The 288,358-nt window shown below is 39.0% G+C and overlaps 2 protein-coding genes and 1 long non-coding RNA gene across 3 annotated transcripts; 2 read left to right on the top strand and 1 right to left on the bottom strand.

The window, feature by feature from the left end:
* Positions 1-2,813: 2,813 nt before the first annotated feature.
* Positions 2,814-6,921, top strand: LOC139354425 (uncharacterized). Its single transcript, XM_070998657.1, has 7 exons — positions 2,814-2,978; positions 3,060-3,158; positions 3,236-3,932; positions 3,999-4,090; positions 4,370-5,636; positions 5,700-6,254; positions 6,827-6,921. Exons 1-7 carry the CDS (start codon positions 2,814-2,816, stop codon positions 6,919-6,921), a joined length of 2,970 nt encoding a protein of 989 aa, XP_070854758.1.
* A 766-nt stretch (positions 6,922-7,687) lies between these two features.
* LOC139354043 (uncharacterized) lies at positions 7,688-206,175 on the bottom strand. The gene is made up of 3 exons (XR_011605141.1): positions 205,970-206,175; positions 205,786-205,908; positions 7,688-7,890 (listed from the first exon to the last, which is right to left on the bottom strand). It is a non-coding gene; the product is annotated as an uncharacterized lncRNA (long non-coding RNA).
* Positions 206,176-230,589: 24,414 nt separating this feature from the next.
* On the top strand, positions 230,590-231,736 carry LOC139354426 (uncharacterized). Its single transcript, XM_070998658.1, has 2 exons — positions 230,590-231,043; positions 231,558-231,736. Exons 1-2 carry the CDS (start codon positions 230,590-230,592, stop codon positions 231,734-231,736), a joined length of 633 nt encoding a protein of 210 aa, XP_070854759.1.
* The last annotated feature ends 56,622 nt before the right edge of the window (positions 231,737-288,358 follow it).

A 288,358-nucleotide genomic window follows, 5' to 3' on the forward strand; every position in this document is an offset into this window, starting at 1 on the left:
CGGTTTCTCAAGGTCTGCAAAATAGGCCTCTGTGGCGGCGACGACCTCCTCATTCGACGCAAATTTCTGTCCAGCGAGTGACTTTTTCAAGTTTGGAAACAAAAAGAAGTCACACGGGGCCATATCTGGAGAATATGGTGGATGGAATAGCAGTTCTTAGCCCAATTCGACCAATTTGGCCTTGGCGAGGGAGGAAGTCTGAGCCGGTGCGTTGTCATGATGGAAGAGCTAATTTTTCTTCGCTAAATGGGGCCGTATTTTCTGCACTTTGGCGGCGAATCGGCCCAATAATTCGGAATAGTACAGTCCTGTGACCGTTTTGCCCTTCTCTAGGAAGTCGATGTAGATCACACCTTGTACATCCCAAAAAACGGTGGCCATTACCTTTCCGGCCGATGGAACAGACTTAGCCTTCTTCGTAGTAGGTGCCTCGACTAACGTAAACTCTTAAGCGAGTTAACCAACTTAACTTATTGGCTAACGTTCCGATTTCTTCCTTTTTTGTTCAGTGACAAGACAGTTGAATAAACTAGCAGCTAGTTGACCGCCACAAAAAATTGAAACGACAGCTGCTCAGCAGTTTGCCTATAAGCGTTACCGACTCCATAAAGTATTTATGTTATTGACCAGAATCACTGTCCAAGTGAAAAAAACGAAAATCAAATTCTTTCTGGCGCCCACATTCTTAAATAATTTGTATAAGCGTTAATGGGGTTTTGTTTTGATTGTCAATTTTAAAAAAGAAATTATTACCAAACATTTTAATAAGGTGGCGCACTGCAATTGGAAAAATCACTCTCCGTCCTTCCTGTGGTCCCTTTAGTTGAGTAACGGGTATGTGATATTATTACTAAACATTGTAATAAGGTGGCGCACTGCAATTGGAAAAATCACTCTCCATCCTTCCTGTGGTCCCTTTAGTTGAGTAACGGGTATGTGATATTCGGGGCTCTCGACTTTGTCGTTTTTTCTTCATTTTATACTTTTGCAGAGGGTATAATGATTTAAGTCAAAAGTTTGAAACGCAGCGAAGGAGATGTTTCCGATCCCATAAAATAATACATATTCTTGATCAGCATTACTAGACGAGTCCGTCTGTACGTTTCTACGCAAACTTGTCTTTCAGTTTTAAAGCTACCGCGATGAAACCTTCCAAAAAGTCGTTTTTCTATTGTATATTTTTCTATTCTATAGTAAAAAAGTCGGAACAAGCCGGATCGGACAAATATATCCAAAAGCTCCCCATAGGTATGATCAAAAAATGTATATAGAAAAAATGTAAAATAAATATTATTGGTATTTTTCGACGTATTAACGTCTATTCTTGGGAATATTATTCTTTTAATATTTCGGAGTTTCGAATAACATTTAAAAATGATCGGACGATGTGCCATAGGAAGGACCGGATAATTAATGACAAAATAGTACACAGACCGTTATAGTATGGTTTCGGTAAACATGTTTAGTTTTCTAAAAATCGGTAAGCGCTGTGAACGGGTGTTTCTGTCGATTAGGAGAAGCTGGACAGCTGTTTTCTGGCGACTCTTAGAAGCAGTGGAAAACAGCAGTTTTAACAGCGAATGTTAGATTTCTGCTGCTAATGTTAGCAGCACGACACTACGAAGAAGACATAAGGAGAAGCTGGTCGCGTTTATAACCGAGCTTTTATATTTCCTAATTTGTAAATCAAAGTTAGCAATTAAGTCAAAGATTGAAAGTATACAAATGAATACAACTGGTGAAGTTCAACAAATTTCTGAGTTTTTATTACGAAGTGTGTGAGAGACCCCCAGAGTAGACTTCTGCTCAACTTTGACGATCGGGTGCGAATCGTCACAACATTTTGGTGGCCCATGAGGGGAACATACACTCATAACTTCATCAGCTTCCAATATTTGTAAACATACTTCAATCTTTGTGCTTACTTGCTTGCAAATCTATTATTAATTTAAACCAGCAAAGTTACGCAACCTTTGCCACGTAAATCGCCATAACGGAGCCTCGAATAACGGAGGAATCAAGAAGTCGAGGAGAATAGCGGATTCAACCCATGCCTGTTGCCATCTCATGCGACACACTAGTCTCGTGAAGTTTGCCGTCCCCTTCCTTCAAAGCTTGATCGCAACACGAGCGGAACGACTGAAACAGGTGAGTGTTTGTGAGAGTATTTGTGCGTGGTTTTTCAAAGCAGAGTGCAATAGGAAAACATTAAAATGGGTAAAAATGAAAGTAATGGTAGTGATTTGGCACAACAGAGCTCGGCACCTTTGGCTGTGGTCGAGCCTTTTGCAGACATGTACGCAATGCAGATGGACTTATCTTCCAGGTTGACCCAACTAATTAAAAATGCTAAAAAGGACGGTCAAATAAAGAAAACTAAATCCTACTATGAGTTTCGCCTCAACAATCTCAACGAGCTTTCAAAACAATTTTACACAAATCATCAAGCGCTCATTTTACAGCAATGTCTACGATCGCATCCATATTTTGCGGATGCTGTTGAAGACAATTTTGAGCAAGCATACAGCCACATTTATTGTTCTTTCGCCGATGAATACGAAACCAAGTTTCCAGTCCCAATACAGGTATCAGGTGATCAATCCGTAAACAACACCCTTGTGCCCATTCCTGTTTCCACAATTCAGCTGCCCAAATTGCCCGTACCCCACTTTTCAGGAAATTTTGCAGATTGGCCATCTTTTTATGACAGCTTTACGCAGCTAATACATGAAAATCAATCTCTTTCAAACATTCAAAAATTTCATTTCTTGAAGCAAGCACTACCGCACGGACGAGACCAGGATATAAACCATATGGCATTAACAGAAACCAACTATTCAGTGGCATGGAACCTTGTGGTAAAACGATACAACAACCCTCGACTGCAGTTCATGTACAATATGAATGCACTGTACGGAATCGAGCCACTGTCCAAGGAGATCGCGGTGGACCTTAGGAATTTGTTAAACTTGGCAAACGTATGTATTAGTGAATTCCGACGACTACACATTGCCATTGATTCCTGTGATCATTGGTTGGTACATCACTTACTCACAAAGCTGCCTATCAGCACAACACAGGCCTGGGAACATTCCCTGGGCAACAACGTGGAAATCCCCACCTTCACAAAGCTGGAGGTGTTTCTTCACAATCGATTGGTCAGCATCGACCTAATTGAGAGTAGGAAACCAGCCGTTCCAGTTAGATCATCATACAATCGACCAACCATCGCCAGACAACCATACCATCGGGAAACTCCACTGTTAGGGGACACAGCTTCCACAGTACTCTTGAGTCTGGATCCATCAGGTGCTCGCTCTGCCAACAGAATCACGTTCTAGGACGGTGCCCGGACTTCCTTGCCAAGGATTGTTTCGCGCGAAAGGTTATAGTCGACCGCTCGAAGGCATGCATCAACTGCCTTAGTGCTTCCCATTCTCTCAGTCAATGCAGCAGCAACCGAAACTGCTCGCAATGTGGTCAACGGCACCACACTTTGTTACATTTCCCGAATGCTCAACAAAGTTCTTCATTGACTCCTGAAGTATCCCGACAGCATGCTTCAGACTCTGGTCGGAGCGCAGCCGCTGTACAAAATGCACCATCAACGCAACTCTTCAGCGCAGTTGCCTCCCATCTGAACTCAACGACCCTTCTTGCTAGTGCACTGGTTCGGATCGTAAATAACTCCACTGGGCAGTCAGCTTTAGTTCGAGCTCTCATCGACCATGGCTCGGAAGGCACCCTCATCACGGAAAACATCGTTCAAGCGCTTAGACTCAAACGGCATCCTGTTCGAGCTGAGATCACGGGAATTGGTAATACGTCGCATAATCAGTGCAGGCACAGCACCGACTTCACCATAATCTCATGTTCAGGATCAGATTTTAATGCCTACGTATCCTCAGCCTTCATCCTTCGGTCACTAACAGGTCATTTACCAAAACAAAATGTAAACATTAAGTCCTGTAAACATCTCCAAGGGTTATCCTTTGCAGATCCTAATTTCATCAAGTCGGGTCGCATTGACCTACTTATCGGTGTCGACATTATCCCGCAATTAATGCTTCCGGACATACGCAAAGGGACGGTTGCAGAACCAATTGCATAAAAAAACACACAGCTGGGCTGGATAGTTTTTGGACCAGCTGAAGCAGCCCAGACGACATCAATCTCCATCCGTTGTAATTTGGCAAACCTAAACAACATGGTACAGAGGTTTTTCGAATTGGATCAGGTCTCCACAACAAGACAACTCAACGCATAGGAAAAATGGTGTGAGGACCATTTTCAACAAACTCATATCCGTCAGCCGAATGGGAAATATCTAGTTCGTTTGCCTTTAAAAACGTTGTTTGACCCCACACAGGTGATCGGCCGGTCAAGACAAATCGCATTAAACCGTTTCCACGCCTTGGAAAGGACACTTAATCATCGGCCAGATTTCAGTCAACAGTATGCCAGCACTATTCAAGAGTACTTTGATCTAAAGCAGATAAAAGAGGTAAAAGGTAGTGAGGAAGAACACACTAGGATCAACGCTCAAGGGCAACTCTCAATCTCTGCGTGCACCGTTCCACATCATGCGGTGATCAAAGACGACAGTTTAACTACAAAGATGCGCGTCGTATACGACGCTTCGTGCAAAACGTCTAACGGGAGGTCTTTGAATGATATTTTATGCACGTGTCCCGCCCTACAAAACGATCTTGGAGGAGTTATACTCAACTGGCGTATCCATCGGTACGTCTTTGTGGCCGATATAACGAAAATGTATCGCTGCATAGATATGCATGAAGAAGATGCCCAGTATCAGCGAATTTTCTGGCGCGATGAAAAGGGACTCATCAAGGAATATTTTTTGACTACAGTAACATTTGGCACTGCCTCGGCACCCTTCACGGCGATTCGAGTCATACATCAGATTGCGTCCGACGAGCGCGAACGCTATCCTCTGGCCGAGCATGTCCTTAAAAAAGAAATCTATGTGGACGATGTTCAAACAGGACACGAGACCATCGACGGAGCTCTAAAAATTCGCAATGATGTCATCGCAGCTCTGCAATCAGCAGGCATGGAGCTCAAGAAGTGGGCATCCAACCATCCAGATATCTTAGAAAGCATCCCAACTACAGATCTCTCTAACAGTAGCATTTTTGAGATAGACAATAAGGACTCCATTAAAACTTTAGGGTTGTATTGGCATCCAAACAAATATGGTTTTGGTTTTAATCTTAAGTTTTCTGTGTGTACACAATTAGCCGATTGGATTGTCAATCAACTTCAAGCATCACATCACACCATATCCGTACACTACTGGTCGGATGCAATGATAGTGCTGTATTGGATCAACGGTGACCCTAGGCGTTGGAAGACATTTGTGTCGAATAGAATTGGAGCAATCCTGGAGGCAAGCTCGCCATCGCAGTGGAGACATGTTCTTACGCAAGAAAACCCAGCAGATTGTGCTACACGCGGACTCACCCCTTCCCAGCTGAAACACCACACGCTTTGGTGGAACGGACCACATTGGCTGCATCTTTCAGAGGAGCATTGGCCAGTCAAGCCAGTTCAGTCCCCAAAATCAGAACTTATTTCAGGAGAGCAATCCTTAAAGCACATCGGAGCCCACATTTGTATAGAAGTGCAACCATTTATCGAATCATATTCCTCCTATAATAAACTCTTATTCGTTACAGCCTACGTCAAACGATTCATTTATAATACTCGTCACAAAAAAGCGGATAGACTCACCGGCCCTATTCAGGTATCTGAATTTCAACAGGCTTTGTTCGCACTGGTGCGGATGGTTCAACAAGAAGTCTATTCGGAAGAATTATCAAGACTACGATCCAACAAATTTCTATCTAAACACAACAAACTCAGCCAGCTATCACCGTTTCTCGACGATGAGGGGCTCATGAGAGTTAAAGGCAGACTTAAGAATGCTTTGCAGCTCTCCATGTCTCAACGCACACCAATAATCCTTCCAAAGGCCCACCACCTGACGATTTTGGTTATAAGGAACGCTCATCACAACACCTTACATGGCGGTGTGCAACTAACTTTATCTACAATTCATCAAGTTTTCTGGATCGTCAACGGTAAACAGGCAGTAAAAAGGATTCTGCGACAGTGCGTAACCTGTTTCAAACACCGGTCGTCACCATCAAGCCAACTGATGGGAGATTTACCAGCGCACCGTGTCAATCCGCCCAAACGGGCGTTCGAAGCAACTGGAGTTGATTACACTGGTGCGATTGAGATAAAGTCATCCAGATTCAGAGGTCACACTTGCTATAAAGCATACATTGCAGTTTTTATTTGCTTAGCGAGCAAAGCGATTCATTTGGAAGCAGTCACGGGAATGTCGGCACAGCATTTTCTGTGGGCGCTGCAGCGCTTTATCGGACGGAGGGGTTTTTGTCAACATCTATACAGCGACTGTCATCCGACAAGTCTCTAAAGCTGTGGACCAATGAATTCTATAAAGGAATTGAAGAGACAGTAGTTCCTGAACTTACTCGTCGAAACATTCAGTGGCATTTCAATCCTCCACATAGTCCAAACTTTGGAGGACTCTGGGAATCCAACGTAAAAGCTGTTAAAACCCATCTTTATCGATCGTTTAATGGGATTCGAATGACGTACGAGCAGCTGTCTACCATTCTTGTCCAGATAGAAGCGTGCTTGAACTCTCGGCCATTATGCCACTTAACGTCTGACTAAGATGATTTGCAAGCTCTCACCCCTGCACATTTTTTAAACGGGGATTCGATGATGTCACTCCCTGAGCCTAGTCTTAAGGATTCTTCATTAAACACAGAGTTCCTGGAAAATGGAGTGCAGATTGGCTATCTCATCTGCAGGCGCGCCCCAAGTGGCGCCACGAAACTGACAATCTTCAGCGTAACGACATGATCATCATCAAGGATGATCGAACTGGTCCTTCTGACTGGAAATTAGGGCGAATCATCGACTTACATCCTGGGGCCAATGGGCTCGTTCGAGTAGCTACAATTAAGACCTCAACGGGTATTTACAAGAGGTCTGTGTCAAAGATTTGTCGTTTGCCCTTGCCAAGATTTACTGAAGAGTCTAGCCCAAGTACACAACCCAAGCACCTTTGAATATACCCGCATTCACTCCATAACACACTTCAACCTTTTCAGAGTTAAGCATGGTCTAAGGCTTTGAATACTGGGTAAAGTATTGGGGGCGGCATGAACGGGTGTTTCTGTCGACAGCTGTTTTCTGGCGACTCTGAGAAGCAGTGGACAACAGCAGTTTTAACAGCGAATGTTAGATTTCTGCTGCTAATGTCAGCAGCACTACACTACGAAGAAGACATAAGGAGAAGCTGGTCGCGTTTATAACCGAGCTTTATATTTCCTAATTTGTAAATCAAAGTTAGCATTAAGTCAAAGATTGAAAGTATACAAATGAATACAACTGGTGAAGTTCAACAAATTTCTGAGTTTTTATTACAAAGTGTGTGAAAGACCCCCAGAGTAGACATCTGCTTAACTTTGACGATCGGGTGCGAATCGTCACAGCACGCTGTACATACAATTCTCCCACGTGAACGATCTGTTCTTGTTTTAATATGAATACTTTTTTTATTTCAAATCAAATGACACAAAATATTTAATTTTAATACTTCGTTTCCTTTTTTAAATTTCTTTATTGGCGGTGCGAGTACAGGTTAGCATGTATGTGTTAGCTATGTTAAATTTTAAATTTTTTACCGTTAACTATAAAACTGTAATCTAAATATAGCATTGATCTACGGGGACAAAAACACTTCCCTGGGATAGTAGAAAGTACAAGTAATTTTCGGCACGGCAATGCCTCACGGACTATCCCGCAAATGGAAGACGGATGATGTATCTGTAACAATAAGTAAGAAGAGTTAATTCATACAAATTTTTAATTATTACAATCAATCATGCAACTTTGAACGTCGGCGAGTGCAGACGTGCATTTATTTCTCTTGTGCTCCGAAAGGCAATCGTTAAAAAAAACGATATAAAATAAAAATAAACGGCGAAAAGACGCTTATTGCGATAAAAAGTTGCAAGTTACTATTATTTTATGTTTTTAATTAGTGCTTTTAATACTAAAATACAAATAAGAACAAACAAGGAAGAACGCTATAGTCGAGTACCTCGACTATCAGATACCCGTTACTCAGATAACAAACTTTAAAATAAGTTAGCCGCGCACTTTGTTCTCTCTCCCTTGCTCTCATTTCTCGGCTCTGGTTTTGTTTCAGCCAGCGCCAAGAATGAGAGAGCAACACATAAAATAGACAAAAAACATTTTTATTTATGTATGCTTGCTAAACATACACAATTTTAAGGCACATTCTGTATTTCAAAATATTTGGTTGAATAGCTTCGTTTGAAAGAATTCTATTTGCCGCGGATATTAGATTGCAATTTTTTACATCCACACATGCATAAACACATACATGTATGTATGTATGTATGTATGTCGTTTTCTGGCTCTAGTGTCAAGGCTTGTCCTAACTACTTTGGTTTGAGAGCATTGGACTGAAAACGGAAATGTTTTTTTGGGACAATTTATAGGTATTTATTAAGCTAATTCATATTCTTTGAAAGAGATAAATAAAGATGTACAGATCTTTAAAGGTTTTTGCCTGTCAATGGGAAAAATAGATAAAGGGTTCATTATTCAATAGAATAAGTTAGCCGCGCACTTTGCTCTCTCTGAGCGCAGGCAGGGCTTTTTTCTTTGCCGCTAAGTTCGGCCGGCAACTATTTACATACACACACATACACGCGTAAGAACATTTCGCATTGTCTGGCTCTGACGTCATAGCTTTTTTCTTTGGAGGTTTGTGGGCGTTAGAGTGGGCGTAGCAAAATTTTTTTTGGTCAATCGATAGGTAGTGACAAGACTAATACATTTCAGTTAAAATTTTCGATCTAGCATCAAAACTGTAGTAGTTACACGGTTTGTGGGCGTTAGAGTGGGCGTGGCAGTCTACTGAAAAAAAATTGCGCTGCGTAAGAAGCTCAGGAATCTGTACGCCAAATCTCAATAGCCTAGCTCTTATAGTTTCCGAGATCTCAGCGTTCATCCGGACAGACGGACATGGCTAGATCGACTCGGCTAGTGATCCTGATCAAGAATATCGCATCGCTCAATTAGTTCGCGGCCCGACATATAAGGAGCAGTAGTAAGCAAATATAGATATTTTTATCGAAAGTGTCGATTATCATAAGCTCTGTGTAAAAATTATACAACTCTGTGACCGCGTGCTCTTAAGTTACAAATTTTTAAGTAATACAACCTTTGGGTTTTTCTACAATATGGAAAAAAAGGAGTTTCGTGTCCTGATTAAGCACTGTTTTTTGATAGGAAAAAATACAGTAGAAGCAAAAGCTTGGTTTGATAAACATTACCCAGGTACAATGAATTTAAACGTGGTCGTGTGGACACCAAAGACGCTGAACGCAGTGGTCGCCCAAAAACAGCAGTTACGCCAGAAAATGTGGCAAAAATCCGAAAAATGGTATTGGCCGATCGCAAATTGAAATTAAAGGAGATAGCTGATGCCTCAAAGATATCGGAAAGCAGTGTGTTTACGATATTACATGAGCATTTGGACATGAGAAAGCTCTGCTCGAAGTGGGTGCCGCGATTGCTAACACCGAACCAAAAGCAACAACGCATCGATGCTTCCGAGACGTGTTTAAGCATGTTGAAGCGCAATAGGACCGCTTTTTTTCGCCGTTACGTAACCATGGATGAAACCTGGATACACCACTATACTCCAGAATCCAGTCGTCAGTCTTCTGAGTGGGTGGTAGCCAGTGAAAAATCGGCGGGTAAGGTTATGGCTTCTGTATTTTGGGATGCACATGGGATTTTATTTATAGACTACCTGGAAAAAGGTAAAACAATAAACAGCGAATATTATATAAAACTGCTGGACCGATTGGATCGCGTTATCAAGGAAAAACGTCCACATATGGCCAAGAAGAAACCACTGTTTCACCAGGATAATGCACCATGCCACAAGTCTATGGCAACAATGGTGAAATTGAGTGAATTGAGGTTCGAACTTCTGCCGCACCCACCTTATTCTCCAAATATGGCCCCCAGTGACTACTGGCTTTTTTCAGATCTCAAAAAGCACCTCCAAGGCAAGAGATATCGATCAAATTAAGAGGTGATTGTCGATACTGAGACCTATTTTGAGGGTAAAAGTTCATCTTCCTACAAAAATGGCATAGAAAGGTTGGAGAAGCGCTGGACTGAGTGTATAGCCGTAGATGGAAACTATATTGATGAATAAAACAAAATTTTCAAAAAAAAAAGTGTTTTTCCTTGTTAGGCCGGGAACTTATTGAGCGGTGTGATATATATACTTTATGGGGTCGGAAACGCTTCCTTCTGCCTGTTACATACTTTCCGACGAATCTAGTATACCCTTTTACTCTACGAGTAACGGGTATAATAAAGAGTACAAATACAGCGGCTGAGTCATATTTTACACACGATTGGAATTGAAAATATATTTGACAAATATTTTCGTTGAATAGTAGCACTGAAATATTTACTGGAATTGTTTCAAGTGTGCAACTGTGGGCAAAGGAAACTGGAATATTGTCGGGCACAAGTAACGGAATTGAAATACATATATTAAATGCCGTTCCGTCGGATTAATCTCTTTTGGATTTAGACAATATATCATACAGAAAGTTAGTCGAAATAGGGTTCGAAAAACTGGCTGTATGACTGGCAATTATAGTAAGCGGAACTTATCTGGAGTGTTTCAAGCCTGCTGGGACAAAATCAAAGGAAACTCCAGGAGAGGAAAGTCGGGGTGGCTTGATCGATGAAATAGTTGAAGCCCCAAGATCGAATGGTACGCATAAAAATACGCGGGTACTTTTGGGTTTTTACGCGACGTGCGTAGGTGTTTATTAGTACACTTTGAAACATGAACTGCTTAAGCTTAACTTAACTTAAGCGCTCCAGAGCAGAGCGGAGACTTAGGGTAGAGATGGAGAGGGAGAGCGGACGGCAGTGCGAGCGCGCGAGATGTAGACATCTGGATAAAACTGCCGCTCGACACTGCCTCCTGAAATTAAACGCCCTTTTGGCGTGAACACTATGAGAATTACTATGAATTATTTTGAGACTTATTTGAATTATTAAAATGTACACTTAACATTAAAATGATCGCCTAATTTCTTTATTTACTCGTCCCGAGTAGAGTATGTGCAGGTCAGCCGAAGCAGCAACAACAAAAGCTTCTGCAGTAGTTGATCCACCGCGATCGTTAGCCACAACACCTTCTAACGAACTCAAGCCTATTCACAACGAAAGGGCGCGCTCTCTCTCTCCGTCTATGTCAGTGACGGTGCAAAGCGGGGTAAGCGATAAATGCATTTCTCTTCCTCCTCTTCCTGGCCCTGCCTCACCCCAACTGTCCACATGCCTGGCCACGGTTACCAGCACAGTGACGATATGAGCAACTGTAAATACTATGACAACAACAACATCAGTTTCGTCTGTATGCCCGCCGATCGTTGTACCTGCTGTGCCAGCGGACTTATCAACGGCAGCTAGCGCAGCACCGTCAGATGCTTTAATTAAAAAACAAGGTTCGACCATACAGACTGGCATGGACCGCTACATAGACATTAAAGGAAAAGTAAGTCCACAGGACACGAAAATGGGTAACGTCGCAAAAATCAATCGGGCTTCCTCAAGCCAAGGAAGTGTGCAAAACTCTACTGCAAATAGATTTTAACTTTTGGCTGACACGTCCGACGAAATCCCTTCTGCAGTCTTGGATACGGACAAAAAGAAAGCGAGACCGCCTCCGCTTTATATTCGAGAGAAAAACTCCAACCACCCTGTCAATATAATAATCGATCTGATTGGTAATCCCCACGTAATTCCCTTAACTAAAGGAGACATACATTAATCAAAGGTCCAAGTCAAAAGCGAAGAAAGCTTTAAAAAATTGTCGGAGCTCCTAGACGCCAAGAAAAAGAACTACTATACTTACCAGCTAAAAAGTAGTAAAGGTCAACAAGTTGTCATAAAGGGAATCGAACCAGACGTAAGCACTGCTGAAGTCGAATAGGCACTAAAAGATAAAGGTTTTAACGTAAAACCCGTTTCAAATATACGTAACCGAAACAAACTATCACAACCTCTCTTTAAAGTGGAACTTATAACCTGACTGTAAGGCGCTCAAGAAAAACGAAGTCCATCCCATCTACAATCTCTAGTTTCTACCAAATTTTACTGCACACTCCGCTCTGTATGCGTCGCTTGAGGAGGGTTGCATACCTCTGCTAAGTGTGAATTACAAAATAAGCTAAATAGCAAAAAGTGTCGTAACTGTGGAGGAGATTACACAGCAAACTACAGAGGCTGTCCAGTATACAAATAGTTAAAAAATCGGATCAACCAAAGAGTGTCAACAGCACGATCTCACCACACACCATTGTTACTCTCCAAATCCACACATGAAGTTTTCTTTTCGTCAGCAGCCCGATCTTCACTCGGCAGATCCACGATAAATAAAAACGTAAGTTTTGCAAGCGTTATAATATCGGGTCATGCGAGCCCTGCGTATAATGTCCAATCACCACCTACAGTCTCTTTCCAACCTGCAGAGCACACAGAAAATAAAATGGAAACGATGATACTCAGATTGCAACACAGTATGGATGAATTCATTTTTTTTATGCGAACGAAAATGCAAGTTGACAAATCAAAATATTTTTATTCAGATGCTCCAAAACACCTTATCAAAATAATCAATTGCTCCCCTGCGCATTGCACTGTGCTAGCACAATTTATGAATGACAATGAAACCGATGTCATGTTACTTGCAGAAACCCACCTCACCAACAAATACAATTTCCAAATCCGAGGGTATATGTTTTATAATACCAATCATCCTGAGGGAAAGGCCCATGAAGGCACTGGAATCCTGATTAAAAACCGCATCAAGCACCACTTCTACAACACGTTTGCTACTAACTACCTGTAAGCCACTTCTACCAATATACAGTTGGGTTGTCACAATCTAGCTCTAGCAGCGGTATACTGTCCTCCTCGATTCACGATATCCGAGGCCCAGTTTATCGACTACTTCAACTCACTAGGGAAATACCTTATAGCAGCAGGAGACTATAACGCCAAGCATACGAACTGGGGATCTCGCCTCGTGACGCCGAAAGGTAGACAACTGTATTACGCAATTATAAAACCTAGCAATGAACTTCACTGCGTTTCCCCTGGTTCACCTACACACTGGCCTAGTGACCCCAGAAAATTGCCGGACTTGATTGACTTCGCAGTTACAAAAAACATCCCACGAAATCTGATTAGCGCCAGTTATCTTTCGTATCTATCATCAGACCACTCGCCTGTACTCTTTAGCCTAAACCAACAGCCAGTTGGTAATGATAGCCCCGTCATGTTAACCTCGAACAGCAAAAAAAATACGTAACGTAAATTTAACTTACACCACAGCTAACTGGCGAAGATGACATCAACAGAACCGAAAGCATGCTAGAGTCAGTTTTGGCTTCAGTGGCTCGAATCGCAACACCACGAAGGCAAAACATGGCCACAAGAAGAATACAGATCCCAACAACGCCATATAGAACAACTTTCTCCATCCAGCTCAAAATTCCCACTATGGAAAGCCCACTCAACACTGAGCCCTCCAACAGTAACGGTTACGCCAGTAAGGACCCCTGCAGGCTGCTGGGCCCGACCCAGCAACAAACGTGAGTAATATATATGAGTAAGTAAGTAATTGTATTCCGACCATGCGATCATACAAATTATAAAAGAGCAGCTACAACCGAGAAAATCTGCAGGCTGCGATTCAATAACTCTAAAATTGCTTATAGAACTCCCACTATGCGCTGTTGGTACCATATGCCAGCTGTTCAACACGATGCCAAGACTGGGCTGCTTCCCAAGGAGGTGGAAAAAGTCAATCATCATAATGATACCAAAACCAGGAAAAGACCACACTCTCACCTCCTCATACAGTCCGATAAGTTTACTTTCGTGTCTATCAAAACTCTTTGAAAAATGCTTTCTAACCCGTATCATACCATACTTCAGAAGACATAATAGTATCCCAGCACATCAATTCGACTTTCGCGAAAAACATGGAACTATCGAACAGGTGAACCGCATAACATCGGAAATTCGAAGTGCATTTGAAAATAGGGAATACGGCACTGCGGTATTTTTGGACGTCTCTCAAGCATCCGACAGAGTATGGCTTGACGGCCTAATGCATAAAATCAAAATAATGCTCCCCAATAACACGCAAAAACTCTTGAAGTCAGGATGTTGTTGTGAGATGCAATACTTCCATGTCAGCTGAACATAACATCGAAGCTGGAGTTCCTCAAGACAGTGTTCGGGCCAACTTTATACGAGCAGACAACTGACTACGTCTACGTTTGTCGTCGACACCGCGATCCTCAGCCGATCTAAATGTCCACAACAAGCATCAGCGCAACTTGCGGCCCATCTAGACTGGCGTATAAAAGTAAATGAGCAAAAATGTAAACAAGTAACCTTTACCTTAAATAGACGAAATGGCCCAAACCTTACACTAAACCATACCGTGCTTCCTCAGTCAGATGAAGTAACATATCTTGGCGTACATTTCGACAGACGACTTACCTGGCGCACGCATATTGAAGCTAAACGAACTCACCTAAGGCTGAAGGCAAACAGTCTGCATTGGCTTATAAACTCCCGCTCCCCCTTCAGTCTGGACTACAAGGACTACAACTCCGTTTTGAAACCAATCTGGACTTATGGCTCCCAGTTGTGGGGGAGCGCCAGCAACAGCAACGTAGAAATCGTGCAGGGAGCCCAAGCAAAGATCCTGAGAACTATCACCGGGGCTCCGTGGTACGTTCGGAGTGGAAATATTCAGAGACTTGAATATACTCGCCGTTCGAGACGTAATAGCGCAACACATGGTAAATTACTATACACAGCTGTCAACCCATCCAAACCACCTCGCTAGAGCATAAACGTTGGTATGTAGCCGTTCCCGCCTTCGACGTAACGACCGTCCCATCCAGTGACAATTATTAAGACAGTCTAACATAAATACAGTTTAACAAACTGTTAGAATAATGAGGTACTTTAAGATTTTAACACATTTGGTTAGTCTCGTAAGAGAAAATTCAAAATAAACAACCAAACTAGAAAAAAAAAATCAATTAATCTCACGATGTACGGCAACATAAGAAATAATTTTGGTTTATAATTTTTCGGAGTTTGTGTGCCCGTTACTCCTAGAGTAAGAGGGTCTGAGCCGATCTAGCCATGTTCGACCGAGAAACGCGCACATATTTACAGATTTTGTAAAAATGTAACGCGATTTTGGTTTGTGTATGAATACCCAATTAGTCGCACAAAATGTTTAATTTTAAATAATCAACAAATGAGCAATTACCGTACCTACCTCTAGATAAGGCAATCTAAGAATCAGCCGCAGTGCCAAAAAATTTAAAAAAGCATTGAAAACAGACGGAATGACATCAACTGTATAGTGAAGAAAATTTATAATATATAGAGAGGTGTCCTTATTTTTACTTCCGAGAATGTTTGTCGGGTTCCATTTGGCTTTCAATGCGATTATTATGCAACTCAGAAAACGTTCGGTTTATATTGTTAGGTCCCCCAAACCGTTATAGAAATAAGAACATACACTTTTATTACCCGTTACTAGTAGAGTAAAAGGGTATAGTACGAGTAGATTCGGCGAAAAGTATGTAACAGGCAGATGGAAGCGTTTACGACCCCATAAAGTATACAAATTCTTGATCAGGGCCACTAGCCGAGTCGATCTAGCCATGTTCGTCTGTCCGTCTGTCTGTCGGTCCGGATGAACGCTGAGTTCTCGGAAACTATGAGGGCTAGGCTATTGGGATTATGCAGCGCAAGTTTGTTTCAGCAGGGTGCCACACCCACTCTAACACCCACAAACCTCCCAAAACTGCGGCTTCAACAGTTTTGATGCTGGAACAAAAATTTTTGCTGAAATGTATTGGTCTCATCAATACCTATCGATTGACCCAAAAACAAAATTTAATCTCGTTTTGCTGCTTGCATATCTCCATTTCCCTTTGGTCCCTTAAGCTGAGTAACGGGTATTTGATAGTCGAGGTACTCGACTACAGCGTTCTTCCTTGTTTTTTATTTAATACTTTTAAGTACGTAGGATATACCTGTTCTGGCACGAATTTATACCGGAAGCCGGTTCTGGCACTGATTTTTATACCGGTTCTGGCACCTTGTCGATTCTGGCACGGATTTATAACCAGAAGTCGGTTCTGGCGCGCATTTTTATACCGGAAGTCGATTCTGGCACGAATTTTTATACCGGAAGATGAATTCTGAAACCTATTTTATACCCTTGCAGAGGGTATAACGATTTCAGGCAGAAGTTTGCAACGCAGTGAAGAAGACGTTTCCAACCCCATAAAGTATATATATTCTTGATCAGCATGACTAGACGAGGCGATCTAGCCATGTCCGTCTGTCAGTCCGTTTCAACGCAAACTAGTCTCTCAGTTTTAAAGCTATCGGGCTGAAACTTTCCCAAAAGTCTTATATCTTTTGCAGGTAGTATATAAGTCTGAACCAGCCGGATCGGACAACTATATCTTATAGCTCCCATAGGAATAATAGGAAAAACAAATTTTAAAAAATTATATCTTTGGTGTTTTTTAGCATATAACCTCCTAAGCTTGGAAATAACATTTTTTAATTAGTTTTGAATTTCGAATTTAATTTTATCAAAATCGGAAGACTATATCATATAGCTGCCATAGGAACGGTCGTAAAGTTGGTGGAAAAATAATATGAAACAAATTATAGCTCGGTGTTTTTCAACATATAACCTCCAACGCTTGGAAATAACATTTTTTAATTAGTTCTGAATTTCGAATTTAATTTTATCAAAATCGGACGACTATATCATATAGCTGCCATAGGAACGATCGGAAAATTGGTAGGAAAATAATATGAAACAAATTATTGCTTCGGTGTTTTTAACATATAACCTCCTACGCTTGGAAATAACATTTTTTAGTTAGTTCTGAATTTCGAATTTAATTTTATCAAAATCGTACGACTATATCATATAGCTGCCATAGGAACGATCGGAAAATTGGTAGGAAAATAATATGAAACAAATTATAGCTTCGGTGTTTTTTGACATATTATCTTATACTATTGGGAATATCATTTTTTGTGTTTTTAAATTTAATAATTATAGCTGCAAGGGTATATAATCTTCGGCTTGCCGAAGCTAACTTCCTTTCTTGTTTTATATCAAGAATTTTCTAGAATATTTTCGATCACCCTTTTTTTATATCATTTTCTAGTTATCAGTATAAGTATCAGTATCTAGTGCACAAATAAGTAATAACTTAGGTGTATAGGAAAAGCATTTCGCAATCGCATTGAAACGTACATAATCACAAATCCTAATAAAGAATGCTTGGAAATCACATTATTTCAACAATCAAACAAAAACCAAGTGATCAATTTACTCCAAGAAGTTCGAAAAAAACATATCAATATAAAATTTAATTTCGACCAATTTTGCAATTATGTTTTAACTAAAGAGAGTGAAGATCATTGTCAAATCAATCTTAAGTCATTTCAAACGAAAACCTTAAGTCATACAATGTGTGAGAAAGGAAATTTAATTGAAATAATCAATGATTTATATAACCATCTTGTTTGTGCCTAACCGAAGTAGACACTTCCGGGTCACACCGCGGGACAAGGGGGTAATGAGCACTTGTCACTGGCACGGGGACGCTTTGCTGGCAGGACGATCGCGTCGCGGCAATGGTAACGATGGTTACTGCGATGCCGAACCACAGGCGATGCGGAACTGCGCTGAGGTTGAGATAACGTAGTGGAGATAGTGTATTACTAGCCCTATTCCCATAGGTAGGAAGTAGAACCGCGGAGTTATGAGATGCGTTGATAACTGTTTTATTCTTTATTTGGAACATGTTTTTATACTACTTGGAACACGGAAGCTTAGTGTAATGATTAGGGAAGTAAGCTTTATTCTAAAGTAGGTCAGGGAATTATGATTATGGTAGCAGTTTGCGTAGTTGGCTTTGCGTAGTTGGCTGATACTGCAAAATGTGCTGACTGTAATGGCGGGTCAGAGTGCCGTTGAGTCGTTGAGACGGTGAGTTAGTGAGACATATAATATGCTGATCACCAATTCTCATATGCAGTGGGTGCTACTATACGCCTGGTACTGTTCCCAACTTGGCTACTGCTTGATTTGTTGGGTGTGGTCATGTTGAGCACCTTTGGGTACAAACATTCTCCCCCCATTGAGGGGTACCCTCAATTAAGTCGTGATGTCGGTCAGCCCTTGGCCGAATTGTATAGTAAACACCTAACAAATCAATGACCGAGGTGGATCCTTCCTTCAACTGCGGCGGTTCATGTTTGTGATTCAGGTCACTCATACCTTCTTGATGCTGCTTAACACTCTCCGTTGCGATAAAATTTACATTACCGTGGGGACTGAAATTGTGCCCTCGTAGAACTTGATTATTTGGCACGTCTGTGGTATGTGGACTTTCTGCAACAACACTTAGGTATTTGTAAGTTCAATTTAGAAATGTTGAACAAAAGTCAGGCTTCTTATTGGTTTTAAGTTGATGGGAAGTCGGTTCTGTATCAATTGATTTTTCTTTTGTAGTACAAAGTTCAATTAGCTGCAATTAACTATTATGCATAGCGGTTATTCCTCGATCGGACGAGTCAGTGTCGCTGGTTGGCTACATATATCTTTAGGTTCCCTTATTTTATGAACCATCAATGCTAAGTTCGTTAAATGCAAGATCATCTCTGAGTTCTACCAGAATAGGGTTGAATTCCGTATCAGATGAGGTTTCTTTATTGAGATAACCTGTGATTACATAACCAAGCCTTGTGCCTTGTGCCAAAGGTTTATTAGGTCCTAGTTCAAGAAGTTCACCGGTAATTACACGAGAATACACCTCAACCCCTAAGGTTAGGTCAACGGGTCCAGGATGCCGAAAGTCAGGATCTGCTAACGGCAGCCCCCCGGGAATATTAAGATCGGTATCAATCGGTACTAACGGTTGGTCTGTACTGACTGTGGGAATAATAAATACCTCTATTAGTGTTTCATACCCTGATGTAACTGATAAGAGCTTTAGTGTTGATCTAATTGCTGTTGATATTTTTTCTCCGATTCCAGATATTTCAATCGGTGACCTTCCCTTAAGAGATAGCAGATCTGCCATTTTCCTTGAGATATGAATCACCTGTGATCCACCATCTATTACAGCGCGACATGTTTGTAATTAACCGTTTGGCCCTTATAATGAGACCTTGGCGGTAGCGAGCAGAGTATATCCTCCTACGTCGTCGTAGCCTGCAATGGTTACTGCGCCGGCCACTGGATTGCTGGTCGGTAATTGGTGTAACAATGATGCCGTTGCTGGCAGACTCGACAAGTAGTCGTTGATCCACAATTTTCAACCTTATGAGCTGTAGACAAACAACTTGTGCATGCTCCTACTCTAATAGTGGCTTGGCGCTGCGTTTTTGGGGTCCATTTCCTGGAAACGGCTACATGCTCTAAAATGATGTGGTCCTAGGTGACAAATCTTACAGCTCTCTTCGTTGTGAACTGACTGATGGCGGAATGCTTTTGTAGGTTGAGCGCTTATCGTCTCCAGCATGCAAGCGCGCCGCTCAATAAACGTCAGTACACTCCATTACGTTGGAGTTTCTGTCGGTGCATCCGCTGAATTTTCTAGAGCAGCTAGAGACTGCTGGTCTAGTTTTCTTCTGATAAGAAAACACAGGATTGGATCCCAGGATTTTGTGCTGATATCGAGGTTTTTAAGAGTACTCATTGAGTTTTTTATAATGTCATGTAAGGCCCTTAGTTGGCGCGAGGAGCCGTCTATAGGCTTATGGTCAATAATTTTTGCTATGGCGGCGAATACTAGTATTTTTCCGTTCTGGTACCTGGCCTTTAAACGCAACCAGGTGTCGTCATAGCCACCGTGTGAGAAGGCTGTGTCTGTCAAGACGTTTCTCGCATCACCACGAAGCGAACTCTATAGAATATGTAGTTTTTGACTAGCCGAATATGGTTTATTATGTACCATTCCACAAAGAGATCAGGAACCGTGGTCAGTCTAGATACTCGTCGTTGAACTCCGGAATGCTAATTGGCGGAAGTGCCAATTTTAGGCTCATTGGCGAGTCGCTTTCTCGAAGCAGGTTCATTTCGTATTCCTCGTATAATTTGTGGAATTGAGCTAGCTCTGCTTCTGCGTTCGAGGCTAATGTTAATGATGACTCCAATTCGTTGCATCTTCTCTGCAACTGTCGGATCACCGTATCAATTGTGGAATCTCCTTTGACTTGATCTCTTGTTGTGATCTTGATGTTGGCCGAAGTTCGTCTCGGGGCTTTCGGAAGCCCGCTTCCAGTCGGCATGTTGTCCAGAAAGATATTCTGATATTTTTCGACCAGCTCCTTAAGTGCTACTACTCGTGAAGAGTACTCACTTCCAATGGGTAATGCCGCTTGCTGGACTTCTTCATCTAGGTCGCAAAACTGCTGCCAGAGATCGTTTAACTGATTTAGCTTACCGGAATAATAGCCGCCTCGGTGGCGTCGGTCGGCAGAATCCTTGCTATAATTCTTAATAAGCTGTTGGATTTTCTGTTGAAGTTCGTTTTGTTTGGAAAGTAATCGATTGTGTAAATCGATTCTTGTGTGACTTGTTTCCTCTATGAATGAAGTAGACATATTGTGTGTCCTAGAAACAAAGAATCCTGTGAAGCTGGATGAAGCTGAGTATCCTGTAAACTGGATGAAGATGAGTATCCTGTGAAGCTGGATGAAGCTGACGTTCCTGTGACGCTGGCAGAAGAAGCGAATCCTGTAAAGCTGGATTAAGCTGAAGTTCCAGTGACGCTGGAAGAAGAAGCGTATCCTGTGAAGCTGGATTAAGCTGAAGTTCCTGTGACGCTGGAAGAAGAAGCGTATCCTGTGAAGCTGGATTAAGCTGAGTTCCTGTGACGCTGGAAAAAAAAACGTATCCTGTGAAGCTGGATAAAGCTGACGATCCTATGACGCTGGAGGACGAAGCGTGTCCTGTGAAGCTGGATTAGGCTGACAACCCTGTGACGCTGGACGACGAAGCGTATCCTGTGAAGCTGGATGAGCTATGGTTTCCAGGGTGGGTGGATGTGGTGAACTTAACGGGTCTTCTTACCAGTCAGAGGTTCAGCCTTTGGTCGGAAGGGGGTTGCTTGAGTGTGATCATTTGTTGGTAAAGGATCACGTCGGAGTCACCAATGTTTGTACCTAACCGAAGTAGACACTTCCGGGTCACACCGCGGGACAAGGGGGTAATGAGCACTTGTCGCTGGCACGAGGACGCTTTGCTGGCAGGACGATCGCGTCGCGGCAATGGTAACGATGGTTACTGCGATGCCGAACCACAGGCGATGCGGAACTGCGCTGAGGTTGAGATAACGTAGTGGAGATAGTGTATTACGAGCCCTATTCCCATAGGTAGGAAGTAGAACCGCGGAGTTATGAGATGCGTTGATAACGGTTTTATTCATCATTTGGAACATGTTTATATACTACTTGGAACACGGAAGTTTAGTGTAATGATTAGTGAAGTAAGCTATATTCTAAAGTAGGTCAGGGAATTATGATTATGGTAGCAGTTTGCGTAGTTGGCTTTGCGTAGTTGGCTGATAATGTGCTGACTGCATTGGCGGGTCAGTGCGCCGTTGAGTCGGTGAGTTAGTGAGACATATAATATGCTGATCAGCAACTCTCATATGCAGTGGGTGCTACTGAGCGCATGGTACTCTTCCCAACTTGGCTACTGCTTGATTTGTTGGGTGTGGTCATGTTGAGCACCTTTGGGTACGAACACATCTAAAAAATGAAATTAATGAATTTCAAGAACGAGACATTGGTCGGTCATTAATTGAAATAGTGCATTTGGAAGTGAATATAAATAAACATCGGCCCATAAGTAGTAGGGAAAGATGGGTTCTGGGACAATTAGCATATTAATGGCCACCGCCCCCCCTCCCCACCCTCATTAACGTATGCGGGTTCTGGGACAATTAGCATATTAATGGCCCCCGCCCCCTTACTAATTAGCATAGTAATGACCCCCGCCTCTCACTAATTAACTTATTAATGGCCCCCGGACCCCCCTCCCCCCTCATTAACATATGCGGGCTCTGGGACAATTAGCATAATCCAATAAATTAACTGATTTTAATGGGCTTTGAAGTCATAAAAATGTCACGATCATGTCCATAAAGAGTATAATTAATTGCCCCCATCGCCCCCACATCACCATGTGACAATATTGATCATGTATCCTTCCCCTCAATATGTGCAATTAATAGTCAGGTGAGAAAGGTGCAGGTGAGAAAGGTCGCACAACCATAGTATCCAAAGGTTGTTATCTTAGAGGAACATATCCGATCATGTTGGGGAAAGGTGTGATCACGTACCCTTTTGCCTCATTATCACAGGTGTTGCTGTGCACGTGTGAAAGGTCGCACACCCAAAGTATTCAAAGATGGTTATCTTAGAGGAACATGTCCGATCATGTTGGGGAATAATGTTTCCTATGATTGTAAAACTAATTTAGAAATCAAAAGAACCCCAATAAAATAAATCTCACAAGTTAGTGATTCTCAGATGTGGAATATTTTCAAATACACATTTTTGTTTCCGCCCCAGAACGTTTAACTGGTAAATTGTCTAAGATTCTCTTCTTTGCACAAATGGGTCATAAACATGTCATAAAAGGGATTCAAGCAAGAGCTACCCGAACATGCGAACCTGTCAATTACCTGACCGCAATAAAAGGGACACATGCACAACCCAGAAGGCGCACGCTCATTGAAAAGATCATGGGCCTCACGCCAACGACCTCATACGAGCTCATACGACATTCCCATAATAGGGGTTGAAATCACGACCGCGCAACAGCTCGCAAGTAGCCGACATATCTCAGTCAAGGAAATATTTTCCATTCTCCGTACCTGTAATTATACCCGTTACTCGTAGAGTAAAAGGGTATACTAGATTCGTCGGAAAGTATGTAACAGGCAGAAGGAAGCGTTTCCGACCCCACAAAGTATATATATTCTTGATCAGGATCACTAGCCGAGTCGATCTAGCCATGTCCGTCTGTCCGTCTGTCCGGATGAACGCTGAGATCTCGGAAACTATGGGAGCTAGGCTATTGAGATTTGGCGTGCAGATTCCTGAGCTTCTTACGCAGCGCAAGTTTGTTTCGGCACAGTGCCACGCCCACTCTAACGCCCACAAACCGCCCAAAACTGTGGCTACTACAGTTTTGATGCTAGAATAAAAATTTTAACTGAAATGTATTGTTCTCATCAATACCTATCGATTGACCCAAAAAAAAGTTTGCCACGCCCACTTTAACGCCCACAAACCGCGAAAACCTGTGACGCCCACAATTTGCATGCTAGATAAAAAATTTTAACTGAAATGTATTGGTCTCGTCGATACCTATCGATTGATCCAAAAAAAAATTTGCCACGCCCACTCTAACGCCCATAACGCTTAAATCTGTATACCGCCGGTAGGTGGCGCATTTTAATCTCGCTTTGCTGCTTGCATATCTCCATTTAGCTGAGGTCGAGGTACTGGACTATAGCGTTCTCCCTTGTTTTAACTCGAAATAAAAAGTCAGAAGTTTATTTTGTAGCATAATAATACATTTATTCATTTATTTTGGTATTGCGAACATTTTTGTTATATATAGAAATGAATTTTCTGCTTTGATTCCGGCGATTTGCATAGAAGAAGCAGGCGCACGTTTCCGACATCATTTCTGGATTACAAAATGTAAAGTGTTCACCATAATTCGTAGTTTTGAGATCATGTCCACCTCGATTCATGAACATAGATTTTGTGTTTAGAAGGTATTAAAAATGCTGACCAATTATCTCTCCTTTAAATTGTTCAATAAATTGGTCAATTTCCTCATGAAATTTCATTTTTTTAATTTTATTTTCTTGTAGGTCTTTACACATCTAGTCTCAACTTTAAAATGATGTATAACAATTATTTTATTGTTTTGGAGCTACTTTTAAAAAATGTCAAAATAATGTATGCATTGTTTAGAGCACAAACCCCGCCCTTAAGGTGTGTTTCACAATAGGGAAACCGGTTTCCTTTAAACCTGTTTAATGACGGACAGCCCATTTCCTCGATATTAATGAGCTGACGACTCCCAAAAAACTTCTGTAGAAATCGTTTCTTTTCCACACCTTTACAAATAATTTGTTTTCCGCTTGTAATTGTCCTTAGATACTTTCTAGTTTGTGGAAAACTGTTCTCTCCATCGTTCCAAAAAATTTTGTGATGTGTATTGGTTAACCAAATTGCAGTCTTTCGAGATTTTGTATTTAGCAAAGTAAAATCATATGGTGGTTCTATTAAAATACTATTATTCAAGTTCGGATCTTTTTCGAATACAATTCCAATTTCCTTTAAAATAAAATTATTATTATTATCAAAGAAACCTTGAACATCAATCGAAACAGTATCATTCAACATTTTTCTATTGTTAAACAACTCGTTGTACTAGTCCGTTTAATGGGTTATATTCAACTAAACGGTCATGTATGAGGAGACAGTAATCTTGGGTATTTTCATGACTTGGTGTCTTCAGTTCTATTGAAATTCTCACATCAATAGGACCAGTTTTCACTGATTCGTTTTGATATGAAAGATCAACCACAATAACACGGGCCTTCAATTTAAATTCATTTGGGGCCAATAATGGTTGTGACTCACGATTATAGTAACTAGATTGAAATCTTGTATACATTTCATATAGGTGAGCATACTGATTCTTACTAAAATCAACATTCAGATTATCATATGGATATGACTCAGAATTCAAGTGAACTTTCAAGTTTGATAAGTTATTTTTGATAAGTTCTCCATTTAGTGTAAATCCAATTATGTCAAATCTTGGTTTTTCGCGGTTAGCCGACAATTTCACATTCCAGCTGTGTTGACTTCCATACCCCAATTTGGGGTTAACATATGAATCCCAACTCCGGAATGCGATTGGTAGGTTTACACCACTTTTAATAATATCGTACATCTTAATTTTTGCAAAATCACTCGGAAAATGAAGTGAACTAATACGAAAAGAAAAGGCAAGCCGTGTTGATATGCGTATTGGGTTTTGCCCCCCCCCCCCCTCGCACCCCTTTGTTCACCGAGCGAGTCGGATTACTAAAAATCGATGACCCAATTGGAAGCGGTAAATTATTTACGTCCGACATATATATATATCATCCCGATCTTGTGAATTTCATCCTCTAACTTGCCTGCATAGTAAGGCGGAAGACCCCCTCACATTCCCGCATGAAACCCCTTCCCCCCCACGAAGTGGTATATCCCTTCGTGTCCTATTAACTCCTCACGAGGTGGCAGACCCCTTCGTGCCCTACTAACTCCCCACGAGGTGGTATATCCCTTCGCGTCCTATTAACTCCCCACGAGGTGGCATGTCCCTTCGTGCCCTATTAACTCCCCACGAGGTGGCAGACCCCTTCGTGCCCTACTAACTCCCACGAGGTGGCAGACCCCTCCGTGCCAGCGACAAGTGAGACCCGGAAGTGTCTACTTCGGTTAGGCACGAACACAGGATGCAGGCATGACCATCGAATTTAACACTGAAGGTGTAAAAGTATCTAAAAATGGTAAATTGGCCTTTAATGGAATAAGTGAGTACAATGTACCCATTATAAAATTTCAACTGAACAGTAAAACATTTACTTCTAAGATTTCTAATAGTGCTGAGTATCGATTATGGCATGAAAGATTAGGCCACATAAGTGTAGGAAATTTTTAGAAATAAAACGAAATAGTTTCTTTGAAGATACTAAAATATTAAACAATATTTATTTAAACCATGAATTATGTGAGGCTTGTATAAACGGCAAGCAAGCTAGATTAAAGTTTCAAAAATTTAAAAATAAAGAAAATATTACACGACCATTGTTTGTTGTCCATTCCGACTTCTGTGGTCCAATAACATCCTCTACCATTGATAATAAAAACTACTATGTAGTTTTTATTGATCAGTATACACATTACTGTGTGACCTATTTAATAACTTATAAGTCGGATGTGTTTTTTGTTTTCAAAGACTTTGTAGCGAAGAGCGAGGCTCACTTCACTTTAAAAATTGTGAATTTGTATATCGATAATGGAAGGGAATATCTTTCTAACGAAATGCGTGATTTCTGTGTCGAAAAAGGCATCAGCTATCATTTAACGGTTCCTCATACTCCACAATTGAATGGTGTATCAGAACGGATGATTCGAACAATCACCGAAAAGGCTCGATCTATGATCAGTTGTGCTAAGCTCAATAAGCATTTTTGGGGTGAGGCTGTTTTAACAGCAACCTATTTAATTAACAGATCCCCAAGTAGAGCATTGCAAAAGATTAATAAAACACCATTTGAGATGTGGCATAACAAAAAGCCAACGTTGAAATATCTTAAAATATTTGGTTCGACGGTATATGCTTTGAATAAAATACGAAAAAGAAAGTTTGACGAAAAGTCAATTAAAGCTATACTTGTTGGATATGAACCAAATGGTTATAAGTTGTGGTCTGAGGAATCGAGGAAATTTATGACAGCAAGAGATGTTGTGGTGGATGAAATAAACATGTTAAAATCAAGAGTTTTACGTGGGGAAGATTCTGAGGTTCAAAGTAATACTGTTGAACAAAATAATGAATCTTTAAGTACAGGAAATGAAGAGTTGGTTTTTCCTTTGATAAAAAGTAATGAATCTGTTGATTCTGAGTTAAGTGAACAACTCAATGAAAATTCCACATGTCTAGAGAATGCCGATCCAGTTGTAAAAGCTGGTGATAAATTAAAAGAAAATAAAAGTGAAGAAGAAATCAGACGCAGTGAAAGAATTAAAAGTAGACCCAAATTATCATATCGATTTTTAGAAAGATGTCTCATGAATACTCAAATATGCTTAAATTGATGAAATTAAGTTTCGTGAGGACAGATCTTACTGGGAGAAAGCTATACAAGATGAACTTAATTCTCATTTTCAAAATAATACTTGGTCCCTAGTGCATAAGCCAGAAAATAAAAACATAGTTGATTGCAGATGGGTATTTAGTATAAAACAAGATGAATTTGGGAACTTAGTAAAGTACAAAGCAAGACTTGTAGCGCGGGGCTTCACTCAAGAATATATGACTGATTACGATGAGACATTTGCACCAGTTGCACTTTCAAATCAATACGATTTAATGGTTCATCATATGGACGTAAAAACTGCCTTTTTAAACGGAACTCTAAAGGATGAAATCTACATGAGCGTTCCAAAAGGCCTGAATCACTCTTATGAAAATAAAGTATGTAAACTTAATAAAGCTATATATGGTCTTAAGCAAGCTGCTAGATGTTGGTTCGAAGTTTTTGAAAGTGTGTTGAAGGATGTTGGATTTAAAAACTTAGGAGTTGATCGGTGTATTTATATTTTGGATAAGGGAGATATTTCGAGAAATATATATGTCTTGTTATATGTGGTTCAAATGACCGATTTACGTGAAATTAGACACTTTATTGGCATAAAAATTGATAGAACTAATGGAGAGATTTGTCTTAGTCAGTCAGCATATATTAAAAATGTATTGAGAAAATGTAATATGGAAGAGTGTAATTCAGTTAGTACTCCCCTCCCAAGTAAGTTAGACTATACAGCTCTGCAATCAGAAGAATTATGTGATGCACCGTGTAGAAATTTAATTGGTTGTGTGATGTACATAATGTTATGTACACGGCCCGACTTAAGTACTTTAATAAGTATTCTAAGCAGATATACAAACAACAACAATAAGGAACTATGGCAATGCCTTAAGAGAGTTCTTAGATATCTGAAGGGAACTGTTAATATCAAGCTTAGATTCAAGAAGGTAGCTAATTTTAATAATATTCTTACAGGCTATGTAGATTCCGATTGGGCTGGAAATGAAACTGACAGAAGAAGTACCACGGGGTGCCTTTTTAAAATGTTTGAAAATTGTTTGGTTTCATGGAGTACCATGAAGCAAAAGTCGGTTGCTGCTTCATCTACTGAAGCAGAATACATGGCCTTGTTTGAAGGTGTAAGAGAAGCTCTTTGGTTAAAATCGCTAATAAATGAGATTAATCTAGAATTAAGTGGTCCTATTGATATTTTTGAAGACAACCAAGGTTGTATAAGTATTGCAAATAATCCTACTTGCCATAAGAGAACAAAGCACATAGATATTAAATATCACTTTACAAGAGAGCAAATTGAAAAGAAACTAATTTGTGTAAAGTATATTCCCACAGATCTGCAACTAGCCGACATATTGACGAAGCCATTTCCATCTGCCCGGTTTATTTCCCTGAGAAGCCAGCTGGGTCTTTTTGAATAATCCAACTACGAACCTGGTGAACTGTTGCTGAAAATCCATCGAAGCAAGACATGAAATGGATCCCATGAAGTCATTTATGATTATTTTTTTTTACTTACTAAGACTTAAGTAATTGAATTGAATTCATATTCTTGTTTATTTTTTCAAATGGATCTCATATTTACTGTTTATTTCTGTTTAATTTCATTTGTCAAAGCTTTAATTATGTTAATTTTTGTATGGATCTAGTTGGGTTTTACTGGGTTTCCCCAACTCTTGCAGCAAATGCTGGATCTAATGTATCCCCAGAATTGAAAAAGAAAAGAAATGACATGAAGAAACAAATTAAAACTAAAGCACAAACTCACGTCAGGAATTAAAGTGATAATCAATGTAACTTTTGAGGCGGCGTGTTGGAGTTTGCATGTTCAAATATACAAAAGTCACATGGATAATTGTGCAATTCATGTTTGCAGGAATGTATGTGTACGAGAGGTAGACGCACATTCCGATGTCTTGGTTTCCTAGGCAACCGCTTAAGGAAACGGGACTATCGTGCTTCTTTTTCCTATCTTATCGTTGTTCTTTTTCTCTCTTGATATTCTCGTTCACTTCGATTCTGGCGTTGAGAGCGTGCGGTTCACACAATCTAAGCTTGCATTATTATTTGTTCATTGGGAGGTTGTCTGTTTAATACTTAATTGTATTACATCTATTCATTAACAAAACCATAGGTTATGGGCCCAGACACAATTGCAGTGAATAAAAAATAGTGCTTTAATTGTTACAATTTGAAAGTGCATAAAAGTGAACTAATTTTATGTGTGTGTGTGCATTCGAATATGCGCATCTACATATGTATGTACATATATGTACATACGTGCGTAGTGGTCCATGAAGAACAAAAAGGAATTCCTGAACAATAAAGAGGATTAAATTAGTTTTGTGTATAACGCTGCGACAAATTCGTGGCAAAACATTTTTCTATTTCCAGGAAGAAGCGCATACATATCACCAATTCGCCGTGATCTTTCTAGAAGACACTTACGAATTCGCCGAGAAATCTTTCCTGAACGCACACATACAAACGCTTCGACAAATTTGCCGCAAATCTCCACGTTGCGACGGGACAGTGTTGCCAGGCAGTGCTGCTGCTGAAAGACATTGTTGCTGGACAGTGTTGAGCGACGTTAATGCTGTTGAAAGTTGCTGGCCTCTGTTGCTAAACATTGCTGTGAGGGGTTGCTGTTGGTGTTGCTGAGGAGGTAGTTGTTGGGGTGCTGTTTTTTGATAGAGAACCATACAATGGATAAAGGGAAAAGAAATATCAAACCGTTTGACGGTGAAAAATATTCAATATGGAAGTTCAGAGTGAGAGCGCTGTTAGAAGAGCACGATCTTTTGAGGGTCATAGATGAAACTCATGCAGAAGTAACTGATGAGATAAAAAAGACAGAACGAAATGCAAAAAGTTTAATAATTGAATATTTAAGTGATGCTTTCTTATCTTACGCTAACAGTGAAAGCACTGCTAAGCAGATTTTTGCAAACTTAGATGCAATTTATGAGAGAAGAAGCTTGGCATCGCAACTATCTCTGCGAAAGAAACTTTTAGCCATGAAATTAAAAGGTGACACTTCACTCCTTAATCATTTTAATTTCTTCGATGATCTCATTACTGAACTTATCGCGTCAGGAGCAAAGTTAGATGATATGGATAAAATTTCCCATTTACTCCTAACTCTTCCTCCCAGTTATGATGTAGTTATAACCGCAATAGAGACTCTATCTGAAAGTAACTTAACATTAGCTTTTGTAAAAACACGTCTTCTTGACCAAGAGATTAAGCTTAGGAATATAAACAAGGATACGAGTGTTAAAGTTTTGCAAGCAGTAAGTAAAAAGGAGTTAAAAGATATAAAATTTAAAAATAATCCAATGCAGAAGTTCAAGAAGATTCAGTTTAAGCCAAGTTTCAAACCGAAACCAAAATGTTTTCATTGCGGTAAGCCAGGTCATTTAAAGAAAGATTGTTTCTTTTTGAAAAGGCAGCCGAATCAGAACTTTAGTGAAAATAAAAGAAAAGATGGGCAGGCTCAGATGGCAACAGCAGCAACAGCCCAAGCAGAGCGTAGTTTTGCCTTCATGTTGAGAAATGCAACTTCCAATTCAAAGTCAAGCGAGGCTGAGTTTATCCTAGATTCAGGAGCATCGGACCACCTTATAAATGACACAGCATTGTTCTCCGAATATGAGTGTTTGCAATCAAATGTGGCCATCGAGATTGCCAAACGAGGAGAGTTTATATACGCTACAGCCAAAGGAGTGGTCAATCTTAACAGCTGCGGAAACAAAATCACCTTGCAAAACGTTTTGTATTGTAAGGATATTCCACACAACCTACTATCGGTAAAGAAGATGCAGGATGCAGGCATGACCATCGAATTTAACCCTAAAGGTGTAAAAGTATCTAAAAATGGTAAATTGGCCTTTAATGGAATATGTGAGTACAATGTACCTATTATAAAATTTCAATTGAACAGTAAAATATTTACGTCTAAAATTTCTAATAGTGCTGAGTATCGATTATGGCATGAAAGATTAGGCCACATAAGTGTAGGAAAATTTTTAGAAATAAAACGAAATAGTCTTTTTGAAGATACTAATATATTAAACAATATTGATTTAAACCAAGAATTATGCGAGGCTTGTATAAATGGCAAGCAAGCTAGATTAAAGTTTCTAAAATTTAAAAATAAAGAAAATATTACACGACCATTGTTTGTTGTCCATTCCGATGTCTGTGGTCCAATAACACCCTCTACCATTAATAATAAGAACTATTATGTAGTCTTTATTAATCAGTATACACATTACTGTGTGACCTACTTAATAACATATAAGTCGGATGTGTTTTTTGTTTTCAAAGACTTCGTAGCGAAGAGCGAGGCTCACTTCACTTTAAAAATTGTGAATTTGTATATCGATAATGGAAGGGAATATCTTTCTAACGAAATGCGTGATTTCTGTGTCGAAAAAGGCATCAGCTATCATTTAACGGTTCCTCATACTCCACAATTGAATGGTGTATCAGAACGGATGATTCGAACAATCACCGAAAAGGCTCGATCTATGATCAGTTGTGCTAAGCTCAATAAGCATTTTTGGGGTGAGGCTGTTTTAACAGCAACCTATTTAATTAACAGATCCCCAAGTAGAGCATTGCAAAGATTAATAAAACACCATTTGAGATGTGGCATAACAAAAAGCCAACGTTGAAATATCTTAAAATATTTGGTTCGACGGTATATGCTTTGAATAAATTACGAAAAAGAAAGTTTGACGAAAAGTCAATTAAAGCTATACTTGTTGGATATGAACCAAATGGTTATAAGTTGTGGTCTGAGGAATCGAGGAAATTTATGACAGCAAGAGATGTTGTGGTGGATGAAATAAACATGTTAAAATCAAGAGTTTTACGTGGGGAAGATTCTGAGGTTCAAAGTAATACTGTTGAACAAAATAATGAATCTTTAAGTACAGGAAATGAAGAGTTGGTTTTTCCTTTGATAAAAAGTAATGAATCTGTTGATTCTGAGTTAAGTGAACAACTCAATGAAAATTCCACATGTCTAGAGAATGCCGATCCAGTTGTAAAAGCTGGTGATAAATTAAAAGAAAATAAAAGTGAAGAAGAAATCAGACGCAGTGAAAGAATTAAAAGTAGACCCAAATTATCATATCGATTTTTAGAAAGATGTCTCATGAATACTCAAATATGCTTAAATTGATGAAATTAAGTTTCGTGAGGACAGATCTTACTGGGAGAAAGCTATACAAGATGAACTTAATTCTCATTTTCAAAATAATACTTGGTCCCTAGTGCATAAGCCAGAAAATAAAAACATAGTTGATTGCAGATGGGTATTTAGTATAAAACAAGATGAATTTGGGAACTTAGTAAAGTACAAAGCAAGACTTGTAGCGCGGGGCTTCACTCAAGAATATATGACTGATTACGATGAGACATTTGCACCAGTTGCACTTTCAAATCAATACGATTTAATGGTTCATCATATGGACGTAAAAACTGCCTTTTTAAACGGAACTCTAAAGGATGAAATCTACATGAGCGTTCCAAAAGGCCTGAATCACTCTTATGAAAATAAAGTATGTAAACTTAATAAAGCTATATATGGTCTTAAGCAAGCTGCTAGATGTTGGTTCGAAGTTTTTGAAAGTGTGTTGAAGGATGTTGGATTTAAAAACTTAGGAGTTGATCGGTGTATTTATATTTTGGATAAGGGAGATATTTCGAGAAATATATATGTCTTGTTATATGTGGTTCAAATGACCGATTTACGTGAAATTAGACACTTTATTGGCATAAAAATTGATAGAACTAATGGAGAGATTTGTCTTAGTCAGTCAGCATATATTAAAAATGTATTGAGAAAATGTAATATGGAAGAGTGTAATTCAGTTAGTACTCCCCTCCCAAGTAAGTTAGACTATACAGCTCTGCAATCAGAAGAATTATGTGATGCACCGTGTAGAAATTTAATTGGTTGTGTGATGTACATAATGTTATGTACACGGCCCGACTTAAGTACTTTAATAAGTATTCTAAGCAGATATACAAACAACAACAATAAGGAACTATGGCAATGCCTTAAGAGAGTTCTTAGATATCTGAAGGGAACTGTTAATATCAAGCTTAGATTCAAGAAGGTAGCTAATTTTAATAATATTCTTACAGGCTATGTAGATTCCGATTGGGCTGGAAATGAAACTGACAGAAGAAGTACCACGGGGTGCCTTTTTAAAATGTTTGAAAATTGTTTGGTTTCATGGAGTACCATGAAGCAAAAGTCGGTTGCTGCTTCATCTACTGAAGCAGAATACATGGCCTTGTTTGAAGGTGTAAGAGAAGCTCTTTGGTTAAAATCGCTAATAAATGAGATTAATCTAGAATTAAGTGGTCCTATTGATATTTTTGAAGACAACCAAGGTTGTATAAGTATTGCAAATAATCCTACTTGCCATAAGAGAACAAAGCACATAGATATTAAATATCACTTTACAAGAGAGCAAATTGAAAAGAAACTAATTTGTGTAAAGTATATTCCCACAGATCTGCAACTAGCCGACATATTGACGAAGCCATTTCCATCTGCCCGGTTTATTTCCCTGAGAAGCCAGCTGGGTCTTTTTGAATAATCCAACTACGAACCTGGTGAACTGTTGCTGAAAATCCATCGAAGCAAGACATGAAATGGATCCCATGAAGTCATTTATGATTATTTTTTTTTACTTACTAAGACTTAAGTAATTGAATTGAATTCATATTCTTGTTTATTTTTTCAAATGGATCTCATATTTACTGTTTATTTCTGTTTAATTTCATTTGTCAAAGCTTTAATTATGTTAATTTTTGTATGGATCTAGTTGGGTTTTACTGGGTTTCCCCAACTCTTGCAGCAAATGCTGGATCTAATGTATCCCCAGAATTGAAAAAGAAAAGAAATGACATGAAGAAACAAATTAAAACTAAAGCACAAACTCACGTCAGGAATTAAAGTGATAATAAATGTAACTTTTGAGGCGGCGTGTTGGAGTTTGCATGTTCAAATATACAAAAGTCACATGGATAATTGTGCAATTCATGTTTGCAGGAATGTATGTGTACGAGAGGTAGACGCACATTCCGATGTCTTGGTTTCCTAGGCAACCGCTTAAGGAAACGGGACTATCGTGCTTCTTTTTCCTATCTTATCGTTGTTCTTTTTCTCTCTTGATATTCTCGTTCACTTCGATTCTGGCGTTGAGAGCGTGCGGTTCACACAATCTAAGCTTGCATTATTATTTGTTCATTGGGAGGTTGTCTGTTTAATACATAATTGTATTACATCTATCCATTAACAAAACCATAGTTATCCTTGCTAATTAATAGGAATCCGTGCTTGTCCCCCCAACATTTTTGACAAATTTTCACAAATAATTCATAATTCATATCAGTGTTAATATGGTCCCGATATATATGTCGCATATTTAAATCATCTTGCTTAAACATTATAATAAAGTTGGCATTGTCACGAATCAGATGTTTAGGTATATGACTATACGTTTGATATAAATAAAAAGAGTCGATATTTTTGTGTCGACCCATACAAAAGTAAGATCTTATGTTATCTTGTTTTTCACAAGCTACGTCATCGAATATCGTAATGGAATTGTTTTTAGCTTCACTGGGGTCTAGTACACCCTCCTTATGGGAGAATGTATGATATCCCATTCCTTTAATCGGTTTGATTAATTTCTCCAAGTACTCATATTTAGGTTGATATAAACTTTTTGAAAATATATAAACATTTTCGAATTTTAATCCATTAGGACTCTCTATTAGACTTAACATAATATTAGTTTTACCACAATTCAAAGGCCCAACAATTTGAGCCCTTATTGTGTTCGGTAAGAGAGCACTATGTCGTGGCGGTAGATTTTTTTCGTTTTCATCGTTAATATTTCTAACTAAAATTTGTTGTTTTTGACTTATTAAACGCATCTTTTAACCTAATGTACCTCATTCAATGAGAAATCTTTGATGATTAAACATCAATAAAATGGGGAAACGTTTTTATAATCGCATCAGTCGTAGTTTTAATTGTAAACACGGTGGTGGTATTGTCGATAAGCTAATTAATACATTACCGTTTGAAGCCCATATTCCGGGATATAATTTTTGTGGACCGGGTACAAAGTTACAGAAACGGTTGGAACGTGGTGATCAAGGAATAAACCCATTGGATGAAGCTTGCAAAGAGCACGATATCGCATATTCTCAAAACAAGGCATTGAGTGAACGACATAGGGCAGACTCCATATTAATTGACAAAGCCTGGTCGCGTGTCAAGGCACCAGATAGCAGTCTTGGTGAAAGAGCAGCAGCATACTTTGTTACAAAAATAATGAAAGCCAAGAAAAAATTTGGTATGGGATTGAATAAAACGGAAAAGAATGGAAGGAAAAAGGTATTGAAGAATAAAATGAAGAAGACAAACCTTTCGACTGTTATTAATGCTGCTACTAAGACATTAAAAAAACAAAAACGATTAGACATTATGAGTGCAATTAAAGTTGCACGTAAATCAATTCATCAATCAATGGGTTCTAAGAAAAATGTTAAAGTACCTCGTGTAATTAATGTACCCAAAATTTGAGGTTTTCTACCAATCGTGCCGATCTTGACAGCCCTCAGCGCTCTTGGTAGTTTAGCAAGTGGTAGTGCAGCAATTGCAAAAACAATTAACTATGCGAGAATGGCTAAGGAAGATATGGAGGAGAAAAAACGTCACAATAGGAAAATTGAAAGTGTTGCTGTAGGAGAAGGGTTATACCTCAAGCCCTATAGAAAGGGTTATGGTTTCTTTCTTAAGCCCTATAGTAAGGGGAAAGGAATTAAGAAGCGAAAAAACTAATTTCTCTGCTACCCAATAGACCACTATCAAATATCGACATTATACATTTTGCTAAGATATATATCCCACATTTTAGTGTAGGGAGTGTGGTATAGTAAACTTAGATAATTCACGATCAAGTGGTACACATTGGGTTGCATATAATAAAAATAAAAATAATATACATTATTTCGACAGTTTTGGAAATCTTCAACCACCTAGAGAAGTTGTGAAATACTTGGGACATAGAATACAATACAACTACGATAGAGTTCAAGACTTTGATATATACAACTGTGGACACCTGTGCCTCGCTTTTCTACTTTCTTTCGTAGAAAATGTGGAGTCAAAACCGGTATATTTAAATGGTTAATTTACATTTGGGAGGTTGAAAATCAATGTATGGGTACGTGTATGTGTGAACTCTGTATAGTATAAAAAGTGGACCTGCACGCGTTCAAATTCACAGTCTAAGTTTTTACTTCACATCGAACGTCATCTAGAGGACAAGAATTTTTCATCATTCTTAACAAAAAACCTATAACTGCTCATAACAGCTCAAAACAGCTGGTGACCAGCTTATAAAAACTAGTAAACAACTAGTTAACAGCTACTAAACAGATAATAACCATCTAATAACAGCTATTAACCAGCTAAAACAAGTAGTAAGCAACTACGAAACAAGTACTGAAAAACTGCTAAGCAGGTAGTAAACATCAAAATACAGCTAAAAACAACGTGGAACAACTGTACCAAGTCCAAAAAACTCAACAACCCTCATGAATCAGGAAAACCAGATGAACATTGTAGTTAAAGAGTTCAATAAATTTAATAAAAAGACACTGCTATCGAAGACAAGGATGCCTGAAAATGTAAGATTCCCGATCCTCAAGGCGGAGCGCAAAGCAACAAAGGTTGGAGAATCTATTGTTCTCGAGTTGGAGAAGCACATTCTGTACATGCCGGAAAGGTACACCTCTCTTCAAGATGATATCATCAATGAAATGGTTGATGGAAAATTTAATATTTATAAAAGTGATGACAATTTGTATTGGGAAATAAGTCAGTAATCATTAAAAAAGATTGAGATTTTAAGAATATAACAATAAATACACGTTTTAAAATATAATGAAGAAAATTAATCGAATCTTTTTTTTATTAGGGAATGGTATATAAATGGCGTTCCCTAAACAGTATTTGTTTAGTAACTGAGGAGTGACTACATGAATTTCGGAAATTTTAAATCTTTCATCTATAAAGTTTGAACAATATACTACAATGAATATTTTGTCACAGTTAACCACAGCTAGATTTGCTTTGAAGCGAAAATTCGATGATCTCAAACAAGTCAAAAATCATACGAATTTACAATTGGAGGAAACTTTTAAACCTATTACTGAACCCTTACATGAACTTGTTAAGGAAAATAAAAAACAAAAGATTTTTAATGTAAAAGATAGTATAAAAGTAAAGCGTGAAATTAAGCAAATTAAAAAATACGATGATGATGAGAGAGAGCTTGACGATTTCTACTTTACAACTAATGAGAAAGATCCGCAGTCTAATCGAAACATAACTCCACCAAGGTCTTTCGATGATAGTGATTCCTATAATCAATTCTTTTCACAAACGAATATAGAGGAAGATATAGCAGAAGAGAAAAAGGAGACGGAAAAGAGTGAAGAAGAAGGGACAACACCTTTACCAATGTATACAGGAGAGGTGGATATGGGTGTGGATGCAGAGCTAGAAGACAATAACACTAGTTATAATTATGATTTTAATATCAGTAATTTGACCAGAGGAAATGTGTTGGATAAGGGTTATGGACCTAAAAAAGGCGCAAACAATTCATTAACTTTGGGAGATAAAGAATTAAAAATTAAAAATAATAAAATAACATTTTCTAGTGGAATGAGTTGTGATCTGACTCCTGGTCTGTACTCTCTAATTTTTCTTAGTAAACCTGAAAACTATGATGATCAAGACTTGAAAATGTATAAAAAAATTATTTTAAATACGAATATACATAGAGTAGTCTTTAAACCTAATAACATAATCAAGGGTACACGAGCATACAAATATAGCCATATTATTAAGAAGTTGATAGACAAAGATTTCAGTCCTACAACGTCTACTCCACTTCGCTCAAAAACAGGCTTTAGTTACATGACTATTCAGAAATCAAATCCAAACTGTGTATATTGGAATGATGTAAATGAGTTAGTCGAACGATTGGAAATTTTTGTAGCATCAAAAGGAGCGGGTAACACCAGCCACAATAACGAAATTTTTTCAATACTAGAGGAATTGCGTAAAGAAAGGATTATATATTAATGAGTATAAATAGGAAGGAGAAATATGTTTTACATTTATAAACATCATGTCTGTCGACAAGTTTGGACATTTTTCTGTTGATAAGGAACGATCAGAAAACTTGAAAATACGTGTTAATTCTACTGAGGGATTATACATCGATGAGGACGGTAATCTAAATGCTCAAAATAAACGTATCAAAAACGCATCTAAGCCTTTAGACAACAATGATCTAGCAACGAAACAATATACTGATGAGATCCTCGGAAAGTTGGGAGAAGATTTAAGAAAAATTATAACTCAAAATGTTAATCGTCGACTTACAAAAATTTCAAGCTTAGAAAATAAAATTGAATTGAATAGTAAAAGGGGAGACAGCGCTGACCAAATTTTTGCCAAAATTCTGGAAAAGATTAAAACCATTGAGGACTATGTATTTAAATATGTAACAAAACCGATATCATTACCGAAAAAGACCACAATTGAGTTAGAAGGTGTTGCTTTTCAGCCTATTAGAAGAATATGATTAAGCGAGAAATCGTAAATGAGTTGCACGGACCATCTCGAAAAAACTTTCAACGAAGACGAGTGATTACAAGGGGTATAAACGATCTATGGCAAGCAGATTTGGTTGAAATGGGAGCCTTTTCAAAATCTAATGATGGGTACCGATACTTGTTGACTGTTATAGACACATTTTCGAAATATGCTTTGGGTGAGGCATTAAAATCAAAAAATGCAAATGATGTTTCCCAAGCCATGGAGAGAATATTTAAATCGGGTCATGGAACTCCAAGAAACTTGCAAACTGATGATGGCACTGAATTCTTTAATTCCAAATTTAAGGTATTAATGAAAAGTTATAGGATAAATCATTATTCAACCTTCAGTACTCTAAAAGCATCAATAGTTGAACGTTTCAATAGAACTCTTAAAGAATTAATGTGGCGTGAGTTTAGTTTTAATGGAAAATATAAGTGGATAGATATGTATAAGCAATTAATTATTAAATATAATAATAGAGTACATAGAACAATAAAATTGAGTCCAAGTAAAGTCAATTCTTCCAATGAAAAACCAATATTATAAACATCGTATAATCACCTGAAAATATTTGTTGGAAGTAAATTCCGATTGCCCGATTCAGGGTGGGTTCTATAAAGAAGAACTGAAAAAAACACGATTTCCCCACACATACCTAGTTGATAAAGTTGTAAGGCGAAAAGGAAATAAAGTTTTGGTTAAGTGGCTCGTGTTTTCAAAGACTAGCTGGATAAACAAGAAAGACATTTTGAAGTATAATAAATGATTTATTTAATTCATTTTTATTTGTATAATAATTTGTATTTATATATTTATCTTATCTTATATTCACCAAAGCAAAATGAATTTGATTCTAGCCATTCAACATTTTCTAATATATCTTTTTCAATTAATCTCTGATGTTTTATTGATGTCGTATCATGGTCTTCATTACTTATTTTTTAAAAATTGTGTTTCATAAACATTACGTTTTCTTTTGTTATCTTTGCCACAAAGAATTTGTTTATTTACTTTAACTGTAGTTATTTTGTGTGCTTTTGATCTAAACATTGTTCTATTACCATATATCGATTTAGCGTCGCTTGTAAACGGTTGTGTTTACTCTTGTGCTCTGAATTTTTGTCTATTCTGTGATTTTTTGCGAGTGTTTTGTGTTTGTTTATTAACAAAGCTTAGTCTAACCGCTGGGTTAGTGTGTTTAGTGTTTTTTACTAGATCTCCCAGTGATTATAGTTATTTTAACATTTATATTAGATTTGTTTAATCTCCTAGCTTTGTTAGTGTAATTCTTATTCTCACTAAACTTGCTAAAACTCTTTGATTCTCACTCTCTCTCCCGCTCTATATTACAACTGTAACTTAAACTCTCTCTGAACCTGCCAAATTTTTGGTAGACTTTTGGTGTGCTATTCTCTTGTCTCTCTCTCTTGCTTGCTTTACATTGTAACTGTTCCTGCGTAAAGTTGTCAGTGTCCCACAAGCAACGCTCAATCGATAGAAGATTTTTTCTCTCGTGCTCTCTTACATTTAAATTATTACGCGATCTCGCGCACTTATTTTTTTTTTCGTGTTTTGTGCCTTTGTGGTTTTGGAATTTGATCCCAGTGCCAAATTTACTTGAGGTATTTTTCATATATTATTTTATTTTATTTAATTTCCTTAAAATTAAGTCAAAGACTTCATTGATCAGAATTCTGGACTCATGTGGTCATGTGGATCCTGCAAGGAAATGGTTGTTGAGATGAGCGGCTTTATGAAGCAGACTCGAGACAGCCTTTTGAATCTCTCTGGTGCTTTTAAACAGCTCAATGAGGGGTTCAATTCCGTTTGTGCCCAATTTAATAATAAAAAATTACTAACTGAGTCGCCTAAACGTAAAAAAAACCAGCTTAGCGGCAGTTAATACGGTCACGGTATCCACCCCAAATCCGAACTTGGTGGCTGCAGCAGTCTCTGTTGACACTGTGGTAAGTGAACCTACTGCGCCTATGGATACAGCTATTTTAGGTGAGGTCACTGCTTCTCGAAGTCGGGTGGTAAAAAAACCTTCAGTGCCGGCTACGGTGCCGACCGTACCTATAGGTACAGAAGTTACCGTTTCTGGCTCTCAGCCTAGTGAGGTGCAATCTACTGCAGTGGGACGTAAGAAATTATCAGTTGTTCCACATAGAAAACAATTATTTGTTTCGAGATTCACCCCAGATACCACATCTGAGGATGTTTTGGAATTTATTCGTGAAAAATTCCCATCCGAGAATATTTCAGTGGAACAATTTAGATTTTCATATGCTCGTAGTATATCGTCGTTTAAAATATTTGCTCCGCCTGATGTGTTTAAGGTACTACTTTCTGAAAGCTTTTGGCTTAATGATGATTTAGTAATAAAAGAATTTGTTCCCAATAAACCGAGAACAAATAACAGACCTTCCACTGCGCCAAAAATCTAAAAAGTTTATTTTTGGCTTATCAAAATGTTAGGGGACTAAATATGAAGCTACCCAAGCTTTATGCTGACTCCTCTGCATTTAATGCTGATATTTTGGCTTTTACTGAAACTTGGCTGAAACCAGAGATATCTGACAATGAAGTTCTGTCAAACAATTTTAATGCCTATAGGACCGATCGCTCCTCACGTAGGGGAGGCGGTGTGCTGATTGCCGTTAGCACTAGCCTTACATCCGAGAGAATTCACTCTGATACTCCTAATGAAATTGAATTTGTTAGTGTGAAAGTTTCCTTACAATCATTCTCAATATTTGTTACATGTTCCTATATTCCACCTGGCTCTGATTTAATAATTTATGAGCACCACCTGTCTGCGATAAAATCTGTTCTATCCCTTCTTTCAAACAGTGACCTTTTGATTGTTTTGGGTGACTTTAATCTCCCTGATATTTCTTGGTCTCCTCCTACTGACTCACTAGTCGCTATACCTCTATCCGCCAATGATTTTGTAGATGGTCTTCTAGAATTATCGTTACAGCAAGTAAGCTTTATACGGAATTCATTAAATAGACAACTAGATCTTGTGTTTGTTTCAGACCCGTCTGAAGTCACGGTATCTAGAATTGACGCTCTTGTTGTACCTGAAGACGGATATCATCCAACAATGGAATTGACAATCTGCCTCCCATGAATTTTGCTCAAAAGTACATTCCACATTTCCGAGGTGTGTTTATGAGAGACTCACTGCCCAAATCTCCTTGGAGAGAAGAGTCAGGAATTATAAACCTAGATGATAGTTCATCAAATGGTACACATTGGGTAGCTTATAACAAAAATAAAAAAAGTATACATTAATTTGATAGTTTTGGAAATTTACAACCCCCAAAAGAAATTGTGAAATACTTGGGGAATAACATTAACTATAACTATGAGAGAAGACAAGCCTTTAATAGTACCAACTGTGGACACCTGTCCCTCCAATTCTTACTCTCTATCCCACCATAACTTTTTCTTTATGATCAAGTAATTTCTCTATGATTCTTGAAACCCACCCTACTTACATGCTATTCACTGCTATGATTGGTCGATTCTAAATCAAGAATGAGAAAGAGCAGGGAGGGTTAGTTTACCTCAAGGTATAAAAACTCGATCAAAAGTTATTCTAACTCACATTTTAAAACCACATGCAAACAGTCTCAACCTAAAAGTTTCAAGCTAAAACGTTCTCAACCTAGAGTTTCAACCTAAAAATCTTGCAATCATCAAAATCAACAACAACAACAAGAACAACATCAAAAACAGTTAAAACAGTAAAACAACAACAACATTTAAAACAAATTCAACTGCTAAAAACAGCTGAAAACAACAACAAAACAGCTACATCTGCTAAAAAACATGTAAAATCAACAAAAAAAAACAGCTACAACTGCTAAAAAACAGTTAAATTCAACAACAAAAACAGCTACAACTGCTAAAAAAACAACTAAAATCAACAACAAAAACAGGTATAAGCAACAAAAACAACGAATACAATTACAAGAAGAAACAACTACATATGGTCAATCCGGGAATGATGAAAATACTCAAGGATTTTAATGGTAACGCACCAAAACCTCTTTTAACAAAGACGAAGATGGAATCGGAGGTGTGCTATTCGACGAGCTCAACGTAAGAAAACCAGCTTTGGGAAGGCCCTCACTCTTGAACTTGAAGAGTATATGCTGTACTTGCCGGAATGATACTCAACTTTACAGGATTCAACAATTGAATATATAAAAGATAATCTTTTTTGTATTATTAAAAGGAATGATAACAATCTCTATTTAGAATTAAATAAAGCTTAAAATGTTTTCATTTTTAATATTATTAATGTATCTATTTTGATAAATAAAAATAAAAATAAAAATAAAATTTCATAAAACTCAAACTCAAACCCTTTGTTATAAATATTTAAATTATACTACATTTTTCCCAGTAGCACATGAGTATCAGAGAAAACGACAACAATGAAGCGTAAACTTTTAGAACAGTTGACGAAAAGTAGAAATTCATTAAAAAGAAAATTTGATGAATTGAAACAAATAAAAAACAAGGTAGAACGCTATAGTCGAGTACCTCGACTATCAGATACCCGTTACTCAGCTATATGGAGATATGCAAGCAGCAAAGCGAGATTAAAGTGCGCCACCTACCGGCGGTATACAGATTTAAGCGTTATGGGCGTTAGAGTGGGCGTGGCAAATTTTTTGGATCAATCGATAGGTATCGACGAGACCAATACATTTCAGTTAAAATTTTTTATCTAGCATGAAAATTGTGGGCGTCACAGGTTTTCGCGGTTTGTGGGCGTTAAAGTGGGCGTGGCAAACTTTTTTTTGGGTCAATCGATAGGTATTGATGAGAACAATACATTTCAGTTAAAATTTTTATTCTAGCATCAAAACTGTAGGAGCCACAGTTTTGGGCGGTTTGTGGGCGTTAGAGTGGGCGTGGCACTGTGCCGAAACAAACTTGCGCTGCGTAAGAAGCTCAGGAATCTGCACGCCAAATCTCAATAGCCTAGCTCCCATACTTTCCGAGATCTCAGCGTTCATCCGGACAGACAGACGGACAGACGGACATGGCTAGATCGACTCGGCTAGTGATCCTGATCAAGAATATATATACTTTGTGGGGTCGGAAACGCTTCCTTCTGCCTGTTACATACTTTCCGACGAATCTAGTATACCCTTTTACTCTACGAGTAACGGCTATAATGAGAACGTATCAAAAGTGGAAATTTATGGACTTTATCACCAGGTCTATACTCTTTAATTTTTCATAATAGTCCTAAGGATTATACTAAGAATGATTTAGAATCATATAAAAACGTTTTATTTGAAACAAGTGCTCACAAAAAAAAATTATCAACCAGATGGTCAAGTAAAAGGGAATCGTTCTAAAAATTATTCTTCAATTATTAAACCATTAATATCATCTTCAGTAAATGAAGAATTTACTGGTTCCGGGTATATGAGACTACAAAAAATACCACCAAACTATGTATATTGGGATAATGTTAATGAACTTGTTGAAAGATTGCAATTCTTAATGGCATCGAGAGCTGCTGGTAATAATAACCATACTAATGAAATTGTATGAAAATTAATAAAATCTGGTCGTGGAGTACCAAAGAATTTACAAACAGATAATGCAAATGAATTCTATAATAAACAATTTTGAGAATTGATGAGAAGATATGAAATTAATCATTACTCAACATTTAGTACTCTTAAAGCATCTATTGTGGAACGTTTTAATAGAACATTAAAAGATCTTATGAGTTTAGTTTTAATGCAAAATATACTTGGCTTCAAATATACAAAGGTTGATCAATAATTATAATAACAGGAAGCATAGAACGATTAAAATGAAGCCCATTGACGTCAATGCTAGAAATAAAAACCGGTTTTTGATGAGATCATACAATCATCTAAAAATATTTACAAATGGGGACTTTAAAGAGGGGGATCATGTACGAATAAGTAAATATAAACATGTCTTTGAAAAAGGCTATACCCCAAACTGGACAACGGAAATTTTTCGAATTCGGAAAGTACAAAATACATCCCCCACCACATATTTACTTGAGGACATGAAGGGTGATCCAGTTCAAGGTGGTTTCTATAAACAAGAAATTAAAAAAACAAAATTCCCTAATACTTATCTTGTTGAAAAGATTGTGAAACAAAAAGATGATTATGTGCTTGTGCGTTGGGTAGGCTTTTCAAAATCAGGAGATAGTTGGATTCATAAAATCGAAATTCTATAAAGAACAATTAAAATGTAGACATTGACGTCAATGCGTGAAAATAAATTATGTTTCTTCACAATCACGCAATTTCTATTTATAAAGTGTGAAGAAAAGCATGTACAGATGAGAATTTGAACAGAACGTTATATATTTATATATACAAATCTGGGGGGTGTAAAGGCGGAAGAATTTCAAAAAGTATTCAGTTTCCATCTATTCGTTCACGCAACTCAATTTCGGATCGTTTGATTATTCATTCGATAGTTCGTTTGTTCGATTGTCAAAAAAAAACAAAAAAAATAAAAATGACGGTTTTTATAATATTTTTTGTGATACTTTCCCTCTTTAATCCGATGGTGAAAATGGAACCACTCCCCAATGAAATGACTTTAATTGAAAACCCATCGACTTCCAATAATTCGATTGGGTTATTTATCAATGTTCCAAAACTAAAAAAAATCATTAAAATTGACTTAAAATTTGAGATCCTAGAGGACAGTCATATTTTTATTGATCTCATAAACAAGACAAGTGATGAAAGTGAGAAACCAAACTTAAAAAGTGAACTCGATACTAAAATATTTAATGCTATTAATGGTAGCATTAATGAAAAAGACTTAACAACAAGTACAAGTGCAAGCACAGTTGAAGAAGGAACAACTAGATCAACATCTACTACAACTACATCTACCTCAACTACAACAAGTACAACTACACCTACAATGAGAAGGGGAATTCTGGAGGAGGAGGAGGAGAAGGAAGAAACAACAATTACAACAGCAGCAACTACATTAAAAAGAGAACTTCTGGAAGAAGATACAACAAAAACAGCTACATCAACTACATCTAAAACAACTACAACCCCAACCAATCTTTTTGATTTTAATAGCGAAAATGAAAGTGTTGATCACATAGAAAATAAAAACATAGGAGATGAAAAATCAGAAAAAATTGATATGGGTATAAATGATAGTGAGAGAGAATTTAAAAACGTAAGTCGAGCACCTACATTTAGTAATACGTCATAAGAATTAGAGTTGGGGATCAGTGATAGTGATACAAAATTTGAAAGTGTAAGTCGGGTTCCAATAAAAAGGAACACTACTCATAAATTAAAAAGCACTGAAAACATACACAACACACAAATCAAATTCACAAGAGGGAGCAAAAACAAGGAAGAACGCTATAGTCAAGTACCTCGACTATCAGATACCCGTTACTCAGCTAAAGGGACCAAAGGGAAATGGAGGTATGCAAGCAGCAAATCGAGATTTAAATACGCCACCTACCGTCGGTAGACAGATTTAAGCGTTATGGGCGTTAGAGTGGGCGTGGTGAGAAGAATACACTTATGTTAAAATTTTTATTCTAGCATCAAAACTGTAGGAGCCTCAGTTTTGGGCGGTTTGTGGGCGTAAGAGTGGGCGTGGCACATTGCTGAAACAAACTTGCGCTGCGTAAGAAGCTCACGAATCTGCACGCCAAATCTCAATAGCCTAGCTCTCATAGTTTCCGAGATCTCAGCGTTCATCCGGACAGACGGACAGACGGACATGGCTAGATCGACTCGGCTAGTGATCCTGATCAAGAATATATATGGGTTCGGAAACGCTTCCTTCTGCCTGTTACATACTTTCCGACGAATCTAGTATACCCTTTTACTCTACGAGTAACGGGTATAATTAGTTGAAAATGAAAGGAGAATAGGAGGACATATGGATTTAGGAAGAAGGGGTCTAAACAGATTCTTTACCGTCCAATACAAAAGTGCTACGGTAGGAGTTAAACGTCATTACAATAATATATATAGAAGAGCACATTCTAGGCGAAGTCTAAGTAAATCTAAACGGACTAATTTAAAATATTTGTCTAGTGGCCACCGCCACCGAAAATCTAAACGCAATACTAATACCCCCTTAGCAACGTTAAGAACTAATTGTTTTGAATTTGCAGAAGTTTTATCCCAATCATTAATTAATGCAGAGAGACGAAAAGATAGGGTTGTTTATGAAAAAATATCAAAGGATGCTGATCTTCTCTCCAAACAAGAGAGTAAAATAGAAGAGATAGAAGAAGAAGAAACAGGTTATCTTAGTGATGGTCCACAAATCCATGAAATTGAAATCGATGAAGCAGAAAGAATTAATGGGATATATTTAAGAAAGAGAAATTTAGCAGCTCAAATGATGATTGAATATTTAAATAAAAAAGAAAGTCAGATTAGCACAGATTAAATACCAATTAACGATATTATATCATAATCTGATTGAGTAGGGAAATATGTTTGTTTTTGCAGAATATAAAAATAGAAGATGAAAATAATAATTCGAGTAAATTAAAAAAAGGTGAGTTTAATATATATATATATATATAATTTTATATACTAATAATATATATATATATATTTTCAGAACTCCAAAACATTAATAAAAAAGTTGAAAATAATATTTCGGATGGAGCTCAAAAAGGTTGGTTGAATACATATAAAATAATATTTTTATATATAGTAAAATATTTATTTTTTCAGAACTCCAAAACAATAATAAAAAAGAGGTTGGCAAATTTTCTCTTAATTTGTATGGTGATGATGATGATGATGATGATGATGATGATGATGATGATGATGATGACCATGATACAATCCCTTATGATGATGAAAATCCGGAACCATGTATTCCAAGATCATCTAGTGAGGATGAAACTATTCTTGTTGAGGGTGGTATAGATAACTATGTTCAAACTATACCGTTTAATTTAGATGAAGATAATGATAAATACATTAAATCAATTCTTTTAAGTAAAGTAAAGTAAAATATTGTAATTCTTCTGTTAAATAAATTTTAATATTAACCTGTAAGTAAAAGCGATGTTTGTTCTGTTAAATAAAAATTGTTATAATAATAATAATATTGTGAATTGTAATATTTGGTTTATACATTACCTTAAATTTTAACCTTTAAATAAAAAAAGCGATGTTTGTTCTGTCTTATTTACAATTATAGGTTACATTTATTCATTTTTTTTACAATCTAGTAAATTTAATTCTAGTTCTGTATAAAACATTTCAAATTCACATTCATCTATATTTTTCTTAAATTTTTCTATTTCAATCTCATGATAATTATTTCTATTAGGACAATTCTCTATTTCTTTTATTCTTTGTTCATAAACATAAATATTTGAATCTATTTCATTAAGTTTATTTTCTAATCTTTTTTCTTCTATTTTATAATGTCCATATTGTAGTGTATTAATTTTATTGTCTTGTATAAGAACCTTTGTGTCTTTATGACTGAGAACTACTTTTTTACATTTAATTGTTGATAAAAGATGATTTTTAGATCTAATGATTGACATAGAAGCTACCACTTCCTCTTCCGAAAACAAACATTTTTTAAAACTATTAAAAGTTAATTGATCTATTGCACTTCTTTTAACACCCTTTGATTTTTTCACTGTTTTTTCAGAGCTGTCATTACTATTAGATGTTTTAAAGGCATACATTTACTGACTGAATACAAATTCAGTCATTGGTCTTCCATTGAGTTCATCTTTAAAAAAACCCAACCTTTTTTTATAAGCTTTAGGAAAATTATAGAGATTAAGTAATTCATCAGAATAATCTGATGTATCAAACTTCATCTCAACATCGTTCTGAATATCTTTATAAAAATCTTCAGTGTTAATAGTATATATAAAAGAATCTGTATCAATATAATTTAATTGAACTTTTTCATTGTATTTAGGTTTGATATAATTATAATGAAAATCATACATTTTCCATTTCGATAAATCTAATACAGCAAAACCTAAATATAAAGGTTTGTTGTACAACACATTTAATCTTTTCATTTGAAAGGCAAAGAAGTTTTCTGAAAACTGTTTCACACTATGGAAGTTTGACTTTGAAATAAGAGATCTACCACAATGCCTTTTTGGACCAGAAGAATCGGATGGTGAAGCACTTTCCCATTCAGTAATTAATTTAATATTAACGCGCCTATCGACATTTTCCATTGTTTTTCCGTAGACAGCATTATTTAAAAGTTAAAAAAAATCTTTTTCAAATGTATTTTTTGCATTAGTTCTATGGAATGTATTCAAATCAATATATGTTTTTAGCCAAGGCTTCTGAAAGAAGCGAAGACCTCTATGAATTTTTCTTAGAATTAATCCATTTTCTATACACTGTTGAAGATTTTTATAATGAATTATATATTTTTCTTTATCCCTTAAATCAGCAATTAATTTTTTTATTTTGTCTGACTTTGTTGGTAACTGATTATTACAACAAAATGTTTATTGTGCAATTTTAAAGGATATTATAAATCTACCTCAAAAATGTATCCATATTCACTATCATCTGCAATCTCTGTAATGTTTATACTATCAAGTTCCCCCCTTGAAATCCATTCAAAACCTCCATATGGTAAAGATTGTGACATAGCCCAACCATTTAAATTATTTGCATCCAAATAAATCAAATATGATAATTTTTGAGTACTATCAAAATTCTCAACATATTTATTATTTGCTTTAGCATATCTACATGTACATTGTACTAAGCCACCACGAATACCACTTTGAATAAATTTATACTGATCTATATCAGTTAATAAATCTAATTCAATTTTAGTACATTTTAACATAGCTTCCCATGATAATCCTGGTGTAGTGAAAAAATGTGCTGGATCAAGTGAATAAATTTTAGTACAAAGTCTTCGAAAGTTTTCAAAGACATCAGACATTAATAAAACATCTGTTTTTAAATATAGTTCTAAATAATCTTTAAGATTATTGCAAGAAAACTCATTCCATACATTTTGTGCGTGAGTATAATTTTCAATTGAACATTCATTTTCGGTTAAGAAACTATAGAAAGCTTCTCTAGGAGATAATTTACTTTCATTTAGTTTCTCAACTGAATCTAAATATTCATATGGAAATACACCCTTTCTTCGCATTAAGTTGAAATGATTTTCATTAGGGAAAAATGATCTTGTTATATACATTTGTTCACTATCTAGATTTGAAGCTAATGTATCTAATGCAGAAGGCATAAATCGAAACGAATCTAGAAAACTGATTTCAAAGTTATCACCATTACTTAAAGTTATAATTTTTGAAATTGATATATATTGTTCCTTATTTAATGGAATTACCTTTATTTCACCAGGTATGATTGCCAAATCTTTAATAAGTAGATGGCAATCATACCTGGTGAAATTGTGGAAGAAAACAGGAATACATTTTGGAACTTTATATTTTAAATTGCACTCATTATGTGCTGCCCCCCTAAATTTTCCTGTGAAGTGACAGTGATCCCTAACTCTATCCAATAAAAGGGGAGTGTTGCATATATGACAATTACTAGATTTTTGGAAATCATCTTCTTCAACATCTGACATTATTATAGAAACAGGTTTTGAAATATAGTTTTCATATATAAAAGTTAAATTTTCTAATAGAGATAACAGGAAATTCATTCCCGAGTTTAATATAGTTTCTAAAACAAACTTATCTAAACTGTTATCATGTGCACACTTTATATAGTATGCATATGAAACAGGTCTATGTATATTTATAATATTTAAATTTAATGTTTCGTTTTTATTAATTGGTTGAAGGATGCATTCAAAGTCAGCGTAAACTGTGAATGGGACCATCACTTCCTTTTGAACATTTGTGTACCGTAAAGTGGCATCCTTCATGTTGGGTAAGCGTGAGACTTTTTTCCCACAGACTTCTGAATGCCGGTTGGCAGCATCTTCACTCAATGAGTAATTTAAGCAAATTTGACAGAACCATTTTTATACCCGTTACTCGTAGAGTAAAAGGGTATACTAGATTCGTCGGAAAGTATGTAACAGGCAGAAGGAAGCGTTTCCGACCCCATAAAGTATATATATTCTTGATCAGGATCACTAGCCGAGTCGATCTAGCCATGTCCGTCTGTCCGTCTGTCCGTCTGTCCGTCTGTCCGTCTGTCTGTCCGGATGAACGCTGAGATCTCGGAAACTATGAGAGCTAGGCTATTGAGATTTGGCGTACAGATTCCTGAGCTTCTTACGCAGCGCAAGTTTGTTTCGGCACAGTGCCACGCCCACTCTAACGCCCACAAACCGCCCAAAACTGTGGTTCCTACAGTTTGGATGCTAGAATAAAAATTTTAACTGAAATGTATTGTTCTCATCAATACCTATCGATTGACCCAAAAAAAAGTTTGCCACGCCCACTTTAACGCCCACAAACCGCGAAAACCTGTGACGCCCACAATTTTCATGCTAGATAAAAAAATTTTAACTGAAATGTATTGGTCTCGTCAATACCTATCGATTGAAAATTTGCCACGCCCACTCTAACGCCCATAACGCTTAAATCTGTATACCGCCGGTAGGTGGCGCATTTTAATCTCGCTTTGCTGCTTGCATATCTCCATATAGCTGAGTAACGGGTATCTTATAGTCGAGGTACTCGACTATAGCGTTCTTCCTTGTTTTGATTTGTCTCTCGAAACTTGAGAGGAAACCAAACTAAAAAAAGATAAAGACAAGAAAAAAAAATTTTTTTTTTTAAGTATGAAAGCAAATAAATATTATGAAATTTAAAAACAAAAACAAAAAAAAAATATAATAATGATATGATAAAACAACTTACTTTGAGAGATTTTTAATCCAAGTATAGTGTGCTTTACATCCTTCCTCCAGTATCAACATATTTATATAATTTCTCCTCACTTCAGGGGAGTAAAATATAGGTCCAAATATAACTCCATCGTCGAACCCGAAAAGTGTAATATTTATATCTTTATTTATTTCCAAAAATTTCGATATATCAGCAGGCTTAAGTGGAAATTGCAATCCAGTGAAATTTAGTGTGATCCCATTGACTTGAATGAGTTCATAATTTATGTTGACTTTATAGGTTGTGCATCTGTTTGCATTCTTATTTAGATTACTTAATGCTGCGATTAAGCTCCATTTAAAACAATATTCATCATCTGTGTTTTTTACATTTATAATTGCTTTTTTAGCTTCTAAACAAGAGGGTAGTTTTATGTAAGATGATCCTCTTAAAGGTGAATATTGATTAATATTAATCTCCAATCGAATGAGATGAAGCAAAGTCCATCCACTATCCCTTTCTTGGAATTCTACCATCCTCGCCAAAATTTTTTCCATGTGTTCCTTATATTCATTTTCTATATTGGAATAGGCACTAATTATTGTCATCTTACTTTGAAATGACTTTATTTCAATGCATTCCTTTTCTTCCTTCAAAAGTTCGTACTCTCCAAAAAGTTCAAAATTTATTTTCACCGATGAATAACTTTCCAACAATGGATACAAGTGAGGTAGAAAAGCTTCTCCTGCTTCCTCCATAAATTGTGTTGGATAAATTACATCATTGTTGGTGTTTTCATATAGGTAGTGAACAATCCTTCCTTGGAATCCAGAACTGATTTTTTTAATCCTTGAATCCACTGGTTCAACAACATTCTTCTTATGTTGCTCCGTTCGCAGATGATGAGTCCACGAAATGTTACCCGATAGGGTAATGTTGCACTTTGCACAATACTTATTCATTTTTTTTTTGTTTTGATTTTATTTTTGTTTTTGGAAGTATTGTATTCTTACTTGTACTTTTCACTTTGTTACACTTTACTTTAACTGTAAAGTATTTTACGTTTTATCAATTTGATAAGTTTACACAACACGAATCTGGGTAGTTCCCAATTCACACAACTTTACTTTACAGTTAGTTAAGTATTTTAATTTTTATCAATTTGATAAGCTCACACAAATCGAATTCCGATGGAACGTAAATTAACACAACTTTACTTTAGCTTTGAATTACCGGAGGGTTCACACGACGATTCTAGATGGTTCTTTGAATTACCGGAGGGTTCACACGACGATTCTAGATGGTTCTTTGAATTACCGGAGGGTTCACACGACGATTCTAGATGGTTCGCTCAACTCAAATAGTTTTCTAAAACTGAACTACTTTCCACATTTCTCCTTAACACATACATTTTTGAAAACTTAGAAGGTAAATAAAAACGTATTTGACTAAATAAACGATCTCATTGGTTTTTGTGTATATTCTGTTAGGAACCACAAGCACCACTACCACCAACACCCCTCTTACACTTCTACGCTTACTTTCCCATCTAATGCTCGCTAAAGAGGGGGAGGTTACCGAACTCACGCTTGTGTCACACCACAAAAGTATGCGATCTAATATCCCTCAAACCAACACCTTTTGACCACAAGACCGTAGACAGGTTACACTAACAGATGTCAACTACAACCCTAATTGAATCTACCCTATTAAAACTATCCCTAATTGAATCAACAAAACGCCTCACGCTTGTTTCTGCGACCTAATATCCCTCAAACCAACACCTTTTGATCACAAGACCGTAGACAGGTTACACTAACAGATGCCAACTACAACCCTAATTGAATCAACAAAATGCCCACGCATAACAAAACAACTTCCCCTCCGCCTAAATATAGTTTTACAAATTCATACGCATGACAAAACACCCCACATATTAAAACACCCTTCTCTAAATAAAAACGTATTTAACTAAACAAATGAACTCATTTGTTTTTGTGTATATTCTGTTAGGAACCACCACCTCCACTATAGAATTGAAACATTTAAGATTACCCTCCCCTTAACTTAATACAAGTTAGAAGCAACATACTTTAAGTGACCTGTGTGCAACCATTGGACTCCTACATGACATTTGCACCCCTCACACACACCTTTAGGGTGAGAAAAAGACAAGACAAAACAAGACATATCAAAACACCCCTCTCACACACTCCTACACACCCCTTTCTAACCTCATTAAGTGACTAATTAGGGTCGCCACCACCACCAACCCCTTTTCTAATCATGCTAATTAGGTCATTAAAACAACTGCGCGCATCCATGCGTGACTAATTAGGGTCACCCCCACCCCCTTCTTTGACATGATTTATTACCTAGTGAGCCAGCTCCCGTATTACCTATCTACTACCATCAAATCTATAAAGGAGACACAAAATCATAGAATAGAGGGGAGTGTTTGTTAGAAAAGGTCGCACTTACTTTGCTGCAGGTGGGAAAGGAAAGGTCATTTTTTATAAACACCATCATACTCAGGTAGCCAATAGGGGACAGTTTGGAAAAAATCATTTCGAGTTTGGAAAAAAACAAAGATTTTCATTTGTTGAATTTCGAGAATGCACATTTTTGGGTAAAAGAAGAGGAAAAATCAAAGATTTTCATTTGTTGAATTTCGAGAATGCATATTTTTGGGTAAAAGAAGAAGATGAAAAACAAGGTTAAGACGAGATTGACTTAGATAGAAAACATGCATTCACTCAAAATAAATAACTTTCTGAATGTATTTGACGGAATTCTGTTCAATGCACACTATGTACGGCTCCAGTTCATACAATCAAAACTCTTTAAATGTGAACGAGGTAATATGAAAACATCTATTCATGGAAATCATAGGGACACCTGCGTGTGGAGCAATGATGCAGCCACTGAGGGAGCTGATACTTGTGTATGCCATCGAATTTCGGATTACAAAAAGGAAGCTCTCAACATTATGAATAAATACTATAATCTAGAAAAAAGAATGAAAATGATTAAATAGCATAATAAAACATGTTCGCAATACCAAAAAAAACTTCTGACTTTTTATTTCGAGTTAAAATTACAGGTACGGAGAATGGAAAATATTTCCTTGACTGAGATATGTCGGCTACTTGCGATGGGAACGTTGTATGAGCTCGTATAAGGTCGTTGGCGTGAGGCCCATGATCTTTTCAATGAGCGTGCGCCTTCTGGGTTGTGCATGTGTCCCTTTTATTGCGGTCAGGTAATTGACAGGTGCGCATGTTCGGGTAGCTCTTGCTTGAATCCCTTTTATGACATGTTTATGACCCATTTGTGGAAAGGAGAAAATCTTAGACAATTTACCCGTTAAACGTTCTGGGGCGGAAACAAAAATGTGTATTTGAAAATATTCCACATCTGAGAATCATTAACTTGTGAGATTTATTTTATTGGGGTTCTTTTGATCTCTAAATTAGTTTTACAATCATAGGAAACTTTATTCCCCAACATGATCGGATATGTTCCTCTAAGATAACAACCTTTGGATACTATGGTTGTGCGACCTTTCTCACGTACACGTTTTTCACCTGACTATTAATTGCACATAATGAGGGGAAGGATACATGATCAATATTGTCACATGGGGATGTGGGGGCGATGGGGGCAATTAAGTATACTCTTTATAGACATGATCGTGACATTTTTATGACTTCAAAGCCCATTAAAATCAGTTAATTTTAATTTTCCCAGAACCCGCATATGTTAATGAGGGGGGAGGGGGGGCCGGGGGCCATTAATATGTTAACTAGTGCGAGGCGGGGGTCATTAATATGCTAATTAGTAAGGGGGCGGGGGCCATTAATATGATAATTGTCCCAGAACCCGTCTTTCCCTACTACTCCCATAAGGGATCAAATTACATATGTTAACCGAGCAAAATATGAGATAAAAAAGCCTGCATCAATGTACAAAATAAAGATGTTTATTGCTTTAAATGGGCATTAACATCGGCTCTCGTTAAAGTTGATTATAATAACCATATACCAACTTAATATAAACGTAGAGGCTTTCACAACATTAAATAGAATATAAAACCTATAAGTAAAAAAAAATCGTTAGATTTTAGTCGGCGAAAGTTCCCCAATCGGTTGATAGCATAAAAACCTTCGAAGAAAATAATCCTGAAATTAGTATAACTGTGTTGGGAGTAGACATCGATGGAAGCACAATAATCGGACCATATTATTTTACCAATAATAAAACTAGCAACGCATTACACACTATATATCTACTACTACTCGAGAATGATGATTAATATCACTATATTTAAATTAAAAATATTTCAAAGTAACTATTAAATAGGAAAACTAAAAGAAAAAAAATTATATATATTTCTTTGTCTTTCCCTCTCCTCCATTAGATAACTTAGCAAACAAATGACGAAAAGTGAGAGGAAAATGTATCTATGTAACGGCTGTTTTCAGAATTTAGACGATAGCAGCAACCTGGAAAAACATAGTCTGGAGTGTAATAAAATTATAACTGAGATGACGTCATATAACAATTCGATATTAAGATTTAAGAATTTTAAAAATCAATAAGATGTTCCCTTTGTCGTATATGCTGATTTTGAATGTATTTTGGAAGGGACAGGTATTGAAAGTTCGGAAAACGTAAATCTAATTCAAAAGCATATACCGTATGCAAATAGTTATTATATAAAATGTTCATTTGATAATAACTTAGATATATATCTAATATATCTTGGTGAAGATTGTGCAGCGCATTTTATAGACAGCATATATTGAAATTGTTTAATGTTGTATGAAAGTCACTTAAAGATAAAGATGGCGTTAAATTCGCTATCACTCGAACAATTAAATTCATTCACTCGGAATTAAATTGTAGTATACTCGTCTGTGGAAATAAATTCACCAATAAATGCCAAAAAGCTTTAGATCATTGCCACTTAGCAGGTGAGTATAGAGGTGTGGCTCATAAAAATTGTAATATAAACTATCAATTGCCAAAATTTATCCCATTATTTTTGCAGAATCTATCAGCATACGATTGTCAATTACTTGTGAACGAATTATCAAAAATTGATGGTAAAATTTCTATAACACCACTATACAAAGAGTTTTATATATTCATATCAAAGAAAGTTGTGATAAGAAATAATGAAATTTTTGAACTTACATTTTTAGATTCATTTAGATTTATGTCTTCCAGTTTAGACAGCTTAGCAAGTTATTTAAAAGAACAAAATTTATGCACGATAAAATCATTTTTCGGAGAACCGAACAAATTTCAAATGGTAAAACGTAAGGGCATATTTTCCTATAACTATTTAAATTCAGTTGAACGATTGCAAGATACACAATTACCGCCACGTGAAAATTTTTATGACCAATTAACTGATAGAAACTGTTTTAAAGAAAGTTATGACCACGCGCAAAATGTTTGGAATGCCTTCAAGTGTGAACATTTATTGGACTATTTATTGCTACAATATATTTAAAGAAAGACGTGCTTTTGTTATGTGACATCTATGAGAATTTTATAAAAAAAAAATCTACACTCACCCTAAATATAAAAAAATCGCCCGTAATTTTCGTCATTGAATTCAGAAAAATTTTCTTGATTATAGAAAAAAAATTTTAAAATTTAAGAATTTTTGACATAATTTTGTTTTTTTGTAAAGAAGAAGAGGGAGAATTGCAATTCTTTCTTTAACTAATGGCGAATTTTTTTTGATTTTTATACCTTTTACTCGTAGAGTAAAAGGGTATACTAGATTCGTCGGAAAGTATGTATTCTTGATCAGGATCACTAGCCGAGTTGATCTAGCCATGTCCGTCTGTCTGTCCGTCCGGATGAACGCTGAGATCTCGTAAGCTATAAGAGCTCGGCTATTGAGATTTGGCATGCAGATTCCTCAGCTTCTTACGCAGCGCAAGTTTGTTTGAGCAATGTACCACGACCACTCTAACGCCCACAAACCGCCCAAGACTGTGGCTCCTACAGTTTTGATGCTAGAATACAAATTTTAACTGAAATCTATTGTCCTCATCAGTACCTATTGATTAACCCAAAAAAAGTTTGCCACGTCCACTTTAACGCAAACAAACCGCCCACAAACTTCAAAAAGTCGTAAGTATGAACGTCGATATCTCGGAAACTATTAAGGATAGAGAATGGGGATCTCAAATTTAGAAAGCCTTGAACGGAGCGCGAGATTGTTTCGCGAATATGCCACGCCCACTCTAACGCACACAATCCGCGCAAGCCTGTGGCGCCCACAATTTTCATGCTAGATAAAAAATTTTATCTGAAATGTATTGGTCTCGTCAATACCTATCGATTGATCCAAAAAAATGTGCCACTCCCAGTCTAACGCCCATAACAAATTCAGGTACATATACAAATTTAGAGACTATATTCCCATGTAATAATTGCCATTAAAAATAGAAACGGTTTTATCCATTTAAAATCCAAAATGGGTATACAAAACCAACCAAAATCCTCAAATGTAAAAAAAAGGTAATCTTACATTAAAAATAATTTTTTCTTGTTTTAAGAAAATGTTCCTTAATTTTAAGGTTTTTTACCATACATTTAAGAAAAATTTGTCATTATTTCCAGAAATGGCAAACCATACATTCAAGAAAATATTTATTTAAAATAAAGGCGAGTCGCCGTTGGATGAAAATCATAGGCGATTTTCTTGATTTAACGGAGAATTTCTTGAATTAGGGGCGATTTTTTTTGGATGTATAATTAAGATCCATATCAATATTATACAACGCCTGGTCTATCATGGGATGCAATGTTGAAAACAACTAAAATCGAATTAGAACTACTCTCCGATATTGATATGTATAATTTTATAATGAAATGCATTAGTGGTGGTCTTGTATACCTAAAGAACGATTACGATTGTGATAAAGAATCAAATTATATTGTATACTTAGATGTTGATAATTTATATGGGAATGCCATGTCACAAGTTATTCCATATACAAATTTTAAATGGGTAAAACAAACAGAGGAGGGAAATTTTAAAAATGTTGATTTAAACACGTGCGGTGATGATCACTCAATAGGTTATATTTTAGAGGTACACTTGGAATACACTGAAAACTAACAAAGCCAGCACAATGATTTGACATTTTTTCCACAAAAAATTGATTGCAGACTTGACGAACAATTACAATTATGTAATTCTCTATAGAAATTTGCAACAATGTTTTAAACATGGAATGATTTTAAAGAAAATTCTTCGAATATTGCAATTTGATCAATCTGATTGGCTTAACAAATATATTGATTGTAATAATCATCACAGAACATTGGCTGTTAATGAATTTGAAAAGAATTTTTTCAAACTGCTAAGCAATGCAGTCTATGGCAAGACTATGGAGATTATGTTCTTTATAATAAACCTGTCCATATTGGTTTCACCGTTCTAGAATTATCAAAATATAAAATATACCGATTTCACTATGACTATATGAGGCAGAAATATCAAGAAAATATCAATTTAATGTGTATGGATACTGATTTTTTTATCTATGATATTAAAACTTTAGATTTGTAAGATGACATTCTTCTTGAAATTGATTAGCATTTCGATTCATCAGAATATATTGAAGATAATGTTTTTAATTTACCGTTGACAAAAAAAAAAAAAAATTAGGTATGATGAAAGATGAATGCAAGGTGAATATAATAAAAACAAGGGAGAACGCTATAGTCCAGTACCTCGACTATCAGATACCCGTTACTCAGCTAAATGGAGATATGCAAGCAGCAAAGCGAGATTAAAATGCGCCACCTACCGGCGGTATACAGATTTAAGCGTTATGGGCGTTAGAGTGGGCGTGGCAAATTTTTTTTTGGATCAATCGATAGGTATCGACGAGACCAATACATTTCAGTTAAAATTTTTTATCTAGCATGAAAATTGTGGGCGTCACAGGTTTTCGCGGTTTGTGGGCGTTAAAGTGGGCGTGGCAAACTTTTTTTTGGGTCAATCGATAGGTATTGATGAGAACAATACATTTCAGTTAAAATTTTTATTCTAGCATCAAAACTGTAGTAGCCACAGTTTTGGGCGGTTTGTGGGCGTTAGAGTGGGCGTGGCACTGTGCCGAAACAAACTTGCGCTGCGTAAGAAGCTCAGGAATCTGCACGCCAAATCTCAATAGCCTAGCTCCCATAGTTTCCGAGATCTCAGCGTTCATCCGGACAGACGGACAGACGGACAGACGGACATGGCTAGATCGACTCGGCTAGTGATCCTGATCAAGAATATATATACTTTATGGGGTCGGAAACGCTTCCTTCTGCCTGTTACATACTTTCCGACGAATCTAGTATACCCTTTTACTCTACGAGTAACGGGTATAAAAATTGTTGGACTCAGAGCTAAAATGTATTCGATACAAATTTCTAACATAAATAATACTGAAACAACATCAACAACAACGGAGATAAAAAAAATTAGAGGCGTAGAGGCCAGTGTGACTTCCAAATTAACTATTGCCTATTTTCAAAAATGCTTGTATAAAAAAATAAAACAAGTTGGAGCAATGTACCTATTTAAATCGAAATTACATCAAATTTATACGCAAGAGTATACAAAAGTCACCCTAAACTATTAAGATGATAAGCGCTATGTAAAAGAGAATAATATAGACACTCCTGGTTTTGGTCATAAAGACATACCCTAAGTTAAGCTAAAACAAAGCTCATACACACAAATATGGAAACTAAAAAAATTTTAAATTTTTTTAAAATATCTTAAATTATATTTATTCTTAATATAAATTTCAAACATAAATGACAATAGTTATTTGTATTGAATTTTTGCTCGTTTCTATAGTTATATTCAATGGGTGGTTTTAAATAATTCACAATTTCAATTGGCGGTTGCAACTCGCCAAAACTATTGTAGTAATCTTTATAATTTCTATTCCTGAAATATGTTACCCAAAGCAAAGATCTACAGCTTTCGTTATCTAAATTTATCATGATCATTGCTCTTTGCTATTTTTGACATTGTTTATGGCTTTAGCAATAGCTGATCCACCACTAGCAAGACCGCCAAGTGCACCAAGTGCAGTCAAAATTGGTATCAACGGTAGGAAGTCACCAATTTCTGGTAATGGTATCACTCTCGGAATATTTGGGGTATTGCTCGCTAAACCTAGCCGTTTTCGTCGTTGGGCCCGATGAAAACTTGGTGGGATTGATTGTTGAGATATCTGAATTGCTTCATCGATACTCTTTGGATTTCATCGGTTCAAAATTAATCTCGTTTGATTCACAGCTTGCGGTTGTTTTTTTTTTAGCTTCTTGACGTCGACGCTGTGTTTTATTACTAACTCTTTCCTTTTCGACGTTGACGAGATTTGTTCGTAGTCATGCCTAGACCAAATTTAACTTTGGCTTTCATAGCGCTTGTCACGAACCAAGCAGCAGAACGTTCTTTTAGGTCACTATCTTTTTCTTTAACACGTTCCCAGGCTCTTTCAGCTAATATATCATCGGCCAGATGTCGATTTTTTAAGTCTTTGAATTGTGAATATGCAATATCGTGTTCTCGAGACGCTGCATCTAGCGGATTAATTCCTTTGTCTCCGCTTTTCAAACGATCTGCAAGTTTTGTTCCTGGTCCACAAAATTAATATGCTTGTAAATGAAGTTCAATGAGTAGTTTGTTAATTAAGTTGTTGACGAATCCACTACCAGTTCAATACTGATTCAAATTTAATTTATGTTAATAATTTATACCCATTATTTATTATTGGAATTATTGCATGCGTATTTGTATGTCTGTGTATGACTATTCTGTTTCGATTACAATTTGCAAAACGAAAACGAAATATATACCCAACAGCAGACGGATTATACTTTAGTTAACGATAACTCCTTTATTAAAATATAAACACAAAAGTAAGGATGCCATGTTGTTTATTTCAACAATATTAATAATATTAAAAAATAATATAACAACTTTTTCTTATAGTTTGTTAAAAATTAGGAAAAACTTAAAAACTTAATATATTTTGTTCCACAAGAGTGATGATAAACCTTCCATAACTTAAAAGTTAATTTAACTGTTTTAAATTAAATTTAATATTTCGTGGGGTATCCCTTCATTTTAATGAGTCCATTAAGTCGTCTTGGCATGGATGAAACTAATGCTTCCAGATAAAATGGGCCCATTTTGTTCCGTTCCTCCTGTAGCGCTGCCTTTAGATCCGTTTCATTGCGAATCTCGCGACCCCTTATGTTTTTTTCAAGTTGATTCCATACGTGCTCTATGGGGTTTAGGTCGGGACTCTGCGGAGGTGGTTTAAGAAGGTGCGGAACGTTACACAGCAGCCAGAGGCGAGTATTTAAGGCCGTGTGTTTTGGATCATTATCTTGGTAAAAGTAAAGAGATGATCCAATTCCAAGCTTATCTGCGCTTTGCTTTAAGTTCCTTTTAAGGATCTCGATATACATTTTGTGATCCATAATTCCGTCAATGAATTCCATGTTCCCGACGCCTGCAGAGCCCATACAACCCCAAAAATGACTCCTGCTCCACCGTGCTTTACGGTTTTAATCGTATATTTTGGTTTATAGGCATCTCCAGGTCGCCGCCAAACCTTAAAACGGCCATCTGATCCAAATATATTTAGACTCGTCAGTGAAAATAACATTTCTCCAGAACTCAACGGGCTGATTTTTGTAGGCTTTAGCGAATTGAAGTCTCTGAAGGTGATTTTTTTTGACACGTGCGGCTTCTTGCGTGGTGTATATGAGCCAAAGACGAATTCATTTATTGTCCTACGGCTCGTTTCTGGGTGGACATTCTTATCTAGAGTTGTCTTTCCAACTTCACTGATTATTACGGCACTTTGGAAAGGTTTCTTGTCCACAATGTGTTTTATGGTGCGTTTGTCCCTATTATTCAATTTTGGTGGACGGACACTTCTTCGAGTATTTTTAATCCTAGTATTTTTAATCACATGTTGGATTGTTGACCGGCTTCTAGACCTAATTTTGGCTATTTCTGCATAGGATTTTCTTTCTTTTACGTGTAAATTTAAAATTATTTTTCTTTTCTCAACCGTAAGCTCTTTAGGTGACATTTTTGTGGCTATTACTCAAAATTGATATTTCAAGAATTGCACCAATGCAAAGGAAGGCACACAAAAACATAGGGAAAAATCGCCGTTACAATTGTCAAAATAGAACAGATACGAGCGGGATTATTCTTAAATGTATCATCACTTTTGTGGAACAACATGTATTAAGTTTTTAAGTTTTTTCTAATTTCTGAGTAAACTAAGAGAAAAGTTGTAATATTAATTTGTTTATATTTTAATTAAGGAGTTATTGTTAACTAAAGTATAAATCGTCTGCTGTATCATGAATTAGGTGGCACACTTTATAATATTTTCATTAGTAGTTGATCAATATTGCTTAATAATACAACAACAACAATAACTACAGCATAAAAAACAAGAAAGGAAGTTAACTTCGACAAGCCAAAGTTTGTATACACATGTTCACGTTTTCAGACAAGGAAAATGTTGTGAGCCCAGATAGAGCTAGACCACATTCAATAATGATATTTGATAACTTAATCTGTGGTAAGCAAAAAGCAATAAGAGATTATTTCTGTATGGCTCGTCACAAACACATAGACTCCTTCTATCTATGTCAAACTTATACAAAAACACCAAAACATTTAATACATGACAACGCTAATTTGATTATAATTTTTAAACAAAATGAAATGAATACTAAATATTTTTACAATGATCATGTTATAGGCGATATGGTTTTTAAACAATTTTTAAAATTTTGCGAGGGATGCTGGAAGCAAAAATATGAATTTGTTCTCATAAGTAAAGATAATGATATTGACAAAGGGCGGTGTAGAAAAAGATTCCATAGATTTATACATCTATAAACAGCTCTGGATCAGCTCCGTATCAGTTTTACATCAGCTATATAATATGTGATATTATCGCATATCTGACTAGAAAATACTTTAATTTTAAACAAGCAACAACAACAATGAAGAAATCAAAAAAAGAAGTCCATTGTGTTAAATGATCTGATTCAAACCAAATTGTTGTTGACTCAGAAATTGAAGAGCATAAAGTTAAATGAAATGGACCGAATTAATATGTTGGAAAATACCTTTAAACCAATTACAAAACCTTTGAATGTGATTGCGGAAATTTTTCTAAAAAAAAGAAAAAAAAAGACAGGAAAATACAACGTTGAGAATCCGATCACTACTACTACTACGAATAACAATAACAATAATAAGCGTGAACTGATAAAATATAGTGATGATGATGATGGTGATGATGAGAACAAGAACAACAACAGTAACATGTTGAAATACTTAAACAAAAAAAAAACGATACTCCCCAAAGAGGGTTGTGCGAAGAAGACTCGATAACGATAGGGATAAAGTGAGAAAAGTAAAAGCCTATAATGGGAACAGAAGGAAAAGAAAACCTTTTCAACAAAAACGGTATAAAAACGGTTATGAGGATGCCAATGATGTTGAAATGGAATTTGATTGCCCCAAAGAACGAGTTTTCCAATAAAAAAGGAATTATCAGATCTTCCTGGCTTGAGAGATTTTTCTGATGAAGTCTTAACAAACTATTCTTCATTCAGATAGTCAAAGGCAGTACCAGTCCAAACCTCATCGAGTAAAGACGTGCTATCAGCAGAACTCTGCGAGTACCAGCAGTTACAAATACAAAATTCTAACAATTTTTGTAAAATCAAACAAGTGCTCAAAGAAAATTTCAAAAAAACGCAATAACAAAAATCACAACCCAACCGTTACAAACGCTCACAAGTGCCTTGTGCAGCGGACGGCAGCCCAGGCACAACAACAATGCATCGACCACCGGACTTAGACTTCCCCTCTCTGTCTCAAAGACAAAATTATTTGTACCGAAATTTCTCACGATCACCAGAACGGACAATGAGACATATGAAAAAGTTTCACCATTCGTGATTAAAAAGGTCATTGACTTCACCTGCGGTGGCGAAGTGGAGTCTTGTAACAAGAATAGAAACGGAACCTTATTAGTTAAAACCAAAGGCGCAACCCAGGCATTTAGATTACTAAAGCTAACGCAATTCCACAACTTCACTGTTTCCGTAACTGAGCATGAAACTTTAAATTTCTCAAAAGGAGTCATCATAAACTGAAAATATGACATAAACAACCAGTTCAATCACAGCCCACTAGATAAAACATGCCCCGCCTTTATAAAACAAAAAGAAATAACAACAATAAAAACCCTACAAAAAGTTGACCACACACCCGCTACAAGAATAAACAATATGAGCCACATCCATAAATCTACTCCGTACTCCAAGATTATGTCCACCCATCAACCTACGACCACTGAAAATGAAGCCCAAAAGACTGCCAGCACCCAAGGACCTACCAGCACAAGCACCAACCGTCAGATAAGGACACATAACGACATCATGGATCATCAACCCACCACTTCGTCCAAACGCACAGTCATCGAAAAAATGGAGTCTGAAATTAGATTCCACTACGACCCTCCCTAAGAAGAAGATGACTTGAGCCGACTGTAAGATTAGAAGCCAAAATAACATTAAGACAAACCTAACATCAAAACCCCCACTCAAAGCCAAAAATAAATCAGACAAAACAAAACCTATAAATACAACAAAATTAGCTAACGAATTAAGCAGACTAGCCAATCACAACAGCTCTGAGGAAGAACTCTAAGTAGATAAATAAAAATTCTGTTCAAATTATCACAATGGTACTAACACTACAATGGAACTGTAACGGTTTCTTAAACAATTATTACTTAAATGTTATAACCCAAAAGCCATATGCCTGCAAGAAGCCCATTTACATTCCCTTCATAACATCCCCATCCCTATCAACATCACATTCATACATAAAAACACATCAAACAACTCCCACGGTGGAGTTGGACTTCTAATCCACAACTCAATTCAAAACGAACAAGTTAATCTCAACAACGATTTTGAATCTGTAGGAGTTATTATTCACTCCAAACAAAAGCTTCGACTCATATCCACTTACATTGCCCCAAACAAGAATTTTGAACTACGAAATTTGGAAAATATGTATGGTAATCCCAATGAAAATACCATCATAGCAGGTGACTTCAACAGCTGGCACCAAAGCTGGGGATCGCCTAACAATAATAGAAAGGGATGTACGATTTTTAAATACATTTCACAATCTAACCTAATTACCCTAAACGATGGCTCCCCAACCCATTTCTCAACTCACCATACAATGACACATGTGGACCTCACAATAATTACCCCGAACCTCGCCACTCAGACCAACTCTTCGGTAGTGATCATTTTCCCATCCATATTAATCTTTTTGATAATGAAAATTCCAGTAAAAGCTACAAGATCCCCAGATACAAACTTGAAACCGCAAACTGGCCCCTCTTCACATCACTCACAGATATTTTTCACAACAAAAGGCCACCAAGCAGCCAAATAAATCAAGAAGCCGCCAACATTATAAAAATAACCCATCAAAGCGCAAGTACAGCAATCCCGCAATCAAACCCAGCATTTAATAAAAAGAAAACCGTCCCTTGGTTGAACACATCCCTCGAACAACTTAGAACCAATAAAAACCAATCGTGGTACTTGCTAAGAAGAAGTAAAAACATCATACAGTTCAAGAAAAACAAGGCTTTGTTTAGAAGAGAACTGAAACAAGCAAAACGCAGCTCTCTGCAAAAGTTTACTGCAGAAATAAACCCCAATTCAAGTCCCTCAAAAATCTGGGCAAACATCAATACATTCTGCGGAAGAAAAACCAGAAATGATATACATTGCTTAACATCCCCCTCAGATCCATCTATAAACATTATAAATTCAGAATCCATAGCCCAAGTCCTCGTCACTCACTGGTCAGAATCGTCTTCGGACTCTAAATTTACCGATTTATTCCAAACTAATAAGAACAGAGTCTACTCAATGAATTTATCCCACAATCCATCACCGGAAGCAATTTCAATAGAATCTAAAATCACATTGATTGAGTTCAAAGCAGCTCTAAACAGCCTCAATGGAAAGACACCCGGTCTTGATCGCATTTCATACCCAATAATTAAAAACTTCAGTCAGCCATTAACAAGCCGGTTAATAAATTTATACAACAAAATCCTAGACAGCCACATCCCCCAGCAATTTAAGAACAGTATTATAATACCGATCCATAAACCCAATACTCCTAAAACATCTGTAACCTCGTATCGTCCCATATCGCTCAACCCTTGTCTTTCGAAGGTGCTAGACAAAGTCATAGCAAACTCCTCGATAGTCGACAGCTCGGTTTTCGAAAGGGCATGTCCGTATCTGAATGCCTAACTCTGTTAGACTACCAGACTACCGCAGCCCTATCAACCAGAAGCCACATTTCAATTATTAGTCTCGACTTTGAAAAAGCTTACGACAAAATAGGAATTCACGCAATAATAGACGAGTTACAGAGATGGAGAATCGGACCAAAATTGTTGAATTACGTAAAAAACTTCCTAACCAATCGCAAGATAAAAGTCAAAGTGAGCAACACTTTTTCTGAAGACAGACCACTGTACAATGGGATCCCTCAAGGTTATCCACTGTCCGTAATTCTCTTTTTAATATCGTACAACAAACTATGCCGCACCATTGAAGTCCATAGGGGATTCAAATTCTTTTCCTATGCAGACGACTTCACTATACTGAAGAAAATTCATAAAAATGTAAACACAATGTCTATAAACAGCCTATTCACAGACATATTAAGCTGGTGTGACTACTCAGGAGCGAAACTCTCTGTGCAAAAATGCAAACATCTGCATATCTGCCGGAAACATAGGTGTAATTTTACAATCACATCACAAGCATACCCTCTTAACCAAGCTAATTCCCTTAAAATCCTTGGCCTTACCATAAATCAGACAAATCAAGGCCTATAAATACTACCAAATTAGCCAACGAATTAAGTAGACTAGCCAATCACAACAGCTCTGAGGAAGAACTTTAAGTAGATATTTGAAAAAAAAAGAAAAACTATTTAAATAATCACAATGGTATTAATCCTGCAATGGAACTGTAACGGTTACATAAACAATTAGGACCAACTACAATTATTACTTAAATGTTATAACCCAAAAGCCATCTGCCTGCAAGAAACCCATTTACATTCCCTTAATAACATTCCCATCCCTATCAACTTCACATTCATACATAAAAACACATCAAACAACTCCCACGGTGGAGTAGGAATTCTAATCCACAACTCAATTCAAAACGAACAAGTTAATCTCAACAACGATTTTGAATCTGTAGGAGTTATTATTCACTCCAAACAAAAGCTTTGACTCATATCCACTTACATTGCCCCAAACAAGAATTTTGAACTACGAAATTTGGAAAATATGTATGGTAATCCCAATGAAAATACCATCATAGCAGGTGACTTCAACAGCTGGCACCAAAGCTGGGGATCGCCTAACAATAATAGAAAGGGATGTACGATTTTTAAATACATTTCACAATCTAACCTAATTACCCTAAACTATGGCTCCCCAACCCATTTCTCAACTCACCATACATTGGCACACACACAATAATTACCCCGAACCTCGCCACTCAGACCAATGAACTCTTCGGAAGTGATCATTTTCCCATCCAAATTAACCTTTTTGATAATGAGAGTTCCAATGAAAGCTACAAAGTTCCCAGATACAAGCTTGAAACCAAATTGGCCCCACTTTACATTACTCACGAAAATTTTTCACAACAAAAGGCCACTAAGCAACCAAAAAAATCAAGAAGCCGCTTACATTACATAAATAATCCATCAAAGCGCAAGCACAGCAATCCCGCAATGAAACCCAGTGTTTAACAAAAAGAAAACCGTCTCTTGGTGGAACACATCCCTTGAACTACTTAGAACCAATAAAAACCAATCGTGGTAGTAGTATGGGAACGCGGATTCTGGGACAATTAGCATATTAATGGCCCCGCCCCCCCTTCCCCACCTCATTAATGTATGCGGGTTCTGGGACAATTAGCATAATCCAATAAATTAACTGATTTTTATGGGCTTGAAATCATAAAAATGTCACGATCATGTCTATAAAGAGTAAAATTAATTGCCCCCATCGCCCCCACATCCCCATGTGATAATATTGAACATGTATCCTTCCCCTCATTATGTGCAATTAATAGTCAGGTGAGAAAGGTGCACGTGAGAAAGGTCGCACAACCATAGTATCCAAAGGTTGTCATCTTAGAGGAACATATCCGATCATGTTGGGGAAAGGTGTGATCACCTACCCTTTTGCCTCATGATCACAGGTGTTGCTGTGCACGTGTGAAAGGTTGCACACCCAAAGTATTCAAAGATGGTTATCTTAGAGGAACATGTCCGATCATGTTGGGGAATAATGTTTCCTATGATTGTAAAAACTAATTTAGAAATCAAAAGAACCCCAATAAAATAAATCTCACAAGTTAATGATTCTCAGATGTGGAATATTTTCAAATACACATTTTTGTTTCCGCCCAAGAACGTTTAAATGGTAAATTGTCTAAGATTCTCTCCTTTCCACAAATGGGTGATAAACATGTCATAAAAGGGATTCAAGCAAGAGCCACCCGAACATGCGCACCTGTCAATTACCTGACCGCAATAAAAGGGACACATGCACAACCCAGAAGGCGCACGCTCATTGACAAGATCATGGCCCCACGCCAACGAACTCAGGGCTGACTGCTAGCTCTAATTAGTTCCCATAATAGGGGTTGAAATTACGACCGCGCAACAACTCGCAAGTAGCTGACATATCTCAGTCAAGGAAATATTTTCCATTTTCCTTACCTGTATTTTTAACTCGAAATAAAAAGTCAGAAATTTATTTTGTAGCATAATAATACTTTTATTCATTTATTTTGGTATTGCGAACATTTTTGTTATATATAGAAATTAATTTTCTGCTTTGATTCCGGCGATTTGCATAGAAGAAGCAGGCGCACGTTTCCGACGTCATTTCTGGATTGATTGATTTTGTATTATTCTCTGGAATTCCTTTGTCACACATGCGAGTAATGGAGAGCTTTGACCTTAACTCAGATCATTCTCCAATAATAGCAACATATAGCACAATAGCCCATATGCTGGAAAAGCCCTATAAAGTCATAACAGCCTCTACTGACATCAACGCATTTAAAAGCTATTTAGAATCAGCTATAAGCGTGGACATTTCGTAAAAACAGGAGAGGAAATAGACTATGCTGTGGAGCACTTTACAAATACAATTCATACAGCAAGCTACAGAAACACGAATCATGCTCTTAACCATCAACAACCAAATCAATTGTACCTTTCAATCGAACTTCGACAAAAAATACAAAATAAAAGGAATCTGCGAAAACGCTGGCAAGAAACTCGCTACCCTGCTGACAAAAGATTGTACAACAAGGCTGCTTCAGAGCTAAGGCAACTGCTGTCAAACTTACGCAATGAATCTCTAGCTGCGTATCTGAGAAATTTAGACCCTAATTCCTGCAACAACGAATACAACCTGTGGAGGGCGACTAAATACCTAAAGAGACCAGCTAAAAGAAACATAAATATTCGTAAAAGCAATGGAACTTGGTGTAGGTCTAATACTGAACAAGCTGAAGCATTTGCACAACATCTTTACTCTGTATTTCAGCCAAACGAAATAAATAATTCTACAACCGAGACTGAAGTAGAACAATTTCTTGAGTCATCCTGCCAAATGAGCTTACCTATTAAAAGCATCAAATATGAAGAAGTTGTGGCAGAAATCAAATGCTTGAACAATAAAAAAGCACCAGGCCCTGATAAAATAGACGGCATCACCCTAAAAAGTTTACCAGCAAAATGCATTCGGCTTCTTACTCTTGTATTTAACGCGATCCTCAGACTAGACCACTTTCCAAGTCAATGGAAATGCGCAGAAATCATTATGATCCTAAAGCCAAACAAAACAGAAACTGAATTAACATCATACCGTCCCATTAGTCTGTTGACAATATTCTCGAAAGTGTTTGAAAAAATACTATTGAAGAGAATGTTGCCAATTTTGGACGAACTTTCCATCATTCCTGAATACCAATTCGGATTCAGGAGAGGTCATGGGACCCCTGAGCAATGTCACAGGGTCATTAATGATGTAGTATCTGCATTTGAAAACAAAAAATACTGTACAGCTGCATTCCTTGATGTTCAACAAGCGTTCGATCGAGTCTGGCACAATGGCTTATTGTACAAGATAAAGAAATGGCTACCTGCTCCGTACTTCTTATTGATCAAGTCGTATCTGACTAAAAGATGCTTTTACGTGCAACAGAAAAACGACACATCAACACTTTTCCTTATCAACGCAGGCGTCCCACAAGGAAGCGTTTTGGGACCAATTCTCTACACCCTATATACGGCCGACATGCCAGTTACAAATAACTGCACTGTTGCAACATATGCTGATGATACAGCCGTTCTGGCCACAAGCAGATCCAGAATTGAAGCTTCTGAACTCCTGCAGTGTGAGCTAAGCCTAATTGAAGACTGGTTTCTTAGATGGAAAATTAGAATCAACTCCCTCAAATCCGTCCAAATAACTTTTTCGTTAAGACAAGGTAGCTGCCCAAATGTTACACTTAACGGCTCACCAATTCCACAAAGTAACTGTGTGAAGTATCTCGGCTTGCATCTCGACCGCAGATTAACATGGAAAAACCACATTAAAGCAAAATGCCAGCAGCTCAGACTTAAAACACTAAAAATGTCCTGGTTGATAAGTCGAAAATCGGAAACCACTTTGGAAAACAAAATTCGCCTCTACAAATCCATACTGAAGCCTGTTTGGACCTACGCTATACAGCTCTGGGGAACTGCTAGCAACTCAAATATTGAGATACTTCAGCGTTACCAATCAAAAACTTTGCGACAAATTGTCAATGCTCCTTTTTACGTATCCAATGCAAATATTCATAAAGATCTTAATATTCCAACCATAAAAGAAGAAATAAATAAAACTAGTAAGAAATATATCGACAGACTTCACAACCACGAAAATAATTTAGCCTTAAGTCTAGTAGACAACAGTTTAACAGTAAGAAGACTGAAAAGATATCATATTCTCGATCTCCCTCATAGATAAATTCAACAAACAGGAAAGATGTTATATATAATAGCAGGGCTCACTGGAAAACTGCTATTTCTGTTAATTTAATATAAATTATACAATTTACTTATTGTTTAAACAAACAGATTGTAAATAAAAATAAAGATAAAAAAAAAAAATTTCTGGATTACAAAATGTAAAGTGTTCACCATAATTCGTAGTTTTGAGATCATGTCCACCTCGATTCATGAACATAGATTTTGTGTTTAGAAGGTATTGAAAATGCTGACCAATTATCTCTCCTTTAAATTGTTCAATAAATTGGTCAATTTCCTCATGAAATTTCATTTTGTTAATTTTATTTTCTTGTAGGTCCTTACACATCCAGTGGCAACTTTAAAATGATGTATAACAATTATTTTATTGTTTGGAAGCTACTTTTAAAAAATGTCAAAATAATGTATGCATTGTTTAGAGCACAAACCGCGCCTTTAAGGTGTGTTTCACAATAGGGAAACCGGTTTCCTTTAAACCTGTTTAATGACGGACAGCCCATTTCCTCGATATTAATGAGCTGACGACTCCCAAAAAACTTCTGTAGAAATCGTTTCTCTTCCACACCTTTACAAATAATTTGTTTTCTGTTAGCAATTGTTCTTAGATACTTTCGAGTTTGTGGAAAACTGTTCTCTCCATCGTTCCAAAAAATTTTGTGAGAGATTTTGTATTTAGCAAAGTAAAATCATATGGTGGTTTTATTAAAAAACTATTATTTAATTTCCTTTAAAATAAAATTATTATTATTATTAAAGAAACCTTGAACATCAATCGAAACAGTATCTTTCCACTTTTTTCTAATGTTAAACAATTCGTTGTACTAGTCCGTTTAATGGGATATATTCAACTAAACGGTCATGTATGAGGAGACAGTAAGCTTGGGTATTTTCATGACTTGGTGTCTTCAGTTCTATTGAAATTCTCACATCACATAGGACCAGTTTTCACTGATTCGTTTTGATATTTGGGGTCAAAAACGGTTGTGATGCACGATTATAGTAACTAGATTGAAATCTCGTATACATTTCATATAGGTGAGCATACTGATTCTTACTAAAATCAACATTCAGATTATCATATGGATATGACTCAAAATTCAAGTGAACTTTCAAGTTTGATAAGTTATTTGTGATAAGTTCTCCATTTAGTGTAAATGCAATTATGGCAAATCTTGGTTTTTCGCGGTTAGCCGACAATTTCACATTCCAGCTGTGTTGACTTCCATACCCCAATTTGGGGTTAACATATGAATCCCAACTCCGGAATGCGAATGGTAGGTTTACACCACTTTTAATAACATCGTAGATCTTAATTTTTGCAAAATCGCTCGCAGTTACATGGGGAATTTTCCAGGTTATATTCGTCATTTCCAACTTAAAAGTTTGTTCATTTCTGGTTTGTTCAAACACATCACCAAGATTCTAAGTTAGCATCAACACTAGTTCGTGCTTATAATTTAACAAAACTTTTTTATAATCCTCAGCAAATCCCAATACATTTTTAATGGTACAGAAAAGTTAAAGTTAAAATTTCGTTCATTGTTTTCCTTTCCACATTTTATATTATACTCGAAACTTCAAGCCTATCGACTTTAAAAATAGTTTATTTTTCAAAGTAAGTGAGCTTTTTTTTACTGTTGATCCTATTTCTATATCTTTACAATTAGTAATGCTTGGCTGAGGACTTAAGCTACGTCTTTTATTATAAATAATCATTCTATTAACCGAATGTGCATGCGAATCGAAACGTTTTCACCACGTAAATTCACCAAATCACCGTTTTGATCAACAATGCGTATAGATAGTGTGCTTATTTCGTCACAGTTGATTGGTAAATAGATTAGGTTATGTGGTGTCACTGTCATTTTATACCAAGGCAGAACATTAATGCCAAACTCATGTAATGTATAAGTCGGTTTATTATCTACATATGAACCGCCGATTTTATTACATTCCAAATTGTATTAATTTTTAATATGTTCACGGTCTGATCTGATCGATAGGATTATGTAGGATGTGGTTCTAGTACTTTTTGATGGAAACCAAACAGTTGTCCAACCGATCTTTCCTTCTTAAAGTAAACTGACTCTTGCATGGTAGTTATTTCAACTTGAAGTGTATTATTATTGTATTATTGTATTATTATTACTACCGATGTGGAAGAGGTTATTTTTTTCATCAATATTTGGAATCGAATTATACATATTAAAATCGATAAAAGCGTACTCATATCGACCATTCAATTCGATAGGTGGAAAAAAGTTTGTATTTATAATGGAACTATATCCATTCAAGGATAATGCAAGTGATCTAGAAATATTGAAATCTCTTGATAAACTGTGGGATTGTAAGTACCTAACCAAGCTTTATATTGAAATTACTCCTTAAATCATAATAAATTGATCAAATCCTTTTCTGTATCTTCCGTTATCCATTTCGTTATCCTTACTAATTAATAGGAATCCGTGCTTGTCCTCCCAACATTTTTGACAAATTTTCACAAATGTTTCATAATTCATATCAGTGTTAATATAGTCCCGATATATATGCCGCATATTTAAATCATCTTGCTTAAACATTATAATAAAGTTGGCATTGTCACGATTCAGATGTTTAGGTATATGACTATACGTTTGGCATAAATAAAAAAAATCGATATTTATACCCGTTACTCGTAGAGTAAAAGGGTATACTAGATTCGTCGGAAAGTATGTAACAGGCAGAAGGAAGCGTTTCCGACCCCACAAAGTATATATATTCTTGATCAGGATCACTAGCCGAGTCGATCTAGCCATGTCCGTCTGTCCGTCTGTCCGTCTGTCTGTCCGTCCGGATGAACGCTGAGATCTCGGAAACTATGGGAGCTAGGCTATTGAGATTTGGCGTGCAGATTCCTGAGCTTCTTACGCAGCGCAGGTTTGTTTCGGCACAGTGCCACGCCCTCTGTAACGCCCACAAACCGTCCAAAACTGTGGCTCCTACAGTTTTGATGCTAGAATAAAAATTTTAACTGAAATGTATTGTTCTCATCAATACCTATCGATTGACCCAAAAAAAGTTTGCCACGCCCACTTTAACGCCCACAAACCGCGAAAACCTGTGACGCCCACAATTTTCATGCTAGATAAAAAATTTTAACTGAAATGTATTGGTCTCGTCGATACCTATCGATTGAAAAATTTTCCACGCCCACTCTAACGCCCATAACGCTTAAATCTGTATACCGCCGGTAGGTGGCGCATTTTAATCTCGCTTTGCTGCTTGCATATCTCCATATAGCTGAGTAACGGGTATCTGATAGTCGAGGTACTCGACTATAGCGTTCTTCCTTGTTTTATGTCGACCCATACAAAAATAAGGTCTTATGATATCTTGTTTTTCACAAGCTACGTCATCGACTATCATAATGGAATTGTTTTTAGCTTCACTGGGGTCTAGTACACCCTCATTATGGGAGAATGTATGATATCCCATTCCTTTAATCGGTTTGATAAATTTCTCCAAGTACTCATATTTAGGTTGATATAGACTTTTTGAAAATATATAAACATTTTCGAATTTTAATCCATTAGGACTCTCTATTAGACTTAACATAATATTGGTTTTACCACAATTCGAAGGCCCAACAATTAGAGCCCTTATTGTGTTCGGTAAGAGAGCACTATGTCGTGGCGGTAGATTTTTCTCGTTTTCATCGTTAATATTTCTAACTTAAATTTTTTGTTTTTGACTTATTAAACGCATCTTTGTACCTCATTCAATGAAAAATCTTTGATGATTAAACATCAATAAAATGGGGAAACGTTTTTATAATCGCATCAGTCGTTATTTTAATTGTAAACACAGTGGTGGTCGTGTCGATAAGCTAATCAATACATTACCGTCTGAAGCCCATGTTCCGGTATATAATTTTTGTGGACCGGGTACAAAGTTACAGAAACGGTTGGAACGTGGTGATCAAGGAATAAACCCATTGGATGAAGCTTGCAAAGAGCACGATATCGCATATTCTCAAAACAAGGCATTGAGTGAACGACATAGGGCAGACTCCATATTAATTGACAAAGCCTGGTCGCGTGTCAAGGCACCAGATAGCAGTCTTGGTGAAAGAGCAGCAGCATACTTTGTTACAAATATAATGAAAGAAAAAATTTGGTATGGGATTGAATAAAACGGACAAGAAATTAAGGAAAAAGATATTGAAGAATAAAATGAAGAAGACAAACCTTTCGACTGTTATTAATGTTGCTACTAAGACATTAAAAAAACAGAAACCATTAGACATGAGTGTAATTAAAGTTGCACGTAAATCAATTCATCAATCAATGGGTTCTAAGAAAAATGTTAAAGTACCTCGTGTAATTAATGTACTCAAAATTTGAGGTTTTCTACCAATCGTGCCGATCTTGACAGCCCTCTTGTTAGTTTAGCAAGTGGTAGTGCAGCAATTGCAAAAACAATTAACAATGCGAGAATGGCTAAAGAAGATATGGAGGAGAAAAAACGTCACAACAGGAAAATTGAAGGTGTTGCTGTAGGAGAAGGATTACATCTCAAGCCCTAAAGAAAGAATTATGGATTCTTTCTTAAGCCCTATAGTAAGGGGAAAGGAATTAAGAAGCGAAAAAACTAATTTCTATTCTACCCAATAGACCACTATCAAATATCGACATTATACATTTTTCTAAGAAATATATCCCACATTTTAGAGGGGTGTTTATGAGAGATCTACTCATTGGGTTGCATATAATTAAAATAAAAATAATATACATTATTTCGATAGTTTTGGAAGGCTTCAGCCACCTAGAGAAGTTGTGAAATACTTGGGACATAGAAAACAATACAACTATGATAGAGTTCAAGACTTTGATACATACAACTGTGGACACCTGTGCCTCGCTTTTCTACTTTCTTTCGTAGAAGATGTGGAGTCAAAACCGGTAGTGGACCTGCACGCGTTCAAATTCACAGTCTAAGTTTTTACTTCACATCGAACGTCATCTAGAGGACAAACATTTTTGATCATTCTTAACAAAAAAAAACTATAACTGCTCATAACAACTCAAAACAGCTGGTGACCAGCTTATAACAACTAGTTAACAGCTACTAAACAGATAAAACCCATCTAATAACAGCTGTTCAGTTGTGACGCCGTGCAAAAAAAAGCTCTGTACGGCTGTCATTGTAAGAGGGGCTCTTGGGAGTAATTAAACGACTGAGGTTCAAATATAACAGTTTAGCCTTTAATTCATTAGCTTATAATGTGTACACTTCACTCTTCTTCATTAATTAACTTTAACAAAATAATGGGTCGCAATGGACAGCAAAATAAAGAAGACAATGTTGCTCCAGTCGCTGAGGCTTGTAGTTCTCACTGCCCTTTTCTCTCGTTCTGTCGGGTTGCCAGATCTCCTGACCTTCGTCTTCAGTTGGCAGGGTATCAGCTGTGCATACGAACCAAGTACCGTGGGACTGAACATGCCGCCCGCCAATGCGAAATCCGCGTGATACATGTGTTGTTCAGGATTTTGGATATAAATTCCTTTGTACTCGTAGCGGCTAAGACAAAGAGAAAGAGAAATGACATACGGATGCAATTGATTACCAACAGAGCAATAGCTGGTTCATGTTAGCATGAGATCGGCAGGCGACAAAGCTTGGAGATGGAGCGTTTTTGACTGCCTGATTTTGTTTTCAGTGTTACAACTCGAACGAGTGAATCCTCTCCAGGATGGAGACTGGTAATTCTACCGAGCGACCATAGCGATGGAGGCAGTTGATCGTCCTTCATGAGTACTAATTCGTTGATTTTAAAATTCTCCTTTTCTTGACACCATTTTGGGCGAGTTTGAAGATGGGACAGCCAATCTCGGCTCCATTGCGTCCAAAACTGACGGATCAAATTTTGATGAGACAGAAATTGCTCACGGATCGACGAGTTTTGAGGGCGACAATGGGCAGGTGCGAGCAGGGTGTCACCAATGAGAAAATGTGCCGGCGTGAGAGCTTCTAAGTCGTCTGGATCAGCTGTTAGCGGACAAAGTGGCCGAGAGTTTAGGCAAGCTTCAATCCGGATGAGCACCGTTGCGAGTTTCTCATAAGTCTGCTTGTGACTTCCGACAGTCCTCTTCAGGTGATGCTTGACGGACTTGACCCCAGCCTCCCAAAGGCCTCCGAAATTGGGAGAGTATGGCGGAGTGAAATGCCATGTAGGGCACGTAGCGTGGTCGCGATCCGCCTTTTGTGCGCTTGCTAATAACTTATTGGCGCCAACGAAATTTGTTCCGATGTCGCTATGCATATGTTGAACTGGTCCTCGGCGACCAGTAAAACGAGAAAATGCTAGTAGGAAGTGTTCCGACGAGAGTCCGGTAACCGCTTCTAGGTGAACTGCCTTCGTAGCCAAGCAGACGAAAATAGCAATGTATCCTTTGTAAGTACTTGTCCCACGAAGCCGTGCTGCCTGGATTTCGATTGCCCCGGTATAATCGACGCCGGTCGCAATGAATGGGCGGCTTGGTGGGTTGACTCTGTGCACCGGCAGGTCGCCCATCAATTGACTTCCGATGCTAGGTGACGCGCGGAAGCACGTGATGCATTTTCGAAGGATTGTTCGGACGGCTTGTCTTCCATTTGGAATCCAGAACTTGTACCTCGTGTGGGCTAAAGTAAGATGAGCGCCGCCATGCAGGGTAGCTTGATGGGAGTTCTGAATTACCAGCTCTGTAAAGAAATGACGCTGCGGTAAGATGATTGGATGTTTGCGATCGAAAGAAAGGTTGGAATGTTTGAGACGACCGCGAACGCGTAAGATGCCGTCGTCAAGAAAGGGAGTGAGATTTCTTAGGGTGCTCTTCGGAGGCAGAGGATTTTCTGCGAGGATCGCGTGCATGTCAGATTGAAAGGTCTCGACTTGTACTATTTTCACGACGCAGCGAAGTGCATTGTCCAGTTCCTCTGGCGACAGCTGACTGTAAGATCTGGTTTTCTTCGATTGAGCGTTGTGACAAAAGCGCAGTATGTATGATATGACTTGAACGAGTTTGGTGTAAGTTGAAAACCGCTCAATGAGATTAATGTCTACTTGGGTGGTGTGCAAACGAATTTGCAAAGATTTTGCTTCTAGGGACTGCTCATCAAACTTTATGTTCGGTACCTCTGTGTCCGGCCACTCACTGGAGTGTTGCCTCAACCATGATGGTCCTTGCCACCAGAGATCAAAGATGGAGATTTCTACTGGGGATAGTCCTCTCGTGGCGCTGTCTGCTGGATTATCCGCCGTGGGAACATGTCTCCATTAGTTTGAATCCCTGTGGTCCAGAATGTAGGCAACGCGATTGGCGACGAACGTTTTCCATCTAGTAACATCTCCTTTGATCCACTGGAGAACGATAGTGGCGTCCGTCCAGTATGTAACGGAGATTTGAGCGTTTTTCCAACGATTGTTTGCTACTACCCATTTAGTTAGTTTGGTTGCCGGCACAGCGCCGCATAACTCGGTCTTCGGGATCGTGAGGGGTTTCGTTGGAGAAATTTAGGATTTTGCAGTGATGAGAGTAGTATAAAACGATGAATCCGGTTGGGGTATACACATGTAAACCGCCGCTGCGTAGGCGTGAGTGGACCCGTCGCAGAAAGCGTGCAACTGGATATCATGGCTAAAGTCTGGCGTATACCGTACGCTGCGAGGTATTCTGATTGTGCTGATGTCCTCCAGATTGACACGGAACTTTTTCCATTTGTTAGCGATGGAACTGGGCACTGGGTCGTCCCATCCTAAGTGCTTGCGATCGTTCTCGGAATGGAGGTGTGCCATTGTGACTTCCTTTAGGATTAATTTTGCTGAAATGAGAATAGGGGCGATTAGTCCTAAGGGATCGAAAAGTCTGGCGATGCTCGAAAGAATTTCTCTTTTGGTTGAACCCGTGGGAATGTTCGCTTGCAATTTGTAGGTGAAACAGTTTTGGTTAGGTAACCAATGCATTCCTAAGGTTTTAACTGTATCAGAGCTGTCCCAGCTTCGTGACGTTTGATTGCATCGGTTTGATGAAGGAAAGCTGTCTAGAAGCGCTATGTCGTTACTAGACCATTTTCTCAATTCCATATTTGCGGATTTTAGAGCGTTCTGGATTTGTAAACTCTTGTTTTGTGCTGCTGAGATAGTGTGATCACCAGAAAGAGTATCGTCGACGTAGATTTCGTGCTTTAAGACCTCTGCAAGTTGACTAACGACTCTAATGGCGGTGAATGGTGCAGAAGCGGTACCGAAAGTTACAGTTGACAGGCAATATTCCTTGATGTTTCCATCCGCCGCCCGCCATAAAATCCGCTGGTACTGCGTGTCGTCCGGATGTACGTCGATGCAGCGGTACATGCGCTGGATGTCGGCGGTGAAAACATGCCGGTACTGTCTCCAATTCAGCAACACTGCAGGGAGATCATTTTGTAGAGTGGTTCCTACGGACAATACATCGTTTAGAGATCGACCGTTTGAAGTCTTTGCCGATGCGTCGAATACAATGCGCTGTTTGGTGGTGAGACTGTCTTCTTTATAGACAGCGTGATGAGGAAGAACGCAGGATTCAACCCGACAGGATTTTTTGGAGGTACTGACGGTTGATCTCTCACTAGAGACTGCTGGTGTGATTTGTCCCAATTGAAAATATTCTTCGATTCCCTCCTTGTAGCGAATCCATTTGTCTGGATCCCGTTCATAAAGCCGCTCTAATTGAAGAAACCTGTTTAAAGCGACTTGATGCGATTTTCCTAGGGCCATTGTGGGATCGAAATGCCATTTAAAAGGTAGTCTTACCATAAAACTACCGTTTGGTTGACGTGTGTGCGTTTCCTTAAAGAAGGACTCACACCACCGCTCTTCGTCAGATTGAAGTGATCGGCTTGGGACAGATTCTATTTCGCAGAAGTTCTTCAAAAGCGATTTCGTATCTAGGGCGGTTTGACGACAGCGATTATTAAATGTGTGGATTGAATCCTGGAACTTGCCGAGTATCATCCAACCTAGGTGAGAATTTTGTGCAATAGGTTCGTCTGAATTTTCGATTCGGGCTCCCGGAAGGATAAGACTCGCCATGATGAGATCTATGCGCTTCGAACGATAGTATAGAGGATCCGAGAGCTGGAGTCCGTTGATGTGTTTCCAATTTGGAGGCGAAACGATCGGTTTGGTAGAGGTGAGGTCAGCGAGTTCAGAACGTACGCAGAGTCGACCTCTAGATTGAACGTTGGGTTTAGCGACGTTCGGATGCAGCATCTTGCCGTAAAGTTGCACCGTTGACCAGTAGTTTGGCCGACGCCGGCGATCGAAGCGCGGATTTTGCATCGTGGAAGTTGGAGAGCTTGGACGGTATGCTCTGAGATTATTGTAGCTTCCGACCCCTGATCGATGAGGGCAGTTATTGATGCTTGAGCGCCGCTGTGGGGGTGGCAGACAATAATCCGTGCGGTAGCTAACAGGATATTCTGTCGCGTTGCATTGGAGGCTGTGGAAGAATAACATTGAAGGTTTGGATTAGCAAGAGGCTAACTTGTGAGGTGTCGTTGTTCATAATCGAAGCGATATGTGGTTGACTGGATGATACGGTCGGCGAGTAAGGTTGGGGTGCTTGAGTGATGCTTGGCGCCGCGGCCGCATTAAGTAAAGAATGGTGGCGTTGTCCACAGTGGTAGCAATTCTTTACACTTTCAATTCAATTCTTTGCTCAGGCAGTTGAGGCATAGATTTGACTTACTCACGACCTCCTTACGTTGGTAGCAATCCAAGCTAAGGAATTGCTGACATCGACGAAGAATATGATTACCATTGCAGTGTGGGCAACGAAGCACAGGGGGGCTTGGTTGCGCGTGGGTGTTATGAACCGAGATACGTTTTGTGGGGTGATGATCCAGTGATGATCCAGATTTGTTGGTGCCCGAACAGTTTCTATTTTCAATGGCGTCCAGGGTGATTAACCGGTTGTTGAGAAACTGTTCGAGATCCTTGTACGAGGGAATGTGGGTTTGACTGCCGAGATGATATTCCCAGGCGGAGTGCGTCTCTTTCGGTAATTTTGCAGTCAAATAATAGGCGAGCCAGTGATCCCCGTTCTGCAACGACGCGTTGATGGTGTTACAGGCGGCTGCGCAGACGTTGACTGCACTGATCATAGATCGAATATCATCGGGCTTCTCCTTGCTTAGGTTTGGCAACTGGTACAACATGTTCATGTGATTGGAGAAGACCACGCGTGGATTGTTATAGCGCTGAATTAGTGTGTCCCATGCTACCGTATAGTTAGCGGCCGTCAAAGGAATTAGTCGAATATCGCAATCTCGACCAGCTGGCAGAGATTCCTTGAGGAAATGAAACCGTTGAATATTGTCCAGCCGCTCATTTTGATGGATTAACCGAGTGAACGCGTCATAATATCCTGGCCAGTCCACGCGGTTTCCGCTAAACTTGGGCACTGGCAGTTGTGGACACGTGCGACGGCAACCGTCGACACGGCGGTTGGTGCAGAGGCTGAGGACGGCGTCACTGGGAACTTTATTCGTTGGCCTTCAGCTACAAGGCAATAGGTTTCCATGTACAGATCCTCAAAACTGACGGCGATCTTCTTGGTGTGATAGTCCGTTTTGGCATATCTCTCGGTGCAGATGATTACTTGATGGGTGGTCTCAAAAGCCGCTTTAAACTCTCGATTTGCTGCAGGCGCTTCATATAATAGCCTTCAGTTTTTCGAGACGCGGCATCCTTCTTATAGTTCTGCTGCAGACGTGTTAGACTTTGAAGACGCTCCTTTTGAAGTGTAATAAAACCTGCTAAGGCTTCGTGGTCAGACATATTATGAGAACTTTTACCAATTTATTTTGAACCTAGCTAGCTCTGCTTGATAAACAAAAAGAGCACCCGTACTCACGTGATCTTTCCCTTTTTACTTATGCCTGAGGATACGTAACGGTGACTATAGCGTGAGCGCAAGCTGTACTGTTTTTCGATTCCGCTTTGAGTAGAAGATTTTCCTTGGTTGCGAAATTATAACGGGCCTTCTTGCAGCACCCGTGTGTGTGTGTGTAGAAGGGCTGTCAGGCGACCGGGTGTGTTGGTATTGGTGACTGTGCTCTATCGGTGTGAGAGCACTTGTGGGGGCACAAACGGAGACGATCGCAATTTGTGTTAGATGGAGTGCTGGGTGTTATGCATTATAACCCACAATTGAAAGATCAAACTGAGATTTCTTAACTTCAAGCAAGAGTCCCCTCATGGGCCACCATGTTCAGTTGTGACGCCGTGCCAAAAAAAAGCTCTGTACGGCTGTCATTGTAAGAGGGGCTCTTGGGAGTAATTAAACAACTGAAGTTCAAATATAACAGTTTAGCCTTTAATTCTTCAGCTTATAATGTGTACACTTCACTCTTCTTCATTAATTAACTTTAACAAAATAATGGGTCGCAATGGACAGCAAAATAAAGAAGACAATGTTCTCACTGCCCTTCTCTCTCGTTCTGTCGGAATGCCAGATCTCCTGACCTTCGTCTTCAGTTGGCAGGGCGATCAGATGTGCATACGAACCAAGTACCGTGGGACTGATCAACAGCTATTAACCAGCTAAAACAAGTAGTAAGCAACTACGAATCAAGTACTGAACAACTGCTAAACAGGTAGTAAACATCAAAATACAGCTAAATACACCGTGGAACAACTGTACCAAGTCCAAAAACCTCAACAACCATGATGAATCTGGAAAACCAGATGAACATTGTAGTTTATGAGTTCAGTACATTTAATAAAAAGACACTGCTATCGAAGACAAGGATGCCTGAAAATCCTCAACGCGGAGCGCAAAACAACAAAGGTTGGAGAATCTATTGCTCTCGAGTTGGAGGAGAACATATTTTACATGCCGGAAAGGTACAACTCTCTTCAAGATGATATCATCAATGAAATGGTTGATGGAAAAATTTAATATTTATAAAAGTTATGACAATCTTGACAAAACCTTGTCACCGATGTGGAAGAGGTTATTTTTTTCATCAATATTTGGAATCGAATGATACATATTAAAATCGATAAAAGCGCACTCATATCGACCATTTAATTCGATAGGTGGAAAAAAGTTTGTATTTATAATGGAACTATTTCCATTCCAGGATAATGCAAGTGATCTAGACATATTGAAATCTCTTTATAAACTGTGGGATTGTAAGTATCTAACCAAGCTTTTTATTGAAATTACTCCTTAATTCATAATAAATTGATCAAATCCTTTTCTGTATCTTCCGTTATCCATTTCGTTATCCTTACTAATTAATAGGAATCCGTGCTTGTCCTCCCAACATTTTTGACAAATTTTCACAAATGTTTCATAATTCATATCAGTGTTAATATAGTCCCGATATATATGCCGCATATTTAAATCATCTTGCTTAAACATTATAATAAAGTTGGCATTGTCACGAATCAGATGTTTAGGTATATGACTATACGTTTGGCATAAATAAAAAGAGTCGATATTTTTATGTCGACCCTTACAAAAATAAGATCTTATGTTATCTTGTTTTTCACAAGCTACGTCATCGAATATCATAATGGAATTGTTTTTAGCTTCACTGGGGTCTAGTACACCCACATTATGGGAGAATGTCTGATATCCCATTCCCTTAATCGGTTTGATAAATTCTCCAAGTACTCATATTTAGGTTGATATAAACTTTTTGAAAATATATAAACATTTTCGAATTTTAATCCATTAGGACTCTCTATTAGACTTAACATAATATTAGTTTTACCACAATTCGAATGCCCAACAATTAGAGCCCTTATTGTGTTCGGTAAGAGAGCACTATGTCGGCGGTAGATTTTTCTCGTTTTCATCGTTAATATTTCTAACTTAAATTTTTTGTTTTTGACTTATTAAACGCATCTTTTAACCTTATGTACCTCATTCAATGATAAATCTTTGATGATTAAACATCAATAAAATGGGGAAACGTTTTTATAATCGCATCAGTCGTTATTTTAATTGTAAACACAGTGGTGGTCTTGTCGATAAGCTAATCAATACATTACCGTTTGAAGCCCATGTTCCGGTATATAATTTTTGTGGACCGGGTACAAAGTTACATTAACGGTTGGAACGTGGTGATCAAGGAAAAAACCCATTGGATGAAGCTTGCAAAGAGCACGATATTGCATATTCTCAAAACATAGGGCAGACTCCATATTAATTGACAAAGCCTGGTCGCGTGTCAATCCACCAGATAGCAGTCTTGGTGAAAGAGCAGCAGCATACTTTGTTACAAATATAATGAAAGAAAAAATTTGGTATGGGATTGAATAAAACGGACAAGAAATTAAGGAAAAAGATATTGAAGAATAAAATGAAGAAGACAAACCTTTCGGCTGTTATTAATGTTGCTACTAAGACATTAAAAAAACAGAAACCATTAGACATGAGTGTAATTAAAGTTGCACGTAAATCAATTCATCAATCAATGGGTTCTAAGAAAAATGTTAAAGTACCTCGTGTAATTAATGTACCCAAAATTTGAGGTTTTCTACCAATCGTGCCGATCTTGACAGCCCTCTTGTTAGTTTAGCAAGTGGTAGTGCAGCAATTGCAAAAACAATTAACAATGCGAGAATGGCTAAAGAAGATATGGAGGAGAAAAAACGTCACAACAGGAAAATTGAAGGTGTTGCTGTAGGAGAAGGATTATATCTCAAGCCCTAAGGAAAGGATTATGTTTTCTTTCTTAAGCCCTATAGTAAGGGGAAAGGAATTAAGAAGCGAAAAAACTAAATTCTATTCTACCCAATAGACCACTATCAAATATCGACATTATACATTTTGCTAAGAAATATATCCCACATTTTAGAGGGGTGTTTATGAGAGATCTACTCATTGGGTTGCATATAATTAAAATAAAAATAATATACATTATTTCGATAGTTTTGGAAGGCTTCAGCCACCTAGAGAAGTTGTGAAATACTTGGGACATAGAATACAATACAACTACGATAGAGTTCAAGACTTTGATACATACAACTGTGGACACCTGTGCCTCGCTTTTCTACTTTCTTTCGTAGAAGATGTGGAGTCAAAACCGGTATACTTAAATGGTTTATTTACATTTGGGGGGTTGCAAATCAATGTATGGGTACGAGTATGTGTAAACTCTGTATAGTATAAAAAGTGGACCTGCACGCGTTCAAATTCACAGTCTAAGTTTTTACTTCACATCGAACGTCATCTAGAGGACAAACATTTTTGATCATTCTTAACAAAAAAAACTATGACTGCTCATAACAACTCAAAACAGCTGGTGACCAGCTTATAACAACTAGTTAACAGATACTAAACAGATAATAACCATATAATAACAGCTATTAACCAGCTAAAACAAGTAGTAAGCAACTACGAAACAAGTACTGAACAACTGCTAAACAGGTAGTAAACATCAAAATACAGCTAAATACAACGTGGAACAACTGTACCAAGTCCAAAAACCTCAACAACCATCATGAATCTGGAAAAGTTCAATACATTTAATAAAAAGACACTGCTATCGAAGACAAGGATGCCTGAAAATCCTCAAGGCGGAGCGCACAACAACAAAGGTTGGAGAATCTATTGCTCTCGAGTTGGAGGAGAACATATTTTACATGCCGGAAAGGTACAACTCTCTTCAAGATGATATCATCAATGAAATGGTTGATGGAAAAATTTAATATTTATAAAAGAAATGACAATTTGTATTTAGAAATAAGTCAGTAATCTTTAAAAGATTGAGATTTTAAGAATATAACAATAAATACACTTTTTATACCCGTTACTCGTAGAGTAAAAGGGTATACTAGATTCGTCGGAAAGTATGTAACAGGCATAAGGAAGCGTTTCCGACCCCACAAAGTGTATATATTCTTGATCAGGGTCACTAGCCGAGTCGATCTAGCCATGTCGGTCTGTCCGTCTGTTCGTCTGTCTGTCTGTCCGGATGAACGCTGAGATCTCGGAAACTATGGAAGCTAGGCTTTTGAGATTTGGCGTGCAGATTCCTGAGCTTCTTACGCAGCGCAAGTTTGTTTCAGCAGAGTGCCACGCCCACTCTAACGCCCACAAACCGCCCAAAACTGTGGCTCCTACAGTTTTGATGCTAGAATAAAAATTAACTGAAATGTATTGTTCTGCACTTTAACGCCCACAAACCGCAAAAACCTGTGACGCCCAAAATTTTCATGCTAGATAAAAAATTTTAACTGAAATGTATTGGTCTTGTCAATACCTAGCGATTGGTCCAAAAAAAATTGGCCACGCCCACTCTAACGCCCATAACGCTTAAATCTGTATACCGCCGGTAGGTGGCGCATTTTAATCTCGCTTTGCTACTTGCATATCTCTATTTAGTTGAGTAACAGGTATCTGATAGTAGAGGTACTCAACTATTGCGTTCTTCCTTGTTTAAATATATAATGAAGAAAATGTTTCGAATTTTTTTTTTTTTTTTTATTTGGCAATGGTATATAAATATTACAGATTTTGGCGTTCCCTAAACAGTATTTGTTTAGTAACTGAGGAGTGACTACATGAATTTCGGAAATTTTAAATCTTTCCCCTATAAAGTTTGTAAAATATACTACAATGAATATTTTGTCACAGCTAACCAAAGCTAGATTTGCTTTGAAGCGAAAATTCGATAGTCTCAAACAAGTCAAAAACAAGGAAGAACGCTATAGTCGAGTACCTCGACTATCAGATACCCGTTACTCAAAGGGAAATGGAGATATGCAAGCAGCAAAGCGAAATTAAAATGCGCCACCTACCGGCGGTAGACAGATTTAAGCGTTATGGGCGTTAGAGTGGGCGTGGCAAAATTATTTTTGGATCAATCGATAGGTATTGACGACACCAATACATTTCAGTTAAAATTTTTTATCTAGCATGCAAATTGTGGGCGTCACAGGTTTTCGCGGTTTGTGGGCGTTTAAGTGGGCGTGGCAAACTTTTTTTTAGGTCAATCGATAGGTATTGATGAGAACAATACATTTCAGTTAAAATTTTCTATCTAGCATCAAAACTGTAGGAGTTACAGTTTTGGGCGGTTTGTGGGCGTTAGAGTGGGCGTGGCAGTCTACTGAAACAAACTTGCGCTGCGTAAGAAGCTCAGGAATCTGTACGCCAAATCTCAATAGCCTAGCTCTCATAGTTTCCGAGATCACAGCGTTCATCCGGACAGACGGACAGACGGACAGACGGACAGACGGACAGACGGACAGACGGACAGACGGACAGACGGACAGACGGTCAGACGGACAGACGGACAGACGGACAGACGGACATGGCTAGATCGACTCGGCTAGTGATCCTGATCAAGAATATATATACTTTATGGGGTCGGAAACGCTTCCTTCTGCCTGTTACATACTTTCCGACGAATCTAGTATACCCTTTTACTCTACGAGTAACGGGTATAATCATACGAACTTACAATTGGAGGAAACTTTTAAACCTATTACTGAACCCTTACATAAACTTGTTAAGGAAAATAAAAAACAAAGGATTTCTAATGTAAAAGATAGTATATAAGTAAAGCGTGAAATGAAGCAAATTAAAAAATACGATGATGATGAGAGAGAGCTTGACGATTTCTACTTTACAACTCATGAGAAAGATCTGCGGTCTAATCGAAACATAACTCCACCAAGGTCTTTCGATGATAATGATTCCTATAATCAATTCTTTTCACAAACGAATATAGAGGAAGATATAGAAGATGAGAAAAAGGAGACGGAAAAGAGTGAAGAAGAAGGGACAACACCTTTACCAATGTATACAGGAGAGGCCGATATGGGTGTGGATGCAGAGCTAGAAGATAATAACACTAGTTATAATTGTGATTTTAGTATCAGTAATTTGACCAGAGGAAATGTGTTGGATAAAGGCTATGGACCTAAAAAAAGTGCAAACAATTCATTAACATTGGGAGATAAAGAATTAAAAATTAAAGATAATAAAATAACATTTTCTAGTGGAATGAGTTGTGATCTGACTCCTGGTCTGTACTCTCTAATTTTTCTTAGTAAACCTGAAAACTATGATGATCAAAACTTGAAAATGTATACAAAAAATATTTTAGAAACGAATATACTGTGAGGAGTTGAATAACTCCCCACAAAGAGAAGCTGCAGCAGATGGCCGGCCGTTTACCAAATACGCGGCGCGGCGAGGAGAGTTTGGAGACTTGGCTGGAGAACGAGAGAGTTTGGAGACCAAGGATGGAGAGCGAGAAGGTTTGGAGACCAAGGATGGAGATCGAGAGAGTTTGGAGACCCAGGGTGGAGAGCAAGAGAGTTTGGAGACCTCGCGGGCAAGGCAAGAGTGCCGTGTGCAAATGCGGTAACGGGACTCCACCGGACTTTGGACTCTCCCGTGAACTTTGGACCGGGAAAAGAAGTGCCACATCTCGGCAGTGGAGCGGCACACAGGCGTGCCACCAGCATCACGGGAATCAGCGGGACGACAGCAGTGGGCGGATCATCGATGGGAAGCGGTACGTGGAGGACAAGTGGGTCAACCAGGAGGCACGGGCTTTGGACCCGGAGTGGAGAAATTCAGCAGGCCATGCGCAATAGGGAAATAACGGTTCCCGGAGGCCCTATATAAGGCCGCAGAGCGCTGGCAGTTGGATCAGTCGATCACAAGGAGTCAAACCGTCAAGATCACTTAGATACCAAAGTAAACAATCAAACGACCTGATAATCTACAAGGGAGCAACAACAAGTCGAGTCGCCAGAGAAGCAGCGCCGTGGGAGGCTACAAGGAGCAAGATTGCTACGTCGAGACGTTCGGGATTGGGATACCAGAAATCTCAGAATTGAGACGCAGGTAGCTGAGGTCCAGAGGGCATCACACGGCTAGGTCAAGGCGGTCGATTAACCTTATCCACAAAGTCCTGGCGTTACGCCTGGAGAAAATATAACAAGCCAGAAGGAAGAGCGGTCGATCGGTACGGTCTCGAGTGGAATTGTCCAGGAGAGCCCTACGGATTCGACTTGCGAGGTCCCGGAGCGGCGTGCCCGAACCCCGAGTACCAAAACCCACGCGGAAACGTCCCGGACCAAAAGCAAAAGGGTGAGGCTAGGGTGGAACGTTCCTTTACACTAGGCGTAGAAGCGAAGTAAAGCGCGAGGCAGCTTCCTGGCGTTCCGCCTTGACTGTCCGCGCGGGCTGAGCGGAAACTCCAGTGGGACCATCCGGGACAGAGCAAGGGACAGGCGGCGGTGTGTCGAAAGGAGCGATCCTGGAGAGCGCAGCTTCTGTTCACCCTAGTCAGAGAACGGTGACGCTTCCCTAAGCCCGTACGGCTGATCCCCCTCGCGAGTCCGAGTCGTTACAAGCAGTCACCAACTCACGCGTGAGGAGCGAGCAGCGAGCGAGCGTCTTCAGAGAGCTGCGAGGATCCTCAGGGAGCTGCGAGGATCTTAAGGGAGCTACAGGACTGGAGCACCGAGTCATCAAGGCGAGAGGTCGTCGAGTCAATCAGGACCGTCGGAAATACCGAAGGTCACGAGCCACAAGTCAAGGCCAACCAAGCTACCAAGACATTTCTAATATATACCCGCAATAAACCCAATACGAACCCGTGAATTCTGTGCTTTCTCACTGAGCTACTGGGCGGTCACGTTAATATAAATTTGGTGGGACGAACACACAATATACTGAATCTCGTAGCGAGCAGACCACAAAAACCAGTTCGTTACATCTGACGCCCAACGTGATTGTCCCAGCAGTGAAAGCAATTTAAACAGAATGGGGAAGAAGTGGATCTACCGGCTTAAAAAGGAGGACTTCGCCAATGTCGCACAGAGGCTTAATGTCACCCTGGACGGCAGATTAGAGGACATGAGAAAAGCATTATCCGAGTATTACTCAGAAACGGATAATGACTCACAACTCGTTGACATCTGGGCCGTTTTGGAAGCCACATACCACGACAAAGCCGGCCCCAGCATCACGTTAACAAACGCCGAATGGGACAACTTAGTGGCAAGCCTGAGCGTTGACAATCTACAAAAGGAGGCAAACAGGAGAGAATCAAGCGGAAAAACCGTTCGAGTTCCTGGAATAGGTGGAATGGTCTGCCAACACATACGGCTTGGAGGTAGACATGATTCCCCGAGCGATGCCTGCGCATCTCCAGCGCAGGTAACATGCAGAAGATGCGAAGAGACAGGAATCCAGGAGACACGGGGAAACGACCAATGGTCGCCACCTAACCGAATACCACGGCAGCAGGCAACAGGAGCACCACGCGGAGGTCAATGGACACCACCACAACAGCAACAGATGCAGCCAGCAAAAAATGTTTGGAGGCCACCAAGTACAACACAAAGGCCTCGTGAAACGACACACATCACAGACCCTCAGGAGGCCTGCCGAAAGTGCGGCAGTCATGGACACTGGGCGCGGGGATGTCAGCACCAACGCCTATTGTTCTGCTGGGTGTACGGGAGAGTAGGCGTCAGGAGCGTGGAATGCTGCCAGCAGGCGGGAAATGCCCAGCGATCTCAGCGGCAGAGAGGCGAGCGGGGGTCGCAAGATGCTACCTCTCCAAACTAACAGGAAAGCTGATCGAGGAGGAGCAGCAGTTGTCCGCAGCGGTGACGATCGGTGGGGGCACATACAAGGCCACAATCGACACCGGGGCAACAGCAAGCTTTATAAGCAAAGAGCTGGCGGACGACCTGGCTGCCCTCGGAAAGATTACGAGGATACGACGGCAAGTTAGGTTGGCATACGGAAGATGTGGCGGAATCGATGAGCAGCTGGAGGTGGAAATCGCGTTCGGGAACAAGCGACTGAGCATGAGCCTGCTGATACTACCAGGGGTTGGGATGTTGGGATGGAACTTTCTAACACAAGTCGGTACCGAGATTAAGTGCGCTGGACATGAAGTCATAATACCGGCCAGGAATCGTCACAAGGGATGGCTCGAGGAGAAGCTTTCGGTGGCAGTCGTACAACGGGCAAGCGAAGATGACGACACGACGAAATTCCTGGAGGCAGAGCTAGCGAGTTTTTAAGCAGCATGAAGGGAGCGTCAAACATGGCAGAGCATCAGATCACGATGAAAGACGACAAACCAATAAAGCCGCGATACTACCCCAAGAATCCGAAACTTCAAGGGGAGATCAATGCGAAGGTGGACGAGCTTCTCCAAATGGGATACATAGAACACTCAACAAGCCCATACAGTTCCCCCATCGTGATGGTTAAAAAAAAGACGGGCAAATGGAGACTATGCGTCGACTTTAGGCAAATCAACGCCAAGTCTATAAAGGATGCCTACCCGATGCCCCGAATAAATTATATTCTTGACATCAGCAGCTTGGACCTAAAGGACGGGTACTGGCAAATCCCACTGAAAGCAGACAGCAGGCAGTATACGTCGTTTACATTGCCGGGGAAAGGCTTATTCCAATGGAGAGTAATGCCATTCGGACATCATTCGGCGTCTGCGACCTTTCAACGAGTGCTAGACCGGGTGATCGGTCCCGAAATGTCGCCGCACGCATTTGCTTACCAGGATGACATCATAGTGATCGGGCGAACACAAGGCCAACCTAAAGGAAGTGTTCCGACGGCTAAAGGAGGCAAATCTGAGGTTAAACCCGGAGAAGTGCCAAATTTTCAAGAAAGAGCTGTTATATCTTGGTCATCGAGTGACTAGACCATTCATCTTGCAAACGGACGCGAGCGACTACGCCATCGGGGCAATCTTGACCCAGAAAACTGGGTAAGGTGGCAGCAGCAGACGGTTGTCTGGACCTGGCCGAAGGGACCCGCGGAGGAGACGGCGGCGACGGAGGAGCCCCGAATCTGCGAAGAGAGTGGTCCCCGGGTGAGCCCGCTGGTGCCAAATTTTCAAGAAAGAGCTGTTATATCTTGGTCATCGAGTGAGTAGACCATTCATCTTGCAAACGGACGCGAGCGACTACGGCATAGGGGCAATCTTGACCCAGAAAACTGAACGAGGCGAAAAGGTAATCTCTTACTCAAGCCGAACGCTCAACGGCGCTGAGAAGAATTACTCAACGACCGAGAAGGAGTGCTTGGCAATCGTCTGGGCGATCCGAAAGATCAAGCCGTATCTGGAAGGTTACCACTTTAAAGTAGTAACCGACCACATGGCGCTGAAGTGGCTCAACAGCATAGAAAGCCCTTCAGGGAGGATCGCCAGATGGGCCCTGGAGTTGCAGCAGTACGACTTCGAAATAGCGTACAGGAAAGGACAACTCAACGTGGTGGCAGACGCTTTGTCAAGGCAGCCACTGCAGGAAACGCTTCGAGGGATCAAGGAGACGTCGGCGGCGGAAGCTTTTGCAGCATGCAGCTGGATTCTGGAAATGCGCGAAAAGATAAGGACCCAGCCGCAAAAGTATCCGGACTACGTGATGGAGGGTAACACCCTGTACAGGAATATACCTCATAGAGCGGGCAGCAAAGATGTCGCAACCTGGAAGATGTGCGTTCCGAAAGCTGTACAGGAAACGGTGCTGAAGAAGAACCACGACTCACCGGCGGCTGGCCATGCAGGAAGCCGGAAGATAATAGCACGTCTGTCAGCCCGGTATTACTGGCCAGGAATGCACAGAGACGTCCGAGCCCACGTTCGAGGATGCGAGACATGCATGAGATTCAAGCCGAATCAGATGCAAATGGCTGGAAAAATGCCGACGCAGGTGCCAGAGGAACCATTGGCTACGGTATGTGCGGACTACGTCGGACCCCTGCCGCGTTCGATGCACGGCAACCAAATGCTGCTGGTATTGATAGACCGGTTCTCCAAGTGGACTCAGTTGGTGCCGCTGCGAAGCGCGACGGCCGAATCCCTAAAGAAAGCTTTAAAAGAACGCATAATAACCGAAAATAGTCATAACGGACAACGGAGTCCAGTTTGCCAGCAAAATTTTCAAGAGTTTCCTGGCCGAAATGGGAGCCAAGCAACAGTTCACAGCTCCATACACTCCACAGGAGAACCCGACTGAGAGAGCCAATAGGACGGTGAAAACAATGATAGCGCAGTTCGCAGGGCAGAACCAAAGAGACTGGGACGAAAAATGGCCGGAAATCATGCTGGCAGTAAACACGAGCGTTTCAGAATCCACAGGTTACAGACCGTCGTTCATTACCCAAGGCAGAGAAACAAAACTACCGAGCGCCCTATACGACAGAGAAACCGTAGGGACCGGACGACTGACAGAGACCCCGGAGGAGAAAGCAAACAAACTCAGCGAAATCATCGAGATTGTAAGGCGGAACCTGGAGAAAGCATCCCAGGACCAGGCTAGGCATTATAATCTAAGGAGGAGGCAATGGACGCCAAAGGTGGGTGACGTCGTGTGGGCCAAGGAACACCACTTATCAAAAGCGGTCGAGGGGTTCGCAGCAAAATTGGCCCCAAGATACGACGGACCCTACCAAGTCATAGGTTTTACGTCACCAGCAATCTGCAAAATACGACACATAAACACAAAGAAAGAACGGACCATCCACGTAAGCGAGCTGAAACAGCAACAAACGGAAAACACAAGCGAGCGGCTACAGCAAGCAGACACAACAGACGCAAAACTACATTGAAAGTCCAAGGATACCTCCGAGGATGCCCAAAGGATACTACGAAAGGAGTCAAGGGATACGTCCAAGGATTCCCAAAGGATACTACGGAAAGAGTCCAAGGATACCTGCAAGGATTCCCAAAGGATACTACGAACAAATTTCAAAGATACCTCCAAGGATTCGAAAGAGATACTACAAACCGACTCCAAGGATACTACAGGGCAACTACAAAGGCGCAATGAAACACATAAAGGACATCAGTAGAACGTTAAGAACACAAAGGGAGCAAACCAGAGCGTCTAAGGTCTCGATTGGGACTGATCGGAGGAAAGAAAAAACACGCATCAAAAGTCTGCCGAAGGAAGGGGGAAGTCGGCACAGAGCAGAGAGCTGTACCGTAGATCTGGGTAGTAAGAAGGAGAGGCCGAAGGAAATAGCGGGATTGAGCAAAGAGGAAGGCTCGGAACCGAGGTGTCGTTGAAGGGAGCCCAGGCTTCAGATGAACAATCAAAATCGAAGAGCATCATGAGCACACGCATAACAAGGAGCGAAGCGCGCAAAATGATGGCTGCCCACCAGCCGTCCGGAGGATCCAGCCCGGGGCAAGGATGGTCGACAGCCCGGCCTACCCGAACCTCGCGGCGGATCAACGGGCGGGGCGTCCCCGAGCCGGTCATCAGCTTCGACACCGATGTCGAGCTGGTAGAAGACCCGCGGGTGTAGCAGCGACGATGGCGGCTTCGCAAGGCGGTTAACCGGGCCGACGGCCGCATCCCGACTGGCGCGGCGGAGGTCGAGTGGGCCAGCGAAGAGCCGCCCCAGGACCAACTGGCTCCCAGTAGCCATGCCGAATCTGTGGCAGCGGCGATGGCGGAGCGAGGAGCGGCGGATGAAGGAGATGGAGGAGTCGCCGGAGTGGCAGGCCCAACTGCGGGCGGCCGAGGAGGAGGAGCAGCAGCTGTGGGAAAACCCAGGGTACCCACCCACGCAGAGGTATGCGCCCCAGCCATGCATTCCGCCGCCAGAAGTGGCAGAGGACTGGGCGTCCTCACCTCCGCGGTGGCTGCCCGAAATCCCGCCCACACCGCGGTACGAGGGGTCACCACTGTGGACGCCAGCACGACCACCCACGCCGAGGTTCGAGCAGCCACCACCGCAGCAGACGCCAGCACGACCACCCACGCCGAGGTTCGAGCAGCCACCACCGCAGCAGCAACCAGCAGCTCGAACGCGAGCAGCCACCACCGCAGCAGCAGCTCGAACGCGAGCGACGCCGGCAGCACGAGACCGATCAACCGCAGCATCAACACATCCGGACGGACATACCGGCGGCCCACGTGAGCCACAGCACCCGGACGTTCGTGGCCGAAGGGGTAAGGAGGCGGCAGCAGACGGTTGTCTGGACCTGGCCGAAGGGACCCGCGGAGGAGACGGCGGCGACGGAGGAGCCCCGAATCTGCGAAGAGAGTGGTCCCCGGGTGAGCCCGCTGGATCCCAGGACCCGCGGCAGACCGGAGCATTGGGCCCCACCGACACCGAGCACAGGACCGACGACGCCAAGGACAGGGCCATCGACGCCAATGCCAACAGGGAGCGCGACGGTAACCGCGGAGCCAGATGAGCCGCTGGAGCGAGGGTGTGGCCTGAGCCCGTGGAAGGCGGCCGACCTCCGCTCAAGCGGCAGCACTCGGCGCCCGAAGTGTCCGAGGTGGTGGCACGTCCGAAATTGTCGCGGACGGTGTCGGCGCCGGAGGGCCAGCTATGGCGAGAGATCGTGGAGCACGAGTGGCCCGAAGGGATCGCGGAGGCACCGGCGGTGAAGGAGGCTCGCATCCTGGGCGGCAGGCGCAGCGTGCGCGTATGGACAGAGGGGCGGGCGTTCCGCGTCCGGTTGGGGCTGGCGGGCACGAGAGTGTTCGAGGAGCGCCCGAATAAAGTTTGAATAAAAGAAACAAAACGGAGTTTGACCGGCATAGAACGGGAAACGCGGCTGATTCACCTGCGGCGAAGCAAATGCGAAGTCCTCTCCGCACCCGCTCTCAAGTGTTGCCAGCATGGAGCCAGGCTCAGCCGGGTGAGGACGATTGAAGGGCGAGAGAGAGAGACGAGAGGCGAGAAAGGTCGTATGCAGAGAGAAAGGATGAAATAGAAAGGAGTGAGGAAATGCGAAAACTTACCTAAAAAGTTGCACAATCACCATGAGCCAGGGAAGGGGGCGCTTCGATAGGCGATCGATTGGCACTAGATGAAAGTGCGATCGATGGGTACACGAAAATGGAAAAATCGGCCAAAGGTGGAAATATCGCAACGAGAAGGTGGCAACGCTGCACCGTCGGTATCGATATGCGAATAAACATCGATCACGCACGAATGGTGTGACCAGGCGGAGGAACCAATAAAAGGAGTAGAACGCAGCAATGAGCAGCTAGCTGGGGATCGATAGCCCACGAGTATCGATGTCCCAGTGGGGTCATGGAAAATAACGGCGCGGGAGATTCAAGTTGCAACAAGGACGATGACCAGCGCTGTGGAAACTCAACAGAGTTAAGAGCGTCGTGGGAGCATCGAGGGAGCAACGAGGGAGCGCCGCGGGAATCACAAGGACTCGAAGGCTAGGATAAGCAAGGAAACGCCGCAGAGTAGGAACTAGTTTTAAATGTTTCCCGAAGTAAGGGGGGAATGTGAGGAGTTGAATACCTCCCCACAAATAGAAGCAGCAGCAGATGGCCGGCTGTTTACCAGATACGCGGCGAATTCGCGTAGTAAGGATGGAGAGCGAGAAAGTTTGGAGACCAAGGATGGAGATCGAGAGAGTTTGGAGACCCAGGGTGGAGAGCAAGAGAGTTTGGAGACCTCGCGGGCAAGGCAAGAGTGCCGTGTGCAAAAACGGATAACGGGACTCCACCGGACTTTGGACTCTCCCTTGAACTTTGGACCGGGAGAAGAAGTGCCACATCTCGGCAGTGGAGCGGCACACAGGCGTGCCACTAGCATCACGGGAATCAGCGGGACGACAGCAGTGGGCGGAACATCGATGGGAAGCGGTACGTGGAGGACAAGTGGGTCAACCAGGAGTCACGGACTTTGGACCCAGAGTGGTGAGATTCAGCGGGCCATGCGCAATAGGGAAATAACGGTTCCCGGAGGCCCTATATAAGGCCGCAGAGCGCTGGCAGTTAGATCAGTCGATCACAAGGAGTCAAACCGTCAAGATCACTTAGATACCAAAGTAAACAATCAAACGACCTGATAATCTACAAGGGAGCAACAACAAGTCGAGTCGCCAGAGTCGAGTCGCCGTGGGAGCCTACAAGGAGCAAGATTGCTACGTCGAGACGTTCGGGATTGGGATACCAGGAATCTCCGAATTGAGACGCAGGTAGCTAAGGTCCAGAGGGCATCACACGGCTAGGTCAAGGCGGTCGATTAACCTTATCCACAAAGTCCTGGCGTTACGCCTGGAGAAAATAAAACAAGCCAGAAGGGAGAGCGGTCGATCGGTACGGTCTCGAGTGGAATTGTCCAGGAGAGCCCTACGGATTCGACTTGCGAGGTCCCGGAGCGGCGTGCCCGAACCCCGAGTACCAAAACCCACGCGGAAACGTCCCGGACCAAAAGCAAAAGGGTGAGGCTAGGGTGGAACGTTCCTTTACACTAGGCGTAGAAGCGAAGTAAAGCGCGAGGCAGCTTCCTGGCGTTCCGCCTTGACTGTCCGCGCGGGCTGAGCGGAAACTCCAGTGGGACCATCCGGGACAGAGCAAGGGACAGGCGGCGGTGTGTCGAAAGGAGCGATCCTGGAGAGCGCAGCTTCTGTTCACCCTAGTCAGAGAACGGTGACGCTTCCCTAAGCCCGTACGGCTGATCCCCCTCGCGAGTCCGAGTCGTTACAAGCAGTCACCAAGTCACGCGTGAGGACCGAGCAGCGAGCGAGCGTCTTCAGGGAGCTGCGAGGATCTTCAGGGAGCTACAGGACTGGAGCACCGAGTCATCAAGGCGAGAGGTCGTCGAGTCAATTAGGACCGTCGGAAATACCGAAGGTCACGAGCGATGAGTCAAGGCCAACCAAGCTACCAAGACATTTGTAATATATACCCGCAATAAACCCAATACGAACCCGTGAATTCTGTACTTTCTCACTGAGCTACTGGGCAGTCACGTTAATATAAATTTGGTGGGACGAACACACAATATACTGAGCTAGCCGCACGAATCTCGTAGCGAGCAGACCACAAAAACCAGTTCGTTACAAAACATAGAGTAGGCTTTAAACCTAATAACAGAATCAAGGGTACACGAGCATACAAATATAGCCATATTATTAAGAAGTTGATAAACAAAGATTTCAGTCCTACAACGTCTAGTCCACTTCGCTGAAAAACAGGGTTTAGTTACATGACTCTTCAGAAATCAAATCCAAACTATGTATATTGGAATGATGTAAATGAGTTAGTCGAACGATTGGAAATTTTAGTGGCATCAAAAGGAGCGGGTAACACCAGCCACAATAACGAAATTTTTTCAATATTAGAAGAATTGCGTGAAGAAAGGATAATATTTTAATAGGTATAAATAGGAAGGACTAATATGTTTTACATTTAACAACATCATGTCTGTCGACAAGTTTGGACATTTTTCTTTTGATAAGGAACGATCGAGAAAATTTGAAAAGACGTGTTAATTCTGCTGAGGGATTATTCATCGATGAGGACGGTAATCTAAATGCTCAAAATAAACGTATCAAAAACGCATCTAAGCCTTTAGACAACAATGATCTAGCAACGAAACAATATACTGATGAGATCCTCGGAAAGTTGGGAAAAGATTTAAGCAAAATTATAACTCAAAATGTTAATCGTCGACTCACAAAAATTTCAAGCTTAGAAAATAAAATTGAATTGAATAATAAGAGGGCAGACAGCGCTGACCAAATTTTTGCCAAAATTCTGGAAAAGATTAAATTGATTGAGTACTATATATTTAAATATGTAACAAAACCGATATCATTACCGAAAAAAACCACAATTGAGTTAGAAGGTGTCGCTTTTCAGCCTATTAGAAGAATATGATTAAGCGAGAAATCGTAAATGAGTTGCACGGACCATCTCGAAAAAACTTTCAACGAAGACGAGTGATTACAAGGGGTATAAACGATCGGTGGCAGCAGATTTGGTTGAAATGGGAGCCTTTTCAAAATCTAATGGTGGGTACCGATGTTGACTGTTATAGACACATTTTCGAAATATGCTTGTGGTGAGGCATTAAAATCAAAAAATGCAAATGATGTTTCCCAAGCCATGGAGAGAATATTTAAATCAGGACATGGAACACCAAGAAACCTGCAAACTGATGATGGCACTGAATTCTTTAATTCTTAATTTAAGGTATTAATGAAAAGTTATAGGATAAATAACTATTCAACCTTCAGTACTCTAAAAGCATGAATAGTTGAACGTTTCAATAGAACTATTAAAGAATTAATGTGGCGTGAGTTTAGTTTTAATGGAAAATATAAGTGGATAGATATACATATGTATAAACAATTAATTATTAAATATAATAATAGAGTGCATAGAACAATAAAAATGAGTCCAAGTAAAGTCAATTCTTCCAATGAAAAACCAATATTACAAACATCGTATAATCACCTGAAAATATTTGTTGCAAGTAAATTCCGTAAGGGGGACCACGTTCGTATCAGTAAATATAAACATGTCTTTGAGATAGGGTATACACCAAACATCCAAGCATTCAAAGACAAAATCTATTTTTAAAGGAGTTTTTCCATTGGATAAGTTACCTAAAACTATTTTAAAGTATCCCGCACTAATAATTGCGAGTACCGACACTTCAGATCAACCTGGAACTCATTGGACTTCATTTTATTTTGATAGTCGTAGGCTAGCAGAATTTTTCGATATCCCCAGAATTTTTAAAATTTTTAAAACCTAACGCTTATAAATTTTGTTTTAATAAGCAACAACTACAGGGATACTTTTCCAACACTTGCGGACATTATTGTATGCTGTACGGTCTTTTTAAAAGTAAAAAGAAAACGCTAAATTTTTTTTAAAGAAAATTCAAGAAAAACGATTTTGCATTTAATGATAAACTAATAACAAAAATGTTTAAGAACCATTTTAAAAAATAAAAAACATATATATTTAAGTAAAATTAATTCGTTTTATTTATGGATTTGGAGCAATACGTTTGTTTAACTTATAATATTTAATCATTAGACTAAGGGCTTCCTCTTTCAGTGCAGGCAGCATATGACACTGGCATGTGTCTGGTCCAGATAAGGCATCATCGTCGCTCCAGGGACAAAGTTTATAATGGAATCCAAACTCCGAATGGATCAACTCTTTTTCCTCTAAATCCTCCAAAGTAGCTTTTAGGAACTCCATCCTTTGTAGGTGTTGCTCGAAAAGCATGCCTTTAAATTGCACCAAGAATAGTTCTATCTGTTGAGCGTACATTTTTAAGGAAAACTAGTTCTTTTTGAGACTGATTTAAGACTGTTGTTGGATTTAAAAACTCAGCTCTTTATATTGAAGAATCTTATTTACTTTACTTATTTACTGATAAAAATTCAATTTGAGCACAACTTTATCTGTTCAGATCTTTTCCTTTATATACCATATGAGTTATTCCATTCTCATTTAATTTCCTAAATGGTGTCTTTGTAAAAAATTTGTTCACATAACTTTTAGGTAGAAATATCCAAACATCTTTATCGTCCTTATCAGTTAAATACAGGGCTATTTTAGTTCCATATGGTGTCTTTTTCAGCTTACATCCAGTGATCTTATACTCAAATCCAATACATCGATTTTCAATTTTTGTGTAGCCAATCACTTATTTACTTTAATTTATTTACTTTTAATTTATATGCATACCATTTTTGATCAGCGTAAGATTGGATTCGTTGTGCACTAATACCTAACTGTTGTATACTAATTCTTTAACCAGAAATTACATGGTCCTTTATATTTGTCAAAAACTATATATTTCTATCAATTCATGTGGAGTAAATGAGATAATAATATGTCTTCATTATATGTACCAAAATACTTATTCAAACTATGTAATACTTGAGAATAAAGTCAGAAATACATATCAGTATTGGTATCTCTTTTTATATTTATATAAATCTTTCAATAGCGTTAAAATAAAGTTAGTAAATATAAAGTAAGAATTGTCCCTCAAATGCTATATAAAATACATTTTTTATAGAAAAGTCAGTTTATTTTTAAAAACATCGAAATGGTGAAGTATTATTGCGAGTTGTGTTCAGAAACAAAATCCTTTACTATCAGAAATCTAAATCCTCCTTTTATTATTGTTATTTCTGTCCTAAAGTACGGAAAATTTGGTTGCGATACGACTTTAATATGCATCGTCTATTGGTTCAAAACGCAGAGCTAAACAGTATTTGTAAGGCAAAGAAAAATTGTCCAATAAATAAAAAACAATTATAAGCCCTCAATTTTAAAATAGTTTTTACTTTATTTATCTTTATCCATCGTGTATTTATAATTAAAAAGTACAGAATCTAGATCAAAGAAAAAATCTAGTAATGCGTCGTCATCTCCATCATCCAGCAAAGTTAAATATTGGTAAGTCGGTGGCGGTTGAGGTCCCAAAAGGTCTTCAAAGATGTGGTCGTCGTTAGGAAATACCTCATCTTCTCGGCTGGATAGGTCGTCGTCCAATTGAAATTCCTGTGCTGAGGCATTTGAAGAACTGATCCTGAGCAATTTGAGTGGTGTCATTTTTATACCCGTTACTCGTAGAGTAAAAGGGTATACTAGATTCGTCGGAAAGTATGTAACAGGCAGAAGGAAGCGTTTCCGACCCCACAAAGTATATATATTCTTGATCAGGATCAGTAGCCGAGTCGATCTAGCCATGTCCGTCTGTCCGTCTGTCTGTCCGTCAGGATGAACGCTGAGATCTCGGAAACTATAAGAGCTAGGCTATTGAGATTTGGCGTGCAGATTCCTGAGCTTCTTACGCAGCGCAAGTTTGTTTCAGCAGAGTGCCACGCCCACTCTAACGCCCACAAACCGCCCAAAACTGTGGCTCCAACAGTTTTGATGCTAGAACAAAAATTTTAACTGAAATGTTTTGTTTTCATCAATACCTGTCGATTGACCTAAACAAAAATTAACACTCCCACTTTAACGCCCACAAACCGCGAAAACCTGTGACGCCCACAATTTTTATGCTAGATAAAAAATTTTAACTGAAATGTATTGGTTTCGTCAATACCTATCAATTGATCCAAAAAAAAATTTGCCACGCCCACTCTAACTCCCATAACGCTTAAATCTGTATACCGCCGGTAGGTGGCGCATTTTAATCTCGCTTTGCTGCTTGCATATCTCAATTTAGCTGAGTAACGGGTATCTGATAGTCGAGGTACTCGACTATAGCGTTCTTCCTTGTTATAGTCTAGAATGTTCACTTAGCAGGTTGACATCTACAGGGAGTGCATACAGGCAGGTTGCACTCCTAGAACCAATCCGATTGGTTCTCGAACATAAGGAGCAGCCCAATACCCCAGTAGAATGGTTATTAGAAAGAAAACGAACACGAGGATTGATAACAAGTTACCGGGGGTGAACGTGGTGTAGGATGGGTTAGGATGTAGGTAAATATCGAAGGTGTACAACTTCGACATAGGTTAAGGAAAGGCAATCTCTGTGTATGCAAGATATGAATAAATGGTCAGTTAAGGTCGGGCCAGCATTGGCATAAGATGTCGCGATGCAACAATTCGAATTTCCTAAGCCTTGAGCTAAGAGTAGCTATTAAAAGCGGGTGCGGAGGTTTTTTAGGCGGTTTTAAATGTGTTTTGTATGAGTGGTTTTTAATTGCAAGCGTATATTCATACCATAATCAGTGTGTTTGGTATTCCACGGAACCCTCTCGTTTTATTGCATTTCAAATATTGTGACCCCTCGTTATCTATTGGGCCTCACGCCAACGACATCACGGCTGACTGCTAGCTCTAATACGTTCCCATAATAGGGGTTTAAATCACGACCGCGCAACAACTCGCAAGTAGCCGACATATCTCGGTCAAGGAAATATTTTCCATTCTCCGTACCTGTAATTTTAACTCGAAATAAAAAGTCAGAAGTTTATTTTGTAGCATAATAATATTAATTTATTTTGGTATTGCAAACATGTTTTTTACATTATTTAATCTTTGTCATTCTTTTTTCTAGATTATAGTATTATTAATAATGTTGAGTGCTTCCTTTTTGTAATCCGAAATTCGATGGCATACACAAGTATCAACTCCCTCGGTGGCTGCATAATTGTTCCACACGCAGGTGTGCATATGATTTCCATGAATAAATATTTTCATATTACTTCCATCACATTCAAAGAGTTTTGATTGTATGAACTGGAGCCGTACATAGTGTGCATTGAACAGAATTCCGTCAAATGCGTTCAGAAAATTATTTATCTTAACTGAATGCATGTTGTCTATCTAAGTCAACAACCTCGTCTTACACTTTTAAATATGGTTACTCAATTTATAAAGAAATTTTATAAAGGTTTCCATCTTCATCTTTTACCCAAAGATGTGCATTCTCGAAATTAAACAAATGAAAATCTTTGATTTTTCCGAACTCGAAATGATTTTTCCAAACTGTCCCCTATTGGCTACCTGAGTATGATTGTGTGTATAAATTGACAAGATCTTTCCTTTCCCACCTGCAGCAAAGTATGTGCTACCTCTTCTAACCAACACCCTCCTTTATTCTATGATTTTGTGTCTCCCTTATCGATTTGATGGCGTCACTTGATGGTTACACTTGTATCAAATTTTTTCAAAATCAATACTTCTCATCTCTTCTAACCAATGAAAAGTCGATGTAACCTACTAGAACTACGTAAGTTTTTGAATTTAAAAAAATCTTAAGTATGCCCCTCTCATCTTCAATATTATCGTTCACGCCCACTTTAAACTTTATAAATGATCGAGGACAATAGTTAGTCTTCCAAAAATAGTCTTGAAGTGAAATACTCTGCTACGTCAAACACAACTTAAGTAAAAGTGAAAAAGTGATCGTGAAAAAAGAGTTTAAACTAAAAGAATAAAATAAAATAATTAACCAAAATCAGTATTGTCAATCCTGCAAGTGTTTCTTGCAAAAGAATAAGTGGGCAAACCATGTCCGTTCGCAGCTGCATACGCAAAATGCACTTCAACCCCTTGACGGAAGAGTCAAAGAAATTTCTGAGGGATTCAAGGGAAGTCTATTGCATTACATGTATGTAAACGATGGATCGGACTTGATCTTACCTCAGAGTTTCTTGAGTGAAGCTGGATTGTTACTGCTACCTCATCTCAGCATTCTATTACACAGTTATACTTCAGCAAAAGTAAACTTTGAACTGTTTGCAGAGTATATACTTTTTAAAGATGAAAAAAATCTGAAAAGTGAAAGCTAAAGGAAAGTCGCTTTTTTGCAGAGCTCCCGAAACAATTGCTCAAAAAGTCCATTAAGTCCAGAAACATAAACAAATTCTATCGGACTATAAGCCGCCCGTGGTCTGCGATCATTTAGCGGTCAAATCGTGCGTGTAATCTCTATATTTCTGTATAAAAACACTTAAAACACATTTCATTTGGTCGAAAGTGGAAATATAAAAGAAATGTGCAGTGCACACTTACACGAATCACTCAAACTCATAATATATCAAAACAACAACATAATGAGTGCATCAAAGCGACTAAGGAGTGAAAAGTCGAATGCCGAAATCAAGGCAGCTCGCACATGGGACACACAATTGCTGCAAAATTCACGAGTCAGCGGAAGGAAATCAACATGGAACTGTTGCAGCTAATTGACGATAAATTTGCGGAGCAAAGGGAGTCACTAAGTAGAGAGTACCGAGAGAGCGAGGCCCGATTTCTCAACACTCTACAGGCAAAATTCGATGCAATGAACACAGAAATACACAACCTTACGAAACGAGTGCGAGAGCTGGAAACCGAGGCAAAAGAGGTGAATACACTGAAACAACAAGTGTGTGAACTGGATGCTCAACTGGCAGCGAAGTGCAATGCACTGCTGCATGCAACCTGCGCTGGCATGGTGTACCGCAAGTCGAGGGCGAAAATTTAAACACCCTTTTCAATCGACTATGCTTCTCACTACATCTGACCCCTCCTCCGCGAGTTAGGTCTATTTTTCGAGTCCGACCACGCCAAAGAAACTCTCTTGTGGACCCAGTAATAATAATAAAAATGGATCACGTGCGCGAAAAAGCTGCGCTGCTGCGGGCGATTGGAGTGCACCGACAAACTACCAAATCGCAGCAGAGCTTACAGCTGATCGGTTTTGACTCGCCGGCATTTATATACTTAAACGAACAATTAACTAAAACAAATTACGAAATTTTTAAGCATGCCATGCGACTCAAAAAACAAAAGCGCGTAGCGGCCGTCTTTACTCGCCGAGGAGACGTGTTTATTAAGCCTATAGACGGAGGAGAGGCTTACTACGTGCAAAGCTCTAATGAGCTTTCTGATCTGGGTAGTGATGTGAGCGATATCAATTCGAGCAGAGATGTCGCTTAAGCGAATAATTCATTTCGTAATTAAAATATTTTATATCTCTATATTAGGATTTCAAATTAGTTTAATATCTTTAACTCCTGTTAGTCATATGTTTAGGACCAGTCGCATTGTTAATTTAGTAGTTTGCCAAATTTATTGTCTGGTGTGCAGTCCTTGTTTTTTTACTTTGAAATTTAAAACTATTCACAATGGAAGAAAACCTGAATAATTCAATAGCAAATAGTCATGCCCTTCTTTGCATCCTGGCAAAGCAGAGACCTGGTCTCAAGATTTGTCATATAAATGCCCAAAGCCTGCCAAAGAAAATTGAAGAGTTTAGGTACATGTTTGTAAATTCGGAAATTGATGTTATATGCGTGTCTGAAACATGGTTTGTCCAGAGTCTATGTGATGTGCTAATATCGTGTGATGGATATAATGTGTACCGTTCTGATCGTGTTAGTCATGGGGGAGGAGTTGCAATATATGTAAACAAAAAATTAAAAGCCAAAATTATTTACCAACACACAATAAACAGTGAAATAGAATATATTTTTCTTGAAATACAAAACCCAATTATGGAGAAAAATCTGTTAGTTGGCTGCATTTATCGTCCGCATTCCAACACAAAATATGATGATCTAATCAATATTCTGACAGGCATTCACCGATGTAATCCTTGCAGGCGATTTTATAGTGATATTCTGAGGGAATCCCACCTTACCAGCAACATGGAATCGCTAGGTCTGAAACCAGAAAATCTTTCATTTCCAACCCACTTCAGCAGAACACGTAACACATTATTAGATTTGTTTTTTGTGAGTGATGTTAACAAAATATGTTTGTATGATCAGCTAATCGTTCCGTCCTTTTCAAAACATGACCTTATATACCTGACCTATAACTTTGACCTTAAATACACGGACCGTATAATATCTTATCGTGATTTTAAGAATATTAAGTATATACTGTTGAACGAAGCATTCGACCAGTGTGTATGGAACAATATTTACAGTCTTCCAACAGTTGATCGTCAACTTAACTTTCTACAACTTAATATTAGCCACATATACGATAGTTTTGTTCCAGTTAAAAATAAAGCAATTCGACCGTCCGAAAAACCATGGTTTACCAATAACATAAAATTGGCCATTATAAAACGTAATGAAGCATACCAGAAGTGGAAAAGGTAAAAAAACACCGCAACACCACAGCATGTTTGTATCTCTGAGGAAAACGGTAAAAAAAACTAATCGACTCTGCAAAATCAAAATTTTTTAGCCAAAAATTTTAAAACTCAACCTCTTCGAGTCAAACATGGAAACAGATTAAAGCTCTAGGGATAGGTAAACAAAAGACATTACAGGAACTAGATGTTGACATAGATGAACTCAACCTTAAATTAGCAGAATGTCAAGTTCCTGAGGTCACAACCAACACGTACCTGAATTCAGTACCTGAAAACATCTGTGATACTAGGTTTAGATTTATGTGTGTTGACCAATGTGATGTTTTAGATAATATTCTTAAAATTAAGTCTAACGCAATTGGACCCGACGATATTCACCCTAAATTTATAAAAATTCTACTTCCCAAACTTATTTCTTACCTTACGCACACATTTTACACGGCTCTTACCACGTCTACGTTCCCGGATTGCTGGAAAACCGCCAAAATTATCCCAATACCTAAATCAAACAAAGAATACCGGCCGATATCTATTCTTCCGTACCTTTCGAAGGTGTTTGAAGATATTGTCGCATCACAAATAAATAATTTTATATCTGCCAATAGCCTCTTAAATGACCATCAATCTGGATTCATAAAAAACCGTAGCTGGACTTCAGCCATCTTAAAAATAACTGAAGATATTCGTCAACAGACGGACAACTCGTATGTCACCTTCTTAATATTGCTGGACTACAGCAAAGCGTTCGACACAGTAAATCATGAAATCCTGTGCTCAAAACTCAAAAATTTGTATTTCTTCTCCAATACTGCCGTCAAACTTTTGTGTTCGTATCTTCAAAATCGTCGCCAATATGTTGTATCGTCTAATATTTGTTCTTCGTTTGCCTATCTGAAGCGTGGTGTACCCCAAGCTTCGGTTCTTGGACCACTATTATTCACAATATATATAAATGATCTACCGTCTGTGCTGTCTACATGTAATGTCCATTTATATGCTGATGATGTTCAAATGTATGTTAGTCGTTCCTTAAACAGAATTAGTGAGTGTTTAGATATTTGTAGAATGGAGCTTGAAAAAGTAAATGAATGGGCAAAAAACAACGGTCTTGCCATCAATCCGTTAAAATCAAAGTGCTTAATCATTTTTAAGAAGAAATTATGCAATATTGAACTATCCCCCCTGATGATTAACGAAACACCAATTGAGTACGTGGAAACCGCCAATAATTTGGGTACAACATTTAATAGAACCTTGAACTGGAATGACCACGTAAACAAAGCTGTAGGAAAAACATACGGACTAATAAGATCCTTGTCACTAGTTAAATGTTCCTTACCTGTTAGTGTGCGTCTTCTAATTGCGAAGTCTTGTATAATACCCACACTCTTCTATGGTCTAGAGATCTATGCAAATTGTGATGGTGCAAGTTAACATAAGCTGAGAATAGCATACAATAGTATTGCGCGTTTTATATTTAATTTGCATAGATCTGACCATGTAACTCAATTTGCTTACAACATATTTGATTTGAGCTTGGCAGATTATATTAAAAAAAAAATAATCTTTTTACACAAATTTATATACACCAGAGAGCCATCGTACTTATTTGAAAAATTACAATTCTCCAGATCTACAAGAACAAAGAATATTATCTGCATTCGACACAGGTTTCTGCTGTCAAATAGACAATTATTTATAAATACGATTAGAACGTGGAACGAGCTTCCCAACTACATAAATGAAACTAGGAGCGCAACACTATTTAAGACAAAACTTCTCTCACACCTAAAAAATAGCAGTTCTAGTCTGCTATAAGGTATCATACGATTAGAACGTGGAACGAGCTTCCCAATTACATAAAAGAAACTAGGAGCGCAACACTATTTAAGACAAAACTTCTCTCACACCTAAAAAATAGCAGTTCTAGTCTGCTATAAGGTATCACATCCTATCTTAACATTGCGACTTATCCCCAAGACCGTTTCCTCAGTTTTTTTAATTTCGATTTAACTTTATTTGTTACTCTAAATGTACAACAATTAATGTAATGTAACAAAGTATGTCATTAGATTTAAGAACAAATTTTGTCAAAATTTAAGTGTGTTAACCAATTGTGACTAGCGCAGTAATTTATAAGTTTTAGAACTTGTAGCGTTAGGAAGTCTAAACAATAGGTTAGGTTAGGTTAGGGCGGCTGTCGGACTATAGTCCGACACACTTAGACCTCAATGGGTCCGTTGTGATACCGCATGATCTCTTTTCTTCCTTCTCTAGGGTCCCGTTTCTAGTAGTTTCAGCGTGTGTTAAGCTGATCAGCATGTCTTCCACCCGGAAGATTTAATAAAGGCACTTATGCTTTTGAGATTAATCTCCGATATTTCGGTAAGATCGTCGATGAAGGGGCTTCCTAAGTGTTTCAGTCTGAGTCTGCATAGGGCTGGGCAGAAGCAGAGAAGGTGTTCTACCGTTTCCACTTCTTCCTCATCCCTACAGCTTCTGCAGAAATCATTTTGCGGGGCTTTTAGCCTGCCGGCATGCGCGCCAACAAGCCAGTGGCCTGTAAGAGCTCGGATCAACATGCCACACTCTGTGCGGCTGAGCTTGAGTAACTCCGAGGTTTTTTTGATATTTATCACAGGCCATGTCTGGTGAGAGATGCGACACTGTGGTGCGTTTTGCCAATGGGTGTTGGCTAGTGTGTTGAAGTGGTTTTTTATGTTTAGCTTGCAAGGAGCCATGGGCATACCGACATTTTCCTCTCCTGGTAGGAGAGGCTTGGTGGTGCCCTGCCTGGCTAATTCGTCCGCTATGCAGTTGCCTACGATGTCCCGGTGACCCGGAACCCATATTAGGCTGATAGCAAACTGATTTGCCATCTCGTGGAGAGATCTGCGACTGTCTGCTACTGTACGAGAGTTGGTGTTTGTCGAATAGATCGACTTAATAGCCGCTTGGCTGTCACTATATATGTTTAGGTGTCCTCTCTGGAGGCTAAGGTTCCTTAAACAGGTTAGTGCTTCTTTTATAGCGTGGACCTCCGCCTGAAAGACGCTACAGTGGTCCGGGAGCCTGAATGACTTCCTGATATCTAATTGTTCGGAGAATACACCTCCGCCGACGTGTCCTTCTAATTTGGAGCTATCTGTATAGAAACAGATTGCGTCCGTCGTGCCCGGTCGGCCCTGTTCCCATTCCTCTCTATCAGGAATCAGGGCCTCAAAGGGTGTGTGACTATATTCAATAGATTTGCATAGATCCGTGATTTTCGGAATCGATTTATCATGCTGGAGAATTTTAGCATGGCCATATAATTGGGCTTTCCACTTCCCTGTGTCCCTCAGTCGAATAGCTGCCGATTTGGCCCTTTCCATGCCTGCTAAGTCCAGGCTAGGGAGGTTCAAGATCGCATTCAGCGCTTCATTCGGGGTGGTTCGAAGGGCTCCACTAATACACAAAGCCGCCATTCGCTGTACTTTGTTTAGAGGAGTCAGTATGCATTGTTTGTGTAAGGCGGTCCACCACAGAGCCACTCCGTACAGTAGGATTGGCTTGACTACCGCTGTGTATATCCAGTTAACTATTCTTGGGGACATGCCCCATCTTAGCCCGATTGCTTTTTTACAGAAGTAAAGTGCAATGGTCGCTTTTTTGGTTCTCTCTTGGTTGTTTAAGCCCCATTTGAGGCGTTTATCTAGTACTAACCCCAAGTACCTGGCGTGATCGCTAAAGGAGAGATTACAATTGTTTAAAATGGGTGGGTTAAGTTGTGGAATTTTGTACCTATTCGTAAATAGAACAAGTTCTGTTTTCGAGGGATTTACCTCGAGTCCGTTCGCTATCGTCCTTTCCGATATTTGTGGATATTTTCCATTAAAGATGATGGCGACGTCGTCTGCGTATGCCACGACCTTACAACCTCCTCCCTCCAGAATCCGCAGTAGTTTATTTACTGCGATATTCCACAAGAGGGGTGATAGTACACCTCCTTGCGGGGTGCCTCTGTTCACTAGTCTAGTCTGGGTTAAGGTCCCTAGTGTGGCTGTGACCATTCTGCTTATCAGCAATTTATGGATTAGCCTCACCGTTGGCGGTTCAACCCCTAGTTCTGTGAGAGACTCTGTTATAGCGGTGGGAAGCACGTTATTGAAGGCTCCCTCTATATCCAGGAAGGCGATCAGTGTGTATTCCTTGATGTTGAGTGATTTCTCGATGCTGTTTACCACCAAGTGTAGCGCCGATTCGGTTGACTTACCTTTGGTGTAAGCGTGTTGTGCTTCTGATATTTGTGTCGGGTCTACGGTGGCCCTTATGTGTAGGCTTATCATTCTTTCAAAGCTCTTAGGCAGGAATGATGTTAGGCTTATTGGCCTAAAATCCTTTGCTGTAGTGTGAGTGGCCTTCCCTGCCTTGGGAATGAAAACCACCTTTGTTTCTTGCCATGCTGTTGGTAGTTCTCCTACCACCAGGATGGATTGGAAGATTTTTTTCAACCAGTTTATGGCTATTTGTCCTGCTTGCTGGATGTGAGCCGGTGCTATCCCGTCCGGTCCCGGCGATTTGTATGGTTTGAAACTGAATGGACAATATCATGTTGCGGTCTGATAGGAGTGGATCTATTTCGATTCCCTCTCCTGCTCCTCTTTCAGGTGGATGACCTGCTTGTTGGCTCCCCGGGAAGTGAGCGTCTAGGAGCAGGTCCAAGGACTCTTTACTGGAGTCTGACCATGATCCATCTGCTTTTTGAAGATAGCCCAAAGGCGCGGCTGTCTTAGAGAGCATTTTCCTGAGCCTTGCGGCATCTGTTGTTTTTTCTATGTCAGAGCAGAAGGTCTGCCATGCCGTTCGTTTTTCTCTTCTAATGGCCTTTTTGTAGGAGGCTAGTTCAAACTTGTAGTTCAGCCAATTGGTGTCCTCATTTCCCGCCTTTGCTCTGTTAAACAGGCATCTGCAGTTGGTTCTGAGGATAGATAGTTGTTGGGTCCACCAGGGGGGTTTTTTCCTTCCTCTTGGTTTCTCTGTGGGGCATGCCACCTTGAAGGCAGTGTTGCATGCCTCTGTGAATTTGTATACTAATTCGTCCAGCTCATGTGGGTTTGTGATGCTTTCTGACGGATATTTGTCAGAACTTCTTTGTACCTGTGCCAGTCCGCTCGTCTGGGGTTGGCGAAGCTGACCGGCAAGGGCGAATCAAGGGACAATACGGTTTCTATGAATCCATGGTCCGAAAAGGAGTGCTCGTCAGAGACTGCCCAGTTTTTGACTGCGCCTACGAGTGAATCTGATACCAAAGTTAGATCTATGATCGTTTGGCAAGCTTTAGTTATGAAAGTAGGGGCATTGCCCCTTATGCATAAGAATAGGTTCGAATTTAGAATAAAATCAAAAAGAGACTCACCTCTGTCGTTGTTGTTTGGGCAACCCCACTGGGTGTGATGGGCGTTGGCGTCACAGCCTATTACCAATCCGTTCTTGAGCTTTTCGCAATCCTCTGCTAGTCCTCTGACCAGCGCATCTGGGGGGTTTTCCTTCTCAAAGGCCAAATAGGCCGATAGAACCCTTATAGAGCCACTTTGCAGCTCCAGGCTTACTGCGGTGTTGTCTCCGTTGCTGTAATTGCGAAGTAGAAATATACTAAGATGCCTTTTGGCTAATATGCAGATTCGAATTTTACCTTCTTTGGGGTCAAGCATAAGCTTGTATTCCTTTGTTCCTAGTCCAGCAACCTTGCCTCCTACAACCCAAGGTTCCTGTACGAGGACTAGGTCGGCTCCGCCTTCTGTCAGGCGAAGCAGAAGTACAGCAGACGCTGCTTTACTGTGGTGAAGGTTTATTTGTAGAAGTCTTAATGACATCTACATCTTCAACCTCCACCACAGTGACGTCGGCCTCATCTGTGTCGCTGAGGTCCACGTCCTCGATTGCCGGTCCGAGCGCACGCATCTCTCTGCTTAGCGACGAATCGGTAGAGTAGCCGTCCTCCGGCCTACCAGGTGCCTCCAACTCCTCAGCAAGCACCTGCTCGGCTGGGTTGCCGGCAGAGCTGCTAGCGGCGTTGGAGTCGCCCTTATACACCTTGAAGTGGCTCGCACTAAGCCCGAAGTTCAGCACTCCTCGAGCAGTCTCGATCGGAGCAACTGACTCCTTGGTTAGGACCAACACCGCCTGGTTGATATCCCCTTCATGCTCCTCCACCTTGACGACTTTCCAGTCCTTCGTGGGGAGGTGCGGGTTGCATTCTTGCAACATGAAGAGGATGTCTTCCGGCGTCTTGATCGCTGCTGGAAGCCAGATCCTGGCTCGGGGTCTACTGGGGACATCGCACCAGTCAAGCGCAACGATGTTCGCCCCTTCGTAAACCTCGCCGAGCTTGCTTGTCGCCTCTTTGTACATATCAGCCGACCGCTGACTGTCGCATGCTACCACCTTGACGCTGCCCTGGTACCAGCCCGCGTCCATGCAGCAGGGCGAGGTGCCTGGCTTCTCTCGTACCATGCGCAGGCAAATGAGGGAAAGGTGGGACTCCACTGCCTTCCACTTGTTTCTGAGGATCCTGCCCTCCGGATTTCCCCTGTCAATCAGGCCAAGTAATACACGATTCTTCGTGATTTCGGCGAAAGAGACCGATGGCTGGATCTTAGATCTCTTCGCCGATGACGATCATGAATAAAGATTCCGATTTAGAATTTTTTTTCATGAAAAAACGATGGAAATAATTTCTAAAACTCAAGAACTTTAAGAGAGAGACAGTGGATGGTCCCTTATAAAATTGATTCACTTGGAAATGAATGTAAAACATTATACACCGATGGCTGGTTCGTCCTTCATTCCACTACCTCGCTGTTGATATATCCATGGAGATAATTCGTATAAGTGATGAAATAATATCAGATTTCACAGGGTTGACTTTCCCCTTTAAAATAAAATGTATAACAAATTTTTTAAAAAGGAATACTCATATGAGTTTAAACGTATTCGGATATAATGAAGAGACGAGGGAAATAATTGGACCACTTTTTCAATCGGAAGTGGAAAAGCCTCTTCATGTCTATATGATGTTTTTGGAAAACGGTGGAAATGGACATTAAATGTACATTAAAAATATTTCAAGGAAAATTCGTTTATTCATTTGTATCTCTTTTCAGCAATTAAATAATTTCACTAATGACTGCTCAAAAAGGAAATCAGAGGAGGGTGCAATTTTTCTGCAATGTGTGTTTGAGTTTTTCCGGAACCCAGGAAGCTGCATTGAAACACAAGACGATCTGCAGTAGGAAGGTTTCAAAGATGCCGCACCCCCAGAATAATACACTGCAATTTACCCAAGTTCAACATCAGCTTTAAGTTCCATTTGTTGTCTTCGCGGACTTTGAATGCATTCTGGAAACAAAAAATTTTGAAGTGAGCCCCAAATTATTTAAAATTAATGAACAGATTCCAATATCATATGCGTATTATATAAAATGTGCTTTTGATTCTAAACTAGATAAATTTGTTTTAGAAACAGGAAAAAATTCAGGAATAAGATTTCTAAATTCCTTGATAAAAAAATTAAGTAAATTGAGTGATGACTACTTACATAAAATAATTCCTATGAAAATGACTTTGAATGAATTGTTCTATTTGTCAGAAAGTTTTAGGGACTGAAAGGGTTAGAGATCATTGTCATTTCTCAGGTCGCTTTAGAGGTGCAGCCCAAATGTTACTTGGATTATAAAGTTAACAAATTCATACCAGTATTTTTTCATAATTTTTCGAAATGCGACTGTCATGAAGACCATGTAATGAAGACCATGGTACGACATCAATAAAACATCAGAGATTAATTCATTTTGAGACCGTGGAAAATATAAATGAAAACGATTTTGAGCTTGTAAAAATTACTTTTATTATACTTAATTTTTGTTTAAAACATTGTACAAAAATATTAATATTAAACTTAATATAAGATAAGATAAATATATAAATAAAAATTAATTAAATAAATCATTTATTACACTTCAAAATATCTTTTGTTATTTATCCAGCTAGTCTTTGAAAACCCGAGCCACTTAACCAAAACTTTATTTCCTTTTCGCCTTAAACTTTTTCAACTAGGTATGTGTGTGGAAATCGTGTTTTTTTCAGTTCTTCTTTATAGAATCCACCCTGAATCGGGCTACCATCTAAATCTTCAAGTAAGTATGTTTTAGGGTATGTATTCTTCACCTTTCTAATTTTAAAGATTTCTGTTGTATAGTTTGGTGTATACCCTTTCTCAAAGACATGTTTATATTTACTGATACGAACGTGGTCCCCATTACGGAATTTACTTGCAACAAATATACTCAGGTGATTATACGATGTTTGTAATATTTGTTTTTCATTGGAAGAATTGACTTTACTTGGACTCATTTTTATTGTTCTATGCACTCTATTATTGTATTTTATAATTAATTGTTTATACATATCTATCCACTTATATTTTCCATTGAAACTGAACTCACGCCACTTTAATTCTTTATGAGTTCCATTGAAACGTTCAACTATTGATGCTTTTAGAGTACTGAAGGTTGAATAATGATTTATCCTATAACTTTTCTTTAATACCTTAAATTTAAATATAAAGAATTCAGTGCCATCATCAGTTTGCAGGTTTTTTGGTGTTCCATGACCCGATTTAAATATTCTTCGGAAACAACATTTGCATTTTTGGATTTTAATGCCTCACCCCAAGCATATTTCGAAAATGTGTCTATAACAGTCAACAAGTATCGGTACCCATCATTAGATTTTGGCAAAAATTTGGTCAGCGCTGTCTGCCCTCTTATTATTCAATTCAATTTTATTTTCTAAGCTTGAAATTTTTGTGAGTCGACGATTCGAGGAACTCATCAGTATATTGTTTCGGTGCTAGATCATTGTTGTCTAAGGGCTTAGATCCGTTTTTGATACGTTTATTTTGAGCATTTAGATTACCTTACTCAACGATGAATAATCCCTCAGAAAAATTAACACGTCTTTTTTAATTTTCTGATCGTTCCTTCGTTCCTGATCAACAGAAAAATGTCCAAACTTGTCGACAGACATGATGTTTATAAATGTAAAACATATTTGTCCTTCCTATTTATACCCATTAAAATATAATCCTTTCTTCACGCAATTCCTCTAGTATTGAAAAAATTTCGTTATTGTGGCTGGTGTTACCCGCTCCTTTTGATGCTACTAAAATTTCCAATCGTTCGACTAGCTCATTTACATCATTCCGATATACATAGTTTGGATTTGATTTCTGAAGAGTCATGTAACCAAAACCTGTTTTTGAGCGAAGTGCAGTAGACGTTGTATGACTGAAATCTTTGTCTATCAACTTCTTAATAATATGGCTATATTTGTAAGCTCATGTACCCTTGATTCTGTTATTAGGTTAAAAGCCTACTCTATGTACATTCCTTTCTTACTAAGAAAAATTAAAGAGTACAGACCAGGAGTCAGATCACAACTCATTCCACTAGAAAATGTTATTTTATTATCTTTAATTTTTAATTCTTTATCTCCCAATGTTAATGAATTGTTTGCACTTTTTTTAGGTCCATAACCTTTATGCAACACATTTACTCTGGTCAAATTACTGATATTAAAATCATAATTATAACTAGTGTTATTATCTTCTAGCTCTGCATCAACACCCATATCGGCCTCTCCTGTATACATTGGTAAAGGTGTTGTCCCTTCTTCTTCACTCTTTTCCGTCTCCTTTTTCTCATCTTCTATATTTTCCTCTATATTCGTTTGTGAAAAGAATTGATTATAGGAATCACTATCATCGAAAGACCTTGGTGGAGTTATGTTTCGATTAGACTGCAGATCTTTCTCATTAGTTGTAATGTAGAAATCGTCAAGCTCTCTCTTATCATCATCGTATTTTTTAATTTGCTTCATTTCACGCTTTACTTTTATACTATCTTTTACATTACAAATCTATAGTTTTCTATTTTCCTTAACAAGTTCATGTAAGGGTTCCGTAATAGGTTTAAAAGTTTCCTCCAATTGTAAATTCGTATAATTTTTGACTTGTTTGAGATCATCGAATTTTCGCTTCAAAGCAAATCTAGCTTTGGTTAACTGTGACAAAATATTCATTGCAGTATATTTTACAAACTTTTTAGGTGAAAGATTTAAAATTTCTGAAATTCATGTAGTCACTCCTTAGTTACTTAACAAATACTGCTTAGGGAACGCAATAATCTGTAATATTTATATACCATTTCCGAATAAAAAAAGATTCGATGCATTTTCTTCATTAAATTTAAAAAAGTGTATTCATTGTTATATTCTTAAATTCCCAATCTTTTTAATGATTACTGGCTTAGTTCTAAATACAAATTGTCATTACTTTTATAAATATTAAATTTTTCCATCAGTCATTTCATTGATGATATCATCTTGAAGAGAGGTGTACCTTTCCGGCATGTACAGAATGTGCTCCTCCAACTCGAAAACAATAGATTCTCCAAAATTTGTTGTTTTGCGCTCCGCCTTGAGGATCGGGAATCTTACATTCTCAGGCAACCTTGTCTTCGATAGCAGTGTCTTTTAATTAAATTTATTGAACTCTTTAATTACAATGTTCATCCGGTTTTCCTGATTCATGATGGTTGTTTAGGTTTTTGGACTTGGTACAGTTTTTACACGTTGCACACTGGGCCAGCCGATCCGATTTTTGGCCAAAAATACGTTTTTTTTTTTTAAGAAAATGACAAGACCGAGTATGGAGTCCTTTTTATTATACATTAAACTAATTTATGCCAAAGTTTCAAAGAATTCGGGCAAGTAGTTTTTTTTTACCGTATTTTTAAAGATAAAAATTCATCAAATATTGATGGAAATGAAAAAAAATCTAGAAGTCAAAGATGCTGATGTAGCTGTTCGACTTCTTCACAGAACTTTTAGAAGTCATTATTTTCAACAAGTAAAAAATTATAAATAGCTCTTCTGACTTAATTGTTTCCTAAAAGAAACTTTTTCGTTGATTTTTACTGCTTTTTTTAGCAAATGAGTACTTTGCTTTTCGAGTGCTTTTGAGTGCCATCCCCGAATGAAGTCATTACATCAAAAATAAATTCTTTAATTAATTTACTAAAATCGCTCATCGCCGACTCGATGCGGTTTTGCCTTTGTTTTCAGTAATTTTAGTTTTAGTTGATGGCTTAATTTGAAGTCGAACCATTTTGATGAGCTTTACTAAGAATGCCTAAAAGTATGCCGTATTTTTTTTCCGTCAGGTTTTAATGTACGTTTTGCGCGCCAAAATTTGATTTTAGTCTGCCTAACCTCTAAAATCTACTTTTTTCATTCATTCCCGCTTCTTTTATTTCTGAAACCCAACAATCGAATGTTATATCGATATATCGAAAAGATATCGAAAAATTGCAAGGAACGAGAACAGCACTTTCCAAAAGAAGCATTGTGTATGTTAAACCCAAATGAAGATTTATACATAAGCGACTCAGACTTTTCCGATTCAGACTCAGAGGACCAAAACTCCCTAGAATTGTCAGAAGAAGAATATTAAAGGCTTACAATCTCTAAAATCCATCTATTCGTCCGTTCAACTCTCGGTTTCTTTACCAATCACTTGAAATCCCACATAAACGGTCAACGTGGCGCCCACAACATTTGACAGAAGGATCATGATCACTAGAATAGGCAGACTGTCAGTTTCTATTTCAATACCGCTTGCGAGCTGAGCCTAAAGGCAAGCGAATCTAATCCGTTTCGTTTTCTTTGTTGACAAATGTTGTGAGCGCCACGTTGATCGTTTATGTGGAATTTCATGTGATTGGTACAGAAAGTTACGCTAACCGTTCATGTCACTTTCGAAATCTGTATAGTTTCCATGCGGAAACTATTAAACAGGAAATTACAGCTCAGAGATGAAATGCCTGGCAGAGCGCTTAAGGGAGGACTTATGTATGCCCAAAGGTATGCTGCATTTCTTGTACTTTCTTCGGAGAAGAACTAAAATATATTATAAAAATATAAATGTAGCTTACATAAATACGTAGTCGAAGGCCTCGTAGCTAGCACTACCCCCTATGTTAGTATTAGTTTTTTAAACTTTACTATGATCTCAAATTAATAAATAAATAAATAAATAGCATACTTTTGTGATGACTTCAGAAAATGTCAAATTAACATTAAACGAATTAAAAAACAATATTTTTCAAACAATTTTTTTCTAATAATTTGATTATAAGAATCTAAACAGATAGCAAGAAGAAAAAAATAGAAAATTTTGTTAGGTCGATTATTAAATAAACGTTCAAGTGGGAGCCTCCGAAAGTAGCAATTTTTAACGGTTCATAAATCTCAAACGACATCATATTTTATAGTGGTGTTAATTTTTTTTAATTTGTTTTCTCCCATACTTAATCGTGTATGAAAATGGATTGAGTGCGTCTTCTAGTTATTTTTTTAAAAATAAAAAACCGAAAAGTATGTAAAATTTTCCGATTTTGGTTTGGATTATCTATACCATATAAAATTCCAATAAATTTTACTTTTAGTTCGTTGAAAAGTTCAATCTTTTAAGAGATAAATGCAAAAAACTGCATCCTTCTAACTATCCCAGGAAAGAAATTACAGATTTTTGGCCAAAAAATGAACTTTCTGGCCCACAGTGCGTTGTATTTAGCTGTATTTTGTTGTTTACTACCTGTTTAGCAGTTGTTCAGTACTTGTTTCGTAGTTGCTTACTACTTGTTTTAGATGGTTAATAGCTGTTATTAGATGGTTATAATCTGTTTATTAGCTGTTAACTAGTTGTTTACTAGTTGTTATAAGCTAATCACCAGCTGTTATGAGCAGTTATAGTTTTTATACCCGTTACTCGTAGAGTAAAAGGGTATACTAGATTCGTCGGAAAGTATGTAACAAGTAGAAGGAAGCGTTTCCGACCCCATTCTTGATCAGGATCACTAGCCGAGTCGATCTAGCCATGTCCGTATGTCTGTCCGTCCTGATGAAAGCTGAGATCTCGAAAAATATAAGAGCTAGGCTATTGAGATTTGGCGTGCAGATTCCTGAGCTGCCACGTCCACTCTTACGCCCACAAACCGCCCAAAACTGTGGTACAGTTTTGATACTAGAATAAAAATTTTAACTGAAATGTACTGTTCTCATCAATACCTATCGATTGACCCAAAAAAAGTTTGCCACGCCCACTTTAACGCCCACAAACCGTCCAAGCCTGTGACGCCCACAATTTTCATGCTAGATAAAAAAATGTATTGGTCTCTTCAATACCTATCGATTAATCCAAAAAAATTAGCTATGCCCTAAATCTGTCTACCGCCGGTAGGTGGCGCATTTTAATCTCGCTTTGCTGCTTGCATATTTCCATTTAGCTGAGTAACGGGTATCTGATAGTCGAGGTACTCGACTATAGCGTTCTTCCTTGTTTTTTGTTAAGAATGATCAAAAATTCTTGTCCTCTAGATGACGATCGATGTGAAGTAAAAACTTAGACTGTGAATTTGAACGCGTGCAGGTCCACTTTTTATACTCTTTTTATACTTTATACAGATACACGTACCCATACATTGATTTTCAACCCCTCAAATGTAAATTAATTATTTAAATATAACGGTTTTGACTCCACATCTTCTACGAATGAAAGTAGAAAAGCGAGGCACAGGTGTCCACAGTTGTATGTATCAAAGTCTTGAACTCTATCGTAGTTGTTTTGTATTCTATGTCCCAAGTAGTTCACAACTTTTCTAGGTGGCTGAAGATTTCTAAAACTATCGAAATAATGTATATTATTTTTATTTTTATTATATGCAACCCAATGTGTACCATTTGATCGTGAATTATCTAGGTTTACTATACCCCACTCCCGACTTTTTGGTACTTCTGGGAGAAGATCTCTCATAAACACCCCTCTAAAATGTGGGATATATTTCTTAGAAAAATGTATAATGTCGATATTTGATAGTGGTCTATTGGGTAGAAGAGAAATTAGTTTTTTCGCTTCTTAATTCCTTTCCCCTTACTATAGGGCTTAAGAAAGAAACCATAACCCTTTCTATAGGGCTTGATATAATCCTTCTCCTACAGCAACACTTTCAATTTTCCTGTTGTGACGTTTTTTCTCCTCCATATCTTCTTAAGCCATTCTCGCATTGTTCATTGTTTTTGCAATTGCTGCACTACCACTTGCTAAACTACCAAAAGCGCTGAGGGCTGTCAAGATCGGCACGACTGGTAGAAAACCTCCAATTTTGGGTACATTAATTACACGAGGTACTTAAACATTTTTCTTAGAACCCATTGACTGATGAATTGATTTACGTGCAACTTATAATGTTTAATGGTTTTTGTTTTTTTAATGTCTTAGTAGCAACATTAATATCTGGTGCCTTGACACGCGACCAGGCTTTGTCAATTAATATGTAGTCTGCCCAATGTCGTTCACTCAATGCCTTGTTTTGAGAACATGCAATATCGTGCTCTTTGCAAGTTTCATCCAATGGGTTTATTCTGTTACGTGGGCATATAAGTGCCCGAGTCCTGACAGGGACTTGGGCCGAGGGAGGGGCGTCCGATATTCTGGCACCATTTGCCGGCATAAGCTACGTCGTATTCGGGTCGTGGGATCTTGGTAAGTCTCTCTCCTCTCCAACATAACGAGAATAAATATTAAAAGTGCATGGAAAATAATATTAGTCATAAAGTTCGTCAGTCGTCAGTCCACACTGCCCCACAAGCTTAGCTGTCGCTTGATCGTAATACGATCGGGCTGTGTTTTGGCCATATTCCCTCCCCTTCACACATTCGTGTGCCAATGGATCGTCGCGGGCCGCGCAATACGATCCCCTATTGTCAAGGTTTTCCGTCGAAAGTTATGTCATTGTTCTTGACCTACTCCACTCCTCGCGTCAGCACACCCCCTTTGTTAGAGTTCTAGCACACCATGGTTTCCAATTCTTTTTCACATTATAAATTTATTAGGTAATATATATCTGCGTCTGTTGATTAATCTAATTTTATTGACAATAATTCTGTTAGCGGAGAGTATCGAATTTATCACCTACGAAAATGCACACATCAGCAAAATACTGACTATTCACGACTTCAAACGTCCCTCAGAGGGCTCTTGCAATTATCATTAACTACAAGGCTGATAGTAGTCTATATAACTGTAGGATACTGCACGAATATTTATATATGTATGTTTATAAGAAAGGAACCGTGTCCCGACAAACTTACCCCTCTTTAACTTCTGGGCGATGAGATCTCGACGCTCCGGATCCTGGGCTTTGGGAAAATATTATATTGGATATATATATATATAAATATACGTGCACCAAAATACGGCTGTTCTTAAGTATACCAATTCACTTAAACACAAAGTATATATATATTATGCCAGAGGCATGCGACTTCTTCAACGGCTGGTGGAGAGATTCGTCCTCTCTAATTGTTTATCATGATTCGCACTTTGTCTATTGATTCGGTTGGTTTAAATATATTTCAATGCATGTTTGAATGCTTGATTTTTACTTGTTATCCAACTGTATTATTTGAGGATATTGGTCCTTGGTTATGCATAAGTTCACTTTAGCTTTGGTTGGCTCGATTAACACATTTATATTACATCACTTCTTTCTTTGACGTATGCTGTTGGTCGCTACGCTCTGAACGGATGGTTCCTACAGCTGAACAAATTAAAGGAGCATGGAGGTCACGGAAACTGCGTCCACAAACATCGCAGTATATCGGATGTCGTCCTTATTGTTGATCTTTTCCACGTTCTTTGATGACAATAGCGGCGCTGGTTCGACACAAGATTATTTCGAGCTGCAATTGTGTTCTCCTCAAGGACTGTTGGATATGGTGGCTGGTCCTGGTGGCAGAAGACTCCATGGACGACTGCCCCAGGGAAAGTCGCCTTCCCTCGAAGCTGCCGGCTTCCGTCAGCAAGACACCCAAATGGATTCTCTCTCCTTCTCTATTGGTCTTAGGTCTTTTATACCAGACTGGAGCTTTTAATTGGCTGCGGGTATGGATCGGATAAACTAGGTGTTCCCACCTAGAATTACTGTTTCTTGATATCTGCTATCTTGGGAGTCAACGGCCGGCTGTTGCCCTTTGCCAGCTACCGGAGTATGGTTACCAAAAGGTCGATCGTGGCCGTTGTTCTGGCCACGCGACACCCGAGAATTGCCGAATTGCATTTTCTTCTGCCTTTACTAGTATGAGTCTGGTTAGTCACATGCACCCCTCCCCCTGGAATAAGATTCGTCGTTGTTTCTCTATGTGAATCATTTTATTTGGAGGGCGTACGTAACAAATCCTTGATCACCACGTTCCAACCGTTTCTGTAACTTTATACCCGGTCCACAAAAATTATATCCCGGAGTATGGGCTTCAAACTTTAATGTATTGATTAGCTTATAGACCATGATTAGCTTAAGACCACCACCGTGCTTACAATTAAAATGCGATTATAAAAACGTTTCCCCATTTTATTGAGGGTTAATCATCAAAGATTTCTCATTGAATGAGGTACATTAGGTTAAAAGATGCGTTTAATAAGTCACAAACAAAAAATTTTAGTTAGAAATATTAACGATGAAAACGAGAAAAATCTACCGCCACGACATAGTGCTCTCTTACCGAGCACAATAAGGGCTCTAATTGTTGGGCCTTCGAATTGTGGTAAAAGTAATATAATGTTAAGTATAATAGAGAATCCTAATGGATTAAAATTCGAAAATGTTTATATTATTTCAAAAAGTTTATATCAACCTAAATATGAGTACTTGGAGAAATTAATCAAACCGATTAAAGGAATGGGATATCATACATTCTCCCATAGTGAGGGTGTACTAGACCCCAGTTTTTTTATGTCAAACTTATAGTCATATACTTTGAGGAGTTGAATAACTCCCCACAACTAGAAGCAGCCGCAGATGGCCGGCCGCTTACCAGACACGCGGCGAGGAGAGACTTGGATGGAGAACGAGAGAGTTTGGAGACTTTGATTTAAAACGAGAGAGTTTGGAGACCAAGGATGGAGACCGAAAGAGTTTGGAGACCAAGGATGGAGAACGAGAGAGTTTGGAGACCGAGGATGGAGATCCAGAGAGAATGGAGACTTCGCGGGCAAGAGTGCCGTGTGCAAAAGCGGATAACGGAAGTCCACCGGATTTTTGACTCTCTCGTGAACTTTGGACCGGGAGAAGAAGTGCCACATCTCGGCAGTGGAGCGGCACACAGGCGTGCCACAAGCATCACGGGAATCAGCGGGACGGCAGCAGTGGGCGGAGCATCGATTGGAAGCTGTACGTGAAGGATGATGGGTCAACCAGGAGGCACGGACTTTGGACCCGGAGTGGAGAGATCCAGCAGGCCATGCGCAAAAGGGAAATAACGGTTGCGAGGTCCCGGAGCGTCGTGCCCGAACCCCAAGTATAACAAGCCAGAAGGGAGAGCGGTCAATCGGTACGGTCTCGAGTGGAATTGTCCAGGAGAGCAGGTTTCGATTTGCGAGGTTCCGGAGCGGCGTGCCCGAACCCCGAGTACCAAAGTAGCGTGGCAGGCAACACCGCCAGGAGCAGTGCGCGAGATAGCGTCGGCAGCAAGCCAGCCACCACATCACGACAGCCACGCAACACAGTGTGAGCCACGCGGAAACGTCCCGGACCACACGCAGAAGGGTGAGGCTAGGGCGGAACGTTCGTTTACACTAGGCGTAGAAGCAAAGTAAAGCGCGAGGCAGCTTCCTGGCGTTCCGCCTTGACTGTCCGCGCGGGCTGAGCAGAAACCCCAGTGGGACCATCCGGGACAGAGCAAGGGACAGGCGGCGGTGTGTCGAAAGGAGCGATCCTGGAGAGCGCAGCTTCTGTTCACCCTAGTTTGAGAACGGAGACGCTTCCCTAAGCCCGTACGGCTGATCCCCCTCGCGAGTACGAGTCGTTACCAGCAGTCACCAAGTCAACGCGTCAGGAGCGAGCAGCGAGCGAGCATCTTCAGGGAGCTGCGAGGATTTTCAGGTAGCTGCGAGGATCTTCAGGGAGCTACAGGACTGGAGCACCGAGTCATCAAGGCGAGAGGTCGTCGAGTCAATCAGGACCGTCGGAAGTACCGAAGGTCACAAGCGACGAGTCAAGGCCAACCAAGCTACCAAGACATTTGTAATAATATACCCGCAATAAACCCATTACGAACCCGTGAATTCTGTGCTTTCTCACTGAGCTACTGGGCGGTCACTTTTATATAAATTTGGTGGGACGAACACACAATCTACTGAGCTAGCCGCACGAATCTCGTAGCGAGCAGACCACAAAAATCAATTCTTTACAATACCTAAACATCTGATTCGTGACAATGCCAACTTTATTATATTGTTTAAACTAGATGATTTAAATATGCGGCATATATATCGGGACCATATTAACACTGATATGAATTATGAAACATTTGTGAAAATTTGTCAAAAATGTTGGGAGGACAAGCACGGATTCCTATTAATTAGCAAGGATAACAACATGGATAACGGAAGATATAGAAAAGGATTTGATCAATTTATTATGATTTAAGGAGTAATTTCAATGTAAAGCTTGGTTAGACACTTACAATCCCACAGTTTATCAAGAGATTTCAATATGTCTAGATCACTTGCATTATCCTTGAATGGAAAAATTTCCATTATAAATACAAACTTTTCTCCACCTATCGAATTGAATGGTCTATATGAGTGCGCTCTTATCGATTTTAATATGTATAATTCGATTCCAAATATTGATGAAAAAAATAACCTCTTCCACATCTGTGACAAGGTTATTACAATTCCAACTGGATCATATGAATTGAATGATATCACCGATTTCATTTACAATAAACTAAAAGACTATAACCTTGAAAATACATTTAAAATTCAAAGTAATAATAATACACTTCAAGTTGAAATAACTACCATGCGAAAATCAGTTTATTTTAATAAGAAAAGTCCGGTTGGACAACTGTTCCATCAAAAAGTACTAGAACCACATCCTACAAAAACCTATCGATCAGATCAGACCGTGAAAATATTAAAAATTAATACAATTCGTTTGGAATGTAATATAATCAGCGGTTCATATGTAGATAATACACCGAATCATACATTACATGAGTTTGGCATTAATGTTCCGCCTGGGTATAAAATGACAGTGACACCACATAACCTAATTTATTTACCAATCAACTGTGACGAAATAAGCACACTATCTATACGCATAGTTGATCAAAACGGTGATTTGGTGAATTTACGTGGTGAAAACGTTTCGATTCGCATGCACATTCGGTTAATAGAATGATTATTTATAATAAAAAACGTAGCTTAAGTCCTCAGCCAAGCATTTCTAATTGTAAAGCTATAGAAAGAGGATCAACAGTAAAAAGAAGCTCACTTATATTAAAAAATAAACTATTTTTAAAGTCGTTAGGCTTGAAGCTTCGAGTATAATATAAAAGGAAAGGAAAACAAACCACCAATGAACAAACTTTTAAGCTGGAAATGACGAACATATCCTGGAAAATTAACCATGTATCTCCGATTTTGCAAAAATTAAGATCTACTATATTATTAGAAGTGGTGTAAGCCTATTAATCGCATTCCGAAGTTGGGATTCATATGTTAACCCCAAATTGGGGTATGGAAGTCAACACAGCTGGAACATGAAATTGTCGGCTAACCGCGAAAAACCAAGATGGTGGGAGAAGTCAAGCACGGAATCGTGGACGGAAACCCCAGTAAATAAACAGTCCCGGACAGCCAGCGGGTATTTTGCAAAGAAGCAATACCGACGATGCGAGTTGTTCAGCCGCAGCTAAATAGTTGCTCTACACAAACCCACTCCCAACACAACTCCTACCCATTTCCCCTCCCAAACAACATCTCACTCCGGGCCGAACTACAGTGTAATACGGACCGTGCCAAGAGTAAGCCTGGCTGGGGGCCCGGATTAAAAACTAGCCCAGTCTCAAACGGTGTGCTCAGGGACATGGCGACCCCCTGTTCTAACTATCGCCTTACCCGGGCATCGCGGATCTCTGCCCGGGCGGACTTTTTCCCTTCTCCGCAACCCGAGGGACCAAATTATGGAACATAAAAAGCAAACTAACAACACAACACAAAACACAGAGACGGGAACTCTCAAAAAACCCATGGATAAGCTGAGCACTGGTTCCACCATCCATACCAGCACGGTTCAGAAAGGGCCGCATCCCAAACTGGGGATGACGGGTGGCAGAAAGCCAGCCGCAAGCGCCTCCGCCACGAGCGCATCTGCGCCTACGGCAGCGGTAGGCACTGCCAAGGCGCTCGGAGCACCGTTGCCCCACCTTCGCCTGAATGGCTAAATAAGGTAGAGTGGGCAAGGAAGGTGCTTCCTAACTACGGGCAGGATAAGCCCACTCAAGAAGGGACTCAGGCGAAAATGCAGCGATTCCTCGAACTACCCGGACCATCGGTGAAGAGATCTAAGTTCCCGCCATCGGTCTCGTTCGCCGAAATCACGAAGAACCGTGTCCTACTCGGCCTGATTGACAGGGGAAATTCGGAGGGCAGGATCCCCAGGAACAAGTGGAAGGCAGTGGAGTCCCACCTTTCCCTCACTTGCCTGCGCATGGTACGAGAGAAGCCAGGCACCTCGCCCTGCTGCATGGACGCGGGCTGGTACCAGGGCAGCGTCAAGGTGGTAGCATGCGACAGTCAGCGGTCGGCTGATATGTACAAAGAGGCGACAAGCAAGCTCGGCGAGGTTTACGAAGGGGCGAACATCGTTGCGCTTGACTGGTGCGATGTCCCCAGTAGACCCCGAGCCAGGATCTGGCTTCCAGCAGCGATCAAGACGCCGGAAGACATCCTCTTCATGTTGCAAGAATGCAACCCGCACCTCCCCACGAAGGACTGGAAAGTCGTCAAGGTGGAGGAGCATGAAGGGGATATCAACCAGGCGGTGTTGGTCCTAACCAAGGAGTCAGTTGCTCCGATCGAGACTGCTCAAGGAGTGCTGAACTTCGGGCTTAGTGCGAGCCACTTCAAGGTGTATAAGGGCGACTCCAGCGCCGCTAGTAGCTCTGCCGGCAACCCAGCCGAGCTGGTGCTTGCTGAGGAGTTGGAGGCACCTGGTGGGCCGGAGGACGGATACTCTACTGATTCGTCGCTAAGCAGAGAGATGCGAGCGCTCGGACACAGAAGAGGCCGACGTCACTGTGGTGGAGCTTGCAGCTGTAGATGTCATTAAGACTTCTACAAATAAACCTGCACCACAGTAAAGCAGCGTCTGCTGCACTTCTGCTTCGCCTGACCGAAGGCGGAGCCGACCTAGTCCTTGTACAGGAGCCTTGAGTAGTAGGAGGCAAGGTTGCTGGACTAGGAACAAAGGAATACAAGCTTATGATTGACCCCAAAGAAGGTAAAATTCAAACCTGCATATTAGCCAAAAGGCATCTTAATATATTTATGCTCCGCAGTAAGCCTGGAGCTGCAAAATGGCTCTATAAGGGTCCTATCGGCCTACTTGGCCATGAAAAGGAAAACCCGCCAGATGCGCTGGTCAGAGGACTGGCAGAGGAATGCGAAAAGCTCAGAAAAGGTTTGGTAATAGGCTGTGACGCCAACGCCCATCACACCCAGTGGGGTTGCCCGAACAACAACGACAGAGGTGAGTCTCTTTTTGATTTTATTCTAAATTCGAACATATTCTTATGCAATAAAGGCAATGTCCCTACATTCACAACTAAAGCTTGCCAAACGATCATAGATCTAACTTTGGTATCAGATTCACTAGTAGGCGCAGTCAAAAACTGGGCAGTCTCTGACGAGCACTCCTTTTCGGACCATAGATTCATAGAATCTGTATTGTCACTTGATTCGCCCTTGCCGGTCTGCTTCGCTAACCCCAGACGAGCCGACTGGCACAGGTACAAAGAAGTTCTGACAAATATCCTTCCCATGGAACCGCCAGAAAGCATCACAAACTTACAGGAGCTGGACGAAGCAGTATATAAATTCACAGAGGCATGCAACACTGCCTTCAAAGTGGCATGCCACACAGGAAAACCAAGGGGAAGGAAAAAACCCCCCTGGTGGGGGGACCTCAGAACCAAGTGCAGATGCCTGTTTAACAGAGCTACGGCGGGAAATGAGGACACTAACTGGCTGAACTACAAGTATGAACTAGCCTCTTAAAAAAAGGCCATTAGAAGAGCAAAACGAACGGCATGGCAGACCTTCTGCTCTGACATAGAAAGAAGAACTAATACCGCAAGGCTCAGGAAAACACTCTCTATGACAGCCGCACCTTTGGGCTATCTGCAAAACGCAAATGGATCATGGTCAGACTCCAGTAAAGAGTCCTTGGACCTGCTCCTAGACGCTCACTTCCCCGGGAGCCAACAAGTAGGTCATCCTCCTGAAAGGCGAGCAGGAGAGGGAATCGAATTAGATCCACTCCTATCAGACCGCAACATGAAAGGTTAAGGCAATAAATAAATTTAGAATTCCCAAAACTCAAAAAGAAATATAATCATTTCATGGTCTTTGCGGTTATTACAGAAAATTCATTCCAAACTTCGCAGACATTTCAAAGCCTTTACCTAAATGTTTAAAAGCTGGTTCTAAAGTGACATTCAAAGATGAAACATTTATTGCAGCATTCAATAAATTAAAACAACTTATCATAAACGATCCCATACTTATTTGTCCAGATTTTGAAAAAAAGTTTCAATTAACTACTGATGCTAGCAATTTTGCATTAGGAGGAGTTCTTTCTCAGGATAACAAATCAGGACAAACAAACCATTAGTAGGACTCTAAATGCACATGAAGAAAATGAATTATAAGCTATAGTATGGGCGACAAAAACCTTAAGACCCTATTTATTCGGAAGAAGATTTGAGATATGAAGTGACCATACAACATACTAATATGAAACTGCAAAGATGGAAGATAAGGTTAAGCGAATATGACTTCGAAATAAAATATTTAGAAGGAAGGCAAAATCACGTAGCCGATGCATTGTCAAGAATCAAAATTAACGAAGTATACTATGGCAGTAACAAAGAAAATTTAATGACAATTACTGAAAAAACCAATCAAACATTTCGCAAGACAGGTAGAAATGATTCGAAGCAATACAGAAGGTGAAGAAAGTGCAAATTATTTTAAGATAGTCAAGATTAAAATAATGTTTCATGAATTAAACATCGAAAAAGCTAAGCAAATATTAATAAAACACTTTTGTACCAACTCAAGTGCACTTTACACCGAACACGACTCTGATTTTGAAATCATTCCACAGGTTATGACAAAAAAACTTTCGCTGAATTTAATGAAATTATTGTTAGCAACCACAAAAAACTATTGCTCCCAAGTATTGAAAAAATGGTAAGGCTCTTCGAAGAAACCTATTATTATCCCGACTACCAGAATTTAATTCAGAATTTAATTAATGAGTGTATTGTTTGTAACCAAGCAAAAACCGAACATAGAAACACATCGCTTTTATTAAAAACAAGGAAGAACGCTAAAGTCGAGTACCTCGACTATCAGCTAAAGGGACAAAAGTGAAATGGAGATATGCAAGCATCAAAGCGAGACTGAAATGCGCCACCTACCACCCCTGATCACAATGTATGGTTATGTAGGCGGTAGACCGATTTAAGCGTTATGGGCGTTAGAGTGGGGGTGGCTAACTTTTTTTCGGTCAATCGATAGGTATTGACGAGGCTAATACATTTCAGTTAACATTTTTTCTAGCATGAAAATTTGGGCGCCACAGATTTGGTGGTTTGTGGGCGGTAAAGTGGGCGTATTAACAAGACTAATACATTTCAGTTAAAATGTTGTATCTAGCATACATTGTGGGCGCCACAGGTGTGGGCGGCTTGTGGGCGTTCCATCTTCGCGTAACAAACTTGCACTGCGTACACGGCTACGGACGGACAGACGGACATGGTTAGATCGACTCGGCTAGTGATCCTGATCAAGAATATATATACTTTATGGAGTCGGAAGCGCTTCCTTCTGCCTGTTACATACTTTCCGACGAATCTAGTATACTGTAGTATGTTCACATATTGAATGCACACTGTACTCAGTGTTTCGCATTAATATTATTACATACACATTGTAGCACTTGGCCACAATAAGTAAGCCACAAATACAAGTACCGAACAGTTCTTCAAGTGCCCGGTAATATGATCGCCGTTTAGTGCACTGGGACTGGGCTGGGACTGGACAATGTGCTGAGTCGGCATATTTGACATGCGCGACCGATCTGTCACCAAGTGAACATAAGACCTCCCTCCGCCGCGGCAACTCTTCGCCAGCGGCTACTAATACATATATCTATACCTAAGCATTGAACGCTGCTCTGCCTGCGTCTCTGGCGGCGCAGCTACACTCTCAGTAGCTGAACAAAGAATTGTAATAGAGTTAAAAATTCATTGAATAAAGAGAACTCCAATGCAAAGGTTGGCTTAAATCTTATTGGGACATCTAAATCTTATTGGGACAATATATATATCACATGGCGACCGTGACAGGACTTCAGAAGATCGCAGGACGAAGGACAGCCCAGTAAATTGAAGAAAACAAATCTGATGAGCTGGCGGAAATCTGGAGGAACGAAAAACTATCTGGAGGCCACTGAAAAGAACTGAGTGAGTAGAGATGGATGGTTATGGCTAAACGCGGGGGCGTGAAGCATAAAATAAACAAAAGAATAGCGCACGTAAAGTGGCTATTATTTAAGAAACAGCCACCACCCCCCTGGGCAACTGCCCAAAAACTACAAAGTGAACTTGATTTTTTAAAATCAAGTATCGAGCAAAAAAAGCCACTAACTCCAGCTCACTCAGCCATAAAAGTTATAAATTCAAAAATAACACCTCCTCTCCCGAAGCCTTTCCCCAAAAGAGACAGTACCGCTGGAAAGCCCCCACTGCGAAATGACCTGCGCAGAAAAACCGAAACAAAAAACCAGTGCGACGACCGGCACCGGTACCGCCTGAGCCCAGAGGCCCTGGACAGCAGCAGCAGAAACTACAAGTGTGGGGGCAAGCCAAAACCCCTACGCCGTCGATGGAGCATCAGCGTGCCAACCCCGGCGACGCCCAGCTGATGCAATAGAGGGTCTGAAGAAAGGCGGATTTAAATAAAATTAATGATCAAAACAAATTTAAGCTAATACATGTCATTATAATTCAAATTTGTAAAATTGAGCGGAACCCTTTCTGCCCAACAGCAAAAACTTAAAAAAAAAATTAAACAAACAGAAGAAAGACCTAAAAATAAAAAAGTTAATTACTAATGAAAAGTAATAGTATAAGTAAATTCGATCAAAGCACAATGGGATTAATCGATACGAAAACAGTGGACTACACTGAAAACGTGATTAATAAAATAGAATCGACAAATATCGATCCCCATTTAACAAATATATTGTTATTGATAATTCTCATAATTTTGTGCGGATATATACTTTATAAAGCATACCTATTACACAATAGGTGTATTACAAAAGGGGCCCTAAGCCAAGCAAACGATCTAGATAAGATCTAAATGCATACGCACAACATTATGATAATTATAATAAAAATATATATTCAAAGATCTTGAAATAAATATATATAAATTGAAAACAAAACTTTTTCAAAATAATGGTCTACGTAATGAGAAATGAATTGATTGTCTAAGAAACATAATTTCTGAATAATGAAATTAATAAAAAAAAAAAAGATAATAAATAAAAATTAAAAAAAAAAACATGATCGTTAAAGAACACAAAAAAAAAGAGAACTAGATTTTGAGATTAGAGAATAGGGTATTTTTGATAAATCAAAAGATAACAGAGCCCCTGTATTTTCCCATGGAAATACATGGATAGGTACGAATGGAAAAATAGGTGAACAATAAACACAAACGTCGCTAAAAATATTTTAATTATGCCAACAAATAAAGCGATAAGGGAAACCTTTAGAAAGGACCCCGAATTTTCTGAGCGAGTGAAAGCCATACTTCAATTGCACAACTCACCAATGTCAATCAATGAACTCGAAAATGAATACATTGAAAGATATAACCTACAATTTTCACCATTGACCCATTGTACTGCATCACAAAAAGGAATTATTCAGAGTACAGTACCACATTGTAAAATTTTTTCGGAAGTAAATAAAGATCCGTTTCTTGGTAATGTAATAGTGATAAAAGCAGCATGGAATGGAAAGAAATAAAGGTTAGGCTGACAGAAGTAAAAAATACGTTTGACAAATCTTTTAAATGCTTAAATCAAAACATCCGTGAATAGCGATGCGTTCCGTTTCACAAATCCAAACATAGCATAGGCCCTGGGCATGATGTAATCGAAGTGTGCTGCAAACTTAAATTTTGAGTCAAACAACACACCTAGATCCAAGGATTCCTGCCGCAGTTTTAGAGGTTGACCATTGATATTATAAGATGTGACGATATTGTATGCGGATCTACTGTAAGTGACATAGAAGCACTTGCTTATGTTAAGAGGAAGCGAATTTCGGCTACACCAAGAGCTCAAGGAAACTAAGTCATGTTGAACCAATTGTGAGTCTGTCGCTAATTTAATAGACTTAAAAATTTTTAAATCATCTGCATACAGGAGACACTCTGAAGATAGACAGAACCTCACATCATTAATGAAAATGATGAAAAGCAGAGGTCCCATAGCACTCCCCTGAGGGAGGCCAGAGGTTGCCAAATAGGAATCCGAGAATTTTCCATTAATATTAACTTTATAAAGTCGATGGTGTAAATATGATTTTATCCAATTTAATAGTGCCGAATGTATACCCAAGCGGGCCAGTTTTGCCAGTAGGGCACTGTGGCTAACTTTGTCAAAGGCTTTCGCAAAATCAGTGTAAATAGCATCAACCTGATATCGCATATTAAAGGCATGAATGCAATAGTTGCTGAAAACGGCAAGATTAGTCGTAGTTGACCGACCTGCAACAAAACCATGCTGAGAAGTGCTTATATATGTTTTAACAAGAAATGTTAATTTATGGGCAACAATGCGTTCGAAGAGTTTAGCGATATTACTGATCTTTGCTATAGGCCTGTAATTGGCAATGTTATTCTTCTGCCCTGATTTTAAAATTGGAGTCACGGATGCGACCTTCCATCTATCCGCAAAGTGTCCACTAGAGAGTGATTTATCAAACAGAATTTTTAGTGGAACGCATAGCACCTCTATACAATGTTTCAGAAAGTAGGCCGGAATCCCATCACAGTCCGGAGTGTACGATTCATCCACGTCTTCCACAGCCCTATGAATATTCTCTTCTAGCACGGTTAAACTACCTAAATTCAATAGAGGAGTGATTGCATTTAAGGTTTGAGAATCATTCCAGGCTGCTGTTGGCTCAAAATTAGCTTTAAAATAAGAGGCAAAGAGATTTGCAGTTTCTGTATTTGAATGGGAAGATAAATTCCCTAGGAACATAGCAGATGGAACTGAAGAAGCACTTTTCTTTGAATTGATGAATCGCCAAAAAGAGTTGGGATTACTTTTTAGGCCGTTCTCAACACTCGCTATATACTGATTGTAAAGAAATTTATTTAGAAATTCAAATTCTCGTTTGTGCTGCAAGTGTCTATTCCAATCACCAGGATCCAGTGTAACTAAAAACCTTTTATAGAATTTATTTCGAAGATTTTTAAGCTTTTTCAAACCTTTCGTATACCATGGCAACTTAAACGAATTGTGGACCCTTTCTCGAGCATTGTTCTTAATGATGTTTAAAATAACAACTAAAAATGTGTCATAACACGACTCCAAACTGACATGTGATAAAACTGACTCCCAGTTAATGGCAGAGATCTCATTTCTGATGGCACAAAGGCTGGTTTCATTGAAAATAAATCCAGGTTAATATTCAGCTGAAGGCGCAAAACTGTAAAAGTTTATACCTAGTAGCAATAAATATATATAAATTGAAAACAAAACTTTTTCAAAATAATGGTCTACGTAATGAGAAATGAATTGATTGTCTAAGAAACATAATTTCTGAATAATGAAATTAATAAAAAAAAAAAGATAATAAATAAAAATTAAAAAAAAAAACATGATCGTTAAAGAACACAAAAAAAAAGAGAACTAGATTTTGAGATTAGAGAATAGGGTATTTTTGATAAATCAAAAGATAACAGAGCCCCTGTATTTTCCCATGGAAATACATGGATAGGTACGAATGGAAAAATAGGTGAACAATAAACACAAACGTCGCTAAAAATATTTTAATTATGCCAACAAATAAAGCGATAAGGGAAACCTTTAGAAAGGACCCCGAATTTTCTGAGCGAGTGAAAGCCATACTTCAATTGCACAACTCACCAATGTCAATCAATGAACTCGAAAATGAATACATTGAAAGATATAACCTACAATTTTCACCATTGACCCATTGTACTGCATCACAAAAAGGAATTATTCAGAGTACAGTACCACATTGTAAAATTTTTTCGGAAGTAAATAAAGATCCGTTTCTTGGTAATGTAATAGTGATAAAAGCAGCATGGAATGGAAAGAAATAAAGGTTAGGCTGACAGAAGTAAAAAATACGTTTGACAAATCTTTTAAATGCTTAAATCAAAACAGAAATATACAAGATGGCACCATAAACAAACACGCTTAAATACTAGTAGAATGCTTTAATGAAGCACGAACGCTAGTACATAATAACAGAGAAAAACTAAACCAGTCACACTGGTCATATGCCTCAAAATTATTCCTACGAATAATATCCAATCTTATTTCTGTCAAAGAAAAATACGATTTGGATATATCTATTCCCACTGTTCTAAATACCCCACTGACGGCTGAACCTAGTCAACAACTACAGTCAGATACCGATACTACTGAAAAAATAGATTCAGAAGGAGAAGAAGAAAATATTGACGAGAAAAATATAAATGATTTAACAATACCTGCCGTAATCACATTACCTTAGGCAGAAGAAGAAAATTGGTTAGAATCTGAATCTAATTGTAGTACTGTTGAGGAAAAACCAGTCATAATACCGGAACAAGAAGAAATGGCTATCACACCAATTGAATTCCTAAAATTACCCTCATCACTCATACCAGAGTTTGATGGTAAGGCAGAAAATTTAAAAAGTTTCTTAGATTCCTTTAATTTGGTAAACTCCCTGAAAGAATCACATGAAGCTTTAGTAGTTAATCTGATCAAGAATAAGCTAAAAGGCCATGCACGGGATAAGGGATAATCGGTAGATATAATTTCGGCAAAACTATTGAATCTCCAACAGAGACAGAAAACAGCTAATCAATACGTTCAAGAAGTAGAGAAATTGGCAAAGGCACTAGAATGAGCCTACATAAATGACGGACTGTCCACAGAATTAGCCACTCAGTACAGCAAAACACATGCCGTCAAAGCAATGACCAAAAACTGTACGATCGATAGGATTAAACTTGTCATGGAGGCTGGCACATTCAACACATTATATGAGGCCATGTCCAAATTCGTAAACAATTGTACGGATGCAACAGGCCAATCGAACACGGTCCTGTTTTACAATAGAAGTAACCGTGGAAATTACCGAGTGCAGACATATCTATACTAAAAAAAAATTCAGATGTTTTTCCTAACATACAATCCGACTTTGTAATAAACATACAAGGAATCAGTCAAGAAATTACAAAATCTATAGGACAAATATCCATTGAGATACAGACTTCTAAATATATAATCCCACATAATTTTCATATTTTAAATTTACAATTCGCCATTAACTGTGATGGAATATTAGGAATCGACTTTATCAAAAATTACAACTGTCAGTTAAACTTCAAGCCCTCCGATTAAATAACTTAAAATTCCAAATTTATGTTCCGATAACATACAGTTCTGGCAATAACTCCATAATTCTGCCAGCAAGACCCCAAGTTGTCCGAAAAATTAAAATAGATTCAATTGAAGGCAGTGTGTTGATTCCAAACCAAGAAATAGAGCATGGTATATACATAGCAAATACCATAGCATCCCCTGAAAATGCATTCATTTGACTACTTAACACAACAAATACAGATCAAGTAGTTAGCATTAATAAATAAAATTATGAATCACTTTCGAACTACGACGTAGCTCAATTAAGCAAAGAAAATACAGAAAAGTTTGTATTATCTAAACTTTCCAAAAATTTTCCTCCACAATTCCGGACACAACTGTCAACCCTATGCTCACAATATAGCGATGTATTCGGATTGGAAACCGAATCGTTAAGTACAAATAATTTTTATAAACAAAAGCTGAGATTGAAGAATTAAGAACCGGTTTATATCAAAAACTACAGAAGTCCTCACAGTCAAAAAGACGAAATTCAAGCCCAGGTACAAAAATTAATAAAAGATAAAATTGTGGAACCATCTGTATCTGCATATAACAGCCCACTCTTATTAGTTCCGAAAAAGTCGATCCCGGGCTCAGATATAAAAAAATGGCGATTAGTAATTGACTATCGTCATATCAAAAAAAAATCTTTTCAGAGAATGATGACTATAGCATTCTCTGGACTAGATCCTTCTCAAGCATTCCTTTACATGGATGATCTAATAGTCATTGGTTGTTCGGAAACACATATGCTTAAAAACTTATCTGATGTTTTTGAGAAATATAGGAAATACAACCTGAAGTTACATCCTGAAAAATGCTAATTTTGTATGCATGAAGTCACTTTTCTAGGACATAAATGCACTGATAAAGGAATCTTGCCCGACGACAAAGAATACGACGTCATAAAAAATTATCCAGTCCCACACGATGCGGACAGCGCTAGCAGATTTGTTGCATTCTGCAATTGTTACAGACGTTTTATTAAAAACTTTGCCGACTATTCTCGTCATATAACTAAGTTATGCAAAAAAATTTAAAATTTGAATGGACAGCTGACTGCCAGCATGCGTTCGAACATCTTAAGTCGGCTTTAATAGAACCAACATTGTAACAATACCCAGATTTCAGTAAAGAATTTTACATAACAACAGATGCTAGTAAGCAAGCTTGTGGAGCAGTTATAACTCAAAACAATAATGGAATTCAACTCCCAGTTGCATACGCATCAAGATCGTTTACAAAGGGTGAAAGTAACAAAAGTACAACGGAACAAGAACTTACAGCAATTCATTAGGCAATAACACATTTCAGACCTTATATTTATGGTAGACACTTCAGTGTCAAAACAGATCACAGACCACTTACGTACCTATTTTCCATGATAAATCCGAGTTCAAAACTCACGCGAATAAGGCTTGAATTAGAAGAGTTCGACTTCACTGTAGAGTATCTAAAGGGTAAAGATAATTACGTAGCAGATGCGTTATAGAGAATAACCATCGAAGAGCTAAAAGACGTTACCAGAAATTTAAATAAAGTCACTACAAGATATCAAAGTAGACATAAATCCTGCGCAGAAGAAAAAGAAATTGAGTTGCCTAGGCAACCTATAGAAAAAGCTTTAAAGCCCTACGTATACGGAGTCATCAATAATGACGAAGTACGTAAAGTAGTAACCTTGCACGTAAATAATATGACCTGTTTCTTCAAACATGGAAAACAAATTAATGCAAGATATAATGTTAGCGATTTATTTATTTATTTCATTTCGCCAACGTAATTCCTTTACTGGCTACTTGAACATTTCAACAACTTATCTTACGTACTAAAATTTACAAAATAATTGACTAACCTATGCTTAAGAATGGATTTACTTGAGAAGTAGTCCAATTGCATATCAATTGGAAGTGCGTTAGACTCATATAAGGCCCTATAGAGGGACTCGTTTTTGGAATAATTTGTCCGCCGCAGCTCGAGGAAAAAGGGATCAAAATTCCGAAGTTGCCTAGGCGGGGCGTGAAAACCAACTTTCGATAGCAGTTCTGGACAGTCGATACTACCGTCCAACAAATCAGAGATGAAGCAAATGGCGAGGATAGTTCTACGATGCTCAAGGGATGGTAGGTGAACAAGCCTACATTGCTCATGGTATGAAGGGGTAGGGTCTAAAAACCTTAGCGGCAACAACGCGAATTTCAAAAACTGTTTCTGTAGACGTTCTGTTCTGTTTCCATGAGTGGTAGTGAAGGGATTCCAAATAAGAGACGCATATTCTAGCTTAGATCGGACAAATGCAAAATAAAGCGCAAGTCTGGTGTAGGGATCCGTGAATAGCGATGCGTTCCGTTTCACAAATCCAAACATAGCATAGGCCCTGGGCATGATGTAATCGAAGTGTGCTGCAAACTTAAATTTTGAGTCAAACAACACACCTAGATCCAAGGATTCCTGCCGCAGTTTTAGAGGTTGACCATTGATATTATAAGATGTGACGATATTGTATGCGGATCTACTGTAAGTGACATAGAAGCACTTGCTTATGTTAAGAGGAAGCGAATTTCGGCTACACCAAGAGCTCAAGGAAACTAAGTCATGTTGAACCAATTGTGAGTCTGTCGCTAATTTAATAGACTTAAAAATTTTTAAATCATCTGCATACAGGAGACACTCTGAAGATAGACAGAACCTCACATCATTAATGAAAATGATGAAAAGCAGAGGTCCCATAGCACTCCCCTGAGGGAGGCCAGAGGTTGCCAAATAGGAATCCGAGAATTTTCCATTAATATTAACTTTATAAAGTCGATGGTGTAAATATGATTTTATCCAATTTAATAGTGCCGAATGTATACCCAAGCGGGCCAGTTTTGCCAGTAGGGCACTGTGGCTAACTTTGTCAAAGGCTTTCGCAAAATCAGTGTAAATAGCATCAACCTGATATCGCATATTAAAGGCATGAATGCAATAGTTGCTGAAAACGGCAAGATTAGTCGTAGTTGACCGACCTGCAACAAAACCATGCTGAGAAGTGCTTATATATGTTTTAACAAGAAATGTTAATTTATGGGCAACAATGCGTTCGAAGAGTTTAGCGATATTACTGATCTTTGCTATAGGCCTGTAATTGGCAATGTTATTCTTCTGCCCTGATTTTAAAATTGGAGTCACGGATGCGACCTTCCATCTATCCGCAAAGTGTCCACTAGAGAGTGATTTATCAAACAGAATTTTTAGTGGAACGCATAGCACCTCTATACAATGTTTCAGAAAGTAGGCCGGAATCCCATCACAGTCCGGAGTGTACGATTCATCCACGTCTTCCACAGCCCTATGAATATTCTCTTCTAGCACGGTTAAACTACCTAAATTCAATAGAGGAGTGATTGCATTTAAGGTTTGAGAATCATTCCAGGCTGCTGTTGGCTCAAAATTAGCTTTAAAATAAGAGGCAAAGAGATTTGCAGTTTCTGTATTTGAATGGGAAGATAAATTCCCTAGGAACATAGCAGATGGAACTGAAGAAGCACTTTTCTTTGAATTGATGAATCGCCAAAAAGAGTTGGGATTACTTTTTAGGCCGTTCTCAACACTCGCTATATACTGATTGTAAAGAAATTTATTTAGAAATTCAAATTCTCGTTTGTGCTGCAAGTGTCTATTCCAATCACCAGGATCCAGTGTAACTAAAAACCTTTTATAGAATTTATTTCGAAGATTTTTAAGCTTTTTCAAACCTTTCGTATACCATGGCAACTTAAACGAATTGTGGACCCTTTCTCGAGCATTGTTCTTAATGATGTTTAAAATAACAACTAAAAATGTGTCATAACACGACTCCAAACTGACATGTGATAAAACTGACTCCCAGTTAATGGCAGAGATCTCATTTCTGATGGCACAAAGGCTGGTTTCATTGAAAATAAATCCAGGTTAATATTCAGCTGAAGGCGCAAAACTGTAAAAGTTTATACCTAGTAGCAATGGTCTATGATGGATATCACAATTGCTTATAGGTGAACTACATTGGACTAAAAAAAAGTTAATATCAGCGCTAAGGAATACTAAGTCTAAAATTTTATGTAAGTTATTGAATATATTATTGACTTGTGTTAGGCCCATACTGAAAATATCATCGATGAAAAGAATCTCGTGTGGTTGATGTATGTTGCTTGGCAGTGAAGAGTGATGCTCCGGATCCTGAGACCAAACGAGGGATGATAGATTAAAGTCTCCAATCACACAGATATGTTGGTGGTCCTGCAGATTATTGTAGATGCCGGTAATGTTTTCCAGATGAGCCTTGTAAAGTTTATATGAACCATTCGGTGGTATGTATGACACCACAATTTGCAGCGATTCCGATTCTCCAATTATCGACACCGCAACTTGATCAAGAAGGGTATCTTCAATGAGAAGTCCAATTGACAAGCAGCGCAAATTGCAGCGAACAGCAACAATTACACCACCCCCTCTAGCACAGTGGGTTTTCGTGCTATCTCTGTCTTTGCGGAACACATGGTACAAATTGGAGTCGAAGAATTCATTTGAGTAAAAGTTTATGTTGAGCCAAGTTTCAACTAAAACTATAACATCAAACTCACATTGGGATGTGGCAAGGTATACTTGCTCCGCCTTTGTCCGCATTCCGGAGATGTTTTGAAAATAAATTTTTAGTGGGGCCGTACTCACAATAGCACGATCAATAATTTCCGGATTCGCATTTAAGGCATCATAGTCCAATGCCCTAGGAAGTATTTGTTCATGCGTTCCCAATGTTGTAGGCCCGCAAATCGCCTTCAGTAATGTAGTGTTTTTAATACGAATTTTTTCATGCAGACTAGGATCGATGCATTCCCTAAGTTTGCTAGATACTTTTAGTAAAGAGCAACTAGTTCTTAAGAGCGATGGCAATGTCGCCGTTAACAGAGCATATCTATCCAAGTTGGGGAGAGATGGACAAAGTTGTTGTTGATGCTGCCATCGGGAAGAGCCACACAATGCAGTCGATGAGAAATTCAAGCAATTTCGTAGCGTCAGAGAGGAGCGCGGTAATAAGGAAATGATACTGTGATCACGAGTATCACTCAGAGCAAATTTTGAAAGCTCCAGCCGTTGGGTTTTTGTGAGCATTAGACGAACGTAACACAATTCAGACAACGACAACTCTAGCTGACGTTGTAGTTGGTTCAATTGTGATAAGCGCACAACTCCGACGAGCGCGCTTAGAGCAGGAATCTTGATGAAGTATGATGAGAGCGGCTCTCCAAAGAGCGTTTGACGATCGTCGTCCGAAACAGACAACGACAGCTCAAGCTGATGTTGTTGTTGCTTTGATAGTGATACATGCACATCCCCAGAGAGCGCGCTTAGAGGGAGATGAGTGATTGAATATGATGAGAGCGCCTCATCGATCAACGTTTGACGAATGTCGCGCAAAACAGACAACGACAACTCCAGCTGATGTTGTTCTTTGTTTGACGGTGATGAGCGCACAACTCCGAAGAGCGCGCTTAGAGCGGGAATCTTGATGAAATATGATGAGAGCAGCTCAACGACAAATCCAGCTGATGCCGATGTTGCTTTGATTGTGATGAGTGCACATCTCCAAAGAGAGCGCTTAGAGCGGGAATCTGAACGGAATCTGGTGACAACGCCTCTCCAGTGAGCGTTTGATGAACGTTAGACAGAAAGGAAAAATCCAGCTGATAATGTTTTTGATTTGTGAGTGACGGGCGCCCAATACTTAAGAGTGCACTGGGAGCGGCGTATGAGAGAGTAATGGTAGCAGTTAGCGATATCGAAACCAGCGGACGTTGACATTGCGAATAAGTAGCATGAAGATGAGGAAGCGGATCATAAAAATTTGCCGTAGTCAAATCGACACCAGAAGCGCCGATTATTGGGGGTTTTTTGATTCCGATGAATGATGATTGTGCAAATTCAGAACGTTTCCATCAACAATCGGCCTATCCCTGTGGATGAATCGACTGATCTTGATTGGATTGGGCCAGAACGCATCACTAAACACAGTCTGAAAGTGCGGCTCAGGTATTTCTAATTTAAAATTGACGAATTCCAGTGTAGCAACATCTACACCATTTTTGACTAAAGGCTTGCAAATTATGGTGTCGGTATCCACACCTAGCTTATTTGCAACATATTCACACACAGAATCAGATTTTACGTGCGCTCTGAATCTACCAATATGAAGGAATTTATTGCTCGGCACAACTTCGAGAAGTTCACAATTAGGAGCTTGACCAACTATTTGCCTCTTGTTCCTGTTATTCTTTGCATGGTTCCTGGCGGCAGTAGAAACTGGTGCGGGGGGTATCAGATCTGCATGGTTGGCTTGACGACCAATTGAAGAAGGTGGAGCCAATGGTTTCACCACTTTTTTACGCTGACTGACATTGCTATTGTCAGTGGTAGAATTGGGAAAAGCCTTCAGAAACTTTGAATTTAAATCCATGTATAGACTCTTCAGGTCATGAAGTTCTTTCATTACTTCATCGATTTTGGAGTATGAATCACTACTCACAACACAGCGATCACAGTGCCAGAGTAGATTCGGCATATTTGTTAATAATCTAATAGCATCCTCCGGGAGATCAACACATGCAGTGTGAAAAGTACGACGACAAAGCGATGAGCAACGAACCGCCTCAAAACCGCGAAGCTGCGCTGCTGTAACTTCAGCATTGCACTCGGAGCACGAATAAGAATTCATAGCGGAAAGAAAACACGTCTGACTACAACGAATGCTAATCAGAGACTGATTTACCAATGGAATTCTTGTCTTAGGTCAGTTCTTCCAAAGGCTTGAGATGCAAGCCTATATATATATATAACATAGATGATTATGCTAGAGAGAGTAAATATAGATTAGAAATAGCACATAAAAGAGCTAGAATTATGATAGAGGAAAATAAGAGGAAAAACAAACAATTTTATGACCTTACGGCTAATGACATAGATACGATATATCTATAGGAGATAAAGTTTTATTGAAAAATGAAACAGGACAAAAGCTAGATTCTAAATATACTGGACCATATACAGTAGAAAGTTTAGAAAAGAACGAAAATATAATAATTTCAAACAATAAAAATAAGAAGCAAACAGTACATAAAGATAGACTAAAAACTTTTATTTCATAATCAGTTCATTACTCTTACAAATATTTCAAGTATGGCCATACATAGCAGTAAAAACATAATTACACAAAAAAAAACACTAAAAATTAAAATACATAAAATTATATAAAATATATATATATATAAATTAAATATAAAATTAATAATTACATATACATTGTAGCACTTGGCCACAATAAGTAAGCCACAAATACAAGTACCGAACAGTTCTTCAAGTGCCCGGTAATATGATCGCCGTTAAGTGCACTGGGACTGGGCTGGGACTGGACAGTGCTGAGTCTGCATAAATAAACAAGCATCTCAAATACAACGAAAACGAAAAAATTCTTTTTTTTTTAATTTAGAACATTTTGCAGAATACATTGAAGACCTGGAAATAGAAATGCAGTTAGCAAGTCTAGGACTATTCAATACAAAGTTCTTTATTATTTATTTATTTAACAAATTAAGCTTATCATACAATGTTAAACTTAATACTAAATTTCCGAGCACTGGCTGCGGAGGCCTTCGACTCTGACTGTAACTAATCTGCTGTGTTTAAATCTGTACATGCGGTTTTTTATGGGCTTAGTTTGTTATTATATTGCTAGCTTTGATTTACTTAATTAATAATTTAATTTAAACTATTAATATTTATACCCGTTACTCGTAGAGTAAAAGGGTATACTAGATTCGTCGGAAAGTATGTAACAGGCAGAAGGAAGCGTTTCCGACCCCATAAAGTATATATATTCTTGATCAGGATCACTAGCCGAGTCGATCTAGCCATGTCCGTCTGTCCGTCTGTCCGTCTGGCCGTCTGTCTGTCCGTCCGGATGAACGCTGAGATCTCGGAAACTATGGGAGCTAGGCTATTGAGATTTGGCGTGTAGATTCCTGAGCTTCTTACGCAGCGCAAGTTTGTTTCAGCAATGTGCCACGCCCACTCTTACGCCCACAAACCGCCCAAAACTGTGGCTCCTACAGTTTTGACGCTAGAATAAAAATTTTAACATAAGTGTATTCTTTTCATCAATACCTATCGAGTGACCCGAAAAAAAATTGCCACGCCCACTCTAACGCCCACAAGCCGCCCAAACCTGTGACGGCCACAGTTTTCATGCTAGATAAAAAATTTTAACTGAAATGTATTGGTCTCGTCAATACCTATCGATTGATCCAAAAAAAATTTGCCACGCCCACTCTAACGCCCATAACGCTTAAATCTGTCTACCGCCGGTAGGTGGCGTATTTAAATCTCGATTTGCTGCTTGCATATCTCCATTTCCCTTTGGTCCCTTTAGCTGAGTAACGGGTATCTGATAGTCGAGGTACTCGACTATAGCGTTCTTCCTTGTTTTTTAATATTTTCTACGGATGGGCAATCGAGGATTTGGGAAGGGGGCTGTGTGCCGAACAGGTGGGCTCTAATATTGGCCAGTCCAGGGCAATTGTCTAAAAGGTGGTCGGTGTTTGGGATTCCTCCGCAGAGACTGCAGATCGGATTGTTGATGGCTTTTAATAGGTGTTCGTGTGTGTGCTTAGTGTGTCATATACGAAGCCGGATAAAGGTACTGCATTGTCGTCTCCCGATTGCCGCTGGGAGAGGTATATACTGCTGTGTTCATTAAAATAGCAGTGCGACAAATGGGAAACTATATAACGGTTTATTAGCAAAGTCCTTTTCGTTATTTAATCGCTAGTACATTTCTTTTGTAGAATGGATCATAGAGATACAAAACAAGCAAAAACCCCATTAGATTTGTTCTGTTTTTGGGTTTCTTTCATATTTTTGCACACGGACACAACATTTCGGCTGTTCACTAAAATAGCAGTTTTTGATTTTCTTCCAGGAAAAGTCCCGGAAATGTTTGTAATTTGGTAAAAATAGGTTTTTAATGAAGACCATTAGTATAAATTGAATCATAATACACTATACCTATAGAAAAAAATTAACTTTAGTGGGTAGAGGACCTCATTGCTTCAAGGGAGAAAGGAAAAATTAATTGAGCTTAGAAGGGAGGGCAAAACGTATCAATATATTCAAAGTCCCTTAAAATGTACAGCCAATATGATAAAAAAATATAATAAACTATGAACCGAAGCTCGAAAAATGTTATGCGATACGGAAAACCACAATTATAGAGGACGTTCGCAAAGTGCGCTTCAGCAAAACTTATCCTTTTGCATCCTGTAGGACTATAAAAGCGGATGTGAGCTTGGGAATCAGGGATGGCACTATTCTCCGAAGTCTGTTCGATGAAAATTTGAATGCTAGAAGTCCACCAAAGGAGCCTTTACTTGGTAAAAGACACCCCAAAGACAAGTTGAAGTTTGCCAAAAGCCACTTGAACTAGCCACTTTCAAAAGGTCCATATATCCTTTGGAACGATTGGGCCTTAGCTGGTGTTTTTTGGTGGAACAGGTTCAAAATAGTATGTCCGCCGACCACCAAACACCGGGTACCACCCAAAACAAAATCTCAAGACCGTTACGCAGATGGCCTTAAAATCATGGTATGGGCAAATTTATCATATAGCGGTGTGGGCCCCATAAGTTTGATCGATGAGATCATGGACCAACATGTTTACGTAAATATACTGAGAAACGTCATTCTGTCGTATACTGATGATGAAATGTCCTTATTATGGACATTTTAGCAGGACAATGATCCTAAACACACCAACATTTAGCCAAAAACAAATTTACGTACTGCCGTGTCCAGCACAGTCCCCGGACTTAAATCCGATTGAGAACTTATCGAGGGACATAAGCGTTTTGTTGTCAAGAAATCCCTGACTTCTTAGCCGCAGCTTTGGCAAGTTGTGCAGGAGGGATGGGGTCAGATTTCCCGCAAACGTTGCAAGGACTTGGGGGACTCCATGCCACGTAGGTGTTAGCCTGTAATAGCCAATAAAGGCCCTACAACAAAATATTTGGTCGTAACCAAATCGATATTTAGTAGGATTAAGTTATTAATGAGCCATATTGAATTTTATCAAATTTTTCTTTTAAGACTTCTATTTCAATGAACACCATAATTCAGTCTTTCTTTTTTGTTATTATCCGTATTTGCTAAAATATTGAAGTACCCAACAGGAAAAAACAGCTAAATTGCTTAAAAAAAATAATTAAAACTGTTGTATTTAAGTTTTGTTTCAATGATGTGTTTATAATAGTGTTTTTCGATTTTATACGTGCAGGTCGTATGCACTGCTATTTCAATGAACACAGCTGTATATACATGTGGGATTAAATTTGCAGTATCTATCGGTGAAAGTTCTTGAATCGGCAGAACATATACTAAAATTGGAACGATACAAAGTTATTAAAACACGACTTCTTGACAAACATAACAGATACTAGGTTGCAGGTACACAAAAACGCTATTAACTACCCAAATTAATTATATCGAACCAAATATCATAGTTACATGGAATTTTTCAAAAACTATACTGAATCAAAATTGTATTAAAAATTAAATTATAATTGAAGGAAACAATATGATCAAAATACACAATTGCTCAATTGCTGTTAACGATTTATCCATAAGCAATTATAATTCTGACTACACACAAGACATATACAAAAGAAATAATGTCAGTAAATTGGACCCAATATCATACATACAAGCAAAAGAAATATTTTTTGAACAAAATAAAAATAAATAAATAAGTATATCACTGTACCTACTTTATAAATTTAAAGAAATACCTAAAAATAATTCTTATTAAATAAAATAACTCAAAAGGTTACGACCCAACAATAGAAACACAGGAGTTACAAAACTCACAAGAGTTATGAGAAATACCAAAACTATACCCCAAAATCACATAAATAACGATGTGATCTTGTCTAAGTGATGGGGGAGTGACGTATCGGCACTGCGATTTCTCAACGGCCACCAGTTCAAAAAACGAAACCGTTCACAAACAAACAGAATCGCCAATTTCGACTTTGATTAAAAACGATACAGAAGCTTGACCTCCCGCAATGCAAACAAACAATGATAACTGATTAAGCCCAAACGGCAACAATGACGTAATTCCATAAACGTGAAAATCCAATAAGATCGCAAAATCTAATAAGACCGAATTATGTAAGCACAAACATAGAAGTGGCGATCACATCATCCACATGCGATTGCGTCACCTAATGCACTAACAGTAAATTCTAAGACGCAAGCCGAGGTTTCATGCTAACCAATTCTGTAACAAACAGTTTTCAGTCTGTTTTATGTCTTGCTCTCTTTTCCTTGGCGCAGGCTGAAACAAAAGCGGGACAAAAAAATGAGAAAGTAAAGCGCTGCCAACGCAAAAGGAGAGCAGAGTGCGCGGCTAACTTATTCTATTGAATATTTAACAATTTAAACTATTTGTCCTTTTCCCCCCTGTCCTCTGGCCAATTTACTTATTGCTGTTATTTTGCTGTTTGTTGATGCTTAACAAACATACATTAATGAAATGTTTACAGTCTGTTTTATGTCTTGCTCTCTCTTCCTTGGCGCAGGCTGAAACAAAAGCGGGACAAAAAAATGAGAATGAAGAGCGCTTCCAACGCTAAGAGAGAGGAGAGTGCGCGGCTAACTTACTCTATTGAATAATATACAACTAAATTTTGTTCCTCTTTTTGGCTCTACCCTAACATCAAATCATTGGTCTACCAGTTTTATTTACCTAGTTCCGATCAGGTTAATGTATGATATAAATTGCTAAAACAATAGAAAGGTCGCGGGAGGGAGGCCTTTTTGCTCCTTGCATTTTCCCTCTTATTCCATTTTTATGCGCTAAAAGAGAAGGGAAATTGGAGTATAATTGAACAAAAGTTATTTTTAATTTTTATTTACTAAGTTACAACTTTACAACTTATCTTAAGATAAGAAGAGATAAGATAAGAATTATTCTTTTATTGAACCGATCTTCTCGGATGCAAAAACGGACTGCCTGGCCAAGGGTCGATTATCTGATAAACAAACCTCAGTTTAAGAGAATTGGGGAACTCATTAAGAGTTGGACAAGGGTTGGCCTCAAGAGAGTCGGAAAATCGGATGATCAAATTCTCTGCTCGATTGCTAAACGGATTACGCTGCAGTTCTTAGGCTCGCCGGGTGTTGACCGGATGCTTTGTGTTTACATTAGCTGGACCCAGTTTAGTTTATGTTTGGAGGACCGCGGCACAATTGAATCTTAATTATGAACTTCGATTGAAGTGGGGGAGCTAATGGGGATTCTGTGGGAAAGCTGAGTAAGGGGTTTCCAGTTAAGAGTTGTTTATATGAAATTGTTTACGACTGGGTGCTCGAGATGGAAGGCGTTCTCAGCTAAGAATTGTATATGAAGAGTTTATTTATAAATTGGGTAAGGAGTGTAACGAACTGATTTTTGTGTCTGCTCGCTACGAGATTCGTGCGGCTAGCTCAGAAGATTGTGTGTTCGTCCCACCAAATTTATATGACGTGATTGCCATGTAGATCAGTGAGAAAACACAGGGTTCAAATAGTAACAAGGGGATTTATTCTCGTGGTATTAGTACAGCGTAGTGGCCGCCTCTGCTTGCTTGCCGACGCGCTGCCTCGGGGTCGCTTGTTGCGCCTAAGACTCGCAGAGTGTTCGGCCTTGTGGGCTTAGGGAAGCGTCACCGTTCTCAGACTAGGGTGAACAATCCTTGCTCTCCAGGCCGACGCCTTTCGAGGCAATAACTGTCCCTTGCTCTGTCCCGGACGGTCCCGCTAGGTTCTTGCTCAGATCGCGATGACAGTCAAGGCTGCCGCCAGGAAGCTGCCTAGCAGTTCACTTTGCTTTATGCCTTGCGCAGACGAACGTTCCACGCGGCTTCACCCTAATGCGTGACGTTCGCGACGCTCCTGCGCTCCCCAATGAGCTCCGCGCGGCGATGGTAACGTGGCTGTCGGAAATGTCTGCTGGCGTCGCTGTCGATGTCCTCTGCGCTGTCTCCTGACCAGTAGCTTGTCGTTCTGGCACTCGGGGAGTTGGGCGGTTGCTGTTCGGGAACTTCGCCGGTAATCGCAGGGCTCTCCAGGCGGCCGCCTCTTGAAAACGCAAATCGATCTACCGCTCGTCCGTCACGCCAGGTCCTGCTTGGTCGGGCAAGGTACGCTGGGTCGCAGACAACTTTCCTCCCCAAGCTGACGGTTCTTCGTCGTAGAACTCTTTTGCTTGTCTCTGACAGACCCGCCGGGCGACTCGCCAGGGTGTGGTCGTGACAAAGTTGGAAAACAAACGCCTTGACTTAGCCGCGTGATGCCTTCCGGAACTCAACCACTTGTGTCTCAATTCGGAGATTCCTGATGTCCCAATCCCGAACGTCTCGACGTGGCGATCTTGCTCCTTGTGTGCTTCCCACGGCGCTGCTTCCGACGACTCGCTTGGTTGTGGCTCCCTCGTAGATTACTTGCTTGACGGACTGTTCACTAGGTACTTTAACTGATCTTGAAGGTTTGACTCCTCGTGATCGACTGATCCAGCTGCCAGCGCTCTGCGGCCTTATATAGGGCCTCCGGGAACCGTTATTTCCCTTTTGCGCACGGCCCGCTGGATCTCTCCACTCCGGGTCCAAAGTCCGTGACTCCTGGTTGTCCCATTTGTCCTTCGCGTACCACTTCCAATCGCTGCTCCGCCCACTGCTGCATCCAACCTTGGCCTCCGAACTCTTTCGCTCTTTATCCTTGGTCTCCAAACTCTCTCGTTCTCCATCCAAGTCTCCAAACTCTCCTCGCCGCGCCGTTACTATGTGAATTCGCCGCGTATCGGGTAAGCGGCCGGCCATCTGCTGCTGCTTCTATTTGTGGGGAGTTATTTAACTCCTCACAGGAGGCTGGGATCATGACCTGGATAACTTGCACATAAAATTGGCGGGAAACAACTTTACAGCGCTGTAAATCTTCTGTTATGTCTTAAGTCTACTACTAACCATCGTAAGCGAAACTATTTCCCGTGTGCCGAATGCGAATTTTGCGAATTTTCCAAGTGTCTTCCAATTTAAAAGCGATAATCTTTACCTTTGCAAGCAATTAAACGTAAACTCATTAAATTAATTTTCCTTTGCTAAGAACTTAACGTAAAATTGTGTTTTTCCTTTGCTACGAAGTTAACGTAAATTTGTGTTTTTACGCGGACGCGAGCTGTTGCTGCTTCTGTCGACGTCGCTGCCGCGGTTTGCTGATGACTGGTTGCTGCGCACTTTGCTAAGTACCCACTTTAAAGTAATGTTATTAAGAATAATGTTGAACTAATAAGCTTTTTTATTAGTTGTTGCTAAATTAAAATACGAATTTCAGGTTGCTTTAGGCTTGTTAACAATTTATTAGCGAGAGAGAGTACAGCAGGCGAGACGAGAATGCGTTTTATGTCGAGATCAGAATTCGTACTGATTTTACAAACGGACAGCCAGCCGAAAGCTGGGCCGAAAAATGCAAGTACACAAAAGACGAGAGAGCTAGATAAAGAGAGCTACCTTTCGCGATGCCATTAATATAAGAGATCGAATTAAGAAGTTAGTTGGCTGCTGCGGCTGCGTGACCCGACATACTCCCCCCGTTGGAAGCCTGGGCTTCAACATTATCCTTAAGGGGTAGCAGACACAGCTTGTTTACTGCTCGCTTTGTCACTCCTGATGCTGTCTTCAGAACGGCAACTCGAGCAACCCCATCTCCACCGAAGAGAAGCTCGATCACTCTGGCGAGGGGCCACTTCATGGGAGGCAAGTTTTCGTCCTTAACCAGAACTAGGTCATCGACAACCAGGCCAGGTTTTGGGGTGCGCCACTTGGAGCGCTGTTGTAGCAATGTTAGGTATTCTTCCTTCCATCGGGACCAAAAGATCTGCTGCAAGTAAGCCACGCGTTGCCATCCATCCAAGCGATTGAAGTTAAGACTGGTCACATCCGGCTCGACGAAAGAAGAAGGCGGACCACCATTCAAAAAATGTGCTGGGGTTAATACATCCAGATCAGCTGGGTTTTCTGAAATCGAGACTAATGGTCGAGAATTAACAACCGCCGAAATGTGACACACCAGGTTCCGCAACTCCTCAAAGGCTAAAACAGCAGTGCCAACAGCGCGGTAGAAATGATGCTTAGCGATCTTTACAGCCGCTTCCCAAAGACCGCCAAAGTGAGGCGACCTAGGAGGAATGAAACACCAATCAATAGCCTCAGCTAGGCAAAAGTCCAATGTAGCTCTCTGATGATCACTGCTGAGGAAAAGACGCCTTAGTTCGAGCAGCTCATTGCGAGCTCCAACAAAGTTGGTTGCATTATCAGACCAAATCTGCCGCGGCCTTCTTCTAGTGCATATAAATCGTTTGAGGCCATGTAGAAACGATACCGTAGAGAGATCCTTGACCAACTCCAGATGAATAGCCTTCGTGGCGAAGCAAATGAAGACACAAACGTAGCATTTTACTGGAGGCTTGCTTCGCACCTCTGACTTGTAGAGAAATGGCCCGCAAAAGTCAATGCCAGTGACTTCGAATGCATGAGATCCATCAAGTCGTTCCTTTGGAAGATCCGCCATTATATGCTCCACTACTCGAGGCTTCATTCGAAAGCATCTAATGCATTTGTTTACCGCCTTCATTACCGTCTTTCTCCCCCCAATAGGCCAATGTTGGGATCGAATTATGCCAAGTAATGCCCGTGGCCCAGTGTGCAGATTGCGTTCATGAAAGTGAGTAATAATGGCAATAGTGACCGAATGACTCCGTGGTAATATAATTGGATGACGCCCATTAAAATCCAGAGAAGAATTCTTCAGCCGGCCATCCACTCTAAGAAGCCCAAATTGGTCAATGAATGGCGAAAGAGATGCGAGCGAGCTGGAGGAGTGCACCATTCCCTTTGACTGCAATGATTTGATGTCATCCCATAAATGTGAGCGCTGGACAAGACGAAGCAACAGCAACAGAACAACAACTCCATCCAAAACAGCCGACACATTGGAGCACCACTTTCTAAGCTTAAATTTTCCCTTGGCTAGAAGTTTTGATGCCTGATCCATAATGATGACTGCCTCTTCCTTGGACTTGGCTCCAGATATCAAATCATCCACATAAAAATCGCGACGAATGACCTCAGCCCCAAGCGGAAACGCTGTATGCTCGTCTGCTGCCAACTGATGCATAGCTCGCACAGCCAGAAATGATGCTGGCTTCGTGCCATAAGTAACGGTGTCTAGCTTAAACACCCGCAATTGATCCTGGGGGGAGTCCCTCCACAAAATGCATTGCAAATGGCTGTCCTCAGGCTGAACCCTAACACAACGGTACATTTTGCAAATGTCTCCTGTGATTGCTACTGGGTGTGAACGAAACCGTAGAAGAATCTGGAACAGCTTAGGCTGAATAACAGGGCCTGCTATAAGAACATCGTTGAGAGAATAGCCTGAGGAACTGGCCGCCGATCCATCAAAAACTACGCGAAGCTTTGTAGTGGAGCTATCTTTCTTTATGACGCAATGATGAGACAAGAAATATCGGCACAACCCGATGTCAGCGGCAGAAACTGATGACATATGTCCTAGATCGAGATATTCTTTTATGAATGCTGCATATTGAGCCTTCAAAGATGGCTGACGATTCAACTTTCTCTCTAGGGACAATAATCTTCGATAAGCTTGCTGGTAGGACTCTCCCAAAAGATCTAGATTAAAATTGGCAGGCAGCCGAACAGAATAATCACCAGCTGGCAAACGATTGACGTGTCTTACGAAATGTGCTTCACAGTCCAATTCTTCCTTAGTAGCGCGTATAATTGGCTCGGCGCAGCTTTCCACTTCCCAAAATCGTCGAAGAAGATCATCTGACCGATCGAAACTATTCTCTCTACTAGCGAGAAGTTCATCTTGAGACGACATTAAAACCGAGCCATTGGAAAGGCCATAGCCTCCAGAAACAACCCAACCCAGACGCGTCTTTTGAATTAGGGGTAATCCAGGTGGAAGCTTGATTTGGCCAACGCACAACATCTCGAAAAAGAGGCTGGCTCCGATTAAAAGATCCACCCGCTGGGGAGCATAAAACCTTGGGTCAGCTAACTGTATATTTTTGGGTATGTTCCAGCTGCCAATGTCGATGTTGAAGCTAGGCTGTCGCTCTGTTATGTTCGGAGCAATCACCGCGGTAATGTTGGCCGAGTATTCGGAAGTTCGGGACTGAATCGTAATATTGACCGAGTGACCGTCCGTCACAAAACTGGAATCTCCAACTCCAGTTACAGATGCTGAGGATTTTACTTTGTTTACTTGAAGCTGATTTGCGAATCGGGACGTTATTAGATGCAGTTGGGAGCCCGAATCGAGTAGAGCTCGACAGGGAACGAAAACCCCAGAACGGTTTTTTACTAAAATGCTAGCCGTTGCTAAGAGCACAATATCATTACTAAATTCCTGTGCAATAAGAGCAGTCGAAGTGGAAGGCAGTGCAGAGGGTGAAGCAGAAGGAAGTGCTTCTTGAAGCTGTGCTCCTTCTTGTGAAGGAAAAGAAGGTGAGTTTCCCAGGTGAAGCAGGGTGTGGTGCTTAGATCCGCATGAACGACAATTACTAGAGTTGCATTGCCGAACTTGATGACCAACCTTAAGACAATTTATGCAAAGACCGAGCCGCTTCGCTTCTTGAAGCCTATTCGCAGGAGACAGGATTTTAAAATTCTGACAATAAGAAATGGAATGCCCTGTATCATTACAGAATATACAAATCCAGGGGTTAGCGTTCGAGGCAACAAATGCTGATCTACGCGCATTGGGTATTCTGTTACTTCCCACCTGATTGCCCGGCGTATAGTTTGCCATGGCGAAATCCATAGTCTCCAACGTCCTGCATCGCTGCTCCAGAAATGATGCCATTGACTCCCACGTAGGAATTAAATTGACGAAGGCAGGGTCCTCTAAACGCTCTTCCCACTTTGCCTGACTTGCCGGATCCAACCTTTGGAACAGGACTTGGACGATGATGCATCCTGCGATTTGTTCCGTCGTGCCCAGTCCTTTGAGAGCACGAATATGAGCGTTGAATTTATCGGACAGCTCCCGAAGTGTCGAGACGGAACCACTCTGCACCGCCTTTAGTCCCAGGATCTCAGTAATGTGTGCCTGAAAAACCAAACGTCGATTATCAAATCTATTTTTCAGCAAATCTAAAGCAATTGCGTAGTTGCCATCCGAAATTTCCAATGAGCGAATAGTTTCCAACGCTGCGTCCCTCAGACATGATCGTAGATGCTGCAGCTTTTCTACGTTGGTGAGGTCCGGATGACTATCTATGATCGTGGTAAATATAGAATAAAAGTCAGACCAATTTGCATAACCTCCAGCGAATTTTGGAAGCTCCAGTGGGGGCAGCAATGCTGCCCTATGTCGAGGCTGACGCTGCTGGGGGCCGAAGACTCCCGGAGTGATGCCGTCAGCAAAAGTTGAATGCGAAAGAAGCTGTGAGGTGCGCTTTGAAATTTCGGATCGAACTGATGACTTCAGAGTTACGAGAATGTCATCAAATTTCTCACTTAAATCACTTTCAATTTCCTCTAAATCCAACTCTTCGAGCTCACCGAGCACCTTTTTAAATGACTCTTGAAGCTCATCAATCAACTCTAACCTCACATGAAGACCGGATTCGTCGCATGAAGTTAACGCCGCACTTGATAGGGAATCCACTAAGCGCTCCACTCTATTAAATAAAGCCGTTGCCTTGCGCTTTAAAAATATTGCCCTGTTTGCATCAGCGGTAACATCTCCAAAAGTTCCCGTAGGCATGGCTACAACAACAACAGCAGACGAAATGTCCGAAATTCGGCTCAAGCGGGAAGATGAGCGCAAAGCAAACGAAGGAATAACAGCCCGTTACTTGGTTATGTACGCTTCTATGTATAGCTGATTTTGCGCCTTATATGTAAATTTCCGCAATCACCAACTGCTATTTATTTTATAGCGCTCACTGCATTTAAGGCCTTATGATTGTTGCTCCGCCAATGCACCGCAGCAGCAAGAATGAAAAAGTCAATAAATAGACTTATATGATTTGCACTTAGTGTTATTTATGCACAAATCACGTCGGGGTCACCAATGTTGAACTAATAAGCTTTTTTATTAGTTGTTGCTAAATTAAAATACGAATTTCAGGTTGCTTTAGGCTTGTTAACAATTTATTAGCGAGAGAGAGTACAGCAGGCGAGACGAGAATGCGTTTTATGTCGAGATCAGAATTCGTACTGATTTTACAAACGGACAGCCAGCCGAAAGCTGGGCCGAAAAATGCAAGTACACAAAAGACGAGAGAGCTAGATAAAGAGAGCTACCTTTCGCGATGCCATTAATATAAGAGATCGAATTAAGAAGTTAGTTGGCTGCTGCGGCTGCGTGACCCGACAAATAACAAACATTATTTCTGGTAAATTGGTTTCATTAACACTTATAAACATTTATATTTTCATATTTAAAATTTTTTCAGAATAAATATTTGATTTACCATTTTTCTAATCGTGTTGCACTTTTTTCTTACTTATAGAAATATAAGAAAATAGCCTTCTTAAAGGCTTTCTTTATTTTATAAATTTACGTATTTATTATCTAATAGTCCTATAAGTTTTAATCTTTTTAAGGACTAACACTTATAATTATATTTATAAATTAAGCTATTTTTTTAATCACTTAATTAAAAGTTTTAATATTTTAATAATATTTGTAAGGTATCGACCTTAAAGTAGACATTATAATAATATTTTAAGACTAGGTCTTTTTACAGACCTTTTCTTTGATTATTATTATTCCATATTTTCAATATACGAATTTAACTTATAAAATCGTGATAGGGTTACAAGTTTCGTCTTTCAAGGACTTACACTTATAGTTCTATTAATTTAGCTTAACTAATCTTTTTTTTATAAAACTCTTTTTATTATATATAGTTTAAAGATATATTTTCCCTTAGGAAAATTTTAATATTTTTATAAAAATGCCTTGACTAAATATACCTACTGCTTCTCAACGGGCTAGGAATCAATTATTAAGAAACAGGGAAAATAGGAAAAACATTGAGTATGCAGAGATGGAGAGGGTAGAAAATGTAGAAGCTCATCGTGGGCGAAGGGAACATTTTTTAGTCAGGGATGCAGAGAAGGGCGTTAATAGGGCGTAGGTCAAGACGCCTTTATCTTACCGCACATGCAGTCGAACAAGCTGCCAATACTCGGCGTCGTTCAGAAAGGCGACAGATTAGCGAGCTTAGAGGAAAGACGCTTTGATGCTGCTTTCCGTGCGGATGAGCAAGCAGCCGATACTCGACGTCGTTCGAAATAGCCAAGTCCGTGTTACAGAGCAGGTTTAAAATACTGCTGACCACTCGGAAAGGCGCTCGAATCCTGCTTTCCGTGCGGATGAGCAAGCAGCCGATGCTCGGCGTCGTTCTATTAGACGGCGAAATACCCAAGTTCGAGCTACAGAGCATGTGCAAAATACTGCTGACCACTCGGAAAGGCGCTCGAATCCTGCTTTCCGTGCGGATGAGCAAGCAGCCGATACTCGGCGTCGTTCAACTAGGCGCTTGGATCCTACGTATCGTGCGGGTGAGCAAGAAGCAAATACCCTGCACCGAGCACAGGTTAGATCAACACAGGATCGCCTGATGGAAAGAGCGCAGGATAGGGCTAGGAGAGCTACAACTAGAAGTTTTAGGGATCGCAAGGCCGTCAAGCAGGCGAGAAATACAGTGGCTCGACGAAGTGCACGTATAGCTGCTCGACAAGAAACCATCGATGTAATTCAAAATATAAGTCAAAAAGTTAGTCAGTATAGAAGCCTTAGTGGAAACAGGGAAGCAGAAAATCTTCCAAACTTTATCTGATGTCAGGAGATACGGCTTAGTATATCTCAGGAGCATAGGCCCAGTAGAAGACCTACTGAATTGGAAGTTCTTATAGCCACTTTTAATAGAAAAGTAAAGCTTGGTCCCGATCAGATTTGCCTTTGTTGTAAAGGATTGTGGTTCCCAAAGCAAATAAATAAGCTTTCTAGAGCCTATTTAGAAGAACATTGCGAGTTCAGGGAAGACATTTACCAAAATGCACGCCAGCTTACTTTCACTGGTGCTGTCACATCAATATAAAAGCCGGCAGAAAGCCCAGATTTCCCAAAAATTCCTCATTGCTTAAGGGGCTTACTCCCTTGGAGGAACGACTGATTTCACCTCGCCTTCCATTTATGATTATTAAGTCGATAGGTCATGAGCGTCAGAGTGCTATAAAAGGAGCTTTTGTAAATGTTCCAATTCCAATTCAATGAAGCTGAGGTTAAACAGCTCCACCTCAAACGAAGAATGGAATACGGACATGATTTCATAGCAGAGACCATTAGGCCTTCTAAAATTGCAGACGCTATTAGATACTACCGATACTAAATACCGAGCTTTACAGAAAGCTAATTTGTCAGTAAACGAGCAGTGGATCTCTGATTTTATATCCCTTCATAGCATCTCAAGCTGACTTAGCATTAGTAGAGGAGCAAAATTTCACATTTTGGATTTGCCTGAATCTTTTTTTACGTATACTTTTCGGAAAGTAAGTAAACACGTGTATCAGGATTAGGCCGAAAAAAAATTATTTTTTAAGTTAGAATTTGTTAAAGTTTGTAAAAAATAAGCTAGTTTTCAAAAAGTACCCTCTGCTTGCAAGTCTATATTTCATCTGTAGTTATCCGATTGATTTCATGTCTATTGCATAAAGTCCTCTGAAACCCCTACATCTTAAATACATTTTTTTAAACACACAAAAGTTTTAATTTCTTAAAAATAAATACCAATTTTAGTTTTAAAAAACTTTTTAACCATTGCCCCCAAAAAAAAATTGTTTTTTAATTTTAAAATATGCTCCAATCGTCACCTACAATAATTTTTTTTTATAGGTTGGAGCCATTTTTATACCCGTTACTCGTAGAGTAAAAGGGTATACTAGATTCGTCGGAAAGTATGTAACAGGCAGAAGGAAGCGTTTCCGACCCCATAAAGTATATATATTCTTGATCAGGATCACTAGCCGAGTCGATCTAGCCATGTCCGTCTGTCTGTCTGTCCGTCTGTCTGTCCGTCCGGATGAACGCCGAGATCTCGGATACTATGGGAGCTAGGCTATTGAGATTTGGCGTGCAGATTCCTGAGCTTCTTACGCAGCGCAAGTTTGTTTCAGAAATGTGCCACGCCCACTCTTACGCCCACAAACCGCCCAAAACTGTGGCTCCTACAGTTTTGATGCTAGAATAAAAATTTTAACATAAGTGTATTCTTCTCATCAATACCTATCGAGTGACCCGAAAAAAAATTGCCACGCCCACTCTAACGCCCACAAACCGCCCAAACCTGTGACGGCCACAGTTTTCATGCTAGATAAAAAAATTTTAACTGAAATGTATTGGTCTCGTCAATACCTATCGATTGATCCAAAAAAAAATTTTGCCACGCACACTCTAACGCCCATAACGCTTAAATCTGTCTACCGCCGGTAGGTGGCGTATTTAAGTCTCGATTTTCTGCTTGCATATCTCCATTTCCCTTTTGTCCCTTTAGCTGAGTAACGGGTGTCTGATAGTCGAGTTACTTGACTATAGCGTTCTTCCTTGTTTGTTTTCAAGATATCGAATTTAATGTAACAAGCCCTCTGATATTTTCAGCAGCCATCTCGCTCGCTCTCATTAAAACCTTATGGCGTTTGTATTTCTGAGTTATTTAAAAATCTGTTGATAATTTCTAAATAAAAAAGGAAATATATTTAACTAAGTATTTATTTTACTAATTCTAATTTTTTAGTTAAAGTTTATTTTATTTCTTTTAATAGGTTTTTTCTTAATATATTTACTTCATTTATTATGTAATTATTTTAACACAAGTCGATTTTTCTTGTAATGAATAGTGCTTAGCTATCGCTAATTTTTGGGTTTTTGGTATTAAGCAGTGAAAGGATAAAGTGCCTTTAACAGTCATCGTTTTTTGGAATCTTTTTTCCAACTTTTTCTCTTCAACAGCATATTTCCAATACAAACGCCCTGGGAGTTATTCGAATGGGCATCCAAGTCTCTACCAAATATGACTGTCAAATTTTCAACTAACGCGGAATCAACACATTGTTAAATAACTCAGAAATACAAACGCGATAAGGTTTTAATGAGAGCGAGCGAGATGGTTGCTGAAAATATCAAAGGGCTTATTACATTAAATTCGATATCTTGAAAACAAACAAGGAAGAACGCTATAGTCGAGTACCTCGACTATCAGATACCCGTTACTCAGCTAAAGGGACCAAAGGGAAATGGAGGTATGCAAGCAGCAAAGCGAGATTAAAATGTGCCACCTACCGGCGGTAGATAGATTTAAGCGTTATGGGCGTTAGAGTGGGCGTGCCAAACTTTTTTTTGGATCAATCAATAGGTATTGACGAGACCAATACATTTCAGTTAAAATTTTTTATCTAGCATGAAAATTGTGGGCGTCACAGGTTTGAACGGGTTGTGGACGTTAAAGGGGGCGTTGCAAACTTTTTTTTGGTCAATCGATAGGTATTGATGAGAAGAATACATTTCAGTTAACATTTTTATTCTAGCATTTAAACTGTAGGTGCCACAGTTTTGGGCGGTTTGTGGGCGTGGCACTTTGCTGAAACAAACTTGCGCTGCGTAAGAAGCTTAGAAATCTGCACGCCAAATCTTAATAGCCTAGCTCTTATAGTTTCCGAGATCTCAGCGTTCATCCGGACGGACAAACAGACGGACAGACGGACATGGCTAGATCGACTCGGCTAGTGATCCTGATCAAGAATATATATACTTTATGGGGTCGGAAACGCTTCCTTTTGCCTGTTACATACTTTCCGACGAATCTAGTATACCCTTTTACTCTACGAGTAACGGGTATAAAAATGGCTCCAACCTATAAAAAAAACCGATTGTAGGTGACAAATGGAGGCATATTTAAAAAAAAAAAAAAATTTTTTTTTGTGGTGGCAATGGTTAAAAAAACTTTTAAAAGTAAAATGTGTTTTTATTTTTAAGAAATTAAAAATTTTGTGTGTTTAAAAAAATTTATTTCTGATGTTGAGGTTTCAGAGAATTTTATGCAAAAGACATGAAATCAATCGGATAACTACAGATGGAGATATAGAATTGCAAACAGAGGGTACTTTTTCAAAACTAGCTTTTTCTTACAAACTTTACAAAATTCGAACTACAAAAATAATTTTTTTTCGTCCAAATTCTGATACAGGTGTTTACTTATTTACCGAATAGTATATTTTAAAAAAGTTTCAGGCAAATCAAAAATGTCAACTTAAGAAGGGTGTTCGGTTTGTAATAGAACGGCCCATATATTTTATTTATTTAACAAAATTAAATCTAGTATACAATACTAAACCTAATGGACTTTTTTAATGAGTGCTAGCTAGCGGGGCCTTCGACTCGAAACTTGTATGATTTTACTTTATATAATTAGGTGAGCTAGTTTTACAAATTTGTTAATACTTAAGATATTCTCTGGAGAAGGGTTTTTCAAAAAATCTTTTGTGCGACTTGTACCAAATATTGACAATCTAATGCTCTGTAATCGGCTGCAGGTATCCAAGAGGTGATTTACGGTAAGGCCGTCCCCGCATAGTTGGCATGTTGACCGCGTCGTTCCCGTCAGTATGTGTTGATGTGTGGATTGTGTGTGCCCGATGCGTAGGCGGATGAACGTCCCGCATGCTCGACTACCGACGTTGGGCGGTAGCCTGATGTTGATGCGATTAGGGTTTTGTGATTGGTATCTGTGCATGAAGAGTGCCCATTCGGAGATTTTCTTTTCTTCAAGGTAGAGCCGGATTCGGTTTTGTATGTCCTTGGTATTAAACGGGGTAAAGAGAATGCATGGTGTAAGTCTCATTGCTTGGGCGGCCTTGTCTGCGAGTTCGTTTCCATGGATTCCTTGGTGACTGGGAACCCAAAGTGTGGTGACTTTTGTTGGATGTGAGCTTAGAATATTCCTAATTTCCTGGATTGTGGGATCGTTGTGATCCCAGTTGCGTAGGGCGGAAATAGAGGAGAGGCTGTCTGTGAAGACAACAAATTCTCCAGCATTTTCGGAGGCGAAATGGCATGCTTTTAATATGGCAAAAGCTTCGGCGGTGAATATGGAGTTGTAGGACGGGAGCCTTCCTCCTGCAATTAACTTTTGATTGCAGTCAACCACTGCGAAGATAGTTGAGTCGGGGACTTTGGAGGCATCAGTGTAAATCCATGTTTTATCCTCAAGATCTTCTTGTACACTCAAAAAACGTTTTTGGTATTCTAAACAGCATGCATCTTTTTTGGAAGCGTTGTAGATTTGCGTGTTTATGTTTGGCTTTTTGGGGCCCCAATAGGCAGGTGATTTAAAAGACCTTCTTGGCTTAGGCAGAGGTAGGTTAAGCTGCTGGACGTACCTGGCGCAACGCCTAAGCGTAGATATGAATTTGAAATTTCGTTTTTGTTTGAAAATGGCTCTGAAGTCGTTAGCAAGAACGCCGTTCGATGTTGTGTATAGCTTTGGGATAAGCATCATCGTAGTTTCTTCTAACCGTGATTGAATACTCGGTAGGCCGGATTCTGCTAATGTGCATGCTACTGGAGAGGTGGGAAAGGCGTGAAGGGCACGGCGCACTGCTCCGTGATATGGTGCTTGTAGTTTTCTTATGTGCGACTTAGCACACCATCCGAAGATTGGCAGGCCGTAGTCGATTTTAGAGAGCATTAGAGCGCGCGTAATTTCTATGAGCGTCTTTATGTGTATGCAAGAGTATTTTGATGATAAAAATTTGATTATATTAAATCTAGTTTCTAGCTGTTGTCTAAGAATCTTACAATGTTGTTGAAAAATTAGTTTGGAGTCGAAGGTTATGCCCAACATTTTTAAGAAATTAACATTTTTTATTATTTTGTTGTTAAAGTCTATGTTGAAAGGGTTACCTCGGTGTTTACGACAAATATGAAGTAGCTGGCACTTATCAGTCGCAAGTGAGGCACCAGAGGTTGCTCCCCACGAGTTAATCTCGTGTAGTATTTCTAGGAATTTGGTTTTAACAATATTTATGTTTTTTATTTTTGTGAAAATAATAGCGTCGTCTGCATATAGTGAGATATGGATTTCTTTATGTCGAGATAGGATGTTATTTATTTCTTCAAATGCTATCATAAATAAAACTACAGAAAGAGGGGAACCCTGTGGAATTCCGTTGTGCAAAATGTGGGTGTTCGATGTAACATTGTTTACTCGAACCCTGAAATAGCGATTGGTCATAAAGGCTTTAATAAGGTTGTAAAGCATTGGACCAATGCCCCAGCGTCCGAGTTGACAAAGTACGGCATGAATCCCCACGCGATCGAAGGCTCTTTCAAAATCCGTCGCTAGGATAGAGACGTGATGAATACGCAGCAACGCGTCCATAGTACTGTGTTTTTTTTTAATGCAACTTGATTATGCGAAATTAGATTATGCCGGTTAATAAACCAGATAAGACGTCGAGCTATTATTTTTTCTAGCGTTTTTCCTAAACAAGATAAGAGGGAGATGGGGCGGTAGCTGTTAATGTCAGAAGAGGGTTTGTTAGGTTTTGGTATGGGAATAATGGTGGCTGATCTCCATGTATGTGGGTATATACCGGAGTCTAGCATTTGATTAAAGATTTCCAAAAGTTTGGTTTTCAGGAGGGATGGTAAATTTTTGAGCATAGGGTATGATACCCTGTCGGCCCCAGGGCTTTTTCCTTTTGCGCTAGCTATTGAGGACTCTACTTCGAGCAGTGTGAAGTTCGTATCTACGCATGTAGCGGATGTAGACAAGGAATCCGGAAGATAGGATTCTGACAGATACCGATTTTTTTCCAGTAAGTACTCTGCTGAAAAGTTTGTGTCGGAAGAGTATTTGGACCAGGAGTGGGCAAACACTTCGGCAATGTTGAAGGATCCAGATTGGGTACCTGATTCGGATTTTATATATTTGAAAGGAGTGGGAGGGACTCCAGCTAAGCGTTTAATATCGGACCAGACTTTCTTTGAGGTGGATAACAGGGAGATCCTGGAAGTACATTTTTCAAGGCAGTTACGTTTGGCCGAGAGTACAGCTCTTTTAAAGAGAGCGTTTGCTTTTTTGTACCTGATGAGGTTTAGGTCACTCATTATAGCTTTATATGAGCAGAACAAATGTTGCTTTTGGTCCCTGAGTTGTTGGAGCTCTGAGTTCCACCATGGTACTTTGGCTGTGTGAATCACTCGTTTTGTTTGGGGTATGCTGCAGTTTGCCGCAACTCGTATTGCTTTGGTCATTTGCGCGACTTGCTGATTTAGGCAACCGCCTGTCCAATTTACTGCTGATTTTTCGCAGTTTTCATAGAAGCGTTCCCAGTTGGCTTGGTCAGTCTTATATTTAGGGAGAGGTCGAGTATTATCGGGGTGAGTTGGTGTAGCGATATGGATGGTGATAGGGAAGTGATCACTGGGCTACCTGTGGCGATATCAGTGAGATGTCGATGTGAGTAAAGGTGTTGTGGGTTGAGAGGTGGGTGGGGGAGCCGTCGTTAAGAACAATAAGATTATTTTCTCGAATCGCGCGTTCGATGTTTTTACCCCTTGTGTTAGTTCGCGAGGAGCCCCATAGAGGACTCCACGAGTTAAGGTCACCGAGCAGTATGGTTGACCCATTGAGGTTTTCTAATATATTTGTTATATCCGAGGATGTAAAGCTTTGATTAGGGGGGATATATGCATTGACAATGTTAATGGCCTGTCCAAAACTTAGCTGGAGTACAGAGCAAAGTATGTTGGAGTTTATGTTTTGGTACATATGTGGGATGTTTCTTTTAATAAGCACACCGATACCTTGTTTGGCCACGGTGTTCTGTGGTAGATTGTGAAAATATCCAGTATATTCTTTGGGGCAGATAAAGTTCGTGAAATTATATGGCAGGTGTGTTTCCTGCAAAAATACAATATCGGGTGCGAGGTCTTTTATAAGGAGTGAAAGTTCGTTATAGTTGTTAAATATCCTATGGATATTCCATTGTATTATAGTGATAGGCATGATACGATTTTATTGGGTTTTGATGTTATTTATTTGTAATGTATATGTTTTTATATGAGTGTAAAAATGAAAAGGATCGGGACTAGGTATCGGGGTCATCCATTGATGTGTCAGAGTCTATTGGATTGTTAACTGATTGTAGGTTTGGGGCGTGTGAAGCGATTCATTCTTTTGAGCTTGATCTTGAGGACATGGTTGTGTTATCGTCATTTGTCTGTCTAAGAAGATTATCTACGTCTAATCTATAAGAGCGAATTTTTTCTAAATGTTTTTCGAATCGATTTCCTGGGTTTAGGTATGTGAATTCCGGTTCGGAAGAATTGGGTGTCGTTGAAACTTTTTCTTTGTGATTCAAAGTGCTGGTATGAGGACAAAGATGCGATGGTAAGTCTGATGTTGGGGCTTTTGTCGAGCAAGAAGCCGAGTCGGCACTCGTGGAACTGAGGAGCTCGGTCGTCTTTGCTGCTTTTGTGTTGTCTGATTTGCCGGGAGCGGCTGTTGGGTTTTGGCTTGCGACGGTCGAGTACGTCAGCGTGGAGTTGGTTGTTGTGTTTTGTTGTTGTTTTAAGATCATGCGAGCTTCACGGAAGCTGCATTTCTTGCTCGTTTTGATGTGCAGAAGATTTTTTTGTGTTTGATATTGTGGGCATGAGGGTGAGGAAGCGGGGTGGTCGCCGTCACAGTTTGCGCAAAAAATGCGAGTGCAGGGGACGGGAAGGTGGGGAGCGAGATTGCATGATACGCAGGCGGCTGGGTTCTTGCAGTGCTTTAATGTGTGTCCCAGTAATTGGCATGACTTACACCTCATAGGGTTTGGAATATATTCCGTAACCCTAACTGTGTGCCAAGAAACGTCTAGTTTGGTCGCGAGAGTGTAGCGGTCAAATGTTACGAGAATTTTGTCAAATGGTTTGGGAGTGCCGTCGATCATTTTTGTAAACTTAAAAACACTGTGAACGTTTTGAGATTTTAATTCCTCAACAATTTCATTTTCTGGGATGTTAATTAAGCAGGGTGCGTAAATAGTGCCTTTAACAAAGTTGAGCGTGTTGTGGAGTTTGCACTCTATATCGCAGATTCCGGGTAAAGAGGTAACTTTGGTGAATTTATCACTGACTTTTTTGGAATTGACAAGCATGAGAAGGTTTCCATCACGGAGAGTGGAGATCGATGTGATGTCTTTGCTGATGTGCTTAAGAGCTCTATGGATTGCAAAGCAGGAAAACTCTGAAATAGTTTTGGCGGATTTTTTTGATGAGACGACTAAGAATCTCGGGTTTTTAAGTTGCGTTTCAGGGAGGTCGGGAAATTCTACTGGAAGTTTCTGGTATTGTCTTTTTTTCTTGGCTTTGGGGCTAACGCTAAGGCTGGCAAAGCGGTTATCCCCTAAATAAGGTGGCCCGGGGGCCATGGTTCAAGGGTAGTTAACTTTGAAAAATGGGATCTTTTTATTCACACGTGCGCGTTAAGAAGAACAGTGGTATGGGCGATAGCCGGGCGATGGGATTTCGCGATAAGAAAGCACTGACAATTGGATAGGCACAGCTGCTAACGTACTTGATGATGAAGGATATTCGCATGTCTCCTGCTCACTGGGAAGACAAAAAGAAGAAAGTCAAGGCTATGATTCGCCAGTTTGGTTTGCGAACTTTATTTATAACTCTGTCGGCCGCTGAAACTAGGTGGCCAGAGCTGATAGTACTGCTAAAGCGCAATGTTTATAAGGTTAAAATAAAGGAGGAAGAAGCTTTAAATTTACAATTTAGGGAAAAGGCGCGCCTGATTAGGACAGACCAAGTGACGTGTGCTAGATGTTTTGATTATAGATATCGGGAAGTTCCTAAATTAATGAAGAAACCTGGGGGTATCTTTGGAATTAATTTTGTTACTACTTATTAATGGTTACTACTTATTATTATCATATTCACGGTATGTTTTGACTGAAAGACGACCCGGAAGTGGATTTCAACAATAAAGAATCTATGTGCAGTGTAATATTGATCAGTTTGTAACTGTGGATGTTACAAGCACAGACTTTTCTCCGTATGTTGAATACCAAAAGCATAAGCACGGGCATTCGTGTCTTAAAAAGGTGCGCGGACAATCTGTTTGTCGATTCGGTATTCCATATTCTCCAATGCCCCAAACAAAAATATTGAAGCCACTTCCTGAAGAAACTCAAAACTTTTTTCTTTAACACGAAAACTTTAAAAAAAACTCGTAGCTTTTTGCTTCGTGATCAATCAGATGATTTGATTAGCCATCTTAGCATATTTGAAAATCTTCTTCCTCATGACCAGGTGAGCCTCAGTTACGAGGACTACACATATGCAATTAGGTCTATTTTGAAAAAACCACATATTTTTCTGAAGAGAACATTTGCAGAAATTCAAGTTAATTCTTATAATAAACACATTCATTCTATGCAAAGGGCAAATATGGATATCCAGTTAATTCTTGACCCTTTTGATTGCTGTAGCTACATAATTAATTATATTAACAAATCCCAAAGGGGTATTTCGAAGTTAATGCGAGAAGCAGCTAATGACATTCGAAGAGGCAATTCAAGGATTCGGCAAAAGCTACAGTATTTTGGTCACAAAATTATTTTGGGCACTGAGATCTCTGCTCAGGAGGCCGTATATTATTGTCTGGGATTGGCGTTGTCAGAATCTAGCAATAAATGCGTTCACATAAACACCTTCCCTCCAGAACAACGAGTTCGTATGTTTAGACCTACAATCGTCCTGCAAAATATGCCTCAGAATTCCACTGACTTCTTTCAGAAAGGTTTGCTGGACAGATACGAACAAAGACCAGATTCTCATGAAGGCCTGTGTTTAGCCGATTTTGCTGCAAGCTATGAGTTTTCAAAAAGCCGGCGAAGAACTCGTCAAGGGACAAATAGTGACAATGAAGCTGAAGAAGAAAATGCTATTTTAGGAGAAGTTTATTTCGCGCTTCGCGACGGTAGTGGTTTTATTAGAGAAAGGAATAGGCCGAGTATTATTAGGTGTAGCCTCTTCAATGATAATATAGGTAGACAGAATTATTTTAGAGCATTAGTTATGCTTTATTCTCCGTGGAGAGACAAACAGGCAGATTAAATACAGAGAAATTGTGAGGAGTTTTACCAAGGGTATTTAATTTCATAGAAAATGTGGAAGACGCGCAATGGCCATGGAAGTAGAGGACAATAATGAGAAAAATATAGATGAGGAAAAATATAACGAGGAGTTTAAGGCCCTTGATTTTCGGAAATATCTTCTCAAATAAGTGTTTTAAACTTAAACAATCATCTTCAAGAAATTGATCCGGATAGCAATATCCGGATAATAAAGCTCCCGCCAACTATTTCCGCTAAAAACTTAGCAACTTTAGTTCGATCCCTTAATTTGGCAGGCAAAGCTGCTATTGGATCGGAGGCTCCACTCTTCATTCCATGTTCTCTCTCCCTGTTAATCAGGCTGGGTCTACATTTAGGAGCTTAAGCCCTGATTTGTTAAATACCCTGCTTTCTAGATTTATTGATCTTAAAGAACTTATAAAAGACGAAATTTCTATGGTAGGCGCAACAATGTTTTCCCATTTTGACTTCGCCTCAAGCAAATTTTTTCCAACGTTGATGCTCTCTTCACAGGTTCTTCGATCATGGAGTTCGGCGATCTTAGACAATTGCGGCCAGTATGTGATCGTTGGATTTTTCAGCCGCCGTCGTATGATCCATACAGTGCAATACTTGGATCTTACCTGTGGAGCCCTCTTAAGTTTTTCGAACGAACAGGGATAATGGGACAGCGTTTTCAACTGCACTCAATAACATGGCGTCCGGCAAAGTGTCGTCTGATGATATAAGTTTACTTAGAACCCGAATTTCCGATGAAAGTCAAGTACCAAATGACGCAATTCACCTTTTCTCAAGCAATCAGGACACAGATCGGTACAATAGGGAGAAGCTCAACTCGATTTCCACTGATCAGTTTAACTCGGAAGCTATAGACTCAATTAAATCTGCACAACTTAGCTCAGAGCAGAGGAACAGATGTCTGGAACAAGCTAGGGTATTAGAAACATCTGAAACACAAGGTTTGTGTACCTCACTGTAACCACTGCAAAATATATGATGACGGTCAATGTAGATACATCAGATGGTCTCGTTAATGGAGCCACAGGTGTTCTTAGGGAGATAGGCTTCAGTACGTCGAACACTCTGAATATTCTTTGGATGCAATATTTAGATGAAAGCATAGGAGTAAGTGCACGATCAAAGTGCAGTCACCGTCAAGAGCCTTTATGGACCCCAGTTGTTAAGATTATCAAGAGCTTTCAGATTAATTCTCGCCAGGCCACTACCATTGACCGAATGCAGGCTTTACTAAATACCCATTTCGATTGCTTACTCAATAGTCCGAACCTTCATGTCTTTTCCATAATACGGAAAACTGATCAGGTACTGCTTAAGTCTTCACTTTTGTGCTTCGTTGAGGCTTCCACATACTCAAATGAAGCATATGATATTCCTGGCTTTACCCCAGCAGGGCGACCAGATTGCCAGTCAGTAGCTAGCGGAGCTCGGCCAAAAAGAGGCATTCTCCTATTCATTCGAAGCGATTTTGAAAATGTTAGTCTCTGTTCAATTTTTCGAAACTCAAAACTAATTAAAAAGCTTTAAAACTGAGAGACTAGTTTGCGTAGAAAGGGACGGACAGACGGACATGGCTAGATCGACTCGTCTAGTCATGCTGATCAAGAATATATATACTTTATGGGGTCGGAAACGTCTCCTTCACTGCGTTGCAAACTTCTGACAGAAATCGATATACCCTCTACAAGGGAATAAAAACACCGAAGCTATAATTTGTTTCATATAATTTTCCCACCAATTTTCCGATCGCTCCTATGGCAGCTATATAATATAGTCGTCCGATTTTGATAAAATTAAATACGAAACTCAGAACTAATAAAAAAATGTTATTTCCAAGCGTAGGAGGATATATGTCAAAAAACACCGAAGCTTTAATTTGTTTCATATTATTTTCCAACCAATTTTCCGATCGTTCCTATGACAGCTATATGATATAGTTGTCCGATTTTGAAAAAAATTTAAGTCGAAACTCAACACTAATTAAAAAATAGTATTTCCAAGCTAAGGAGCTTTCATGATAAAAAACACCAAAGACAAAAGATGGGTAGATCGACTCGTCTAGTCATGCTGATCAAGAATATATATACTTTATGGGGTCGGAAACGCCTTCTTCACTGCGTTCCAAACTTCTGACTGAAATCAATATACCCTCTGCAAGGGTATAAAAAGATTTATAACATTTAACTTTATTTTATGAAAACTAAATAGGTAGTAATGTAGAAAATTATGGAAAAAATCAAACACAAAAAAAAAGTATAAGTAGGCTGTAGTAACCTACACTAAGAAATATATATTTTAATTTATTTGGTACTGTTAATAATTATGCATTCCGTATGGTACGGATAAACAAAATTTTTGGGGAACGTGGACGTTTCAAATGGGTACAACTTTAGACAACTCAAGTCGACTCGAAGGTCCCCAAAATTAAATTTTGGTTTGAAAGGGACGAAAGGTAATTGTAAAGGGTTTTCTTAATTATGTCTCTTGGGGAACACCGGTCCAGCCACTTGTGAGATGGAAGTATTTTCCAGTAATATAAGGCTCTACACAGAGGCTCACTAAAAGCATAATTTACCTTATAGGCCGGAATAAATGACCTACCAGGCAAGGAAAAACATATGCTGCTCAGCAATGCAGGGCAGTCTATTTTGGAGGACAGCAGGTCACAAATAAAAACAAGGAAGAACGCTATAGTCGAGTACCTCGACTATCAGATACCCGTTACTCAGCTAATGGGACCAAAGGGAAATGGAGATATACAAGCAGAAAAGCGAGATTGAACGCGCCACCTACCCGTGATCTCAATATATGGTTATGTGGGCGGTAGACAGATTTGAGCTTTTTTTAGATTAATTGATAAATATTGACGAGACCAACACACTTCAGTTAAGATTTTGTATCTAGCATGAAAGTGGGCGTGGCATACTCGCGTAACAAACTTGCACTGCGTACAAGGTTACGGAATCTAAATCTGAAATCCCTTTTCTCTATCTTTAATAGTTTCCGAGATATCTACGTTCATATTTACAATTTTTTGAAGTTTGTGGGCGGTTTGTGGTCATTAAAATGGGCGTGGCAAACACTTTTTAGGTCAAACGATAGGTATTGATGAGAAAAATACATTTCAGTTAAAATTTTCATTCTAGCATCAAAACTGTAGGAACCACAGTTTTTGGCAGCTTGTGGTGGTTAGAGTGGGCGTGGCACATTGCCAAAACAAACTTGCGCCGCGCAGGAATCTCAGGAGTCTGCAAGCTTAATCCCAGTATTGTAGCTCTGACCCCTGATCAAGGGGTCAGAAACTCTTCCTTCTGCCTGTTACATACTTTCAGACGAATCTAGTATACCCTTTTACTCTACGAGTAACGGGTATATTTAGTGCGCTAGTTGCTTTACGATCTTGTAGTGAAGAAAAGTGTACAAGGCGACATTTCGCAGAATAAGAGGGGACCAGGTCATTAATATTTAAAGAAAGAAGGGCAAAAGCTTGGAATTTTTTTTGAACACGGTCAATTGAACACGGTCATTGAATTTTTAATTCTGAAAAAATAAACAACAATATATCGTAGTAGAAGAGAATATGATCAAAAATAACGATGTTATAATTATTTTCGTTCTATTTTCTCGTTAATTATCCAATCGCTACTAAGACAGCTACATGATATCGATACCGATTTTTGTAGAATTTAATTCGAAACTCTGCAATATTTAAAGAATGATATTCCTAAGAGTAGAGGTTTATATGTCAAACGAGAGAAAACGCTATATATATACACGCATATTAACGGGTCTATGCGTTTATACCCGCTATATATATACACGCATATTAACGGGTATATGCGTTTATATATATAGCGTTTTCTCTCAAAATTGAAAATTGATAAAAGTTTAGTTAAAATGATAAGATGACCGCTTTGAAATTGGAATAAGCTTCGAAGATTCGTAAACTTTACGGCGCTGTAAAGTTTTTAAAATAGGACAGACAGTTCAAATTACACTAGTTAAAAGCCAAAAAAATAAAAAAGGATACCCTTTTGTATGCAGGGAAAAGTATGTAGCAGGTAAAGATTTCAGATTAAGATTCTTTTCCTTCGTATGTAGTACAAGTACAATCCACCCAAAACGGTGGCTCCAACAGTTTTCACGCTAGAAACAAAATGTTAACTGATATGTTTAGTTGTCGTCAATACCTACCGATTGACCTAAAAAAGGTTGCCACGCCCACTCTAAAACCACAAGCGCCCATTGCGCTTAAATCTGTCTGACGCTTTACAATCTCGCCTTACCGCCCCTCCCCCTGTTTGCTACCTTTAGCTAAGTAGCGGACATCTGATAGTCGAGGCACTCGACAATAGCGATCTTTCATGTTTCTGGATAGTTTTGAGTCATTAAAAGATATTCGGCGAAAGCCAGATTTTTCGCGATTACAGTTAAAGGGAACTTAGAGAAATAACCCAAATAATGTATTGGTATCGTCAAAACCCGTGTGCCTAAAGCTATTTTTTACGAATCTTCGAAGCTTATTCCAATTTCAAAGCGGTCATCTTATTATTTTAACTAAACTTTTATCAATTTTCAAATTAGAGAGAAAACGGTTTATATATAAACGCATATACCCGTTAACATTACATAAACAAAATGTTAACTGATATGTTTAGTTCTCGACAATACCTACCGATTGACCTAAAAAAGGTTGCCACGCCCACTCTAAAACCACAAGCGCCCATTGCGCTTAAATCTGTCTGACGCTTTACAAACGCTATATATATAAACGCATATACCCGTTAATATGCGTTTATATATATAGCGTTTTCTCTCGTTTGACATCTAAACCTCTACTCTTAGGAATATCATTCTTTAAATATTGCAGAGTTTCGAATTGAATTCTACAAAAATCGGTATCTATATCATGTAGCTGTTATAGTAGCGATTGGATAATTAACGAGAAAATAGAACGAGAATAATTATAACATCGTTAGTTTTGATCATATTCTCTTCTACTACGATATATTGTTGTTTATTTTTTCAGAATTAAAAATTCAATGACCGTGTTCAATTGACCGTGTTCAAAAAAAATTCCAAGCTTTTGCCCTTCCTTCTTTAAATTTTAATGACCCGGTCCCCTCTTATTCTGCGAAATGTCGCCTTGTACACTTTTCTTCACTACAAGAACGTAAAGCAAGTAGCGCACTAAATATACCCGTTACTCGTAGAGTAAAAGGGTATACTATATTCGTCTGAAAGTTTGTAACAGGCATAAGGAAGCGTTTCCGACCCCATAAAGTATATATATTCTTGATCAGGGTCACTAGCCGAGTCGATCTAGCCATGTCCGTCTGTCCGTCTGTCTGTCCGTCCGGATGAACGCTGAGATCTCGGAAACTATAAGAGCTAGGCTATTAAGATTTGGCGTGCAGATTCCTGAGATTCCTGCGCGGCGCAAGTTTGTTTTGGCAATGTGCCACGCCCACTCTAACCACCACAAGCTGCCAAAAACTGTGGCTCCTACAGTTTTGATGATAGAATGAAAATTTTAACTGAAATGTATTTTTCTCATCAATACCTATCGTTTGACCTAAAAAATGTTTGCCACGCCCATTTTAATGACCACAAACCACCCACAAACTTCAAAAAATTGTAAATATGAACGTAGATATCTCGGAAACTATTAAAGATAGAGAAAAGGGATTTCAGATTTAGATTCCGTAACCTTGTACGCAGTGCAAGTTTGTTACGCGAGTATGCCACGCCCACTTTCATGCTAGATACAAAATCTTAACTGAAGTATGTTGGTCTCGTCAATATATATCAATTAATCTAAAAAAAGGTTTGCCACGCCCACTCTGACGCACTTAACGCTCAAATCTGTCTACCGCCCACATAACCATATATTGAGATCACGGGTAGGTGGCGCGTTCAATCTCGCTTTTCTTCTTGTATATCTCCATTTCCCTTTGGTCCCATTAGCTGAGTAACGGGTATCTGATATTTGAGGTACTCGACTATAGCGTTCTTCTTTGTTTTTATTTGTGACCTGCTGTCCTCCAAAATAGACTGCCCTGCATTGCTGAGCAGCATATGTTTTTCCTTGCCTGGTAGGTCATTAAGGACATTTAAACCTTTTTTTATTCCGGCCTATAGAGTAAATTATGCTTTTAATGAGCCTCTGTGTATAGCCTTATATTACTGGAAAAAACTTCCATCTCACAAGTGGCTGGACCGGTGCTCCCCAAGAGACATAATTAAGAAAACCCTTTACAATTACCTTTCGTCCCTTTCAATCGAAAATTTAATTTTGGGGACCTTCGAGTCGACTTGAGTTGTCTAAAGTTGTACCCATTTGAAACGTCCATGTTCCCCAAAAATTTTGTTTATCCGGAAGGCATAATTATTAACAGTACCAAATAAATTAAAATATATATTTCTTAGTGTAGGTTACTACAGCCTACTTATACTTTTTTTTGTGTTTGATTTTTTCCATAATTTGCTACATTACTACCTATTTAGTTTTCATAAAATAAAGTTAAATGTTATAAATCTTTTTATACCCTTGCAGAGGGTATATTGATTTCAGTCAGAAGTTGGCAACGCAGTGAAGGAGAAGTTTCTGACCCCATAATGTATATATCATATATTCTTGATCAGCATGACTAGACGAGTCGATCTAGCCATGTCCGTCTGTCCGTCCGTTTCGACGCAAACTAGTCTCTCAGTTTTAAAGCTATCGGGCTGAAACTTTCCCAAAAGTCTTTTATCTTTTGCAGGTAGTATATAAGTCGGAACCAGCCAGATCGGACCACTATATCTTTTACCTCCCATAGGAATAATCGAAAAAAAAAATTTTAAAAATTTGGAAATATCATTTTTAAATTGTGGGCATCAGAGGGGGCGTGTCATGTTCGCGTAACAAGCTTGTACTACATACGAAGGAAAGGAATCTTAATCTGAAATCTTTACCTGCTACATACTTTTCCCTGAATACAAAAGGGTATCCTTTTTTATTTTTTGGCTGTCAACTAGTGTAATTTGAACTGTCTGTCCTATTTTAAAAACTTTACAGCGCTGTTAATCTTTTTGTTATGTCCTTAGTGTACGAAACAGTCGGCCGTGTGCCCGATGCGATTTTCCGAGTGTCTTCCAATTTTTAAGCCGTCGTCTTAACTCAATCTTAACCTAAATTAATTATCAATTTTCAATTTTAAAGCTGAGAAACGGGTACCTTATAGTCGAGACACAAACGCGGTTTCTTTTCTTCTTTTCTAAATTATTTTTTCGTAAACGTTTTAATATATAGTTGTTCAAATGAGAAATGCATTTTAAATAAAATAAAATAAATAAATTGGCAAAGGAACCATGGCCATTTGGCCACGTCCGTGCATAGCCCAAAACTGATTTGCTATACCGGAAATCTTTCAATCCCGTTGACTATTTCATATCACTTTGAATATTGAGACAAATTGCTAATTACCAAGCGCATAACTGTAAGACAGGTGGTCAAAAGGTCCTTCGTGAAAACAACCAGAACTAAGACTTAAAGAAATCTTTTCCCAGAATAGAAAAGGGTATTTTTTTTATTTGTTTAACTATTAACTAGTTTAATTTGAACTATCTGTCTTAAAAACTTTACAGCGCTGTAAATCTTTTTGTTATTTCTTTAATGTAGTTGAGGTGTTTGATATTTTTTCCGGACAACGCCATTAAAAGAGGGACAGCCTTAACGGAATAAGGGCAAAATGCCAGTTCTTAGTATAGTAAAGATACAAACTATTGTTTATGGTTTAAATTGGAAAGTAAAAACAATAAAACAAGGAAGAACGCTATAGTCGGAGTACCTAAACTGTCAGATACCCGTTACTCAGCTGAAGGCACCAATGGAAATGGAGATGTGTACGCAGTAAAGGGGGATTGATATGCCCCACCTACCCGCTATCTCAATATATGTCTTAGGCTTAGGAGGTTTGTGGGCGTTAGAGTGGGTGTTCGGAGCAGATCGCCAGCGCCTAGTCATGCGCGCATAGGTGTACGACGGCAGCTGCAGAGCTCTTTGCTTATCCTTGTCGCCTTCGTTCTTATACCACCAAAGCTGCCGCTTATCTATTCAGCCACTACTTTGTAAGCCTGAATATGTCTATATGAAGATCTTGGAGCCGAGCTTTAACACAGTCTGTCTGCCGCTCCGAATAAACGCTATACATTTGATATAACCTATTCGTGCTTTATTAATTATAAATATAAGGGTGGCATATTTGTTGTCTTCCCCACAAAATTTGGTGACCCCGACGTGATAGCAGTTTTAATCGGAGTCTGCAACTCGGTCTCGAGTTTGTTTAATATAGTTTAAACAAACGCTTTGTTTCACTGTCGCTATCGTGCATTCGCTCACAAACACACGAACATACATACATATGTGCAATGCACATTGTGCATATAAAAGTGCACAGCCGGCCGTTTGATTTTTAGTACATTTTGCGCTGTGAAAAAACACTAAAACTGTGTTGTGCAAATAATTCTTAACAAAGTTAATCGCATTTTATCTTTGTTAATAGTGCATATTACATATATATATATATATATGTACATATAGCCATACTTACATTCGTTTACCAGTTACATGTATCCGCTGTGGATAGGCAGGCAATTTATCGGCAAGAGCAACCACAACCAAGCTAAAGGTTCCGTTGCATCTCGGCGTCGCTTGTTAGCCTCTACATTTTCGCAGTAAAAGGTATACGGTGTTTTATGCCTCTAACGCGGTCGGACATTTTATTTTATTTCATTTTTTGCTCGTGATTAAAAAATGTCTGATACGGAAAACTCGGTTCGGGCTCAAAATAAATCCACAAGTGACGTTGACTACTACCGAGTCAAAGCCCAATCAATTTTGGGGCAAATGAGCTCGATGAGATGTTATTTAAACGCTGATGCGGTTAATCAGTTTGACGAAACTGATTTGCAGGCGCGAATGGAATGGATCAACTCCCTAAACCAGGCATTTGATTCTGCGCAGACATCGTTGGAAAGACTGGATTTTGCAGAGATCTCGAGCGACCATCGGATTGAATTTGCCGGGGTTTTCATGGATGTGAAGGCGAAACTAAGTCGAGGCTTGGCTGCTCATCGAAAGTCACAGTTGCCGGCTTCAACCGCTGCAAATTCAACATCTATTGACATCACTAATAATGCGGATCTTTCTTTTCGATCTAGGAAGCCTCGGTTGCCAAATTTGGAAATTGCTCGTTTTCATGGATCCTACTGTGAGTGGCCGGATTTTCTTGCGACTTTCACTACGATCATCGGAAATGATGATGAGCTAAGCGACATTGAAAAATTAATATATTTGCGTTCGAGTTTGGGCGGGGTGGCTGTGGATACCATACGCTCGCTCGAACCCTCGAATGCTAATTATAAATAGGCATTGAATTATCGATTTGATAATAAAGTTTTACACTTTCAGGCACACGTTCAGGGAATATTCGGTTTAAAGGGTGTCGAATCGGATCTTCGAAGGGTCGTCGGGAGCTGAGTGATTGCATGAATTCGCATCTGCGAGCAATTCGAACCCTGGCCAATACGCAACAAATTTTTGGATGGACTTTTAATTCACATCGTCACTCGGAAACTGGATCAGAGGACGCGGGAAAAATGGGAAGAGGATTTTTCAATCACTGAGCTGTCTACCTGGGATGCTATGGAGTCGTTTTTGGAAAAGAGATGCAGGATGATGGAAAACTTGGATCAAGCCTTGGTAACTCAAACACCAGGCCAGCAGGTGGGAAAAAACTTGCACAAATAAAACCAAAACACACTTATTGCTTCTGCTACTAACTCAAATCATATGATATGTTTATTTTGCGATGCACGGGATCATTATTTGTCAAAGTGTTCTCGATTTTTAAATTTGAGTCCGAATCTTCGATATAGGGAAGCAAAGAAGTTGCACCTTTGCCTCAACTGTTTGCGCAAGGGGCATAGTTTGCAGCAATGCAAGTGGAGTCACTACAAATATTGTCGCATGAAGCACCATTCATTATTACACATGAACCATGACCCATCCGCAACATCCACCTCATTTTCATCTCCATCATGCGATCCATCCTCGAGCTCTTAGCCATTACCTTCTACTTCATCAGCATTAGTATCATGTTCGCATACATCATCGCATCCTGATCATCATTTACTAAGCCCTCAACCCAAAACCTTAAATATTTGGCCGATCGACTAGGTGTTGCTTCCAACTGCTATTATCTACGTTAGAAATAGAATTGGAGCATTTATGCCTTGCCGAGCAATTTTAGATTCGGCCCCTCAGCTAAACTTCATAACCTCTCGCTTAGCTAGCCAACTAAACTTGAATCACAGAAGATTGCAAACGTCGATTTCTGGGATAGGAGAATCTTCCATGATCTCTGATAAGACTGTCGATATTCTTGTGCAATCACGGTATGCAAGCTGTATACAGTATTACTGATTATCAGCCCCATTTCAATACAAATGCAACATCATGGAGGATACAGCAAAACATTTCGCTCGCTGATCCTCATTTCAATCAATCACAACGAATTGACCTTTAAGGCGGCGCTGGGTTGTTTTTCGAAATAATTTCTATGGGACAAATTCATTTGGATAGGGCTTTGCCAACTTTTCAGAATACCAAACTTGGTTGGATAGTCTCTGGAGGGTTATCATCGAACATGCCAACTCAAAAATCGGTTTTACAAGCCAGCATCGAGGACCTAGCTGATCATTCCGATGACACACTTGCCGTCATAGTGAAGCGATTTTGCGATATTGAGGGCTTCACTTCGTCTAAGCCATCTTTATTGCCGGAAGACTTTCGATGTGAGCCCCTTTTCACTGAAAATTGCACTAGACTTGGAAACGGCCAATACTCTGTTCGTCTCTTGTCCACTTCCGGATAAGCAGGAGAGCACGAACACGAAGCTTCGTGTCGTTTTTGATGGATCTGCTAAAACAACTTATGGTCACGATGGGTCGGATGTCGCCAAGGCATTGGGACTAGTCTGGGATCCATCTTCTGATCAACTCCTATTTAATTTTTCTCAACTGTCAACCAACGACCCACCAAGCGGGTTGCATTGTCAATGATTGCCAAATTCTATGATCCACTCGGTTTAATAACTCCTATTATCACAAAATTTAAGATTTTTCTTCAATCTCTATGGAGTGCGAACGTGGATTGGGATGACGCACTTCCAGAGCCCATTCATTCGTCATGGGGGGAGTTGACCTCACAGTGATCGGTCGTACAGATCTTAAAATTTCCACGATTCGTACAGCAACCAAGGGCTTCCGTTGAGTTGCATGGATTCTGCGATGCTAGCATGTCAGCTTATGGAGCGTGTCTATACTTGCGATCGGAGACCAGTGAAGAATCGAAAGTCCATCTGTTCTGTGCCAAGTCAAGGATAGTTCCATTGAATGCCTTAACAATTCCAAGATTAGAACTTTCCGGAACGCTTTTATTGGCTGAGACGCCAAGGAAGTAATAGATTTCGATTGCACCTTTCATTGCTGGTCGGACCCGTCTATTGTGTTGGCGTGGATTCGGCAACCTCCGAGGGAGTTTAATGTACTTGAATCCGGCAGACGTCGTGTTGCGAGGATTTACCCCAAGAGAATTGTTGGAACATTCCCTTTGGGCTAACGGGAATCCATTCCTTCTGCAAAGCTCGTCGAATTGGCCGTCCCTGCTAGACTCAGTAAATAATCTTTCAGATCGCCGTTCTGTGGCTCTAATTGGGTCCGTTTGCATAGACAGTTCATCAAACTGCAAATTCCTTTACTGTTTCGATAAGTTGCAGCGCGTATTTGCATACATTTATCGGTTAATTTCAAATTTCAGAGTCAAATCTGCGCCGTTAAAAGGTCGTCTTTCGGTGGCGGAGATCAACTCTGGAACTGTACTTCTTTTGAGGAGCATCCAACACATTAACTTGGCGAAGGAGTATGGATCTCTTAGCAAGGGCAAGCCGTTTCGCTTAGACCAATACTCGGCTCCGATGGGTTACTTCGCGTGGGTGGAACGCTTCAAAACGCAACCTTGGACTACGATACGAGGCATCCGATACTGTTGCCCAAGGATCATCCAGTCACCAAGGAGATCATAGTTTATTATCATGAGAAATATTTGCATGGAGGATCGCAGGAGCTCGTTGCCGCATTATGGCAACAAATGCGTTTGATGTTTCCGAATGAAGCCTGTTACTTGGGAGCACGTCATGGGTAGTCTGCCAGCAAATAGAGTGCAGCCCAATCCAGCTTTTCATACCACAGGAGTGGACTATTGTGGGCCATTCTATCATAAGGCAGAGGCCAGAAATAAGGCACCCCACAAGTGCTATATCGCTGTCTTTGTCTGCTTTTCCACGAAGGCTGCTCATTTGGAAGTGGTCAAGGATCTCACGACGGATTCTTTCATCGCAGCGCTAAGGAGATTCATCAGCCTTAGAGGCAGTCCGCGTACCATTTGGAGCGACAATGCTACAAACTTTGTCGGTGCAAAGAGCGAGCATGCCGAGCTGAAAGAGCTCTATTTGAGCGAGCAGCACACAGCATCGATATCTTCCGTCTGTTAAGTTAATCCCTCCGCGTGCCCCGCACTTCGGTGGTTTATGGGATGCTGCTGTGAAGTCAGCTAAATTTCACTTCTACAGAGTCGTCGGTGCATCCATCTTAGCCATCGATGAATTAAGAACTCTTGCATATGAGATTTCTGCTATCCTTAACTCTCGTCCACTCTGTCCAATTTCAGAAAATGCTGAAAGCCTTGAGGTGCTAGCACCGGCGCATTTCCAGAAGGGTTCCAGCTACACTAAGTTTCCTTAATCTGACATTACTCATCTTCGCGAAGGCCGTCTCAGCAGATGGCAGCGAGTGACCCAGATGCAACAACATTTCTGGAAAAGGTGGAGTAGCGAGTATTTGTCCCTACTTCAAGAGAGGGGCAAGTGGCGCATCGAAACGCCTAACAACAAGGTTGGAAGCATAGTTTTGCTGAAGGAGGACAACGTTCCACCCTTGAGATGGCAGCTTGGGTACATCCAGTAAGTCATACCCGGCGGGGTCGGAGTCATCCGAGTAGCTATGGTCCGACGGCACCTGCAGCGCTCTCTGCTTATCTTTGTCGCCTTCTTTCTTATACCACTAAAGCTGTCGCTTATCTATTCAGCAACTACTTTGTAAGCCTGCATGTATCTATATGAAGATCTTGGAGCCGAGCTTTTACACAGTCCGTCTGCGGCTCCGAATAAACGCTATACATTTTAACATAACCTATTCGTGCGTTATTAATTATAAATATTAGGGTGGCATATTTGTTGTCTTTCCCACAAACAGTGGGAGTGGCAAATTTTATTTGGATCAATCGGTAGGTATTGACGAGACTAGAGTCGGCGTGGCACCCTGCTGAAACAAACTTGCCCTGCGAAAGAAGCTCAGGAATCTCCATGCCAAGTCCCAATAGCCTAGCTCTTATAGTTTCCGAGATCTCAGCGTTCATACGGCCAGACGGACAGACGGACAGACGGACATAGCAAGATCGACTCGGCTAGTGATCCTGATCAAGAAATCTAGTAAATTCTGTCCTATCTAATATAACCTTTTACCTTTACTTTAAGTTTGAAATTTATTCTCCAAGAGCCTCGCTGCGGTGAAGGACTTCCTTTCAAACTGATGGAGTGATAGCTTGTGATGCCCTTACTTCTTATTTCCGGGGTGCTATTTTCGTGTTAGATGACCAACTAGCCACTGCAAGAATAGGTTGCTCCTTACACCATTTTAACCGTTGTTGTATTGAGTGAAGATAATCTAGCTTCCACAATGACCAAAATTGTTGCTTTAAGAAGGTTATCCTTTGCCATCGATCCAAGTGTCGTATTTGTTGAACTCGCTAGGCACAAGTGATATTTGGGAATGGAACTTAGTGGAGATCCGTTACGATGAGCTGGTGCTAGCGCCTGAACATCATTCGGGTTGTCAGACATGAGAGTAGCAGGCCAAGAGTTCCGTATGGCTTCGACTTCATTAGATTCTGTTTGCGGTTCATCGGTTAAATTGGCATTGCTTATGCTCTTCAAAGCCAGTGTCTTCGCCGCCTGTACTGCGACCCCTCACAGGCCTTCGAAGTGAAAATTAAAAAAAAATTTTCTATAGAGCTGGAGTTGATTTGGTGCTAAACTTTGCCAATCTCGACACGGCAACAACAAAGTTCGTGGCGTTGTCGCAAAATAGCCGTTTTGGAATTCAACGCCAAACAAACCGACGCAAGCGAAGACAAAACGCATTGTTGGACAAATCCGATACATAAAAAAACATACGTCGATAGGTGCATGGGTTTTGTGTGGAGATTTTCTTCTAATTTGGTAGGATGTATAAAACGAGCAGCAGAAATCTATCCCTGTGTGATACTTATTATCCCAGTTTGAATATGTTATTTTAATTTAGATTTGCACGTCAACCTTTTGCTTAGAGTTCTCTTTATTCAATGAATTCTTAAGGATATTAAAATTCTTCGTACAGCTACTGAGAGTGTAGCTGCGCCGCCAGAGACGCCGGCAGAGCAGCGTTTAATGCTTATGTATAGATGTATGTATTAGTAGCCGCTGGCAAAGAGTCGCCGCGGCGGAGGGGAGGTCTTATGTTCACTTGGTGACAGAGCGGTCGCGCATGTCAAATATGCCGACTCAGCACTGTCCAGTCCCAGCCCAGTCCCAGTGCACTAAACGGCGATCATATTACCGGGCACTTGAAGAACTGTTCGGTACTTGTATTTGTGGCTTACTTATTGTGGCCAAGTGCTACAATGTATATGTAATAATATTAATGCGAAACACTGAGTACAGTGTGCATTCAATATGTGAACATACTACATCTCCCTCCTTTAGAAAAATAACGTAATTATATGGAGTTATTTTCTTAGTATATTGATTTGTATATATATATAAATTTATGCATTTTAGTTTTTAGTGTTTTTTTTTTTTGTGTAATTATGTTTTTACTGCTATGTATGGCCATACTTGAAATTATTATATTTCCGATCTCTTCTAAACTTTCTACTGTATATGGTCCAGTATATTTAGAATCTAGCTTATGTCCTGTTTCATTTTTCAATAAAACTTTATCTCCTATAGATATATCGTATCTATGTCATTAGTCGTAAGGTCATAAAATTCTTTGTTTTATTTTCCTCTATCATAATTCTAGCTCTTTTATGTGCTATTTCTAATCTATATTTACTCTCTCTAGCGTAATCATCTATGTTATATATAGGCTCTATGTTTTTTATGGTATTAAATTGTTTTTGCAGATTCGATGTTTTGCCAAAAACTAACTCATATGGACAGTAATCATGAGCCATAGAGGGTGTAGTGTTGAAACAGTATACGAAATATTTTAACCATACGTCCCAATCATTTTTATTGATCGATATGTATGAGCGTATGCATTCGTTAAATGTTCTGTGACTTCTTTCTACTGTTCCAACTGTCTAGTGGTGGTGTGCTGTAGAAGTTATATTTTTAGTTTTTAAATATTTGCACAAGTCGTTTATGATAGAATTCTTATATTCGGATCCCATGTCCGAAATGAACGTCTTCATTGGACCGTACCTTAATATAAAAGATTCGAAAATAGCTTTTGCGACAGTGTTTGCACTTTTATTGGCAATTGGAATGGCAACTAAATATTTTGTCAGACCACATATAAGTGTGACTGCATATTCGTTACCATTATCTGATTTTGGTAGTGGACCAATTGTGTCTACTATCACTCTGTCGAAAGCATTTATTGGAATGTCTGTGATTGTCATAGGAGTCTTTGTATGTGTTGTCACTTTTGATTTTTGGCATTTTTGACATTTTCTTATGTACTTAGTAATATATCGGGTCATACCTTTCCAATAATAATATCTTTTGACCTTGGCCAAGGTTTTAGGTATGCCAGTGTGACCTCCTTGTACTGGACCGTTATGAAATGTAGACAGTATAGCTTCTTTTTCTTTATCATTATATATTACGGTCACCGGGTTGAGTAGCGCTACTTTCAATAATTTCAATGTCATATTGCCCATTTTTTTAAATCATCTATTGAAACTTGTTCAAAGATATTTTCCCACGGTGCCACTTTTAGTTGGCTGATTTTATATATACCGGCTTGCATTTCAAGCCTTTGGAAGAACTGACCTAAGTCAAGAATTCCATTGGTAAATAAATCGCTAACGTTATATCTTGCAGTAATTTGTTTTCCATGTTTGAAGAAACAGGTCATATTATTTACCTGCAAGGTCACTTCATTATGTACTTCGTCATTATTGATGACTCCGTATACGTGGGGCTTTGAAGCTTTTTCTATAGATTGCCTAGGCAACTCTATTTCTTTTTTTTCTGCGCAGGATTTATGTCTGCTTTGATATCTTGTAGTGACTTTATTTAAATTTCTGGTAATGTCTTTTAGCTCTTCGATGGTTATTCTCGATAACGCATCTGCTACGTAATTATCTTTACCCTTTAGATACTCTACAGTGAAGTCGAACTCTTCCAATTCAAGCCTTATTCGCGTGAGTTTGGAACTCGGATTTATCATGGAAAATAGGTACGTAAGTGGTCTGTGATCTGTTTTGACACTGAAGTGTCTACCATAAATATAAGGTCTGAAGTGTGTTATTGCCCAATGAATTGCTGTAAGTTCTTGTTCCGTTGTACTTTTGTTACTTTCACCCTTTGGAAACGATCTTTATGCGTATGCAACTGGGAGTTGAAGTCCATTATTGTTTTGAGTTATAACTGCTCCACAAATTCTTTACTGAAATCTGGGTATTGTTACAATGTTGGTTCTATTAAAGCCGACTTAAGATGTTCGAACGCATGCTGGCAGTCAGCTGTCCATTCAAATTTTACATTTTTTTGCATAACTTACTTATATGACGAGAATAGTTGGCAAAGTTTTAAATAAAACACAACATAACAATTGCATAATGCAACAAATCTTCTAGCGCTCTCCGCATCGTGTGGGACTGGATAATTTTTTATGACGTCGTATTCTTTGTCGTCGGGCAAGATTCCTTTATCAGTGCATTTATGTCCTAGAAAAGTGACTTCATGCATAAAAAATTAGCATTTTTCAGGATGTAATTTCAGGTTGTATTTCCTGCATTTCTCAAAAACATCAGATAAGTTTTTAAGCATATGTGTTTCCGAACAACCAATAACTATTTGATCAGCCATGTAAAGGAATGCTTGAGAAGGATCTAGTCCAGAGAATGCTATAGTCATCATTCTCTGAAAAGAGTTTGGCGCTATTTTTAAGCCGAATGGTAATCGCGTGAAGCGATACGAACCATTGCTTGTCGAGAAGGACGTTATATCTCTAGAGCTTTTTTCAAGCTCGATTTGGTGAAAACCTGACATTAATTCGAGACATGAAAAATATTTTGCTCTACCTAGTTGGTCTAAAATGTCATCAATTCTAGGTAGAGGGAATTTATCAGACAATAGTTTTTTATTGATCTGACGATAGTCAATCACTATCGCTATTTCTTTTTATCTGAGCCCGGGATCGACTTTTTCGGAACTAATAAGAGTGGGCTGTTATATGCAGATACAGATGGTTCCACAATTTTGTCTTTAATTAATTTTTGCACCTGGGCTTGAATTTCGTCTTTTTGACTGTGAGGACTTCTGTAGTTTTTGATATAAACCGGTTCTTCATCCTTCAATCTCAGCTTTTGTTTCCAATCCGAATACATCGCTATATTGTGAGCATAGGGTTGACAGTTGTGTCCGGAATTGTGGAGGAAAATTTTTGGAAAGTTGAGATAATACAAACTTTTCTCTATTTTCTTTGCTTGATTGAACTACGTCGTAGTTCGAAAGTGATTCATAATTTAATTAATTAATGGTAACTACTTGATCTGTATTTGTTGTGTTAAGTAGTCTAATGAATGCATATACTATGGTATTTGCGATATATATACCATCAACACACTGTCTTCAATTGAATCTATTTTAATTTTTCGGACAACTTGGGATCTTGCTGGCAGAATTATGGAGTTATTGCCAGAACTGTATGTTATCGGAACATAAATTTGGAATTTTAAGTTATTTAATCGGAGGGCTTGAAGTTTAACTGACAGTTGTATTTTTTGATAAAGTCGATTCCTAATATTCCATCACAGGGAATGGCGAATTGTAAATTTAAAATATGAAAATTATGTGGGATTATATATTTAGAAGTCTGTATCTCAATGGATATTTGTCCTATAGATTTTGTAATTTCTTGACTGATTCCTTGTATGTTTATTACAAAGTCGGATTGTATGTTAGGAAAAACATCTGAGTTTTTTTTTAGTATAGATATGTCTGCACTCGGTAATTTCCACGGTTACTTCTATTGTAAAACAGGACCGTGTTCGATTGGCCTGTTGCATCCGTACAATTGTTTACGAATTTGGACATGGCCTCATATAATGTGTTGAATGTGCCAGCCTCCATGACAAGTTTAATCCTATCGATCGTACAGTTTTTGGTCATTGCTTTGACGGCATGTGTTTTGCTGTACTGAGTGGCTAATTCTGTGGACAGTCCGTCATTTATGTAGGCTCATTCTAGTGCCTTTGCCAATTTCTCTACTTCTTGAACGTATTGATTAGCTGTTTTCTGTCTCTGTTGGAGATTCAATAGTTTTGCCGAAATTATATCTACCGATTATCCCTTATCCCGTGCATGGCCTTTTAGCTTATTCTTGATCAGATTAACTGCTAAAGCTTCATGTGATTCCTTCAGGGAGTTTACCAAATTAAAGGAATCTAAGAAACTTTTTAAATTTTCTGCCTTACCATCAAACTCTGGTATAAGTGATGAGGGTAATTTTAGGAATTCAATTGGTGTGATAGCCATTTCTTCTTGTTCCGGTATTATGACTGGTTTTTCCTCAACAGTACTACAATTAGATTCAGATTCTAACCAATTTTCTTCTTCTGCCTAAGGTAATGTGATTACGGCAGGTATTGTTAAATCATTTATATTTTTCTCGTCAATATTTCCTTATTCTTCTTCTGAATCTATTTTTTCAGTAGTATCGGTATCTGACTGTAGTTGTTGACTAGGTTCAGCCGTCAGTGGGGTATTTAGAACAGTGGGAATAGATATATCCAAATCGTATTTTTCTTTGACAGAAATAAGATTGGATATTATTCGTAGGAATAATTTTGAGGCATATGACCAGTGTGACTGGTTTAGTTTTTCTCTGTTATTATGTACTAGCGTTCGTGCTTCATTAAAGCATTCTACTAGTATTTTAGCGTGTTTGTTTATGGTGCCATCTTGTATATTTCTGTTTTGATTTAAGCATTTAAAAGATTTGTCAAACGTATTTTTTACTTCTGTCAGCCTAACCTTTATTTCTTTCCATTCCATGCTGCTTTTATCACTATTACATTACCAAGAAACGGATCTTTAATTACTTCCGAAAAAATTTTACAATGTGGTACTGTACTCTGAATAATTCCTTTTTGTGATGCAGTACAATGGGTCAATGGTGAAAATTGTAGGTTATATCTTTCAATGTATTCATTTTCGAGTTCATTGATTGACATTGGTGAGTTGTGCAATTGAAGTATGGCTTTCACTCGCTCAGAAAATTCGGGGTCCTTTCTAAAGGTTTCCCTTATCGCTTTATTTGTTGGCATAATTAAAATATTTTTAGCGACGTTTGTGTTTATTGTTCACCTATTTTTCCATTCGTACCTATCCATGTATTTCCATGGGAAAATACAGGGGCTCTGTTATCTTTTGATTTATCAAAAATACCCTATTCTCTAATCTCAAAATCTAGTTCTCTTTTTTTTTGTGTTCTTTAACGATCATGTTTTTTTTTAATTTTTATTTATTATCTTTATTTTTTTTTATTAATTTCATTATTCAGAAATTATGTTTCTTAGACAATCAATTCATTTCTCATTACGTAGACCATTATTTTGAAAAAGTTTTGTTTTCAATTTATATATATTTATTTCAAGATCTTTGAATATATATTTTTATTATAATTATCATAATGTTGTGCGTATGCATTTAGATCTTATCTAGATCGTTTGCTTGGCTTAGGGCCCTTTTTGTAATACACCTATTGTGTAATAGGTATGCTTTATAAAGTATATATCCGCACAAAATTATGACAATTATCAATAACAATATATTTGTTAAATGGGGATCGATATTTGTCGATTCTATTTTATTAATCACGTTTGCAGTGTAGTCCACTGTTTTCGTATCGATTAATCCCATTGTGCTTTGATCGAATTTACTTATACTATTACTTTTCATTAGTAATTAACTTTTTTATTTTTAGGTCTTTCTTCTGTTTGTTTAATTTTTTTTTTAAGTTTTTGTTATTGGGCAGAAAGGGTTCCGCTCAATTTTACAAATTTGAATTATAATGACATGTATTAACTTAAATTTGTTTTGATCATTAATTTTATTTAAATCCGCTTTTCTTCAGACCCTCTATTGCATCAGCTGTGCGTCGCCGGGGTTGGCACGCTGATGCTCCATCGACGGCGTAGGGGTTTTGGCTTGCCCCCACACTTGTAGTTTCTGCTGCTGCTGTCCAGGGCCTCTGGGCTCAGGCGGTACCGGTGCCGGTCGTCGCACAGGTTTTTTGTTTCGGTTTTTCTGCGCAGGTCATTTCGCAGTGGGGGCTTTCCAGCGGTACAGGGCAGTCCTTCGGGCACGTTTTCTCTCTTTTGGGGAAAGGCTTCGGGAGAGGAGGTGTTATTTTTGAATTTATAACTTTTATGGCTGAGTGAGCTGGAGTTAGTGGCTTTTTTTGCTCGATACTTGATTTTAAAAAATCAAGTTCACTTTGTAGTTTTTGGGCAGTTGCCCAGGGGGGTGGTGGCTGTTTCTTAAATAATAGCCACTTTACGTGCGCTATTCTTTTGCTTATTTTATGCTTCACGTTATAACTCCATCTCTTCTCACTAAGTTTTTTCAGTGGCCTCCATATAATTTTTGTTCCTCCAGTCCGATTTTCGCCAGCTCACCAGTTTTTTTTTTCAATTTACTGGGTTGTCCTTCGTCCTGCGATCTTCTGATGTCCTGCTATCTTCTGGTGTCCTTTCACGGTCGCCATGTTATACTTGTTATCCCAATTTGAATATGTTGTTTCAATTTAGATTTGCACGTCAACCTTTTGCTTAGAGTTCTCTTTATTCAGTGAATTCTTAAGGGTATTACAATTCTTCGTACAGCTGCTGAGAGTGTAGCTGCGCCGCCAGAGACGCCGGCAGTGCAGCGTTCAATGCTTATGTATAGATGTATATATTAGTAGACGCTGGCGAAGAGTCGCCGCGGCGGAGGGGAGGTCTTATGTTCACTTGGTGACAGATCGGTCGCGCATGTCAAATATGCCGACTCAGCACACTGTCCAGTCCCAGCCCAGTCCCAGTGCACTAAACGGCGATCATATTACCGGCACTTGAAGAACTGTTCGGTACTTGTATTTGTGGCTTACTTATTGTGGCCAAGTGCTACAATGTATATGTAATAATATTAATGCGAAACACTGAGTACAGTGTGCATTCAATATGTGAACATACTTCACCTGTGTAAAGAAGTGGCCGTTGTCAAGCTCTGTGTCGGTCAGCTGGAATTTTTCCGCCCTTGACTGCATTATATTACCACCTATAGTATTAAATAAAGGCCTGCGCATTTACACTCGAACGTCGTTCACGAAGCAGCACGGGCAGAACCCTTTGAACAATGGGAAAGGGGGGATGTTTTGAGTCAAAGGGTAAGTACGCGTTTTCTGGTCTTCCTTCCACTCTTAAGATAAGTAAAGTTTTTATGCAAACTTTCATTTATTGAAGTAAGCGTGCGAGGTTTGGTAATCCGAGATGTACTCTTTTCTTTTTCTGCAAGGCGATGATGTCACATGGAATGCATGGTAACCCTGACGTGATTCAAAGGGCAGTATGGCCCATAACCAATATCACAACGATTCGCTCAATGCATCGACTAGTGCACGCGCAGGGGATGCTGCCGGTCACCTTATGGAGGACCAATCATCTAAATTTGCCTGTGATCTCGACTTCCTGATTTTCAGATTTGCCGTTCCAACGGAAACTACGTGGTCTAGGCAGAATTCTACGATATGTTTTCGACATTGATGACGTGGCACTGGAGAACTACGAACAGAGATTGAGTTTATTAATATTGGGATTTTATAGTAAGATTATGATCTTTCAAGCACACATAAAGGTTTTTTTCGCGGTCAAGTGGTGGAAAGGAGCTCCGATAGCGGCTTACTCCATTTAAGTCAAGCTTGGTAGATTTCGGATAGTTAGTTAATCCACATCATGAGCAGAATGTTAGACCAGAAGACATATGAGAAATAAGAGGAGTTCAAAATTGGCAGCATGGACAACAATGGCTTTATTCTTAAAAAAGAAATGCCGCATGATGGAAAACTTAGAATTGGTAATGGAATCAACCGTTCCTAGCCGGCCGTTAGGAAGACAAAAGCATAGCGCTCGCCCTTCACAAAGATGTACTTATTGCAGTTCCCCTGACTATTACATTTCAAAATGTTACGAATTTTTTAATTTATCCGCAGTTTCCCGACACAGTAAGGCTAATGAGAAGAATTAATGTGTAACTGCCCAAACTGCCTGGTTTCACAACTACTGAGTTAATGGACTGCAACCTTTGGATGTTCGGCCCTCTGTTTTTAAGCAAGAAATAGGTTGAATAACCGCAGAAATAGATTAGCCTACTGAATTACGTCCTCACGTTGCAATTGTTATCGCTAGCAAAAGGGATATATCTTATGATCGCTCATTTCAGAACTCTTGTAGACCGCAACAGCGTGTTTTTGCATATGTATATCGACTAGACATGCATAAAAACAAAGGCAATCAAAGAGGGTGGTTTCATACTAAGGCTATTTATTTGGAAGTCGTCCGGAATTTGTCTACCAAGTCTTTCTTGGCCGCACAAATAAGATTCATAAGCTTACAACCCAAGCCTCGAATTACCCGGTCGGAAAACAACACAAATTTTTTTGCATCGAAAAATGCGCTGGCGAAGCTTGAGCAACTCCTTATAAGCGGTCCACATGCGTCAGCGCTATCAAGTCTCTGTGTCTCGAATGGAATCGATTGAAAATGTATGCCTCACTTTGAAGGTCTGTGGGAGGCTACTGAAAGGGCAGCCATATACAATTTTTATCAAATTGTCGGCACCTACATTTTCACTCTTGATGAAATTAAAAAAATTACTTATGAAATGGCTTTTATGCTTGGTTTACACCCACTATATGCAAGTACAGAAAGTCGGGAAGCCAATGAAGTTCAGAATGTCAAGCAAGGTAAAATCGTTATAGTAAAGAAAGAAAGACTATCCCCGTTAAGTTGGCCACTTGGCCGCATTGTGGCTTTTGTCTCAGGGCTGGATGGAACCATCAGGATAGTTGTCGTACGAGGGTGGTCTGATAAGTACTTAGCCTCCAAAAGAAAAACGAAAATTTTGGAAAAGTTACGATTTATTTCTCAACATAATCTCCCTTCAGCTCGATACACTTGATTCAGCGGTGCTCTAACTTTTTTAGCCCGTCTGAAAAATACGTTTTCTCGAGGTCTGCAAAATAGGCCTCTGTGGCGGCGACGACCTCCTCATTCGACGCAAATTTCTGTCTAGCGAGTGACTTTTGCAAGTTTGGAAACAAAACTAAGTCACACGGGGCCAAATCTGGAGAATATGGTGGATGGGGTAGCAGTTCGTAGCCCAATTCGACCAATTTGGCCTTAGCGAGGGCGAAAGTGTGAGCCGGTGCGTTGTCATGATGGAAGATCACTTTTTTTTATTTTCTGCAATTCGGCGGCGAATCGGCCCAATAATTCGGCATAGTACAGCCCTGTGACCGTTTTGCCCTTCACCAGGTAGTCGATGTAGATCACACCTTGTGAATCCCAAAAAAACGGTGGCCATCACCTTTCCGGCCGATGGGAAAGTCCTCGCCTTCTTCGGAGCAGGTTCCCCGGTTCATTTCAATTTGACATGCCTACTGTCTCAGCTATTTCGCGTGGATTTCTGTTACGTTATCCTCCATGGTAGCCGTTATCGGGGCTCCTGGGCATGGCTCATCAAAAACCGATGCGCGACCACGTTGAAACTCGTTAATCCAATTTTTGACGGTCGCCATCAAAGGAGAAGAGTTACCGTACACAGCATCTAAGCGCTCTTTGATTTCGCTGCGCGATTTCCCTTCCAAAAACAAGAATCGAATCACAGACCGATTTAGCTCTTTCTCCATTTTTCTATAATCCGCGGACACGAGTCCGATTCGGCTGAAATTTCGACAGTAGCCGTCTACGAGAATGTACTACACGATAGTAAATTTCTCTTGCGATAGTGACGCCATGGGCGGTGAGGCTAAGTACCTATTGGACTGCCCTCGTATGTATCGAGAGGGGCCTCTTCAAAGTGCCCGTAAAAGAGATTGCGGAGGGACAGAAGCCCCTTCTAGATACGACTATTGAAAGCCTCTGCCTTCCAACAGGGGGTGAATGTTCGAACCAGAACCTCAAAGAAACCTGCAGCAAAGAGCGGCCAAGTATTGTCCATCAGCCACCCACTATTTTGTGCGGGCTCGCTTGCTCTCTTAAGCCAGTCTGATGCGCTCTCTCATCGTTATCTATTCCATGCGAGGCTTCACTCTGCCGGTAGAGCGAGTATCACATGCATTTTAAATACCTAAACGCTTTGTACTTATTCTATGACAGAATTCTTCTTAGCCAATTTGGATGCAAGCCACACAAGTCGAATGCTAGTGGGCTACATCCGCGTGATATTATGTCGCTTGAATTTTAATGAAGGAACGTGCTTCCATAAAATAACCGGAAAGTTTTGTCGTAGATCCAAAACTCTGTTTGCCAGAACAAAAATTTAGCCGAGACGCGTGCGCTTGTACCCATTGTAACACAACTTTGAATCCGTCCGGATGTAAGCCTGATTAACGTATTCCTTAACTTGTTTGGATAATTTTACCCAAGTGTGACTTAGATGAACTTTAACACATAGCAAAATTTTTAGTTTAGTTTGGACCCTCGTTGGAGCTACTTTAAATTATGGACTTCAAGATGTTTGGTTTATATTCTTATTCCACTTGTGCTTGAATATAGATGAAGCAGTCGTATGCCGTTCAGATGTGTTTCGAAACTGTGAGTTTGGGAAAAGTCTGACTTCAATGTTAATACGTATATTGGTCCACGGCTAGTTCCTGACATTTTTTTAAACGTGAAAATGGAACGTCTTGTAATTGATTCTGTTGCATTGAATTGACTGTGAAAGACAAATTTATCTAACGTAGGTTTCCATGCAATGCTCGAAGGCTTTTTGGTTTCTGTATGATCAAGTAATAAAGACTTAGTTTTATTTGTTATTTGGGTGGAGTTGCCGCTGAACTTGGTTAACAGGAGATCATTGGTTGCTAGAAGGAACAGATATTCCATATGATACTGAATTCAGGTGGTAAATTTAAATGGGGCTACCTGGGTTAGGTCTCCACTGTGCTATTTAGAAGAATCTGTTCTTCTTGCTGATTATAAATTGGCGGTACACATTGTCAACGTTCCCAGTAAGTGCAAAATTGTTTAAACGGAAAAAAATTAATGTAGTGATTAAGTCCTGCTGAATGTTTACTGAAAGATTTATCAAAACTTTTTTTGGTAGTGGCGTCAAAAACAACTCGGAGCTTTACTGTTAGGCTTTGTGGTCTCAAGTTGCAATGATGGAGGATAAAATAGTGAGGGCTGGGCCTGAGATCTACAGAATATGCCTCGACATGTGAGTTAATTATTCATATTTATTCATGAATTGAGAGTAAGCCATTCCCAGCCTTTCTTAACGATCTTGCCATTTCTCAAGTAGCTTACAGCGCTTCATCGCTATAGCAAATGATTTTTGCTCAAGGTTGCTCAACATGACCAGCACCCAACAAATCAAGCAGTAGCCAAGTTGGTAGCAGTACCACACGCCCAGTTGCACCGACTGCATTAATTTCCTTCTGTGTTTAAAGAAATTGGCATCGATGTTGCATTGAAATGGATGTTGCAACAATCGTCCCATGATGCCAGCGAAGTCTTGCTTGCCATTGGTTCCATTGGTACAACCTTTGAAATAAGTATAATCATGTTACTGTTTATAATCCTTTCGGCAGAAACAATATTTATCAAAGGTCCACGAGTTGTTGCATTTTCCACAAGCTTTTGTTATGCTGCGGCATCGGAATGAATTCTACTTCTCAATCTGAAAAAGCCCTGAATGCTGTTTCGAAATATACAGTGGGGAGCAAAAGTTGTGTTGATTTTTTTAATATTTATTTGAAAACCTAAGAATCAAGTATATGGGCTGATCCGTTTACTGCCTAATAAATTACAGAAAAGGGGTCCAGAAAAATCGAAAATAGTACTTTTGTCCTCTCTAGCAGGCCGGGTTCCCGGCCAAGTGGCATTTTTTAATGAACACCTTTAAGGATAGATAGCATTAAATTGCTGCTAAAGATGAGAACAATAATATTAAGGATGTTTTCCGACCCATCTTCGCGGTTAATAAGCAGCAAACGGATGAGCCCATCGGTTTTGAGAGAGAGAAAAAGGGTATACTAGATTCTTCGGAAAGTATGTATTAGGTAGAAGGACGTGTTTCCGACCCTATAAAGTATATATATTCTTGATCACGATCACTAGCCGAGTCGATCTAGCCATGTCCGTCTGTCTGTCTGTCCGTATGAGCGCTGAGATCTCGGAAAGTATAAGAGCTAGGCTATTGGCATGCAGATTCCTGAGCTTCTTGCGCAGCGCAAGTTTTTTTCAGCAGGGTGCCACGCCCACTCTAGCGCCTACAAACCGTCCAAGGCTGTGGCTTCTACAATTTTGGTGCTAGAATAAAAATTAAGGCTGAAATGTATTGTTATGTATACTGACTGACCCGAAAAAAAATTACCACGCCCTTTCTAACACCCACAAACTTCAAGCAAGGAAGAACGCTATAGTCGTTACTCAGCTAAAAGATCCAAAGGGAAATGGAGATATGCAAGCAGTTAAACGAGATTGAAATGCGCCACCTATCCGCGATGTCAATATATGGTTATGTGGGCGTGGCAAAGTTTTAGGTCAGTCGATAGGTATTGATGAGAAAAATACATTTCAGTTAAACTTTTACTGTAGCATCAAAACTGTATGAGCCACAGTTTTGGGCGGTTTGTGGGCGTAAGAGTGGGCACCCTGCTGAAACAAACTTGCGCTGCTTAAGAAGCTTGGGAATCTGCATGCCAAATCCCAATAGCCTAGCTCTTATAGTTTCCGAGATCTCAACGTTCATACGGACAAACAGACAGACGGAATATAAGTACTTTATGGGGTCGGAAACGCTTTCTTCTGCCTGTTACATACTTTCCGACGAATCTAGAATACCCTTCTGCTCTACGAGTAACGGGTTTGAAAATCGCATATATGAACGTGGATATCTTGGAAACTATTAAAGAAGAATTGGGATTTCAGAATAAGATTCCGTATGCTTGAACGCTGCGCAAGTTTATTTCAAGAATATGCCACGCCCACCCTAACGCCCACAAACCGCCAAAGCCTGTGGCGCCAACAATTTTCATGATAGAAAAAAATGTTAACTGAAATGTATTAGTCTCGACAATACCTATCGACCAACCCAAAAAAAAGTTTGCCACGCCCACTCTAACGCCCATTACGCTTAAATCAGTCTACCGCCCACATAACCATATATTGAGATCGCGGATAGGTGGCGCAATTCAATCTCGCTGTACTGCTTGCATATCTCCATTTCCCTTTGGTCCCTAAAGCTGGGTAACGGGTATCCGATAGTCGAGGTAATCGACTATAGCGTTCTTCCTTGTTATTATATTTTGACCATTACTGAGTTCACTTTGTTTTTTCTTCTTTACGAAAAGAATTAATTGCTTTGATATGTTTTGTATTACAATTTGTTAATAAACATTCAAAGAACATTAAGAAAATGGGTTCCCTCCTTTCATTGTAAGTGCATTTCCATTGTGTATTGTCAAACCTAGCTTATAATCGCGCCCAGTATTGTTTATAATTAGATTCTGTTAATTGAAACGATTCCACCATTTCAAGCACAGATCTCGCGAGACAATTAATTAAATAGTTTAATTTATTCTTTGTAAAGATATAAGGGAATGCTTAAATGAAGGAGTTAATTTATGGTTTGTGATTCTTACACAGGATCGGATGTTTGTTGTATATACATAAGCATGTATTAATACTTGCGATTCAGTTTAGGGGTAAACGCAGTAGTGGCACAATCTTGTCTTGTGGATCTCCTTTCCTTTAGTTGTGATGATACGTGTCTGGCGAAATCGGTTGAGCTTATATGCTTAATTGAGATGATTGAGGAACTCTGTTTCTAACCAAACACTTTCGGCTGGATCGTTAGTTGGGAATCCACTTTAAGTCCAAATGCTTTAATTGAAAAAGCAGCAATCATCCAATAGGTGATGCCAAAGACTTTGATGAGATAAAGAATATGTTGACTGAGCCTAAGGATTCTTCACTGAATCGTGTAATCCAAACCTCCATCTTTAATTAGTGTAATTTTGTATGCTAAAAAAGCAATGTCTCCCTGTGGATGACAAAACAAAAGTTAAATATACTCATAATTTGAACTTACTTCTTGTAAACTTTGGCATCAATGGAAAGGTAATTTAAATGCCGTTTGAATAGTACAATACATTTCTTAACCCATTCAGTACTTATTGAAAAGGACGAATTTGTGTAAACATCAACTTCTTAAACTTTTTCCCTCGACTTGAAAACTTGAATTTTTTGATGCTGTAAATGATGCTTCTTAATTAAATGATTTTAATTCTTCTCTTTTAATGTTCCGCGTGTTCTCTCTTCTTCTTCAATTACAAGTGGCCTATTTGTCTCGACAAAATATAACATTATGTTCACACTTAATACTATTTAGTATATATGTGAATATTTACATTAGTATAAAAAACTCTATTTATTTTATATGGACCCTTATATTTAGGCGCAAATTTTTCACAAGTGCCAGGTGTTACGTCTATATTATCTTATTGCCACAAAATCTCCAACGCTATATTCCGATGGTCTATTTAGCTGCTTTAATAATTTCATTTCATTTCTTTAAATTTGCTTTATCCCTTATATCTTTTAAATCTATCTTTTTATCTTTGTTTAATTTATCAGCTAAATACTCATATAATTCATCAACTATCGGACCTTTTTGATCGACTCCAAAGAGGATCATGCTTGGTGTTTTTATACCCGTTACTCGTAGAGTAAAAAGGTATACGAGATTCGTCGGAAGGTATGTAACAGGCAGAAGGAAGCGTTTCCGACCCCATAAAGTATATATATTTTTGATCAGGATCAAGCCATGTCCGTCTGTCTGTCCGTCCGGATGAACGCTGAGATCTCGGAAACTATAAGAACTAGGCTATTGAGATTTGGCGTGCAGATTCCTGAGCTTCTTACGCAGCGCAAGTTTGTTTCAGCAGAGTGCCACGCTCACTCTAACGCCCACAAACCGCCCAAAACTGTGGCTCCTACAATTTTCATGCTAGATAAAAAATTTTAACTGAAATGTATTGGTCTCGTCAATACCTATCGATTGATCCAAAAAAAAATTTGCCACGCCCACTCTAACGCCCATAACGCTTAAATCTGTCTACCGCCGGTAGGTGGCGCATTTTAATCTCGCTTTGCTGCTTGCATATCTCCATTTAGCTGAGTAACGGGTATTTGATAGTCGAGGTACTCGACTATAGCGTTCTTCCTTGTTAATGTACTAGAATGGACTGAATTGTTGTTTGCTTGTTCAACCTTATTTATAAGTTTTTACCGACCAGCTTGATATATTGGATTAGACAATTTTCCTTACATCTGTGTCAGCACTCGATTTACTCTCTCAACCTGTCCGTTTGCTTGGGGAGCATATGTCGCCACTTTTATAAGACCAATATTACCTTCCGCTAAAAATTCACTAAACTTTAATGAAGTAAAGCAACTACCTCTATCAGAAATATTTCTGCGTGGCCCACTAAAAAATTCGAAATATTTACTTAAACTTGAAATTACTTTACGTGTACTTAAAGAATTTACAGGGAATAACTTCCCAAGCTTTGTAAATGAGTCAATTACTACTAATAAATGTTTCCTTTTTGAATTTAAAATGATCTATGTGAATCGAATCAAATGGCATCGGCACTTTGGGTATACTGTGTAAAATTCTATTGTTAACTGACTTTGGGACAGAATGTAAAATGGCTCCTACAGTTTTGATGCTAGAACTAGAATTTTAACTGAAATGTAATGTTCTCATCAATACCTATCGATTGATCTAAAAAAAAGTTTGCCACGCCCACTTTAACGCCCACAAACCGCGAAAACCTGTGACGCCCACAATTTTTATGCTAGATAAAAAATTTTAACTGAAATGTATTCGTCTCGTCATTACCTATCGATTGATCCAAAAAAAAATCCAAAAAATTTGACACGCCCACTCTAAGGCCCATAACGCTTAAATCTGTATACCGCCGGTAGGTGGCGCATTTTAATCTCGCTTTGCTACTTGCATATCTCTATTTAGCTGAGTAACGCGTATCTGATAGCGTTCTTTCTTGTTTACTTATAACTTCATCCCTCATTTGCTCCGTTTGCAATAGAAAGTCAATAACATCTGGCATAGCTCCCACCGTGCAAACTAAATTAACCAATTCCACTTCTTTTTGTAATTCCGATAAATTTCCAAATACCACTAGCCTTGAATTTTCTAAAGCCTTGAACTCTGCTACTTCTGATGACCCTGACGATTCTGCTAATTCTGACTTTTCTGACAACTCTGACGATTCTAGTAATTCTGAATTTTCTGACGATTCTATTAATTCTGACGACTCTGACGATTCTACTAATTCTGACTTTTCTGACGACTCTGACGATTCTACAAATTCTGACTTTTCCGACGATTCTAATAATTCTGACGACTCTGGAACTACACACGGTTCTTCCATTACCCTTTTTACCTTATTGCTTAACAATTCCATTTGCCTACTTAAAGCATCAACATGCGGCATACTTTCGCCAGGACGTTGCTCAATTTTATAATTGTAGTTTTCTTATTACAACGACCAAAGAGCAATACGGGGATTGGTAGACTTTTTGCTTAATGTTTGTACTAAAGAATGACGATCCGTCACAATTTTAAAGGGCATGTGTTCTAAATATACTCTAAAACGACGAAGAGCATAAATAATCGCAAGTGTCTCGAGCTCGAAACTATGGTACCTTGATTCGGCTGCCGAAGCCTTTAATGAGTAATAAAAGACTGGATGCATTTTGCCATCGTTCTGTCTCTGCAATAAAACTGCTCCAAAACCTCGAGAACTGGCGTCAGTATGTAATTCCGTTTCTCGATTAGGGTTAAATATTGAAAGTTCTGGCGAAGTTGAGAAACGATATCTTAAGTCCTTAAAAACTTTCATTTGTTCTTCATCCATCGGGAACGGTCCTCCTTTCTTTGATAGTTCAACTAATGGTTGGGCTATACTTGCATAAGACGGAACAAATCTACGAAAATATGAGAATATACCTAAACAAGAGTGAAGTTGTTTTGTATTATTCGGAACAGGATAATTTTTTATAACTTCTTTATGCGAATCATTAGGCAAAATCACTTTATTGCTGACACTGTACCCTTAATAATCTGTTACCTTTCTTAAAAATAAGCTCTTCTTAAAATTGATTTCTAAATGAAATTTTGGTAATCGTTCCAGCAATTGTACCAAGATTTCAAAGTGTTCCTCTACTGTGCTTGTAGCTACTACTATATCGTCCAAGTAAACAACAATTTTGCGATTTCTAACCAAGTCCATCATTCTGTTAGAAATAAGTGGCTGAAATACTGACGGCCCATTTCGCAATAAAAATTACATTCGTATATACTCAAACTGTCCTTGTGTTATAGAACTTTCTTCAACACCGACTTGATGGTACCCACATTTTAAATCAATAACCGAAAAACAATTCTTTCCCTATAAATACTCAAGACAATCTTCTATTAAGGGGGGCACTCTATGAAACGGCAGAAAAGATTGTCAGTTTTCTTCTTTTTATTGTAAATCAACCAAAAAACACAGGATATTCCCGTTTACAATATCTTTAGACATAAGTCTGAAGTTAAGAAAACAAGGTTTTGTTTGTAAAAAAAATTAAAAATGGCGGACATATTGAACATCGCCCACGGTTTTAAAAAGTTGTCTCCCCGTCCTCACGATATCGTCTCAAGTTGAAGTCTGAAACATACAAATTATATATCAAATTAATCAGCAGGCTTGTCTCAAGTGCATGAACCTCAAAAACTATTGAAATTTTTTAAAATTAGCAACAAAACCATATAAAAACAAAAAAGTGAATTTTTGCTCTGTTGTTTTTATTGAAAAAAACATTGAAAAAAAATTTTTTTTCATGCATTTATGTGGTTCATGCACTTCTCTGTTCAATATCCTACAAAATGAGTGTTCAGTTTTGAAAATCGGTTCAATGATTTTTTTTTTATCGTGAAGACGGACTCTAAAAACGTGGTTTTGAGAAAACGCGCGACGCTGTAGTAACGAACACCTGGCATGACTATGCACGAGCAAATTCTAGAAATCATATCTCCGAAAGTAATAGGAATTCGACTTTGAAACTTTGCAATTAGGTTCTCAGATAATAAAAAGCAATAAAAAAAATCGAATTTTTGAACCCATTTCATAGAGTGCCCCCCTTAAAGGCAAAGGGAAATTATTACGAACTTATTAAGGATTCTGTAATCAACACATTATCTGATTTCACCGGTTTTTTTTTTAAACTAATACAATTGGGGAGGCAAATGGTGAAATACTCGGACGTATTATGTTATTGTGTAACAACTCTTCAATTATTTTCGAAACTTTATCTCGTTCAAAACATGATAGCCGTCTAGGCTTAAAATGAAAAGGAGTATCACTTATTAGTTTAATACTCATTTTGCAGACTGGTTCAGCTAATTTGGACTTAAAACATTTAAATAACTTTTACAGATTAACTTACAGCATTTTACTCTATTCCCAAACCCAATTTCGCTACCGATATCTAGATTTGTATTCAACTCTGTTGTAACACCTGCACACAAATAATCCATGTCATTCATCCACTGCTCAATTTGGGTATTCTCGTTATTTGATTGACCTTCCTTTATGTCAATGCTTATCTTATTGTCCATTGTATTAAAAAACAGAGATGCACAAGAAGTAGTTAAATCAAATTTATTATTATTATCGGGTCACGCAGCCGCAGCAGCTAATTAACTTATTTCGATCTCTTATATTAATTGCATCGCAAAATCTCGTTTTTTGTGTACTTGCATTCTTGGGCCCAGCATTCGGTTGGCTGTCCCTTTGTAAAAGTAGTACGAACTCTGATCTCGACATCAAATGCATTCTCGTCTCGCCTGCTGTACTCTCTCTCGCTAATAAATTGTTAACAAGCCTAAAGCAACCTGAAAGTCGTATTTTAATTTAGCAATAACTAATAAAAAAGCTTATTAGTTCAACAATTATCAAATACTGACATTTTTCCATAGTCTGATTTTCTTTGGATTAATTGTAATTGTAAAGCGTCAATAGCGTTTCTGCCAGGAATCATAGAAACAGATATTACATCATCGTGAACAACAAAAACTTAAATTTCATAAACTTTCAAAATAAACTTAATATAGCATTTAACTACGCCGCATAGCAAAATATTTCTTCCATAAATTCCACGATATTTACTCTCGAATGGGTTTGCTAACGTAACATCTTTTGTTTTGCTTACGAAGCTAACCGGGCTACCAGTATCAAAAAGAACATTAATTACTATTAATTCTGTGCATCTAAGTTCATTTATATTAAAACTTACTAAATGTTTACCAATTATGTCAGCAACAGCTTGTTGATCTTCCACACTCGCCACTGTCTGCTGCAGACTTCTAGTCACACGCTTCGGGCAGCTACGGAATTGATGATCGACGCCTCCACAAGTAAAGCAGCTACTCGGTGGACATATGGTCTTGTTACAATTCTTTATCATATGTCCCGGCTGACGACAATTGTAGCATTTTATATCATGAACGCTCGAAGTACCACGACCAGCGTAAGAATTTGGCAGTGTTAAATGGATTTGATTATACTCTATCAAACGGCGACGCAATTGATCAAGACTCTCGCAAAAATTAAGTGGCGCAGTCGTGTCGTTTAATCCGCCAACAATGTGCTTAATTAAATCACGATCTTCCAACTCAGCTTGGCGTGCAATACTGCACATGGATATAAAGTATTGAAATGCAGTTTCATCACTTTTTTTCTAACGGCGTCTTAGCTGCTCACATATCTCCAGTTTTGTGTTTGTACATCCAAAAACATCCATCATCTGAGTTCGCAAAGCATCCCAATCAGCAGCACCTTGATAAGCGAAGTAACTTTTTGCTGGTCCAATAAGAAGACGCCTCGCATACAACCAATAGCACATGCAGTTTTAAACTCTTGAATCCATAATTTGACTCCACTACCGCCATTATATCTGCGATATCAACCCGTGAAAAATTTGCGGCCATTTTTGTACCAATTTGGTTCCGTTCCATGACGCGAAGCGTTGTTTGAAGTCCCGCTACTCCTTGACAATCATCAGCCAGATCCTCTCGAAACGTGCGCTCATCCAGTCCAATCTGTGCCACGTGCTGCACAAGAGGTTCTGCATGAGCTATCTTGTCTTTTAAGTCGGTGTCGTCTCCCGCAGCTTGATCTTGAGAAACGATTTTGCTTGTCTGGTGCCGCGAAACTATGCTGCCGCCAACAGCCTGATCTTGCAACACAATGTTTTTTGCAGCTGGGGCCAGCTTCATGCTTGTCGCTCATTTTGACAAAGTGTTTGCCGCAATGCGCAATTGGTGTATGGAGGCCCCGACGTCAAAGTGCACTTCGTTGGGTCTCAACAGCTGTAATTACTCTTCCTTTGATTGCTTCAATATATCCAAATACAACATGGGTACTATATGTAAAAGTTATGGGCAATCACCCCACACCTGAATTGTAAATGATGCTTTTTAATTTAATGATTTTATTTCTTCTCTTTTAATGTTACGCTTGTTCTCTCTTCTTCAATTACAAGTGGCCTATTTGTCTCGACAATCTGCAAAAAGAATTTTTCAAAAATAATTTGGCTTATATTTTTTATGATTTTTTGAAGCTGACAATGTCGGAAAATATAAGCAAAATGATTTTTGAAATAATTCTTTCTGCAGTTGCTATTATTTTTGTCTGAAGAAACTGTTTGCATCAAAAAATTTAGGTTTTCAAGTCGAGGAAAAAAGTTTAAAAAGTAGATTTACACAAATTCGTCCTTTTCAATAAATACTGAATGGGTTAAGAAATGTATTGTATCATTCAAACGGAATTTAAATTACCTCTCCATGGATGACAAAAGTTTACAAGAAGTAAGTTCAAATTATGAGTATATTTAAGTTTTGTTTTGTCAAAATACTTGTGCCGACCAGTGTAGTTATCTTTTGTGAGCTAATCGCTTACGTAGACTGGTACTGTGGAGTTAAATCCTTACATGTGCCAATTTATCGAACGCAGCAGTGACACCTTATCCCCCATATTTTCCAGCCGCAGTATTATTGGTGGTTTGGCATACATTAGAAGGCTGCGAACTCCGAGCCCTGCTTGTATTCTTAAGAGGCGGTTTGATTTTTGGTGCAAAGCACGTTGAGTTATATATAGACTTGTTATACCCTTGCAGAGGGTATATTGATTTCAGTCAGAAGTTTGCAACGCAGTGAAGGAGACGTTTCCGACCCCATAAAGTATATATATTTTTAATTAGCATGACTAGACGAGTCGGTCTAGCCATGTCCGTCTGTCCGTCAGTTTCTACGCAAACTAGTCTATCAGTTTTAGAGCTATCGGGCTGAAACTTTCCCAAAAGTCTTATATCTTTTGCAGGTAGTATATAAGTCGGAACCAGCCGGATCGGACAACTATATCTTATAGCTCCAATAGGAATAATAGGAAAAACATATTTAAAAAAATTATATCTTTGGTGTTTTTTAGCATATAACCTCCTAAGCTTGGAAATAACATTTTTTATTAGTTTTGAATTTCGAATTTAATTTTATCAAAATCGGAAGACTATATCATATAGCTGCCATAGGAACGGTCGTAAAATTGGTGGAAAAATAATATGAAACAAATTATAGCTTCGGTGTTTTTCAACATATAACCTCCAACGCTTGGAAATAACATTTTTAATTAGTTCTGAATTTCGAATTAAAATTTATCAAAATCGGACGACTATATCATATAGCTGCCATAGGGACGATCGGAAAATTGTTAGGAAAATAATATGAAACCAATTATAGCTTCGGTGTTCTTTAACATATAACCTCCTACGCTTGGAAATAACATTTTTTAATTAGTTCTGAGTTTCGAATTTAATTTTATCAAAATCGGACGACTATATCATATAGCTGCCATAGGAACGATCGGAAAATTGGTAGGAAAATAATATGAAACAAATTATAGCTTCGGTGTTTTTTGACATATTATCTTATACTATTGGGAATATCATTTTTTGTGTTTTTAAATTTAATAATTATAGCTGCAAGGGTATATAAGCTTCGGCTTGCCGAAGCTAACTTCCTTTCTTGTATTTTTCTTGTTTTTGGTTTTGTGTGTCATGCCGTTTTGGTTGCAGGAGGTATAGAATGACATTTTTAAAGTTTTTGCGTTACCCTTCAATGCGTGTATTGAATCGTTCGAATCGGACTATAGTTGCCGTCGTACACTCTACTGGTAAGCTTCGTCACTACGTGGACTGCCGTCTACAAATTACTTGCAAGTGTAGTACTTCAGATATTAAATTTTATGTAATTAACAGAAAAAAAAATAGTTCTTCTCGAACAAATTTTTTAACTTACCGGATATTTGCTTGAAACAAAAAGCTTTGCGGAATTGCTTCTTATCATATCTGTGCTTGATAAAAAAAGCGCAGAGGACATACTTTTTACACTGTTTTTTGATACTTTTGTTAAGATTGCAGTCTAAGGGAAAAGTAACATAAATTTCATGAGTAATATGCCTGTTGTGTTTGCTTTTACTTACAGAAACAAAAAGCTGGGAGAAATTGGTCCTTGATTCTGTAAGCTCTTTCTGCGTAGGTATGTATTTCACACTATTAAAAATCATTGTTGTAAATATTGAAGTTCGCGTTATTTTAGTTGAAGGAATATAAGTGGTGGAGATCGTAGGAGCAGCGGTAGGTGTAATAGGACCATTGGTGTATACTGTCAAAAAGCCATCCTCCTGGCAAGTTCTGAAAATGTTTATGAATTATATGTATATAATAAGATTAAAATTGCGATTCGATTACTTTTTAAATTCAAAAAGCTACAGTTAGAAGATTTTGCATAACTACGATTCGAGCGAAGTCAGTGAAGCTTCTGATGCAGCTGCCGCATAAGCTTGCGAATGCAGTTACACAGTTTAATTTGGGATCAGCACCCGGATTAATAGTAATAAGTCCACATAGAAATAAATCGGGCCTAGCATCTTTATAGCTTTTTTCAATTATCATACCTTTTCAAGATCGCTTTTATCAAAAAGTTCTTCTTGTTTACTAAGTTCGAAACTCGAACGGTGGATATGTGCGCAAACTAGATATAGTGATAAAATTTAGCTACAGTTTATTGTGAACGAACGATACCGACTGAAGCAAAGCTAAAATGTATCAGCTGAAAACAGATACATTATGAGTGGCGGCGGTACCAGTCCTCGCTTTAGAGGGCTTCATTACATTGCCCAATGAAGGTTGCACATTGCGCAACGATTTAAAGGTAACTTTATTGGGGGTAAGCCGGTAGTAAGAGACGATATGTTCGAGTGGGATCAACAGATGGTTAACCTACAAAGCCTTACTAAACTTAAATTTTCCTAAAATTTAGAAAGTCTAAACTTCATTTTTTGACTTTTTTTCTGAATTCTTTAAAATTTTTTTAGATAAATTTTAAACTATTACAAAAATATATTTATACCCGTTACTCGTACAGTAAAAGGGTATACTAGATTCGACTGAAAGTATGAAACAGGCAGCAGGAAGCGTTTCCGACCCCATAAAGTATAAATATTCTTGATCAGAATTTCAGATTTAGATTCCGTAGCCTTGTACGCAGTGCAAGTTTGTTACGCGAATACGCCACTCCCACTCTAACGCCCACAAACCGCTCAATTGTGAGGCGCCCACAATTTTCATGATAGATAAAAAATTTTAACTGAAATGTATTAGTCTCGTTAATTCCTATCGATTTATCCAAAAAAAAAGTTTGCCACGCTCACTTTACCGCCCACAAACCTCCCAAAAACTTCAAAAATTTCCAAATATGAACGCACATATCTCGGAAACTATCAATGATAGAGAATTGGGACTTCAGATCTAAATTCCGTAGCCCTGTACATGCTAAAATGCCACGCCCACTCTAACGCCCACAAACCGCCAATTTTCATACTAGATAACATATTTTAACTGAAATTTATTAGTCTCGTCAATACCTATCGATTGACCCAAAGTTTGCCACGCCTACTCTAACGATCATAACGTTTAAATCTGTCTACCGCCTATATGTTGAGATCACGGGTAGGTGGCGCATTTCAATCTCGCTTTGCTGCTTGCATATCTCCATTTCCCTTTGGTCCCTTTAGCTGATAGTCGAGGTACTCGACTATAACGTTCTTCCTTATTTTAAAATATATCCTGTCCATCCTTCTTTCTTGTACAGCCGTCTAAAGTCAGTTGCTTAAGCTAATTTGTTCGACCAAAGAGCTAGTGAGTTGGCTTGGAGGGCGCCGAGCCGAAGGCTACGGAACGGGTCGCAGGTTGCGGATAGCGAGCGCCCTGGTTCTCCAGGGTAGCTATGAATAAGCGTGGAAGCCGCCCGGCCCGGAAACCGCTAAGCCCCCAACATTAAGCGTTAATAAGTAGCCCCGGACAGTCAGCGGGTATCTGCGCAGTGGCAGTACCGACGACGCGATTGTGCTGCCGCCTCCGACAAATAGCTCACACTCACCCCCCTACACACACGCTAATCCTACCTCTTCTTTATTCCACAACATTCATCTCACCCCGGGCTGGACTACGGTGTAAGTCGTACCGTGCCGAGAGTCAATTTGGCTGGGAGCCCGAGTCAACAAATAACTCAGTGTCAAACGGTGGGCTCAAGCATGTGGCGACCGCCTGTTATAAGTCAGCCTTACCCGGGTAGAGAGGATCTCTGCCCTCCGCAGCACCTGGGACTTACTGTGGAGAATACAAAGTCAATCAGAAAATCAAATTTTGAGTCCGACACTCATAAAAAGTCAGAAGGAGCAACCAGCGAAGACCAGAAGAGCAAGAGTACCGCTCCGAAATCCCTAGGCCATGCGACCTCTACACCTGCCAAGGCCAGCAAACAACGCAGCCGACTAGCCCCGAAGCCCCACAATGACCAGCCCAAACCTCCCACCAGCGGGTAACCAGCCAATAAAGCCTGAGGGGCGTGCCAAGGCTGATCTTGTGGTGATCACCAGGGCCAAGGAGTTCAAGAGGACACCACCTAACCAGGAAAGGAAAAAGGCGTTCCGCATCCTCAAACGGCTGGCCACCAGCCCCATACAAGAGGACCAAGCGTCTACGGAAGATTATCAACAAATCCTGAAGGACCTGGGCCTGGGCAAAGGCGGTAGTCGCAGAGCTCGACATCGCTCTGACTACAAGCAAGAGCAACAAGCGAGAGAGGTCGATAGAAGTAACGCAACCCGCGAGCAAGAAGGCCAAGACAACCAACCGCGGCACATGGTCATTTGGGGAAGTGGTAAAGGATCGGAAGATCATTGGGGTCATCGACCAGAATGGTGTGGGCGGAAGGATCACTGGCGACAGTAGTGCTGGACGAAAACCCCGGTCCGCCTGTAAGGAGACAGATCGGAAGCGCTTTACAAGGCTGCCATCACCCAAGGTTGGCGAGGTCTACCCCGGGTCCAAGCTGACTGTTTGCGAGGCTGCAGACATCCCGTCCCAAACGAGAGTGAGGGTGTGGCTGCCGTCTGAACACTCTGAGCCAGGGGCTATTCTTAGCCTTTTGACGAAATTCAACCCGAAGCTTCCGACTCCGTAGATGGTGCAATCTCTACAGATTAATCTGCATCACAGCAAGGCAACATCTGTTGCCTTCCTCATTCGAATGGCATACGTAGTCCTCATCCAAGAGCCATGAATTGTTGGTAACAACATCTGTGGCTTACCAAGGGTAAGGGAAAAAACCAGAACCAGCATTCTTACAAAGACAGACATTAACGCTTATCTTAATCATTCTGGGACAATTAGCATATTAATGGTCGCACACCCATAGTATCCAAAGGTTGTTATTTCAGAGGAGATTGCCCCCATCGCCCCCACATCCCCATGTGACAATATTGATCATATATCCTTCCCCTCATTATGTGCAGTTAATAGTCAGGTGAGAAAGGTGCACGTGAGAAAGGTCGCACAACCATAGTATCCAAAGGTTGTTATCATGTTGGGGAATAATGTTTTCTATGATTGTAAAACTAATTTAGAAATCAGAAGAGCCCCAATAAAATAAATCTCACAAGTTAAAGATTCTCAGTTGTGGAATATTTTCAAACAGACATTTTTTTGCCCCAGAACGTTTAACTGTTAAATTTTCTAAGATCCCTCCTTAGAACGTGTCATAAACATGTCATAAAAGGCCGGAATAAAAGGGACACATCGACAAGATCATGGGCCTAACGCCAACGACCACACGGCTAACTGCTAGCTCTAATACATCCCATAGTAGGGGTCGAAGTCACGACCGCGTAACATCTCGCAAGTAGCCGACATATCTCACTCAAGGAAAATATTTTCCATTTTCCGTACCTGTAATTTTAACTCGAAATAAAAGGTCAGAAGTTTAACTTGTAGCATAATAATACATTTATTCATTTATTTTGGTATTGCGAACATGTTTTATTATATATTGAAATTCATTTTCTGGCTTTATTCCGACGATTTGCATAGAAGAGGCAGGTGCACGTTTCCAACGTCAATTACATTTACAAACTGTAAAGTGTTCACCATAATTCGTAGTTTTGAGATCATGTTCACCTCGATTCATGAACATAGTTTTTGTGTTTAGAAGGTATTGAAAATGCTGACCAATTATCTGTCCTTTAAATTGTTCAATAAATTGGTCAATTTCCTCATGAAATTTCATTTTGTTAATTTTGTTTTCTTGTAGGTCTTTACACATCTAGTCTCAACTTTAAAATTATGTAAAAGAATTCTTTTATTGTATTGGAGCTATTTTAAAAAATGTCAAAATAATTTATGCATTGTTAAGAGCACAAACCCCGCCCTTAAGGTGTGTTTCACAATAGGAAAACCGGTTTCCTTTAAGCCTGTTTAATGACGGGCAGCCCATTTCCTCGATATTAATGAGCTGACGACTCCCAAAAATCGTCGGTAGAAATCGTTTCTTTTCCACACCTTTACAAATAATTTGTTTTCCGCTTGTAATTGTCTTTGGATACTTTCGAGTTTGTGGAAAGCTGTTTTCTCCATCGTTCCAAAAAATGTTGTGATGTGTATTGGTTAACCATTTTGCAGTCTTTCGAGATTTTGTATTTAGCAAAGTAAAATCATATGTGGCGGTTCTATAAAAAACAATTATTCAAGTTTGTATCTTTTACGAATACAATTCCAATTTCCTTTAGAATAAAATTATTATTATTATCAAAGAAAACCTTGAACATCAATCGAAATAGTATCTTTCAACATTTTACTAATGTTAAACAACTTGCTGTACTAGCCCGTTTAATGGGTTATATTCAACTAATCGGTCATGTATGAGGAGATTGGTTATTTTCATGACTTGGTGTCTTCAGTTCTATTAAAATTCTCACTTCAAAAGGACCAGTTTTCACTGATTTGTTTTAATATGAAAGATCAACCACTATAATAGGGGCCCAATATAAATTCATTTGGGGTCAAAAATGGTTGTGATTCACGATTATTGTAACTAGATTGAAATCTTGTATACATTTCATATAGGTGAGCATACTGAATCTTACTAAAATCAACATTCTGATTATCATATGACTCAGAACTCAAGTGAACTTTCAAGTTTGATAACTTATTTGTGATAAGTTCTCCATTTATTGTAAATTCAATTATGGTAAATCTTGGTTTTTCGCGGTTAGCCGACAATTTCACATTCCAGCTGTGTTGTGGGGTTAGCTATATGAATACCAACTCCGGAATGCGATTGGTAGGTTACACCATTTTTAATAATATAGTACATCTTAATTTTTGCAAAATCGCTCGGAGTTACATGGGGAATTTTCCAGGTTATATTCGTAATTTCCAGTTTAAAAGTTTTGTTGATTTTCTATTTGATTAAACACATCGCCAAGATTCTTAGTTAGCATCAACACTAACTACTTCATGTTTACATTTTTACAAAACTTTTTTATAATCCTCAGCAAATCGCAACATTGCATCGTTTATTTAGTTAAATACGTTTTTATTTAATCATATTTGAAAATTTTTTCTCATGCGCTTATAGAAAGAGAAAACGGTTACCTTCCAAGTTTTCAAAAAATGTATGTGTTAAGGAGAAATGTGGATGGGCGTTTTGTTGATTCAATTAGGGATAGTTTTAATAGGGTAGATTCAATTAGGGTTGTAGTTTACATCTGTTAGTGTAACCTGTATAGGGTCTTGTGGTCAAAATGGTGGTGGTGGTTGTGGTTCCTAACAGAATATACACAAAAACAAATGAGATCGTTTATTTAGTCAAATACGTTTTTATTTAATCATATTTGAAAATTTTTTCTCATGCGCTTATAGAAAGAGAAAACGGTTACCTTCTAAGTTTTCAAAAAATGTATGTGTTAAGGAGAAATGTGGATGGGCTTTTTGTTGATTCAATTAGGGATAGTTTTAATAGGGTAGATTCAATTAGGGTTGTAGTTGACATCTGTTAGTGTAACCTGTATAGGGTCTTGTGGTCAAAATGGTGGTGGTGGTTGTGGTTCCTAACAGAATATACACAAAAACAAATGAGATCGTTTGTTTAGTCAAATACGTTTTTATTTAATCATATTCGTGTTAAATTAGTTTACATTGAGTCTTTTAAATAAATGAATGTATCTTTCCATCAAATTTAAGGCGTCTTCTTCTTTCTTTTCAACATGCATACACCTGCAAGTGTCAGGTCCAACTTTACAATCATCATATGCCCATGCACAGGATGATAGGTGTTCTCCATACTTTGAATGAATTACTGGGGTGGCTTCTACATCTTTAAAAAATGTATGAAATGATTTCAATTTCGTAGCATGTTCCTTGAAGATCTCACTTCCATGCTCCCGTAAGAACTCTTCAATTTTTGAGGAAATCATTTTTTCTTTCAACGTAATAGTCTGAATGTTTATCTTAAACTAAAGTTTGGTAGAGATAAATCGTTGTATTATACTTAGAAAACAGATGTAAAAAAATGAAACAGCTGATGATAGACCCATCCTCGAAAACGAATTCAAAACAATAGAAAATTTTTTTTTTTGGTTTTCTCTTTATTTTAGAATTTCAATATATGATGAAATTTATTTTCTAACTCTATATTGTTGAATACAAAATGAAAACAAGCACAAGTTTCTATATTATCATTAGAAAATGTACATAAATTTAAATGTTCTCCAAATGTTGTTTTTATAAACTCCTTTACGTCAGTACCCATGAACATGTTCCTTGTCTCCAGTAGTAATTTCAAGTCCTCTTTTGAAATCATATTTCCAAATGTATTAATAAAAAAATTAATTTTATTTATTAAAGAAGAATAAGTCGGCATATTAAGATTGTTATTAGAATCAGTCATTTCGTAAACTTTTTTTTTCTGTGAAAAAGTATACTCCATCATTCCATTACATTTTGTGATGTTTTTTTGTTAGCCAAGTAGCTGTTTTTCTACATTTCTTATTCAATTCAATAAAATCATGTGGAGAGTGTATGATAAAATTAGAATTCAAGATTGTCTCGTTTTTGAATACCACACCAATTTCTTTTAGAATAAATTTATTATTATTCCCAAGAAACCCTTGAACATCAATTGCAACAATATCTTCACTCATAATTGATTGATTAATTGTAAGACAATCCGCTGAACTAGACCATTCAACGGGTTATATTCAACTAAACGATCATGTATGAGCACGCAATATACTTGAACATTTTCGATAGCGGGCTTGGTAAGTTCAATTGAAATCCTAACATCTATGGGTCCCGATTTAGCCATTTCATTTTGATATGATAAGTCAATTACGATAATAGGAGCTTTAGTTTTAAAGTCTGTAGGTGATAGTAAAGGAGATTCACTTCGGTTATAGTAGCTAGATTGAAACTTGCAATACATATCATATAGGTGAGACGTTCTCGGTTAGCAACTAATTTAACATTCCAAACATGATTTGTTCCATTACTTAGTTTAGGATTAATGTATGTATCCCAACTACGGAATGCAATCGGTAGATTGGTTCCACTTTTTATAATATCATACATTTTAATTTTCGTTGAATCGCTGGGTGTTATATGAGGAATTTTCCATGTAATATTTGTCATATTGAGATGATATTTTCCGACTAATTGTGTACTCTCAAATTTATCTTGCTCAAGTACATCATTAAAATTTTTTGATATTAATAGTACTAGTTCATGTTTACAATTTAATAATACTTTTTTGAAATCTTCAGTAAATCCAAGTAGATTTTTAAGGGGTATTGAAAAGTTGAAGTGGGGGGTTAAATTGAAAACGGGTCCTCCACTCCATCCAGAATTGTAAAGTCTCTTGCTTTCAAATTGATTTAAAGAAACAAAGTTTTTTATTGTAGAAGTAATACCAATAAATCTTGTTCTATCTATCTCAACACCATTTATTTCATAGCGTATTTCATCTAAAAAGTATGCCATACAATTATTTCTCATTCTCGCAATAACATTTTGAGTTTCTACCGCTCCCCCTTCCTTAATTAGGGTAATATCTCCTTGAAAATTTAGAAGACTCTCATGAGGGAGTACATATAAATCTTGATTTTGGATTGTAATTCTTATCTCATCATTTGGTTTAAATGATTGTTGATAGGGTTGATAGCTGTGATATTCCTTCTTTGATATACTTTCATCAGAGAAAGGTTTTCCCGTACTGCCAATATTTCATTCAAACCCATGACTTTAGTTAAACTCGCACTTTGAAGCCCAATGATTTAAGAATTAACTTATTTTTTAATGTGTGTGTCTTTTTGGTTTCGATCCTCTTCCTCTAACTTTATGTTTTAAAGTGTGCTGATGATGGTAAGTATCACCTCTTTTATTGTATACAATCATTGTATTAATCTTAAGTATAAACGAATTGTATAGTTTTCACCGCGTAAATTTATTAATTTACCGTTCTGATCAGTTATGTGTATAGAGAGTGTACTTATTTCTCTAGTGTTGACTGGTAAGTAAATAAGATTGTGTGGTGTGATATTCATTTTATAGCCTGGTGGAACATTAATTCCAAATTCGTATAATGAATGATCTTGTCTATTATCAATATATGACCCGCTTACAGTATTACATACTAAGCGTATTGTGTTGACAGGTTGATCAGATATATATGTTTTTTTCAAGTCGGGGTAAATTATTTTTTTATTGAAACCAAGCAATTGTCCAATGGAGTTGTTTCTATTAAAATAAATAGGTTCCTTGGTAGTTATAATATGAACTTGAAGTGTGTTATTATTACTCTCCATTTGAAATGTTTTCTCAAGATCATAATCTTTTAGTTTATTTTTTAGAAAATCATAAATATCATTGAGTTCATATGACCCGATTGGAAGTTGAATTACTGTATCACCAATATGAAATAGATTATTATTTATATCAACATTGGGTATAGAGTTGTACATATGAAAGTCAATGAGTGCACACTCATATTCACCATTTGTCAGTTCAATGGGTGGGAAATAAGAAATGTTTGTAATGGGTTCATTACCATTTAATGTAAGAGTGAATGATCTACTCATTTTGGGGTCTAATAATGTACTGTGAAAATATAGCTTACAGAATGAAACTTATATTCTCAAATAATTATAAATTCATTAAAACCCTTCCTGTATCTTCCCTTTTCCATATCGTTATCTTTACTTATTATGAGGAATCCGTATTTATCACTCCAACAGTTTTGACAAATTTTCATAAACGAATCATAGGACATATCAGTATTTACATGATCACGATATATATGACGCATATTTAAATCATCTTGTTTAAACATTATAATCATATTCGCGTTATCACGTATTAGATGTTTTGGAATATGAGTATATGTTTGGCATAGGTAAAAAGAATCTATATTTTTATGACGCCCCATACAGAAATATGAACGAATGTTGTTTTGTTTTTCACAAGCAACATCATCAAAAATCATAATAGAGTTTTCTTTAGCCTTAGCGGGTGGTAAAACTTCATCATTTTGTGAGAACGTATAATATCCCATTCCCTTTATCGGTTTAATTAGTTTCTCTAAATACTCATACTTTGGTTGATATAAACTCTTTGAGAATACATATATATTCTCAAATTTTAGCCCGTTTGGACTTTCAATAAGGCTGAGCATAACATTTGTTTTTCCACAGTTTGAGGGACCGACAACCAATGCTAATTTTATTGGGTAATAAAGAACTATGTCGTGGAACTGAATTTGTAAATGAATGATCACCACCCTCGATATTTCTAACACAGATTTCTTGTTTTTGACGTATTAAACGCATATTCACGTGTGTAATGTACTTCATTCGATGAGAAATGCTCCTTGAATAAACATTATATAAAATGGGTAAAAGTTTTTATAATTGTTGCAGTCAGAGTTCAAACTTGAAACGAGGTAGTGGTATTATCAACAAAATAATTAACACACTTCCATTTGAAGTACATGTTCCTGGTTATAATTTTTGTGGACCTGGAACAAAGCTAAAACAAAGGTTGGAGCGCGGTGATCGTGGGATAAATCAATTGGATGAAGCTTGTAGAGTACATGATATTGCATATTCACAATATAAGGATCTAGCTGATCGACATAAGGCTGACGCAGTACTAATAAATAAAGCGTGGGAACCAACAAAGATAGTAGTATTGCAGAGAAAACAGCAGCATACTTGATTACAAATATTATGAAAACAAAAAAGAAATTCGGAATGGGTGTGAAAAAGGGAACAAAGAGAAAGTGTAAGAAAAGGAAATCAAAGGTAAAGAGTTTTTCAAATGTTATCCAAACAGGAATACGGGCATTGAAAACTCGGAAGCCACTAGATCTAATGAGTGCGATTAAGGTTGCACGTAAAGCAGTCAATAAATCAATTGGTAGAAATTAAAAAAATATTAAGATTCCTCGTATTATTAATGTACCGAAAATTGGTGGTTTTTTACCTATTGTACCCATTTTGACTGCACTAAGTGCATTAGGAAGTCCCGCCTCTGGTAGTGCAGCCATTGCTAAAACTATCAATAATGCAAATATGGGGAAAAAACAATTAGAAGAGAGTAAACAACATAATAAGAAAATGGAAAGTATTAAGGTGGGTGAAGGTATGTTTCTTAAACCTTATAGAAAAGGTTATGGTTTATATCTTAATCCATTTAGAGGAAATCCAAAAAACTAATTACTAAGCTACCTAAAAAACCTCTTTCAAATTTCGAAATTTTGAATTTTGCTCAAAAGTACATTCCACATTTCCGAGGTGTGTTTATAAGAGACTCACTGCCCAAATCTCCTTGGAGAGAAGAGTCAGGAATTATAAACCTAGATGATAGTTCATCAAATGGTACGCATTGGGTAGCTTATAACAAAAATAAAAAAAGTATACATTACTTTGATAGTTTTGGAAATTTACAACCCCCAAAAGAAATTGTGAAATACTTGGGGAATAACATTAACTATAACTATGAGAGAAAACAAGCCTTTAATAGTACCAACTGTGGACACCTGTCCCTCCAACTCTTACTCTCTATCCCACCCTAACTTTTACACTATGATCAAGTAATTTCTCTATGATTCTTGAAACCCACCCTATTTACATGCTATTCACTGCTATGATTGGTCGATTCTAAATCAAGAATGAGAAAGAACAGGGAGGGTTAGTTTACCTCAAGGTATAAAAACTCGATCAAAAGTTATTCTAACTCACATTTAAAAACCACATGCAAACAGTCTCAACCTAAAAGTTTCAAGCTAAAACGTTCTCAGCCTAAAGTTTCAACCTAAAAAATCTTGCAATCATCCAAATCAGCAACAAGAAGAACAACAACAAAAAACAGTTAAAACAGTAAAACAATTAAAACAGATACAACTGCTAAAAACAGCTGAAAACAACAAGAAAACAGCTACATCTGCTAAAAACAGGTAAATTAAACAACAAAAACAGTTACAAGTGTTAAAAAAACAACTAAAATCAACAACAAAAACAGGTAAAAGCAACAAAAACAACGAAAACAACTACAAGAAGAAACAACTACAAATGGTCAATCCGGGAATGATGAAAGTACTCAAGGATTTTAATGGTAACGCACCAAAACCTATTTTAACAAAGACGAGGATGGAATCGGAGGTGTACTACCCTATTCGACGAGCTCAACGTAAGAAAACCACCTTTGGGATGGCCCCCACTCTTGAACTTGAAGAGTATATGCTGTACTTGTCGGAACGATACTCAGATAAATTAGATGATTCAGCAATTGAATATATAAAGGATGATATTTTTTGTATTATTAAAAGGAATGACAACAATCTCTATTTAGAATTAAATAAAGCTTAAAATGTATTTATTTTTAATATTATTAATGTATCTATTTTGATAAATAAAAATAAAAATACAAATAAAATTTCATAAAACTCATACTCAAACCCTTTGTTATAAATATTTAGATTATACTAAATTTTTCCAACAATGAAGCGTAAACTTTTAGAACAGTTGACGAAAAGTAGAAATTCATTAAAAAGAAAATTTAATGAATTGAAACAAATAAAAAATGAGAACATCAAATTTGGAGGAAACTTTTAAACCTATTACAGAACCTTTACATGAATTACTCACTGAAAATAAAAAATTGAATAAAAAGGAATATATTAATGATACACATGATATTAAGACTAAGTTCAAGAAAGAGAATATAAGAGTACCTAAAAGTAAAAAAGAAAAAAGGGAACACATAGAGAGTAATCGAAAGTGATAGTGAGAGTGATGCTTATGTTGATGCTTTTTCACGATAGTCTCTTATAGATGAATCTGATGTTTCACAACAGTCTCTTATAGATGAATCCGATGTTTCACAACAACCTCACACAGATGATTTAAATGAAAGTGTATATGAAGAAACCGGGGTGAAGTACAATCTCAACATTAATCAGTTAAAGCAAGAAAAGATTTTAGACAATAGTTATGGACCAAGAGAAGAAAATAATATTTTAATGTTGGGTAATACAACACTTAAAATTAAAAAAAAATTTATGGAATTAGGAAGTGGAAATTTATGGACTCTATCACCAGGTCTATACTCTTTAATTTTTCATAATAGTCCTAAGGATTATACTAAGAATGATTTAGAATCATATAAAAACATTTTAATTGAAACAAGTGCTCACAAAAGAAACTATCAACCAGATGGTCAAGTAAAGGGAAATCGTTCTAAAAAATATTCTTCAATTATTAAACCATTAATATCATCTTCAGTAAATGAAGAATACACTGGTTCTGGGTATATGAGACTACAAAAAATACCACCAAACTATGTATATTGGGATAATGTTAATGAACTTGTTGAAAGATTGCAACTCTTAATGGCATCGAGAGCTGCTGGTAATAATAATCATACTAATGAAATTTTTTCAATAATAGAAGAATTGCGGGAAGCAAAAATAATATATTAATAAAATAGAAAACATTTTCTCATTTTGTTTAATAGTAAAATGTCTATTGACAAGTTTGGTCACTTTTCAAATGATAGAGATTTTTCCTCGCTTTTCAAAAGGGAAGTTGAGAGTCTTACAGGTATATATCTAGACACTGATGGTCACATAAATGTTCAGAAAAAAAGAATTAAAAACTCTTCAAAACCAATAAATGGAAATGATTTGGCTATTAAATTTTATGTTGATGATAAAATTAATGAAGCGAAATCACATCAAATGGAAACTATAACTAAATCATTTCAACTACGAAATAAAAGAGTATCAAATGGAGTATAAAAGAGCTTATTGATAGATTGGAAAATTTTATCAAATTTATAAACCAACATTTAAAAAAACCTCCACCAATCATTCGTTCTGATCAGACACAAATAGGTGGAATAATACTTCGGAAAAGTCCATTTTCACATCGTGAAAACGAAGAAGTTTTAACAATTAACGTGGATCATACATAAATAAAAATTTTATAATTAAAATGTCAGTTGATAAGTTTGGTTGTTTTTTAAATGAAAAAGAGTACTCAAGATATATAACAAAAGGTCTAGAAAAATTCCAAAGTATACTTAATGATTATGATGGACATTCATGAAAATGATATTGCAACAAAGATTTATATTGATGATGAAATAAGTAAACTAGTACAGAATACATCTAATGAAATTTCTAAGCAACCGCAGAAACAAGAAATCTTTAGATTAAGAACTCGAATCAATAATATTGAGGGAAAGGTGAGTGAAATTTCTAAAAAATTGGAATTTCTCATGAAAACTTTTAATAAGGTAGTGGAGGATATAAATGAAATAGAAAGTAACATTTTCAATTATATAATTGCACCAACCTCAGTTTTAAAAGGTGAAACTGAATCTTTAGAGAAGAAACCATTTATACCAGATAAAATAAAGCTATGAGTAAACGAGATATTGTAAATGAGTTACATCGCCCATCATTCAAGAATTTCCCAAGACGTAGAGTTGTATTAAAGGGTATTAATGATTTATGGCAGGCTGATTTGGTTGAAATGGGGGCATATGCATCATCAAATAAAGGCTATAGGTATTTGTTAACAGTAATAGATACATTTTCTAAATATGGATGGGGTGAAGCAATAAAATCAAAAAATGCAGAAGAAGTTACAAAAGCAATGGAAAAAATAATAAAATCTGGTCGTGGAGTACCAAAGAATTTACAAATAGATAATGGAAATTAATTCTATAATAAACAATTTAGAGAATTGATGAAAAGATATGAAATTAATCATTACTCATACAATCATCTAAAAATATTTACAAATGGGGACTTTAAAGAGGGGGATCATGTACGAATAAGTAAATATAAACATGTCTTTGAAAAAGGCTATACCCCAAACTGGACAACGGAAATTTTTCGAATTCGGAAAGTACAAAATACATCCCCCACCACATATTTACTTGAGGACTTGAAGGGTGATCCAGTTCAAGGTGGTTTCTATAAACAAGAAATTAAAAAAACAAAATTCCCTAATACTTATCTTGTTGAAAAGATTGTGAAACAAAAAGATGATTATGTGCTTGTGCGTTGGCTAGGCTTTTCAAAATCAGAAGATAGTTGGATTCATAAAAACGAAATTCTATAAAGAACAAGTGGAAGCATAGAACAATAAAAATGTAGACATTGACGTCAATGCGTGAAAATAAATTATGTTTCTTCACAAACACGCAATTCCTATTTATAAAGTGTGAAGAAAAGCATGTACAGATAAGAATTTGAACGGAACTTGATTATGAGCTTGTGCGTTGGCTAGACTAAAAGAGTATATACAGATAAGAATTTTGGGTGGAACTTGATTATGTGCTTGTGCGTTGGGTAGGCTATTTAAAATCAGAAGATAGTTGGATTCATAAAAACGAAATTCTATAAAGAACAATTAAAATGTAGACATTGACGTCAATGCGTGAAAATAAATTATGTTTCTTCACAATCACGCAATTCCTATTTATAAAGTGTGAAGAAAAGCATGTACAGATAAGCATTTGAACAGAACGTTATATATTTATATATACAAAACTGGAGGGTATAAAGACGGAAGAATTTCGAAAAGTATTTAGTCTCCATCTATTCGTTCACGCAACTCAATTTCGGATCGTTTGCTTATTCATTCGATAGTTCGTTTGATCAAATATCAAAAAAAAAAAAAAAAAAAAAATCAAAAAAAATTAAAATGACGGCTTTTATAATATTTTTTGTAATACTTTCCCTCTTTAATCCGATGGTGAAAATGGTACCACTCCCCAATGAAATGACTTTAATTAAAAACCCATCGACTTCCAATAATTCGATTGGGTTATTTATCAATGTTCCAAAACTAAAAAAAATCATTAAAATTGACTTAAAATTTGAGATCCTAGAGGACAGTCATATTTTTATGGATCTCATAAACAAGACAAGTGATGAAAGTGAGAAACCAAACTTAAAAAGTGAACTCGATACTAAAATATTTAATGCTATTAATGGTAGCATTAATGAAAAAGACTTAACAACAAATACAAGTGCAAGCACAGTAGAAGAAGAAACAACTAGATCAACATCTACTACAACTACATCTACCTCAACTACAACAAGTACAACTACACCTACAATGAGAAGGGGAATTCTGGAGGAGGAGGAGGAAGAAACAACAACTACAACAGCAGCAACTACATTAAAAAGAGAACTTCTGGAAGAAGATACAACAAAAACAGCTACATCAACTACATCTAAAACAACTACAACCCCAACCAATCTTTTTGATTTTAATAGCGAAAATGAAAGTGTTGATCACGTAGAAAATAAAAACATAGGAGATGAAAAATCAGAAAATATTAATATGGGTATAAATGATAGTGAGAGAGAATTTGAAAACGTAAGTCGAGCACCAACATTTAGTAATACGTCACAAGAATTAGTGTTGGGGATCAGTGATAGTGATACAGAATTTGAAAGTGTAAGTCGGGTTCCAATAAAAAGGAACACTACTCATAAATTAAAAAGCACTGAAAACATACACAACTCACAAATCGAATTCACAAAGAGAGGTATAATAGAGAATTTTAAGCAAAAATTAGTTGAAAATGAAAGGAGAATAGGAGGGCATATGGATTTAGGAAGAAGGGGTCTAAACAGATTCTTTACCGTCCAAAACAAAACTGCTACAGTAGGAGTTAAATGTCATTACAATAATATTTATAGAAGAACACATTCTAGGCGAAGTCTAAGTAAATCTAAGCGTATGAATTTAAAATATTTATCTAGTCGCCACCGCCACCAAAAATCTAAATGTAATACTAATACCCCCTTAGCAACTTTAAGAATTAATTGTTTTGAATTTGCAGAAGTTTTATCCCAAACAGTAATTAATGCAGAGAGACGAAAAGATAGGATTGTTTATGACAAAATATTGAAAGATGCTGATCTTCTCTCCAAACAAGAGAGTAAAAGAGAAGAGATAGAAGAAGAAGAAACAGGTTATCTTAGTGATGGAAGCAGAAAGAATTAATGGGATATATTTAAGAAAGAGAAATTTAGCAGCTCAAATGATGATTGAATATTTAAATAAAAAAGAAAGTCAGATTAGCACAGATTAAATACCAATTAACGATATTAACGATTTCAAAATAACTAATAGTGATATTATATCATAATCTGATTGAGTAGGGAAATATGTTTGTTTTTGCAGAATATAGAAATAGAAGATGAAAATAATAATTCGAGTAAATTAAAAAAAGGTGAGTTTAATATATATATATATATATAATTTTATATACTAATAATATATATATATATGTTTTCAGAACTCCAAAACATTAATAAAAAAATTGAAAATAATATTTCGGATGGAGCTCAAAAAGGTTGGTTGAATACATATAAAATAATATTTTTATATATAGTAAAATATTTATTTTTTCAGAACTCCAAAACAATAATAAAAAAGAGGTTGGCAAATTTTCTCTTAATTTCTATGGTGATGATGATGATGATGATGATGATGATGATGATGATGATGATGATGACCATGATACAATCCCTTATGATGATGAAAATCCGGAACCATGTATTCCAAGATCATCTAGTGAGGATGAAACTATTCTTGTTGAGGGTGGTATAGATAACTATGTTCAAACTATACCGTTTAATTTAGATGAAGATAATGATAAATACATTAAATCAATTCTTTTAAGTAAAGTAAAGTAAAATATTGTAATTCTTCTGTTAAATAAATTTTAATATTAACCTGTAAGTAAAAGCGATGTTTGTTCTGTTAAATAAAAATTGTTATAATAATAATAATATTGTGAATTGTAATATTTGGTTTATACATTACCTTAAATTTTAACCTTTAAATAAAAAAAGCGATGTTTGTTCTGTCTTATTTACAATTATAGGTTACATTTATTCATTTTTTTTACAATCTAGTAAATTTAATTCTAGTTCTGTATAAAACATTTCAAATTCACATTCATCTATATTTTTCTTAAATTTTTCTATTTCAATCTCATGATAATTATTTCTATTAGGACAATTCTCTATTTCTTTTATTCTTTGTTCATAAACATAAATATTTGAATCTATTTCATTAAGTTTATTTTCTAATCTTTTTTCTTCTATTTTATAATGTCCATATTGTAGTGTATTAATTTTATTGTCTTGTATAAGAACCTTTGTGTCTTTATGACTGAGAACTACTTTTTTACATTTAATTGTTGATAAAAGATGATTTTTAGATCTAATGATTGACATAGAACCTACCACTTCCTCTTCCGAAAACAAACATTTTTTAAAACTATTAAAAGTTAATTGATCTATTGCACTTCTTTTAACACCCTTTGATTTTTTCACTGTTTTTTCAGAGCTGTCATTACTATTAGATGTTTTAAAGGCATACATTTTTGATCTCAAACCAACAAATTCAGTCATTGGTCTTCCATTGAGTTCATCTTTAAAAAAACCCAACCTTTTTTTATTAGCTTTAGGAAAATTATAGAGATTAAGTAATTCATCAGAATAATCTGATGTATCAAACTTCATCTCAACATCGTTCTGAATATCTTTATAAAAATCTTCAGTGTTAATAGTATATATAAAAGAATCTGTATCCATATAATTTAATTGAACATTTTCATTGTATTTAGGTTTGATATAATTATAATGAAAATCATACATTATCCATTTCGATAAATCTAATACAGCAAAACCTAAATATAAAGGTTTGTTGTACAACACATTTAATCTTTTCATTTGAAAGGCAAAGAAGTTTTCTGAAAACTGTTTCACACTATGGAAGTTTGACTTTGAAATAAGAGATCTACCACAATGCCTTTTTGGACCAGAAGAATCGGATGGTGAAGCACTTTCCCATTCAGTAATTAATTTAATATTAACGCGCCTATCGACATTTTCCATTGTTTTTCCGTAGACAGCATTATTTAAAAGTTAAAAAAAATTAAAATTAATCCATTTTCTATACACTGTTGAAGATTTTTATAATGAATTATATATTTTTCTTTATCCCTTAAATCAGCAATTAATTTTTTTATTTTGTCTGACTTTGTTGGTAACTGATTATTACAACAAAATGTTTATTGTGCAATTTTAAAGGATATTTTAAATCTACCTCAAAAATGTATCCATATTCACTATCATCTGCAATCTCTGTAATGTTTATACTATCAAGTTCCCCCCTTGAAATCCATTCAAAACCTCCATATGGTAAAGATTGTGACATAGCCCAACCATATAAATTATTTGCATCCAATCTATTAACTTGGATTTCAAGTTATTTGAATGGTAGGACTCAGAGGGTTATATTCAAGAACGCTGCCTCTAAACTGATCTATGTGACATCTGGAGTGCCTCAGGGTAGTCACTTGGGCCCTTTGCTGTTTACTTTGTTTATTAACGATCTTCCCTCTATCATAACACACTCTCGTGTACTAATGTATGCTGATGATGTTAAGCTTTGTTTATCACATAATGATATAGCGTCGGGTTTCAACTTACAGTCAGATATTGATTGTTTTCAGGGATGGTGTGAGTATAACCTTTTAAATTTGAACTGCCTTAAATGTAACGTTATGACTTTTCATAGGGGTACTCCTACTTTTGTTAGTTACTCTCTTCAAAATACGCCACTCGACCGTATATATTCAGTTAATGACTTAGGCGTTCTTCTGGACCCAAAACTTAAATTTGACTGCCACATAATGTCCACTGTCAGCAAGGCCATGAGTGTTCTTGGGTTTATAAAGCGTTGGTCAAAAGAATTTGATGACCCTTATACAACCAAATTATTATATACCTCCCTTGTCCGTCCTATTTTGGAATATTGTTCTTCGGTTTGGAGTCCACAATATCAAGTGCATATTGACCGTATTGAGTCGGTACAAAAAAAATTTCTTCTTTTTGCCCTTCGTAGTTTGAACTGGGATCAAAACATAAGGCTACCTTCCTATCAGAGTAGATTACTATTGCTTAATTTACCTACCCTTGCAAATCGTAGAACAATGCTTGGTACTATTTTTATGCAAAATCTTATAAGAGGTGATATTGATTCTGTAGAACTTGTAAACCGCCTAACTTTCAATGTTCCTGTTAGACTAACACGAAATTATTATCCCCTAAATTTGCCACGATGTACATCTAATTTTTGTCTGCACGAGCCCTTTCGCGTTCTATGTAATAATTATAACAACCTTTATCATTTAATTTGCACTTCTACTTCTATCCCGGTATTAAAAACTAATATTTTAACTCATTTGCTTCATTCTTAGATGCTTCTTTAATTTTCATTTGTGTCCCGTCTCTATTTGTTTTTTGTATCTTCCTCGCGAACTCGTATTTTTTGCCCAAATTGATAAAAGGGCCTCGCGCGTAACAAGCACGTGCTTGGTGTCGTTGGGCCACTTGTTTGTACTGCTCGTAGTGCATCAACGTCCATCATATATAAATAAATCAAATATGATAATTTTTGAGTACTATCAAAATTCTCAACATATTTATTATTTGCTTTAGCATATCTACATGTACATTGTACTAAGCCACCACGAATACCACTTTGAATAAATTTATACTGATCTATATCAGTTAATAAATCTAATTCAATTTTAGTACATTTTAACATAGCTTCCCATGATAATCCTGGTGTAGTAAAAAAATGTGCTGGATCAAGTGAATAAATTTTAGTACAAAGTCTTCGAAAGTTTTCAAAGACATCAGACATTAATAAAACATCTGTTTTTAAATATAGTTCTAAATAATCTTTAAGATTATTGCAAGAAAACTCATTCCATACATTTTGTGCGTGAGTATAATTTTGAATTGAACATTCATTTTCGGTTAAGGAACTATAGAAAGCTTCTCTAGGAGGTAATTTACTTTCATTTAATTTCTTAACTGAATCTAAATATTCATATGGAAATCACCCTTTCTTCGCATTAAGTTGAAATGATTTTCATTAGGGAAAAATGATCTTGTTATATACATTTGTTCACTATCTAGATTTGAAGCTAATGTATCTAATGCAGAAGGCATAAATCGAAACGAATCTAGAAAACGGATTTCAAAGTTATCACCATTACTTAAAGTTATAATTTTTGAAATTGATATATATTGTTCCTTATTTAATGGAATTACCTTTATTTCACCAGGTATGATTGCCAAATTTTTAATAAATAGATGGCAATCATACCTGGTGAAATTGTGGAAGAAAACAGGAATAAATTTTGGAACTTTATATTTTAAATTGCACTCATTATGTGCTGCCCCCCTAAATTTTCCTGTGAAGTGACAGTGATCCCTAACTCTATCCAATAAAATAGGAGTGTTGCATATATGACAATTATTAGATTTTTGGAAATCATCTTCTTCAACATCTGACATTATTATAGAAACAGGTTTTGAAATATAGTTTTCATATATAAAAGTTAAATTTTCTAATAGAGATAACAGGAAATTCATTCCCGAGTTGAATATAGTTTCTAAAACAAACTTATCTAAACTGTTATCATGTGCACACTTTATATAGTATGCATATGAAACAGGTCTATGTATATTTATAATATTTAAATTTAATGTTTCGTTTTTATTAATTGGTTGAAGGATGCATTCAAAGTCAGCGTAAACTGTGAATGGGACCATCACTTCCTTTTGAACATTTGTGTACCGTAAAGTGGCAGCATCTTCACTCAATGAATAATTTAAGCAAATTTGACAGAACCATTTTTTTGATTTGTCTCTCGAAACTTGAGAGGAAACCAAACTAAAAAAAGATAAACACAAGAAAATTTTTTTTTTTTTTAAGTATGAAAGCAAATAAATATTATGAAATTTAAAAACAAAAACAAAAAAAAATATAATAATGATATGATAAAACAACTTACTTTGAGAGATTTTTAATCCAAGTATAGTGTGCTTTACATCCTTCCTCCAGTATCAACATATTTATATAATTTCTCCTCACTTCAGGGGAGTAAAATATAGGTCCGAGTATAACTCCATCGTCGAACCCGAAAAGTGTAATATTTATATCTTTATTTATTTCCATAAATTTCGATATATCAGCAAGCTTAAGTGGAAATTGCAATCCAGTGAAATTTAGTGTGATCCCATTGACTTGAATGAGTTCATCATTTATGTTGACTTTATAGGTTGTGCATCTGTTTGCATTCTTATTTAGATTACTTAATGCTGCGATTAAGCTCCATTTAAAACAATGTTCATCATCTGTGTTTTTCACATTTATAATTGCTTTTTTAGCTTCTAAACAAGAGGGTAGTTTTATGTAAGATGATCCTCTTAAAGGTGAATATTGATTAAAATTCATCTCCAATCGAATGAGATGAAGCAAAGTCCATCCACTATCCCTTTCTTGGAATTCTACCATCCTCGCCAAAATTTTTTCCATGTGTTCCTTATATTCATTTTCTATATTGGAGTAGGCACTAGTTATTGTCATCTTACTTTGAAATGACTTTATTTCAATGCATTCCTTTTCTTCCTTCAAAAGTCCGTACTCTCCAAAAAGTTCAAAGTTTATTTTCACCGATGAATAACTTTCCAACAATGGATACAAGTGAGGTAGAAAAGCTTATCCTGCTTCCTCCATTAATTGTGTTGGATAAATTACATCATTGTTGGTGTTTTCATATAGGTAGTGAACAATCCTTCCTTGGAATCCAGAACTGATTTTTTTAATTCTTGAATCCACTGGTTCAACAACATTCTTCTTATGTTGCTCCGTTCGCAGATGATGAGTCCACGAAATGTTACCCGATAGGGTAATGTTGCACTTTGCACAATACTTATTAATATCATTTGTTTTTTTGAATTTTTTTTTGTTTTTGGAAGTATTGTATTGTTACTTGTACTTTTCACTTTGTTATACTTTACTTTGACTGTAAAGTGTTTTACGTTTTATCAATTTGATAAGTTTACACAACACAAATCTGGGTAGTTCCCAATTCTCACAACTTTACTTTACAGTTAGTAAAGTTTTTTAATTTTTATCAATTTGATAAGCTCACACAAATCGAATTCGGATGGAACGTACATTAACACAACTTTACTTAAGCTTTGAATTACCGGAGGGTTCACACGACGATTCTAGATGGTTCGCTCAACTCAAATAGTTTTCTAAAACTGAACTACTTTCCACATTTCTCCTTAACACATACATTTTTGAAAACTTAAAAGGTAACCGTTTTCTCTTTCTAAAGGCGCATGAGAAAAATTTTTCAAATATGATTAAATAAAAACGTATTTGACTAAACAAACGATCTCATTTGTTTTTTTGTATATTCTGTTAGGAACCACAACCACCACCACCATTTTGACCACAAGACCCTATACAGGTTACACTAACAGATGTAAACTACAACCCTAATTGAATCTACCCTATTAAAACTATCCCTAATTGATTCAACAAAACGCCCACGCATAACAAAACAACGTTTTTGTTAGGAACCACCACCTCCAACACCCCTCTTACACTCCTACGCTCACTTTCCCATCTAATGCTCGCTAAAGAGGGGGAGGTTACCGAACTCACGCTTGTTTCACACCACAAAGTATGCGGCCTAATATCCCTCAAACCAAAAAAAACGCCCACGCATAACAAAACAACGTTTTTGTTAGGAACCACCACCACCAACACCCCTCTTACACTTCTACGCTCACTTTCCCATCTAATGCTCGCTAAAGAGGGGGAGGTTACCAAACTCACGCTTGTTTCACACCACAAAGTATGCGGCCTAATATCCCTCAAACCAACACCTTTTGACCACACGACCGCAGACAGGTTACACTAACAGATGTCAACTACAACCCTAATTGAATCAACAAAACGCCCACGCATAACAAAACAACTTCCCCTCCGCCAAAATATAGTTTTACAAATTCATACGCATGACAAAACACCCCTCCAAGACAAAACAAGACATATCAAAACACCCTTCTCTAAATAAAAACGTAATTAACTAAACAAACGAACTCAATTGTTTTTGTGTATATTCTGTTAGGAACCACCACCTCCACTATAGAATTGAAACATTTAAGAATACCCTCCCCTTAACTTAATACAAGTTAGAAGCAACATACTTTAAGTGACCTGTGTGCAACCATTGCACTCCTACATGACATTTGCACCCCTCACACACACCTTTAGGGTGAGAAAAAGACAAGCAATCACAAATTCATACGCATGACAAAACACCCCTCTTACACTCCTACACACCCCTTTCTAACCTCATTAAGTGACTAATTAGGGTCGCCACCACCACCAACCCCTTTTCTAATCATGCTAATTAGGTCATTAAAACACCTGCGCGCAACCATGCGTGACTAATTAGGGTCACCCCCACCCCCTTTTTTGACATGATTTATTACCTAGTGAGCCAGCTCCCGTATTAACTATCTACTGACCTGGTAATATTGTTTTGTACTTGTTTTTGTTGGCAACTATTTTTCTAGTTCTATTCTATTTGTATATGTCGCAGATTATTTTTAACATTCAAATTATAACGATAATTTTTGGTAGACACATGTTTTATTTCCTACTGTTTCTCCATTCTTTCGTGCGAGGCAGATATATAATTCTGTCAACGTAGTTTGGTCGTGGGCATGAGTGAGACAGATAGTGTTCGTCATAACTCACCACACTGTGCGTGTGTATTGGAGGGTGAGAATGAATTGAAAAGGATTCAACACGAGTTGTAGAGTCAGTCTGGTTGTAAAATTCAATAATCATGCCACGCGCCAAAAAACGTTTCGCCGAAAGTCCGATGGAAGAGTCGGAGAATGAATCTTCGTCATCAGAAGTGGGATTACCCCCGCCTCCAGCCAATGATGCAAATCTTTTGTCAATTTTGGAGATGCAAAATCGTAGTTTCGCTGAGCTTATAAAACAAGTGCAGTGCTCTCAAAATGAGCCAAAAGATGCCAAAACATTGTACTGCCAAAGTTCAACCCTGATCGTGCAGGATGCGACGCTCTGTCCTGGTGTTCAACGGTCGACAACATCTTGTCTAAAAACCAGCAAGTGGGCAGCGCTCTTGTAATGGCCCACAGCAAATCACTGGAAGGCACCGCATCCCACTGGCTCTCGCAGACATGTTTCTGGAACGGAGACTTTGGCCGCAACCGTTATGAATTTGCTTAATGCACGCCCAAATGTATGGAAGCAGAATGGTCACATCACTTATGGCCCGTTGGAAGTCACTCAGCGTCGAGCAGATTGCAGTATCCGTTACGTTGGCACATGCAGCTGGGATAGACAAACGATTGCTCCGTTTGGTTTTTACGACGGATATTAAAACCAAAAACGAACTGCATCAGGAACTCAAAGCCTTTTCGTTTGACGCCAGGCAGAGCCAGCATTCGAGTGACAACTCATCAGCACCACAAGGAAAAAGAGTCAGGGCTATGTCTCACATCACGTGTCATAACTGTGGCAAACCCGGACACAAGAAGGCGGAATGTCGCTTTAACAAAGAGACAACTCAGCGTCAGCAGCCCCGTAATCAACAGTCTGGATTAATTGGAGCAAAAGATCGATCATCCGTGATCTGTTATAAATGTGGGAAAGCTGTCCATGTATCTACTGTGTGCCTGGATCGTCAGGAGCGTCCGCCGACCAAGAGTAATACCAACAAAGATGTGAACACATGCACAGTACTTGAGCCCTTAGGAACGTTGCTGCAGTTTTTGGTAGACACATGTTTTATTTCCTACTGTTTCTCCATTCTTTCGTGCGAGGCAGATATATCATTCTGTCAACGTAGTTTGGTCGTGGGCATGAGTGAGACAGATAGTGTTCGTCATAACTCACCACACTGTTCGTGTGTATTGGAGGGTGAGAATGAATTGAAAAGGATTCAACACGAGTTGTAGAGTCAGTCTGGTTGTAAAATTCAATAATCATGCCACGCGCCAAAAAACGTTTCGCCGAAAGTCCGATGGAAGAGTCGGAGAATGAATCTTCGTCATCAGAAGTGGGATTACCCCCGCCTCCAGCAGATGATGCAAATCTTTTGTCAATTTTGGAGATGCAAAATCGTAGTTTCGCTGAGCTTATAAAACAAGTGCAGTGCTCTCAAAATGAGCCAAAAGATGCCAAAAAATTGTACTGCCAAAGTTCAACCCTGATCGTGCAGGATGCGACGCTCTGTCCTGGTGTTCAACGGTCGACAACATCTTGTCTAAAAACCAGCAAGTGGGCAGCGCTCTTGTAATGGCCCTCAGCAAATCACTGAAAGGCACCGCATCCCACTGGCTCTCGCAGACATGTTTCTGGAACGGAGACTTTGGCCGCAACCGTTATGAATTTGCTTAATGCACGCCCAAATGTATGGAAGCAGAATGGTCACATCACTTATGGCCCGTTGGAAGTCACTCAGCGTCGAGCAGATTGCAGTATCCGTTACGTTGGCACATGCAGCTGGGATAGACAAACGATTGCTCCGTTTGGTTTTTACGACGGATATTAAAACCAGAAACGAACTGCATCAGGAACTCAAAGCCTTTTCGTTTGACGCCAGACAGAGCCAGCATTCGAGTGACAACTCATCAGCACCACAAGGAAAAAGAGTCAGGGCTATGTCTCACATCACGTGTCATAACTGTGGCAAACCCGGACACAAGAAGGCGGAATGTCGCTTTAACAAAGAGACAACTCAGCGTCAGCAGCCCCGTAATCAACAATCTGGATTAATTGGAGCAAAAGATCGATCATCCGTGATCTGTTATAAATGTGGGAAAGCTGTCCATGTATCTACTGTGTGCCTGGATCGTCAGGAGCGTCCGCCGACCAAGAGTAATACCAACAAAGATGTGAACACATGCACAGTACTTGAGCCCTTAGGAACGTTGCTGCAGTTTGGTGAGTCGTTCCAATTTTACTTCGACTCCGGAGCCGAGTGCTCACTCATCAAAGAGACTTAATCACTGAGATTATCCGGCACTAGAATAAACAACGTAGTGACATTGAGGGGTATTGGTGGCAAATCTGTTTGCAGCACTTTACAGATACTGGCGAATGTTTTAATTTGTGAGCGTTCTTTTGAAATCTTATTTCACGTAGTTTTAGATAATCATATCAAATACGACGCTCTGATTGGTCGGGAAATTTTGAGCCAGGGCATCGGCGTGACAATTACATCAAGCGCGCTTACTATTTTTAACGAAAAGTCTGTATTACCTGTCGTAGTCTCCGAATGCACTCCTGACCTGGCCGGTGTCGATACCGATTTACATGGTCAAGATAAAGATAAACTGCTATCAATATTACAGGGGTATTCAAATTCGTTCATAAACGGTATACCACAGAGCCGCGTGACTACGGGACAGCTAGAGATTCGCTTGATTGATCAAAATAAGACGGTTCAGAGGCGCCCTTACCGATTGAGTGTGGAAGAAAAAGAAAAGGTTAGACATTCCAAGAGCCGTTAGATGCAAACATAATAAGACCCAGTTCCTCTCCTTTCACGAGTCCGATGTTACTTGTCCGTAAGAAAAATGGTACAGACCGTCTGTGTGTTGATTATCGGGAGCTTAATGCCAATATTGTTTCCGACAAGTACCCGTTGTATCTGACCAGATAGCTAGGTTGAGTGGTGCTAGATTTTTCACGTGTATTGATACCATCAGATCCCAATACATGCAAGCTCTATTGAACGGACAGCGTTTGTAACCCCAGAAGGGCAGTACGAATACTTGGCTATGCCTTTTGGGCTTAAAAATGCTCCTTCTGTATTCCAAAGGGCTATTAATCGTGCCCTAGGTGATCTGACTTATACATATGCCATCGTTTACATGGACGATGTAATGATAGTTGCACGTACAAAGGAGGAAGCTTTCGACAGACTACAAATTACTTTGCAAGCACTCGCCGTAGCAGGATTTTCTTTCAACATCAAAAAGATGCTCCTTTCTTAAATCTTGTTTAGAAAATTTGGGCTTCGAAATTAGAGCAGATGAAATTCGACTGAATCCTAGGAAAATACAAGCTCTTATAGACTTACCGCCTCCGCAATCTGTGACTCAACTGAGACAATTTATTGGACTGGTCTCGTATTTTCGTCACAGTTACTGAAACCCCTCTATGCTATAACTTCAAAAAGCATGTAATTTTTATGGGAATTGCAGCACGAGTAAATACGACAGAAAGTAATTTCTATCCTGACTAGTGAACCCGTTCTTACTATCTTCGATCCACAATTTCCTATCGAGCTTCATACGGATGCGAGTGCTAATGGCTATGGCGCAATTCTGTTGCACAAAATCGAACACAAGCCACGAGTTATCGAATACTTTAGTAAACGGACTTCGTTTTTAATTCCTTTAAGCATTTTCGCCATTACTTGAATGGTCGACATTTTGTCGTTTTTACCGATTGTAATTCACTCGAGGCATCTCGCACAAAAGCAGAGAGAGTCCACAGGTGTGGTCGTACATGCAATCTTTTGAGTTTGACATTCAGTATTGGCCAGGCGAACGTGTGGCTCACGTAGATTTTCTGTCCCGAAATCCCATATCGAAAGATCGCATCAAGTCAAAAGGTACAGTGGAAAAACATATAAATTTGACAGGGATTATTGACAATTGGTTGTTAGCTGAGCAGCAACGAGACGAAGAGACGTCGTCTATTGTTTCTAATTTGCGTGACGATGATATTTCTGGGGATTTGGCCAAAACGTACGAATTAAGGGCAGGAGCACTTTATAGAAAAATTCAAAGAAGTGGGAAAACTCGATGTCTTTCTATCATCCCAAAGCTATTTAGGTGGTCAGCCGTAAACAATGTGCACGAGTCAATTATGCACCTTGGTTGGTTGACAAGATGTCCCAATAAGTTCGCAAATTTGTCGGCAACTGTGTTACATGCAAATTGTCAAAGCCCCCATCTGGTAGGGTACAAGCCGAATTGCATCCCATACCGAAGGTTAACATCCCGTGGCATACAGTCCTCACCGACATCACAGGGAAGCTAAGTGGTAAGAATGAACAGAAGGAATGCATAATCGTGTCTATAGACGCCCATACAGCGAGGCTAGCCACAGAGAGTTGTATTAAGGCATTAAAATCTCTAATATTATTGTTCGGCGTACCTTCCCGTCTGATCGCAGATGAGGGACGTAGTTGTTGTCGTACCCGTTGTTGAAAATAAGAACGATGTTGATACTGAGAAAGTTAGAGAAATGGCCAAACAAAACATGGAAAAGAATGCCAATTACGATAAGACTAGATTTTATAAAGATAGGGCTACTATTGTAAGACATAAAGTTGGTGACCACGTCTTGCTTAAGAACGAAGAGCGTCATCTGACAAAATTAGACCCTAAATTTAGAGGACCGTTTTTAGTAACTGAAATATTGGGAGGAGATCGGTATAGACTTAAGGCGTTAACTAATAATAGAACATATAAGACGTACATATGAGACGTATGCCTGGGAAAGGGATTACCACAGCGTTGAATGATGAGTGTGATGATGAAGAAATCACAGAACTGAATGGTGAAGCCAGTGATGAAGATGACGATCAAGCCGGAAGGAGCTGTGATCTTGAAATAGAATAAAGACATTGTAAACCCCCGGATCAGTTCCATGCCTCATGACTTTCTGTAGAGGTTTGGCGCCCGAGTTATGTGGTTCGCCATTTGCTGCATTAATACTGAAATTTTGGTAATGATCGGACATCTGTTATTTGGCCGGCTTATAAACTAAACTGCGAGCTATTTGTGATGGCCGGTTTGTCTGGATATAAGCTGTGGGCTGAATTATCTTGTTTATTGACTGGCCAGTTTTGTTAGTGACTGTGTGCTAGTTGTTGGCGTGGTTTTTGTAAATGAAATGAAGAATATGATCGCCTTATGAAGGAAAAGGCTGAATAATTTTAATTTTTTGGATTTAAGTTGGTGGTAACCTGGATCTCATGGCAAACGTTGTATAAGAGTAAGAAATAAGAAGAATAAGATAATTTGTTCAATTTTGAGTTTGAATTTGTATAAAAAAAAAGAAAACAAAAAAATTATGATAAGAGAATATATTTTGTAAGAACCTTAATATTGTAAACTAACGAGGACGTGAGCTTTTTTAAACATTCAAATTATAACGATTATTTGTTGGTACACACTTGATTTCTTTCCTACTGTTTCTTCATTCTTTCGTGCGAGGCAGATATGTCATTCTGTCAACGTAGTTTGACCGAGGGCATGAGTGAGACAGATAGTGTTCGTCATAACTCATCACACTGTGCGTGTGTATTGGAGGGTGAGAAGGAATTGAAAAGGATTCAACACGAGTTGTAGAGTCAGTCTGGTTGTAAAATTCAATAATCATGCCACGCGCCAATAAACGTTTCGCCGAAAGTCCGATGAAAGAGTCCGAGAATGAATCTTCGTCATTGTATGAGTCATGATGGCGGTTGAGCTGCTTGGGCTTTGATTACTAGCTGTTGTTAACTGTTATGAGCTATTATTAGATGGTTACTATCTGCTTAGTAGATGTCTACTTGTTGCTTACTAGTTTTAATTACTGGTTACTATCTGTATATTAGATGTAAACAAGTTGTTTACTAGATGTTATTAGCTGGTTACTAGCTGTGTAGTATCTGTTTTCTATACGTTTAGTAGATCTATACAAGTTATTTACTAGATGATATTAGCTGGTTACTAGTTGTTTAGTATCTAGTTTCTATATATTTAGTAGAAGTATACAAGTTGTTTACTAGATGTTATTAGGTGGTAACTAGTTGCTTAGTATCTGGATTCTATAAGTTTAGTAAATGTTTACAAGTTGTTTACTAGATGTTATTAGCTGGTTATTAGCTCTTTAGTATCTGTTTACTTGATGTTAACTAGTTAGCATCAACACTACGTCATGTGTTGAACTAATAAGCTTTTTTATTATTTATTGCTAAATTAAAATACGTATTTTAGGTTGCTTTATGCTTGCTAACAATTTATTAGCGAGAGAGAGTACAGCAGGCGAGACGAGAGTGCATTTAATGTCGAGATCAGAATTCGTACTGAAGGGACAGCCAGCCAAATGCTGGGCCCAAGAATGCAAGTACACAAAAAACGAGAGAGCTAGATAAAGAGAGCTACCTTTCGCGATGCAATTAATATAAGAGATCGTATTAAGACGTTAGTTGGCTGCTGCGGCTGCGTGACCCGACATACTCCCCCCGTTGGAAGCCTGGGTTTCAACATCAGCCTTAAGGGGAAGCAGACAGAGCTTGTTTACTGCTCGCTTTGTCACTCCTGATGCTGTCTTCAGAACGGCAACTCGTGCAACCCCATCTCCACCGACCAGAAGCTCGATCACTCTGGCGAGGGGCTACTTCATGGGAGGCAAGTTTTCGTCCTTGACCAGAACTAAGTCATCGACAACCAGGCCAGGTTTTGGGGTGCGCTACTTGGAGCGCTGCTGCAGTAATGTTAAGTATTCTTCCTTCCATCGGGACCAAAAGATCTGCTGCAAGTAAGACACGCGTTGCCATCCATCCAGGCGATTGAAGTTAAGACTGGTCACATCCGGCTCGACGAAAGAGGAAGGCGGACCATCATTCAAAAAATGTGCTATGGTTGATACATCCAGATCAGCTGGGTTTTCTGAAATTAAGAACCGCCGAAATGTGACACACCAGGGTCCGCAACTCCTCAAAGGCTAAAACAGCAGTGCCAACAGCGCCCAAGACCCAATGCGCAGGACGACTGATAAGATCATACATCTCAAGACCATTGACCTCATTGAATAAAATACTTTCACTTCATTTGTACCTGTAGTTTTATTTACAGTCAGAAACAAATTTTGTAGGATCATTTAATATTTTTTTATATATTTTATTATTGTAAACATATTTTATTAAATACATAATAAATTATATACTTGTATTTCTGACTTCATCCCTCTGTAAGAAATATATCGGTTATTAATCTTCTTTCCAAACGCAGATTTTCGCTTGGTTCCCATTGATAGATGTAAAATAATTATTATTCTTAAAGCATTCATTTGTTCTATCCCATATTAACATTATAACATATTTCGAAGACATCCTTACCTAACATAGGAGCGTCTTTTAATTTAATTTCTGATTCAAGTTTATGATAGAGGTGTTGGGACCTGGTAATAACTGTTTTTGTTGGCAACTATTTTTTTAGTTCTATTCTATTTATATACTAATTGTATGAATTACGCATCATTGTCTAAGATTTTGAATAACTTTAATAAACCCTTTAATTACACAACTCATCTGGTTTTCGTGATTCATGGACTTTGCTTGGACTTTGTTTACTAGCTGTTGTTAGAGCTATTATTAGGTGGTTACTATCTGCTTAGTAGATGTCTACTTGTTGCTTACTAGTTGTTATTAACTGGTTACTATCTGTCTGTTAGATGTATACAAGTTGTTTTCTAGATGTTATTAGCTGATTACTTGCTGTTAAGTATCTGGTTTCTATATGTTTAGTAGATGTATGCAAGTTGTTTACTAGATGTTATAAGCTAGTTACTAGATCTTTAGTATCTGTTTACTAATTGTTATTAGCTGGTTACTAGTTGATATTAACTTCTACGAGCTGTTATAGTCTTTTGTTAAGAATGATCAAAAATTCTTGATTACTAGACGACTTTCGATGTGAAGTAATAATTACACTCTGGTATTTAATGTGTTTGCTGTGTACGTGAGAAAGATTGCACAACCAAAATATCTGAAGATTGATATATAAATCTTAGAGGAACATGTCCGAGTGTATTGGGGAAAGATGTATCCTCTGATTGTAAAACTAATTAAGAAATTAGTTGTTCACAAGTTGTCTATAAGCTGTTTAGAAGCTGTTTTTATAAAAAAATTTGATTCATAATGACAGATATTAAGAACATATAACTACTAGTATATACTGCACATTAACTAGTATATTGTAAAAATAAAGCATTTCCTTTTTTCATATTCTTACGTCTTATGTAGGTATAATAAATGTATCCTTAACTACGATAGCTAGCCTTACATCCCATAACTATAGTTACTAGCTACAATAAAATGTCTAGAAAGATCAAAATATATTGTTTGTGGGGAAGACAACAAATATGCCACCCTTTTATTTATAATTATTAAGGCACGAATAGGTTATATTAAAATGTATAGTGTTTTTTCGGAGCGGCAGACGGACTGTGTAGTAGCTCGGCTCCAAGCACTTCATATAGACATTTGCAGGCTTACAAAGTAGTTGCTGAATAGATAAGCGACAGCTTTGGTGGTATAAGAAAAAAGGCGACAAAGATAAGTAGAGAGCGCTGCAGGTGCCGTCGTACACCTATGCGCGCATGACTAGGCGCTGGCGATCTGCTCCGAACATACTCCCCCCGTTGGAAGAGGTAAGTTTCCAACAATCTCGGAATCGATGGGCAGAACGGCTAGTTTGGCGACGGCTCTGTACGGACCATAGCTACTCGGATGACTCCGTCCCCGCCGGGTATGACTTCCTGGATGCACCCAAGCTGCCATCTCAAGGGTGGAACGTTGTCCTCCTTCAGGAAAACTATGCTTCCAACCTTGTTCTTAGACGTTTCGATGCGCCTTTTGCTACTCTCTTGAAGTAGGGACAAATACTCGCCACTCCACCTTTTCCAGAAATGTTGTTGCATCTGGGTCACCCGCTGCCATCTGCTGAGGCGGCCTTCGCGAAGATGAGTAATGTCAGATTAAGGAAACTTAGTGTAGCTGGAACCCTTCAGGAAATGCGCCGGTGCTAGCACCACAAGGCTTTCAGCATTTTCTGAAATTGGACAGAGTGGACGAGAGTTAGGGATAGCAGAAATCTCATATGCAAGAGTTCTTAATTCATCGATGGCTAAGATGGATGCACCGACGACTCTGTAGAAGTGAAATTTAGCTGACTTCACAGCAGCCTCCCATAAACCACCGAAGTGCGGGGCACGCGGAGGGATGAACTTCCAATCGATCCCATCAGCTAAACAGACGGAAGATATCGATGCTGTGTGCTGCTCGCTCAAATAGAGCTCTTTCAGCTCGGCAAGCTCGCTCTTTGCACCGACAAAATTTGTAGCATTGTCGCTCCAAATGGTACGCGGACTGCCTCTAAGGCTGATGAATCTCCTCAGCGCTGCGATGAAAGAATCCGTCGTGACATCCTGGACCACTTCGAAATGAGCATCCTTCGTGGAAAAGCAGACAAAGACGGCGATATAGCAATTGTGGGGTGCCTTATTTCTGGCCTCTGCCTTATGATAGAATGGCCCACAATAGTCCACTCCTGTGCTATGAAAAGCTGGATTGGGCTGCACTCTATTTGCTGGCAGGCTACCCATGACGTGCTCCCAAGTAACAGGCTTCATTGGGAAACATCGAACGCATTTGTTTCCGTAATGCGGCAAGCAGCGCCTGCGATCCTTCATGCAAATATTTATCCTGATAATAAACGATGATCTCCTTGGTGACTGGATGATCCTTGGGCAACAGTATCGTTCTGAAGCGTTCCACCCACGCGAAGTAACCCATCGGAGCCGAGTATAGACCTAAGCGAAACCAGCTTGCTTCTCTGTGGAAACGGCTTGCCCTTGCTAAGAGATCTATACTCCTTCGCCAAGTTAACGTGTTGGATGCTCCTCAAAAGAAGTACAGTTCCAGAGTTGATCTCCTCCACCGAAAGACGACCTTTTAACGGCGCAGATTTGGATCTGCAATTTGAAATGAACCGATAAATGTATGCAAATACGCGCTGCAACTTATCGAAAGAGTAAAGAAATTTTCAGTTTGATGAACTGTCTATGCAAACGGACCCAATAATAGCCACAGAACGGCGCTCTGGAAGATCCTTTGCTGAGTCTAGCAGGGACGGCCAATTCGACGAGCTTTGCAGAAGGAATGGAGGCATGTTAGCCCAAAGGGAATTTTCCAACAATTCTCTTGGGGTACATCCTCGCGATATGACGTCTGCCGGATTCAAGTTTGTAGGAACGTGATGCCAAGTCATGTCTCTCGTCATCTCCTGAATTTTCGCGATTCTGTTTGTTACGAAAACGTTAAACTCCCTCGGAGGTTGCCAAAGCCACGCTAACACAATAGACGAGTCCGACCGGCAATGAAAGGTGCAATCGAAATCTATTACTTCCTTGGCGTCTCAGCCAATAAAAGCGTTCCGGAAAGTTCTAATCTTGGAATTGTTAAGGCATTCAATGGAAGTATCCTTGACTTGGCACAGAACAGATGGACTTTCGATTCTTCACTGGTCTCCGATCGCAAGTATAGACACGCTCCATAAGCTGACATGCTAGCATCGCAGAATCCATGAAACTCAACGGAAGCCCTTGGTTGCAGTACGAATCGTGGAAATTTTAAGATCTGTACGACCGATACCTGTAAGGTCAACTCCCCCCATGACGATAGAATGGGCTCTGGTAGTGCGTCATCCCAATCCACGTTCGAGATTGCAGAAAAATCTTAGGTTTTGTGATAATAGGAGTTATTAAACCGAGTGGATCATAGAATTTGGCAATCGTTGACAATGCAACCCGCTTAGTGGGTCGTTGATTGGTTGGCAGTTGAGAAAAATGAAATAGGAGCTGATCAGAAGATGGATCCCAGACTAACCCTAATGCCTTGGCGACATCCGATCCATCGTGAAATTTGATTAACTGCTCCTTGTCGCATTCAGACTCTCCTTCTAGGGCTGTTGACTCATTCGAACACCATTTGCGAATTGGAAAGTGGCCTCGCGACAGTAGTTCCTTCACCTGACGACGAATTTCTCTCACCTCCTCAACTGAGTCCCCACCAGATATTAAATCATCCACATATAAATCTCTACGAACAATTTTTGCTCCAATAGGAAATGATTCCTCCTCATCGTAAGAGAGTTAATGCATGGCCCTTATAGCCAAGAAGGCAGCTGGCTTGGTTCCATAAGTCACCGTGTTCAATTTAAAAACACTCAACTCTTCCCTGGAGCTCTCTCTCCAAACGATGCACTGCAAGAAATCATCCGGGTACGAGACACGCACGCAACGGTACATCTTGCAGATATCTCCACAAAGGGCAACTTTAAAAAATCGAAAGCGAAGCAGTATATTGAAGATTTTTTGTTGAATTGTTGGTCCTGCCAGAAGTAAGTCGTTCAGAGAGCTACCAGAAGTTGATTTGGCAGATCCATCAAAAACGACACGAAGCTTCGTACTCGTGCTCTCCTGCTTATGAACGCAATGGTGGGGTAAAAAGAATTGTGTTTCTGACGGTTCCTTAGTTACAAGAGCCATGTGACCTAGATCGATATACTCCCTCAAAAATGCTGAGTACTGAGCCTTCACGGCTGGGTTTCTATCTAAGTTAGCTTCCAAACTCTTGAAACGACGACGAGCCAAGCAATAAGAATCACCTAAAGATTCGAATCCGGAAGTGGTCAAGAGACGAACAGAGTATTGGCCGTTTCCAAGTCGAATGCAATTTTCAGTAAAAAGTTGCTCACATCGCAAGTCTTCCGCCAGTAAAGATGGCTTAGACGAAGTGAAGTCCTCAATTTCCCAAAATCGCTTTACAATGGCGGAAAGTGTGTCATCGGAATGATCAGCTGGGTACTTGATGCTGGCTTGTAAAACCGATTTTTGAGTTGGCATGTTCGATGATAACCCTCCAGAACTATCCAACCAAGCTTGGTGTTCTGAAGAGTTGGCAAAGCCCTATCCAAATGAATTTGTCCCATAGAAATTATTTCGAAAAACAACCCAGCGCCGAGTAAAAGGTCAATTCGTTGTGATTGATTGAAATTAGGGTCAGCGAGTGAAATGTTTTGCGGTATCCTCCACGATGTTGCATTTATATTGAAATGGGGTTGATAATCAGTAATACTGTGAGTCACAACCGTTGTAAATGCCGCACGATAGCTTGCATCCCGTGATTGCACAAGAATATCGACAGTCCTATCAGAGATCATGGAAGATTCTCCTATCCCAGAAATCGACGTTTGCGATCTTCTGTGATTCAAGTTTAGTTGGCTAGCTAAGCGAGAGGTTATGAAGTTTAGCTGGGGGGCCGAATCTTAAATTGCTCGGCAAGGCATAAATGCTCAAATTCTAATTCTGACGTAGATAATAGCAGTTGGAAGCAACACGTAGTCGATCGGCAAAATATATAAGGTTTTGGGTGGAGGGCTTGGTAAATGATGATCAGGATGCGATGATGTATACGAACATGATACTAATGCTGATGAAGTAGATGGTAATGGCTGACAGCTCGAGGATGGGTCGCATGATGGAGATGAAAACGAGGTTGATGTTGCGGATGGGTCATGGTTCGTGTGTAATAATGAATGGTGCTTCATGCGACAATACTTGCAGTGAGTCGACTTGCATTGCTGCAAACAAAAAATCATAAGTTATAAAAACAAACATCTCTTATTTTTGGTCCCAAGGAACTTAGCACTCAATAAGATTTTCAAATTTTTTCACAGATTCATTCATTTGTTTATTTATATGCATCATTTGTTGTTTTTCACGTAAAAAATTAAAATTTTTCACATCTATTTTTTTTCCGCCACGTGTTTTTTTGGGAATCTTGTATTTTCCATTTTTTTAATACACATTAACTTGTTTTTACTCTCACTGATTAAATAAATAATGGTCTGCGACAGACTTACCTGGGAATCGTATAGGTATCACTTTTAAACCACTGGTTTATTTTATTTAACTACGTAATTGCGTGCAATTCTAACTCCTTCACATACTCGTAAGTAAACGCAAGTGAAAAAGATGAAAAAAGACGCGTGCCTTCCAGAAAAACAACAAGCAACAACAACAACGGTTCCGCTAATCCGTTGTTGTTCTGTTTTTTTGGCATGTCCCGTTTGGTCTATGCATCTTGCACATAAAAGCAGGGTATTTATAGACATATCCGACTATGCAAATCGGTTTATAAAAATATATTCTTAAAACTTCACATATTATTAAATAATATTAATAAACCTATACATTTTTTTTAAGAAATACAAATATTTTAAAACAGAAACCTATTATTTTAAATGGTTGTTTTATCATTTACGAACAAATGTCGCATTCTTCAAAAGGCAAGGGTGCACAAAAGTCTATATATTTTAGTTGCTGGGCCTCCTTCCCTTCACACGCACTTTTCCGTCTGAGACATGGCGAGAGAGGAAGAGCCCAAAATTACTTTTTGTGCGTTCTCTTTGCGGACCTGACTTAGAGTGCGTCGCTTTGCCGCCGTTGCGCTCAGCTCTGCCGGCGTCGCTGGCTTCTCTGCCGACGTCGCAGTCGGCTTCGTGATGATTGGGCACTTAACTCAATTGTGGAACTGCAGGGATATGTCTATACCCACACCTAAATGACCAATTGTATCCTTTGTCCATAGTGTCTGTGACTTTCACTAATAAATTTGTAACCGATAACGTAAAGCCCATTCAGCAAACCACCCATTGCTAACCGTACCATAACCCCAGAGTCAAGTTGGTTACCTACAATAAACACAGGTGGTGGTGTAAAGGATTGCTAAAATCCCTCGACGCAGGCGCAAAGGTCAAGGTAATGGAAAAAATGCATTAAATATTATCCCTTGACCAAAAAAAAACAAAATAATTAATGAAAATTGGACAATAAAACAAGGAAGAACGCTATAGTCGAGTACCTCGACTATCAGATACCCGTAACTCAGCTAAATAGAGATAAGCAAGTAGCAAAGCGAGATTAAAATGCGCCACCTACCGGCGGTATACAGATTTAAGCGTTATGGGCGTTAGAGTGGGCGTGGCAAACTTTTTTTTGGACCAATCGATAGGTATTCGAGACCAATACATTTCAGTTAAAATTTTTTATCTAGCATAAAAATTGTGGGAGTCACAGGTTTGGGCGGTTTGTGGGCGTTTAAGTGGGCGTGGCAAACTTTTTTTGGGTAAATCGATAGGTTTTGATGAGAACAATACATTTCAGTTAAAATTTTTTATCTAGCATAAAAATTGTGGGCGTCACAGGTTTTCGCGGTTTGTGGGCGTTAGAGTGGGCGTGGCATATTCGCGTAACAAACTTGCGCTGCGTATAAGGCTACGGAATCTAAATCTGAATTCTCTATCTTTGATAGTTTCCGAGATAAACACGTTCATATCTACGATTTTGTGAAGTTTGTGGGCGGTTTATGGGCGTTAGGGTGGGCGTGGCAAATTTTGTGTCAAATTGGGTCAATCGATAGGTATTGATGAGAACATTACATTTCAGGTAAAATTTTTATTCTTGCATCAAAACTGTGGCTCCTACAGTTTGTGGGCGTTAGAGTGGGCACTGTACTGAAACAAACTTGCGCTGCGTAAGAAGCTCAGGAATCTGCACGCCAAATCTCAATAGCCTAGCTCCCATAGTTTCCGAGATCTCTGCGTTCATCCGCACAGACAGACGGACAGACGGACAGACGGACATGGCTAGATCGACTCGGCTAGTGATCCTGATCAAGAATATATATACTTTATGGGGTCGGAAACGCTTCCTTCTGCCTGTTACATACTTTCCGACGAATCTAGTATACCCTTTTACTCTACGAGTAACGGGTATAAAAATATATATTAATTCAATACTTTGATTTTTCCATCAAAATGCCTGATAAAACTAGTTGCGTTTTAATATTCTCTAACTAATTGAGTAATGAGTTTTCATGTGCCTATTTAATTTAGCAAAGACACTATTAGTCTTCTCTAATAAAATTGATCTTTTGGATCCCTCTAATTCCCCGCCGCGGTGGCATCGCGATGCGGAAATCGATAATAATCCGCTGTCACGACTGCTACTGGAAGTTAAGGATATAATTTTTCGTATAAGGGATTCAATATCAGACTTAGAATGCCTTAAATTTAATGGTGAGGCTGAACAATGTGAGTTGGTCAGCGCTATGTCTCGCGAGGACGATCCTACCTCAATATTTAGTCTTAAAAATAGATATGATGCAATATGATTTAATATTAATAATTGAAAAACTAAAAAATTGTAATATATATTATGAAAATTATTTGAATGTGATTAATGAATAATTTTCTGAAATAAATAATTTTAAAAATATGAAAATAAGAATTATGTATTATTCATGGGATATTATCATAAAAACATTTTTATCTCTGTTGGCTTAATAATTTTTTTATAATTTAATTAAAAGAATAAAATGAACTCCAAAACCAGTTTTTGAAATTTTTTAATATTGATTAGAAGGAAAGAGACGGAAATAAATATTGTGCATTACAGATACCTTGAAAGTCAGTTCTATGAGGTTGTAAACCAGTGTCTGAATGGTATGGAGTTGGCAGCCATCTTGTTAAAAATTGATATTCACCAGCGGGAATCAGTGAAATCAATAAATTGGAAAATTAAACTGCAAATACTTAACTAGGGATTGTAGATGTTAAATTGATTGTAGGTAAATCTTGACTTTTTAGAGTCTGATATCTTTAATTATATTCTGCTAGTTACATGTTATGAGTTAATATCTGGGATTTGGGTTGCTCAATAATCCCATAAAATGATAAAAGTTTAACAACCTATTGTTAGGAAAAGATCAGAAATATAACGAAAATAAAGAAGAGGATGTCTTTAAAGAGGAAGGTTAGAACCAGTTTAAAAATCGTTTACATTGCTTAGAAAGAAAAAGGGAAAATCAAATGAAATGTACAGCTTAGGTAGCTGGGGGCAGCCATTGGAAAAGTCAAATCTGTTACAGTGGTGGGTGTGGATAGGGGTTGAAGCATGCAAAACAATTCTGAACCTGTTTACATGATGGATAAAAGGATATTAGTTAGAAAAGGATGGAAATATCTTAAATATGAAATAAAAATACCCATCTATGTTGCGAAGGTTGGTCGGGGTTGGCAAACCATCATTATTAAATATGAGCAACATATATTTCACCGGAATTAGAGGGATATAAAAGATCAATTTTATTAGAGAAGACTAATACTGTTTTTGGTAAATTAAATAGGCACATGAAAACTCATTACTCAATTAGTTAGAGAATATTAAAAAACAACTAGTTTTATCAGGCATATTGATGGAAAAATCAAAGTATTGAATAAATATATATCTTTTATTATCCAAGTATTTATTTTATTATTTATTATTTTGTTTTTTTTTTGGTCAAGGGATAATATTTTATGAATTTTTTCCATTACCTTGACCTTTGCGCCTGCGTCGAAGGATTTTAGCTATCCTTTACACCACGACCTGTGTTTATTGTAGGTAACCAACTTGACTCTGGGGTTATGGTACGGTTAGCAATGGGTGGTTTGCTAAATGGGATTTAAATTATCGGTGACAAATCTATTAGTGAAAGTCACAGACATTGTGGACAAAGGATACAATTGGTCATTTAGTTGTGGGTATAGATATATGTGGTGATAGAAAATGGGATAATCACATTGTTTTTGTTTTTACTGTATTACGATTTACGATTTCAATTACTTTCCCAATTATAGTTAGTTTTAAATCGTTTTTTGAAATTCATATATTTTTATATTTCTAGACATTTTATTGTAGCTAATAACTATAGTTATGGGATGTAAGGCTAGCTATCGTTGTTACATTTATTATACCTACATAAGACGTAAGAATATGAAAAAAGAAAATGTTTTATTTTTACAATATACTACTTAAAGTGTAGTATATACTAGTAGTTATATATTCTTCATATCTGTCATTATGAACCAAAATTATTTATCAAAACAGCTTCTAAACAGCTTTTAGACAACTTTTGAACAACTTATTTTTTTAATTAGTTTTACAATCAGAGGATACATCTTTCCCCGACATACTCGGACATGTTCCTCTAAGATTTATGTATCAATCTTCAGATATTTTGGTTGTGCGTTCTTTCACACGTACACAGCAAACACATTGAAACAAGTTACTAAACAGCTAGTACCCAGCTAATAACATCTAGTAAACAACTTGTATACATCTAATAAACAGATAGTAACCAGATTCATTCTCCGACTCTTCCATCGGACTTTCGGCGAAACGTTTATTGGCGCGTGGCATGATTATTTAATTTTACAACCAGACTGACTCTACAACTCGTGTTGAATTTTTTTCAATTCCTTCTTACCCTCCAATACACACGCACAGTGTGGTGAGTTTTGGCGCACGAAAGAATGGAGAAACAGTAGGAAATAAAACATGTGTGTACCAACAAATAATCGCTATAATTTGAATGTTAAAAATAATCTGCGACATATACAAATAGAATAGAACTAGAAAAATAGTTGCCAACAAAAACAGATATTATCAGGTCCCAACACCTCTACCATAAACTTGAATCAGAAATTAAATTAAAAGACGCTCCTATGTTAGGTAAGGATGTCTTCCAAATATGTTATAATGTTAGTATGGGATAGAACAAATGAATGCTTTAAGAATAATAATTATTTTACATCTATCAATGGGAACCAAGCGAAAATCTGCGTTTGGAAAGAAGATTAATAACCGATATATTTCTTACAGAGGGATGAAGTCAGAAATACAAGTATATAATTTATTATGTATTTAATAAAATATGTTTACAATAATAAAATATATAAAAAAATATTAAATGATCCTACAAAATTTGTTTCTGACTGTAAATAAAACTACAGGTACAAATGAAGTGAAAGTATTTTATTCAATGAGGTCAATGGTCTTGAGGTGTGTGATCTTATCAGTCGTCCTGCGCCTTGGGTCTTGGGCATGTGACTTTGATGACGGTCAGGTAATGATAGTTCACTGCAAGTGTGTTTGGCTAACACATCTGAGAAACATTAACTTGTGTGCTTTGATAATTCTTAATAAGAGACTATAACAACTCATAACACTTGTTAACAGTTAGTTACCATCTAAATCCAAGTACTTTACAGATAGTATACAGATAGTAACCATCCAAAACCAAGCACTGCACAGGTACTATACAAAAAGTAACCATCCAAAAACAAGACTAAACAGAAAGTAACCATCAAAATACTGCTAGATAACAACTAAATACAAAATGTCGAACGTGTCAAGTCCATGTAGGTATGACTACTACCCTAAAAAATGTTATATCTCTGGATAATCTTCAAAGCTAATATCTATTATATTCTGGAGGGAGCACTGGAGACGAAATTTCTACGGGACTTCAACTCTTCTGTACCATTAAAAAATTTGTTGCGATTTGCTCAGGATTATAAAAAAGTTTTGTAAAAATGTAAACATTATGTCGGGTCACGCAGCCGCAGCAGCCAACTAACGTCTTAATTCGATCTCTTATATTAATTGCATCGCGAAAGGTAGCTCTCCTTATCTAGCTCTCTCGTTTTTGTGTACTTGCATTCTTGGGCCCAGCATTTGGCTGGCTGTCCCTTCAGTACGAATTCTGATCTCGACATTAAATGCACTCTCGTCTCGCCTGCTGTACTCTCTCTCGCTAATAAATTGTTAGCAAGCATAAAGCAACCTAAAATACGTATTTTAATTTAGCAATAACTAATAAAAAAGCTTATTAGTTCAACGCTGGTGACCCCGACGTGATTTGTGCATAAATAATACTAAGTGCAAATCATATAAGTCTATTTATTGACTTTTTTCATTCTTGCGGCTGCGGTGCATTGGCGGAGCAACAATCATAAGGCCTTAAATGCAGTGAGCGCTATAAATAAATAGCAGTTGGTGATTGCGGAAATTTACATATAAGGCGCAAAATCAGCTTTACGTAGAAGCGTACATAGCCAAGTAACGGGCTGTTATTCCCTCGTTTGCTTTGCGCTCATCTTCCCGCTGGAGCCGAATTTCGGGCATTTCGTCTGCTTTTGTTGTTGTAGCCATGCCTACGGGAACTTTTGGAGATGTTACCGCTAATGCAAACAGGGCAATATTTTTAAAGCGCAAGGCAACGGCTTTATTTAATAGAGTGGAGCGTTTAGTGGATTCCCTATCAAGTGCGGCGTTAACTTCATGCAATCGTCAGCCAGCCTTGAAGGCTCAATATGCAGCATTCATAAAGGAATACCTCGATCTTGGACATATGTCATCAGTTTCTGCCGCTGACATCGGGTGGTGCCGATACTTCTTGCCTCATCATTGCGTCATAAAGGAAGATAGCTCCACTACAAAGCTTCGCGTAGTTTTTGATGGATCGGCGGCCAGTTCTTCAGGCTATTCTCTCAACGATGTTCTTATGGCAGGCCCTGTTATTCAGCCTAAGCTGTTCCAGATTCTTCTTCGGTTTCGTTCACACCCAGTAGCAATCACAGGAGACATTTGCAAAATGTACCGTTGTGTTAGGGTTCAGCCTAAGGACAGCCATTTGCAATGCAGTTTGTGGAGGGATTCCCCCCAGGACCAATTGCGGGTGTTTAAGCTAGACACCGTTACTTATGGCACGAAGCCAATATCATTTCTGGCTGTGCGAGCTATGCATCAGTTGTCAGCAGACGACAGCGTTTCCGCTTGGGGCTGAGGACATTCGTCGCGATTTTTACGTGGATGGCCGGCTAAGGAATTCTTCTCTGGATTTTAATGGGCGTCATTCAATTATATTACCACGGAGTCATTGGGTCACTGTTGCCATTATTACTCATTTTCATGAACGCAATCTTCACACTGGGCCACGGGCATTACTCGGCATAATTCGATCCCAATGTTGGCCTATTGGGGGGAGGAAGACGGTTATGAAGGCGGTAAACAAATGTTTTAGATGTTTCCGAATGAAGCCTCGAGTAGTGGAGCATATCATGGCGGATCTTCCAAAAGAGTGACTTGATGGATCTCATGCGTTCGAAGTCACTGGCATTGACTTCTGCGGGCCATTTTTCTATCTAGTTACTATAATCGTGAATCACAACCATTATTGACCCCAAATGAATTTATATTGGGCCCCTATTATTGTGGTTGATCTTTCATATCAAAACAAATCAGTGAAAACTGGTCCTTTTGAAGTGAGAATTTTAATAAAACTGAAGACACCAAGTCATGAAAATTCCCAAGCTCCTCATACATGACCGATTAGTTGAATATAACCCATTAAACGGGCTAGTACAGCAAGTTGTTTAACATTAGTAAAATGTTGAAAGATACTGTTTCAATTGATGTTCAAGGTTTCTTTGATAATAATAATAATTTTATTCTAAAAGAAATTGGAATTGTATTTGAAAAAGATCCAAACTTAAATAATAGTTTTCTAATAGAACCACCACATGTGATTTTACTTTGCTAAATACAAAATCTCGAAAGACTGCAATTTGGTTAACCAATACACATCACAATATTTTTTGAAACGATGGAGAAAACAGCTTTCCACAAACTCGAAAGTATCTAAGGACAATTACAAGCGGAAAACAAATTATTTGTAAAGGTGTGGAAAAAAAACGATTTCTACAGACGATTTTTGGGAGACGTCAGCTCATTAATATTGAGGAAAGGGTCTGCCCGTCTTTAAACAGGCTTAAAGGAAACCGGTTTTCCTATTGTGAAACACACCTTAAGGGCGGGGTTTGTGCTCTTGATAATGCATACATTATTTTGAAATTTTTTAAAAGTAGCTCCAATACAATAAAATAATTGTTATACATCATTTTAAAGTTGAGACTAGATGTGCAAAGACCTACAAGAAAACAAAATTAACAAAATGAAATTTCATGAGGAAATTGACCAATTTATTGAACAATTTAAAGGACAGATAATTGGTCAGCATTTTCAATACCTTCTAAACACAAAAACTATGTTCATGAATCGAGGTGGACATGATCTCAAAACTACGAATTATGGTGAACACTTTACAGTTTGTAAATGTGATTGACGCTGGAAACGTGCACCTGCATTTTCTATGCAAATCGTCGGAATGAAGCCAGAAAATGAATTTCAATATATAATAAAACATGTTCGCAATACCAAAATAAATGAATAAATGTATTATTATGCTTCAAGTTAAACTTCTGACCTTTTATTTCGAGTTAAAATTACAGGTACGGAAAATGGAAAATATTTTCCTTGAGTGAGATATGTCGGCTACTTGCGAGTTGTTACGCGGTCGTGATTTCGACCCCTATTATGGGACGTACTGGAGCTGGCAGTCAGCCGTGTGGTCGTTGGCGTGAGGCCCATGATCTTGTCGACGGGCGTGCGCTTTCAGACTTGTGCATGTGTCCCTTTTATTCCGGTCAGGTAATAGACAGATGGGCATGTTCGGGTAGCTCTTGCTTGAATCCCTTTCGTGACATGTTTATGACCCGTTTGTGGAAAGGAGAGATCATAGAAAATTTACCAGTTAAACGTTCTGGAGCGAAAAAAATGTCTGTTTCAAAATATTCCACATCTGAAAATCATTAACTTGTGAAATTTTTTTATTGGGGTTCTTTTGATTTCTAAATTAGTTTTACAATCATAGAAAACATTATTCCCCAACATGATCGGACATGTCCCTCTAAGGCAATCATCTTGAATAATATCTCACGTGCTCCTTTCTCTCCTGACTATTAATTCCACATAATGAGGGAAAGGATACATGATGAATATTGTCACATGGTGATGTGGGGGCGATGGGGCAATTAAGTTTACTCTTTATAGACATAATCGTGACACTTTTATGACTTCAAATCCCATTAAAATAGGTTAATTTATTGGATTATGCTAATTGTCCTAGAACCCGCATACGTTGAAGAGTGTGGGGAGGGGGGCGGGGGCCATTATTATGCTAATTTTCCCAGAATCCGCGTTTCCATACTACTTCAATCCACAGTTTAGCGAAGGCGACTTCACCACAGTCAGACTGGAGCTAAACCCACACACATATCACACCATAGCATAATTCTATCTGGCTCACGACCATGACGGGCCAATACCAAACACCATAGCACAACAACTCATACACGGACACTCATCTAAGGAACTCATCCTGGGAGGTGACGCTAACTCACACAACAGGCAATGGGGAAGTACAAACACAAACGAGAGGGGGGGTAGTTACTCTATCATTATTTCCTTCAATCAAATCTACTTATTTGCAACAAAGGTAATGACCCAACTTTCATCACTAGAACTAGGAGGGAAGTCTTAGAGATTACACTAATATCTGATCCCCTGCTTAGCCAGCTTTAAGCGTGGAAAGTGAGGGTCGAACACTCATTCTCAGAGCACCGGTACATAGGATTTACAATAACTCTAGACTGTCCTCCCGCCAAGAACATTACAAAGCTAAGACTAATTAACTGGGGCTGCTACAAAAAACTCCTCACAAGAAACTTACACACTCCACCGACGCACGTACTCAACTGTCAAGAATTATAAATCCTAGTTAATACATTCACTGACATATGCGGTGAGGACATAAGAAGGGCATACCCAAGCACAACAGTCAAGGCAAAGCACAAACCGCCATGGTGGAACACAACGCTGGCGAACCTTAAAAGAGAGTGCAGAACTTACTTCAATAGTTACTCCCTCTCTCTCTAAACAAGAGAGAGGGGATTCCGCAACAAGGAATACTCTCTTTCAGTTTTTCTAGACATTGAAGGTGCCTTCAACAAGGCAGTAGAGGAACCCCGCAAGGGGGTGTACTCTTCTATGGGTAATACCGGTCAACACACTACTGTCACTTCTAGAGGAAGCGGTTACTAAAGTGGTAGCCTACGCGGACGACGTGGTTATCCTAATGCAAGGAAAATTTCCTCAAACTCTCTGCAATCTGATGCAGACAGCTCTTTCCACCTTCTCTAGGTGGACAGCGGAACGTGGACTGGGAGTTAACCCACAAAAGACCTAACAAGTTCTATTCAAGAGGAAGTATAAGATACCAAATCTAACTCTCCCAAAACTACACCAAACGTGCCTAACTCTTAGCAACCAAGCAAAAACTTAGGAGTCATCCTTGACAAAAAACTCAACTGGACTGACAACATCACAGACCGCACACGTAAAGCGGCCATAGGCAATATAGGGATGAATTGGGGTTTCTCCCCCGTAATAGTTTACTGGCTCTACACTGCAATACTCAAGCCAATTCTTCTGTACGGAAACATCGCCTTGTGGCCTTCCCTAGAAAATATTGTAACCTTAAGTAATCACAAGATCCAAAGAAGAAGAGCTCTGCATCAGGGGGGCGCTCTGCACCACCGCCATTGAAGCATTGAATACTATACTCGACGTTCAACCCCTGGTCCTACTTGCCAAAAGCTGGGCATCAAAAACCACTCTAAGGCTCCGCGAAGCAGCAACCTGGACAACAGGCACAACGGGTCACTCCAGTATACTAACAAATCAGAAATCCATAGCACACATAACAGACTACGTTCAACCCATAGTCAACTTTGAAAAAAAAGTACAAGATCTTCATACCTACCCGTACAGACTGGGACAACTTCCCACACCAATTCGAAAATGCCGTCATTATATACACAGACGGCTCCTGAACTGCTCTCATTTCGCCTACCAGATCACTGCCGTGTTTTCCAGGCGGAAGTCATGGCATTTCAGATAGCCATATCTTGCTTGGATACCTCGGATCATCACGACGCAGACATCTTCATCTATTCGGATAGTCAAGCAGCCCGCAGGGCCCTAGACTCCTACACAACAAACTCAAAAATTATCTCTGAGTGCCGCAAATCCCTGAACGAGATGGCCATTCATGTGAGAATCAACATCGTCTGGATGCCCGGACACCGTACAATGCAACAGGGAAGGCAATTCCACTCTCATAAATGCCCTCACGGGTCATTGTCTTTTAGGGACTCAAGAGCGTCAGCTGGGACTCAGCTACCACGACTACTGCCGCAGCTGTAAGCAGGTTGACGAAAAGGAGAGCATTGAACACCTCCTATGCTTCTGCCCAGCGCATATCCTCAAACGTGTTCAAACAAACTTCCGAACCTTGCGGCCATACAGGGTGAAAGCAGTCCCAAACTCCTATGTTTCCTAAAAAGAACAAACTTGTTCGAGAACCACAATAACCCATGAGCTAGGAAAAGGATCTGAAAAGAGAATACATGGTATGACAAGGGGTCCAGTGTGGTCTAAATGGGGGACTAGTTTTCTAATCTCCAACCATACCTACCTAACCTAACCTTAGCTAATTTAGTTGTTCCTTTTTTTCCACTAACCGCGTCCAAAGTTTATTTGGCTGTTTCTTAATTTTAAAGGCTTAGATTAAAAATGCTTTTGTATCGTGTTTTATTTGGTTGTTTCATTGGGTACAATCAGTACATATACCCGGTATTGACTAGAATCTCCAATCCCTCGCCATCTTTTGAGCTGCCTAATAATTAAATAAATTTTGGCATGTAGATGGTTATTGATAATACAAACTAAATCTAATTTAAGTTGTTACAAAATATTAAAATTATGGGCGCTAGACGGGTTTTAGCGTTATGAGCGAGTGAGTGGGTGTGGAACCCTGCTGAAACAAACTTGACCAGTTTCCAAAACTTCCAGTTTTCCGAGATCTCAGCGTCCATACGGACAGACGGACATGGCTAGATTAGAATATTACCATCAACTATCGTACAAAAAAAATGAAACCCAGGTACGCGTTTTACATACAATTTCGTTTTAGAAAACAATTACATTAAAAACCTCGTGAAAAACCAATGACCAATAAAAGTGTCTTGGGAAGAATAAAGATATTTTATCGAATTGACAATAATTAGTTCATAACTTCTTTAATTGCGCTTAAAGCTCAAATTTTTATTGTCGCCTTCTGGTGTTCTAAGGTATCTTTATTTAAAACGGCGCTAGTTTAAACGAGCCGTTTAGCCGCCAGGGTCACAAACCATCCTTACCCCACTCTCTTTTTGTATTTTTTCCGGCGTAAATTATCATGAGTATTCGGCATAACAAAATTTTTTACTGTTCTCTGATTCGGCAGTAATGAGAGATCCTGTTGTTCTTCTAAACGCGGCCAATGCGAATACAGCTTTGAATTGGTATTTCACTTTCCAAGTACTGAACACCGATCATAATCAGCAATTTTATTGTTTAATGGAAATCAATGCCTTCAAAGGCGATAAAGTCGAGAGAGATCGCCTACGTGCCGTGAGCGAATGGGGAAACTGTAAAGTGCCGCACCGTGGGGGTGAAGTCCTGGTGAGGTGTCGTGTGTAAAGACATCGCCAGAGAAAGCATCCAGAGACCGCGCAAGCAGCGCTTGAGGTACGGTTGCAACAGCCTTAAGAGATGGCTAGGGTTAGTTTTTCTCTGAGCAGTCAGGAACTGATAGCGTAAGCCGGTCGGTTGTCCAGAGCGTCAAAAGAATTTGGCTTCACAGGAGGCTACGGATGGCAGGACGGGGCTCAGCACCTCAACGCCTTCACCTAAGTCTGAGAACGGTGATGCTTCCCTAAGCTCAACAGCCAAGCTCTTCGTCATCTCTTGCGAGTGATGGAAGAAGTATCCGGAACAGTGGTGGTCATTAAGAGCAGAGGCCTGCGAGCAAGAAGCACCTTCACGAGACAAATAAAGCGAGCATATATCCATTAAAAAAAAACAAAAACAAAACGTCGGCATATTCGTGCCCTAGTCCTGAGAAAGACTTGGGCCGAGAGAGTTGCGTCTAAGCAGGCACGCTGGCTACCGACTAAGCCCGCAGGACTTGGGGTGGGTTATTTGGAAACCACTCCCTCTCCAACATAACGAGAATAAATTTATCGTGCGTGAGAAGTGAATATAATGTAGTATGCATGTATCATTGTAGCGAGTACCCACTGTACCGACACCAACATTGTGTTACAGTGTTCTTAAACAAATACAAAAGTGCCGGCCGCTAAACTTTTGCAACCAGCCGAAATATGAATGCGCCTCAGAGCCCAACTCATGGGAAGTGCTAGTGTCAGCATATTCCCATGGCCTGAGTGAAGACACATACAAGGCATGCGTGTACAACTTCTCTCGCGCTCTCAGTGCTACCAGCACAAATGCAATTGCGAGCATAAACTTCGATATATATATGACGGCCGCTGCCAATGTTTGCAGGCAGCGCGGCCGCAAATAGCTAGCTTCATTCATATTTTGACGATTCCCAAATAAAGATCTGCCCATGGCAGTTGAAACAAATTACAAATCTTTTAATTAAAATATTATAATGGCAAACATAATGGGAAACTCAACATGGCGACCGTGACAGCGATATTGGACTCAAAAATAAAAACACAAAACAAAGTTGGAAGTGAAATAAACGCGAGGAAAGTTATGAGCGATTGCCGCCACATCCATTTGTGTGAAAGAGTGCAAGCGAAAATGTTTACGTGAAACAACGTGTGTCCCTAGTATGACAAAAATGAGATATTCTATCTAATGAGACGAGTACAAACAAAAGTGGAGACCAAAAAGAGGAAGAGCAAGCGCTCACTATTTAAATGAAAGCAATCACCGCCTGTGCGAGGACCAGCACCGGCACCGCCTAAAACCATAGGCCAAACAACGCAAAATAAAAACTAAATGAAAACAATCACCGCCTGTGCGAGGACCAGCACCGGCGCCGCCTAAAACCATAGGCCAAGGACTACAAAAGGATAAGAAGTGTGGGAGGAATGGCAAATCCTCCTACACCTACGATGGAAAACAAACAAGTATAAACGACAACATACACCACCGAACATACACTGGAGAAGGAGAAGCCTGGCAGCCAGCACCGGCCCCATTCGGCGCGCCAAGCCGGACTCTGGAGAAGTGAACCGACAGCGCTTCCAAGAGCGCACATCTTAAATTATTTTATTGTTTTTATATGCATCTGCGATGCAAAACATTATAATTAGCAATAATTGTACAGATCAGGCAGTTTCTAGATGCGGGTCTTAATTTTTTTTACCTAGGTAGGGATACATGTAAAATTTCATACATATATATCAGAAAACTTAAAAAACAAAATTAATTAATTTATTTTATACCACATAAATGCCTAAGACAAAAATAAACTAATAAAAGAAAAAGGAGAGGAAGTCAGAAGAACTTCCTGAATTTAAAAATAAAAGAATTAAATAAGCAGCTATATGCTGAAAAATCTACCCCAGTATCCTGGGATGAAAGTGTAGAAATTAAGAAAGAATTAGAGAACACGTATAGGGAATTAGATGCATACGTGTCATAAGAAAAATTAAAATATATAAAAATAAAAAGACAATATATAAATATGAATGAACATTTTTTTTATGAAAAGTAACGCAATATCTAAAACAGATTTTGAATACGTTGCAGAAATAATACCCAAAATGGGTTTAATTGAAACTAAAACAGTGGACTCCACTGCAAACGTAATTAATAAAATCGAATCAAAAAATATTGATACCGATTTAACAAACATATTATTATCAATAATTGTTTTTATAATGAGTGCATACATTTTATATAAAGCCTTTATGTACCACAATAAGTGTGTATCAAAAAGAGCTATAAATAGAAGCCAGGCCAACGATCTGGATACAACTTAAAATCCAAAACTTGTAAATGTATGCAATGAGATACCAAAAAAAAAAAATTAAAATTTTGAAATAAAATAAAAATAAAATTTATTAACAAACAACATGAATACCAAGCCAAATTTTGAGAATAGGGTATTAGCCATACTTAGAAACAGAGCAGATTTTGAAGAAGAATATATGAATAGGTACGACCTAGCTTTTTCCCCGCTTATTCATTGCAGCGGTACGCAAAAAGCAATAGTACTGTCTACAGTAAGAAACTGTAAAGTATTTTCGGAAGTAGACATACACCCAGTGCTAGGACATATAAATGTGCTAAAAATTATGCGCAACTAATACACAAAAAAAAAATAGGCCTTAGTATGGAATGGGAGCAATTAACTCTCCACGAATTGTTCAAAATTATCTAAATTATTGATCAAATTACGTACAAATCTAATAACTGTCAAAGATAAATATAATTCAAATATGTCGATACCGACAATTTTAAATACACCTTTGACAATAGATCAAGACATAGACCTAACGGAAAATGAAGATTCCGAATCGAGCGAAGGAATCGATATAAAAGAAAAAGATCTACATGATCTAACAATTCCTGCAGTTATAACAGTAACAGAAGCAGAAGAAGAATAAGAAGGTATAGAATAAGATGTAAGCGTGTCAGACACAAAAGAAAATATAATGGCAGATCCAGCAGCCCAAAGGGCATATATAAAAGATATCTCGAATGTCATCCCGGAATTTAACAGGCAAAAGATACATCTTCAAAGATTCATAACAGCCTTGAAGTTGGTTAACTTGACTAAAGGCACATTCGAAGATTTGGCTGTAGAAATCATTAAATTCAAAATACTAGGATCTACACTATACAAAGTACAGAATGAAACAACAATAAATTCAATAATAAAGAAATTGCAAGACACTGTAGTCGGCGAAACGTCCGACGTAGTCAAAGCGAAAATGGCGAAAACAAGCCAGAAAGGCAAAACAGCCGAGAAATTTACTTCAGAAATAGACAACTTACGAAAGCTCCTTGAAGCTTCGTACATTGACGAAGGCCTACCAGCCGAAAACGCTGACAAATTCAGCACAAAAGAAGCCATTACCACAATGGTTAAAAATTGTGAGCACGGCCGCCTAAAAACAAGTTTAGAGGCAGGCAACTTCACAACTATGAATGAAGCCGTCACTAAGTGCATACAATGCAGTACTGAAATGACAGGCAATGCAAATTCAATACTGTACACACAAAGAGGAAACAACTATTGCGGTGACAACTTCAGAAATAATTACCGCGGTAGGGGCAATAACCGAGGTAATTATCGCAATAACGGATATTACCAATATAATGGCTATAACCAAAATAACGATTATAACCGACACTATAATAATCAGACCAACAACAATTATAGAGGTCGTGGTTATTATAGAGGAAACAACCGTGGTGGAAACACCAACAATGAAAATACGAACACCAACAGACAGAATAATAATAATGTCCGATAGGTACAAACCACGACGGAAAACCGGAATACCGTTCATACTATCAATCTTAATTTCAATCTTTTTGTTTCTTTCAAAAATGAATACACAAATAAATTATATACATTACTAGTTGATACAGGTGCAGACATATCCTTAATAAAAGAAACTTCGGACTCGTTTAACAATGTTGATTATGCAAATATTACCCAAATATCAGGTGTTGGTGAAGGAACAACCAACTCAAAGATCTTAGTATCAATAGAACTTCTTTCAAGCAACTATGCTATACCACATACTTTTCATTTAGTAACATCAAATTTTCCTGTTCCATGTGATGGAATCATAGGCATAGATTTAATGAAAAAATACAATTGTCAAATAGATTTATAACCAGAAAACGATTGGCTCATACTGAGACCAGATAACCTCTATAATCCGATTCATATCCCAATATATCATACACTAGAAAATAATTTGACAATTCTACCAGCAAGAACCGAAGTAGGCCGAAAAATTGATATAAATTTAGCAACCAGGTATATATTAATACTAAATTCCATTGGAGATTCTAAAAACACTTTTGTCCGAATTTTTAATACAACTAACACAACTGCAATCATTCAATTAAATACACTGAAAATTGAACCATTGGATGATTACGACATAATTAAATATAATAAAAATGTAAGCAAAGAAGAAATTCTAGAGAAATTGAACAAAAGTTTTCGACCTCAGTTCAAGGAAATTCTTAACGAATTATGCACAAAATACACAGATATATTCGGAAAAGAATCCGAATCAATATCAACTAATAATTTTTACAAACAAAAAATAAGAACGAAAGATGATGAACCTGTATACATAAAGAATAAAGAATTCCCCACAGTCAAAAAGACGAAGTTGAAAAACAAGTAGACAAATTAATTAAAGACAAAATAGTAGAACCTTCAGTTTCTGAATACAACAGTTCATTACTAATCGTCCCGAAAAAATCATTACCAAATTGTGATACTAAAAGATGGCGTTTAGTAATTGATTACCGCCGAATTACCGAATTAACAAAAAAATTTTATCAGATAAATTTCCACTACCAAGAAAAGACGATATTCTTGACCAATTAGGTAGAGCTAAATACTTTTCATGTTTAGATCTAATGTCAGGATTTCATCAAATAGAACTCGAAGAAACGTCTAGAAACAAAACATCCTTCTCCACGAGCAATGGCTCCTATTGCTTTACGCTATTACCTTATGGTTTAAAAATAGCGCCAAATTCTTTCCAAAGAATGGTGACAATTGCATTTTCTGGTATCGAACCTTTACAGGCATTCTTGTATATGGATGACCTAATTGTCATCGGTTGTTCAGAAAAACATATGATTAAAAATCTTACAAACGTTTTTGATTTATGTAGGAAGCACAACCTTAAATTGCACCCAGAAAAGTGCACATTTTTCAGACACGAAGTGACCTTCCTTGGACACAAGTGTACTGACAAAGGTATTTTGCCAGATAATAAAAAATACGATATAATAGAAAAATACGCAGTCACCACCGACGCAGACAGCGCTAGAAGATTCGTTGCATTTTGCAATTACTACAGACGTTTTATTAAAAATGTTTCCGATTACTCACGACACATAACTAGATTATGTAAAAAGAATGTTAAATTCGATTGGACAGATGAATGTCAAAACGCATTCGAATACCTTAAAATCCAATTGATGAAACCTACACTTCTACAATACCAAGATTTTAATAAGGAAAATTGTATAACCACAGATGCAAGCAAACAAGCGTGTGGAGCTGTTCTTACTCAAGATTACAATAACACATAGCTACCAGTAGCCTATGCATCAAGTTCATTTTCTAAAGGAGAAAGCAACAAAAATACAACTGAACAGGAATTAGCAGCTATCCACTGGGCATTTCACAGTCAAGACAGACCATAGGCCATTAATTTACTTATTTTCGATGACAAACCAGAGCTCAAAACTGACGCGAATGAGATTAGACTTAGAAGAATATGATTTTTTTTTACAATCATATAGCCGACGCGCTTTCAAGAATAACCATAACGGATTTAAAGAATATTCAAACGAATAACAAAATTCTAACAGTCACTACCAGAAACCAAAGTAAACAGAAAAATTCCAGCGCAGGAAAAGAAAAAGGAAAACAAGGAAGAACGCTATAGTCGAGTACCTCGACTATCAGATACCCGTTACTCAGCTAAAGGGACCAAAGGGAAATGGAGATATGCAAGCAGCAAAGCGAGATTAAAATACGCCACCTACCGGCGGTAGACAGCAAATTTTTTTTGGATAAATCGATAGGTATTGACGAGACCAATACATTTCAGTTAAAATTTTTTATCTAGCATGAAAACTATGGGCGTCACAGGTTTGGGCGGCTTGTGGGCGTTAGAGTGGGCGTGGCACTGTACTGAAACAAACTTGCCCTGCGCAGGAATCTTAGGAATCTGCGTTCCTAATCCCAGTATTGTAACTCTCATAGTTTCCGAGATCTTAGCGTTCATACGGACAGACGGACAGACGGACATGGCTAGATCGACTCGGCTAGTGATCCTGATCAAGAATATATATACTTTATGGGGTCGGAAACACTTCCTTCTGCCTGTTACATACTTTCCGACGAATCTAGTATACCCTTTTACTCCACGAGTAACGCGTATAATAAAACCTCAATATAATGTAGATGACTACGCAAAAGAATCTAAGTTTAGACTAGAACAAGCATTTAAGAGAGCTAGATTAATGCTAGAATCTCATAAAAAGGAACAAAAAACAAGGAAGAACGCTATAGTCGAGTATCCGACTATCAGATACCCGTTACTCAGCTAAATGGAGATATGCAAGCAGCAAAGCGAGATTAAAATGCGCCACCTACCGGCGGTGTACAGATTTAAGCGTTATGGGCGTTAGAGTGGGCGTGGCAAATTTTTTTTTGGATCAATCGATAGGTATTGACGAGACCAATACATTTCAGTTAAAATTTTTATTCTAACATCAAAACTGTAGGTACCTAGGTAGGGATACATGTAAAATTTCATACATATATATCAGAAAACTTAAAAAACAAAATTAATTAATTTATTTTATACCACATAAATGCCTAAGACAAAAATAAACTAATAAAAGAAAAAGGAGAGGAAGTCAGAAGAACTTCCTGAATTTAAAAATAAAAGAATTAAATAAGCAGCTATATGCTGAAAAATCTACCCCAGTATCCTGGGATGAAAGTGTAGAAATTAAGAAAGAATTAGAGAACACGTATAGGGAATTAGATGCCTACGTGTCATAAGAAAAATTAAAATATATAAAAATAAAAAGACAATATATAAATATGAATGAACATTTTTTTTATGAAAAGTAACGCAATATCTAAAACAGATTTTGAATACGTTGCAGAAATAATACCCAAAATGGGTTTAATTGAAACTAAAACAGTGGACTCCACTGCAAACGTAATTAATAAAATCGAATCAAAAAATATTGATACCGATTTAACAAACATATTATTATCAATAATTGTTTTTATAATGAGTGCATACATTTTATATAAAGCCTTTATGTACCACAATAAGTGTGTATCAAAAAGAGCTATAAATAGAAGCCAGGCCAACGATCTGGATACAACTTAAAATCCAAAACTTGTAAATGTATGCAATGAGATACCAAAAAAAAAAAATTAAAATTTTGAAATAAAATAAAAATAAAATTTATTAACAAACAACATGAATACCAAGCCAAATTTTGAGAATAGGGTATTAGCCATACTTAGAAACAGAGCAGATTTTGAAGAACCTAGCTTTTTCCCCGCTTATTCATTGCAGCGGTACGCAAAAAGCAATAGTACTGTCTACAGTAAGAAACTGTAAAGTATTTTCGGAAGTAGACATACACCCAGTGCTAGGACATATAAATGTGCTAAAAATTATGCGCAACTAATACACAAAAAAAAATAGGCCTTAGTATGGAATGGGAGCAATTAACTCTCCACGAATTGTTCAAAATTATCTAAATTATTGATCAAATTACGTACAAATCTAATAACTGTCAAAGATAAATATAATTCAAATATGTCGATACCGACAATTTTAAATACACCTTTGACAATAGATCAAGACATAGACCTAACGGAAAATGAAGATTCCGAATCGAGCGAAGGAATCGATATAAAAGAAAAAGATCTACATGATCTAACAATTCCTGCAGTTATAACAGTAACAGAAGCAGAAGAAGAATAAGAAGGTATAGAATAAGATGTAAGCGTGTCAGACACAAAAGAAAATATAATGGCAGATCCAGCAGCCCAAAGGGCATATATAAAAGATATCTCGAATGTCATCCCGGAATTTAACAGGCAAAAGATACATCTTCAAAGATTCATAACAGCCTTGAAGTTGGTTAACTTGACTAAAGGCACATTCGAAGATTTGGCTGTAGAAATCATTAAATTCAAAATACTAGGATCTACACTATACAAAGTACAGAATGAAACAACAATAAATTCAATAATAAAGAAATTGCAAGACACTGTAGTCGGCGAAACGTCCGACGTAGTCAAAGCGAAAATGGCGAAAACAAGCCAGAAAGGCAAAACAGCCGAGAAATTTACTTCAGAAATAGACAACTTACGAAAGCTCCTTGAAGCTTCGTACATTGACGAAGGCCTACCAGCCGAAAACGCTGACAAATTCAGCACAAAAGAAGCCATTACCACAATGGTTAAAAATTGTGAGCACGGCCGCCTAAAAACAAGTTTAGAGGCAGGCAACTTCACAACTATGAATGAAGCCGTCACTAAGTGCATACAATGCAGTACTGAAATGACAGGCAATGCAAATTCAATACTGTACACACAAAGAGGAAACAACTATTGCGGTGACAACTTCAGAAATAATTACCGCGGTAGGGGCAATAACCGAGGTAATTATCGCAATAACGGATATTACCAATATAATGGCTATAACCAAAATAACGATTATAACCGACACTATAATAATCAGACCAACAACAATTATAGAGGTCGTGGTTATTATAGAGGAAACAACCGTGGTGGAAACACCAACAATGAAAATACGAACACCAACAGACAGAATAATAATAATGTCCGATAGGTACAAACCACGACGGAAAACCAATAAAAACCCTTAAGATAAAAAACCCAGTAAAGAATACCGTTCATACTATCAATCTTAATTTCAATCTTTTTGTTTCTTTCAAAAATGAATACACAAATAAATTATATACATTACTAGTTGATACAGGTGCAGACATATCCTTAATAAAAGAAACTTCGGACTCGTTTAACAATGTTGATTATGCAAATATTACCCAAATATCAGGTGTTGGTGAAGGAACAACCAACTCAAAGATCTTAGTATCAATAGAACTTCTTTCAAGCAACTATGCTATACCACATACTTTTCATTTAGTAACATCAAATTTTCCTGTTCCATGTGATGGAATCATAGGCATAGATTTAATGAAAAACAAGGAAGAACGCTATAGTCGAGTACCTCGACTATCAGATACCCGTTACTCAGCTATATGGAGATATGCAAGCAGCAAAGCGAGATTAAAATGCGCCACCTACCGGCGGTATACAGATTTAAGCGTTATGGGCGTTAGAGTGGGCGTGGCAAATTTTTTTTTGGATCAATCGATAGGTATCGACGAGACCAATACATTTCAGTTAAAATTTTTTATCTAGCATGAAAATTGTGGGCGTCACAGGTTTTCGCGGTTTGTGGGCGTTAAAGTGGGCGTGGCAAACTTTTTTTTGGGTCAATCGATAGGTATTGATGAGAACAATACATTTCAGTTAAAATTTTTATTCTAGCATCAAAACTGTAGGAGCCACAGTTTTGGGCGGTTTGTGGGCGTTAGAGTGGGCGTGGCACTGTGCTGAAACAAACTTGCGCTGCGCAGGAATCTCAGGAATCTGCGTGCCTAATCCCAGTATTGTAACTCTCATAGTTTCCGAGATCTCAGCGTTCATACGGACAGACGGACAGACGGACAGACGGACAGACGGACAGACGGACAGACGGACAGACGGACAGACGGACATGGCTAGATCGACTCGGCTAGTGATCCTGATCAAGAATATATATACTTTGTGGGGTCGGAAACGCTTCCTTCTGCCTGTTACATACTTTCCGACGAATCTAGTATACCCTTTTACTCTACGAGTAACGGGTATAAATACAATTGTCAAATAGATTTATAACCAGAAAACGATTGGCTCATACTGAGACCAGATAACCTCTATAATCCGATTCATATCCCAATATATCATACACTAGAAAATAATTTGACAATTCTACCAGCAAGAACCGAAGTAGGCCGAAAAATTGATATAAATTTAGCAACCAGGTATATATTAATACTAAATTCCATTGGAGATTCTAAAAACACTTTTGTCCGAATTTTTAATACAACTAACACAACTGCAATCATTCAATTAAATACACTGAAAATTGAACCATTGGATGATTACGACATAATTAAATATAATAAAAATGTAAGCAAAGAAGAAATTCTAGAGAAATTGAACAAAAGTTTTCGACCTCAGTTCAAGGAAATTCTTAACGAATTATGCACAAAATACACAGATATATTCGGAAAAGAATCCGAATCAATATCAACTAATAATTTTTACAAACAAAAAATAAGAACGAAAGATGATGAACCTGTATACATAAAGAATAAAGAATTCCCCACAGTCAAAAAGACGAAGTTGAAAAACAAGTAGACAAATTAATTAAAGACAAAATAGTAGAACCTTCAGTTTCTGAATACAACAGTTCATTACTAATCGTCCCGAAAAAATCATTACCAAATTGTGATACTAAAAGATGGCGTTTAGTAATTGATTACCGCCGAATTACCGAATTAACAAAAAAATTTTATCAGATAAATTTCCACTACCAAGAAAAGACGATATTCTTGACCAATTAGGTAGAGCTAAATACTTTTCATGTTTAGATCTAATGTCAGGATTTCATCAAATAGAACTCGAAGAAACGTCTAGAAACAAAACATCCTTCTCCACGAGCAATGGCTCCTATTGCTTTACGCTATTACCTTATGGTTTAAAAATAGCGCCAAATTCTTTCCAAAGAATGGTGACAATTGCATTTTCTGGTATCGAACCTTTACAGGCATTCTTGTATATGGATGACCTAATTGTCATCGGTTGTTCAGAAAAACATATGATTAAAAATCTTACAAACGTTTTTGATTTATGTAGGAAGCACAACCTTAAATTGCACCCAGAAAAGTGCACATTTTTCAGACACGAAGTGACCTTCCTTGGACACAAGTGTACTGACAAAGGTATTTTGCCAGATAATAAAAAATACGATATAATAGAAAAATACGCAGTCACCACCGACGCAGACAGCGCTAGAAGATTCGTTGCATTTTGCAATTACTACAGACGTTTTATTAAAAATGTTTCCGATTACTCACGACACATAACTAGATTATGTAAAAAGAATGTTAAATTCGATTGGACAGATGAATGTCAAAACGCATTCGAATACCTTAAAATCCAATTGATGAAACCTACACTTCTACAATACCAAGATTTTAATAAGGAAAATTGTATAACCACAGATGCAAGCAAACAAGCGTGTGGAGCTGTTCTTACTCAAGATTACAATAACACATAGCTACCAGTAGCCTATGCATCAAGTTCATTTTCTAAAGGAGAAAGCAACAAAAATACAACTGAACAGGAATTAGCAGCTATCCACTGGGCATTTCACAGTCAAGACAGACCATAGGCCATTAATTTACTTATTTTCGATGACAAACCAGAGCTCAAAACTGACGCGAATGAGATTAGACTTAGAAGAATATGATTTTTTTTGACAATCATATAGCCGACGCGCTTTCAAGAATAACCATAACGGATTTAAAGAATATTCAAACGAATAACAAAATTCTAACAGTCACTACCAGAAACCAAAGTAAACAGAAAAATTCCAGCGCAGGAAAAGAAAAAGGAAAACAAGGAAGAACGCTATAGTCGAGTACCTCGACTATCAGATACCCGTTACTCAGCTAAAGGGACCAAAGGGAAATGGAGATATGCAAGCAGCAAAGCGAGATTAAAATACGCCACCTACCGGCGGTAGACAGCAAATTTTTTTTGGATAAATCGATAGGTATTGACGAGACCAATACATTTCAGTTAAAATTTTTTATCTAGCATGAAAACTATGGGCGTCACAGGTTTGGGCGGCTTGTGGGCGTTAGAGTGGGCGTGGCACTGTACTGAAACAAACTTGCCCTGCGCAGGAATCTTAGGAATCTGCGTTCCTAATCCCAGTATTGTAACTCTCATAGTTTCCGAGATCTTAGCGTTCATACGGACAGACGGACAGACGGACATGGCTAGATCGACTCGGCTAGTGATCCTGATCAAGAATATATATACTTTATGGGGTCGGAAACACTTCCTTCTGCCTGTTACATACTTTCCGACGAATCTAGTATACCCTTTTACTCCACGAGTAACGCGTATAATAAAACCTCAATATAATGTAGATGACTACGCAAAAGAATCTAAGTTTAGACTAGAACAAGCATTTAAGAGAGCTAGATTAATGCTAGAATCTCATAAAAAGGAACAAAAAACAAGGAAGAACGCTATAGTCGAGTATCCGACTATCAGATACCCGTTACTCAGCTAAATGGAGATATGCAAGCAGCAAAGCGAGATTAAAATGCGCCACCTACCGGCGGTGTACAGATTTAAGCGTTATGGGCGTTAGAGTGGGCGTGGCAAATTTTTTTTTGGATCAATCGATAGGTATTGACGAGACCAATACATTTCAGTTAAAATTTTTATTCTAACATCAAAACTGTAGGAGCCACAGTTTTGGGCGGTTTGTGGGAGTAAGAGTGGGCGTGGCACATTGCTGAAACAAACTTGCGCTGCGTAAGAAGCTCAGAAATCTGCACGCCAAGTCTCAATAGCCTAGCTTTTATAGTTTCCGAGATCTCGGCGTTCATCCGGACAGACGGACATGGCTAGATCGACTCGGCTAGTGATCCTGATCAAACTCAAACTCAAAGTGGCACCGAGCGAAAAGATCTTTGACACTATATCAATAGAATCTTTTAAAATAATGGGCAATTAAATATTATAATCTCTAAGAGTAGCGCTACTCAAGCCGGTGACCCTATTATCAAATAATGATAAAGAGAATTACTGTTTACATTCCACGACGATGCAATTCAAGGAGGTCATACAGCATAGCTAGAACATTAGCAAAGATAAAAAGGCATTATAATTGGAAAAATACGACCCGATTTATAACAAATTATATAAGAAAATGCCCAAAAGGCCAAAAATTCGAAACAACCAAACATACAAAAACACCATTGACTATAACTGAAACGCCACAAATGGCTTTTGACGGGGTAATTGTGGGTACGATCGGTCCACTACCTAAATCTGAACAAGGAAATGAATATGCAGTAACCCTAATCTGCGATTTAACTAAATACCTTGTGGCAATACCAATCCAAAACAAAAGTGCAAAAACAGTAGCAAAAGCTATAATCGAAGATTTTATTCTAAAGTACGGTCCAATGAAGACGTTCATAACGGACATGGGAACAGAATAAAAAAATTCGATAATTGAAGATATATGTAAAAATTTAAATATCAAAAACATAACTTCTACCGCACACCATCACCAAACTGTAGGAACCGTGGAGCGAAGCCACAGAACATTTAATGAGTTCATCCGCTCATACATCTCAGTTGATAAAACAGATTGGGATGTATGGCTCCAGTACTTCGTATATTGTTTCAACACAACACCCTCTATGGCACATGACTACTGTCCATATGAGTTAGTTTTTGGTAAAACTCCAAATTTACCTCAACATTTTAATAGCATAGATAAAACAAGGAAGAACGCTATAGTCGAGTACCTCGACCATCAGATACCCATTACTCAGATAACAAACTTTAAAATAAGTTAGCCGCGCACTTTGTTCTCTCTCCCTTGCTCTCATTTCTCGGCTCTGGTTTTGTTTCAGCCAGCGCCAAGAATGAGAAAGCAACACATAAAATAGACAAAAAACATTTATATTTATGTATGCTTGCTAAACATACACAATTTTAAGGCACATTCTGTAATTCAAAATGTTTGGTTGAATAGCTTTGTTTGAAAGAATTCTATTTGCCGCGGATATTAGATCGCAATTTTTTACATCCACACATGCATAAACACATAAATGTATGTATGTATGTATGTATGTCGTTTTCTGGCTCTAGTGTCAAGGCTTGTCCTAACTACTTTGGTTTGAGAGCATTGGACTGAAAACGGAAAAGTTTTTTTGGGACAATCTATAGGTATTTATTAAGCTAATTCATATTCTTTGAAAGAGATAAATAAAGATGTACAGATCTTTAAAGGTTCTTGCCCGTCAATGGGACAAATGGATAAAGGGTTCATTATTCAATAGAATAAGTTAGCCGCGCACTTTGCTCTCTCTGAGCGCCGGCAGGGCTTTTTTCTTTGCCGCTAAGTTCGGCCGGCAACTATTTACATACACACACATACACGCGTAAAAACATTTCGCATTGTCTGGCTCTGACGTCATAGCTTTTATCTTTGGAGGTTTGTGGGCGTTAGAGTGGGCGTAGCAAAATTTGTTTTTGGTCAATCGATAGGTATTGACAAGACTAATACATTTCAGTTAAAATTTTCTATCTAGCATCAAAACTGTAGGAGTTACAGTTTAGGGCGGTGAAACAAACTTGCGCTGCGTAAGAAGCTCAGGAATCTGTACGCCAAATCTCAATAGCCTAGCTCTCATAGTTTCCGAGATCTCAGCGTTCATCCGGACAGACGGACAGACGGACATGGCTAGATCGACTCGGCGGCTAGTGATCCTGATCAAGAATATATATACTTTATGGGGTCGGAAACGCTACCTTCTGCCTGTTACATACTTTCCGACGAATCTAGTATACCCTTTTACTCCACGAGTAACGGGTATAATAAAACCTCAATATAATGTAGATGACTACGCAAAAGAATCTAAGTTTAGACTAGAACAAGCATTTAAGAGAGCTAGATTAATGTTAGAATCTCATAAAAAGGAACAAAAAACAAGGAAGAACGCTATAGTCGAGTACCTCTACTATCAGATACCCGTTACTCAGCTAAATGGAGATATGCAAGCAGCAAAGCGAGATTAAAATGCGCCACCTACCGGCGGTGTACAGATTTAAGCGTTATGGGCGTTAGAGTGGGCGTGGCAAATTTTTTTTTGGATCAATCGATAGGTATTGACGAGACCAATACATTTCAGTTAAAATTTTTTATCTAGCATGAAAACTGTGGGCGTCACAGGTTTGGGCGGCTTGTGGGCGTTAGAGTGGGCGTGGCAAACGTTTTTTTTGGGTCAATCGATAGGTAGTGATGAGAACAATACACTTCAATACACAAGCGAGAGAGGTCAATGGAAGTAGCATAATCAGCGAGCAAGAAGGTAAGGCAACCAACAGCGGCACACGGTCTAGGTCCTTTGCGGAAGTGGTAAAGGCTTGGAAGATCATTGGCGTCTTAGACCAGGACGATGAAAACACACATTAACGCTTATCTAATTAGACAGTTTATCGAAGGTGACCTCACCACCGTCAGACTGAAGCTAACCGCACATACACATCGCACCATAGCATCATTCTATCTGGCTCACGACCATGATGGGCCATTACCAAACACCACAACTCATACACGCACATTCATCGAAGGAACTCATCCTGGGCGGGGTCGCTAACTCACACCACACGCAATGGGATAGTACAAGCACAAACGAAAGGTGTGAGTTACTCTATGACTATCTCCTTCAATCAAATCTTCTTATTTGCAACAAAGGTAATGACCCAATTTTCATCTCTAGAAATAGGAGGGAAGTTTTACACAATTCACTAATATCTGATCCCCTGCTTAACCTGCATGAAGCGGGGAGTATGGGGGTCGAACACTCATTCTCAGACCACCAGTACATAGAATTTACAATAGCTCTAGATTGTCCTAAGACTCACCAACTGGGGCTACTACAAAAAACTCCTCACAAGAAACTTACACACTCCATCGACGCACGTACTCGACAGTCAAGAATTAGATAACCTAGTCAATACTTTCACTGACATCTACAGTGAAGCCATAAAAAAGCTTCTCCAAGCATAACAGTCAAAATAAAGCACAAGCCGCCCTGGTGGAACACAACACAGGCAAATCTTAAAAGCGACTGCAGAACTTACTTCAGAAGACTCTTAGCAAAATCTCCAGCAAACATGGGCTACCTAACAACAAAGGCCGACAACAAACCCTTTAACTCCTGCTAGACACCCATTTCCCTAAAAACACCCAAGCAGTGAAGGACCTCTATAAAGAGGAGAACCTCGACAATCAGAGCATATCCAATATCTCAAACCCTGACCACATTAAGTGGGCTATCAACTCTTTTACGGTCATTTTCACGGCTGTCTAGCACTAAACCACATTCCATTCAGGTGGCTAGACGTTAAAGTAATATTTATACAGAAGGCTGCCAAACCCTCCCACATTACCCCAAAGTACTTTCGTTCGATAAGTCTCTCCTCCTTCTAGTTGAAGATCCTGGAAAGACTAATTGACAACCACATCAGGCTTACTACCAACCAAAGCCTACACTCCAGTGCACAACATGCGTACCGTAAAGGCATATCAACAGATACCGCCCTCCACTCCTTAGTATCTTGAATAAAGAGAGAATTCCGCACAAGGAACACTCTCTGGCAGCTTTTCTAGACAAAGAAGGCGCCTTCAACAACGTCACCCCAACGGCTATCACTGGTGCTCTGACTGAACTGGGCATTGAGCGGCCTATAGTGGGACTCATACACACCATGCTTACCAGCAGGGTAGTGTTCTCCACTATAGGATCAGCACACTCGACCAGGACTGTCAGTAGAGGAACCCCGCAAGGGGGTTCTACCCTCTCCTATGGGTAATAGTGCTCAACAAACTACTGTCACTTCTAGAGGAAGCGGGTACTAAAGGTAAGGAGAAAGTGGGGTTTCTCCCCACTGGCTTCGCTGGGTTCACTGGCTACTGCAATAGTCAGGACCATTCTTCTCTACGGAAACATCAACCTTCCCTAGAAAATAATTGTAACCTTAAGATCCTTCACAAGCATCCATGGGGCGCTCTGCACCACCGCCATTGAAGCATTGAATACTATCCTCGACCTTCAACCCCTGGTCCTACTTGCCAAAAGCTGGGCATCAGCAACCGCTCTAAGGCTCCGCGAAGCAGCAACCTGGACAACAGGCTCAACGGGTCACTCCAGTATACTAACAAATCAGAAATCCATACCACACATAACAGACTACGTTCCACCCATAGACAACTTTGAAAAAAAAGTACAAGATCTTCATACCTACCCGTACAGACTGGGACAACTTCCCGCACCAACTCGAAAACGCCGTCTTTATATACACAGACGGCTTCTGAACTGGTCTCATTTCGCTTATCAGATCACTGCCGTGTTTTCCAGGTAGAAGTTATGGCATATCTCGCTTGGATACCTCGAATCATCATGACGCAGACATCTTCATCTTTTCGGATAGTCAAGCAGCCCGCAGGGCCCTAGACTCCTACACAACAAACTCAAAACCTATTTCTGAATGCCGCAAATCTGTGAACGAAATGGCCACTCATCTGAGAATCAACATCATCTGGGTGCCTGGACACCGTAACATTGATGGCAACTGCATATTAGATGAGCTAGCCAGACAAGGGACAACAGTCGATATCCTTCGCGATAGGGACACGGTGGATATGCCCATGGCTACCTTTAAGTTCATCCACAGGCAGAGATGGAACGCAATCTCAACATGCCACAATTCCAGGCTCACTTGGCCAAATTATAATCAATGCAACAGGGAAGACAATCCATGCCCTCACGGGTCATTGTCTTTTAGGGACTCAATCGCGTAGGCTGGGCCTTAGCCACCACGACTACTGCCGCAGCTGTAAGCAGATAGACGAAGAGGAGAGCATTGAACACCTCCTATACTTCTGCCCAGCGCATATCCTCAAACGTCTTCAAACAAACTTCCGAACCTTGCGGCAATACAGGGCGAAAGCAGTCCCAAACTCCTATGTTTCCTAAAAAGAACAAACTTGTTCGAGAACCACAATAATCCATGAGCTAGGAAAAGGATCTGAAAAGAGATTACATGGTATGACAAGGGGTCCAGTGTGGTCTAAATGGGGGACTAGTTTTCTAAGCTAATTTGGTTGTTCCTTTTTTTCCACTAAGCGTGTCCAAAGTTTATTTGGCTGTTTCTTAATTTTAAAGGCTTAGATTAAAAATGCTTTTGTATCGTGTGTTATTTGGTTGTTTCATTGGGTGCAATTAGTACATATACCCGGTATTGACTAAAATCTGCAATCCCTCGCCCTCTTTTGAGCTGCCTAGTTATTAAATAAATTTTGGCATGTAACCATCTGTTACTGATAATAGAAACTAAATCTAATTTAAGTTGTTACAAAATATTAAAAATTTGGGCGCTCGACGGGCTTTAGCGTTATGAGCGTGTGAGTGGGTGTGGAACCCTGCTGAAACAAACTTGACCAGCTTCCATAGTTTCCGAGATCTCAGCGTCCATACGGACAGACGGACATGGCTAGATTAGAATATTACCATCAACTATAGTACAAAAAAAATGAAACCCAGGTACGCGTTTTACATACAATTTCGTTTTAGAAAACAATTATATTAAAAACCTCGTGAAAAACCAATGACCAATAAAAGTGTCTTGGGAAGAATAAAGATATTTTATCAAATTGACAATAATTAATTCATAACTTCTTTAATTGCGCTTAAAGCTCAAATTTTTATTGTCGCCTTCTGGTGTTCTAAGGTATCTTTATTTAAAACGGCGCTAGTTTAAACGAGCCGTTTAGCCGCCAGGGTCACAAACCATCCTTACCCCACTCTCTTTTTGTATTTTTTCCGTCGTAAATTATCATGAGTATTCGGCATAACAAAATTTTTTACTGTTCTCTGATTCGGCAGTAATGAGAGATCCTGTTGTTCTTCTAAACGCGGCCAATGCGAATACAGCTTTGAATTGGTATTTCACTTTCCAAGTACTGAACACCGATCATAATCAGCAATTTTATTGTTTAATGGAAATCAATGCCTTCAAAGGCGATAATGTCGAGAGAGATCGCCTACGTGCCGTGAGCGAATGGGGAAACTGTAAAGTGCCGCACCGTGGGGGTGAAGTCCTGGTGAGGTGTCGTGTGTAAGGACATCGCCAGAGAAAGCATCCAGAGACCGCGCAAGCAGCGCTTGAGGTACGGTTGCAACAGCCTTAAGAGATGGCTAGGGTTAGTTTTTCTCTAAGAAGTCAGGAACTGATAGCGTAAGCCGGTCGGTTGCCCAGAGCGTCAAAAGAATTTGGCTTCACAGGAGGCTACGGATGGCAGGACGGGGCTCAGCACCTCAACGCCTTCACCTAAGTCTGAGAACGGTGATGCTTCCCTAAGCTCAACAACCAAGCTCTTTGTCATCTCTGACGAGTGATGGAAGAAGTATCCGGAGCAGCGGTGGTCATTAAGAGCAGAGGACTGCGAGAAGCACCAGCGCAAGAAGCAAATTCACGAGACAAATAGAGCGAGCAAATATACATAAAAAAACAAAAACAGAACGTCGGCATTATTAGTGCCCTAGTCCTCAGAAGGACTTTTGCCGAGAGAGTTGCGTCTGAGCAGGCACGCTGGCTACCGACTAAGCTCGCCGGACTTGGGGTGGGTTATTTGTAAACCGCAGTTGCCCAACATTTATAAAGCAAAAAGAACTGATCACAATAAAAACTACACAAAAAGTGGATCACAAAACTGCACTAGAACTATACTAAACTCGTCGCAACCAACATCTTAGCAACAGCTTTGCATCTGTCCGAAAGGACCCAAGATCTGAATCTACGCATTTTCTCCAAGGACAAAAACAAGACACTAACGACCAACTTAAGACCCACCAAAACTAACCAACCAAAAGATCTAAACAAAATCAAGCACATTAACATAAGCGACTCAGAAAGTATGTGACACTTTTGACAGCAGTTAGTAAAAAACAGGTACTTAATCAATTAACCCTCTATCAACAACAAACAACGGGCTCTTAAAATGACTATGAAGATTTTACAATGGAATATGAATAGATATATAAACAACTAAGGCGAACTTCAAACAATCATTAAAAAACGCACACCACTTATAATATCTTTACTTATTTTTTACTTACTTTACAAACTTACTTATTTCAAAAAACACCTCATCTTCCCACGGTGGCGTAGGTCTCCTAGCACACAAATCACAAATCACTGCAAGCTCAAGAAATAACCCTTAGCGATGATTTTGACGCGGTATGCATAGAACTGAACTCAAAACTTAAATTCAGAATTATCTGAGCCTACATCGCACCTAACAAATCTTTCTCACTGCAAAACCTTCAGGCCGTACTAGACACCTCACACATACCCACCTTGATCACTGGCGACTTTAACGGTTGGCACAAAAACTGGGGCTCAAACAAAACAACTCAAGGGGAAAAATATTAGAGAAATTAAACGACAAGTCTCCTACTCAGTTTAGCACACACAACACACTCACAAACGTTGATCTAACTTTCAGCAGCCCAATGCTACAAATCGACAGCACATGGCAAACAAAAGATAATCTGTTTGGCAGCGACCACAAAGACCCAAAATGTACCATGGTGGAACAATAACCTTAGCCAATTGAGAGTAGACAAAATGAAGAAATGGAATGATCTAAAAAGAAACATAACTACAGAAAACATCCTGAAGTACAAAAAAGCAAATGCACTATTTAGACTAACACTAAAACAAGATAAAAAACAAAGTATAATCAACTTCACTTCCCAAATCTCACCCGAGACACCCCCAAAAACAATCTGGAGCAACATCCGACGATTTTGTGGACTCAACCCTCAAAAAAACATACACTGCATATTTAACCCAACCACAAATCAAAACACCACCCACAAACCAGAAATCGCAGACTTATTTTGCAAAAATTTTACAGAAATTTCATCCGATACAAACTTTACCACTACATTCATACATCAAAAGCAAATATCACTTAATAACACACACACCCTGTCATACATTCCCATCCCAGCAAAAGAGCAATAGAAATAGAAAAGCCCATAACATCAATAGAATTCTCAGCAGCACTAAACACACTAAAAGGAAACATACCCGGACTGGACAGAATTAACTATACAATGATAAAAAACACAGATAAAACAACAAAAAATAGATAAATAAACCTGCAAAACTCAATACTAAATAACTACATCCCACAAGCTGACAAAAATAGTCTGATGATACCAATAATAAAACCAAACACAGTAAAAACCAACCTAAATTCATACCGGCCAATCTCACTAAACTCATGCCTACCAAAAATTCTGGATACAATTATAGCAAAACGACTGTGGTGGTTTGTACTAAACGACAAACTTATCCAAAACAGCCAAACTGGCTTTAGAAAAGGTAAATCAGCTATGGACAGTCTACTGCTAGTTGACCATCTATTAGCAAGAGCTATCTCAAGAAGAAACCACGCATCCATCATATCCCTAGATTTCGCAAAAGCTTTCGACAGAATTGGAATGCACTCCATACTCAATCAACTCGCCTTTTGGAAAAAAGGACCAAAAATAACAAACTACATAAAAAATTATATGACAAACAGAAAAATACTGGTTCGTATCAACTCCGACCTCTCCCCCTTTCAGCCCACCCAAAACGGCATACCTCAAGGCTCTCCACTTTCCGTGATCCTCTTTGTGATACCATACAACCAACTAGCAGAAAAACTCACTCTTCATCCCAACATTAGCCTAAGCGCATATGCGGACGACTTTAAATTGATACTAAAACTAAAAAACAGAAAAAATATCAACATAAACCTTAACCCCATCATGTCCACCATTCTAGACTGGGCCCAATACTCTGGCGCCAAGCTCTCGACCACATAATGTAAACACCTGCACGTTTGCAGAAAGCACAACTGCAACTGCACTTTATCCACGGGTAACATACAAATACAAAACGAAACATCACTAAAAGTACTTGGCGTACATTTCAATAACAAATACAGGTGGAATACGCACACAGAACTACTCTCACACAGCCTCACACACGCAACACTCACCCAGTCAAGTTGACCTGAACATCGATCGCCAATATATCGAGTTTTTGGTCGTTGTAAACCGTGTTTAATACCTAAAAGTGCGTTTGATTAGTGCGGGACACCTCAGGTTGCAGGTACGTACCACAGACGCGACAGGAAGGTTCTACCCAGCCAACAAACCACACTCCTACGTTTGCAAAGGCTAGCCAAGCTTGGTGGACAGAAGGGGGGGAGCCTTACTCTCCCGCACCCATACAGCAACGCTCCACTCCAGAGCGCCACATATATTTGGTGCTCTTCACAGCTTCCACAAGCCGCACACGCGCGGTTTCTCCGGCACAAGCAAACAACATCGATCAGCTGATCGCAGTTCTGGACAGCGCCGCTTCTAACAGCGAGCTTTACAGTAAGCTTAACAGCGAGCTTAACAGCAAGCCTTCCCCGCCGAGCGCTGCAGCGGCTAAGCGGGAACTTCTACGAAGTCGGTTGCCCGGGAAATCAAAACTAAAATAAAACACACAAATCCTAAATCCTTAAATCCAGCCAAACCACCTCCGCCACTACATACAGGGGTACATAAGCAAAAAGCCAAGTTAGCGGCCAATTTCCAACCCCACCGCGATAGCGGCGCCAGCTCAAAAGGGGCTCTGGGGACCGAGCCGGAGCGGTATAGCTCCCATCAGGCAGTAACCGGGTGAAATCCCGGCACACCGAGGGACCTCCGACTAGTGCAGGCGATGGATAAGGATAAATCGTCAGGACATGACGAGACCCAGACTCTTGCAGTTGCCAGGGCAGAAGAAGAGCTGCTAAAGAACTTTCAGATGATGAAACAGAAGGTGCAGCGGTCGCCAACGGGGATGGAGCAGGCTCCCGATGCCCACCCAGTGTCAGCGCCTCCCAAAGTGACTGGGCCAATGTTCAACTTCGGCAGTAACGAGGATGAGCACACCACCCCGAAGAGAAGTCGGGAACCAACCAGCCCTGAAGAGGCGATCGATGGAGCCCACAAGAAGCAGCGGGTGCAGAAAAGCGCCGCAACTCTCACCGATGAGCTGGGCAAGATGATCGACAAAATGATCGCGAAGTTTACGGACACAAAGAGCAACAACAAGAAGGTCGTCCGCCATGTCACACAGGCCACGATCGACTCATTGCATGCAATGAAGAAGCTGCAAAGCGAGATCAGTGCGACGCTGGATGAATGCCGAGCCAGGGGCCCGACCGACAGCGCAACCCAGCAGACAACACCATCGCTCTTTGCCCCACGGCAAGAAGCCACCAGCATAAAGAGAACGCATACTGGCGCGGGAAACCCAGGCAGGGTCGAAGCCCCACGTGACTGCAGCGAGCAATGGGGAAAGCGAAGACCACGTGAACCGCACCGCGAAGCGCAGGAATCAGAGCTCTGACGCTATACTAATCAAATGCAGCGAAGGACCGTACGCAGACATGCTCAAGCTGGTCAAAACCGAGCCTACCCTTCAGGGTCTTAAGGCATACGCAGGACAGCCAATGGGAGTCTGCTACTCAAGATGCAGAAACCCTCAGACCCAGCCACGCAGAAACGGCACACAGCCATCAAGTCCGCCTTCAGCGGCAAAGCCGAAGTGGCGGACACGGTGCAAGTGGAAATTCGCGACCGGGGCGAAGTGACCACCTGCGAGGAGGTATTACAGGCAGTTAACGATGAGGAGGAGTGCGACATCCCGGCGGGCGCTGCACCTAGGATGCGAAAGGCGTATGGCGGAACCCAAACGGCGACGGTCCACCTCAGACCTGAGCATGCGCAGCGGATCCTCGACAAGGGCAAAATCAGGGTTGGATGGGTCGTCTGGCGCATAAGACAGAAAAGGGAGCCCATGCTACAAATGCATGGGATTAGGCCACATGTCTGCCAGATGCCCAGCGTCAGAGGCAATAGCCAAAAACACGCAGCAATCTTGCTTCGAATGCCCTACAAGGACAAGCATGAAGGCGTATGGCAACGTAGTTCGGACGGCAGAGCAGCAATATGGAGCTGCGGGCAGCCCCCTGGACACCTATCGCAAAGGGCTTCCAGGATGGGATACACCAGAGCGAAGATCAAAGGGATAACATTCTACAGCTGCTACATAGCCCCGAGCGTACACATTAGCGAGTTCAAAACCATAATGCAGGAGATCGCTGACGACGCACGCGGTAGGTCCCATATCCTCATCGCAGGTGACTTCAACGCATGGTCCACAACATGGGGCAACGCTAGTACGACGCAGCGGGGAACCAATCCTCCTTGAGGCAGTGGCTTCGCTAAACGTATGCCTACTCAACGAAGGTAATAGACCGACCTTCAGCAAGTCAGGTCGGGAGTCAACTATCGACCTGACCTTCGCTAGCCCTGAACTGGCACGCAACTGCGTATGGAGGGTGTTAGACATATACACCCACAGCAACCACTCCCTGATCATCACCCAGACAAGCCCCAGACTGGCCGCCCCAAGCAGCCGCCAAACAACCTACAAAGCGCATACCCTCAACACAGTGTCCCTCCTAGCACACATGGAAGGCGTCTGCGTTACAGGAGACGCTAACACATGCGCGAGGAACATAGCCGATAGAGTGAAGGAGGCGTGCGATGTATCTATGGAGAAGACCACGAAAGGGGGTAACGGACGAAGACCAGTACCATGGTGGAACGAGGAGATAGGCTTGCAGGTGTCAGAGAAGCAGAGGACGCGGAAACCAGGAGCTAAGGGAAACAACCTACAGAGCCAAGAGAAAGGTCCTGAAGATCGCGATCAAAGCTAGCAAGGCCAGATGCTTCCAGGAGCTGTGCGAAGCGGCGGATGCAGAACCATTCGGGTCAGCATACAGGATGGTCATGGGTAAGCTCAACAGACAGCCGACCCCTACCGGCCACTTACAGCTTGGCCAAATAGTGTCCACCCTGTTCCCCACCCAGCCGCCCCTTACTTGGCAAGCTACCGGGGAAGGCGATACTGTTCTCACAAGCGAAGCCGAAGTCCTGGCTGCGCTAAGGAAAACCAAAATCGAAAAAGCCCCTGGCCCAGACTGCATTCCCAATGCTGCACTGCACACATTGGTGGAAAACTACCCGGGTATGTTCACGGAGATGTGCAACATATGTCTCACCCAACGAACCTTCCCAATAGGTTGGAAGCGTCAAAGGTTGGTGCTTATCCCAAAACCGGGCAAGCTGAACGACGACGCATCGTCATACAGACCCCTATGTATGCTAAGTACAACAGAGAAGATATTCGAGCGCATAATCTGCACCCACCTCGAGAAAGAACTCGACCAACTTAGAGCGCTATCGGACCACCAGTTTGGCTTCCGCAGAAAAAGAAGCACCATTGACGCGATCCAAACGGTCACCCAACTGGCTGCTAACGCAATCGAAGGAGAATGGTGGCTAGGTGGCTCAAAAGAGTACTGCCTCGTCTGCACCCTGGACGTCAAGAATGCCTTCAGGAGCAGGCACTTCATTGGTGGAAAACTACCCGGGTATATTCACGGAGATGTGCAACATATGTCTCACCCAACGAACCTTCCCCATAGGTTGGAAGCGTCAAAGGTTGGTGCTTATCCCAAAACCGGGCAAGCTGAACGACGACGCATCGTCATACAGACCCCTATGTATGTTGAATACAACAGGGAAGATATTCGAGCGCATAATCTGCACCCACCTCGAGAAAGAACTCGACCAACTTAGAGCGCTATCGGACCACCAGTTTGGCTTCCGCAGAAATAGAAGCACCATTGACGCGATCCAAACGGTCACCCAACTGGCTGCTAACGCAATCGAAGGAGAAAGGTGGCTAGGCGGCTCAAAAGAGTACTGCCTCGTCTGCACCCTGGACGTCAAGAATGCCTTTAGGAGCAGGCACTTCATCGCATGGGAATCTCGAATTACCTGATCGACCTCGTAGCGGACTACTTCAAGGACAGTGTGCTCACATATTCCTCTGATGTCGGAGAGCACGATTACCTGGTGACAGGAGGAGTACCTCAAGGCTCAGTCCTGGGGCCGATACTGTGGAACGTCATGTACGACGGGATGCTAAGGCTGGTACTACACGAAAGATGCACTGTGGTGGGATTTGCGGACGACATAGCACTGGTAACGGTAGCGAAAACCCTCGAAGAGATCACGGATAGGTGCAGCCTCTCGATAGACACCCTCATGTGCTGGCTCGCAGACAACGGGTTAGCAGTCGCCGAGCACAAAACGGAGGCAGTGCTCATAAGCAGCAGGAAGACTGTGGAGAAGGCCACAATACGAGTTGGATCAACTCCAATAGAAACAAGCGCCTCAATCAAGTATCTTGGAGTACTGATCGACCACAGGCTATCGTTTAAGACGCACCTATCGTATGCAGCAGCCAAAGCATCCAGATCGACTGAACCCATCTCAAGGATGATGGCCAATACTCGAGGACCGAAGCAGCACAGCAGAAGGATCATAGCCACAGTGGTGACATCTACCATACTGTACGCCGCGCCCATATGGGCCGAAGCCATGAAAACCGCATCATACAGCCGCCAGTGCAAAGCTGTTTACAGACGCTGCGCACTGCGCATCACAAGCAGCTTCTGCACGGTATCCGATGAAGCCGCGCTAGTGGTAGCCGGTACTATACCGATAGACCTGCTGGCGGCAGAACGAAGAACTGGGAGCACAGAAAGCAGGTCCCAGCGCAGCAACACGATCGAGGCATGGCAAAGGAGGTGGAACAATGCGACCACAGGGCGGTGGACGCACAGGCTGATTCCTAGTCTAACCCCCTGGCTGTAAAAACGACACGGACAGGTAAACTTCTACCTCATGCAGATGATCTGCGGCCACGGAAGCTTCAAGGAATACCTGCATAGGTTTAATCACGAGCCAAACCCCTACTGTGACCACTGCGGCACAAGAAGCATCGAAGACGAAGACTGTCCCCTATACGCTAGGTACCGAGCCGAAGCTGAAACGACAACCGTTTGTAACCTGACAGCGTGATCAGCTGCATGCTGGAAAACCAAAGCAAATTGGACGCGATAGCCAACATGGCCGCTGGCATCCTGAAGGAGCTAAGGCGACGAGAACGGAGTCGACGTATCGAGTCATAAGGACGAGCGGCAACCTGACCGCCATCCGACCCGCGAAGTATAGCTTTGCGGCAGTCCCGCTGGATCGGAACATTTCTACCTCTTCTCTTCTTCTACCACTTTTATCCATGTATATACTTAAGCTTTATTTAATAAAAAAAAAAAACAGCCTCAAGCAATCAATTAACATAATAAAATGCCTCTTAAGCCCAAAATTCAACTGAAATACGTCTACACTTCTAAACGTCACAAAAGCAACCATCATCGCAAAAGCAGACTACGGCCTTCCAATCTATTGCCCACAAACAACATTACGAAAAATAAAATCACCAATAAACACTGCCTTCAGAACTGCTCTTGGCGCATTCAGGACTACACCTATCGACAACATACTTTACGAAGCAGGCGCAGACCCACTAGACGATAGACGTGACCTCAGCCTGGTACCAGTCAATTAACCAACTCCAACTCAACAGCTACCATATCACAAAGAACAACCACTTATCCATCTCACGTTTAGACCAGATAAAAATAACAAGACTCAGACTTGACAGATCCAAACCATACCAATACCTGCCCATTCTGCAACGACATTGTATCAGTAAGACACTTACTCTCCACTTGCAACGCGCTAAACATCCAAAGACAACAAATATTTAATAGCACCAACCCACTAGAAGCACTGTCCAATCCCACACCACCAAACATATCAAAAATTATATAATTTCTAAAAAACACAAAATTATACCACCGCATATAGGATGACTCTACCTAAGCTTAACAATAGAAATAAATACCTATAAAAAACACTAAAAAAATAATATTACGTACAATTCGAGCTGAAGGCCCACGTCGCCATTGCTCAATATCATTGCTAGCTCATAATTTTAATTATTTGTTAGCTCTTTATAAATAAATAAATAAATAAATATTTGGAAACCACTCCCTCTCCAACATAACGAGAATATATTTATCGTGCGTGAGAAGTGAATAGAATATGTAAAGTTCGTTGGTCTTCTGTCTATATTGCCCCACTAGCTTAGCTATCGCTTGACCGTAACACGATCGCACACGATCCCCTTTACTCGTCGTGTGCCAAATGGACGTCGCGGGTCGTGCTATACGATTCCCTAGTGTCATTTTTGTCAATCGAAAGTTACGTCATTGTTCTTGACCCCTTCTTCCATTTCACCATTAATGTGTTTTTACCAAGACATTTTTATTTATTTTTATACCCGTTACTCGTAGAGTAAAAGGGTATACTTGATTCGTCGGAAAGTATGTAACAGGCAGAAGGAAGCGTTTCCGACCCCACAAAGTATATATATTCTTGATCAGGATCACTAGCCGAGTCGATCTAGCCATGTCCGTCTGTCCGTCTGTCTGTCCGTCTGTCTGTCCGGATGAACGCTGAGATCTCGGAAACTATGAGAGCTAGGCTATTGAGATTTGGCGAGCAGATTCCTGAGCTTCTTACGCAGCGCAAGTTTGTACAGTGCCACGCCCACTCTAACGCCCACAAACCGCCCAAAACTGTGGCTCCTACAGTTTTAATGCTAGAATAAAAATTTTAACTGAAATGTATTGTTCTTATCAATACCTATCGATTGACCCAAAAAAAAGTTTGCCACGCCTACTTTTACGCCCACAAACCGCGAAAACCTGTGACGCCCACAATTTTCATGCTAGATAAAAAATTTTAACTGAAATGTATTGGTCTCGTCAATACCTATCGATTGATCCAAAAAAAAATTTGCCACACCCACTCTAACGCCCATAACGCTTAAATCTGTATACCGCCGGTAGGTGGCGCATTTTAATCTCGCTTTGCTGCTTGCATATCTCCATTTAGCTGAGTAACGGGTATCTGATAGTCGAGGTACTCGACTATAGCGTTCTTCCTTGTTATACCCGTTACTCGTAGAGTAAAAGGGTATACTAGATTCGTCGGAAAGTATGTAACAGGCAGAAGGAAGCGTTTCCGACCCCACAAAGTATATATATTCTTGATCAGGATCACTAGCCGAGTCGATCTAGCCATGTCCGTCTGTCCGTCTGTCCGTCTGTCTGTCCGTCCGGATGAACGCTGAGATCTCGGAAACTATGGGAGCTAGGCTATTGAGATTTGGCGTGCAGATTCCTGAGCTTCTTACGCAGCGCAAGTTTGTTTCAGCACAGTGCCACGCCCACTCTAACGCCCACAAACCGCCCAAAACTGTGGCTCCTACAGTTTTGATGCTAGATAGAAAATTTTAACTGAAATGTATTGTTCTCATCAATACCTATCGATTGACCCAAAAAAAAGTTTGCCACGCCCACTTTAACGCCCACAAACCGCGAAAACCTGTGACGCCCACAATTTTCATGCTAGATAAAAAATTTTAACTGAAATGTATTGGTCTCGTCGATACCTATCGATTGATCCAAAAAAAAAATTTGCCACGCCCACTCTAACGCCCATAACGCTTAAATCTGTATACCTCCGGTAGGTGGCGCATTTTAATCTCGCTTTGCTGCTTGCATATCTCCATATAGCTGAGTAACGGGTATCTGATAGTCGAGGTACTCGACTATAGCGTTCTTCCTTGTTTTTTTCTAAGAAGTTATAAAAATATTTATTTCTGATTAAAACGGCTCATGTTGTCGTCATGGTGCAATATACAAATAAACTTATTCTTAAAGCTCCTGGCTATGAGATCATGACGATCTGTATGTTGGGGATGGTAAAAACATTACGTTTAATAAATATATATACATGTATATTCATATATGTATGTGTATTAGTGCACTTCACTATTTATTATTTCACTATTTCCTCTTTATGGTTAACCACCTCTACATTGTTGATTACGTTGGCGGTGTTACCGTCCGCTTTAAACACTTTGGGTCCCATTTATTTCTTGATCCTGAAACCGAGACTTTATGCTTCCGACTCAAGGATTCATTATCCTTCACAGTGATTGTTATAAAAAAGAATTTTTCTCTGGTTGAACAATCTGCCTTCTCCATGAAACTCACTTCTTTTATACCGTTGGCTAGAGCTTTTCATTTGCTTAAGGGCTCTGAGTTTGTTTCCAGCTACTTGCATGACTTATTATTTTAGATGATTGGAGCTGCATTGTGCAGTTTTTGGTGTTCTCGGCACCTAACAGACCGCGCCTTTTTTCGTCTTCTATATCTTCCCCTCTGTCAGCCATAACCAGCGCTCGTAACATATGTTAAAGCTTTGAAAAAAAAGATTCATTAAAACCGACTTTTTAAACTCTCGGAATACAGTGTGTGTTTTTTAAAAGTGGGCCAGTGGTAAGCAAAACTTTTTATTGAATTCCTTCTTCAGAAAAATAAGTTTGCTGGACCCAATCTCCAATCTAATTGAATTGCTTCGGAAACGATTCTGGCTGATAAGCGCAATAATGCTTACAAGAACTGTTATGCTCTAATGCAAGTTATCCAACCCGGGCCTCATAAGAAATTAATAAAAAAATTTCCAAAATTCAATCTAAGCGATCTTTGCCTATGCCTTTGCATTTGTTTTTGTCTTTGCCATCGCCCGCTGGGGTCCGCTCTTGGTGGCCCAGCCAAGTAAACAAACCAAACTTAAAGTAAACATCAGCTTCCGCTCGAAGCCCACAGTATTGCGTTCTAAGTTCAGATCATATTGGGTTTCGATTTTCAATCAAATTGCATCGGTCAGCATACTTTTATTTCACAGCGAGATGCGACAGTTTCTGCATAAGCTTTTATTTTAAACAAAAATTAAAGGTCTGGAAGCTTAAGAAAGAAAAGCTTCTCGCCGAGGTTCGTTCGATAAATTTTTAGAATTGAGAAGGGAGATGTATTTTGTCCGAGACCGCGATCGGTTCGAAACTTATAAATAAGTGCCTTGTATTAGTGATAAGAAATAAAAGGCTTAACACCAATTTTGATTAAAAAATAAAATATATTTTATTTAACATATTACCAGTGACAATCTTAAGTGCCGCCCAACCTGGGCCGGTGTCATAAAAAAGTTCTAAAAAAAATATTAATTATAACAAGTTAATTTAAAACAAGGAAGAACGCTATATTCGAGTACCTCGACTATCAGATACCCGATACTCAGCTAATGGGACCAAAGGGAAATGGAGATATGGAAGCAGCAAAGCGAGATTAAAATGCGCCACCTACCGGCGGTAGACAGATTTAAGCGTTATGGGCGTTAGAGTGGGCGTGTCTAATTTCGGATCAATCGATAGGTATTGCCGAGACCAATACATTTCAGTTAACATTTTTTATCTAGCATGAAAATTGTGGGCGACACAGGCTTGGGCGGTTTGTGGGCGTTACAGTGGGCGTGGCAAACTTTTTTTGGGTCAATCGATAGGTATTGACGAGAACAATACATTTCAGTTGAAATTTTTATTCTAGCATCAAAACTGTAGGAGCCACAGTATTGGGCGGTTAGAGTGGGCGTGGCACTCTGCTGAAACAAACTTGCGCTGCGCAGGAATCTCAGGAATCTCCATGCCTAATCCCAGTATTGTAGCTTGTATAATTTCCGAGATCTCAGCATTCATACGGACAGACGGACAGACGGAAGGACGGACAGACGGACATGGCTAGATCGACTCGGCTAGTGATCCTGATCAAGATTCTGCCTGTTACATACTTTCCGACGAACTTAGTATACCCTTTTACTCTACGAGTAACGGGTATAAAACGGAACTCGCGCCGCAAAAAACCCAACAATTTTTAGTGCAAAATTCAAAACATTCACCTACAATCGACGACACCTAACATTGTGACAAGTGATCGTGATTTAAAAATTTAAATGGAATTCAATTAATGTAATAATGCATTTAAATAGCTGGTGAACTATAAAAAAGGTGGACCGAATAAATTAACTCACAGAGCAAGAACACACATCAAAAACAAAATAATAAATTCAGTAAAATTCAATTTAAAAAAGAGAATTAAACAAAAACAATAATTTCAAAAAAAACAAACATATTAACTGGGAAAACCAAAGAGAATTAATCGGAAATATTTTAATAAATCCAAGAAGGAAGCAAGGAAGGGCTGAAGGGCAATCCCTCGCCAAAATTCAACACGATTACAACAAAAACAAGGAAGAACGCTATAGTCGAGTACCTCGACTATCAGATACCCGTTACTCAGCTAAATGGAGATATGCAAGCAGCAAAGCGAGATTAAAATGCGCCACCTACCGGCGGTATACAGATTTAAGCGTTATGGGCGTTAGAGTGGGCGTGGCAAATTTTTTTTTTGGACCAATCGCTAGGTATTGTCGAGACCAATACATTTCAGTTAAAATTTTTTATCTAGCATAACAATTTTGGGCGTCACAGGTTTTCGCGGTTTGTGGGAGTTAGAGTGGGCGTGGCAAATTTCTTTTTGGATCAATCGATAGGTATTGACGAGACCAATACATTTCAGTTAAAATTTTTTATCTAGCATGAAAATTGTGGGCGTCACAGGTTTTCGCGGTTTGTGGGCGTTAAAGTGGGCGTGGCAAACTTTTTTTTGGATCAATCGATAGGTATTGATGAGAACAATACATTTCAGCTAAAATTTTTATTCTAGTATCAAAACTGTAGGAGCCACAGTTTTGGGCGGTTTGTGGGCGTTAGAGTGGGCGTGGCACTGTGCTGAAACAAACTTGCGCTGCGTAAGAAGCTCAGGAATCTGCACG

Source organism: Drosophila suzukii (genome assembly GCF_043229965.1).
Source record: "Drosophila suzukii chromosome 2 unlocalized genomic scaffold, CBGP_Dsuzu_IsoJpt1.0 scf_2c, whole genome shotgun sequence".
NCBI lineage: Eukaryota > Metazoa > Arthropoda > Insecta > Diptera > Drosophilidae > Drosophila > Drosophila suzukii.

Coding starts and splice junctions, on each gene's coding strand:
- LOC139354425 (XM_070998657.1), top strand. CDS start 2,814: ATGGCATTAACAGAAACCAACTATTCAGTGGCATGGAACCTTGTGGTA. Junction 2,979..3,059: donor ATTTGTTAAACTTGGCAAAC/GTATGTATTAGT, acceptor TTACTCACAAAG/CTGCCTATCAGCACAACACA. Junction 3,933..3,998: donor CATCCTTCGGTCACTAACAG/GTCATTTACCAA, acceptor TATCCTTTGCAG/ATCCTAATTTCATCAAGTCG.
- LOC139354426 (XM_070998658.1), top strand. CDS start 230,590: ATGGTCACATCACTTATGGCCCGTTGGAAGTCACTCAGCGTCGAGCAG. Junction 231,044..231,557: donor GGAGCGTCCGCCGACCAAGA/GTAATACCAACA, acceptor CTGATCGTGCAG/GATGCGACGCTCTGTCCTGG.